The 288,358-nt window shown below is 45.5% G+C and overlaps 4 protein-coding genes and 1 long non-coding RNA gene across 6 annotated transcripts; 3 read left to right on the top strand and 2 right to left on the bottom strand.

The window, feature by feature from the left end:
• Positions 1-25,428: 25,428 nt before the first annotated feature.
• LOC144491837 (maestro heat-like repeat-containing protein family member 1) lies at positions 25,429-30,360 on the bottom strand. The gene has a single exon (XM_078210131.1). The coding sequence runs from the start codon at positions 30,358-30,360 to the stop codon at positions 25,429-25,431; it is 4,932 nt and encodes a 1,643-aa protein (XP_078066257.1).
• Positions 30,361-88,162: 57,802 nt separating this feature from the next.
• dzip1l (DAZ interacting zinc finger protein 1-like) lies at positions 88,163-212,072 on the bottom strand. Of its 2 annotated transcripts, none has more exons than XM_078209238.1 (18): positions 212,044-212,072; positions 208,861-208,922; positions 192,312-192,896; positions 183,929-184,013; positions 182,240-182,364; positions 180,120-180,281; positions 178,338-178,448; positions 175,365-175,427; positions 174,325-174,465; positions 169,440-169,470; positions 163,326-163,364; positions 161,960-162,093; positions 158,378-158,567; positions 154,214-154,388; positions 149,187-149,404; positions 148,164-148,312; positions 146,703-146,874; positions 88,163-88,325 (listed from the first exon to the last, which is right to left on the bottom strand). In XM_078209238.1, the coding sequence occupies exons 3-18, from the start codon at positions 192,819-192,821 to the stop codon at positions 88,234-88,236; spliced, it is 2,397 nt and encodes a 798-aa protein (XP_078065364.1). In that variant the 5' UTR covers positions 192,822-192,896; positions 208,861-208,922; positions 212,044-212,072; the 3' UTR covers positions 88,163-88,233. The 2 variants fall into 2 exon arrangements, 1 of the variants encoding a protein (XP_078065364.1); XR_013497440.1 differs by having other exon boundaries at positions 88,266-88,325; positions 146,178-146,874.
• On the top strand, positions 110,978-130,584 carry LOC144491429 (claudin-18-like). Its single transcript, XM_078209241.1, has 5 exons — positions 110,978-111,250; positions 124,732-124,896; positions 126,341-126,446; positions 127,461-127,571; positions 129,791-130,584. Exons 1-5 carry the CDS (start codon positions 111,031-111,033, stop codon positions 129,981-129,983), a joined length of 795 nt encoding a protein of 264 aa, XP_078065367.1. The 5' UTR covers positions 110,978-111,030; the 3' UTR covers positions 129,984-130,584.
• Positions 212,073-213,938: 1,866 nt separating the features above from the next.
• LOC144491430 (uncharacterized) lies at positions 213,939-219,270 on the top strand. The gene is made up of 3 exons (XR_013497441.1): positions 213,939-214,024; positions 214,698-214,718; positions 219,128-219,270. It is a non-coding gene; the product is annotated as an uncharacterized LOC144491430 (long non-coding RNA).
• Positions 219,271-231,516: 12,246 nt separating this feature from the next.
• LOC144491836 (lactosylceramide 4-alpha-galactosyltransferase-like) lies at positions 231,517-269,453 on the top strand. The gene is made up of 4 exons (XM_078210130.1): positions 231,517-231,653; positions 256,489-256,913; positions 257,211-257,285; positions 268,866-269,453. Exons 2-4 carry the CDS (start codon positions 256,515-256,517, stop codon positions 269,451-269,453), a joined length of 1,062 nt encoding a protein of 353 aa, XP_078066256.1. The 5' UTR covers positions 231,517-231,653; positions 256,489-256,514.
• Positions 269,454-288,358: the final 18,905 nt, after the last annotated feature.

The following is a 288,358-nucleotide window of genomic DNA, read 5'->3' as shown; positions in this document are numbered from 1 at the left end:
CTGTCGGGGCTATTCCCATCATCATATGTGCCACAGTCTGATAGTTGAAGAGAAAGAGTGTGAGCTTTGTTTCCAGAGAATTTGTGGTTTGTTTCTTTATGCCACTTTTGAATGTCTGGACTGCCCGCTTAGTCAGGCCATTTGTGGACGGGTAGTATGGTGCCATGTGGATCTGCCTTATTCCTTTTTTAATCATGAAGATCTGAAACTCCCCCTTGGAGTCCCGTGGTCTGTCGTGAAAACCTCGAGTATGCCATGCATACTCAAAGATTGATGGAGTTTCTCTTTGGTATTGCAAAAGATGCTAAAGGTCATCCTGTGCATGTCGATCAATTTTGAATGGCCATCGATGAGAATTAAAAGCATGGAGCCAATAAATGGCCCTGCGAAGTCTGCATGTGCTCACACCCAAGGTCTCCCCAACCATTCCCAAGGGGGCAACGAGGCTGGTAGTGGGGCATCTGGTTTTCATGGCAGGTTTTGCACCACTTGACCAGGTTTTTTTATCACTGTCAATGCCAGGCCACCAGACATAAAATGCTCCTCGCGAGCATTTTCATTTTACAAATTCTTGAGTGACCATTGAGCAATTCTTGAAGTATTAATCGCTGGCCTGAACACGGGACAGTCACCTGGGCTTTCCACAAGATGATGCCTTCTTCTGTACTCAGCTCCTAAGAGGTAAGGTTTCAAATCCTCCGTAAGACACACTTGTAGTCCACCACTTAGGACAACGTGACGTAATTCCACCAACTGGCAGAGTGTCCATTAAAAGTTCAGAGTCATTACGGCTTTGTCCATCTTCGGAGGAGCAGGTAGGCTGATGGGTAGCAGCAGGCAGCTCAAAGCATCCGCATTAGCTATATGTCTCCTTGGACAGTGTTCTAAGGTATATTCATAGGCACACAATAGCAGTGCCCAACATTGGGTCCGGGCTGATGCATTGACTTCGTATAAATTGCCATAAAAATTCAAAATAGACTTCTAAAAATCCAGGTGGATTTTCTGCAGCCAGTCCCTTCCCAAAAGGCTGGGCCCCGGTCCTTGCACCACTATTAGCGGGAGTCAGGCTGTCTGTTGCCCCTGTGTAACTGGGGTTACAGTGGTCCCAACATTATGTAAGGGCTCCCCAGTGTATGTGACCTGTCTAGCCTTGTGTCCCACAGACTTAAAGGCAAGATGCCCCATTGGAGCCACCTAAAGATTTGCTCCCCAGTAATAGATACAGCGGCTCCTGTCTCTACCTCCATGTCTAGGGGGTGGCCATTTACCTGGCGTTTAATCTGGATTGGAATCATTTTAGGTGTGGTGGTGCAATTTAGCTGCCTCAATTCCTCATTCTCAGGCTGATTTATTTGTAAAGCCCTATCCTGAGGTGGTTTCACCCTCCGGCCTTAGCTGTATGAGTTTCGGTAGCCTTGTCTCGGGCAGACTCCACGATCACAAGTGCAGCACGGATGTGCTTGCTCTTCATTGTGTTGTGGAAAGACTTTCCGTCTAGTTCTGGAACCCTGCAGCCTCAGAGTCCAATCACCCTCTCTTGGCAGTAAATGGGAGACACGAACCATGTTCACTGGGGACTGGGTTCTGCAGTGTGGGGGTCACCCAAGGCTGAGGACTGTACAGTCTATGGACCCGTGAAGCTCCTGAGCCCTTTTTCCCTATTTTCATGGGAGAGGACCAGTTCTTTGGCTCTCTCGAGTTGGTTCAGTCAGTAGCTTCATTCGGATCGCAATGTTATTAAGTTTATTTGCCATGTTAATCCTGTAGTGTTGGAATATAACAGACAGCTTAGGGTCAGAGTGGTCTGATACCATCTCAATCAATTCGTCAAAAGATTTTGAATCTGGGGCTGCCGGGTAGGTAAAATCTTTTATGATGTTGAAAGTCAGGGTCCACAAGCGGTCAGGAGATGACTTTTTGCCGGTTATCCCCTTCTATCCCAATTGCACGGAAAACATATCTAATTCTTTCGGTGTACTGGGGCCAATCCTCCACACCAACATCATAAGTTTCCAGTTTCCCGACCAGCAGCATTTTCAGTATCTTCCCGTCACTGTCTTACCGGGTTTGTTGAAAGGTAAGGCTGTTTCTTGTTCCTCGTCACCAATGTAATAACTCAGGAAACCCGACTGGAAAGGACCATCATTTATTTACAGAACATAAAGCAAAGCCACAACCATGGTGTGCACACAGTAGCAGGGAGATCAATTATTGATTCTCAATGGGCCTCATGGGGGTTATCACAGAGACTGCACGACAGACAGATTGGAGCAGAAGCATGGTGACATTTAAAGATGCCACTCACCTTCCCCATGACCTGCCAGTTTTTCCCTGTACTCCAGGCTAACTCTCCAGTCTCTGCTGGCCTCTTCCTACACCATTCACACACCTCCCCTTTATTAGGGGAGGAATTGAACATAAAAGCAAGGATATTATGCTTCAATTTGCAGTACATTTATGAGACCACATCTCGAATGCTCTGCAGATTAGTCTCCTTATTTAATGATGGATGTAAATGCATTGGATGTTCAGAGAAGGTTCACTCGGTTGATACCTGGAATGTGCAGGTTATCTAATGAGGAAAGATCAGACAGACTGGGCTTTTCTCCACAAGAGTTTAGAAGAGTGAGGGGTGACTTGATTGAAGTATATAAGTTCCTGAATGGTCTAGACAAAGTGGACACGGGAAGGATGTTTCCTCTTGTGACTGAGTCCAGAACTAGAGGGCGCTGCTTTAAAATTAAGGGTTGTCCCTTTAGGGCAGAAATCAGAAGGGTTGTGCAACTTTGGAACTCTTTACCTCAGAAGGTAGTGGAGCTGGGGTCACAGAATATTCTTAAGGCAGAGGTAGATAGATTCTTGTTAGGCAAGGAGATCAAAAGTTATCGGGAGTAGATGGGAATGTGGAACTTAACACAAACAGATCAGCCATGATCTTATTGAGTGTCGGCCGAATGGCTCCTATTTTGTATATTTGCATGTTTTTATAATCATCAGGGACATGATTTTCCCAAAATAAATCTAAGTGCCCAATGGGCAGAAAAATGTGAAGTTTTCCCACCTTTTTTTGGGTGAGCTGACTTTTGATCATTTATGGCACTCTGTGCACTACAGAGACCATCAGGAGATTCACGCCAGTGGTGGGGCCAGGGCCTAATCCCGCTGGAGAGGCTGGCAGCAGAGTGCTTCGTAGGTCATTGGGCATACATTGACATGTCCCCCTACCCCCAATCTGCAGCCTTTCAATAGCCGGCCCCAACTTCCAATGGCCGGCCCCGCGTCAGCCCCACTCTCTGACATATTCAGCAGTATGTTAACAAGTATTGCTGAAAAAAGTGATATTCTGTCGAAGCTTCTTGCCTTGTACTTATCAGAACGGGTTCACAAGAATACCAATTTTCAAAAGGAAAAACAATCTGTTCCCCTTGAGATTTGCTATTCTTGCAAATCTGTCCTGATGAGTGTAAGATGAAAAGTTTCGATAGCATGTTTCCTTTTGCAGAAACACTCAATTTCTGTATTGCCAAGTGGCTAAGCATTAAACTACAAAGCAATACCTGGAACACCTGGATAACAAAGACACCTGTGTCAGACTCCTATTTATTGACTACAGCTTTGCCGTCAACACCATTATTCGTATGAAACTCATCACCAAACTCCATGGCCTGGGCCTCCGCTCCTCCCTCTATGACTGGATCCTGAACTTCCTAGCCCACAGACCACAATCAATAAGGATAGGCAACAACACCTCCTCCATGATCATCCTCAATACCGGTGCCCCACAAGTCTGTGTTCTCAGCCCCCTACTATACTCCTCATACACCTATGACTGCGTGGCCAAATTCCCCTCCAACTCGATTTTCAAATTTGCTGACGACACCACTATAGTGGGTCGGAACTCAAACAATGATGAGACAGAGTACAGGAATGAGATAGAGAATCTGATGAACCGGTGCAACGACAATGATCTTTCCCTCAATGTCAACAAAACAAAGAGATTGTCATTGACTTCAGGAAGCATAGTGGAGAACATGCCCCTGTCTACATCAAAGGGGATGAAGTAGAAATGGTCGAAAGCTTCAAGCTTCTAGGTGTCCAGATCACCAACAACCTGTCCTGGTCCCCCCATGCTGACACTATAGTTAAGAAAGCCCACCAACGCCTCTACTTTCTCAGAAGACTAAGGAAATTTGGTATGTCAGCTATGATTCTCACCAACTTTTACAGATGCACCATGGAAAGCATTCTTTCTGGTTGTATCACAGCTTGGTATGGCTCCTGCTCTGCCCAAGACCGCAAAAAACTACAAAGGGTCGTGAATGTAGCCCAATCCATCACGCAAAGCAGCTCCCCCATCCATTGACTCTGTCTACACTTCCCGCTGCCTCAGCAAAGCAGCCAGCATAATCAAGAGCCCCATGCACCCCGGACATTCTCTCTTCCACCTTCTTCCATAGAACCATAGAATATTACAGCACAGAAACAGGCCTTTTGGCCCTACTTGGCTGTGCCGAACCATTTTTCTGCCTAGTCCCACTGACCTGCACCTGGATCATATCCCTCCACACCCCTCTCATCCACGTACCTGTCCAAGTTTTCCTTAAATGTTAAAAGTGAGCCCGCATTCACCACTTCATCTGGCAGCTCATTCCACACTCCCACCACTCTCTGTGTGAATAGTATTCCCTTTAAACTTTTCCCCCTTCACCCTTAACCCATGTCCTCTAGTTTTTTTCTCCCCTAGCCTCAGTGGAAAAAGCCTATTTGCATTCACTCTATCTATACCCATTATAATTTTATACACCTCTACCAAATCTCCCCTCATTCTTCTACGCTCCAGGGAATAAAGTCCTAACCTATTGAACCTTTCTCTGTTACTCAGTTTCTCAAGTCCCAGCAACATCCTTGTAAACCTTCTCTGCACTCTTTCAACCTTATTAATATCCTTCCTGTAATTAGGTGACCAAAACTGCACACAATACTCTAAATTCGGCCTCACCAATGTCTTATACAACCTCACCATAACATTCCAACTCTTATACTCAATACTTTGATTTATAAAGGCCAATGTACCAAACGCATTCTTTACGACCCTATCTACCTGTGACGCCACTTTTAGGGAATTATGTATCTGTATTCCCAGATCCCTCTGTTCTACTGCGCTCTTCAGTATCCTACCATTTACCTTGTATATTCTACATAGAACATAGAACATAGAACAGTACAGCACAGAACAGGCCCTTCGGCCCACGATGTTGTGCCGACCTTCATCTGAAACCAAGATCAAGCTATCCCACTCCCTACCATCCTGGTGTGCTCCATGTGCCTATCCAATAACCGCTTAAATGTTCCTAAAGTGTCTGACTCCACTATCACTGCAGGCAGTCCATTCCACACCCCAACCACTCTCTGCGTGAAGAACCTACCTCTGATATCCTTCCTATATCTCCCACCATGAACCCTATAGTTATGCCCCCTCGTAATAGCTCCATCCACCCGAGGAAATAGTCTTTGAACGTTCACTCGATCTATCCCCTTCATCATTTTATAAACCTCTATTAAGTCTCCCCTCAATCTCCTCCGCTCCAGAGAGAACAGCCCCAGCTCCCTCAACCTTTCCTCATAAGACCGACACTCCAAACCAGGCAGCATCCTGGTAAATCTCCTCTGCACTCTTTCCAGCGCTTCCACATCCTTCTTATAGTGAGGTGACCAGAACTGCACGCAATATTCCAAATGCGGTCTCACCAAGGTCCTGTACAGTTGCAGCATAACCCCACGGCTCTTAAACTCCAACCCCCTGTTAATAAAAGCTAACACACTATATGCCTTCTTCACAGCTCTATCCACTTGAGTGGCAACCTTTAGAGATCTGTGGATATGGACCCCAAGATCTCTCTGTTCCTCCACAGTCTTCAGAACCCTACCTTTGACCCTGTAATCCACATTTAAATTAGTCCTACCAAAATGAATCACCTCACATTTATCAGGGTTAAACTCCATTTGCCATTTTTCAGCCCAGCTTTGCATCCTATCTATGTCTCTTTGCAGCCTACAACACCCCTCCACCTCATCCACTACTCCACCAATCTTGGTGTCATCAGCAAATTTACTGATCCACCCTTCAGCCCCCTCCTCTAAGTCATTAATAAAAATCACAAAGAGCAGAGGACCAAGCACCGATCCCTGCGGCACTCCGCTAGCAACCTGCCTCCAGTCCGAAAATTTTCCATCCACCACCACCCTCTGTCTTCGATCAGACAGCCAGTTACCTATCCAATCGGCCAACTTTCCCTCTATCCCACACCTCCTTACTTTCATCATAAGCCGACCATGGGGGACCTTATCAAACGCCTTTCTAAAATCCATGTATATGACATCAACCGCCCTACCTTCATCAACACACCTAGTTACCTCCTCAAAAAATTCTATCAAATTTGTGAGGCACGATTTGCCCTTCACAAATCCGTGCTGACTATCCCGGATTAATCCGCATCTTTCTAAATGGTCGTAAATCCCATCCCTAAGGACCTTTTCCATCAATTTACCAACCACCGAAGTCAGACTAACCGGTCTATAATTACCAGGGTCATTTCTATTCCCTTTCTTAAACAGAGGAACAACATTTGCCACTCTCCAGTCCTCTGGCACCATCCCCGTGGACAGCGAGGACCCAAAGATCAAAGCCAAAGGCTCTGCAATCTCATCCCTCGCCTCCCAAAGAATCCTAGGATACATTTCATCAGGCCCAGGGGACTTATCGACCTTCAGTTTATTCAAAACTGCCAATACATCCTCCCTCCGAACATCTATTTCCTCCAGCCTATTAGCCTGTAACACCTTCTCTTCCTGAAAAACATGGCCCCTCTCCTTGGTGAACACTGAAGAAAAGTATTCATTCATCACCTCGCCTATCTCTACTGATTCCATACACAAGTTCCCACCACTGTCCTTGACCGGCCCTAACCTCACCCTGGTCATTCTTTTATTCCTCACATAAGAGTAAAAAGCCTTGGGGTTTTCCTTGATCCGACCCGCCAAGGACTTCTCATGTCCCCTCCTAGCTCTCCTCAGCCCCTTTTTCAGCTCGTTCCTTGCTAACTTGTAACCCTCAGTCGAGCCATCTGAACCTTGTTTCCTCATCCCTACATAAGCTTCCCTCTTCCTTTTCACAAGACATTCCACCTCTTTTGTGAACCACGGTTCCCTCACTCGGCCATTTCCTCCCTGCCTGACAGGGACATACCTATCAAGGACACCCAGTATTTGTTCCTTGAAAAAGTTCCACTTTTCATCAGTGCCTTTCCCTGACAGTTTCTGTTCCCATCTTATGCCCCCTAATTCTTGCCTAATCGCATCATAATTACCTCTCCCCCAATTGTAAGCCTTGCCCTGCCGTCCGGCCCTATCCCTCTCCATTGCAATAACAAAAGACACCGAATTGTGGTCACTATCTCCAAAGTTCTCTCCCACAACCAAATCTAACACTTGGCCCGGTTCATTTCCCAGTACCAAATCCAATGTGGCCTCACCCCTTGTCGGCCTATCCACATATTGTGTCAGGAAACCCTCCTGCACACACTGCACAAAAAGTGCCCCATCCAAACTATTTGACCTACAAAGGTTCCAATCAATATTTGGAAAGTTAAAGTCCCCCATGACAACTACCCTGTGACCCCCACACGTATCCATAATCTGCTTAGCAATTTCTTCCTCCACATCTCTATTACTATTTGGGGGCCTATAGTAAACTCCTAGCAACGTGACCGCTCTTTTCCTGTTTCTAACTGCAGCCCATATTACCTCAGTGTGCATATCCCCCTCAAAGTGCTTTTCCGCAGCCGTTAAACTATCCTTGATTAACAATGCTACTCCTCCACCTCTTTTACCAGCTTCCCTACACTTACTGAAACATCTATACCCCGGAACGTCCAACAACCATTCCTGTCCTTGTTCTACCCACGTCTCCGTAATGGCCACAACATCGTAGTCCCAAGTAGCAATCCACGCCCCAAGTTCATCCACCTTGTTCCGGATGCTCCTTGCATTGAAGTAGACACACTTCAACCCATCTTCCTGTCTACCGGTACCCACCCTTGACCTTGATACCTTCCCCAATATCTCACCACCCTCAACACTGACTTCCGGACTACAACTCCTTTTCCCACTTCCCTGACAAATTAGTTTAAATCCCCCTGAAGAGCCGTAGCAAATTTCCCTCCCAGGATATTGGTGCCCCTCTGGTTCAGGTGCACCCCGTCCTGTTTGTAGAGGTCCCACCTTCCCCAGAACGTGTTCCAATTATCCACGTATCTGAAACCCTCCCTCCTGCACCATCCCTGCAACCACATGTTTAAGTGCACTCTCTCCCTGTTCCTCAACTCGCTATCACGTGGCACCGGTAGCGTACCAGAGATGACCACATGTTTTGTCTTTGCTCTCAGCTTCCAGCCCAGCTCCCGAAATTCCTGTTTTAAATCCCCGTCCCTTCTCTTACCTATGTCGTTGGTACCAATGTGTACCACGACTTGTGACTGTTTCCCCTCCCCCTTAAGAATCCGGAAAACACGGTCCGAGACGTCACGGACCCTGGCATCCGGTAGGCAACAAACCATCCTCGAGTCTCTTTTGCTGCCACAGAACCTCCTATCTATCCCTCTAACTAACGAGTCCCCAATAACTATTGCCCTCCCGCTCTCCTCCTTACCCTCCTGAGCCACAGGGACGGACTCAGTGCCGGAGATCCTCTCACTGCGGCTCACCACTGGTATGTCGTCCCCCTCAACCGTATCCAAAGCGGAATACTTATTGCTAAGGGGAACGACCACAGGGGATCCCTGCACCGACTGCTTCTTCCCAGCCCCTCTCACCGTCACCCATCTATTTTCATTCCGCGGAGTAACTGTATCCCTGAAGCTTCTGTCTATGGCCATCTCTGCATCCCTAATGATCCTAAGTTCCTCCAACTCCAGCTCCAGTTCCCTTACACGGTTTTGGAGGAGCTGCAGATGGATGCACTTCTCACAGGTATAATCAGCAGGGACACTGACGTCGTCCCTCACCTCGAACATAGTGCAAGAGGAACATTGCACTGCCTTCACACCCATCCCCTCTAGGTACCTTGCCAGTACCAGGTAGAAACAGCAAAAAATGAATTAACTCACCCCTGCTCGCCCAAGCCCTGTGAGCCAAAGCCCTACAGCTTTCACTCTGCCTCCTGCTCACTCTGCTGCCCGCTCAAAAGTGCGGCCTACTTTTAAACCCTCCAAAAACCTTCCCAGACTCCTGCTGGGCCCACTTCCTGTTTTAAAAAAAACCTCCGATTTTTTACACAAATTTAACTTAAAATAAATAAATAAATGTAGTGAACAAACCAACTGCCTTCTCCTCAGCCTGGTCCTGTGGAACAATTCTACCTTGGTTTGTCCTTCAAAAGTGCAATACCTCACACTTGTCTGCATTAAACTCCATCTGCCATTTTTCTGCCCATTTTTCTAGCTGGTCCAAATCTCTCTGCAAGCTTTGAAAACCTTCCTCACTGTCCACTATACTTCCAATCTTTGTATCATCAGCAAATTTGCTGATCCAATTTACCACATTATCATCCAGATCATTGATATAGATGACAAACAACAATGGACCCAGCACTGATCCCTGTGGCACACCACTAGTCACAGGCCTCCACTCAGAGAAACCATCCTCCACTACCACTCTCTGGCTTCTTCCATTGATGTGGAGATGCCGGCGTTGGACTGGGGTAAGCACAGTAAGAAGTCTCACAACATACCTGATACGCTGCAGGAAAGGATGTCCCGGGGCATGTTACATTGGGGAAACCATGCAGACGCTACGACAATGGATGAATGAACATCACTCGACAATCACCAGGCAAGACTGTTCTCTTCCTGTGGGGGAGCACTTCAGCAGTCACGGGCATTCAGCCTTGGATCTTCAGGTAAGCGTTCTCCAAAGCGGCCTTCACGACACACGACAGCGCAGAGTTGCTGAGCAGAAACTGATAGCCAAGTTCCGCACACATGAGGACGGCCTAAACCGGGATGTTGGATTTATGTCACATTATCAGTAACCCCCACAGCTTGCCTCCTGATCTTGCAGAATCTTACTAGCTGTTCTGTCTGGAGACAATACACATCTCTTTAACCTGTGTTTAATGTTCCCTCCACCCACATTATCTGTACCTTTAAGACCTGGCTGGCTGTAGAGATTTGCATTCTAATTAGTATTCTGTAACTTGATGTTGTGTCTCTGTGCACTGTTGGAGAACAGATTTTCACTCCATCTGACGAAGGGGCAGCGCTCCGAAAGCTTATGGTATTTGCTACCAAATAAACCTGTTGGACTTTAACCTGGTGTTGTGAGACTTCTTACTGTTCTTCCATTGAGCCAATGTCTGATCCAATTTACTACCTCTCCATGTATACCTAGCGACTGAACCTTCCTAACTAACCTCCCATGCGGGTATTCCGCCGGTAAAAAGATATACAAGTCTGAGGTCACGTACCAACTGACTCAAGAACAACTTCTTCCCTGCTGCCATCAGACTTTTGAATGGACCTACCTTGCATTAAGTTGATCTTTCTCTACACTCTAGCCATGACTGTAACACTACATTCTGCACTCTCTCCTTTCCTTCTCTATGAACAGTATGCTTTGTTCGTATAGCACGCAAGAAACAATGCTTTTCATTGTATATTAACACATGTGACAATAATAAATCAAATCATATCAAAATATTACAACTGTTCCAGAGGACAGAGTCAGCAGCAGTGGAAATCCATCTTTCAACTAGTCTGGCACTTCATTTAAACATCCAGTTTGAGAGCTTGTTCAGTCCCTGTTGTGCTGTGATATATGAGACTGGATTCTGGGAACCGGTTGGAGCAGGCAAGGTGGTGAGCGGGTGCAGAGAATCGTGTGGGAGGCCTCTTGTCAGAACCCTGGTGGTGGGAATTTGGTTTTTGATTATGTTGGTGGCGGAAAACTCATCGACGGCCCATAAATCTTATTCACCCAGATTTGGTGCAGCCTTCCCAATTTAATGAAACTGACAGAAGTCTCTTATGCCTTCAATAACCCACCCAATTAGCAACTTAACTTGATTCACTGTGAGAGATCTTTTGACTCACAGGAGAGTGAGTCACCCGGGAAGCTGCATTGTTTTTGTAGAAGTTTCCTTTGAAATTCGATAATTTTGCACTCTGAAGAGCAGAACCTCGGGCAGAAAATGCAGAATCCAATTATTTCCGGTCCAAATGTTAAAGGGACAACGCATAGTGAAGGTACAGAGAGGGAGCACTCATTAAAGTGGCATCACATATCTGAGTCCTTAAAGGGACACATTTTGCAGAAATGGAGAGGTTAGGACACATTGGGAATCATTCACCTTGTACTCCTTCATCCTCAAGCGCTGGAGGAGATGTGTGATGCTGATGCCACAGCCACCGGTGCGGGACACCCAGCAGCGGCAATAAGAGACAGTACAACAGGAGGCCAGGCTGCAAGGCAGAGGCAGACACAGCTCCCCACATTTCCAAAAGTTTACAGGCCTAGGGTGACGGGCCTACAAATATCAAAGAGGCAGTGACTGAAGAGACAACTCCTCTCAAGGAAGACAGTTACAGAACTTTGCACACTAATGCAGGATGACCTGTACCCATGGGGATATGGTGAACACCCGGTGCCAGTGGCTTTAAAGACCACTGCAGCTCTGAATCTCCACGTTGCTGGTGCCTTCCAGAGTTCTACAGGTGATAGTTGCAGGATCGTCTGAGCAGCTACTCACCACCGCAGCAAGGAGGTGACAAATACACTTAGTCTGTCTTCAGAGGCTGCAAATGAAGTCTAAAAACAATGACAGGAATTTGATGTGAAGGTCCCCTAACATTCAGGAAGGCAGCAGGTTGCCACGGTAGCCATAGTAGCCAGCCCACCTCCTCCTGGCTCTCCAAGTCTGCCAATTCTAACTCAACTTCCAATATGGACCACCCGGCCTGCTCTCCTGTCAATTACAGTACTTCCAGCTCTGCCTTGGTCAGCGCACGTATCGTTGGTACTCCACCTTCATAGAACCTATACAATGCAGAAGGAGGCCATCCAAGCCATCGAGTCTGCACCAACTCTTTGACAGAGTGGTTTACCCAGGCCCTCTTCCCCGCCCTATCCCTGTATCCCCACACATTTACCATGATTAATCCACCTGACCTACACATCTTCATAGAATCATAGAATCATAGAAACCCTACAGTGCAGAAGGAGGCCATTCGACCCATCGAGTCTGCACCGACCACAATCCCACCCAGGCCCTACCCCCACATATTTATACGCTAATCCCTCTTGGGACACTAAGGGTCAATTTAGCATGGCCAATCCACCCAATGTGCACATCTTTGGACTGTGGAATGAAACTGTAGCACCCGGAGGAAACCCACACAAACACAAGGAGAACATGTCACCCAAGGCTGGAATTAAACCCGGGTTCCGGATGCTGTAAGGCAGTAGTGCTACCAACTGTGCCACCATGCTGACCTGGATGTCTCCCTGACACTGCGGACTTCCATCCTGCAGGGATATGTGAGCTTTCCAGTGATGCTGAGGAGAATTCCTGACTGCCAGATGGCCCACTGGTCTCTTGAGGTGTCAGATTGTCCAGTTCTATTTCCAATCCCCAGACTCTCAGGAAATCTGGATGAGTGCAGAGGACCGTGCAGATTTCAGTGATGTGGACACATGCAGCCAATGTCACTGTAGTGAGGAAGCACACTGTACACTTCAACACCCACCCTAGCCCTTAACTTTTCTATGCTCATTCTTCCCTCACTCATATTTCACCCAGTTATTGGGCAGAATTTTCCTGTTCCGCCCGCCACAGAAATCGTAGCGGGCAGATCAGGGCCACGCCCATTGACCTTGGGCGGGATTTTCCAGTCTTGGGGCAAGCACGGCCAGAATTTTACCATCGCACCCGCCACAGTAATTGGAGCAGGCGAGGGGCAGACAGTGGGAAGGTCCATTGACCTCGGGTGGGATTTTACGGTTTTGGGACGAGTGAAGCCGTAAAATCCTGATCATAAAGTTTGTCACTCAAACTCATCCTTGCAGCGCAGATGATCCTTTCTTGACTCTAGACGTTGGATGGAGCCCACAGCCGGTCACTTCTATGGCAACCTCCAATCAGACCATACTTGGTCATTTGTGATGTAGTTTTGCTGGAAAGAGCCTGTATCTTACACTCTTGGCAGGTCCAGAGAAGGTCATAATGAGCTTTCACTGGAGTGATGTGCTGGATGGATTGTGACATTGATGTCACTAACAGGAGAATAATAAAGGAAATAAGAGAAGAAAAGAAAGGGTATGAGAAGAGACTGGCAGCAACAAAAAGATTAGGTAGCTTTAATGTAATACTTCAGTGCCAGGAAGAGAGCTATGGATAAATTTCACGTTGAAAAAAATGTTTCGCTATTTAGGGGTTAACTTTAGTTCCTGCTGAAGTTCAAGTCATCTGCTCCAACTACAAGGTCAGAAGTCAGAGAGAAAGGCCGGAGATCTCTGTGTTCGTATGTGTAGCAAAGGTGTGACAGTTGTGTTTTTGAGAGTTGTGAGGGAACTGGGGAGCCATCTCTCTTTTGGTTCTGCTCAAGGTTGAGAAAATCTGCAACAATGGAGTAAACATAAGCCAGTTCAACAGACCCAGAGAACTGTGACAGAAACTAGACGTCAGAATGCTGAAGCTAAGTGAATGGAGAATAACGTGTGCTCCAGAAGAAATGAAGGAAGAGAGAAATAAGAGAGCTTTGAGTTAAAGAAGCCATTCTATTTAGCTAGAGTTATAATTGGGAGAAGACTTTCAGAGGCAACTGAATGTTTTGAAGTAATTCTATTAAGAAGCTGGTACTTGAAAGTTAAAGCAATTGACAGTGAGAACAATAAGCCTGTCATGGCAAAGAAAACCGAATGGGTTTGATTCGAAATCCTGTCAGAATTATTGTTATAAGTGAAGTGAAAACTTGCCCATGAAAATTATCTGAGGAAATTCTGAGGAAGAATCGATAAACCACAAACTTGTGTGCTAATGAGACCAATGTAGCTTCGAATGTACTTTGTCATCCATGTTAATCTTAAAACCTGTGTGCATTTATTGAGCTAAGGGGAGAGTAAAGGAGTATTGTATCATAATCCATTACTTTTATGTTTAATAAATGTTTTCTTTTGTTGGTAAAAGTTAATTAGCAGCCCAGTGACTGCTTCCTCCAGGCTTGTTAAAAAATTATAAAAGTTACAGTCTTTGAGGCAGAGTTCTTGCAATCCAGTTATAACACAAACTGAGATTGTAACAATGTATTCTAAGTTTTCTGTAAGTCCTCAGAAGAACTTTAATTTAGAAGTGTGGGGGGAGGGGGGGATTGGGTTGTGATTACTAATCCATTCATTCTTTAACCAAAAATGATTGAAAATTATTAAGCTAGGTGAAATAGAGAAATAGGCATTGGGGACTTTAGATCAATAATGGAATTTTTTTAGAAAATAATTTTTTGATATGAAGCATTAAAAAGAGACATCTTTGGAATAATGAGAATTAAGAAGGTTAGCAACAAACTAAAATTGAAGAAGAAAATATATTGGTGTGGAATAGATATGAGAGAAAAATAAGGAAAGTGCTTATAAGAGAATGAGGGAAGAAAGTAATGAGAATATGCAGAGGATCTCAAAATATTTTTCAGTTTGCAATGTTTTCTACAAATGCATCAGTAAAAGGAGATAAATTGTTTCATATCAGAGCTTACAAAACAAAAGGATACTGTGCAGGTGCTAAATCTTGAATTGGTTAAAAATAAGGTGAGTAATGTAATAAATACTTTAAAGATGCTAGTTAAACTAAAGGAGGGAAAAGCTTCAAGACTGGATGAGGCACAGCCAAGGATCTTGAGGGGAATGGGATGAAGTAGCAGAAGTTCTAGAAATTATATTTCAGGGTTCTATTGCAACATGGCCAACTACCCCATCAATGTGAATGATTACTCAGCCAAATCATATCCACAAAAATAACAGGATGAATCTAAATCAGACATTTTTCCCTCTAATTCACTTCCTTATCAGTAAAGCAATGGAAGGAGTCACGAAGTAACACCTACTGACCAATAAACTCACTAATACATGAGTTTCAGATCTAATCACAATCTTGATCAGACATACATGCAGGAACTCAATGCCAGAGGAGAGAAGAGCTTGGTTGTCCTTCTTCACATCAAGATGTGGAGATGCCGGCGTTGGACTGGGGTAAAAGGCAGCATTCAATCACGTATGATGCCAAGAAGCCCTAACAAAACTGAGGTTCACTGAGGTCAAAGAGGAAATATTCAAGTGACTTGTGTCAAAACTCAGGCAATGAAAGTGGTTGTAATTCATAATTGAAGGCCAGTCAAAGCCCTGGGACATCACTGCAGGAGGTCCACTAAGAAGCAAGAGACACCCTCTGTTGCTTTGTCAATGGCCTACCCTCCATAGAGTCATAGAGGTTTACAGCATGGAAACAGGCCCTTTGGCCCAACTTGTCCATGCCGCCCCTTTTTTTAACCCCTAAGCTAGTCCCAATTGCCCGTGTTTGGCTCATATCCCTCTATACCCATCTTACCCATGAAACTGTCTAAACGCTTTTTAAAAGACAAAATTGTACCCACCTCTTCTACCACCTCTGGCAGCTTGTTCCAGAAACTCACCACCCTCTGTGTGAAAACATTGCCCCTCTGGACCCTTTTGTATCTCTCCCCTCTCATCTTAAACCTATGCCCTCTAGTTTTAGACTCCCCTACCTTTGGGAAAAGGTATTGATTATCTAACTGATCTATGCCCCTCATTATTTTATAGATCTCTATAAGAACACCCCTAAGCCTCCTACGCTCCAGAGAAAAAAACCCCAGTCTATCCTGCCTCTCCTACTAACTCAAACCATCAAGTCCTGGTAGCATTCTAGTAAATCTTTTCTGCACTCTTTCTAGTTTAATGATATCCTTTCTATAATAGGGTGACCAGAATTGTACACAGTATTCCAAGTGTGACCTTACTAATGTCTTGTACAACTTCACCAAGACGTCCCAACTCCTGTATTCAATGTTCTGACCAATGAAACCAAGTATGCCAACTGCCTTCTTCACCACTCTGTCCACCTGTGACTCCACTTTTAAGGAGCTATGAACCTGTACCCCTAGATCTCTTTGTTCTGTAACTCTCCCCACCGCCCTACCATTAACTGAGTAAGTCCTGCCCTGTTTCGATCGATCAAAATGCATCACCTCACATTTATCTAAATTAAACTCCATCTGCCATTCGTCAGCCCATTGGCCCAATTGATCAAGATCCAGTTGCAATCCTAGATAACCTTCTTCACTGTCCACTATGCCACCAATCTTGGTGTCATCTGCAAACTTACTAACCATGCCTCCTATATTCTCATCCAAATCATTAATGTAAATGACAAATAACACTGGACCCAGCACTGATCCCTGAGGCACACCGCTGGTCACAGGCCTCCAGTTTGAAAAGCAACTCTGTACAACTACCCTCTGTCTTCTGTCATCAAGCCAATTTTGTATCCATTTGGCTACCTCACCCTGGATCCCATGAGATTTAATCTTATGCAACAACCTACCATGTGGTACCATCATCTGGTTAGGACTGTGTTGACTTGCCATTAATTCTGAATTACTCAGCTTCATTGACAAGTCTGTCAATAACAAAGCAACTCATGCCAGCCTACCACAAGACCTGGATAAAAGGCTTACACTGACAATTGCAGGCAATATTAGCGCATTAGGTAATGACCATCTCTAACAAGGGCAAGTCTAGCCATATCCCTCTGATCTTCAGTGACACCACTATTGCTGAATTTCCACCTATCAATACATTGGGATTCACCATTGATCAGAAACCAGACTGGATGAGCCATTGTGACTACATGAGCAGGGCAAAGGTTAAGTACTCTGCAAAGAATCTCTCAGCTCCTGACGTTCAAAGCTGCTTCAGTATCTACTAGACTCAGGTCAAGAGTGTAATGGAATACTCAACACTCAATATACTCAATAGCTTCCAGGACTGAGCACTTTGCTTGATTAGTGCACCTGTCAATGTACTTAATACCACCTGCTCCGTTATTGCCCCACTGACGTCTACCACTGAGGAGAATAAGAATAAAAATGTCATGTGACCACCATAACCTTCAAGTCACCATCCTGATTTGTATATATTTCATGTTATTTATTCAGTCGCAGGACAAGAATGTCACTGACAGGGCCAGTGTTTATTGCCAATCTATAAATCCCCTTGATGTACCTAAGTGGCATTTCTGAGGGCATATCACAGTGGGTCTGCTGTCACGTGTAGGCCAGGAAGGATGGCAGATTTCCATCCTAAGGGACATTAGTGAACCAGATGGGTTTTTACAACAGCCCATAGTTTCATAGTGAATAATACTGATCTCATCTTTTTAATTGCAAACTTATTTAATGAACTGTAATTCCCAGGAGCTCTGATGGGATTTGAACTCATGGGCTAGATTTATGTGTTGTGCTCAGGAACTGCACTCCAGTTCCTGAGATTTGAATCATGAGCCCATCACCTTTGTTCATAACCATTATTTTTTCATCTCCTGGAGATGTGGGTGGGCAGGGTTCAGGTTTTCCAAATCCCAAGGCAGCTTTGGAGGGTGTGGATACCAAGGTGGACTGGTCAGAAGGCTATCTTAGTTAATTTTCTCAAAAGCCTCACTCCCCAATATAACTCTTATGGCCGCTAACTCTCATCCTCACCCTTCCTCAAACTCATGCACCCTTCAAATCCTCCTTGCCCCCTACTTGACCCCTCATATTCCCCTTGCCCACTTCATGCCCCCGAAGTATCCTCAAAGCCACCTCACCCATTATCCAATCAACAGACCTCAGGATATCTTTGAATTGACATTAAAACAAAATAAGCACCTAAAAATCAAATAGAGCTGTTACATTCAAGGGACTTTGTCCTGTAAAAAAATCTCTCATCCATAGACGCCATTCAAAAAAATGTAAATCCTTTCAAGTGGTCAATCTGATGTAAAATCAAAGTAACATTTATCCACTTACAACATCAAAGGCTTTACAACATTCTTTAATAATCCATTCTGTCAATCAAAACATGAACACAGCCCCATTGCTGGGATAAGTGGTTCTAGACCAATTGAAATTCAGCCAAGCATTCACTATAATCCTAGCTATCAAAACAAATACTGGAAAATGTCAACAATGAAGTTAATTGAAACTGTAACATTAGGTGGCCTTTCTATCAGCTGCCAGTGGTATTCTGTTCTAGATCAAAGCAGATTACCTGTCAATCAATGGAGTGTAGAAGGGACTTAGATTTATTTTTGAACATTCAACAGCAGGGCTAATTTTTCAAAGCTAAAGATCACTGGACATCTAAATTTCAGTCCAAAACATGACAGCAGACTTTTCCAGCACATTTTTCTACAACTGTAATGCAGAATGTTACTTTCTCCATGGATAAAACACTGTAATGTATGCTAATTCTTCAGTGATGATGAAGGACAGAGCCCTATAATGTATCACTGCATTAAAAACATACAAATTACAATACGGCACCTAATAGTGCATTTTACACTTGCTCATCAGAATGTTCCCAACTTCTCAGCAGGCTTTCCCCCAATGGTCACAAACTCGCCGACACGGTGTGTTTTGGTTGAGCTTCCAAAACCTGTGACACAAATGAAAAAGCAGGGGTGGGGGAAGGAATTTCAGATAGCCTATGCTCCTGACAATGGGGACCCTAACCTCAGAAGTGCTGCATGTACAGTTTGCACTCAAGCTCTTTCCAACCCTTGAAAAGGCCAAACTAACATAGTGCGTGGTCAGGAAGGTGCCTCAAACTGAAATTTGCAGTCAAGAAATCGATTTTCTTTTACTTTCCTGACCCCATTACTGCCTCCATCAGTGGATAGAGCCCCACATTTCCAAATTATTAGTCCAGACTTCTAAATTACAAGTCCAGTACAATAGCCATTATACTACTTTCATCATCACCATCACAGGATCAATATACCACAATTTCCAACTAAATGCCATTCTGAAAGTATGGTCACCACTAAACCTTAATAAATCCAGGAGTAACCCCACACAATGCTCTCAGGGAATCTAGGGCATGGCATTAGGTATAGTCTTGCTCACATCCTGAGGATAAATTAAGAAAACACCCTCATCAACATCCTGATGGGCGGCACGGTGGCACAGTGGTTAACACTGCTGCCTCACAACGCCAGGGACCCAGGTTCGATTCCCGACTTGGATGACTGCCTGTGTGCATGTTCTCCCTGTGTCTGCGGGGATTTCTTCCAGGTGCTCCGGTTTCCTCCCACAATCCGAAAGATGTGCTGGTTAGGTGTATTAGCCATGCTAAATTCTCCCTCAGTGTACCTGAACAGCCGCTGGAGTGTGGCAACTAGGGGATTTTAACTGTAATTTCATCACAGTGTTAACGTAAACCTACCTGTGACACTAATAAATATACTTTACTTTACTTTCACCATTAGGCTCTTGGTTACAGCTCCGTCTGTTAGAACCTAGCCCATTATAAGGTTCATCAGGACAGAATAACAGGTGTAGCTCCATTCAGCACCTTGAGTCTGTATTCAATTCAATATGGCCAATCTGTATCTTAACTCCATGGTGATTCACTATCCTCTGTCTAACACAGATCTATCAATATGAATTTTTAAACCTTCAATTGACCCACAGTGTTAGGAGTTTTTTCTGGGGAGGGATATGTTCCTCCCCAGAAACATGCCGCAGGGATCGGTACTCGGGCCGCAACTATTTACCATTTATATAGATGATCTGGAGGAGGGGACGGAGTGTAGGGTAACGAAGTTTGCAGACGACACAAAGATAAGTGGAAAAGTGAATCGTGTGGAGGACGGAGAAGATCTGCAGAGAGATTTGGACAGGCTGAGTGAGTGGGCGAGGATATGGCAAATGGAGTATAACGTTGATAAATGCGAGGTTATACACTTTGGAGGAAATAATAACAAATGGGATTACTATCTCAATGGAAACAAATTAAAACATGCTACCGTGCAAAGGGACCTGGGGGTCCTTGTGCATGAGACGCAAAAGCCCAGTCTGCAGGTACAACAGGTGATCAAGAAGGCAAATGGGATGTTGGCCTATATCGCGAGGGGGATAGAATATAAAAGCAGGGATGTCTTGATGCACCTGTACAGGGCATTGGTGAGGCCGCAGCTGGAATACTGTGTGCAGTATTGGTCCACTTATATGAGGAAGGATATATTGGCATTGGAGGGAGTGCAGAGAAGGTTCAGCAGGTTGATACCGGAGATGAGGGGTTTGGATTATGAGGAGAGGCTGAGGAGATTGGGTTTGTACTCGTTGGAGTTTAGAAGGATGAGGGGGGATCTTATGGAGACTTATAAGATAATGCGGGGGCTGGATAGGGTGGAGGCGGAGAGATTCTTTCCACTTAATAAGGAAGTTAAAACTAGAGGACACAGCCTCAAAATAAAGGGGGGTCGGTTTAAGACAGAGTTGAGGAGGAACTTCTTCTCCCAGAGGGTGGTGAATCTCTGGAATTCTCTGCCCACTGAGGTGGTGGAGGCTACCTCGCTGAATATGTTTAAAGCGCGGATGGATGGATTCCTGATCGGTAAGGGAATTAAGGGTTATGGGGATCAGGCGGGTAAGTGGTACTGATCCACGTCAGATCAGCCATGATCTTATTGAATGGCGAGGCAGGCTCGAGGGGCTAGATGGCCTACTCCTGCTCCTATTTCTTATGTTCTTATGTTCTTAATTCCAATGCCCATTTTGTGAGTCAAGGTTTCGTCACGTCACCCCTGAATGGCCCAGATCTGATCTTAAGTTTATTTATACTGTGCACCGAATCAAAATGAATACCGCACCCCACACCACCGAATCCGAAGTGCGAGTGCACCATTGATGGGATCGGAAGATCCCGCTGGCGTGAATAGCTAACAACTTCCAGACAGTTTCTCACCAGCTAGCCTATTAAATCTTTTAATCATCATAAATACCTCAATTAGAATTCAATTAATCTTCAATTCTCCCAAGAGTGCTCACACAGCCTGTGCAACCTGTCCACAAGATTTAACTCTTTTAGTCCCAGTATCATTCTGATCAATCTGCACATTCCCTCCCACAGCCCCCCCCCCACCATGTACACTGGTGGGCTCTTACAATCCTGCCAATGGCGTACCCCTGCCACAGGTTTCCCGGCACCAGCAAGCGGCACAGCCTGGAGGGGGAGCCTGCCCAGTATATCCTCTCTGTGGGGCAGTGCCCAGGCAACAGTACTCCAGAATCACAGGATTGTTACGGTGCAGGAGGAGACCACTCAGCCCAATGTGTCTGCACCAGCTCTCCAAAGGAGCACTGCGATTTAGGGCCATTCCCCGACCTTACCCCGTCCGTCCCTTGCATATTGTTTCTATGGCTGGAGCCAACACACTACCTGACATGTTGTATCCATATTACTGTTACACTCTCCACTTAGGGTGTTGATTTAAGTTTATATTCTTCACAATGGTTTCTGTGGCACGCGCCTTGCAAGAAAATCTGGACACAGTGACTCCTGAAACCACAGCTTTAATTTTTAAAAATCTCCCCAGTAAGAGAGAAAGACAAGACTAATCATTAATTTTCTCCATCGGCAGCAGCTTCAAGACAATTCCTTCGAACCTTGGACATAAAGATTAATTATAGTCAGGACTTTTACAGCATAAGTGCCCCACGTTATTAATAGTGAATCAGACAATATCTAATTCTGTGTAATTTTCAGTCACCTCTGATCTGCTCCAATAAAGGAATAGCCTTTTTGAAATTAAAATTTGAGGTGAAATAAATTCTGTGAATAGTTACACTATCGCATGATACAAACCCGGCCTGAAATACATTCAGAGGATGAACAAAGGAGCTATTGTTCAACCCATGAGGGTTACTCTCCCCATGAGAAGCTCCCAAGGTGGCTCAGTGACTGCAGTGCACCACTTCTCAGCTTAGCTGCTTACAGGAGGAACGTCCAAGGTACGATCCTCCCCCTCAATATGTGCCATTCTCCAGTAGCAGCAAAGTCATATCTTTGTGTCTCTGGGTGAGGGCAGGGGTTGGGCTGGTGGAGGCATCTGTTCCTACTCCTGGATGCTACTTCGAGGCACTGGGGCATTATGAAAGGGAAGGGCTGAGAACTTGCTTGTGATGCCCCCACCCATGATTGAGTGGTCAAGCAGCGCTGCGTAGGGTGGCACGGTGGAACAGTGGTTAGCACTGCTGCCTCACAGCACCGGGGATCTGGGTGTGATTCCTGCCTCGGGTGACTGTGTGGAGTTTGCACATTTTCCCCCTGTCTGCATGGGTTTCCTCCAGATGCTCCGGTATCCTCCCACATTCTGAAGGTGTGTAGGTTTGGTTGATTGGCCATGCTAAATTGCCCCTCAGTGTCAGGGAGATTAGCAGGGTAAATACGTGGCTTGACGGGGATAGGGCCTGGGTGGGTTTGTTGTCGGTGCCAGCTGAGACTGGCAAAGATTCTGTCAAGTGCAGCACTTTCTTTTGTAGGACCAGTGGTGATGCTACTGTCAGCAGCAAGGGCAACTGGCTGAGTACATGCACATTTGATTTTCGTGTCCCTGGGTGATGCTGGAACGTATGTATAACTGTATAGTGCCAACAAGAGAGCCCATCACTGCACCCTTGCTGAGGCTTATCTTCTCCGAATAAATCATAACAACGCTTGTGATCTAAAACTATTGTGAAGTGCTGTCCATAAATGTACTGATGAAACTCTTTGACTGCATAAATGACAACCAAGCTTTCTTCATCTAACTGGGAATATTTGTTTTCAGCAGCTGATAACATTTCTGATGCAAAGCCAATTGGCCTTTCTACTCCATCAGGCATTCTGTGGGACTTGAAAACATAATTTTAAAAATTATTTTATGGAATGTGAGCATCGATGGCTGGGCCAGGATTTATTCCTCATCCCTATTCACTCCTTGAACTGTGTCTTGCTGAGGGCACTAAGGAGTCAAGCACAATGTAGGCCAGGCCAGCTATGGATGGCAAACTTCCTTCCCTAAAGAACATTAATGATGGGTTTTTACAACAATGGTTTATGGTCATCATTAAACTTCTAATTCCAGATTTTTTAAAATTAAAATTACAGCATCTACTGGGGTTGGGCTCAAGCCCAGGTCCCCAGAACATTGCCCTTGGTTCCTGGATTACGAGACCATGACAACAACACTGTGCCACAGCCTCTTTGGGGAATCTTTGGATGTAAGTGGGCTAAAGACGGTACTGAATGTTTTTGTTCCAGTGATGTTTGAAAAAAAGTGAGTATAATAAATCTGTTGAGTAGTAATTAATAGTTCTTTAATGGGAAAATGTGGCTGATATTTTTTTACGGGGTACGGTGCAGAAAATGCATTTTGGGCTGTGAAAGTGATAACATCAGATAACATCAGAACTCTCACAAGGAACGTTACATCTGTTTTGAATACTATTCAAAATGAATTGTTGTCATTTCTCCTCACACAACCTACCAGCCTTGTGTAAAGTTCATCAGGAGCATGGGGTGGTTCTTTAGGAACAATGCTGTCTGGTTCAAAAGAAAGGTACCCAATAAACAATTGGAGGTCTTATGGCGCAGTGCGTAGGGTACCTGCCTCTGAGCCAGAATTTCCAGGTTCAAGTCCCACGCCAGGACTTAATGCCCAAGGAAGGTGGGTTGACAACACAGTCAAACAGCCAACCTGTAAATCCTCCCAAACACACTAATGACAGGTGGTAAGAATGGGAGAGACTCCTGGTCAGCCATACTTGCTGTGGGGTAACACCCCTCAAGCTAAAAGCCCCTGGTGTCAGATTAGCAATCTGTTCCAGGAGTCACTAGTTATGGAAACAGACAAAAATCTGCCTTAGTTCACCACTAAGTGCGGGAAGAAACTTGGAATGGAAATAATTAACCAAGGTCTAAAGAAAAAGCAGAAATGTTGAACAGGCTCAGTATTCGTGAGTACGAAACAAAGTTAACATCTGACATCAACAACCTATCATTAGAACTGGAGGATACTGGAGGTTAAACAACTTTTACGCAAGTACCTGGGAGGAAGACTGGCTGGCAGCGAAGGGACAAGATAGATAGTCCATGATAGAAAGCAGGAATAATAATATGACAAGAGGATTACATGGCAAATGGTGCGAGGACAAAGGAGATGACAATGACAAAAGTAGGTTATTGTGGATGCTGGGAATTTGAAAGAGAAACAGAAAATACCGGAAGTACTCAGCAATACTCGGCCAGCATCAGTAGAGAGAGAGAGAGAGAGAGAGACAGAGTTAATGCTTCAGGTCTGTGATCTTTCATCAGATGTTGCCAGAGATAATGAGACAAGTAAAGGAACCGACCAGCTCAGGGCAGGTGGAAACACTTGCAGCAGAATGGCAGAGGGAAACATGGAAAATCTGGCCCGGTGACCAGTAAATGTAATGGAAGAAAGGCAGGTAAAGCCCGGAGCTTCTGATCATGGGCAGGAAATGGAGGAAATGCTGCCCACACCTCCTGCACTCACTCCCCAGGAGTTCTAGTGCAGCTGTTAGTACAGCTGTCAGCAGCAAATGCTGGGTGACGGAGGAGAGGTCGGTGTGGTTAAGATCTGAAATGGTTAAACTCCAGGGCAGTGGAAACTTGCCCCAAGTCCGGAAAATCCCGCCCAAGGTCAACAGACCTTTGCATGGTCCGTGTTCCGCCTGCTACGATTCCCATGGCAGGCGGGACTGGAAAATTCTACCCTGGGTTTTTACAGGGAGAAATGGCAGAAGGGAAAGTATGAGTGGAGAGCGAGATACTTAGGATTATTCTAGAATGACAGAACTGAGAACCAGGGAATATATTGTCCAGATTTCCTCTCTGTTGGGGGAATGATATGGACTGTGTACATGAGCCTAAAAAGTGAATAGATCTAAAACCTAAACAATTCATTTTTTTTAAGTAAACACTTTATTGAAAAATTAACTGTCCAATTATCCTAGAATCATATAGCACAGAAGGAGGCCAATCTGCCTATTTTCCATGTGCTAACACAATCAATAATAAATATATTTTGTTGCTGATGATTATTAGAGCAGTATCCTTTACAGAGCAATAGTGTACAAGGGGATAAAAAGACCACTCAGCTCCCTCCCTGGGACATTATTGAGTGCAATAGCTGACACTCTCATCAAACTAATTTCTTGCTTCCCATTGCTTCCAACGTCAGAATTCCTTTCCTGCAGAAACTCTTGCCAAAGCACAATCCCTGCATATTCCACCTGACAAGTTTTGTCCTGATAGCTGTTAGTACATGTAGAGGCGCTGGATTCCAGCCAATGTCTTAATGCGGACACTCGGCACATGATCTGACAGTAAGTTTATCAACTCCTTGCACATCTGATTGGCGGCAGGGGATTTGGAGTAACCCGGTGGAACATGCTGCATGAGAAAACTCGCAAACGTGACCGCGTTCTCCCGCAACTCGGTCTGGATGCTGCTGAAGAAGGGAGTGCAGCTTCTGATGTAGTAGATGGTCCTGTCCGGCCAATCTTCAGCCATGTGCCGGGAGGTCACACTCAAGTAATTCTCATAATCCAGGGCGCCTTCCTCCAGCCCCAGCTCTTGGAGGTGTTTGCATATCCTCTGCGATGGTAGCAGTGGGCCCACCAGGGTCAGCACCTGCCTGGAGACCTTCCTCACCTCTTCGCTCTTGTCATTGAGATGGAGCAGCAGGTAGGTCAAGGAGGAATACACGTGCTCCATGTATGCCGGGTTCTGCTGCATGCTCCCAAACCGGAGCAGTTTCCCCAGGACGGTGAAGGCAGCAGCTCTCACCTTATCCTGCCGATTCTCAAAGAGCGGCTCCATTGCCTTGGCCATGTCAATCAGAATGCTATCGGTATAATCATGCTGCAGACTATCTAAGATCTTGGAGACGCTTGCCATTGCCTCAACTGCCAGCAGGGTGTTGACTTTGGAATTCTGATCCATGACTGACACCATTGCGGGCAACAGCTTGGCGACATATTTTTCAACCTTTTGAGAAGCTCCAGTGCCAGCATTGCCCAGGCCTTTTACAGCCAACCACTGGACCGCAGGAGAATCATCAATTAGACATCGAAGCAAGCTGCCTACAAGTGTGTCCGTCAACATCAGCTCGGAGACCACTGTGTGATGGAGAAACTCTCCGAAATAGGCCGTGGCTGTGATTCTCTGACTCTCGTGTATGTTAGCCAGCACGGGCGTTAGTTGCTCAACAATGCTGATCAGGTGAGGAGCCGAAATGCTGGCCATTGTGCTTGCCAGCAGCATAATCCCCTCATGGTGCATCTCTGGCTGTTTGATCAGGTCCCAGCCTCCTTTCTGAACCATCTCTGCAGCATTTCCCTCTCCCTCTCTCAGGAGCGCTTGAAGTATCTCAATAGAGTAATGACAGGCGGTGGCAGTGCACTGCTTTTGAGACATGCCAGAGGGCTTCCTATCAGCCTGAATTCTAAAAAAGTCCTGAGGTAATCGAGCCTGGACACTGGAACTGAGATGAATCAGAACAGTGCTGAATATCTGAGGGTAAAGTGTCTCAGTCACATCTTTCGAGCCCTGGGTACATATCATCTGGTGAAGAGCACAGATCACAGCCTGAGGCTGATGAGGTTCTGCGTTGGTCACGTGGCTCAAAAGGGACTCTTTGCTGCTCTCGTACAATAGCTTCAAATTGTCCAACAAATACTTAATAGCGTGCATGGCGACTGAATTGGTTTTGAGTAGAGACGCCCATACCTCGTTGATGTAATCGTCAAACGGAACAGGGTACCATAAAAGACAGGGTAATACTACGGGCACATGCTGGCAGGCCAGGTTGCAGATAGAACGCATCACCATCTGGATGATGTGCACCTGGGTAATAGATTGCAGCTCTTTGTGAAGGGCTTTGATAATCACAGGGACATCAGTGAGGCTGGATCCACATTTTGTGATGAGGACATTGGTGACAATTGAAGCTGCGTAGGAACCATTGGCTTTATCGTCAGCAAAACCCAGGAACAACGTGAAGAGTAAACTTAACAACTGGTGCTGAGGCATGCATTTCGAAAGAACTTTGCCAATATCAGTGCTCACTTGAAACAAGGACTGGCAGTTACCGTGATGCAATCCTTCTTTGATGACTTTCAGGTGTTCCACCTCTATGTCTTTCAGATTCTCAGGCTGTCCCTCAAAACGCAACTGGATGTAGAGTAGAACATACAGGCATTCAATGGCTGTTTCCCTGACAACACACGATAGATCTGTGCATCGAAGCACCATGTACCCAATAAGAACCGCCAGGTTATGCGATGGAACCTTATCTTTGGTGCCAGTTTGTTCCAGGTAAAACACCAGGAGTTGTAGAGTGGTCTCAATCGCCATTTCTCGTGCATAGTCTTTCCTGGATTGGATCCAGATTTCCATGTTCGTGAACACTGATTGAAGTCCAGTGGGCGACAGGTCAGAAAGCAAAAGCTGCTTCAGAAAGTTCAGCAGCGACGCCATTGTGTCATTAAACAGCGCTTGCCTCTCTGCCAGGCTGACATTTGGGTGCTCATTGATTGTGCTGACCTCCAAGTGTGGCAGATTGAAAACACTATTCAGGCACGTTTGAATCAATTGCCGGTTCTCACTGAATTGGGGCTGGAGTTTTAAGAGGGAGGTACAGGCATCAATAGCAGACTTCCGCACAGAGGTCAGGAGTGTCTCTGTAGGCTCTGCCTTGATGAGCTCCTGCATGTAGGCCAGCAGTTCAGCCTTCCTGCTGAAGCTGTAGCCAGGCATTTCATCGGATTGACTGGCTCTGGCTAACTGGGTCACTGCCTGGATCAGGCTTAACTTTAACGTCAAGTCCCGGACCTCAATCTTCATTCCCAAAATCTTGATATTGTAATGGTTGAGGACATTCTCTATAATTTCAGTGTCTATTCGAGATGGAGTGAGGTCCTTTGGAGAGCACAGCACGATGTGCCCATAGCACGAGATGAGTGTACTTTTCACTTTTATTATTTCAATGTCCTCCTGATCCTTAATAATCTGAAAATAACTTGCCGTCTTCTTAAAGATGTTTAACTTTGCAAATTCCTTCAGCAGATTCAGTACAGTGTCCAAATGGGTTACAGCACAGTAGCCAACCCCAATGGCTATCCCCTGTTTCTCCAATGCTTCATTGTGTCGGACAGTCTGTAACACCTCCTGTAGACTTCTTTTTACCACTTCTTCATGCTGGCTAAGTTGCAGCACCGCGCCCAAACATTTGTACACAAACCCTTTCTCCTGTGGGAAATTATAATGGCTGTGAAGGTGGTTAATCAGTTCTTTACCAAGCTGGCTAAGCCAATCTTCATCCTCTATCAACTCCAGTGTCTGGAACAAAACGTTCACCAGTTTTTCTTCCCACTGGCTCTGGAGCAGGGTCTTCTCGGCATTCTCCTGCAGGTAGTCGAGGAGAGTGGGAAACTCCCTTTCCCAGACTTGAGGAGCTGCCGGGTGGATGTCCATGCCCAGAACCTGCAGTAGAATCAGAGCTGGGGCGCACCTGCCTTTCCCCTGATGCAGAGATGACGACATGGTCAGCAACCTTGTCAGCAGAGCGTGATTCCCAGGCATATTCGGATTCTCCTTGTAACTGAGGAAGCTTTCCGTTGACCCCGCTTCTATTTTCTTCATTGCAAGCAACACCAGGGAGCTGCAGACTGTCGCTAATGCATTTGTGTATCGCACTGGAGTAATAAACTCAAAGAGGAGTGGCCAGAGAACGTTGTCTATCGGTAACGCGGTCAACAATTTTATCAGGTCTTCGCACCACCTCCTCAGATCGCGATCCGTGACCACATCTGCCGTGACGTTGTAGGGCTCCTCAATGTTGTCCTCATTCTCCGTAATGGGTAGAGCGCACTGTCGGATGATAAACTCCACCATTTCCTTTCCTCCCTCCAAATGGAGGTAGTTGTGGCGGGCCACGGTATATATTATCTGGCCAAGCTTCCCCTTCACTCTGTTATCACTGGCTAAAACCAATAGCTTCATCCCAGCCAGAATCTGATTCTTCTGACTGGCCATGTAAAGTGGGACCATGTTGATAAGGTGATCCAGCACAGTCAGCGTTCCGAGGCGAATTTGGTTGTTGGTACTTTCCAACTTCCGCAGAAGGAATTCTACAATCTGATAAGTAAAGGATGGTGTCAGAAGCTTGAAGCAGCAAAGGACTTCCTTCTGCTGCTTCTGAAAGTAGGGGTTCATGGGTTGCTCCACTGCAATGCAAATCTGATTGTGCAAATTGACAAGCAGGCTGTCAATTTGCAGCACCAGCTCCTCACTGTTCCTCTCCACGGCAGTGTGCAATACCCCATACAGTCCCTGGGTGACACAGAAATCACTCGCGGTCTCCTGGTACATGGACAAGATAACCGGAATTAACCTGGGTAATTCGTTCTCCAGTTTGTCAAAGGGAATCAGATGCGTTATCTGGCCAAGAGTCTCGATCACTGCTGTGCTCACATTGTGTTCATTCTGGGGCAGCCACACACCAAACAGGATGTCGTAAGCATCAGAAAACTCCTGGAAAAATAAATTCTTCTTCACTGTAGGGTCTGGGGCCTCCTCTATGTCGAATAGGTAGGCAAGGATGCTCTCACTAAAAATTCCCAAAGCAAAGCAGAACACCCACTTGGTTTTCTCTTCTGTTACTGCAGGAAGCATAGACAGCACAGTATGGAGGACAGGTTTCAACAAGGGGACCATGAAATGCACGTGTTCCTTACAGAGATTGGCTAGTGCCAACACCACAAAGAAAAAGGGACTCATCTTCGGCTGGAACATTGACAGCAGCTCATCGAAAGCCTCCTTAGTAAACCAATGACCCACATTCAATAGGAGCCGACTGGCAACCTCCTGATGCTCATCGGACACATCCTTTGATTTGGTCATTTCGATGGAAGCCAGCGTGATGAGTTTTTTGGCTGCCACCCGGCCCAAATCGTCAATGTTGTCCTTCACCAGTTGTGCCATCACCTTTAGCAATGCAGTGCGGCACTCCAGCAGCAGCCGCTTGTGGTGGATGACATACTTGCGACAGAACATTAGGACTCCTTCTGCGTCCACGTGTCCAAGTTCTTGCAGGGACTCAAAAACTGTCCCCTTAACCAAGCCATGTTCATCCAAAGGCACCTCCATGATTGAATTCAGCAAAGCTTCCATTTTGCTACTCGCCATCTTTACTGTAAGTCACTCTGGAATCCCAGATGTTTACATTCTTTTCTGCAGTTCCTGTAGTGATCCCTTTCTGCCTTTGTTTCCTGGAGCAGGGCTCCCAATCTTTCCTCAGGATTTCTTTGTTGGTAATTATATTTCTTCCTTTCTCCCTTACAGAACAAAAACACTTCAATACTGATGAACACAATCACGGCTCTTTACTTCAAATTTCCTACTCTCTGATTCTATCGATGTATTAAGTTTGGTAGATATTTTAATGACTTCTGCCATTGATTTGACTCAGCGCAAAATGTTTTTGAGCGGAACAGTGAGAAGTTTGTCTTGTGATAAGACACACAGGCAAATGAGGAACCGTGCTCTCAGCTTCCCCTCACAAATCCTTCACAAGACTCCATCGAGTTTTAAAGTTTAGCTTCTTTGTGACCCTATTTGCTTCCTTTTATTTCTCTATAATACAGATGTCTCTGATGATTGGTGCAACTCCCTGAAGAGGGCGTCCAAATCAAGTAAATTCTTCCTCAGATTGTTTTCTTCGTTATGTTGTTAAAAGGGGCTCCAAAACACTTAATTGTCTTAAAAATCCCAGAATTCTCCAAAATTGATGACAATTTCGTTCTGAGATGTAGGAAGATGAATCAAATCTTCCTATTGTCTCACCATCTTTGAGTCAATGTTTCAACAAGTGACAGAAGTTATTTGGAACTACAATATCGCAGCTATGAAATTATCTAATTCCCTCACGGGTTGGTCTGAGTCCTGTTTCACACAAGTCCTCCTGTTTTACCTCTGTTCACAGTAATACTGGTTGTTGAAAGTTCTGAGAAGATATTCACACCCTCCTCTTGTTAAATTTCCTCTGCTCTTAGGATCCAATTCTTTTCCGTATGTGATTTCAAATCCTCAAGTTAATAAAGGGACTAAAGTATTTTCAATGTGTTGCTCTGCAAATCTTTGTTAATGCAACTGGTGCAAATGAAACCTGTTCTGGACATATTTTGATTTCAGACACTGTTCTCTGATGATAAATAGTGTTCACTAAAGGCAGACAATGCTCTCAGCATGTCTTTGTAGATCTTCAAAGTGGTGATTGAGTTTTGAACTTGACTCATTTCTGATATTGAATAGTCTTCTTCATTCAGAACACAAGGATCCGCTCCTTATTTCAGATGATTAATTCCATCAAACGCCGATTATTCTTCAGATTACTGTTGTCAGCGTTTCAAACTATTTCTATCTTTTGTTCGAAGGTTTCGCCGACTCGTTTTCAGGTTTTTCAGCCAGCCCTCCCCACAGGTGAAAGCTGGGTTGAACAGCAATATATCAGATTGCAACCAAGCTTGTTTTTGAAAAGCCGATTATGCCATCATTTCCTGCCCTCATGCAGTCATGTGTTTCATTGTGATGACCGGTGACCCGAACTGCCAGCTAACCTGCATGTAAGGGGAAGTGAAGACTTTATCAATGTTAGTCCCTGTAGTTTATGCCAGTCTCCGTGCCCTAAGGTGCACATCCAACACTTAGCATCCTTTTACTAGAAATACAAACCTGCAAAATCTACTTTTGCCAGTAGCATTGCATAGCTTTGAGTCAAAGTAGGCTTGTAGCAGTTGTAAATCATGGTCAGAGCATCACCTTAATGGAACATTTCAGTACAGATGCAGTCCATTTATCTGTTTCCCTATCACTGTCTCAATTATTTATAAGTTTTAACTTTAATTCTTATGGGTGTTAAAAATTAAATGAGAATTGTTTCCACTGAACTGCACCATTATCGAGCCATCTAGTGTGCATCAAAAATGTCACATTAATACATGGCTCTCTCAGTACCTACTAAATGTACTTCCACATCCTTGAATTAAAAATGATGTTTCTTGCCTCAATTCTTACTTGTAAAGCAGCACATGTAGGTCGAGTACAGAGGAGATTGACTGGATTAGCACCCAGGATCTGGGACTTCAGTTCACAGAATCACTGTTTCATCGCAGAAGAAAGCCATTCAGCCCACTGTATCTGCACCAGTTCTCCATGATGGGCATCATGGCGTAGGTCCAGTGTCTTGTCTTTTTCTATTCAAATAATCATTTAATGTCCTCTTGAATGCCTCAATTGAATCTGCCTCTCCACCACACTTCCAGGCAGCGCATTCCAGACCCAAACCTCTCGTTGCATGAAGAAGTTTTTTCTCGCGCATCGCATTTGCTTCTTTTGCAAATCACTCTAAATCTGTGCCCTCTCGCTCTTGATGCTTTTGCGAGCAGGAACAGTTTCTCCCTATCTACTCTGATGAAACTAGTGAAGCTGTCATTGTCCTTCTGAGATCAGTAGAGGAGAATTAATAGATGTTTAATTAAATTAATTGGTGTTTTGAGGCGTTTTGATAGAGTAGATAAAGGAAAAACTATTTCCACAGCAGGAGGTTCAGCAAATAGAGAACATAGATTTAAGGTAATTGGTAAAAGAACCAGAAGGGAAATCAGAACTTTCTTTTTTAACACAGCAAGTTATTACGATCTGCAATGCACTGCCTGAAAGGATAGTGGAAGCAGATTCAATAATACTTTTCTAAAGGGAGTTAGCTAAATAGACTTGAAAAGGAAGTTATAAAGAATGATCGGAGGAGTCAGGCCAATTGAATCTTTCAAAAAGCAGGCCAAACACAATATGCTGAAGGTCCTCCTTTTGTGCTATAGAATTCTGTGATTGCATTCTCTGATTTTTTTTGTGGCCAGTACTATTAAAGATCCATTAGTTGGTGACTAAATGCTGTAAAGAAAGGAGGTAGAACTCTCTAAAGGAAGCCTTTGTTTCCATGTTTAATGCAGTTGGGATGATATGAATTGTTGTGAAATGCCCTTACAATCACCTGGCCACCATAAATCATCCTTTGTGCTCAAAGATAGCTTACCCCATGACCCCTGCCATTAGACTTGGTAGATACTATGGAACCACATAGCAGACAGTCACAAATTGAAAAGCGTTGACATTAGACCATAAGACCATAAGATATAGGAGCAAAATTAGGCCATTCGGCCTATCAAGTCTGCTCCACCATTTAATCATGGCTGATATAATTCTCATCCCTATTCTCCTGCCTTCTTCCCATAACCCTTCACCCCCTTATTAATTGAGAACCTATCTATCTATGTCTTAAAGGCACTCAATGACCTGGCCTCCACTGCTCTCTGTGGCAATGAGTTCCGTAGAATCACTACCTTCTGGCTGAAGAAATTCCTCCTCATCTCCGTTTGAAAGTTTTAGAGGTCAAACATATTTTCATCCATGTCTTATCTCATGATGTTTTCCCTGAAGACACCTCTTGTCTATTGTGTCACATCTCCAAGTTGTTCCTTTGGTGATTTGCGTATGTTTGGTGACAGGCTACTGATACTCAAATGAGGGTATTTGTGATGCTTGTGGTCAGTGACCTGCAGCTTAAACCAAAGTCATATCAATAGAACATCAAAGGGGAAAATTGCTTCGAACATTGCCATCTTCTCTCAATGCAAAAAGTGGCAGATATGAAAGCATGGAAAATTGATTTGATTCACATCAACTAAAGCATGGATCACATTTTTGCTCCCTAAATTAATCAACATATTTTCTTTCAATTTCAAACAGAGCTTTAGACATCAGTATTCTGTCTTAACAGTTCCTTTTAGATATCCTTTGTGATTATCGGCAGTTTTTGAGAGGGCCATGGTGAAGGAGGCCATTCAGATTGGTGTAGCAATTTGCAAACAGTATAGTCAAGAGCATAGATACTGTTCTCAGAAGCTGGGAGTTCCGAGGGGTTTGCTGCCTGACCAGTGGCAGGGTCCCTGCGGGCGGAGATGAACATGTGGCTGAATTTTCTGGCAGGATCTTCCAGCCCCACTGATGGCGACCCCCGCCCTCCTCTCCCTAACAGCACTGTCGGTGTGCCTACACCACACGGACTGCACCAGTTCAAGGAGTTAGCTCACCACCACCTTCTCAAAGGCAACTCGGGATGGGCAATAAATGCTGGTCTAGCCAGCGACGCCCATATCCCATAAATGAATTTTAAAAATAGAATTAAGCAATTCAGTTCTTCAAAGCTGTTTTATCCCTCAGTCTGATTATGGCTAACCCATTCCTCAACCCCATTTAGCTGCCTTTGCTCCACATGCCTTGATACACTTGACAAGTAAATATATTTATGTACATATATATAATATATGCATACATACACATGCAAATGCATACTGGTAAAAAGCTTAAAGGTGGCGAATAGCCACTGAAAATCAGTTTACATTGCTTCTAGGCAGCACTGAGTGAGTTAATGCTATACAGTACACATCAAATAATGCTTCAAGTTTCAGCACAGTTTGACCTCCCTGATATTTTATCAGTTTGATTCGCGACCTCCCCCGCTGTGAGTTAGTCAAAGGCTGACTCTAAACTGAGGAATAGTTTGTTTTCCTCCATCCGTCTGCTGTGCTTTTGGGGCTGTTTGCTGATAGTGTCATGTAATGTCATGTTGAGAAATGGCACCGTTTCCGAGCATCATAAATCAGGAGATTACATCTTTGAAGCATTTCTGCTTTGATTGGGTTTCGCACTAATAACACTCCTCACTACACCTGCATGGTACAAACAAAGTGTCCCGGATTTCTGCAGGGAGGTTGAAAAGGGGTACCATAAATTACAGTCTATAAGTTGACCTGCTATATAAGACTGCCTCATTTTCTTGGCACCAATAATCATGCTTTTGCCGACACAGTGTATAGGCCGACCCTCCTTTTCAGCTACGAAATGTAGTCAGTTCTTCACCCCACAAATACTTACCTCATACTGTAAGTTGGCACAGGGGATCAAGCAGATGATATGAGCTGTGTTGCAAAAAAGATGCTCAGGACTTTCAGACATATCCACACACAGAACAGGCCGTACATAGCCTGGCAAGTGGCGAACAGAAATGGGTCCTCAGTAAAGTGACTGAAGTACAAAGATACTTTCCAACTAAAAGCTGTAATCTTTGCTCAATCGTCAAATAACTGCGCTGCAGCGAGGGAAATCAAGATTAGTGAAAAACTAGTGTGAGATTGAAAGAAGAGATCGACCCTGAAAAAAATGCATTAGACCAAAAGTGCCATGAGATCAAGGATCAGCCTCTGGCCTGGTCATGAAAAGCTTGTGTCAGAATGGGTCCTCAAAAATCAGCAGAATGGTTACACCAGAAATGAAGTGCATACATACGCACTTAAGTGGATCAAATCAAACCCTCAGTCTCCAAAGAATTCAGACTAATAGCTTGTTGGGGTAGCTGCTTTGTGGAATAAAACAGTCACGTGCTGTGACATGTTGGTTGGGTTACTGAAGTGGCCGGTATTGCCTTTAGACAATACAAGACTCACGAAGCCAGTATCTCTGTTCAAAGATGTAACTTTATTTAAAATCAGCGGCTGCTCAGAGTTCATCAAAAGGATCACAGCAGCTCTGACATAGAGCACCTGGACCTCTTCGATGAATCTGATGTAAACAATTCAAAACAGATCAATTATAGGTTTCCTTATCAATTACAACACATCTTCATTAATTTAAAAATCAATCATCTTCAATATACACAAATCAACAATAATACCTGTCATATACTTTAGCCAATTGCATCTTACTCTCTGGCATAATAGCATTTTATTAGTCCATAGAATCTGGAAGCTAACTCCTGCCTTGGCTGATCCCACTTCCCTTCGTCTGAGGTTGCCTAGTAACCCCAGATGCTTAGCTCAAAGTTCAAATGAACATTCCCATGGGTTCTCTTAAAGGTCACTGCCAAACCAGATTAACAGATGACTCCATGTCTGGGCATGCATCCATCTCATCTGGACAGTGAATAAGCCTGATTCATGAATATGATTAAGTGTTCTAAATGTTCTTTCCATCTAAAACTTTACTGATAAATCTTGCATATTCTCAAGGTTCAAACATTCTCTTGGAATATGGCTTCGCTCTAATGCCTGTTCCCATGATACTTTGCGGCAAATTGTTTTTGACTAAAGTGAACAATATACCTTAACAATACATTAATACATTCAAAAGATCAGCATATGTGTTTTAAAATCATAATCACTCATTTAAATCTTTTACTGCATCTCATACGTATAACCTGCTTTCTTGTTAACTTATAAACTTGTTTTAAAAGTCATTTAACTGAATGCTGGTAGTTCTGTCAGTGCCTTAATGTTTAAGTTGAAAAATCTTATTAACCTATTAGGGTTTCCCACCTACATGGCAGAAGGCCAAGATTGCTCAAAGACGATCAAGAGACCTCAAAGCCAAAAAGACCAGTTTCCAGCAATTCCTCACCAGCTGGCCACAAAACAACAAGCACCCATTACGTCAGTTTGGCAACATGGATAAAATGTCCATAAATTTCAATGTATCCAGCAGCCAAACTGCAGATGGGAAGGTTCAAAAACAATTCTGCTGATACAGATAAGGATTGGATAAGGATATGAGAGGACAAGATTCACGGTGTCACTTGGTGCGGACAACACTAAAATGGCTGGACTTGCAGATAGTGAGGAACATTGTCAGAGGCTACAGAAGGATATAGACAGGCTGGAAATTTGGGCAAAGAAATGGCAGATGGAGTTCAATCCAGATAAATGCGAAGTGATGCATTTTGGTAGAACTAACGTAGGGGGGAGCTATACGATAAATGGCAGAACCATAAAGGGTGTAGATACGCAGAGGGACCTGGGTGTGCAAGTCCACAGATCCTTGAAGGTGATGTCACAGGTGGAGAAGGTGGTGAAGAAGGCATATGGCATGCTTGCCTTTATAGGACGGGGCATAGAGTATAAAAGTTGGGGTCTGATGTTGTAGTTGTATAGAACGTTGGTTCGGCCGCATTTGGAATACTGCGCCCAGTTCTGGTCGCCACACTACCAGAAGGACGTGGAAGCTTTAGAGAGATTGCAGAGGAGGTTTACCAGGATGTTGCCTGGTATGGAAGGGCTTAGTTATGAGGAGAGATTGGGTAAACTGGGGTTGTTCTCACTGGAAAGACGGAGGATGAGGGGTGACCTAATAGAGGTGTATAAAATTATGAAAGGCATAGATAGGGTGAACGGTGGGAAGCTTTTTCAGGTCGGTGGTGACATTCACGAGGGGTCATAGGTTCAAGGTGAGGGGAGGGAGGTTTAACACGGATATCAGAAGGATGTATTTTACACAGAGGGTGGTGGGAGCCTGGAATGCGCTGCCGGGCAAGGTGGTGGAGGCGGACACACTGGGAACGTTTAAGATTTATCTAGAATGCCACATGAACGGAGTGGGAATGGAGGGATACAAAAGAATGGTCTAGTTTGGACCAGAGAGCGGCGCGGGCTTGGAGGGCCGAAGGGCCTGTTCCTGTGCTGCATTGTTCTTTGTTCTTTGTTCGTCTGCAAAGCTAATGGACAAAGTTAAAACTTATGGTAATTTTCAAATGCAAAACTATGCCTAACATCAAGATCCCTGCAAGAGATTTTGTACATATTCATGACAACGGTTGAATGGATGAAAATGGAATGAAGTTATGTGTGGAATAGGATGTGATAATTCTGTGATTCTGTAATCCCGGTGAATTATGTAAAAAATTCAGTTTTTCATTGTGGAGCTTGTTCATATCCCATGGGGCTGCACGGTGGCACAGTGGTCAGCACTGCTGCCTCACAGTGCCAGGGACCCAGGTTCGATTCCTGGCTTGGGTCACTGTCTGTACAGAGTCTGCACGTTCTCCCCGAGTCTGCATGGGATTTCCTCTGGGTGCTCCGGTTTCCTTCCTAATGCTAGTTAGGTGCATTGGTCATGCTAAATTCTCCCTCAGTGCACCCAAACAGGTGCCGGAGTGTGGCGACTCGGGGATTTTCACAGTAACTGCATTGCAGTGTTAATGTAGGCCGACTTATGGCATTAATAAATAAACTTAAAACCTATAACCGATGAGGTTGAGAGGACCCGCTGAAGAAATACCACCCAAATTGCAGTTATACCAGGGGGTATAGTCCATCATTCAACCTTTGACAAAATATTCAAGGTTCACGGCAAATGGAATAGGTGGATGGTTGAGGGAGAAAAACCCTTCATAAAGACTGGAAACACACGTGTTGCCACTGCCGAATGTTTTGCGTGGTTTCAGTATCAAATCATGAAATTCAATTAGTGCAGCAAGTGTCAGCAGATCATTCAGAAAATGTAGAGTATCCAATTCAATGGATGGGGAGGAAGATGATTTGTTGTGGAAGGTGATCTTGAACAAAAGCATCAAATCTGATCCAGGTTGGGACCCTTTTGATGAGTCATAGCCAAAGTGACTCAGAATGAATTTGATGAACTCTTTAGCTGGAATTCTTCAACCTCATCTGCGGCTGGGATTCTCCAGTCCCGCTGCACTAAATGAAGCTTTAGCTGAGTGCCAAATTCGCCGTTCTCACTAGCAGCGGTATATAAGATTGGAGAATTCGGAGAATTCTAGCCTTTGTTTCAGACACTGAATACAGTTCTGTGAACTGAATTGGACAGTTTTCAGATGCTTTCATGGTGGTTAAAAGTATATTTGCATGATTAATTCATTCAATAACTCGTGCCACATTGATTTAATATAAATGATCAGTCTTATGCATTTTTCATATTTCAAAATGGTGACTACCAACATCCATACGCATATTATTTTTATACTCAGCATTTCAGCCAACGGCTTGTTTTTGGATGGATCTATGGAGGCGTCAAAGATTGACTTAAATGTCACAATCTACAGTATTAACCTGAACTAAACTGAGAACAGATTACTGGGAATGAGTTACAGACTGGAATACCATCAAAGACATTGGATACAGTGCTCATCCAATCTCATTGAATCTCATCAAAGACATTGGATGAGCATTTGGCACATCATAACATTCAGGGCTATGGGCCAAGTGCTGGCAGATGGGATTAGGTTGAAGTTCAGGTGTTTCTAATGTGTTGGTGCGGACTCAATGGGCCAAAAGGTCTCTTCTGCGCTCTATGATTCTATCACATGTTAGGAATGGATACATATTCAAGTGTGAGTGTCAGGCTGGGTTATACCAATTAATGTCACACTCGCCTCTGAGCCAGATATCATGAGTTCAAATCCTACCCCAGAAGCTTGACCATACAGACTAAGCTGGCAGGGTTAGGAGTGCCGAGCCTGAGAGTGGGGTGGAGGCTTTCACAAAAGAATTGGATAAGTGCCTGGTAATAAAAGAATTGCATGGATAGTGGGATAAGATGGGGGATTGGAGACAAGTTGAGTTGCTCTTGCAAAGAGTTGGCATAGACAGGTAGGGTTGAATGGCCTCCTTCTGTGCTGTAATCATTCTATGGTTCTATGACAGTGCAGTACTGAGGGAGGGCTGCACTGTTGGAGGTGCCTCCTATCAAGGTGAGAAATCAAACTAAGGCCCCAGTTATCTGCCCTCTCAGGTCGATATAAAACATTGTACAGCTCTTTCTGTGACAGTACAGAGGGGTTCTCCCAGAGTATTGGCAATATTTAACCTTCAAACAACATCACCACAAACAGATGATCTTCTCATTTGTCTCATTGCTGTTTCTGGGAGCTTGCTGTGTTCAAATTGACTGTGGTGTTTCCTACATTACAATACTAACTACACTTCCAAAATATTTATTTGATTATAAATGCTTGGATTGTCATGAAAAATGCTATAGAAATACAATCCTTTCATGTCTAATGGCAAATGTACAGAATAATACATAGAATAATGTATAAAATAATGCATAGAATACATTACTTCCTGGGAGGAAGTAACAGACTTGAACAAATGTCAATTGATAGCTGTGGCCAGTTATGTATAGAATGTCGGATAATGAATAAGATAGCTGGGAGGGAGTTATAGGCTGGAATTTAATGGATAGACTTTAGCCACTCTGGGATTGGAGGTAGAATTGGCCTAAAAATAGATTTAAACAGAAACAGAAAAATACTGGAAAACCTCAGCAGGTCTGACAGCATCTGTGGAGAGAGAATAGAGCCAATGCTTTGAGTCCAGATGACCCTTCGTCAGAGCTGAGAGGAGAGTCAGCAGAGATTTACCCTCATAATATAAATCTCTGCTGCCTCTCTTTCCTCAGCTCTGATGAAGCATCATCCTGACTCGAAACATTGGCTCTATTCTCTCTCCACAGATGTTGTCAGACCTGCTGAGGTTTTCCAGCATTGGTCTGTTTTTGTTTCAGATTCCCGCATCCACAGTATTTTGTGTTTATCTTAGAATTAAACAGATAAGTTTGAAAAGAAATCAGATTTAGTATTGGAAAGGCAAGCTCTGAAGACTGTGAGATTTTTCAACAGGAAGGGTTTTGACTCTTGGGACTGAAGATTTTTCAGTTCGAGGGGGAATGGATGACACTGGTCATAGGCGGAAGAGAGTACTGTGCTCAGTTCTGGTCGCCTCATTACAGGAAGGATGTGGAGAAGATTGAAAGGGTGCAGAGGAGATTTACAAGGATGTTGCCTGGATTGAGTGGCATGCCTTATGAGGATAGGCTGAGGGAGCTCAGTCTTTTCTCCTTGGAGAGATGTAGGATGAGAGGAGACCTAATAGAGGTATATAAGATGTTGAGAGGCATAGATCGGGTGGACTCTCAGAGGCTTTTTCCCAGGGTGGAAATGGCTGCTACGAGAGGACATAGGTTTAAGGTGCTGGGGGGTAGGTACAGGGGAAATGTTAGGGGGAAGTTTTTCACACAGAGGGTGGTGGGCGAGTGGTATCGGCTGCCGTCAGTGGTGGTGGAGGCAAACTCAGTAGGGTCTTTTAAGAGACTCCTGGATGAGTACATGGGATTTAATAGGATGGAGGGTTATAGGTAGGCCTAAAAGGTAGGGATATGTTCGGCACAACTTGTGGGGCCGAAGGGCCTGTTTTGTGCTGTAGTTTTCTATGTTTCTAAGATCCTGAGCTCCTCGGGCAGAGTGAATTAACAAGGAGGGATACGAGGTGAAGTGCTCATTCAAACAGCAGGCAGAGACACGAGGGACCAAATGACTTCCACGCAAATGCTAGGCAATGAGTCTATCCATCAAAAGAGAATCAAACCATCTCCCTTTGACATTCAATGGCATTACCATCGCTGAATCCCCCACTATCAACATCCTGGGATTATCATTGACCAGACTCTGAACTGGACCAATCAGCTAGAAGGGCAAGGGCAGCTGATACATGGGAACACCACCACCTGCAAGTCCCCCTCCAAGCCACATACCAACATAACTTGGAACCATATTGATGTTCCTTTACTGTCATAGGATCAAAATCCTGGAACATCCTTTGCAATATTGCAGGCTGTTGGTTACAATTGGGTAGGTCTGAGTAAGGCTTTGTAATCATATGTAGTTTAACTGAAAGACCTTATTGGCTCTTAAAACTAATTACAAAGATACAGTGAAGGGTAAAAGCTTGTAGCTGTCTCCATGGTGGCTGGCACACATGGCTCTGTGTGCTATACTGACGTTAGGTGTAAGTCATGTGTAGGTCATTCTATGATTCTATGATGTGTTCTCTTACATCACTGTGTGAACGCTACTGTACTCAGTCCGACATTAACCCTATATGTGCCAGATCCTTATACTACATTTAACAGCGCTGTGGGTGTGCCTACACCACATGGACTGCAGCAGTTTAAGAAGATGGCTCACCACCACCTTCTCAAGGGTAATTAGGGATGGATAATAAATGCTAAAGTAGCCAATGACACCCACATCTGGAGAAAAAAATGAAAAAAACAACTCTGATTCTGTGTCTGGGAAGTTGGCAAGCATCCGTCACAATGGGGAGAGCTTCCCAACAGTGAAGGAGCTCCCCACGCCACCAAAAATGTTGGGTTAATATGGTTTGAGGAACAAGTCAGATAACCACCAGCAAATCCAGAGCGCGAAAGCACAAGCATTGGTCAGACATGGGGGTTGTGCAGGAGAGAAGTGTTTGGGGATTTCACTAAGACAATCCCTCCTGTCGCTGTGACTGAAGGTTAAGAGATGAGAGAAGTTATAAAGCAGAAGTAAAAGGCTTTTCAGACGGAAGGCAAACAGCCAGAGCCTCAGGACAAATTACACAGGAAGGAACAAGAGAGAATGTGCACTTATGTGGCGCCTTTACTAGGGTTGCCAAGAGAGTTATGGGGATAAGGCGGGAAAGTGGAGTTGATGATTATCATTTCAGATTAGCCGTGATCTCATGGAATGGTGCAGCAGTCTCGATGGTCCAAATGGCTTATTTCTGCTCTTACATCTTCTGGTGTCAAGCAGGGGGAGGAGGCACCTCTTTCTTCAGAGCTTTGTGGACGTCTGTGCCACAGAATAGGATTGCACCATTTAAAGTTAAATTAAATAAATACTTAAAGGTGAGAATGATGCAGAGACCTGGGGAGAGTGCAAAAAACTCAAATTACTTCTGGATTGTCCCGGGAAAGAGCTTGGTACAAAACTGGTGGGACAAATGGCCTCCCCCTCGCTGTTAACCTATTTGCTGAAGCTCTGTCAGCATTTAACAGCAGAGAAACAGGAGGAGGCTGTTTAATTCCTCTAGCCTGTCCCGCCATTCAATTAGATCACGGCTGATCTGTGACCTAACACCATTAACCTGTCTTGGTCGCATATCCCTCAATATCCTTATCCAACAAAAATCTATCAACCTCAGTCTTGAAAGCTCCAATTTGCACAGTATCCACAATCTTTTCAGGCAGAGGATACCAGATTTCTGTGACGCTATGTGTGGGAGACAGTAATGTGCAGCGCCGCTGTCAGTATTTCGGGCCAGTTCCTTAATTGGCTTCTTTGTGATGCTTTCATGGGCCTCTGCCGCCACCTAGTGTACAACACATTTGAATCACCCATCTCAAAGTATCCCAAAGTATCTTTATAAAACCTCCTGTTGGTATTGAGACATGCAGGCTCCATCTGAATGGCAATGATTTTCCTAGGTATGACTGCAGGCAGTGAGTATCAGGAGGCCATTAACAGGGACAATCTTCCCATTAGCTCAAACACAAACAGAAAATGCTAGAAAAATCTCAGTGGGTCTCACAGCCTCTGTGGAGAGGACAGAGCTAATGATTTGAGTCTGGATGACCCTTCGTCAGAGCTGAGCAGGTACATCCAAATTTAGCTTCCTCCATCCTGAATCCAGGAGCACTGAGGCCAATTGGACTTTCTCTCCATTGGCTCAACTCTAATGCAGTGCTAACATCCACCCTGTGCAAAGTATCACAGTGCTCACCATTGACCCTGCCCGTGTCTATATCGATCATCCAGCATTGTCCATTACCCATCACCATGGTTCATTACAAAGGCACTGGTTATGATGTAAAAAAACCAACTGACTGCCATGTGGTTTAGTGAGTTCTCACCCATTTACCCATTTAGAAGGCTCTGCTCTAATCCGTCATACCTGAGCTGCCAAAACCTTGGGTTTCGGTGCAGCCGAGAGCAATGAGGTAAGACGATAGCTGAGTGAAGGATTCCAATTGTTGAAAAAATTGTGAGAATCGCTGAGCTCAACCACACCCTGGGTCTGGCGGAGAAAGGAAGTTAACACCTACAAACACCGCTTGTAAACAGTATGATCTGGAGGTGTTATTATTGACCAGAAATTTACCCAGACCAGCCATGTGAATCTAAAAAGCCCTTGACAGCAAGTAAGTAGTTAATGGACAGCAATAGGTGGGACGTGTCTTACTCGGGCCAAAGTGGGTGATATATACGTGGAAGTACTGGGCAAGGCGAGATTACAGAATGGGTACTTGGTATTAGTGATTACTGAGGAAGACCATGCTGACAAAATATTGGTAGCAGTGGACAACGTATTGGAAAGGATGGTGTCGCTCAGACTGGATAATTAGCCTGTTCTCCATGGATCGGATCCCAAGTTGTTACAGAGCAGGAAGAAGGTGATGCAGTGGTATTATCACTGGACGAGAAATCCAGAGACAGGTAATGCTCTGGGGATCCAGGTTCAAATCCCACCACCAGAAAGGAAACAGGAAATAAGTCTGTTTGGTTTGCTCAACTGCACAGAAGAGATGACACGAATGGCATTGACCCTTTACACACACACCCTCACAAAAACCCTTTACACACACCCCCTCACAAAAACCCTTTACACACACCCCCTCACAAAAACCCTTTACACACACCCCCTCACAAAAACCCTTTACACACACCCCCTCACAAAAACCCTTTACACACACACCCTCACAAAAACCCTTTACACACACCCCCTCACAAAAACCCTTTACACACACCCCCTCACAAAAACCCTTTACACACACCCCCTCACAATAGCCCTGTACACACACCCCCTCACAATAGCCCTGTATACATACCCACCCCCACATGACCCTTTACACACACTCCCCCACAATAATCCTGTATACACACCTGCCCCCGCCCCCCCCCCCCCCCCCCAACAATGACCCTTTACATATACCCCACCCTCAACACTGAACCTGGACACACACAACAATGATCCAGCACAAACAAACCCAACCATGGTTCTGTGCAAACACATCCCCAACACTGATCCTGTATAAACACATCCCCCACAGTGACCCTGTACAAATGTATCCCCAATACTGACTCTGTACAAACACAACTCATACATTGATCCTGTACACACACATCTCCAACTCTGATCATGTACAAAGACATTCCCAGCACTGACAAAGTGTACACACATTGTCAGCACTGATACTGCACAAACACATCCAGGACTGACCCTGTACAAACACATCCCCAGCACAAACACATTCCCAACACCAACCCAGTACGAACACATCGCCAGCACTGACAATGTTCAAACACATCCCCAACACTGCCCCATTCAAACACATGCCCAGCACCGATCCTGCACAAACAAAACCCCAACTCTGATGCTGCGCAAACATACCCCAAACTCTGAATCTGCACAAACACATCCCCAACACTGACCCTGTAAAACACATCCCCAACACTGATGCAGTACAAACACATCCCCAAAACTGACCCAGTGCAAACACATCCCCAACACTGACCCTGTAAAACACATCCCCAACACTGATGCAGTACAAACACATCTCCAACACTGATCCAGTACAAACACATCCCCAAAACTGACCCAGTGCAAACACATCCCCAACACTGACCCAGTACAAACACATGGAACATAGAACATAGAACATTACAGCGCAGTACAGGCCCTTCGGCCCTCGATGTTGCGCCGGCCAGTGAAACCAATCTAAAGCCCATCTCACCTACACTATTCCAATATCATCCATATGTTTATCCAATAACCATTTAAATGCCCTTAATGTTGGCGAGTCCACTGCTGCTGCAGGCAGGGCATTCCATGCCCTTACTACTCTCTGAGTAAAGAACCTACCTCTGACATCTGTCCTATATCTCTCACCCCTCAATTTAAAGCTATGTCCCCTCATGCTAGCCATCACCATCTGAGGAAAAAGGCTCTCACTATCCACCCTATCTAATACTCTGATCATCTTATATGCCTCTATTAAGTCACCTCTTAACCTTCTTCTCTCGAACGAAAACAACCTCAAGTCCCTCAGCCTTTCCTCATAAGACCTTCCCACCATACCCGACAACATCCTGGTAAATCTCCTCTGCACCCTTTCCAATGCTTCCACATCCTTCCTATAATGCGGCGACCAGAACTGTACGCAATACTCCAAGTGCGGCCGCACCAGAGTTTTGTACAGTTGCAGCATGACCTCATGGCTCCGAAACTCAATCCCTCTACCAATAAAAGCTAACACACCATATGCCTTCTTAACAACACTATCAACCTGGGTGCCAACTTTCAGGGATCTATGCACATGGACACCCAGATCCCTCTGTTCATCCACACTACCAAGTATCTTTCCATTAGCCCAGTACTCTGTATTCCTGTTACTCCTTCCAAAGTGAATCACCTCACACTTTTCCGCATTAAACTCCATTTGCCACCTCTCAGCCCAGCTCTGCAGCTTATCTATGTCCCTCTGTAACCTGCCACTTCCCTCCGCACTGTCTACAACTCCACCGACTTTAGTGTCATCCGCAAGTTTACTAACCCATCCTTCTACGCCCTCATCCAGGTCATTAATAAAAATGACAAACAGCAGTGGCCCCAAAACAGATCCTTGCGGTACACCACTAGTAACTGAACTCCAGGATGAATATTTCCCATCAACTACCACCCTCTGTTTTCTTACAGCTAGCCATTTCCTGATCCAAACCACTAAATCACCCTCAATCCCATGTGTCCGTATTTTCTGCAATAGCTTACCATGGGGAACCTTATCAAACGCTTTACTGAAATCCATATACACCACATCAACCGCTTTACCCTCATCCACCTCTTTGGTCACCTTCTCAAAGAACTCAATAAGGTTTGTGAGGCACGACCTACCCTTCACAAAACCGTGCTGACTATCGCTAATCAAATTATGCCTTTCTAGATGATTATAAATCCTATCTCTTATAATCCTTTCCAAAACTTTGCCCACAACAGAAGTAAGACTCACCGGTCGATAATTACCAGGGTTGCCCCTACTAACAAGGGGACAACATTTGCTATCCTCCAGTCTTCTGGCACTGTTCCTGTAGACAATGACAACACAAAGATCAAAGCCAAAGGCTCTGCAATCTTCTCTCTAGCCTCCCAGAGAATCCTAGGATAAATCCCATCCAGCCCAGGGGACTTATATATTTTTACCCTTTCCAGAATTGCTAACACCTCCTCCTTATGAACCTCAATCCCGTCCAGTCCAACAGCCTGCATCTCAGTACTCTCCTCGACAACACTGTCCCTCTCCGAATACCAACGAAAAATATTCATTTAGTGCCTCTCCTATCTCTTCAGACTCCACGCACAACTTCCCACGACTGTCTTTGACTGGTCCTAATCTTACCCTAGTCATTCTTTTACTCGTGACATACCTATAGAAAGTTTTAGGGTTTTCCTTGATCCTACCTGCCAAAGACTTCTCATGTCCCCTCCTAGCTCTTCTTAACTCTTTCTTTAGGTCCTTCCTGGCTAACTTGTAACTCTCAAGCGCCCTAACTGAGCATTCACATCTCGTCTTAACATAAGTCTCCTTCTTCCTCTTCACAAGAGATTCAACCTCTTTAGTAAACCACGGTTCCCTCACACGTCTGCTTCCTCCCTGCCTGACAGGTACATATTTATCGAGGACGTGTAGTAGCTGTTCCTTGAACAAGCTCCACATTACAATTGTGCCCATCCCCTGCAGTTTCCTTCCCCAACCTATGCCACCTAAATCTCGCCTAATCGCATCATAATTTCCTTTCCCCCCAGCTATAACTCTTGCCCTGTGGTATATACCTATCCTTTTCCATTGCTAAGGTAAACGAAATCGAATTGTGGTCACTATCACCAAAGTGTTCACCTACCTCCAAATCTAAAACCTGGTCTGGTTCATTACCCAGTACCAAATCCAATGTGGCCTCGCCTCTTGTTGGTCTATCTACATACTGTGTCAGGAAGCCTTCCTGCACACATTGGACAAAAACTGACCCCTCTAAAGTACTCGAACTATAGCTTTTCCAGTCAATATTTGTAAGGTTAAAGTCCCCCATAACAACTACCCAGTTACTTTCACTCCTATCCAGAATCATCTTTGCAATCCTTTCTTCTACATCTCTGGAACTTTTCGGAGGTCTATAAAAAACTCCCAACAGGGTGACCTCTCCTTTCCTGTTTCTAACCTCAGCCCAAACTACCTCAGTAGACGAGTCCTCATCAAATGTCCTTTCTGACACCGTAATACTGTCCTTGACTAACAATGCCACACCTCCCCCTCTTTTACCACCGTCCCTGCACTTACTGAAACATCTAAACCCTGGAACCTGCAACAACCATTCCTGTCCCTTCTCTATCCATGTCTCCAAGATGGCCACAACATCGAAATCCCAGGTACCAACCCATGCTGCAAGCTCACCCACCTTATTCCGGATGTTCCTGGCGTTGAAGTATACACACGTCAAACCACCTTCCTGCCTGCTAGTACACTCCTGCGATCCTGAAACCTCATCCATGACCTCACTACTCTCAACCTCCTGTACACCAGAGCTACAATTCAGATACCCATCCCCCTGCTGAATTAGTTTAAACCCTCCCGAAGAGCATTAGCAAATTTCCCCCCCAAGATATTGGTACCCCTCTGGTTCAGGTGCAGACCATCCTGTTTGTAGAGGTCCCACCTACCCCAGAAAGAGCCCAACTTGTCCAGGTATCTGAAACCCTCCCTCCTGCATCATCCCTGTAACCACGTGTTCATCTGCTCTCTCTCCCTATTCCTCTCCTCACTATCACGTGGCACGGGTAACAAACCAGAGATAACAACTCTGTTTGTTCTAGCCCTAAGCTTCCCCAATACTGACCCAGTACGCACACATCCCCAACACACATCCTGAACAAACAACATCCACAGCACTAATCCAGTGAGGGATGCATTGAACAGAAAATCCCGTTGATCACAGCCGGAGCAGATGATCCCGGTGCGAGCCAATGGCGGGAAGCCTCCGGCCACCACGAAACACATGGCAGATTGTTTGGTAAATCCCGCCCTATCCCATTCAGCACAATGGGAGCGCCACACAACACGATGGAGAGTATCCTTAATGTAAAGACAGAACATTGTTTCCAAAAGGACTGTGTGATGGTCACTCCTACTGATTCTGTCATGGACAGATACACCTGCGGCAGGCAGATTGGTGAGTGTGATCATTCCCATAAGTTCCATGGGGAATCTCTAATTAATCTCCTTGTCGGGCTCATTGAACACGAGTTCCCTTGGTAACAGGCCTGCCCAGGTGTAACTCATCACCTGAGCCCTTTATAAGTCAGACCCGGAAAGGGTCGGCTGAACTGTTGTCCCGACTGGGGCTTGTGTATGTACACCACGGGGCAGCAGCTTCATTTAGTGTTTGACAATAAATACCGTTCCTTTTCTGTCGGGCTTCCTGAGTTATTATAGTGAAGATGAGGTCAGGTATATTTTTCCCTCTTGTTCATTCCCCCACCCCCTCCACAGACCCAGTCCAGCAGTTACGTCGTTTAGGATCCAGCCAGCTCGGTCTGGTGGTGGTACTACCGGGCCACTCTTGGTGATGGACATTGAAATTTCCCAGCCAGAGTACATTCTGCATCCTTGGCACCCTCAGTGCTTCCTCCAAATGATGGAGCAGCTGAGGGGGAACGGTATGTGTTTATCAGCAGGAGGCTTCCTTGCCCATGTTTGACCTGGTGCCATGAGAATTCATGGGGACCAGATTCAATGTTGATGACTCCCCAGGCCTCTCCCTCCTGACTGTGCCGCCACCACTACTGGGTCTGTCCCGCTGTTTGGAACATACCCAGGGATGGTAATGTAGTGTCTGGGACATTATCTGGAAGGTATGGGGGATTTCTTGCGACTCTATTAGATTGCTGCTTGACTAGTCTGTGAGACAGCTTTCCTAATTTTGGCACAAGCCCCCAGATGTTAGTAGGAGGACTTTGCAGGGTTGACAGGGTTGGGTTTACTGTTGTCATTTCTGGTGCCTAGGTCAATGCTGGATGGTCTGTATGGTTTTACTCCTTTGTGCTTTCCGTGTAGTGGTTGAATACAACTGAGTGACTTGCTGACCATTTCAGAGGACGTTTAAGAGTCAACCATATTGCTGTGGGTCTGGAGTCACATATAAGCCAGACCAGATAAGGATGGCAGATTTCCTTCCCTAAAGGACATTAGTGAACCAGATGGGATTTTTAAATAGTCAACAATCGTTTCAAGGTCATCATTAGACTTTTAATTCCAGATTTTTATTGCCATAGTGGGATTCAAACCCATGTGCCCAGAGCATTACCCTGGGTCTCTGAATTATTGGTCCAGTGACATTGCCACTGTACACCTGTGACAGGAAGAAGGTACTGCTGAGGTTATAGCGAGAAAGGAGAAAGTCAATATTCTGGATGGGCTAAAAATTATTAAAGAGAAGACATTAGAAAGTTACTACGTGCTGGGATTGGATGTGATGCATCAAAGGATAAGTTTTAAGTGTATTTATTAATATCACAAGTAAATAACGCTGCAATGAAGTTATTGTGAAAATCCCCTAGTCGCCACGCTCCGGCGCCTGTTCGGGTACACTGAGGCAGAATTTAACACGGCCAATACACCTAACCAGCACGTCTTTTGGGCTGTGGGAGGAAACCGGAGCACAAGGAGGAAACCCACACAGACACTGGGAGAATGTGCAAACTCCGCACAGACAGTGACCCAAGCCAGCAATCAAACCCGGATCCCTGGCACTGTGAGGCAGCAGTGCTAATTACTGTGCCACCATGCCCCCTTCTAAGGGAGGCAAGGGTGGAAATTGAAGAGGACTTGCCATAATCTTACAGAAGCTCCTTAGATTTGTGGGGGCGAGGGGGTTTGGGGGTGGAGAGTGGGGATGATGTGCATTGCCTGCTGCCAGAAGACTGGAGATTTGCCAATGTTACAGGGACAGTGGCAGCATAGATATGAAATTGGCTGGGTTATAGGAAGCAGAGAGTAGTGGCAAACCATCATTTTCACCATGGAGGAACTGTTGCTGGAATTGTATTAAATGTATAGCTGAACAACTTATACAAATTGACATAACTACAAATAATCAAAGTGGTATTTCAAAAATTGAAATCTAATTAGTTAAGTTAAAGATAATAAAGAATGCAGGGTACATGGCTAACTCTTCGGGTGATGAGGTGGTTGCATGACGAAAGGTTCAGCAGGTTGGGCCCAGGCTCATTGCAGTGTTGGAATGCCAGCTGACACATGGAAGAATCTGAGGGGCTTTATAGGGTGGAAGTCACTATACTAGGAATCAAAAGCTGGGGAGAACAGTTTCAGAATACGTATTAAAAATGGAGGTGGATAAATATTTGATAAACCGAGGAATAGAGGGCTGTGGGGAAGTGGCATTGAAGGCGAGTTGAGGCCAGCATAGATCAGCCATGATGGTATTGAATGGCAGGGGTAGGCTTCAAGGGCCTAGTGACCTGTTGAAGTGGAAACTTTCCTGCTTCTTGACTGTGATAGAAAAACTCAACAAAGTTCATTCCGACAAAATAATTAGCCTTTATTTACGAAAGACTGCATTCAGTTTTGGCTGAAAACTTGAGTTCAGAGAGCAGTTGGTACAACTTGCTAATTCCTCCTCAAGTCCGCACTTACAGAAAGAAACATTTCAGTATTTATACATAATCATTATCAGTTAGCGTGACCAGAGCATATTCAGGAATTCGATTAGTAATAGAATCATAAGCAATGTCATTAATCATGTCATAACTTGCTGACCTCCTAGAACTCTTTGTCTCATCATTCATACCCTTATCTTGTCCTTTGATGTAACAGAAGAAGGTCTGTGACTCCTTCATCCCTGACCTTATCTTGTCTTATTCATACAGCCTTAAGTTATGCGGAGTCAGCCTTGCTTATATTGTACCAAATAGCTAACCAATTTTCCCATCATGCTATTCCTTAGTTAGTACAACTTCACATTCCCTCCTTTTGTCATATCATGACAACTAATTAAGTAGGTATATCCATGACCCGATTAAAAATGCATTTGCACAAGCAACCAAGCAATCCTATCCCCAGTAGCAGTAGTAGTAGTAACATGAAGGCCTTAAAGGTCCAATCAAATAATCTGTGACCCAGCCATCCTAACCAACCCGGTGGGTCATAATCATGAAATTCACGGCCAATCTCTTGAATTTGATCAGCCTGTCTCTTAATATGGTCGGCCAGGTTGGTGATATTTTCAGAGGCGTCTGGGATATAAGTACAGCATTCCTGACCTACAATGGCGCATGTTCCTCCCTGCGAGGCTAACAGATAGTCCAAAGCCAGTCGATTTTGTAATGCCACGGTCCGGACAGCCACCAGCTCAGCCGAGACCTTGGCCAGTGCCTGTCCAGTTGCCCTGGCTTCTGTCATTGTTACGTTTGCCAGTTGTTCCAATGCTGAGGCTATAAGAATCAGTTCGTTGGCTGCCCTGCCCGTTCCATATAGTGGAAAGGCCATCATAAAGAACTGTTCGGTTCCACTAATGGTCCTTTTGGCTCACGAGGGGTGATGCTGAAGGGAGGGTAGGTGGTGCATGTAGGGTACGACGTATCCCAGATAACAGGATCCTATCCAATTGGTAGGAAGCCACAAGTATGTTTTAGTGCCACATATAAAAGATGTTACATTATAGGCCGTAAAATCATCAGCCAATATCATCCAGGGTATTGGGGAAGTATGTGCCCATGAGCTATTAGAGGTTATATTCCATAACCTGGACCAATCAAGAATAAACATACCCTTGGTGGATAGGTTTGCTACTGGTCCTTGCCACTCAGCTGTAAGGTTGCATCTACTTTGCCCCATCAGCTTTCCTTTCCCTGATTTACTAAAACATAGGGAACCTGGCACATCACTCGAGGGGACGGTAAGGGAGGGTGGAAGCAAGGCATGATTATAAGCAGACTGGTACCAAGCCAAAAACATAGTCATTTCATAGCCAGCCGATTTCCATTCTCTCATATCTCCCCCGATCCCTGTTTGGTTTTGACGAAAAATCCATTCAACTGTCTCTCCTATCTGGAATGGGAGGGATTGGAGAGGTATTCCTTCCCTCGAATGGATGGGGATGTGGGTACAAACCCAACACTTGCTTACATTCAATTTTTCAGCATAAATATATGACATATATAAATAGGTATTGGCATGCAGTCCCCGGGTAGTTCGCTTTTTCACTACCAAGTGGCCATTAAGGCCAAATAGTCCAGAAAATCCAAAAAATATAATGAAGATCTTCATCCTGTGTTCATATCTGGATTGGAGACAATCTTCTTGCAGTTGGATAGATGTATCCAACTTGAACGTCCTTCAAGCTTGACGGAAGTCGGTGTGGTCAGTAGTACTTAAAAAGGCCCACTCCAGCGTTGTCCTTGCTTCTTTCTATCCCAGTTCTTCACCAATACGTAGTCTCCAGGTTCGATCACTGGATATCGAGGCGTGGCTATCCCAGGCTTTTATTTCTTGTGTTTTTGTGTTCACATTGATCCTGTATAATTACAGTACACACTGATCCTGACAAACACGGTTACATACTGATCAAGTAGAAAATCTGTCCCACACTGATCCTGTACAAACACAGTCTCACACTGATCTCATAGAAACACAGTCCCACACTGATCCTGTACAAACACTGCACTACACCGATCCTGCACACTGATCCTGTATAAACACAGTCCCACACTGATCCTGTGCAAACACAGTCCCACACTGATCCTGTACAAACACAATCCCACACTGATCCTCTATAAACACAGTCCCGCACTGATCCTGTACAAACACAGTCCCACTCTGATCCTCTATAAACACAGTCCCGTACTGATCCCATAGAAACACAGTCCCACACTGATCCTGTATAAACACAGTCCCACACTGATCCTGTATAAACACAGTCCCACACTGATCCTGTACAAACACAGTCCCACACTGATCCTCTATAAACAACGTCCCGCACTGATCCCATAGAAACACAGTCCCACACTGATCCTGTATAAACACAGTCCCGCACTGATCCTGTACAAACACAATCCCGCGCTGATCCTGTAAAAACACATAGAATCCCTACAGTGCAGAAGAAGGCCATTCGGCCCATTGAGCCTGCACTGACAACAATCCCACCCACACGCCATCCCTGCCTATTTACCCTGCTAACCCCTCTAACCTTTCACATCTCGGGATACTAAGGGTTAATTTAGCATGGCCAATGCACCGAACCCGCACATCTTTGGACTATAAGAGGAAACCGGAGCACCCGGAGGAAACCCATGCAGACACGGGGAGAATGTGCAAACTCCACACAGACAGTGACCCAAGCCGGGAATTGAACCCAGGTCCCTAGCACTGTGAGGCAGCAGTGCTAACCACTGGGCCACCATGCCACAGTCCCACACTGATCCTGTAAACACACTGTCCCACACCGATCCTGTACAAGCACTGCACCACACTGATCCTGTACAAACACCGCACCACACTGATCCTGTACAAACACCGCACCACACCGATCCTGTACAAACACCACACCACACCGATCCTGTACAAGCACTGCACCACACTGATCCTGTACAAACACTGTCCCACACTGATCCTGTAAACACACTGTCCCACACTGATCCTGTAAACACACTGTCCCACACTGATCCTGTAAACACACTGTCCCACACTGATCCTGTAAACACACTGTCCCACACTGATCCTGTACAAGCACTGCACCACACTGATCCTGTACAAACACCGCACCACACCAATCCTGTACAAACACCGCACCACACTGATCCTGTAAACACACTGTCCCACACTGATCCTGTAAACACACTGTCCCACACTGATCCTGTAAACACACTGTCCCACACTGATCCTGTACAAGCACTGCACCACACTGATCCTGTACAAACACCGCACCACACTGATCCTGTACAAACACTGCACCACACTGATCCTGTACAAACACCGCACCACACCGATCCTGTACAAGCTCTGCACCACACTGATCCTGTACAAACACCGCACCACACTGATCCTGTACAAACACCACACCACACCGATCCTGTACAAGCTCTGCACCACACTGATCCTGTACAAACACCGCACCACACTGATCCTGTACAAACACCACACCACACCGATCCTGTACAAGGACTGCACCACACCTATCCTGTACAAACACCGCACCACACCGATCCTGTACAAACACTGCACCACACTGATCCTGTAAACACACTGTCCCACACTGATCCTGTAAACACACTGTCCCACACTGATCCTGTAAACACACTGTCCCACACTGATCCTGTACAAGCACTGCACCACACTGATCCTGTACAAACACCGCACCACACTGATCCTGTACAAACACTGCACCACACTGATCCTGTACAAACACCGCACCACACCGATCCTGTACAAGCTCTGCACCACACTGATCCTGTACAAACACCGCACCACACTGATCCTGTACAAACACCACACCACACCGATCCTGTACAAGCTCTGCACCACACTGATCCTGTACAAACACCGCACCACACTGATCCTGTACAAACACCACACCACACCGATCCTGTACAAGGACTGCACCACACCTATCCTGTACAAACACCGCACCACACCGATCCTGTACAAACACTGCACCACACTGATCCTGTAAACACACTGTCCCACACTGATCCTGTACAAACACCGCACCACACTGATCCTGTACAAACACTGCACCACACTGATCCTGTAAACACACTGTCCCACACTGATCCTGTACAAACACCGCACCACACTGATCCTGTACAAACACTGCACCACACTGATCCTGCAAACACACTGTCCCACACTGATCCTGTACAAACACCGCACCACACTGATCCTGTACAAACACCGCACCACACTGATCCTGTACAAACACCGCACCACACTGATCCTGTACAAACACCACACCGATCCTGTACAAGCACTGCACCACACTGATCCTGTACAAACACCGCACCACACTGATCCTGTAAACACACTGTCCCACACTGATCCTGTAAACACACTGTCCCACACTGATCCTGTAAACACACTGTCCCACACTGATCCTGTACAAACACCGCACCACACTGATCCTGTACAAACACCGCACCACACCGATCCTGTACAAACACTGCACCACACTGATCCTGTACAAACACTGCACCACACTGATCCTGTAAACACACTGTCCCACACTGATCCTGTACAAACACCGCACCACACTGATCCTGTACAAACACTGCACCACACCAATCCTGTACAAACACCGCACCACACTGATCCTGTAAACACACTGTCCCACACTGATCCTGTAAACACACTGTCCCACACTGATCCTGTAAACACACTGTCCCACACTGATCCTGTAAACACACTGTCCCACACTGATCCTGTACAAACACCGCACCACACTGATCCTGTACAAACACTGCACCACACTGATCCTGTACAAACACCGCACCACACTGATCCTGTACAAACACCGCACCACACCGATCCTGTACAAGCTCTGCACCACACTGATCCTGTAAACACACTGTCCCACACTGATCCTGTACAAACACCGCACCACACTGATCCTGTACAAACACTGCACCACACTGATCCTGTACAAACACCGCACCACACCGATCCTGTACAAGCTCTGCACCACACTGATCCTGTACAAGCACTGCACCACACTGATCCTGTACAAACACCACACCACACTGATCCTGTAAACACACTGTCCCACACTGATCCTGTAAACACACTGTCCCACACTGATCCTGTACAAGCTCTGCACCACACCGATCCTGTACAAACACCGCACCACACTGATCCTGTACAAACACTGTCCCACACTGATCCTGTACAAACACTGTCCCACACTGATCCTGTAAACACACTGTCCCACACCGATCCTGTACAAACACTGCACCACACTGATCCTGTACAAACACTGCACCACACTGATCCTGTACAAACACTGCACCACACTGATCCTGTACAAACACCGCACCACACCGATCCTGTACAAGCTCTGCACCACACTGATCCTGTACAAGCACCGCACCACACTGATCCTGTACAAACACCACACCACACTGATCCTGTAAACACACTGTCCCACACCGATCCTGTACAAGCTCTGCACCACACTGATCCTGTACAAGCACTGCACCACACTGATCCTGTACAAACACCACACCACACTGATCCTGTAAACACACTGTCCCACACCGATCCTGTACAAACACCGCACCACACCGATCCTGTACAAACACCGCACCACACTGATCCTGTACAAACACCACACCACACCGATCCTGTACAAACACCACACCACACCGATCCTGTACAAACACCACACCAATCCTGTACAAACACCGCACCACACCAATCCTGTACAAACACTGCACCAATCCTGTACAAACACTGCACCACACCAATCCTGTACAAACACCGCACCACACTGATCCTGTACAAGCACTGCACCACACTGATCCTGTACAAACACCGCACCACACTGATCCTGTACAAGCACTGCACCACACTGATCCTGTACAAACACCGCACCACACCGATCCTGTACAAACACCACACCACACCAATCCTGTACAAACACTGCACCACACTGATCCTGTACAAACACTGCACCAATCCTGTACAAACACTGCACCACACTGATCCTGTACAAACACCACACCAATCCTGTACAAACACCGCACCACACTGATCCTGTACAAATGCTGCACCACACCGATCCTGTACAAACACCACACTGATCCTGTACAAACACCGCCCCACACCAATCCTGTACAAACACTGCACCACACCGATCCTGCATAAACACTGTCCCACACCGATCCTGTACAAACACTGCACCACACTGATCCTGTACAAACACTGCACCACACCAATCCTGTACAAACACTGCACCACACCGATCCTGCATAAACACTGTCCCACACCGATCCTGTACAAACACTGTCCCACACCGATCCTGTACAAACACTGTCCCACACTGATCCTGTACAAACACCGCTCCACACCGATCCTGTACAAACACTGCACCACACTGATCCTGTACAAACACTGTCCCACACCGATCCTGTACAAACACTGTCCCACACCGATCCTGTACAAACACTGTCCCACACTGATCCTGTACAGACACCGCACCACACTGATCCTGTACAAACACTGTCCCACACTGATCCTGTACAAACACAGTCCCACACCGATCCTGTACAAACACCACACCACACTGATCCTGTACAAACACCGCACCACACTGATCCTGTACAAACACTGTCCCACACTGATCCTGTACAAACACTGTCCCACACTGATCCTGTACAAACACTGTCCCACACTGATCCTGTACAAACACTGTCCCACACTGATCCTGTACAAACACTGCACCACACCGATCCTGTACAAACACTGCACCACACTGATCCTGTAAACACACTGTCCCACACTGATCCTGTACAAACACTGTCCCACACTGATCCTGCACAAACACTGTCCCACACTGATCCTGTACAAACACTGCACCACACCGATCCTGTACAAACACCACACCACACCGATCCTGTACAAACACCACACCACACTGATCCTGTACAAACACCGCACCACACTGATCCTGTACAAACACTGTCCCACACTGATCCTGTACAAACACTGTCCCACACTGATCCTGTACAAACACTGTCCCACACTGATCCTGTACAAACACTGTCCCACACTGATCCTGTACAAACACTGTCCCACACTGATCCTGTACAAACACTGCACCACACCGATCCTGTACAAACACCGCACCACACTGATCCTGTACAAACACTGTCCCACACTGATCCTGTACAAACACTGTCCCACACTGATCCTGTACAAACACTGTCCCACACTGATCCTGTACAAACACCGCACCACACCGATCCTGTACAAACACCGCACCACACTGATCCTGTACAAACACCACACCACACCGATCCTGTACAAACACAGTCCCACACCGATCCTGTACAAACACAGTCCCACACCGATCCTGTACAAACACAGTCCCACACCGATCCTGTACAAACACAGTCCCACACCGATCCTGTACAAACACAGTCCCACACTGATCCTGTACAAACACTGTCCCACACCGATCCTGTACAAACACGGTCCCACACCAATCCTGTACAAACACTGCACCACACCGATCCTGCACAAACACCGCACCACACCGATCCTGTACAAACACTGTCCCACACCAATCCTGTACAAACACCGCCCCACACTGATCCTGTACAAACACTGCACCACACTGATCCTGTACAAACACCGCACGACACCAATCCTGTACAAACACCGCACCACCACACCGATCCTGTACAAACACTGTCCCACACCAATCCTGTACAAACACTGTCCCACACTGATCCTGTATAAACACCGCACCACACTGATCCTGTACAAATACCGCACCACACTGATCCTGTACAAACTCAGCACCACACCAATGCTGTACAAACACCGCACCACACCAATCCTGTACAAACACTGTCCCACACCGATCCTGTACAAACACCGCACCACACCGATCCTGTACAAGCTCTGCACCACACTGATCCTGTACAAACACCGCACCACACCAATCCTGTACAAACACCGCACCACACCGATCCTGTACAAACACTGTCCCACACTGATCCTGTACAAACACTGTCCCACACCGATCCTGTACAAACACTGTCCCACACCGATCCTGTACAAACACTGTCCCACACCGATCCTGTACAAACACTGTCCCACACTAATCCTGTACAAACACTGTCCCACACTGATCCTGTACAAACACTGTCCCACACTGATCCTGTAAACACACTGTCCCACACTGATCCTGTAAACACACTGTCCCACACTGATCCTGTACAAACACTGTCCCACACTGATCCTGTACAAACACTGTCCCACACTGATCCTGTACAAACACTGTCCCACACTGATCCTGTACAAACACTGTCCCACACCGATCCTGTACAAACACTGTCCCACACCGATCCTGTACAAACACTGTCCCACACTGATCCTGTACAAACACTGTCCCACACTGATCCTGTACAAACACTGTCCCACACCGATCCTGTACAAACACTGTCCCACACTAATCCTGTACAAACACAGTCCCACACTAATCCTGTACAAACACTGTCCCACACCGATCCTGTACAAACACTGTCCCACACTAATCCTGTACAAACACTGTCCCACACTAATCCTGTACAAACACTGTCCCACACTAATCCTGTACAAACACTGTCCCACACTGATCCTGTACCAGAACTGCACCACACCGATCCTGTGCAAACACTGTCCCACACTGATCCTGTACAAACACTGCACCACACTGATCCTGTACAAACACTGCACCACACTGATCCTGTACAAACACTGTCCCACACCGATCCTGTATAAACACATTCCCAAACTAATCTGGTATGAACACAGTCTCACACCGATCTTGTACAAACACTGTCCCACACCGATCCTGTATAAACACCGCACCACACTGATCCTGTACAAACACATTTCCAAACTAATCTGGTATAAACACAGTCTCACACCGATCCTGTTCAAACACTGTCCCACACTGATCCTGTAAAAACACTGTTCCATGCTGATGCTGAACAGACATGGTCCTGCAGTAATTGTGTGCATGACACTGATTTCATGATAAAATTAAGAAATAACCCAGAAATGAAATAATTACAGACTCACCCAACATAAGGCTTTCTCCCTTCCCCTTCATATAGATTTCAATGTGTGGAATGGAAGAGAACAGGCACTGTGATTGTGGCATTTTAATGGAATAACCACCTCAATGGTAATATCTCACTTAATTCAAAAGCTGTCATAATTTACAGTCTATCGGTGGAAGCACATTTCTCGATTATTAATAGGGAATCATTAATCAAAGTGTAATCACCCACTTGCATCTGTAAGAGTGTTTGATCAAACTTGTATAAACTCTCAGTAATAACTAATTGGCCAATATATCTCTGCTTGAGTAACTGTACACAGAAATAGGGTAGCCAATATTTCTACTCAATTGTCATTAAACTCACTTTCTCTCATTAGTTAATTTGTCTGTTCCTGTTTTAATGCATATGGTTTCCACACGTAATTACGTTCTGCTGAAACACTTCCAATTTGGTGGAAAAGTGGGCCTGCAGGCTTCAAAGGTATGGGTAGGCCCCAATGTTGGGCCAAGCCACCTGGGACTGACCATCATTCCAAGCTGAGTGAGCTTATTGCAGCTGAGAAGGTTGTTAGGGGCACTTTAATTGATTGTATTGCCCCAGTAGGTGCAAAAGAAAACACCATGAAGCTCGCTGACTCCTGGAAGAATAGCAAGTAGAGGCCCCTGCTGCGTTTAGATGTCAATCACATTATTTCATAGCTGCCATTTCTGATTGTGGATTTTTATTCCAAATTTATTCATTAACAAAGTTAAACTCCCCCAGCTGCTGTGGTGGGATTTGAACTGATTTGGTCCCACTTCCCAGCTCTGTTCATCCTGGGCGCAAATCCCGTTATGGCCATTAAATCACACAAGCGCCAAGAATGGGATTTATGCCGACAAGATCTCAGTTTGAGGCCTTCCCTGGATCCCGCTGGTGATGTGAACATAAGAACATAAGAAATAGGAGCAGGAGTAGGCCATCTAGCCCCTCGAGCCTGCCACGCCATTCAATAAGATCATGGCTGATCTGATAGTGGTTTAGTTCCACTTACCCGCCCGCTCCCCAGAACCCTTAATTCCCTTATTGATCAGAAATCTACCTACCTGTGACTTAAGCATATTTAACGAGGTAGCCTCCACTGCTTCAATGGGCAGAGAATTTCAGAGATTCACTACCCTCAGAGAAGAAGTTCCTCCTCAACTCTGTCCTAAACTGACTCCCCCTTATTTTGAGGCTGTGTCCTCTAGTTCTTGTTTCCTTTCTAAGTGGAAAGAATCTCTCTGCCTCTACCCTGTCTAGCCCCTTCATTATCTTATATGTCTCTATAAGATCTTCCCGCAGCCTTCTAAACTCCAACGAGTACAGGCCCAATCTACTCAATCTCTCCTCATAAGCAAACCCCCTCATCGCCGGTATCAACCTGGTGAACCTTCTCTGCACTCCCTCCAAGGCCAATACATCCTTCCGCAAATAAGGGGACCAAAATTGCACACAGTACTCTAGTTGCGGCCTCATCAGTACCTTGTGCAATTGCAGCAAGACCTCCCTGCTTTTATACTCCATCCCTTTTGCGATAAAGGCCAACATTCCATTTGCCTTCTTGATCACCTGCTGCACCTGCAAACTGAGTTTTTGCGAATCATGCACAAGGACCCCCAGGTCCCTCTGCACAGTAGCATGTTGTAATTTTTCACCATTTAAATAATAGTCTATTTTACTATTATTCCTTCCAAGGTGGATAACCTCACACGTGTCAACGTTATACTCCATCTGCCAGATCCTCGCCCACTCACTTAGCCTATCCAAATCTCTCTGCAGACTTTCCGCATCCTCCACGCAATTCGCTTTCCCATTCATCTTGGTATCACCTGCAAACTTTGTTACCCTACACTCGGTCCCCTCCTCCAGATCGTCTATATATATGGTAAACAGTTGAGGCCCCAGCACCGATCCCTGCGGCACGCCACTAGTCACCAACTGCCAACCAGAAAAACACCCATTTATTCCAACTCTCTGCTTCCTGTTAGATAGCCAATCCTCAATCCACGCTAACACTTTACCCCCAACTCCGTGTACCCTAATCTTCTGCAGCAACCTTTTGTGAGGCACCTTATCGAACGCCTTCTGGAAATCCAAAAACACCACATCCACCGGTTCCCCTCTGTCAAGCGCACTCGTTACATCTTCATAAAAATCCAGTAAATTCATCAAACACGACTTTCCCTTCATGAATCCATGCTGCGTCTGCTTGATCGAATCATTTTTTTCCAGGTGTCCTGCTATTTCTTCTTTAATGATGGATTCCAGCAATTTCCCAACTACGGACGTTAAGCTAACCGGCCTGTAGTTACCCGCCATTTGTCTACCTCCTTTTTTAAACAGTGGCGTCACATTAGCTGTTTTCCAATCAGCTGGCACTTCCCCAGAGTCCAGCGAATTTTGACAAATTACAACCAACGCATCTGCTATTACTTCTGCCATTTCTTTCAGTACCCTGGGATGCATTCCATCCGGGCCCAGGGACTTGTCTACCTTTAGTCCCATTAGCCTACCAAGCACGACCTCTTTAGTAATAGTAATCGTTTTAAAAACCTCACCCCCTACAGTCCCACGACCATCAATTTTCGGTAAGCTATTTATGTCCTCTACCGTGAAGACCGACACAAAAACCTTGTTTAAGGCCTCGGCCATTTCCTCGTTTCCCATTATTAAATCCCCCTTCTCGTCTTCTAAGGTTCCAACATTTACTTTAGCTACTCTTTTCCTTTTTATATATTTGTAAAAACTTTTACTATCAGTTTTTATATTTTGTGCTAGTTTAGTTTCATAATCTATCTTTCCTTTCTTTATCGCTTTCTTAGTAGTTCTTTGTTGTTTTTTAAAGCTTTCCCAATCTTCTAATTCCCCACTAGTTTTGGCCACTCTGTACGCATCGGTTTTTAATTTAATATTCTCCTATATTTCCTTAGTTATCCACGGCTGGTTATCCCTCTTCTTACATTCCTTCTTTATCACAGGAATATATTTTTGCTGAGTACTGAGAAAAATCTCCTTAAAAATCAATTGTCCTACCAACTAGTCTGCGCTCCCAGTCTACATTAGCCAATTCTGCCCTCATCCTATTGTACTGGCCTCTGTTCAAGCAGAGGACACTGGTTTGGGACCCTACTTTCTCACCCTCCATTTGTATTAGAAATTCAACCATATTGTGATCACTCATTCCACGAGGATCCCTCACAAGAAGATCATTAATTTTACCTGTCTCATTACACAGGACCAGATCCAAGATAGCTCGCTCCCTTGTAGGTTCTGTAACATACTGTTCGAGGAAACTATCCCGACAGCATTCTAAGAACTCTTCCTCAAGTCCACCGTGTCCGACTTGAGTCAACCAACCAATATGCAGGTTAAAATCCCCCATGATTATTGCTGTTCTGTTTTTGCACGCCTCCGTTATTTTCTTGTTTATAGCCCGACCCACTTCAAAGTTATTATTTGGGGGCCTATAGACCACGCCCACCAGTGACTTTCTCCCCTTACTATTCCTTATCTCCACCCACAACGATTCCACATTCTGCTCCTTAGAGCCTATATCGTCTCTCACTACCGCCCTGATGTTATCTTTAATTAACAGAGCTACCCCACCTCCTTTTCCTTCCTGTCTATCCTTCCGAAATGTGTGATACCCCTGGATATTCAGTTCCCAGTCCTGGTCACCCTGCAACCACGTTTCTGTAATGGCCCCTAGATCATACCCATTTGTACTGATTTGTGCTGATGTACCTGTCAATTCTCAGATACTTTCAACCAGTTTACTTACTCCAAGGTTTTACCCCGGTGCCCTTATTTGCAAGGTGGACAAAGGACAAACACAAGTAAAGATTCAACAAGTTTATTAATAATAACACTATTAACCCTTAAATTACCCACATAAAACAAGAGGATACCCCAGATTCAAGTATACTACCCGTAAAGATGGCTTGGTTAAACTGCAGGCCCGATTCTCTGAGTCCCTCTGGTCTGTCGTCACGAAGGTAAGTCTCGATGGCAGCTTCTTCCTTCTCTGGTCAGTCTTCCGAATGGTCACAACTGCCTCCCTCGTCGAGTCTTCACTGCTGTGTGCCTCTGAGTGTGTCCCTTTATCCCCAGCCTGCTTGCCTTTCCAGAAACTTCTCTGGCTTCCGGCCAATGAGGTCCCAGGAGGGGGTTCCAATACCCAGTGGGTTTCTTGATGTCTGCCTGACAGGACACCAGGGTCCGCCCCCCAGGTGTCCATCTCCATGTTGTTGAACTTGTTATCAGATAAGGTTTCTACAGGATCTTTTGGTGACAGAAAGTCTGGCCCGATCTGGGCTTCTAACAATAGACCGAAGCATTTCAATGAGGTGCCATGATCTCCTGCTAAGTCTCAAGTAGAGTGTAACGACCTTTGATGGGTGGTTGATGGGTCAGGCCCAGACACATTTGTGTATTGTACAATTGGCCTGCCTGAGGTTTGACTGTGTTTGATTTCAATATGTCCAATTCTTTAATTTAGGATATCCAATTTTATCAGCCTTAAAACTAGGCCCTGTTTATATCACCACAGTGCCATCAACTCGTTCACTTTGTTTCGAATGCTACGTGCATTCAGGTAAAGTGTCTTTATGCTAGCCTTTATATGGACCCGATTTGTTAGTGCATTCTTTTGATTGCACGATCTGTCCCTACCTGTCACAAACTGGTTATCCTTCCCCAGACCGTCTCCTTGCACTGCGTTCTCCACCTCCCTTCTTGTGTTTGTCACCTTTTTTACTCTGCCTGAGCCCTTGACTCCTTTAACTAGATGAATGTCCTCATCATTAACCTTCACTCGTACCCTCTCCTTTACCTTTGATTCTGTAATTCCCATACCCCTGAACCCTCCCCCCCACTATTTAGTTTAAAGCCCTATTTACAGCCCTGGTTATACAATTCACCAGGACTCTGGTCCCAGCACGATTCAGACAAAGACCATCCCATCTGAACAGGTCCCCTCTTCCCCAATACTGGTGCCAATGTCCCATGAATTCAAACCCATTCCTCCCACACCAATCTTTGATCCACGCATTTACCTCCTTAATCTTATTGACCCTGCGCCAATTCACTTGTGGCTCAGGTAGTAATCCAGAGATTACCACCTTGTTGGTTCTGCTTTTTAATTTGGCTCCGAGCTTTTCATACTCCCTCTGCAGAACCTCTGTTCCTGTTCTGCCTATATCGTTGGCACCTACGTGGACCACTACAACTGGATTCTCACCCTCCCACTCCAAGTTCCTCTGCAGCCCAGATGAGATATCCTGGACCCGAGCATCAGGCAGGCAACACACAACCTTCGGGATTCTCGATCCTGGTCACAAAGAACAGTGTCAATACCCCTAACTACACTATCCCCAATTACCACTACATTTCTTTTTTCTTCCTCCACCTGAACGGCTCCCTGTACCACGGTGCCGTGGGCAGTTGGCTCATCCTCCTTGCAGTCCCCGTTTCCGTCCACACTGGGAGCAAGAATTTCAAACCTGTTGTACAGATTCAGGGACTGAGGCTCTTGCAACTCTACCTTCTGGATCCCACTTCCTGCCTCACTCGCAGCCACACCCTCTTGTCCCTGACCCCCGGCAGAATTAGTTAGTCGAAGGGGTGTTACTGCCTCCTGAAACACAGTGTCCAGGTAACTCTCCCCCTCCCTGATATGTCGCAGTGTCTGAAGCTCAGACTCCAGTTCATCAACCCTGAGCCGGAGTTCCTCAAGCAACCAACACTTACTGCAGACATGCTCACTGGGAACTACAGTGGGGTCCACCAGCTCCCACATCATGCAGAAACAACACATCACATGACCCTCCATCACAATTACCTGGTTTAAATTATTACAAAATTATAAATAATCCTACCTGCCTCGCCCATTTCTGCCTAAGCCCGATGATCAGGTTCATGCCCAGTGAGAGCATAAACGTGATTTCCATTCATTTAAATACATTTGAATATAATTAATGGGCTTTAAACCATAACGTCCACCCACAATATGTCCTCTGCCCCAGCCGTGTGATGTCACGCCAGTGTGAATCACTGCTCATTTGCAAAGGCAAAAACCAGTCATAGAGACCATATCGAGGACATCGAGGTGCCTGGAGGCCCTAGGGTTTGAGGGACGAGGCTGGGCATTGCCTCCTGGCACTCTGGAAGTGGCCCTGGCAATGCCTCTGACAGGTAGCAATGCAAAGTGGGCATTGCAATGTGGGCAGTGCCAAGTATGCAATACCAGGAGGGTACACAAAGTGGGTACTGCTAAGTGTTATCTGGCAGGTGTGGTAACCCACCTCCATTTGAGGCAGTTCCCCTTATGTATTGTGGGGGGGGAGGGGAGAGAGAGCCCCCCATTATTTCCATGGTGGGGGGTGGGGGGAGGGTCACCTTGCTGCTTGTGGGGATGATCATCGGGGTGATCCTCGATGTCCGTTGCTATAGTACAAATGCAGATCAGTAACCCTTTAAAGATGACGCCAAATCTCTGTGGAGCCGGCCTTGCCAGGCCCCACCCTGCTAGAATGAAGTTGTAAACCACACTCCCACATTTTCTGTGCATTAATGCCAAGGAATAAGGTCTCAAAACTCAACTGTGCATCTGTAGAGATGATGTGGAGATGCCGGCGTTGGACTGGGGTAAGCACAGTAAGAAGTCTCACAACACCAGGTTAAAGTCCAACAGGTTTATTTGGTAGCAAATACCATAAGCTTTCGGAGCACAGCTCCTTCGTCAGATGGAGTGGATATCTGTTCTCAAACAGTGCAAACAGACACAGAAATCAAATTACAGAATACTGATTAGAATGCAAATCTCTACAGCCAGCCAGGTCTTAAATGTACAGACAATGTGGGTGGAGGGAGCATTCAACACAGGTTAAAGAGATGTGTATTGTCTCCAGACAGAACAGCAGAAACTGATAGCCAAGTTCCGCACACATGAGGACGGCCTAAACCGGGATGTTGGATTTATGTCACATTATCAATAACCCCCACAGCTTGCCTCCTGGACTTGCAGAATTTCACTAGCTGTTCTGTCTGGAGACAATACACATCTCTTTAACCTGTGTTGAATGCTCCCTCCACCCACATTGTCTGTACATTTAAGACCTGGCTGGCTGTAGAGATTTGCATTCTAATCAGTATTCTGTAATTTGATTTCTGTGTCTGTTTGCACTGTTTGAGAACAGATATCCACTCCATCTGACGAAGGAGCTGTGCTCCGAAAGCTTATGGTATTTGCTACCAAATAAACCTGTTGGACTTTAACCTGGTGTTGTGAGACTTCTTACCATCTGTAGAGAAACAGGCTGGTTTTCATTTAGAGCTTGAAACTCTGATCGGTTTTCAGAAAATTCCACCCATTGGGCACAATCTTACAACCGCATCCTGCCCATCATTCAATGAGGCGAAGTGGTACGATTGGGTAAAAAGCAAAAAATTGGGTTCCTGCCCAGTTTCTCGGCTCCCTAGGTCATACCGGCCCTGTTTTACCAGCGAAATCAGCATCGTGCACAGAAAGGACATGAAGCTGATTTAACTATTTATGACATGTTTAACTTGTCATTAGTGAGACCCGGGTGCAATCATCCAGGCTCACTTGCGATAACCCCCTCGCCAATCGAGCTTCCAACCAGCTGGTCTCCAATGGTGGAGACCAGACATGATGGTCTTGCCAGAGAGATCAAAGGCTTTTGAAGCCCATGGGTAGTTGGTTGCAGAGCCAGGCAGTGCCCATGGGGCTGTGCCAGCCAGGTAGTGTCCATCTGGCACCCTGACACTGCCTACCGGGCACCTTGGCAATGCCTACTGGGCACCTTGGCACTGCCTACTGGGCACCTTGGCATTCACTGCCCACCAAGCACCATAACTGTGAAGATGTTCCAAAGTTGCTTCTAAATTATTCAAATGCTCCTGATCACTGGACCCTGTAACTAGAATATCATCTAGGTAACATTGTACACCAGAGAGACCACTTAAAATCTTATCCATCGACCTTTGCAATAGGGCTGGTGTGGATGCTTTTCCAAAAGGCAATATCTTATAACAAAAAAGACCTTTATGAATAACGATGGTAAGTAATGGTTGAGATTCAGCAGCTACATTCATTTGTAAATATGCCTATGAAAGGTCAATCCTGCAGAATTTCTGCCCACCTGATAACGCAGCAAACAAATCTTCAGTTAAAGGAAGTGGATATTGAACAGCACACAACACTGAATTTATGTTTTTTTCAAATCACCACAAATACAAACTGAACAATGTGATTTCATGACAGGTACAATAGGGGTAGCCCAGTCACTCATCGTAACCGGCTCTAACACACCAGTCCTATTAATTCTTTTTTGACCTTGAGACAAATTGCAGATGGCACTGTCATTGCTTTAAGACATTTCGGTTGATTATTAGGCTTTATTTTGCGTTTCATATGAATTCCCTTCTTTGAACCTGTCACTTTAGATGCAGTCTTTTATTTATCTGCAAGGTGCTGTACGTCTGTTGTGACATCAACCAGTCTGTTGATAGCATTCTAGTTAAGCTTGATCTTCTCCAACCATGATCTCCCAAATAGAGTTGGAAAATTAATAGGGACCACATAAAGAGGCAACGCCACTGTTTGTCCAATCAACTCTACGTTGACCATGATGTAATCTTTAAATGGCACAATCTCTTCCGTATATGTCCTTAAAATCACATCAGCTGATTTTAAAGGAAGGTGCTTCAGCTTTTGTTGGTATGTAACCTCAGGAATTAAAGATACAGCAACACCAGTATCAAGCTCCATCCGAATATGTTGTCCACTTAACTTCAGAATCGCCCAGAATCTATATGATTCACCCTGTATAGATCAAACATTCAATTGGAGCTCTTCATCATGTTTCTTGACATTCTCTTCTTCACAGTCGTAATTCCTTTCTTCCATTTTGCAAATTCTTTTGTACAGTGCAACTTGTTCTTCTTCTTGAAAGTACCCAAATTCTTCTTCAGAATATTTTTCTCAGGGGAAGCCAGTCTACCCCAACAAGCTTTTGCATGTGACCCATTTTGCCATAATTCTTGCATTGACTATCCTTGCTCCAGCATTCACTCACTGAATGGCCCATTTTGGTACAACTGTGTCATGCTTGTTGCTGTTTTGACTTCTTATGGGCAGTTCCCAGCTTGTGGATCTTCATTCTTGCATCAAATTGTAAGGCATCTTTAGCAGCCAGTTCCATCAACACTGCTTTCTTTAAAGTCAAAGCATGTTCAGTAAAAATCTTCTTTGAATAGCCTCATTTTGGACAATCTCTAAGAGTATCTTCTGCTGTCTCACCAAACTCACAACGTTCTGCCAGCCATTTTAAATTTGCCACAAACTGAGCAATGTTTTTGCCTTCCCCTTGATTCCTTCCGTGAAACCTGAACTATTCCACCATGATCAATGGCTGTGGAGAGTAATGCTCTTCAAGGATCTTTATCAAGTCATTGTAAGATTGGTTCCTGGCTTTGCTGGATGAACAAAGTTGCAGATTGCAAGGTTTACTTCCTATTGTACTGAGAAAAGCTGGCACTAGCTCATTTGCAATTTTATTCACTTGTACAAAGTACTGAAAACCCCTCTGCGTATGAATTCCATGATTCATTTTCTTCATTGAAAGGCCCCATGGATTCTAATTGACCTGCCATTTCTCTTGCAGGCACTAGCAACTCGAGACTGCTCAGTCTATATTGTTTGTTTTTACTGTCTTCCCAGTACTCCCCTCTCTACCCTGGATATCATTGACTTGATTTTTTTTTGTCAAACAGTCCCAGCTGTACAGCAAAGCAGTCCTTATTTTTAAATATGCCAGATACTGCCTGGAATCTCATCCTTCTCTGATTGAAAAAAAACTCTTTTAAACGTACACTGAGAGCTTTTTCCTGATTTGAGTTCTTCCTTCACTGGCACTTCAACCTTTAATCCTGTTGTTGTTTCTTCCCAGCCTTCTAATATTGAAGTTTGTGGACCCACAATCTTTTTCTTCTACTTTGGATCATTTCTCGATGTTCTTGATGGAACAAAATCTCAACTTGTCGCCAATTTTCTTTCTGTTATGTTCTAACTATGTTGGGGTTGTGGGTTTTACACTAAAAGTAAAGACATGGCTTGCACATGTAGATTCAAACTAACAACAACAAGGTTTATTGAAAGAGATGTTCCCTGCGCTGCACAGAGTAGAAACTGAAAGTAAAACAGTAGTGTTCGTCAGCACCCTAATGATGACATCACCATCATATCATGTGTTCAGCTCTTAAAGCATTCATGCAACCCTTTTAAATAGCTAAGACTCCCTGACTGTTGGTATCAGCTCCCGGACAGCAACTCCAAAATACTGCAAAATACTTGCAAATACTTTGCAAAAACAGAAGTCCCTCAAAATTACCTTATCTGGGTGTCTATCCCTTTACATGTGCTAGCCTGGGCCCCTTTCACACCTCAAGTCTTGATCTTTGGTGACTGATGGGCAAATTTATTGAACGGACTGGCATGGTCCAAATTAAGAGAACGGGCATCACATTCAGCAGGGTCAAGATGTATGACATCAAAATAGCACCAGGTTTAGTTCCTTCAGGAGATGCCCACATGAGCACCTTCTCATAACAGTGCATCATGTGGGCCAGGAGAATAACAAATGGAGAGGCACCCTTGCTATAGGCCAGGGGTCTCCAAACTTTTCAGTACGAGGGCCACATCATATATTTTACACATTTTCGGGGGCCAAAAAAAAAATTAGTTTTATAAATGAACTGGTGATGATTAAGCCCGTGAGATCGAATGAAATTCACTGTTGAAACAACAGGTTTCAGAATGCAAGACATATCCACATATTTTCCGTACAATGCTTGTTGATGGATAATGCAATGCAGAAACATGGGCTTTGAGAATCCACCAACCTCACAAGCTTTTGTGATTTGTCCAACCAAACCTTTCTTCACCCCAGACATGTTCTTTCCTCCATCAATTGTCACGCATTGCAGTTTATTCCACTCCAGGTTATATTCTAACACAGTTTTTTGCAATTCTTTGAAGATGTTTTCTCCAGTTACTGTGCTGTGCATGCTATGCACTGATGCTAATTCTTGTGTCACATTAAATTCACTGTCGACGCCACGGATGAATACTAGGAGTTGTGATGTGTCACACACATCAGTTGATTCATCAAGTGCGAGAGAATACAACTGAAAATTTCTTGCTTTGTCTGCAATTTGATGAAATATATTGCTTCCTATATCCTCAATTCTACGAGCAATAGTATTTGGCACAAGACTGATGATTTTGAACAGATTTGCTTTTTCTGGGCATAACCCTTCCACTGCTTCCATTATACACTCTTTGATGAGACCTCCATCGGTGAATGGCTTTCCTCTTTTAGCCAACACATAAGCTAGTTTGTAACTGGCCCTGGTTAAAGCTTCATTTTCAGTTACTTTCTGCGTTAAAAAAAAGCTTTTTGGGAAAGCAACCTGCGTTGCATTGATTCAAATTTTTCCGAACGCTGTGTTCCTGTGAATTGGGAATAACTTGGTTCATGTTTGGTCTCATAGTGCCGACGTACATTGTACTCCCTCAAAACTGCAACAGTTTCGTTGCATATGTCACACAAGGCTGTATCACCTGCTTGTACAAAGAAGTACTTTACACCCTATTCTTCATTAAACAGGCGGCACTCACTGTCCACTTTTCTTTTCTTTTTTCCTTCCATAACTGAATTGGTCTGAATTGCCGCCATCATTGTCATTGTTCTCACTCATTTCAGACAGATGGAGCTTACGGATTGGATAAAGCAGCTGTCACTCAGTCAATGCAGAGTGGCAATTGGATAACAGATGTCTCAATTGCTGATTCATTTAATGAACTGTCAGTCACAGGACGGCAGCTCTGATTGGACAATAGGCCAGTAAAGAGGGCGGGGATTCCCATGGGTCCATCAGACACCGCGCGGAGCGGCAGCAAATGTCCAGCCTGTGGCTTCTGTCCCCACGTCTGGATCCTGAGTCAGCGGCAGGGCTCCGGATGCGGGAGTGTTTTTGGCAGCGGGAATCCCATCCCTCCCCACTGGCTGCGGGCCAGATGTTAGCCCGCTGCGAGCCGGATGTGGCCCACGGGCCGTAGTTTGGAGACCCCTGCTATACGCTATGAATTTTATACCCTCCTTTTAGGTGTAAAACCTTTGTGCTCTCTATTGCTGTTGACACTTTTTGTCTTACCCTTATTGGCACAGATGCAAGAATGCCAAACTTCAAAGAGAGCATTTGGCATTTTAATAAGTCTGTCCTGATGCGTAGAGAATGAAAATCTTCAACAGTGTGTCTCTTTACAGAAATATTCAAATTCTATACCATGAAGAGACTATTTTCATGACCTATCTTAGTTTATATAACTAATTGTTCTCTCTTCCCAGGTATTGTCCCCTTCAAACCAAATATCATCACCCTCTGTTCAGAAAGGTTTGAGCCCTCTGTCCATGCCAATGACTTCTCCATCGCCAACCTCTCTTTCCTCTCCAAAGCTCTTGAAGATGTTATTAGCTCCCAATTCCATGTCAGTTTTTCCCACAATATCTCATCTGAAACCTTCTAATTAGGTTTCCATCTCTGCTGAAATGGCCTATATGAAGGTCACAAATGACATCCTATGTTAATGCGGCTGTTGTAAACTATCCCTTACCCTGACTGCAGCCTTCGACGCCATAGGCCACATCATCCTCCTCCTCTTGTCTGTCTGGGTGAGAGAGTATCTGTCTGGTGTTGTTATCCATCATTGCCAGAGCATTGTCAACAATGGCCTGCCACACTGTTACCTCTGGTGTACCTAGGAATTTATACTTGGCCCCCTATTTCCCATCCACATTCTGTCCCTTGCTGTCACAATCTGAGAAAACATTAACATCCGCACACTGATGAAGCCCAGCCCTCCCTCACCACCATCTCTCTCGGCCTCTCCACTCTCTCTAACTTGTTTCATTGCTCGTCTGACATCTCACATTGAATGTGGAAATTTCCTCCATATTAAATGGTGGGAAGAACCAAAGCCATTCTGTTTGGTCTCTGCCATACAGTACAGTCAAGCCACTGACTCCAGCACTTTCCCAGGTAAAAGCCCCTGGCGTTGAAGGAGGTTGTTCACAATCTTGGTGTCTAATTGGAGCTCGGGTTGAACTTCCAAACACATGTTCATTTTATCAAGATCATCTCCCTTTGTATCTGCCTAGCTGTTCTCCTGCCCCAGTTATAGGCTGCTGAAATCCTCGGGCCTTCCTTCGCTATCATCCCAATGCTTTGGTTGCTGTGCCACCTTTCAGCCTCCGTAAATAGAATCATAGAATCCCTACAGTGCAGAAGGAGGCCATCCTGCCCATCAAGTCTGCATGGACTCTCCAAAAGAGCATCTTATTCAGGCCCTCTCCCCTGTCTTATCCCCGTAACCTCATACATTTAGCATGGCTAATCCACTTAACCTACATATCTATGGGGACACTAAGGGGTGATTTAGCATGGCCAATTGTTGTGAAGTTAGTGTTTGAAAATTGCAAATCCTTGCAAAATGCTAAGAGTTATAACATTATCTGTTTAAGAGATGGTTTATTTTTTTCTTGTGCTGGGGAGCTGCAGGTGCATCCAATACAGACTAAAACAATGTATTAAGCAAAAACAACAGCATTGCTTTGGTAACAGGCTTTAAGTATTTGAATCTGAACATGTTTTTGAATTTTAACCAATCAATTTGAAATAAGTATTTGAATAGCATCAGCCTATCAAATTTGAATTTGGTATTTTGATAACCTGTAAACCAATCCTATTGTGGGGTTTTTGGTATGTCATAAGGGGTATAAAACCGTTCCCAGTTCAAAACAATTGACAGAAAGACAGCCACTGCCTCTACCAACTATTGCCACAGTCACAGCTCTCTCAGAGAGAGAGAGACAGGCAGACAGATACAGACAGACAGCAACTTTCTGCCAGTGTGACAGCCACATTTATGTCTTAAGAGAAAGCCTCATTTCATCTAGAAGAACAGACCAATGGAACACAGGAGAAGTCAACAAAGAAGAACATTCCAGAAGTCAACAAACCTGACTGTATTTTGAGTGTGACTATAAATTCTACTTTCTTTTTGTTAATAAGTGGGAATTGTAATTATCTAAACTGCATTTCATTAGAATAGTGTTTTATTCGTCTTGCTAATAGGTTAGTTAACCTGTGTACTGTTAGTTGGAAGAATAAAGTGTTACTTGTTCCTTTTAAAGAGAGTCTCAGGTAGTTATTTTGATATAACCACTAAAAATTGCTGTAGGCAGATCGGACTATTTCTCACATACTCTCTAATAGATTATGAAAGGGAGGTACTTCTCTTTGAGTGGTTGAGTGTTAGTTCTCTGAGAGGAGATAACCCTCCTCTTCATAACACAACCCACCTAACCTGCACATCTTTGGAAGATCTGAAACCAGTGGAACCGGATGAAACCCATGCAGACATGGGAAGAACATGCAAACTCCACACTCCAAGGACGGAATCAAACCCGGGTCCCTGGTGCTGTGAGGCTGCAGTGCTAACGACTGTGCCATGCATAAACTGAGTTCTCCAAAGCTCTGCTGCCCATCTCCTGACCTGCACCATGTTCCATTCCTCTATTCATCTCATTGACCTGCATTTGCTCCCTGTCCTGCAAAGTCCTCCATTTTAAAATTTTCATTCTCATTTTCAGCTCCCTCCATTACCTTGCCCCTCACTACCTCAGCCCCACAAATCCCTGTGATCTCTATGCCCCTCTAATTTTAGCCTCTTGCACATCACCAATTTTAATTGCTCAACCATTGCCTTCAGTGGCCTGGACATCAAACTGGAATTCCCTCCCTGCACTGCTATGTCTTTCATCCTCTCTCTCCTTCATTGTCTACAGGAATAGTGCCAGAAGACTGGAGGATAGCAAATGTTGTCCCTGTGGTGAACCATCGTTGGTTCCCACTGGATAGTACTGGGCCAGGGCTGGCCAGCACTATAGGAATGTATATAGGTTACTGTGGGATTGTACTAATGTTGTTGTTGGGCTAGGGTGGGATTAATACACCTGTGGTTGCTACTGTTGTGGCACATCCCAGTCGGGCTCCGCCTCTTGGGAGAGGTATAAGACCCCCTGCTCGGACGGGACCCCTTCAGTCTGGGATAGTGTGTTAAAGTTCTGATAGTTCCATTGTTAGTTAATAAAAGCCTTCTTTTTCCGAAGCTTTGAGCCTCGTGTCCAATTGATGCGCATCAGTCCCCTTGTTCAAGAAGGGGAGTAGAGACAAACCTGGTAATTACAGACCAGTGAGCCTTACTTCTGTTGTGGACAAAGTTTTGGAAAGGATTATAAGAGATAGGATTTATAATCATCTAGAAAGGAATAATTTGATTAGGGATAGTCAACACGGTTTTGTGAAGGGTAGGTCGTGCCTCACAAACCTTATTGAGTTCTTTGAGAAGGTGACCAATGGATGAGGATAAAGCAGTTGATGTGGTGTATATGGATTTCAGTAAAGCGTTTGATAAGATTCCCCACGGTAAGCTATTGCAGAAGATACGGAGGCATGGGATTGAGGGTGATTTAGTGGTTTGGATCAGGAATTGGCTAGCTGTCAGAAGACAGAGGGTGGTGGTTGATGGGAAATGTTCATCCTGGAGTTCAGTTACTAGTGGTGTACTGCAAGGATCTGTTTTGGGGCCGCTGCTGTTTGTCATTTTTATTAATGACCTGGATGAGGGCGTAGAAGGATGGGTTAGTAAATTTGCGGATGACACTAAAGTCGATGAAGTTGTGAACAGTGCGGAAGGTTGTTGCAGGTTACAGAGGGACATAGATAAGCTGCAGAGCTGGGCTGAGAGGTGGCAAATGGAGTTCAATGCAGAAAAGTGTGAGGTGATTCACTTTGGAAGGAGTAACAGGAATACAGAGTACTGGGCTAATGGTAAGATACTTGGTAGTGTGGATGAACAGAGAGATCTCAGTGTCCATGTGCATAGATCCCTGAAAGTTGGCACCCAGGTTGATAGGGTTGTTAAGAAGGCTTACAGAGTGTTAGCTTTTATTGGTAGAGGGATTGAGTTTCGGAGCCAGGAGGTCATGTTGCAGCTGTACAAAACTCTGGTGCGGCCGCACTTGGAGTATTGCGAACAGTTCTGGTCACCGCATTATAGGAAGGATGTGGAAGCATTGGAAAGGGTGCAGAGGAGATTTACCAGGATGTTGCCTGGTATGGTGGGAAGGTCTTATGAGGAAAGGCTGAGGGACTTGAGGTTGTTTTCGTTAGAGAGAAGAAGGTTAAGAGGTGACTTAATAGAGGCATACAAGATGATCAGAGGATTAGATAGGGTGGATAGTGAGAGCCTTTTTCCTCAGATGGTGATAGCTAGCATGAGGGGACATAGCTTTAAATTGAGGGGTGAGAGATATAGGACAGATGTCAGAGGTAGGTTCTTCACTCAGAGAGTAGTAAGGGCGTGGAATGCCCTGCCTGCAGCAGCAGTGGACTCGCCAACATTAAGGGTATTTAAATGGTCATTGGATAAACATATGGATGATATTGGGATAGTGTAGGTTAGATGAGCATTAGATTGGTTTCACTGGTCGGCGCAACATCGAGGGCCGAAGGGCCTGTACTGCGCTGTAATGTTCTATATTCTATGTTCTTTAACTCTCTGCCTAAAGCCTACCTCTTTTAACAAGCTTTTGATTACTTGCCCCAATATCTCTTTACGGGGCTCTGTGACTTTGCTTCTTTAAAAATGTTTCTGTGAAGTGGCTTGCAAGATATTGATTTAAAGGTGCTATATAAATGCAAGTTGTTCTATGATGCCACCATTGGATCTGATTGATCTCTGCTAATAGCAGAACGAATAATTCCATCCAGGTTAGAACACAGTAACCAGAAAGAAATAGGGATATACACAAAACTTTATTTCATTGCTGATCAATTTATAAAAATGAAAATGGAACATTTGGCTAAAAATATAGCAATGAGATTACAATATATTACAAATAATAAGATGTCCTGTATAACATTTGACATACACATTTAACATGAAAATAAAACTTCAAAATATTCAATTATGACAAACGTTTGAACACAGAACCCAATGAGCAAATTTGGTGGGTCGAGTTTCCACTTCCATCACTGGGAGATGGAAAGGTGCGAGTTTGCACCCGCTGAGAGGGCACTTTAAGCTAACTCGCATAAGTAATTATGGAATTGGGTGGAGCATTGGGTTTCCCAGGTGCAGCCACAAGTAGTGACTTTTTGCCACCAGACTGGCTTAAGTTCAGCTGGAAAGGTGCCCATTCTTTGAGAGGTCTGGTGGGGACAGTTAATGCCTGTCTCAGCCACTACCTGCAGACAGGAAACAGAGAGAGCTCCTCTGCTGCAAACCTGAAATAAAAGAGCTGCAAATACAACTCCACCTGCATCTGTGAAAAGAGAGGATAGAATGTTGAGTTGGAACCTTCCGACAGCACGGGCCAAAGAGATGATAAAATAAAAACCTAACTGATTTTTCTCTGAGTTGATTTTCCTTCTCTCCCTGCAGCTCCTATACAAAGCAGGGCTTTTGAAATGTTTGATAGAAGATTGGCTTTTGAAATGTTCAATTCGTAACCACATGGCAGAGTCCAGTGAACAGTGATGAACTGTGTATGTGTGAGGGAGTTTGATACACAAACTGAGGCTGAGAGCCAGCGGCCTAGTAGTCGATAAATTTGAATGGAATTTGTCAGTGTTCCAACACAGTTTCCACCCCCCGCCACCCCCACACACCACCCCCATCCCAATATGTAATGATTAGTGGCTTCTTCCTCTACGGGTATGATTCTCACTTGGGACATCTCACTGGTTGAAATGCGAGAGGACCTGGGTTCAAATTTGGGTGAGCCCTTCTGTGTTTCATGTGCACAGATCTTTGAAGGACACAGAGAGTGGTTAGCAAGGCAATTTATATTGTGTTAACAAATAGAGACATCGAGTACAAAAACAGGGAAGTTATGTTGAACCTTTATAAAGTTCTGGTTAGGCCCAAATAGAGTATTGTACCCAAGTTCGGATCACTACACTGCAGGAAGATGCGAGGGTCCTCAATAGGGTGCAGCTGGAATTTGTCAGAATAGTTCAATGGGTGGAAGATTTTAGTTACAAGATTAGGTATGAGAAGCAGGGATTGTTCTCCTTGGAGCAAAGGAGATTGAGGGGAGATTTGATAGATATGTGCAAGATTATGACAGATTTGGATAAGATAGACAAAGAAAGACTGTTCCCATTAGCTGATAGTACAAGGACTAGGTGGACACAGATTTAAGGATATGCAGGGGGGAATCAGAGGAAAACCTTTCTTACGCAGCGAGTGGTAAGGATCTGGAACCTGTTGTCCACGAGGGTGGTGTTGGAGGAGACAGGCAGCATGGTGGCACAGTGCTGCACCGCGACCTCACAGCGCTAGGGACCTGGGTTCAATTCCAGCCATGGGTGACTGTGTGGAGTTTGCTATTTCTCCCCGTGTCTGCGTGGGTTTCCTCCAGGTGCTCCGGTTTTCTCCCACAGTCCAAAGATGTGCATGTTAGGTTGATTGGCCATGCTAAATTGGAAAATTGGGCGGGGATCCTGGATTCAGGATTCAATCCTGGACCGGGGAGCGGCGCGGGCTTGGAGGGCCGAAGGGCCTGTTCCTGTGCTGTATTGTTCTTTGTTCTTCTTTGTTCTTTGTTCTTAAATTGCCCCTTAGTGTCGGGGGATTAGGAGTGTAAATATGTGGGGTTAAGGGGGTGGGACCTGGGTGGGATTGTTGTCGGTGCAGGCTCAATGGGCCAAATGGCCTCCTTCTGCACTGTAGATTCTATGATTTTCAAACTGAAACTGAATGGGAAGTTGAGCGAAATCGACTTGCAGAGCGACGGAGATAGAGTGGGAGAAACCTGACTTACTGGATTGCTCTACAGAGAGAAGGCAGGGCCTCAATGGGCTGAATGGCCTCCTTCTATGTCTATGCGACCTCCAGGAATACATCCAAACAGAAGTCTCCAGGAATTAAAAATTAACTTCCCAGTCAAGCTAGTTGGGAGGGAAATCATTAGACCATTAAAAAAATCTTTTTGTTTTGCATTTTGCATGAACACTTTTGTTAGCTGTCTGACTGCAGATGTTATGGAGTTGGAATAAACAGCTGTTGACTAACAGATAAGTAGCATGCAATGAGTGAGTAAAGAGGCGATTCATTATCCATTTGGAGAAGTGTGCCACAAGGACAGCAATGTCGGGTAGCCAATGGCAGAAGTATGAGAACATGGTGGTGAGAGGTCATGAGATGGAACCTTCCAGAAGGTGGTAAACCAGAATTGCTGAGCCTAACTGTCAGACAGTGCAACAGAGAACACAATTGACAGTTTAATTCTTCTTTCTGCACCCTTCCCAAACCATTTCCCTCGCATTGGGATTGGGAACAGGAAGTGCTACGTGAAGGCCAGGAATCTCCATCCAGCAAAAAGAAAATCAAAGTCTTAATGGAAAACTTCCTCTAGCCTCCTAGAACCCCACAGAACCTCTCCAGTGCAGAAAGAGGCCATTCAACATATCGAGTCTGCACTGACTGCAGGCTGATACAGAAGGTGAAGTCACATGGGATCCACGGTGAGCTGATGAGATGGACACGGAACTGGCTTGGTCCCAGAAGACAAGGCGTAGCGGTGAAAGGGTGTTTTTCTGACTGGAGATCTGTGACCAGTGGTGTTCCAAAGGGATCAATGCTGGGACTCTTGTTTGTAGTGTATATATATATATATAAATGATTTGAAGGAGAATGTAGGTGGTTTGATTAGTAAGTTTAGCAAGACACAAAGACTGGGGAAGCTGCGGATAGTGAGGGGGATTGCCAGAGGATATAGCAGGATATAGATAGGCTGGAGACTTGGGCAGAGAATTGGCAGATGGAATTTAATCTGCGCAAATGCAAAATTATGCATTTTAGAAGGTCCTAATGCAGGAGGGAAGTGTACAGAAAATGGCAGAACCCTTTGAAGCATTAACATACTGAGGGATCTAGGGTTACCAAGTTCACTGAAAGTGGTAAAACAAGTGGATAAGGTGGTCAAGAAGACGTATGGCATGCTTCCTTCATCGGTCGGGGCATAAAGCATAAAACGTGGCAAGTCATGTCACAGCTGTATTGAATTTTGATAAGGCCACATTTGGAATATTGCGTACAGTTCTGATCGCCACACTGCCAGAGGATGTGGAGGCTTTGGAGAAGGTACAGAAAAGGGTTACCAAGATGTTGCCTGGTTTGGAGGTTATTAGCTATGAGGAGAGATTGGACAAACTTGACTTGTTTTCACTTGAATGTTGGAGGCTGAAGGCCGACCTGATAGAAGTTTACAACGTTGTGAGAGGCATGGATAGAATGGATAGTCGGAGCCTTTTTCCCAGGGTATAAATGTCAATTACTAGGGGACATAGATTTAAGGTAAAAGGGAGAAAATTTAAAGAGATGTGAGAGGCAAGCTTTTTACACAGACGGTTGTAAATGCCTGGAATGCGCTGCCAAAGGAGGTGGTAGAAGCAAATACAATCGCAACATTTCAGAGGCATCTTTGACAGATACATGAATAGGCAGGGAATAGGGAGATATGGATTGTGTAGAGGCAAAATGTCTTTAGAAAGGTGTCGGGTGTCGGCACAGGCTTGGTAGACTAAGGGCTTGTTCCTGTACTGTTCTTTGACTCTCCGAAAGAGCGCTTTACCCAACGTATCCCATACTATCCCCGTAACCCCCCACACTTACCATGGCTAATCCACATCTCCCACACTCCAAAGGTATGTAGGTTGAAACCAGAGCACCCGAAGAAAACCCACGCAGACAGGGGGAGAACTTGCAAACTCCACACAATCACCCAAGGTCAGAATTGAACTTAGGACCCTGGCGCGGTGAGGCAGCAGTGCTAACCAACGAGTTGCCCCGAGCAGCTAACAAGGAGCAGCCTGGGTCGAGAAGCTCTCACAATCCTGGGCTGATGTAAATTAAATTCAGGGAGGGACAATGAGAGCGAGTGCATGTGAGTCTTTTCACCGTTGCAGTCCCAATCATCAGCCAGGACTGAACTGAACGGTGGAGTCAGGCTCGATGGCCATTGGCCGCTCCAACCATCCTGCGAGCCGCCGTAATAAGAACACTCAGGTTTTATGCAATGTACAATCCTGTGCTGGTCAACGGCACCAATTTCAGGTCATGTGATGATCACCAAATCAGACAATCAGATCAATAGAGCAAAGGTCAAAAATCCTCAATGGTCATAGTTTGGAAATTAGCAGCCAAAAAGGGGAAGTCAGGTAGAACATTTGTTTTCAAACACATGAAGAACAACAACAACTTATACTCATAGTACCTACAATGCAACAAAATATCCCATGCTGCTTCACAGGGACGTTACAAGAATGAGCTAATAAGGTACTATTTGTTGCAGATAACCAAAGGCTTGACCAAAGAAGCCTGAAAGAGTGTCTTAAAGGAGGAAAGGGAGGTGGAGAGGTATAGGGAGGGAATTCCAGAGATTGGGGCCTTAGTAGCTGAAGGCATGGCCACCAATGGTGAGAACGATTAAAATCAGGAATGCTCAACAGTTGCAGTAAGAAAGTTCCAGAATAAAATTCCAAGGAAGGTGTTAAAGAGAGATTGTGAATTCAAGAGGCAGATATTCAAGAGGGGTCGATAACTTTGCTGGGTGTTTTCTACAGGCCGCCCAATAGTAACGGGGATATTGAGGAGCAGATAGGGAAACAGATCCTGGAGAGATGTAGGAATAACAGGGTTGTCGTGATGGGAGACTTTAATTTCCCAAACATCGATTGCAATATCCCTAGGGTAAGGGGTTTGGATGGGGAGGAGTTTGTTAGGTGTGTTCAGGAGAGTTTCCTGACACGGCATGTGGATAAGCCTACAAGAGGAGAGGCTGTACTCGATCTGGTACTGGCTAATGAGCCGGGACAGGTGTCGATCTCTCAATGGGGGAGCATCTTGGGGATAGTGATCATAACTCTATCTCCTTTATGCTAGCATTGGAAAGAGATAGGATCAGGCAAGCTAGGAAAGTGTTTATCTGGAGTAAGGGGAAATATGAAGCCATCAGGCAGGAGATTAGAGGCGTAAATTGGAAGGAGGCATTCTCGAGGAAAAGTACTGAAGTAAGGTGGCAGATTTTCAAGGAATGTTTGTCTGGAGTTCTGCATGACAACGTTCCGATGAGACAGGGAGGTGTTGGTAGGATACGGGAACCGTGGTGCACGAAAGCTGCACTGAACCTAGTGAGAAAGAAAAGGAAAGCGTACAAAAGGTTCAGAGAGCTAGGCGATGATAGGGACCTAGACGAGTATACGGCTTGTAGGAAGGACTTAAGAAAGAAATTAGGAGAGCCAGAAGGGGTCACGAGAAGGCCTGGGCAGGTAAGATTAAGGAGAACCCTAAGGCGTTCTATAAATATGTGAAGAGTAAAAGGATGAGATGTGAAGGAATAGAACCTATAAAAGGTGAAGGTGAGAAAGTCTGTACAGAACCGGAAGAAATAGCAGAGGTGCTTAATGAATATTTTACCTCGGTATTCACAGTGGAAAACGACCTGGGTGGTTGTACTACAGGATTGAGGTGGACTGAAAAGATTGAGTATGTGGGCATTAAGAAAGAGGATGTGTTGGAAATTTTGAATAGCTTCAAGATAGATAAGTCGCCAGGACCAGATGGGATGTACCCCAGTTTACTGTGGGAGGAGAGGGAAGAGATTGCAGAGCCTCTGGCGATGATCGTTGCGTCGTCAATGGAGACGGGGGAGGTTCCGGAGGATTGGAGGATTGCGGATGTGGTTCCTGTATTCAAGAAAGGGAATAGGGATAGCCCAGGAAATTACCGACCGGTGAGTCTAACCTCAGTGGTTGGTAAGTTAGAAACATAGAAACACTACAGTACAAACAGGCCCTTCGGCCCACAAGTTGTGCCGAACACGTCCCTACCTTCTAGACCTACCTATAACCCTCCATCCTATTACGCTCCATGTACTCATCCAGGAGTCTCTTAAAAGACCCTATTGAGTTCGCCTCCACCACCACTGACGGCAGCCGATTCCACTCGCCCACCACCCTCTGTGTGAAAAACTTACCCCTAACATCTCCCCTGTACCTACTCCCCAGCACCCTAAACCTGTGTTCTCTCGTAGCAGACATTTCCACCCTGGGAAAAAGCCTCTGAGAGTCCACCCGATCTATGCCTCTCAACATCTTATACACCTCTATTAGGTCTCCTCTCATCCTTCGTCTCTCCAAGTTGATGGAGAAGATCCTGAGGGACAGGAATTATGAACATTTAGAGAAGTTTAGTATGCTCAAAAGTAGTCAGCACGGCTTTGTCAAAGGCAAATCGTGCCTTACGAGCCTGGTGGAGTTCTTTGAAAATGTGACTAAACACATTGACGAAGGAAAAGCGGTAGATCTGGTTTACATGGACTTCAGCAAGGCGTTCGATAAGGTCCCCCATGCAAGACTTCTCGAGAAAGTGAGAGGGCATGGGATCCAAGGGGCTGTTGCCTTGTGGATTCAGAACTGGCTTGCCTGCAGAAGGCAGAGAGTGGTTGTAGACGGGTCTTTTTCTGAATGGAGGTCGGTCACCAGTGGAGTGCCCCAGGGATCTGTTCTGGGACCCTTGCTGTTTGTCATTTTCATAAATGACCTGGATGAGGAAGTGGAGGCTTGGGTGGGTAAGTTTGCCGACGACACGAAGGTTGATGGTGTTGTGGATAGGTTGGAGGGATGTCAGAAGTTGCAGCGTGACATAGATAGGATGCAAGACTGGGCGGAGAAGTGGCAGATGGACTTCAATCCGGATAAATGTGTAGCGGTCCATTTTGGCAGGTCAAATTTGATGAAGGAGTATAATATCAAGGGTAAGACTCTTAGCAGTGTGGAGGATCAGAAGGACCTTGGGGTCCGGGTCCATAGGACTCTTAAATTGGCCTCGCATGTAGAGGAGGTGATTAAGAAGGCGTATGGTGTGCTGGCCTTCATCAATCGAGGGATTGAGTTTAGGAGTCGGGAGATAATGATGCAGCTTTATAAGACCCTCGTCAGACCCCACTTGGAGTACTGTGCTCGGTTCTGGTCGCCTCATTACAGAAGGGATGTGGAAATTATTGAAAGGGTGCAGAGAAGATTCACAAGGATGTTTCCTGGATTGGTTGGCATGCCTTATGAGGATAGGCTGAGGGAGCTTGGTCTTTTCTCCTTGGAGAGACGAAGGATGAGAGGTGACCTGATAGAGGTGTACAAGATGTTGAGAGGTATAGATCGGGTGGATTCTCGGAGGCATTTTCCCAGGGCTGAAATGGCTGCTACGAGAGGACACAGGTTTAAGGTGCTGGGGAGTAGATACAGAGGAGATGTCAGGGGTAAGTTTTTCACACAGAGGGTGGTGGGTGAGTGGAATCGGCTGCCGTCAGTGGTGGTGGAGGCAAACTCGATGGGGTCTTTTAAGAGACTTCTGGATGAGTACATGGAACTTAATAGGATTGAGGGTTATAGGTAGGCCTATATATAAGCCTAGGTAGGTAGGGACATGACCGGCGCAACTTGTGGGCCGAAGGGCCTGTTTGTGCTGTATTTTTTCTATATATTCCTGGAGTCAGAGACAAAATTGTTGGGATGTGATCAGAAGTCTATCATAAAGGAATGAATTTGTTTGGAGTTGCCCATTGTCCTATAAGATTCCGATGATCTAATACTTGGAATTCCAGAGGCGATTCTCTGGTAAGGGGTAGGCACAATCCCCAGAGGTGGTACTGTGGCCAAACGGGCCGTCTAAAATGTCGATGTGTAAAGCACTCTGGGAAAATTGGGCAAGAACTAAAATGACAGGCTGCAGTTTAAAAGACAGAGATAAACAGGCTGCAACCCAGACGGGTGAATAGACAGGATATGGGTCATCTCCAGGACAAAAGAGAGTTTCTGGTCAAACTGGGTTGTTTACCAGACATAAGGGCGCCGTAACCCCTTATTTGGGAGGGAGGTGTGAACTCTACGTGCCCCCAGCACCTGCAGACATGGCCGTTGGGGACACACCCAGAGATTGGTGTGGCAGCACCCGATTGGACTTTATCGATCAGGGTGATCAAGTCCTGATCGATTGATTGGCAATGGCCAAAAGGGGCGCGAAACGCAACGGGGTATAAAGGGTGCTGCGCAACCAAGAATCTCTCTCTCTCTGACCCCACGAACGAGCTACAACAACGGTGACCATCGCCAGCAACGACCAGCACGAGGAGAGCCACCACACCCGAGAAGGAAGGAAGACCAGAGCCAGAGTGCCAGACCAGACCAAAGGACCAGACTACGCAGAGGACAACCGAGACCAACGCACAGATAAAGGCCAATATCTGCTTGGGTACTTGCCAGTCACAATAGATAAGTCAAGGTCTTGTATTGGACTTGAACTCTCATATTTTCTGTAAGATAACTTATTGTTGGTTGGGTGGGTGATTATTGATTGTGTGTCTTAAATAAATATTGATTGAACTAACCAGACGTCTACTCGCAGTTATTTGTCCACCGTATAAGGATTAAAACAGACTGTGCGGCCGGCACAACAGTACATTTCTGGGGTCTTTCTGAAGCCCTGCTGAAGTTACAGTGATCAGGAGAACATTGTGGAAATTCAGGGGTGAGCATTTTATAACCACAACAGGAAAGGCTCTGAACTAACCTCTGAAATGAGGGGCCTGTCAGACAGGTTTACATTGCTGTATCTTTAGAGATACAGAACATAGTGTGAAGAGTAGAGTTGTCAGTCTTCTAGGATTAATTAAAGATTAATCTCCTGAATTAAACTTTAATCTTCAGGAGACTGCTGTGAGGCACCTGGGGGGTGTGATATGTGTGATCGTTATGCCCTTCATTACAACAGTGATTACTCTTCAAAGGTACTTGCATAGAAACATAGAGACTAGGAGCCAGAGTTAAGCCAATCACCCTTCAAGCCTGCTCCACCATTTATTATGATCATGGCTGATCATCCAACTCAATAGCCTGATCCCGCCTTCCCCCCAAATCCTTTGATCCCCTTCACCCCAAGAACTATATTTAACTCCTTCTTGAAAACATACAATATTTTGGCCTAAACTGCTTTCTGTGGTGGTGAATTCCACAGGCTCACCATTCTCTGGGTGAAGAAATTTCTCCTTATTTCTGTCCCAGAAGGTTTACCCCATATCCTTCGTTGACTGTGGGGTGTTTTGGGATGGTGATTGGGAAAGGTGCCAAATATATGCAAGTCTTAATAGATGCAAGGTAAACTTCCTTCCTTCTCGGGTGTGGTGGCTCTCCTCGTGCTGGTCATTGCTGGCGATGGTCACCGGTGTTGTAGCTCGTCCATGGGGTCAGAGAGAGAGAGAGATTCTTGGTTGTGCAGCACCCTTTATACCCCGTTGGGTTTCGCGCTCCTTTTGGCCATTGCCAATCAACCGATCAGGACTTGATCACCCTGATCGATAAAGTCCAATCGGGTGCTGCCACACCAATCTCTGGGTGTGTCCCCAACGGCCATGTCTGCAAAATGCAAGGTAAAATATGTAGGGATATGGGGGTAGGGCCTGGGTGGGATTGTGGTTGGTGCAGACTCGATGGGCCAAATGGCCTCTTTCTGCATTGTAGGGTTTCTATGATTTCTTCAGTTATTTTTATCGTCTTCTTTGAACACTGATGTTTAACAGTTATGAAAATTTAGAGAATGAGTAAACAGTAGAGTTTGTTTGACTGACAATAAAGAATCGGCACGGTGGCACAGTGGTTAGCACTGCTGCCTCACAATTTCAGGGACCCAGGTTCAATTCTGGCCTCAGGTCTCTGTCTGTGTGGAGTTTGCACACTCTCCCTGTGTCTGCGTGGGTTTCCTCTGGGTGCTCCAGTTTCCTCCCACAGTCCAAAGGTGTGCGGGTTAGGTTGATTGACCATGCTAAATGACCCTAGTGTCAAGGAATTAGCTGGGAAAATATGTGGGGTTATGGGAATAGGGCCTGGGTGGAATTGTGGTTGGTGCAGACTCAAACGGTCCGAATGGCCTCCTTCTGCACTGTAGGGATTCTATGATCATATAATCATCCAAACTCAGCTATGGCATCTGTTTGTTTTCCAATTGGCGCCGCAAAGTGGCACCCTGTGGCAGTGGATGGGTCGAGTGACCATTGGTGAGAGCGTTGGGAAGGGGCACTGGCAGACTGGAGGCCAAGCCAGATGAGGCCTCTAGGATTTCGCTCAGCCAGAGTTGACAACCAGAAGAATCGGATTATCAGGTTAATAGAGAGGTTCTACACAACCGTCCACAAACCCTATACGTCCACAACGAACAAACCCTGCAAGAGCGAGGCTGAACATCAACAGCTCTCTGGAGCAAAGCAGGAGCCGCCGGTACTCATGGGAAATTCAACTCAGAATCACTGATGTCCGTCACCGTGGCAAAGCTGCTGCTCTTCAATGATGTCACAGTGCCTGCCTCCTTCAGCCCTGAAACAAGAGGAGAGACAGTTCAAATTTCCTTCCGGTCTGAACAGAAGGTGATCAGTCCTACCCTCCACTCACTAGCCACAGTGTGCCAGACATGGCTGTGCTGAAGTAAACCTTCTACCAATGACACCTTACTCTTCTGAAAATTACCAGTCTTTTGAAAGGAAATGAGGAAAACACTCAGCAACTAATTAACTAGTGACTTTACGCTTGATTTTCCCAGAGCATGGCCGCTCCCATTTGGAGCTTCTGGAGTCTCCGAATGCCATTCTCACCCCTTGTCACAGAGTCGCCCGTTCCCCATTCTTACGCCCTCTTACAGAGTCTCCGTTCTCCATTCTCCCCGCGTTACAGAGTCTCCTGTTCCCCATTCTCACCGTTACAGAATCTCCTGTTCTCCATTTTCACCCTGTTATAGAGTCTCTTATACCCCATTCTTTCCCCCTGTTACAGGGTCTCCTGTTCCACATTCCCATTCTGTTACAGAGTCTACTATTCCCATTCTCCAACCCGTTACAGAGTCTCCTGTTCCCCATTCTCACCCCGTGTTACAGAGTCTCTTGAACCCTATTCTCACCCCCTTGTTACGGAGTCTCCTGTTCCCCAATCTCCCCATTACAGAGTCTCCCGTTCCCCATTCTCACCCCCGTTACAGTCTCCCGTTCCCCATTCTCACCCCCTGTTACAGAACCTCATGTTCCCCATTCTCACCCCGTTACAGTCTCCTGTTCCCCATTCTCCCCCCCGTTATAGAGTCTCTTGTCCCCCATTCTCACCCCCCCCCGCCGTTACAGTCTCCTGTTTCCCATATTCACCCCGTGTTACAGAGTCTCCTGTTCCCCATTCTCCCCCCATTACAGAGTCTTCTGTTCCCCATTCTCACCCCGTTACAGAGCCTCATGTTCCCCATTCTCACCCCCTGTTATAGAGTCCCCTGTTCCCTATTCTTACCCCCGTTACAAAGTCTCCTGTTCCCCCATTCTAACCCTGTAACAGAGCCTCCTGTTCCTCATACTCACCCCATGTTACAGAGTCTTATGTTACCCATTCTCACGCCCTGTTATGGAGTCTCTTGTTCCCCATTCTCACCCCCATTACAGTCTCCTGTTTCCCATTCTCACCCCCTGTTACAAAGTCTCCTGTTCCCCATTCTCACCCCCTGTTACAGAGTCTCCTGTTTCCCATTCTCACCCCCTGTTACAAAGTCTCCTGTTCCCCATTCTCACTCCCTGTTACAGAGTCTCCCATTCCCCATTCTCACCCCGTTACAGTCTTCTGTTCCCCATTCTCACCCCCTGTTACAAAGTCTCCTGTTCCCCATGCTCACTCCCTGTTACAGAGTCTCCCATTCCCCATTCTCATCCCTTGTTACAGAGTCTCCCATTCCCATTCTCACCCCTTGTTACAGAGTCTCCTGTTCCCCATTCTCACCCCGTTCGAGTCTCCTGTTCCCCATTCTCACCCCGTTCGAGTCTCCTGTTCCCTATTCTCACCCCCCCCCCCCATTACAGAGTCTCCTGTTCCCCATTCTCAACCTGTTACAGGGTCTCCTTTCCCCATTCTCACCCCCGTTACAGAGTCTCCTGTTCCCCATTCTCAACCTGTTACAGGGTCTCCTTTCCCCATTCTCACCCCCCCGTTACAGAGTCTCCTGTTCCCCATTCTCACTCCCTGTTATAGAGTCTCTTGCTCCCTGTTGTCAGCCCCGGTACAGAGTCTCCTGTTTCCCATTCTCACCCCATTCAAGTCTCCTGTTCCCCATTCTCAGCTCCTGTTACAGTTTTCTGACCCACCTTTCTCACACGCTGTTATGAAATCTGTTTCCAAGACATCTACCTTTTTTTCTTTAGTCTTTCATGGGATGTGGGAAAGCCAACATTTGTTGCTCATCCTGACCTGCCTTTAAAGTGAGCAGCTTGATAGCCCATGTTACAGGGCAGCCAAGAGTCAATCACATCATTGTTGGTCTGGAGTCACATGTCGGTCAGACAGGTTAAGGACAGCAGATTTCCTTCCTTAAAGGATATTAACAGACCAGATGGGATTTTACAATGATTGGTGGTAGTTGCATGGTCATCATTACTTACGTAAGCTTTATATTCCAGATTTAGTAATTGGATTTAAATTCCACCAGCTGTTGTAGTGATATCTGAACCCATGTTCTGTTCCCCAGGACATTAGGCTGTGCCACGTGAGTGCAGTTTAGTGACATTATCGTTCAGTCACATTATCACCACACCACCATTTCCCCAAAGTGTTCATTTAGGTAAACAGCAGCTCCTCCCTCACTCACCGAATTCCCCCGCTCACTCCATGAATCAGTGATAAGTTTCAGGCCTCATTTGGTGCCAATCGATGAACCTTTGGGAGTCCTATGTACATCATAGGACCGCAACAAACACAGCATAGGTAGGCGCCTGACTAAAACAAGGGTGCATTGGAAGGGACCCTAAACATAAATCCAAAGAGGGGACCCAGGAAATTAAGTGTATCACTGTGGCTTTCTGAATAATACAGTTCCCATCCTGCTGGCCATTGAGACCATGTTTAATCAAAATGCTGCTCGGACAACCGATGTTTCTTTTAGGTGGATCAGTCAAACCGGAATCTGGTGGAATGTGTCATGTTCCAGGGATTACAAGAACTGGGCTGGGGCAAGCACCTGGAGGGCAAGCCTGCAGTTTCTGTTACAAAGGTGGAACAAGATAAACATTTCCACTCATTATTTGCTCATTATTTCTATGGGCAGACAGGGGAATCAGATTAGCTCTGCATGGCAACATTTAATTCTTCCTGTTTGATCTGTGAGACAGGAAAGACAAATACCCTGTCAGGGTTTCACTCAGCCTCCCACTCACATAGCCTTCAATATCCATCCTTTCAACTTACAACCTTTTCTTTCCCCAGGAACCTCTGCTGAAGATGGGAGGTTGAGATTCTTGGAGGCCATGATTTACCATCTGTACGAAGATAATGAGAGGAAATGTTCATTTATATAGCACCTTTTGTGGTCTCAGCTCATCCCAAAGCACTTTGTAGCCAATGAAGCACTTTTGAAAGTTTTTGTTGTAATGTCGGAAATCCAACAGCCAATTTTACACACAGCAAACTCCCACAAACAGCAATGAATAAATAGATCATCTCTATTTCAGTTGAGTGCTAGATGTTGACCAGAACACCAGGAGAGAGCCTGGTGTTCTGGTCTCTTAGAAAGCAGGCAGCATCTCAGGCAGAATTTTTCCAGCCGTTCCCGCTGGCAGGATCTTTCAATAAGAAGTTTAACAACACCAGGTTAAAGTCCAACAGGTTTATTTGGTAGCAAAAGCCACACAAGCTTTCGAAAGCTTGTGTGGCTTGTGTGGCTTTTGCTACCAAATAAACCTGTTGGACTTTAACCTGGTGTTGTTAAACTTCTTACTGTGTTTACCCCAGTCCAACGCCGGCATCTCCACATCAGGATCTTTCAATACAGCCCATGGCGACACCCCCACTCCCCCCGGCATGGGGGGGGGTTAGCTGAGGGTGCGAACAATGGGAAAACCCATGACAGTGGCAGGAACTGGAAGATTCCGCCGCCGGCCAATGGCAGACTGCCTCCACCACCTCAAGACATGCCATGTAGCGGATGGAAAATCCCGCCCTCAGCTTCATGTCTCATCTAAAAGATGACACCAACAGTGCAGCACTCTGTCAGCTGAGATTGTTTTTGGCCAGGTCTCTGCAGTGGGACATGAACCCACAAAACCTCTGATTCGGAGGCAAGCGTGCTAATACTGACCAACAATGAAAGTTAGCATGCCTTTCAAACTGGTGTCAACTTTCCAACACATTTTGAGAAGGGAGAGATTTGTTCTTTAGCATGCAAGTGTCTGACATACCACAGTGATAAGGAGATTGCCACATTCCTGGCACACCTTCACTGACTGGAAGTGCTCACAAAGCCACGCAGAAAGCAAGCTGATCTATCCTGGCGATATCTGATTCATACCCACTCTCTACTCTTTTAAGTTAAAGCTCAAGACTAGTAAGAAAGAACTATGCGCGTAACAAAGGGACAGGCTAGCATTATCCCACTCCTCCAAAAGGAGTCAAGGATACATATTGAGATAATCACTCTCGTTATAATTTTTGTTATCTGCGAGGTGAGACAGGTTTTATTATTTATCATTGATTGTCCTATAGATACCAGATTGGAAATAACCACTGGTAATATCGGCGTACCTGATCACGTGGTATTCCACCGTCAGCTACTTAAACAGAGGCATTACCTTCTTTATTTTAAGTAGGTTAACACCAGCATTGCAACAACAGGCAAAGGAACAGCACACAAACTTTAATATTGCCTAAAGTTATGTTGCTTAGTTTTGTTGTAATTATCCAATCTCTTCACCACCGATGTAGATGGTGGGCACAGCTGCCACTGTCCAAGATGCACTGCAGCAATTCACCAAAGTTCCTTCAATAGCATCTTCCAAAACCATGACCACTATCATCTAGAAGGATAAGGACAGCAGATACCTGGGAATGCCACCACCTTGGAGGCTCCCCTCCAAGTCACTCACCATCCTGAAATATAATCACGTTCTTTCACTGTCATTGGGTCAGAATTCATCAACTCCCTCTCTAACAGCACTGTGGGTGTACCTACACCTCAGGGACTGGGGCGGTTCAAGACGACAGCTCACCACCACCTTCTCAAGGGCAATAAATGCTGGCCTAGCCAGCAGTGCTCAGAGCCATGAATATATTTTTAAAAGTTACGTACATTAGCACACCACTTGTGGCATTTTCAATACAAGTGGGAGGTCAGAAACTGTATTAAAGGCAGGGACTCTGCACCATAAAATGTACAAACTGCTTCTTCATTCCCAAGAGGGGGCTGCATTTTGAAGTAACCTCACCATCTAGATCAACATAGCACAATTATTGGCACATTGTGAGGCAAATACAGACTACCAAAGAGAAATTAAGAGGATAATTGCATTCCTTTCCGCTACAACTCTGAAACTACGACTCATGAAATTTGCATGTATTGGAAAAGTATTTGTGACAGGACTGCAACATTAATAATGAAGTTCCAGCTCTCGCTGTAAGTGACTTTTCCAACCATTGAACCCTTTTGAATTCCTAAGAGTACAGATGGAACCCTGAGCAACATCCTTATTGTGTTGAAGAATTAAACCACAAAGTAAAAAGATTATTACACAATAGGTACAAACATTCAAAAACAAATTCATAGAAGTCTTTCCTATTTTTTTTCTGTATATGTTCATTATAAAGTTCTCTTAGTCAAGAAATACATAAGTCTTACCTACTTTTGGTCAATTTTAATTGGAGCAGTGATGCTGATCTTTTACTCTCAAATTCATTTAATACTGGGAGTGCTGTTGGAGAGCTGGATTCTCATTTCAGACACTCAAAGGAAGTACAAGCACACACACACTCACCTCTGACACACACACTCACCTCTGACACACACACACTCAGCTCTGACACACACACTCACCTCTGACACACACACACTCACCTCTGACACACACACACACTCACCTCTGACACACACACACACTCACCTCTGACACACACACACACTCACCTCTGACACACACACACACTCACCTCTGACACACACACTCACCTCTGACACACACACACTCACCTCTGACACACACACACACTCACCTCTGACACACACACACACTCACCTCTGACACACACACACACTCACCTCTGACACACACACACTCACCTCTGACACACACACACACTCAGCTCTGACACACACACACACTCAGCTCTGACACACACACACTCAGCTCTGACACACACACACACTCAGCTCTGACACACACTCAGCTCTGACACACACACACTCAGCTCTGACACACACACAGCTCTGACACACACACTCAGCTCTGACACACACTCAGCTCTGACACACACTCAGCTCTGACACACACACACTCACCTCTGACACACACACTCACCTCTGACACACACACTCACCACTGACACACACACACACTCAGCTCTGACACACACACACACTCAGCTCTGACACACACACACACACTCAGCTCTGAGACACACACACACTCAGCTCTGACACACACACACACTCAGCTCTGACACACACTCAGCTCTGACACACACACTCAGCTCTGACACACACTCACACACTCAGCTCTGACACACACTCAGCTCTGACACACACTCAGCTCTGACACACACACCTCTGACACACACACTCAGCTCTGACACACACACACTCAGCTCTGACACACACACACTCAGCTCTGACACACACACACACACACTCAGCTCTGACACACACTCACACACACTCAGCTCTGACACACACACACACTCAGCTCTGACACACACACACACACACACTCAGCTCTGACACACACACACACTCAGCTCTGACACACACACACACTCAGCTCTGACACACACACACTCAGCTCTGACACACACACACACACTCAGCTCTGACACACACACACACTCAGCTCTGACACACACACACACTCAGCTCTGACACACACACACACTCAGCTCTGACACACACACACTCAGCTCTGACACACACACACTCCGCTCTGACACACACACATACACACATGCTCACCTGTCCCACACACACACACAGTGAATGAGCAGTGAAACAATAAGGACATAGGAAGTGTGGCATAAGTGAGGGAGATGGCTCACTGAATTCTTTTTAAAATTGGTAATCCCATGTGACACTGTACAATGAGCAACAGAAAATCCCCTGACCAGCATGGGAAAGTTTTATCTTGGGGGTGTTTTCAAACAATGGGATAAAGAATGCAATCGAAAATGTTAGAACTTAATAGGTGTTATTTACTGAATGTTAAACACCCACGTACTGAAGGTAAGAAGATGAATAGGTCCTGGAGGTTGCTTTATTAATTATATTCAATTGTATATAAGGCAGAGTTGTCTAGCACTGGCTGCCTGGTGTGGTGAAGAGGAATGATCTGGGAGAGTTTGTCTCTCTGCCTAACAGGCCTGAATAAGGTGAAACTAGCATTGGATTCATTCTTCTGCAATGTGCATTTACCAGAGCTAACATTAAACAGTGGATAACAAAAGCTGCTCCCAGAATAACATGGGGATTCAAGTTAATGGAGTAAACTGAGAACTTTAAGTAGACCACAATAGTTTTAATCAAATATCACAATAGGAATACCAAACACGCTGAATTCAGCAGAAACCAGATGGCTCCTGACACACTGACTGGACTGACTAATAATGCTTATGCAGCCAAGCAGGTATGAGGGAATCAATAAATTCATAGAGCAACAGTCACATGAACAAATCAATAACCTAATGGGGTGCTGAGCACAGGTATAATGAATAAATCGATGCAGTAACGGATACCAGCAAATTCAACAACTGCTGGAGCAGTGGGCTTACCAACAGATCAATAAGTTAATGGAGAAATGCAGGCAGCAGTGAATTAATAAGTCCATTGGGCAGGAGACACACCAACAGATCCATTTCCTTGTGCAGTTAGTTAACGAATGTTGTTGGCCATAGCATTGGGGCAATAGCACTCTCCTCCCCACTAGAAAATATCAAAAGATGGTTAAAGTCCATGGGACTATTATGTAGGTGGATGGTGGGCCTCAATGTCACCATCTATCATAAGGACAAGACTTGCCCTTTGAAAGGCTTGGAGGGTAGGAAGAGAGGTAACGAGGCAAGGGGATGGAGAGGGAAAACGCCAAAGGATAGGGTTGCATAGACTGAAGGATGGATGTTTGAACTCAAACTACATTGAGAAAACTGGCCTGTGACTGACTGACTGACTGACTGCAAACTGGTTTCCAATGCTGTTTAGATGACTAATCAAGATCTAGAACTTTAATGATTAGTATTGTGCAATATGAGTCCAGCCAAATCAATCTCTGACTCAATCATAAAGTGGTGATTCACAGTGGCTGCAGAATTCAAATTCTATTTACCAGTAAAGTAGGGAATTATAACACAGCTAATGGAGGAGACTCTTCAGCCCCTTAAGAATTGTCCACCATTCAATTAGATCATAGCTGACGTGCACCTCAACCCCATTTACCTGCCTATCCTACGCTGTTTTACCTCACAATCTATCAAACTCGGTCTTGATAATTTCAATTGCATTCTCTGCCTTTTAGAGACAAAAGTTCAAGATTTCTACAGCACACTGCGTGAATAAGTACTTCCAGATCAGAACAAACTGGGGTTGCTAAAGGGAAGCTGTTGAGAAAGTGGCGATCCAAATCGCTGCAACACCAGAATGTTATCATCAGTTCATCAATCTCTTCCCATCACTGCCATGTAGAGCATCCCTTGGGATTTCCTGGAAGAATACACCCTCTGGAGGATGAAAGAGACCATGGCCTATTCCAGCAGAATAACCAGCCAGCCCACAGGTTGTAAAGATCTTGTTAAGATCTTTACAATCTGTGCAATTTAGCATGGCCAGTCAACCTAACACGCACATCTTTGGAATATGGGAAGAAACCAGAGCACCCTGAAGAAACCCATGCAGACATGGGGAGAACGTGCAAACTCAACACAGACAGTGACCCAAGGCCGGAATTGAACCCGGGTCCCTGGCGCTGTGAGGCTGCAGTGCTAACCACTGTGCCGATCAAATATGTTGGCAGTCTGGACTTCACACCCTCTCATCACAGTTCTTGAGCTGTCCTGGAGCTGCTAATCTGGTGGATTGTCAGATCTCCAGAGCTCCAGAGCTCCAGCCCCATTTCAAAACCTCCAAACTGGTGCAAGCCACAAAAAGGCAACTTTCTGTGGCTTGCACCAGTTGAAAAGCCCAGTGAGAAATCCATCATCAAGTGCAAACAATAATAATCTCAATCCCTCCAGAAGAGCCCAAGTCATCAGCACAAATGAAGAGGAAGGAGTGTTTAACAGTAATAAGGGGAAAGCAGTTGGAGGAGATGGTATGTTCCGGAGTTTTCTTTTCATTGATGCAGCTCAAAGTTACTGCAGTAGCTGCTGAAATAGTACATCGTTACTATGGAATGGGGATGCATCCCTAAAGCAGGTTGGAGACGATGGTCATTGCCATATTCAAACCGGGCAAGCAGACCAACAACCCGGAAAACCATAGGGCAATTATCCTCTGGATAATCAGCAGTATGCTGAGTCAACGATCCCTGAAGAACAAGCAAGATTCTGACAGCTGCAGCAAAGTGCTGGCCTTTGCGATTCCCACTCAGGTCACATTTTCGGGAAAATCCAATGCTACATTTTTTGTAAGCCTGTTATCAGCCTACAACATGGTCTGTATTAAGGGACTGGTGCTGAAATTTACAAGGCTGACCCCCTGCCTCAAAACACTACTCCAGCAATAGGCAATGCTGAATAATGAGACAGTTAAGTATTGACTTGAGACAAAGACGGCTCACCCTCATTCCTTCACAGCAGACTTCCACAAGGCTTAATATTTGTGCTCCTCAGTGCCTCTGTGGATAACATGTTGCCGGTGAAGCCCTGCATATTTATAAATGCACATGCCTTGCCCTGGCAACAAAGTCACCTTCAACCACCTTGAGTTCATCTTTTACGAAGAACGAAACACCAGAGAGGAATATTTCAGGAAATAGAAGCCAAGCCAATGCCCCACTAAACGACAGCCTCTGCATTCCTTCTGGATAACAGGAAAGCTATGCGCACCCTGAAAGTTACCTTCTGTGACAATAATGTGCAATATGACCCCCACTCTGAGCTATTTCGAAGTGAAGCTGGACTGCATGTTAATCACCCATGACCACCTGAAGAAAGCCACCAAAACAGAGACCAGGGTCAAGCTGGTCCAGATATTGGCAAACACAAACCAGCGAACACCATCAGTGCTTCGGACATCGGTGACAACCCTTGTGTACTCTAGCTGAGTAGAGTACTGTACAAAGGGATGGATGAAAAGTAGCCACATTTGGCTTGCTAATGTCCTACTGAATTCTGCATACAATGCTGCATATTACTGATATTCTTAAATATTCTTAAATCCAACACCCTGGCTGCTGTGCTGGTGCACATTCTTCTCCCATCCACTTGCTACGATGCTTTAACCCTCCAGGAGCGCCAATGAAATTCATGGGCAACCTTAAACCACACCTGCACAAACCATGGCAGAAATGGTAACTTGATGCATAGTTGGACAATTAAAAGCTCTCCATTGTGCTATCCTGGTCAGCCAAAATAGATAATTAATCATAATAATTCAATGCCTAATTGACACCTAGGAGAGAGACATCACAATGATGTACTCCTCCATTTCTAAAGCAAATATCCACCTTTAACCTCTAGAATGTAAAATTATACTTATTGCTCTATATCTACATCAGCCATAAGAGAGAGAGAGAGTGAGTGTGGGAGTGCTTTCCAGTGTCGTTCCTGAATGTCCTGGCTCTCATAGAGTTATAGAGGTATACAGCACTGAAAAAGGCCCTTCAACCCATTGCATCTGAACCACCTATTAATTTTATTCTCATTTTCTGCACTTGGCCCATATCCTTGTGTGCCTTGGCATTGCAAGTGCACATCTAAATACTTCTTAAATGTTATGAGGGTCTCTGTCTCCACCACCCTTTCAGGCAGCGAGTTCCAGATTCCCTCCATCTTTTGGATGAAAAATGTTTTCCTCACATCCCCTCTAAAGCTTCTGTCCCTTATTTTAAATCTAAGTAAGATGGTGCCCCTTTGTTCTGATTCATTTGCCAGAAGAAATTATCTCTCTGCACCTTTAGAATCCTTTCAGCATTTTAAGCACTTTGATCTGATGACTGCTCCATCGTCAATATTTAAAGGAACCTAAGCCACATTGATGCAACCGGTCCCCATTATTTAGTCCTGGCATTCTGCTGGTGAATCTGTAAGGTAACCCCCTCCTTCTTCAGATGTGGATTCCCAAAACTGAATGCAGTACTTCTGGTGGGGTATAAACAAGACTCTATACAACTGAAGCATTAATTATTCCCCTTCATATTCAGCCTCTTCAGATAAAGGTAAAATTACGTTAACTGTTTTACATTGAACTGTAGAAGACAGAAACAGGCCACTTGGTCCATAGGGTCCGTGTTGGTGTATGGTGGTTACGCCCCGCCTCCCTTCCACCCCATCGCCACTCCTCCCATCCTTACTCATCTGTCTCTGGCAGAATAACCGTCTATTCCAGTGATGGACAACCTCGGCTAATGAGTGGGGCGCATGGCCCTCCTTCAAGTCAGTGGGTCACAAGATTGATATCAGGCTTGTTCACTAACCATGACCCCATGAATAAGATTAAATACATTTAATACACGCTAAATATTTTGTAAGTTATAGCAAATGCTTAATTGTTTATATATTAATAGAATTATCAACTTCAAATGATAAAAGCAAAAGAAATATTTACATTTTGGACACGGAGAGCGCACGTTGCGAGCAATCAGCAAGCACCTCACTTCACTTGCCCTTGCTTTACACGTGTATCACTACACAGACGGAAATCAGTGGAATGTGCAACTCTGCGTGTGGGCAACAGTCTTCAAAATGTCTCTTGGGCCGCACTCAGAACCCAGATGGGCCGCATGTGGCCTCCGGACCGCAGGTCGCCCACCAATGATCTATTTCCTGCTCACTCATATTGTTATAGAGCCTCCCCCTAAATGTATCGTTATTATTCACCTCAAAGACAGTGCTATTGTGTTAGCAGTGGTAATGTCACTGCACTAGTAATCCAGAGGCCCAGATTAATATCATAGTGACATGGGTTCAAATCCCATCATGGCAGCTGGTGGGATTTAACTGAATTAATCAATCTGGAATTGAAAGCTAGTCTCAATAACAATGACCATAACAACAAAATCCATCTCGTTCACCAATGCCCTTTAGGGAAGGAAATGTGCCCTCTGAAATTACCTATCAAGCCCCTCAGTTCAAGGGAATTAGGGATGGGCAACAAATGCTGTAAACACCCATACTTTACTCTGACTCGCTGTCTCCAATCTTCCAACCAATTTCTAACCCATATTGCAAAGTTGCTTCCAATCCTGTACAGTTTGATTTTTGCGAACAGACTTTTACATGTGTTAATGATTGACTATTAGAACAACACAATTACAGCACAGCGTGGGTGTGAAGCAATTGATTTATAACTCCGATATCCAACCCTACCCAAACTGTGGAGTAAATACAAAAATAAAAGCCAAATACTGCGGAAATGCTGGAAATCTGTAATAAAAACAGGAAGTGCTGGAATACTCAGAGAGTGGAGAATCGTGGGAATGGGAGTGGCAGACTTAGGCCTGGACGTTTGGCAACTCAATGCCTTTTCACATCCCCACACCCCAGCAATGTCCTTTCACATTCCACATACCTCCTTAATGTCCTATCACGTTCTACATACCCCCTCAAGGTCCCCTCATATTCCCCATCCCCCTTCAATGCCCTTTCACATTCCCTATATATCAGCTCAATGCCCCTCATATTCCACCATGCTCCAGTAAAAGTGGCAGGCTGGACCAGATTCTGGGTATCTTGTGCCCATTCCCAATTCCAGCAGTTTTTACCAGCAGGGGATGAGCCCGAGTATGTTTTGCCCTTGCCAGCTCCATTGTGCGGTGGGCAGTTGAAACCACACTGCCCAAAACTTGAGTGCCCCTTCAGTAAGTCGACGTGGCTCATGCCCAGAGGATCCCAGCGCCACGGGGAAAACCCTGTCCCAAAACAAAACAGTCGCCTGCTCCTGAATTTCATTCATTGACAGTCTTTAAATACAAAAATAGATGTTCTTACAATTGTTAGAAGCTGCATCATAAGATGATGTGTTTTATTGAAGTGTTTGATTATATGACTCTGTTCTGCAAAGATAAGTTTGACCATTAATAATAATAAACTAGAAATCCCAAGCAGTGTTTTTCCATTTGGTAAAGAGCCCTTGTGCATTCAAAACTGAAAAAAGCACTATTTAGGATCTGGAATGATTTTAATGCCAAAAATTCTTTAAAAATGAAAAGAAAATTCAGCAGATTTCACTTGAGAAAATAAAAGCCCCTACCTGGCAGAATTTTCCCAAAGATTGGCAAAGTGTCAGGTTCTGACTGAAAGTCTCAAAGAAGCAGTTTCTCCAGATCTTCTGGCGCTTTATGAAAGAAAAGCAGGGGAGGCGTGTTTTGCACCGTCATTCTTGAGGGACGGGGCCTAAAGATATCGGCAAGGCCCAGTCCACAGAGATTGGGGTGCCATTTGTTAAGGGCATCCCAATCTCAAATTGTAGTTAAAGGCCCACCTCCCCCATCATCGCTGGCATCGGGACATCACAGACCCTCCTCACCAATGCAGGCACCACCCTATCCCCCGCCATAATGGGAAGCCCCCAATGGAGTTTTCTAGAGGACCCACTCCAGGCAGGGCCCAGCCATTTTCCCCACCACCTCGGAGTTCCCAGAATGGTCATCATAACTGGTTTCTGCCAGCAGAGATGTGGGGGAGGGGGGGTGGGGGAGGGGTGGGAGAAACATATGGGGTACCCAGAAGCTACAGTGTAAAGTCATTTCTGCATATATAAATATATTTTAATTGATAGAAATCAGATTCACACCCACGCACCCTGGACATTCTCTCTTCCACCTTCTTCCTTCGGGAAAAAGATACAAAAATCTGAGGTCACGTACCAACCGAGTCAAGAACAGCTTCTTCCCTGCCGCTACTAGACTTTTGAATGGACTTACCTTGCATTAAGTTGATCTTTCTCTACACCCTAGCTATGACTGTAACACTACATTCTGCACTCTCTCGTTTCCTTCTCTATGAACGGTATGTTTTGGCTGTATAGCACGCAAGAAACAATACTTTTCACTGTATGCGACAGTAATAAATCAAATCAAATCAAATTTCATTGGGCATAAGCCTCATTATGTCACTGGTAGGGGAGAATCTCAAACCTCCCTGGCACAAATCCCAATATGACCCTCTTGTGAGCATTAGTGGCCATAACGTGATTTGTGTCCACAGCAAATGGAGCCACAGAATTGACCCCTCTGGGCTGCTTTGATTGATCAAACATCTGGTATAACTTAGAAAAATTACCCGATGTTTTTTCCCTTTCACTGGACGCCATTGTTTACACTTCCCATGGTTTGTCATTACAACTCAGCTTATTATGAATGCTTGGCTGAGTTTTAATAGCTCCAGATCCACTCACTTATCTCTGCAGGGGCACTGTGTTCATATTTTAATCAACAGTATTAAGAGGTTATTAAAGGATTATCTGCATTTGATATGGTTTGTGAAATTGACGTTTATTTTACAACCACTTGAGGGGATTTATGTTTTTTAAATGGATTTTATGAATACGTTTTTTTTTAAATCAGAGGTTTTTTGAGTGAGAGCTCTTTTAGATTGTTGGAAGTTTAATTTTTACTTTTTTCTATTTTAAATACATGGCTCCTGAGATCTAGCCGATGTGAATGAGTATGAAGGATACATGGGTGACATGGAAGGATGGGGGAAATGAGGAGAAAGGAAGAAATGAGGGAGCATGGGAAATATTAAGGAACATGGGGCTATGAGAGGTTGAGGGGCTGAGAGGAGGGTATACAAGGGGCCACAGAGGGGTGCATGGGGTGGTGAGGGGAGAGGGATCGATGGCTCTCACATCACCAGAAAAATTGGGTCTGTGTCCTTGGAAGAGGTCGCTGTTCTAGCCTGCTGGCCTCACCATCTACCTGCCTCCCTAGTCACCTCAGTCTATGAGAATGGTGAGTCTGCCTCCAGGAGGCCAAACTCCATCCCGTCTCTGCCTCCCCACCACAAAAAGATGGCAAGTGGGGGCCTTTTTAATGGAAATGGGTCTGCCAGGTCGGGATGTTTACCGCCTCCTCCACGAAGATCCAGCCTTTGGTGTTCTGATGCAATGGCATCCTCTACGTTGCTGGGAGTTAAGATAGTTGGGAGAAGAACAGTGTGTAATATTAAATCAGCAGCAATGGGAATTTGCAGGCTTGAGATGGAGGAGGGGAGAAATGAAGGAAAGGGAGATTGTAACAGGAGATAAACCAGTTGAAAGTCTATTTCTTCCTTTATTTTTTCATGGGATGTGGGCATGGCCAGCATTTGATGCCCACCCTCATTTCCTTTAAACCAAGTGGCTTGCCAGGCCACCTGAGAGGGAAGTTAAGAGTCAACCACATTGCTGTGGGTTTAGAGTCACAGGCAGGCCAGACCGGGTAAGGATGGCAAATTTCCTTCTGCCAATCAATAATTGTCAATATAACTATGACTTGCTTTCAATTCCACCAGCTGCCATGGTGGGACTTGAGTCATTGTCCCCACAGCATTAGCTTTGGGGAAGAGGGGAGAAAGTTCTTGGACGTAAGTTTAATTACTCCAATCTGGTTGAATTTCAAGTAATTAATTGCCTTTTAGTTGGTGACTCAGAAACCACTGAGAGCCTAAAGGCTTTTTTTTAAACAAGGGCTGAACATTAAATTGAAGCAGGTGTGCACACTCATGGAAAAAGTACACAAGCCCATTTTCCTTTATTGCTTAGCAACAGGTTTATCTTCATTTATAACTGCCATGTTTACCATTGCATAGTAAGGTGAAATCTGCCTATCACAGGTTCAGGTGTTTGATTATAATTTCTACCCTGGATCCACCTTACTCGCCTGGTACTAGGAGGTACGGGTATGTATATCCAATGCTGTTAAATGTGTATTCTTATCAGCAGGAGGCCTGAATTTATAGGCCTGAACTTGAAAGGTATTGTTTTTCTCCAACTGAAGATCATCGTATTTACTCAAGCTCGATTAAAAATTTGCAGACTTCAGCTAGGAATAGTTTCAATAAAGAAAGGTTTCTATTAACCAACTGAATAGGAAATACAAGCAAAAAAAGAGAGATTAAAAGGGGGGTGGGGGGAACACAGCCGATGTAAAAGTACAAAGTATGAAAGGCTCATGGCAACTGAAAAAGAGGTTCAACATTTTGGGCATGGAGTTTCACCTCCGGATTCACTCATAACCCTTCATCTCTGGATCCACTCAGCATTGAATTTGCTTCCAACATCCCTTCAGGCAGTGTATTCTGGAGCAAAATGACTCATTGCATAAAATATTTGTTCCACATCTTGCCTCTGCTCATCTTAAATTTGCGTCATCTGGTGAGAGAGCCATCTGCCAGTTTCCCCTTACTCTATCAAGATACATCATAATTTCGAACACCACTATTAAATCTTCCTTTCACCTCTAAGGAGAACCATCCCAGCTTCTCCAGTCTCCCCACATATCTGAAAACCAGATATTTTTCTGGTAAATCTCTTCTACCTTGACACCCTAAAGTTTGGCATCCAGGATTGGAGAATTTAGGGTGAATTTTGCCGTCCGCCCGCCGCTGGAATTGGAGCGGGCGAGGGACGGACCATGGAAAGGTCTGTTGACTTCCAGCGGGATTTTCCAGTTTCTGGGCGAGCGAGGCCGGAGAATCCCGCCTATGTTTCAACTGAATCTAAACTGGTGTTGCTGGGGCCTGACTGGTGTTGCTGGGGCCTGACTGGTGTTGCTGGGGCCTGACTGGTGTTGCTGGGGCCTGACTGGTGTTGCTGGGGCCTGACTGGTGTTGCTGGGGCCTGACTGGTGTTGCTGGGGCCTGACTGGTGTTGTTAGGCCGGTTTAGCATACTTCCTTCCTTTTGAATTCTATGCCTCTAGTTCTAAAAACTTGGATCTGGCAGAATTCTTTTCACAGCTTTCTCAACTTTTCCTGCCATCTTCAAAGATGTGTGTACACATTCCACAGTTTAAAACTGTGCCATTTAGGTTCTATTGCCATGCTTCATTCTTGCTATCAAACTCCATTAAGAACCTTCTTTTTTGGGGAAGGTTTTAAGCTGGATCAGAGTGTCAGGACAGTTACTACAGAGATATCTGGCTTGTGTTATTTATGGTGGTGTTGCTTCTTGATCCTTTGCTGTCAGCTCTTCCTACTCAGAAAAAAAACACAGTTCGAACCAGTATTCTTATTTCCCCATATTATTGGAGTTCCATTTTAAAGTATTCAATACCGATTCAGACCAGCATTCCTATTTCACCCTTTTACTGTGTTTTCCCCCTGGGTATGAAGCAGAGTTCACCAAATACTGCACTGTTCATCCATCAGTTGATCTCAGATTAAATGTGGCAACTGACTGAATCTAAGTAAATCACATAGCAGAGGAAAATAAACTCATAAAGGTACCTCCCACCCTGTAGCTGTGAGTGGAGAGGGAGGAGCCCAGCATCGAATGCCTGCTCTCTTGGAAGCAAAGTGTGGAGAGGACCTCTTTCTCTGACAATGCTCCAGTGTCCATGTATCAATGGATATTATAATGGATGGGGGCAATGAGATATGGATGAATAACGTTGAACACACTCGGATGGTTGGGGCAGTGAGGTTAATGGAGAAATTGAGATGACTGAGCATAAAGCGATGGCTAAAGACAATGGGATGGTTGCACATCAGGAGAGAGACTTTGCAAAATGATTTGCCTGAATTGAGATTGTTACGTATCGACGGGGAGTTACCATAAAGAGAAAAGTAATGAGGTGCCACTCTTGTGGGTTAAAGTCAAACACAATGCAAGTTTATTTAAGAGATGTTGCTTGTTCCAAGTCCAAGATGGAAGAACCCCAAAAGTCTGAGAATCCTCTGCTTACGTCACTACAGATCACGTGGCATCATACCAGCAGAGATGTAATCACTTTAAATACATAACAGTGATGAATGAGCAAAATGAGATGGCTGGGCAGAAAGATATGACAGGATATAACAAGATGGATGACTACAATGAGATGAATGGGGACAACCTGAGATGGTTGAGTACAACTGAATTACTTCACACAAGGAAATGACGCCACAAAATGCCATGGCTCATAAGAACATAAGAACTAGGAGCAGGAGTAGGCCATTTGGCCCCTCTAGCCTGCTCTGCCATTCAATAAGATCATGGCTGATCTTTTTTGTGGACTCAGCTCCACTTACTCGCCTGCTCACCATAACCCTTAATTCCTTTATTGTTCAAAAATCTATCTATCATTGCCTTAAAAACATTCAATGAGGTAGCCTCAACTGCTTCACTGTGCAGGGAATTCCACAGATTCACAACCCTTTGTGTGAAGAAGTTTCTCCTCAACTCAGCCCTAAATCTGCCCCCCCCCCATTACTTTGAGGCTATGCCCCCTAGTTCTGATTTCACCTGCCAGTGGAAACAACCTCCCTGCTTCTATCTTATCCATTCCCTTCATAATTCTATATGTTTCTATAAGATCCCCCCTCATTCTTCTAAATTCCAATGTGTATAGTCACAGTCTACTCAGTCTGTCCTCATAAGCCAACCCTCAACTCCGGAATCAACCTAGTGAATCTCCTCTGCACCCCCTCCAGTGCCAGTATATCCTTTCTCAAGTAAGGAGACCAAAACTGTATACAGTACTCCAGGTGTGGCCTCACAGCACCTTATACAGCTGCAACATAACCTCCCTGTTTTTAAACTCCTTCCCTCTAGCAATGAAAGACAAAATTCCTTTGCCTTCTTAATTACCTGCTGCACCTGCAAACCAACGTTTTGTGATTCATGCACAAGGACCCAGGTCCCTCTGCACAACAGCATGCTGCAATTTTTTACTATTTGAATAATAGTCCATTTTCCTGTTATCCCTACCAAAATGGATGACCTCGCATTTACCAACATTGTACTCCATCTGCCAGACCCTTGCCCACTCATTTAAACTATCTATATCCCTTTGCAGACATTCAGTGTCCTCTGCACACTTTGCTCTGCCGCTCATCCTAGTGTCATCTGCAAATTTTGACACAGTACACTTGGTCCAAATCAACTCCAAATCATCTATGTAAATTGTAAACAATTGCAGTCCCAACACTGATCCTTGAGGCACACCACTAGTCACTGATCACCAATCAGGAAAACACCCTTTTATCTCCACTTTTTGCTTTATTTCTGTTAGTTAACCAATCCTCTATCCATGTTAATACATTACCCGTAACGCCATGCACCTTTATCTTATGCATCATGAGATGTCTGGATACAGAGAGAGAATTCGGCACAATGGGATAGTTCGAGACAATGAGACAAATGGCTAAAATGAGTTGTCCGAAAGCTTGTGTGGCTTTTGCTACCAAATAAACCTGTTGGACTTTAACCTGGTGTTGTCAAACTTCTTACTGTGTTTACCCCAGTCCAACGCCGGCATCTCCACATCATAAAATGAGTTGAACAGAGACAGTGAGCTGACAAGGACAATAAAAATGCTGGTCATAGGAGGTGGCTGGCCATACGATGGCTGTGAAGAATGGTGTTGCTGGGCCTGATGATATGACTGGGCACAATGAAGTATCTGCACACAATGTTGCAAGCAATGAGAGGTCTCATAGAATCATAGAATCCTACAGTGCATAAGGAGGCCATTCGGCCCATCAGGCCTGCGCTGGCAACAATCCCACCCAGGCCCTACCCCCATAACCCCATGCATTTACCTTAGCTAGTCCCCCTGACACTAAGGAGCAATTTTGCATGGTCAATCCACCTATCTTTGGACTATGGGAGGAAACCAGAGCACCCAGAGGAAACCCACGCAGACACGGGGAGAATGTGCAAACTCTGCAAAAACAGTGACCCAAGCCAGGAATCGAACCCAGGTCCCTGGCGCTGTAGGGCAGCAGTGCTAACCATTGTGCCACCGTGCTGCCCCCTAGTCTCAACATGACAAGATGGCTTGTTAGAACATGGTGGCTTGGCACAACGGTATGGCCAAATACAATGAAATGACCAAACACATCGAATTAGTCAGGTGCAATGAGATGACAATGCAAAGTGAGCTGACAGAATAAAATGAGAAGGTTGGGTGCAGCAGGATGGCCAGTCACAATGAGATAACGAGGCACCATGAAATTCCCTAGAATTACACTGAAGATACAGCATCGAAACAGGCAGTTCTGCTCGATCAGTCCATCTGAGTGTTCAAAGCTCTGCTCAAAATTTCTCCCATTGCCCATCTAACTCAATCAACTTAAACATCCATTCCTTCCCCCACATATGATTATCAAGCTTCCCTTTAAATGCAACTGTATCATTTGCCTTAACTATATCCTGGTGTAGCAACTTCTACATTCGCACCACTCTCTGGGTAAAGAGGTTTCTCCTGAATTCCCTATTGGGTTTCTTGGTGACTATCTTACATTGATGACATCTAGCTTTGCTCTTCCCCACAAGTGGAAACACACTCTCTATGCCTTTTTGATCAAACTATTTAATGATTTTAAAGACTCTGTTTTGTCACCCCTCATGCCTTCCCTTCACAGTGCCTCCGTATCCTTTTCAAAAGATAGTGATCAGAAGTGAACACAATGCTCCAATTGTGCTCTAACCAAGGTTTGATACAAGTTTGGCATAAATTCAATTTATACTTTGCAATTCTATCCCCTAGAAATAAATCTGAGTGTGTAGTTCACTTTTTTAAAATGGTCTTCTTAATGCCTGCCACAACTTCCAGTAATTTGTTCCTTGGTTCATCTGCCCTATTTAGATTCATATTCACAAACGAATATGAACATACGCATTAGGAGGAGAGACCATTCAGCCCCTTGAGCCTGCTCTGCCATTCAATAAGATCACGGCTGATTTGACTGTTGGCTCAACTCCACTTTCTGCCTATCACAATGACCTTTGACTCCCTCATTGGTCAAGAATGTATCTACCTCTGCCTCTGGATAAAATAAGATTTCTGGATGCAATAATATCTATAGAAACAATGATATGGCAGGACACCGAGAGACGGCAGGACACCAAGAGACAGCAGGACACCAAGAGACGGCAGGACACCCAGAGATGGCAGGACACCATGTTTGATAGGTTAGACTGGTTCATTGATTCTTGTACACTTGCTTGATTGCTTAAGCCTGTGAGTGAAGCAAGAGAGCTGACACTACTGAATATTCCAGAAAGGATCTAGGAAAGACCGTGTGTTTTGGAAATCCTGTAAATTCTGAGATGTTTTGAATTATTATAAATGAATATTTAGATCTAGATCCACCTCTACATTGCTCTGAGATAAACATAATATTCAGAAACCTGATGAATATACAACATATCCTTCCTCACCTAATTCATTCAGCAAAAACCCCTATTCTCTCCTCCCTCGTATGGGTATTTAACAGTCTCAAAAATGCATCCATCCTAGTAGTCGCTACACCTCCTCCCTGTGGTAACGAGTTCCACATTCTTACCACTCTCTGGGTGAAACGTTTCTTCAGAATTCTCTATTTGATTTTTTTGATGATTATCTTATAATGATGGCCTTTAATTTTGTTCTTCACCATAAGTCTAACTTAAAACGTAAAGCTAGCAGTCTCTATTGCTCAGAAAAATACTGAATTCTCCAAAAAAGTATCCATGCCTTTAATTTTCAGTTTGTCAATTTTTCCTTCCAGCCTGAAATGAGATACTGGGCAGGGTTTTCTGGCCACACGCTGCGTGGAAATACCCACCCGAACTCAACAGACCTTTAAATGGTCTGCCAAATTTTTTGCCTCATCAGCTATGATTCCCATAGCCGGACAGGAAATTTCTGGCCACAATCTCAGACCCTTCAGCTTCTCCTTTGTTGTTCTCTCAAGATGGCCTTTAACTTCCACATGGGCAGGCAGAAGGGCCTTGATTTAACATTTAACCCAAAAAGATGGAATCTCTGACAGCACAGCATTCCCTCAGTACTGCACTCAAGTGCCAGTCAGGATAATGCATTACAGTCTCAGGTCCAAAACCCACCTGATTTGGAAGCAAGAATGTTATTGTACTGAGCAATGTGGTTATCTCTTTTGAGCATCAGAAAGAAAGAAGAAAATATGGGACAGCACAACATAAGGAAGTTCAAAGAAAGAGAACAAAAAAAAATCAGATGTTTTAAAAACACAAAAAGGAGTTTGATATAAAGCAATTTTCCTGTTCTTAAGATGCGCAAAGTGCTTCAAAGCCAATAAAGTACTGCTGAAGCATTGCAATGCAGCCAAATACAGCAGCCAATTTGTACATTGCAATGTTCAATAATTGTAACAAACTAAATGACCAGATTATCAGGTTTATGGGTGTTGATTGAAAGATTAGTGTTGGCAATGGCACCAGAAGACTTGTCCCGCTCTTCTTCAAATAGTTCCATGGGATCTTTTATGTCATCTATCTGAGGGTCCAGATAGGATCTCAGTTCTTCAGCTTTCATTCAAAATATGGTTCCTGCAACAATGCAGCACTCCCTTTGTACTGCACTGGAGAGTCAATCTGGATTTTCGACTCAAGTCTCTAGAACAGAACTTGAACCCACAAACGTCCGGCTTGGAGGAGTCATAACTGACGCACAATCTTTCAATAATTTATCATAGTTTCGCCCACAAAAGACTAAGCGAGCAGGAGAGGAAAGTAGCTGGATTTTCCAAGTAACATAAGATCACAAGAATTGGTCTAGGTTTCACCGTCTATCTAATGAAAACAATTTAAACAAATAGGTGACTCACTGATTCGATGCTGACAAGTACCACAGTCACACAGGTTACATCTGTAGGGAGCGCAGGGAACCAGGTCATTTGATCGACAACGGACCAACTGTTCAGACGTGTTGCGTTTGCTCGCTGTAACAACGATGGCTACCACAATGTGCCAGTGCCTGGGCTTCAGCATCTCTGCTCTAGGCTTTGCCGGGACCATCGTTGCCACTGCTTTGAACATGTGGAGCACGCAGGACTTGGGCCGGGATCTGGTGACTTCGGTTTACAAATACATGGGCCTTTGGAAAACATGCCTGCAGCAGACATCCGGCTTCACGGAATGTCGCCCCTTTTATACGGTCCTGGGGCTTCCAGGTAGGGAACAAGTGGACAAATACTGTCGGGAGTGGGGGGTGGTATGAAACAGAGGGGTCTGTCTGAAAAACAATGACAGCATTTCAAAAACAAACCATATTGCAGTAAATGTGGTGCACCTGCACGTATTATTAATACAGCTTTGAATATATTGCATTGTTTGCAAGACAAAAAAGTTCCTTAAAATCTCCTTTGTGACAAAATGGCACTGTTCTAGTAGGTGTTTCTTGTTAAAACTGCTTCACGATAAATGTCTGCTACAATCAGCTCGGCAAAATATTAAAGAAAAAATGTTAAGAGTTATTTAAAGCAAAATTAGGTGCCAAGATGGAAAAATTAACAACATCGAGTAATAGGATTTAATAGGAAAGTTTATATCTTGGAAGGATATACTGGTGGCTTCAATGGTAACATTAACTTTTGAAGAGATAGACTTCAAGGGAGGTTAACTGTATTCACAGAGTGGGTTTCGATGGAGGAATTAATGTACTAGTCAAATGAGTATCGATGGGCGTGTTCACGTGCTTAAGGGATGGGCTGCAATAAGAGTGTAAATTTACTCAAAGGATGGATTTCAACGGGGAAGTTGCTATGCACAAGAAATGGGTTTTGATGGCAGATTACTGTACCAAGAAATCGGTTTTGATGAGTGAAATGGCCTTTTTTGAACTCATCTGTTGTAGAGATATCAGTTGTGGCTCAGCAATAGCACTCTGGCTCCTGAGTTGGAAGGTTATAGATTCGAGCCTCACTCCCAGGTTTGAGTCCATAATCTAGATTGGTATCTTAGGGGAGGTTTCCAGTGTCCAGGCCAAAAATTTAAGCAACACCTCAAACAACACTGCTAAAATAAATAGATTATCTGGTTATTTGTCTCATTGCCTTTTGTGGACCTTGCTGTGTGCAAATTAGACACCATGTTACTCTCCATCACAAGAGCTACTACACTTCAAAAGCATTTCATTAACTGAAGAGTGTTTAAGAAATCCTGATAATGTGAAAGACAATACAAATATGCCTTCTTTCTTGACCTGGTTGGTTATAGATGGTACGTTTTGTTTGCAAACTGCTATTCTTGAAGAGTGAGCAAGATATAGAGAACTGAGAAACAGGAGTAAGCCATTCGGCTCTTCGAGTTTGCTCTACCATTCAATTAATCTGTATTTTTCGATATTTTCAGATTCAACTTTGCCACAAGGAGATAATGATCTGAATTTATATCCATGCCAAGATGCGTATGAATGTTCTTTGTACTATTTCTAAAATGTTGTATCACCATCACATGATATATTTGATTTCTACACACATCACCTGGACTTCCAAAGTGTACAGTCTTCCTTTAGGCTGATAAAAGATCAAATAGAATCATAGAATCTTTACAGTGTAGAAGAAGGCCATTTGGCCCATCGAGCCTGCCCCGACAATAATCTCACCCAGACCCAATTCCCGTGACCCCACGTATTTACACCCTGCTAATCCCCCTGATACTGAGGGGCAATTTAGATTGGCCAATCAACATAACCCGTACACCTTTGCATCATTTTCTTGTCAAAACTGTATCAGTCTCTTACCTCTCATATTAACCGACATGCCTTACTGATGTTCTTTGCAAATTTTAACCTTTAAGTTGCCCATTGCAGTTATTACAAGAGTTTACTTAACTTGATCAAAACACTTCAGTATATCACCATAAATTGCCTCCATTTGCTGCTCACTGCGATCTTGTGTCGGGATATAAACTTGTGTGACAACCAAATCAAAAGGCTTTCCTTCACATTTAATCATGATCACTCTTTTGAGATTGGCCAGTAACCTTAAACTGATCTTTTATATCTTGTATCTTATATTTACTCAGATTCCTATTCCATTCCTATGTTCCTCACCTCCCATCTGACCAGATTCTAAACATTTTGCCCCTCAAGTCCAAATAAGTCAATGTAGTATCTATCCCTTATCTGTACATGGATATCAGGCTTTCCTGCCTGCTATGAAGTCCTTATTCCGTGTTCCTATTCCCAATAAGTTTTCTCTTTCTTTATGTGATGAGCTCAGAGGCTGAGCTCTCTTGTGAGTTTAGTCAACTTTGTCATAAATCTGTTGATTACTCCACTGGGCAAAGGTTTCTCCTTCCCAACCCCAGTGGCAGGGGGCCCAACCTCTTCTCTATCTTCTGTTCTTCGACTTTGACTTTCCTCAACTAACTACGGGATTTATACTGCACAAGATTCCAGACTCTTCACAGGTGACTGGCAGCATGGTCTTACTAAGCATCATGATTGTGTGCTTGGGTATGTCACCCACCTTGCTGGTCTCCACTTTCTCAGCCATTGCAGTGATCTTTAAAAGCATTAACAGAAATAAACACATCTGAAGCAGAAATTGAAATGCAATATAGATTTAGACCTGGAGTAGGAACGAGAGAGTGAATATTTAACCTAAGAACAATCTTTGATAAATATCTAGAAATAAACAAGAACATTCAGATATCCTTCATAGGCTATGGGAAAGCATTCAATCATTGAAAGAAGTGTTGCTGAAGTGTGACATTGACAGTCAAGATGTGAGCTTTATACAGAGCCTATATTGGGACCAAATAGTGAGCATCAGACTGGAAGAGGGACAAGCAGACATGTTTCAAGTGAAGAGATGAATACGACAAGGCTAAGTACTGTTGCTAAAATTATTCAATCTGTACACAGAGTAAATATTCAGAAAATTAGATGCATTTCCAGGGGCACAAACTGGAGGCAAGAACATAGCAAACTTGTGATACACTGATGGCACAGCGCTACTCGCAGAATTAGAAGAGGCCCCAAAAATATCACGGATCAAGTAAACTCTAGAAGTTTAGAATATTGATTATGAACACAAAAAACAACGGCAGTCGGAAGAAATACATGGGAAGAAACTAGAGTGAAGATTGAAGTGGGTGTTGTCACACTGGAACATAGTCATGAGCCATGATCATATTGAATGGTGGTGCAGGCTTCAAGGCCCGAATGGCCTACTCCTGGGCCTATTTTCTATGTTTCTACGAACAAGTAGATAAGTTTATCTATTTAAGACAATGGTAACAATGCAGCGGATGTGATTCAGAAGTTAGAAGAAAGATTGGGATAGCCAGAAGTAATTGATGATGAAGATGAAGAATGTGCTAACAAAGGAAACACAAGTCTGCAATGAGGAAAAACTCATAAGATGCTACATTTTCTCCACATTGCCTCAGAGATCAGGACAATAAGTAAAGATCTATGGAAGAGACCTTTAAAATGTGGATGTTTAGACACATGCTTAAAAATTCCATTAACAGACCAGGTTGCTTGAAATAGCAAAAGTAAAAAGAACTCTCATAATATGACATCCATAAAAATGAAATGACTGTATTTGGGACATTTGATCAGCGCTGAACACTAGTGATCTCTCTAGAGGGGAAAGTGGAGGGAAGCAGAAAGTGTGGTCAAGCTCGGCATAGTTGGACACTGAACGTCTCAGAGTGGTTGCAAACGAGCTAGAGTGGATGTGTGAGGATGGAGCAAGACAGACAAGATTGACACACCGTGACTGCAGATCACCTGTGTAATAACTCGACGGAGGCGAAAGTCCCGTCACCAAGTTACTTTATTTACACCATACACCTGAACACAGCCAGCTCCCCAGTTGCTCCCTGCTGAATGCAGCTGGAAGTCTGACACACCTGCTTTAAATATGAGCATGAGGCTGCCTGATTTAACCATCAATTAGGACTCAGCAGGTATCTTTTTCAGGTTATTAATTGAATTCAAATTCCACCAGTTGCCATGGTGGGATTTGAAACCACACCCCTTGAGTCACAGCCTATGCCTGTGAATTACTAATTCAGTGACAATACCACTACACCACCATCAGTGGTGGACAACCTGGTAGCAGTGGCAGCAAGCCGATCTGGATCTTAACTGCCCTAGTTCCATAATATCCTCGCTTAACAAACATCTATCAATCCATCCCTGATTTGAGGCTTTCAATTGATCCTCAACAGTTTTTTGGGAAAAAGAGGTCCAGAGTTCCACTGCCCTTTGTGTGAAATAAAGTTTATAGAATTATTGCAAATTTTAAAATGAGATGTAAGGATTTGAGATTATGGAAATTGAAACCGATGGACAACTTAGAGAAAGAAAATTAAACCCCAGAAATGTCCAAGGTTCCAGCAAGTCATCACCTTGTCAAGCTGGGTTAAATAGTGCCTGACAAAGACAACAAACATTCTTAACTGTTCATATTGAAGCTGTTTTCTTATACAGATATGATATTTATGAGGAAAAGAATTGAGCTTAATGTTTGCTGAATAGGTACATTTTATTGTGAATACCACAAGCCTTATTTAAGTACACCTATATTTTTGTGCCTTCCAAGTATTTTGCACGCCCAGCTTTAGCATTAAGTTGCATTTAAGGGTTTTTTTGTGTGCCTTCACCTACCCCTACTAGAAGTACAACAACGTAAATTTAAGTGACAGGTAAAGGAAGAGCATTCTACAGGGATAAGACAGCGCACTATTATTTATTGGCTATCCCTCACTGGTGAAGATGATTAACTTCCAAAGATGGCTGATGAGGCCAATTTAAAATCCGCAGACTTTATGCCACGTAGGGCATTTGTCATCTCATGGGGTGTCTGGTCACGTGTTATCAGTTCAGGTTCTTTCACCGTGTTGGCTTTTCCTCTTCATTTTGTCGCCGTTGGGTCTCCAAATGCAGCAATGCTTCCCACCAACTCTGCTGCCTGTTGGTTCAGTCCAAGGCGATGGTCTCCCAGCATTGATGTAGTGTTGCATTCACATTGCTTTAAGCACATCTTTGAAGTGTTTCTTCTGTCCTCCTCTGGTGCATCTGCCCTGGCTGAGCTGGAAGGAGACCAGCTGCTTTGGGAGACTGGTATCTGACGTCTGAAATATAGGACCAACCCAACGATATTGATGGTAGTGGATGATCAAAGCCTCGATGCTTGTGAGAGGACACTGATGTCAATGTCCTCCCACTCATTATGCAAGATCTTCTGCAGGCAGCATTGATTGGATGACTCCAGTGCCTTGAGGCGTTTCCTATACATTGTCCATGTTTCAGCCCTGACCAATAAGGAAGGGATCATAAACACATGGCAGAGCATAACTGGTTCAATTTTAATGTTGCGATCGGCAAACACTTGCTTCCTCAGATAGTCAAAGTCTGCATCATCAGATTTCACGCAATGCTGGATTTCTTCATCAATGTCAGCTTTCTGTGAAAGATAACTTCCAAGGTACAGGAAGTGTCCCACATTTTCCAAACACTCATCTTGAATCCTAATCAACGGGCTGGATGTGTGCATTTGGAGCTGCTGCAGGACTTTAATCTGTTGAACGTTGAGCATAAGTCCCATCTTCTCAAACGCTTCAGTAAATACATCAACAATTCCCTGGAGATCCATTTCCAACGCAGCGCTTACTGCGGTATCATCAGCTCAATGGCAAAGGTCAACATGGTCTTTTTGATTGGAGTCGTCAGAGATTATATGATTTACAGACACTTTTAAGGTCAAACAAGAATTACCCCAACTCTTTGTTCTATCTTCCTTTTTGCCCGAGTGACTAGAAACAAACATCCTGCTGAAGTGCAGTTAATTTATCAAACTCACTACTACTTATTGACAGAATAAGGCGCCTTGCCAATACTGCAACAAAACCCAATAATGCCATGGCAAACCTAAACCATGAGAATAAAACAGAAAATGATGGAAAAACGCAGCAGGTCTGATAGCATCTGTGGAGAGAGAAACAGATTTAACATTTTGAGCCCAATATGACTCAAATTCTGTGACATGTCCTGACACTGTGACAAATTTGTTAACACTGTGACAACTACATCACTGAGGCAAAGCAGTAAATCTGTGACAATCCTGCTAATACGGCAAAACTCAACTAATGCTACAACATACAAACAAATTAGGAGGAGTAGGCCACTCAGCCCCTCAAGCCTGCTCCACCATTCAATAAGATCGTGGCTGATCTAATTTTACCTTAACTTCCTGACCACCCCCAATAACCTTTCCGCCCTTGCTCATCAAGAGTACATCTATTCCCGCCTTAAAGATATTCAAAGAGCACCTTTTGAGGAGACCATTACTGTACACGATACTCCAGATGTGGTCTCACCAATGCCCTATAATAACTAAAGCATAACCTCCCGACTCTTATATCCCATTCCCCTCACTTAAACGCTAACATTCTATTCGCATTCCTAATTACTTGCTGCACCTGCACACTAACCTTTTGCGATTCATGCACTAAGACACCCAGGTCCTTCTGCATCTCAGAACTCTGCAATCACTCACTATTTAGATAATATGCTTTTTTTGTTCATCATGCCAAATGGACAATTTCACATTTTCCCAGATCATTGCCCACTATCTATGTCCTTTTGTAGCCTCCTTATGTCCTCTTCAGAATTTACTTTCTTACCTATTTTTGTGTCATCAGCAAATTTAACAACCATACAATGGGTCACTTCATCCAAGTCATTTATATGAATTGGAAAGAACTGAGGCCCCAGCACTGATCCCTGTGGCACACCACTCGTTACATCCTGCCAAACATTATTAAAAGATTGACACAAATCACTAATGTTGTGGCACTTCCTTCAAGACAGAAATGACTTCGTTTGAGGAGTCAAGCAAAGATTAAACCTAACACATGTACAACAGCAGGCAGGAGATACTTAGATAACTATTCTAGAATGTGGACAAACGCTGGCAAAGCTGTATTTATTGCCTATCCCAGGTGCCTTGAGGGATTTAACAGTTAACTGCATACGTTAGCTACACTGTATAAGGATGACAAGTTTCCTTTCTTGAAAGGCATTAGTGAATCAGTTGGGTGTTTAACAACAGTTCCACAGCTTTTGTGGTCAATCTGTTTGTTGCCAGCCCAGAAGTCATCCAAACATATTGATTTCAGTTTCACAATGTGTAATAGGGTCAGGATTGCTGATCAAATCCATAACACTAGCCAACCATAATCGCCATAGAGTGTTGAGAGGTTATGGAATTCACTTCCAGGCAGGCACCAGGAACAAAGTGGGCAAGTGTGATCAGAATTAATTGTTTATGTGAAGCGTAAAAAGCGACAATGACCTGCTGTGCAGTATGGCCCATTTCCTTGTTGCAACTTCAAATTCCCTCCAATAACTGTAACAATGCCCAATAATGCTATTAATCCTATAAATACTATGCAAACCTACTAATGCTGTGACACACATGGTTAAGCTAGTGGTACACCCCTCTAATCCTGTGACATCTCTTCCTGACACCACAACAAACTTTACTAATGCCAGAACATACACCTTGACTAAAATGGAAGCACTGTTTGAGTTTCACCAGTGCAAGTGTTTACCAAAGTATCGTTAAGAAAATGAGGGCTTCACATGGTCAACATCAGCAGCAGATCCTTGAGCATACATAAGGCTTCAGTTGACCTTGGGCATTCTTTGTAACCCAGATAAAGGAACTTATATTGACACAGCCCTGCACATGATAAATAAAACACTTGCAGTGTCGGAGAGGGGGCAGGGTGACGACTGGGAGCAGGAGAGAAATGAAACGAAATAAAAACAGAAAATGCTGGAGGGGTGGGAAGGCCAATATAAACTGCCTTGATTCCCCACTCTCTACCCATTCATAAACAGAAAGATGTTTTTTTATTCTGATTTCCCCTACATGAATGGTGCCATATTGTGCCCAACCCTTAAATTTGGAATGTACCAATTCTCTATTAATATCTTGCACAGCAAACTCGAGGTAAGATCAAATAAAGAGGGTTGGTTTATTTTTACACACACACACACACACACACACACACACACACACACACACACACACACACACACGTACGAGGGGCTTCATAACATTCACCCACACCATAAATGGGAGATAAGGAAAAAGGGAGAGGATTCGAGGCTTGCCTTTATTTGAAGTTGGCTGGAGCTGACGGATTGTCTGTGGGCCCACTGTTACTTTGAAACTGATGAAGGTGTCAAGTGACCAGTTGGAGACATCTTGTCAGCTCAGCTCAGCTTAGCCATTGTCCGGCACGGTAGCACAGTGGTTAGCATTGCTGCTTCACAGCTCCAGGGACCTGAGTTCAATTCCCGGCTTGGGTCACTGTGTGGAGTTTGCACATTCTCCTCGTGTCTGCGTGGGTTTCCTCCGGGTGCTCTGGTTTCCTCCCACAGTCCAAAAATGTGCGGGTTAGGTCAATTGGCCATGCTAAAATTGCCCCTTAGTGTCCTGGGATGCGTAGGGTTAGAGGGATTAGCGGATAAAATATGTAGGGATATGGGGGTAGGGCCTGGGTGGGATTGTGGTCGGTGCAGACTCGATAGGCCAAATGGCCTCTTTCTGTACTGTAGGGTTTCCATGATTTCATTATGAAAAGCACCAAAAAGAAACTTGATAAAATAAGCCAGCTGATGAATAGATTTATTTTTCTTTCACGTCTTGACCATGACATGGTGGCAGTGTAGTTAGGACTGCTGCCTCACAGCGACAGGGACCTGGGTGACTATAGAACATAGAACAGTACAGCACAGAACAGGCCCTTCGGCCCACGATGTTGTGCCGAGCTTTATCTGAAACCAAGATCAAGCTATCCCACTCCCTATCATCCTGGTGTGCTCCATGTGCCTATCCAATAACCGCTTAAATGTTCCTAAAGTGTCTGATTCCACCATCACTGCAGGCAGTCCATTCCACACCCCAACCACTCTCTGCGTAAAGAACCTACCTCTGATATCCTTCCTATATCTCCCACCATGAACCCTATAGTTATGCCCCCTTGTAATAGCTCCATCCACCCGAGGAAATAGTCTTTGAACGTCCACTCTATCTATCCCCTTCATCATTTTATAAACCTCTATTAAGTCTCCCCTCAGCCTCCTCTGCTCCAGAGAGAACAGCCCGAGCTCCCTCAACCTTTCCTCATAAGACCTACCCTCCAAACCAGGCAGCATCCTGGTAAATCTCCTCTGCACTCTTTCCAACGCTTCCACATCCTTCTTATAGTGAGGTGACCAGAACTGCACACAATATTCCAAATGTGGTCTCACCAAGGTCCTGTACAGTTGCAGCATAACCCCACGGCTCTTAAACTCCAACCCCCTGTTAATAAAAGCTAACACACTATAGGCCTTCTTCACAGCTCTATCCACTTGAGTGGCAACCTTTAGAGATCTGTGGATATGGACCCCAAGATCTCTCTGTTCCTCCACAGTCTTCAGAACTATGTATGTGGAGTTTGCACATTCTCCCCATGTCTGCATTGGTTATCTCCAGGTACCCTGGTTTCTGCAAAGATGTGTGGGTTAAGTGGATTGGCTATGCTAAATTGCCCCTTAATGTCCCAAGATGCGTAGGTTAGATGGATTAGCCATGGGAAATGCACAAGGTTATGGGGATAGGGTGGGGAGAGAGCCTGGATAAGATGCGTTGTCAGATTCGCTGCAGACCCAATGGGCCGAATGGCCTCCTTGTGCACTGTAGGGTTTCTATGATTCCACGACACATGCAAACTCGAAACGTTAACTCTTTCTCGCTCAACAATTGCTGCCAAATCTGCTGAGTCTCTTCAGAATTTTCTGTTTCTATTTCAGACTTCCAGCATCCGCGGTACTCTGCTTTTATTTCAGAGAAATGAACCGAGCTGCCCAAGACCATGAACAAAGAAATTAATGATGATGAGACGTTTTGAGTTGGGGCAGGAAGTAGGGAGGCAAAAAGGAAATCAAGGCTTAGGGGGAGGGTTGTGGAGGTGGGACTAACAGCTGAAGGCTCATCCACTAATTGTGGAACAGAGTGAGGGGATGGTGGAGGATCCAGCAGAACAAAACTGAAAGAATGAATGATCTGAATTGTGTTGAAGGACTGGAGAAAATGAGAGAGGCCGGAAGCACTGAGGCCATTTGAGGACGTGAGTGATGATAATTACAATGATGTACCGGAGCATGAGTTTGCCGGGGGGGGGCGGGGGGATTGCATGAGGCTGACACGCAAACGCCTCAGATATAACACCCTTCCCCATGCTGCACTCTATCATAGGCCACTGTACCTTGAGCAATTAGGCCCCAAGCTCTATAATTCACTTCCTAAACTCCTCTGCCTCTCTGAACCGCCTCCCTTTAAGGCATGCCTTAAAACCCACCTCTTTGATCCAGCTTTTGGTCATTTGTCTCACTATCTCCTTCTTTAGCTGGGTTTAAGTGTTTGTCGGACTACACTCCTACAAAGGGCCCTTGGAACATTTTGCTACATTAAAGGTGCTGCATTAATGCAAGCTGTTGTTGTAATCCACACATCAACTTTCCTCAAGTCTGGCAGCTTTACAAATATTCATTTCTGTTTGAAATCTCCCTTAAAGTGAATAAAACATATACAAACTCCAGTGCAGGGATGGAGTCAAGTTATAATTTTGATACACGTCCAGAAAAAGAGAGAATAACAAAGCGAATTTGTGTCACAGACTCAGCTGAGTGAGGGCATCATGTTTGATAATGGATTGTACAGAGTGAGAGAGACAGCAACAGAGAAATATCCCACAACATTAGCCCTACTTCTTGTCAGCCTCATGCTGTAAATTAGCAAATGTTCACACGAGCCTGATTTTGTCTCTGGCCATTTGCAATGAAAATTAAACCACTGAACAACACAACAGTCAAAGCCAGTTTTCACTCTCAAAACCTGGACCACCGCAGAAAATGACATGACCTATACTTTTTGACTGACCTTCAATTCTATGATTCAAATTCCACGGTTGGGTTTGGGTTGCACCTCTAAACTCTCCAACTGTGATTAGAAAGAATGATCCCCAAAACGTGCCTTAGCATTTCAACTGGTTCCCTTTGAACAGCCCAATGATACCACAGTGAGCAGAAGGAATAAGCTGAATCCATGTGATTCCTTTACTTGTCTCAGTCAGTGGGGGAAGGGCCATTACAAATGGCACAGCGTTCCTGATCAAGAGAAAAAGATTAGCCTAAATCCCTTACCTGTTTGCAACTCAGTAACTCCATCTGAAAAGATTTTTTTATATATTCCTCCATGCAACATAGGTGTCACTGGCTAGGCCTAATTGCTCATCCCTAATTGTCCTTTAGAAGGTGGTGGTGAGCTGACATCTTAGACCACTGCAGTCCCTGTGGTGTAGATGCACCTACAGTGCTGTTAGGGAGGGAGTTCCAGGATTTTGACCCAACGACAGTGAAGGAACAGTGATATATTTCCAAGTCAGGATGGTGAGTGGCTTGGAGGGGAACTTGCAGGTGGCGATATTCCCCAGGTATCTGATGCCCTTATCTTTTCAAAGACTATGTTTGAGGACCACGTAAGCAGACAAGGTTGGGCTCGGTTGTGCTAGCTTCCTCAGCAAGCTATCCACCATCGTTTACTGTCGAGTCTTACGCATGGAAGAATGCTTTGGGGGGAGCTTCCTGTAATTGCTGAACTGTACCCCTGGCAAAGGTCAGAGTTCGGAGAAGAGCAGACAAATGAAAGAAAATATAGTTCAAAAGACTTCTTTAATATAAGGAAAGTGGGAAATATGTGGGAGATGTTTAGAGCAATGAAGAATGTAATTCACTCACTCTTCATGAAAGGTGTCCAAATTAATTGTTCATTGACATTTCTTGAGGAACTTCTGGATTCTTTAAGCATTTTTAAAATGAACTAAAATATTGAGAGATCTATTACGTTTTGTGTAATTGTGCAGATTAACCCTCACTGCTGTAAATTTAAAGATATGTTTCCCTTGCCTGGTGAGATGCTACTCCAACATTGCTAGAAAATAACCAAACAAACTGGGGGAGGGAATTTAAAGAAACATGGGAATCATTTATAAAGGAACTCCTCAGTCACGTGTCCAAATAGCATCCTTTCTTCCTTCTGTCCCCTCTTCCAGAGAGGGCATCTCGGGCAGTGCAGCATTCCCAATCTTTGCAATAGGCCTGCTACATCAATAGGAATCCTGCAGAATGACCCTAAACAGTAAGCCACCCTTTCACAATGTGTCTTTTGATAGTTCTCTTGTCTCTGAATCCAAAGACTGGATTACATTGCAGGACAGTATCCAGGTCAGGCTTCAGCAACTTTAATAAGAACAGCCACTTTTTAAAATTTAGTCAAAAATGCAATATCTTAGATGCCACAATGCAAATGGCAATAATAATGAAAAACAAGAGACAACTTTTTAACACAAGCTGTTAATTGAATAATACTTTCTCACATGTACAAGGTTCATTACAAGTTTAAAAAATGAAACTCATTTTGTGGGTTTGGGCTGTCAAGGTCAGGAGCTGCTCCTTAAATCGAGGCTGATACTGCGGTGCAGCAACGAGGCAATGCTGCATTACCCAAGGTGCCATCCTTTGGTCAGGAGATAGCACATTATGCCAATTTTGCTGATTTTGGCCATGCTCAACATTTCAAAACCTTCTGAATCAGAGGCGAGTGCGCCGCCATTGCATCACGCTGACATCATCTTTCACCAGGGTCCGTGGTTGGCAAGCAGGATGCGTTTCTGAACTGCCTTCTGACCTCTGTCTATGCTTTGATGACATGATGAAATCCTTTGCCAACTTTGAGTCTGACCTAAATAAATCACCTCTGGTTATAACGGATGATACACCAGACCATAGACATGCTGACCTCTCACCAGAAACTGCTTTTGTATCACAGAAACACCAGGTAGTCACACAATTCCTGCTCTATAATACACAATAATAGAGTGTACTATATGGGTTTCATTCATTCCTGGGATACAGGCATTGCAGATACAGCTGCACTTACTGTCTGTCCAAAGCTGCTGCATTCTTACATCAATGTTACCCCTAAGTGCTGGAGAATTCCAGGATCTTGATCCAGCGACAGGAGGAAATGACACGATAGGGTCCAAGGCAGGATAATGTGTGATTTGAAAGGGAACATGGAGGGAGTGGCGTTCCCACGACATCACTACCTTTGACCTCTGGAATGAGAGCAGCCAATCTGACCTGCGTACTGAGACCCGTCACTGGCCGTGCAGTGAACCTGGGTTCACCCTGAACTGAACAAAACACCAATGCACAAGGGCGGTGCATTTACTCACTATCATTTCAGAGACCAGAGGGATGAAATTGGAATTGGGCATGAGTACAAAATGGGTGGGGTCGCATCAGCATCCCGTTATACACCCTGTCCCATATTCAATCACTTTTACTATCAGACATGTGACAGGATGCACAGGAATTGTGATCTGCATTCCCTCCTATGTCCAATTTCGCCTCCCCACGATTCCTTCGTCCGCTGAATTGCACTGATTGGCTGTTTTGCTGCACTCTCACTTCCGCCAGGTAAGCCATCACGAGACCCAGCGAAAGGCCGAAGGGGAGTGTTTGAAAGACACTGTATTTGGTAGGTACACTAACGTCTGTATTTCTTGCCAACAGCCATGTTCCAGGCCGTCCGTGCACTGATGATCGTCGCCATCGTGCTCTCGTTGATCGGTTCAGGTGTCTCCATCCTGGCCCTCAAGTGCATTCGAGTTGGAGCCATGGATGATGGTGCAAAGGCCAACTTAACGCTCACATCCGGAGTCCTGTTCATCGTTGCAGGTACAGCACCCTATCAGGAGGGAGGGAAAGCCTTCACCATGTATTGGGAAATTGAGAGCAGACACTATTCCTCATCCTCCATATCCTACACCGGTTGTGGACAATGAGTAAATCAATCTTTCCAGCTTTAATCCCCTCAGTGAGTCAGTAAACCTAGTTCTCTTTCTACCAGTTCAAAGATGTGTGCATTCCTATTTCTCTGGGGGTTGATGGGGTTCAGTCACACAGGGATCGTCAGCTAACATCGAGCGGTGGTGGGGTATTCAACTGTGGAGGGCATCATAGCTGCATCCAATCCTACTCCAAACCACACAATGCAGCTCTCTGGCAATGGAGACAGCAGTGACTTACAATCAGTAATGGGGTTCCTCTCTCCTATAGTCCAGCCCTCCAGCTGGAGCTTTGCGCCTGGTAACTGAGCCTGTCTGGGGCATTACGGCTCCTCGTGACAAATGCTTTCACCACCTAGGCCATCCAGGCAGCACGCTGTGCGGTACTCTAATATTTCAGTCAGACCAATGCCCATCTAGTGTTGGACTGGAGTATCTACTCCTTGCCCATGTTGTCCAGGATATAGCCAGTGCATTCCAGGCTTTCTCCTCGACCTCTCAGCATGATCGAAAGACACCGAGAACCTTGATGACCAACGACTGTTCAACAGGGGGGGGGAAAAAAATCAATAGAAGTCACGCCACAACATATCCCCCACTCCGCCCCCACATAGCGCTGCTATCGTGCTCTCTTTCCAGTATTGCACTGAGCAGCGGATGGAGATTCTGTGATGTACATGTGAGAACAAATTAAAATGGTTGATGTCAGTAATGAATATGGGAAACTTAAGGGACGCAGAATGCTGTATTAGGTTTCTTAACAAGAGTCCCCCTTCTACTGACGGGTGCTGGTCTGCAGCACAAATCTTTCCCTAACACAGGTCTAGTCAATGATCATACTAAGAGCAGTCACATTGGCTCTGGTGTGTGTGACATTGTCAGATGTGCGCCTCTGATAGATAGCAGGCCATTGCTCGAACACTGTAGAGGGAGCTGACTGTAACTGTACCTGACCAGACTGCACTTGGAGCTCACAGCAGCTGACTGAAATAGGTAAATGTCCTATTCACTGGGGAAATTATCACTTACAAAAGTAGCTCCCCAGAAAAGAAAAATCTCACTTGGATCAGTTTTGATTTTGAACATCTTTATTTAGTCTCCCCTCAACCTTCTCTGCTCTAAGGAGAACAGGTCTGGTCTCTCCACAGAACTGAAGCCCCCTCATCGTGGGTACCATTCTGGTAAATCTCCTTCCTCTCCGTGGCCTTGACATCCTTCCTTGAATGTGGTGCCCAGAAAGGGAGACAATACTCCAACTGAGGCTTCACAAATGATTTATAAAGGCTTAGTTCTGCTGTCCTTCGACTAACACATTTTTGTTTAAACCTGGATAGGGGTTTGTTGCATAGCTGGAGTATCAATCTACGGAAACATGTTGGTGACAGACTTCTGGCAGATGAACGTGTCGATTCTTGGGGCTCAGGGATCAGTTCAGCAGAGGTAAGGCTCAAAGATACAGCTCAAGAACTGGAAACTCTTTGCGTGACGATAGTTTTCATGGTTTTTCCCTGGATTTGAGAAAGGGAAGAACCTACATTTGTAGAACACCTTTCAAACCCAAAATGCTCCACGGTCGATGAAACCTGATTACTCTTGTTGGCAAACTTAACAGGCGGGTTCCAGTAGGATATTACCACAATGTCACTGTCTCAATATTCCATAACAATAAAACGCATGAATTGTGTAAAGGCCATTTGCTTCCCCCCACAATGGGTCGTTTACAATTTGTGCTGTTACAGATTCAGCCCCTCTACTATGGGTCCTGAGAAAAGTAACCAAAGGTCATGGACATAAAGTTGTGACATTTCTCCCCAACTCCCTCAGGCTACTCAAACAAAACTCCAAATATTGATTCAATGTGCCTCACAGCACCAGGGACCCGAGTTCAATTCCAGCCTCGGGTGTCTGTCTGTGTGGAGTTTGCACATTCTCCCCATGTCTGCGTGGATTTCCTCCGGGTGCTCTGGTTTCCTCCCATAGTGTGGATTCCCACTCACCTGAAGAAGGGGCTTGGAACTCCAAAAGCTTGTGTGGCTTTTGCTACCAAATAAACCTTTTGGACTTTAACCTGGTGTTGTTAAACTTCTTACTGTGTTCCTCCCATAGTCCAAAGATGTGCCGGTTCGGTGGTTTGGCCATGCTAAATTGCCCTTTAGCTTCCAAAGATGTGCCAGTTAGGTGGATTGACCATGATCAATGCGTGAGGTTACGGGGATAAGACAGGGGAGTGGGCCTAGGTAGAGTGCTCTTACGGAGGGTCAGTGCAGACTCCTTCTGCACTGTAGGGATTCTATTGGAAAGGAAGGTGGGGTAGGGGGGTGGTGGTGGAAGGAAGGGGAACTAGTTGAGGCACTCTTGCAGAGAGGGCCAGCTTGGACACAAATGCTGTAACCATTGTACGATTCTATGACATGGCGATACTTTTTGGACTAACGAGGTTGTCCTTCCCCACAGGTACACGTTTGGCGCTGCTTTGTTTGTGGGCTGGGTGTCTGGAGGCCTGCTAGTTATTGGCGGGATAGTGATGTGCATTGCGTGCAGGGGAATGGTACCGGAGGACACTCGGTAAGTAACTGAGTGTTCAGAATAAGATGATAAATTATGGAGAGGAAAAAAATCAATGGTTATTCAATGTCAATCACTTGAATCTACAACATTTGGAACATGAGCTTTTCTAGTCTCCACTCATTCTGGCTCAAGGTTTTTGTGACTTTCTGGAAATGTTCTGAGTGGAGTATTTGCAGCACAGAGACCCAAAAAAGATCGCTAACCTTTCGTATCCCATGTTCTCTCGTTCATTGTTTCAATTTTCTTTTCTCAGTTTGTTCTGTTGAGGGCAGGGGAAATATCACTAAGATGCAGTAAGATTTATTTTCAAATGCACAATATCATTGATAGCGTTCCTCGTATATTTCTTCTGAGTTCAAATGTGTTGCCCCCACATCCTTACTCTGTTAACACATAACAAACACAGCCCACTTGACATGGCATCATAAACATTCATTCCCTCCACCAACCATGCACAGTGGCAATAGTGCACCATCTACAAGATCCACTGTGGCAATTTCCCAAGCCTCCTTCTGTAGCACCTTCCAAACCTGAGACCTCTACCAGCGAAGGGCAACAGGGACATGGGAACATCGCCAAGTTCCCCAAAGTCACTTACCATCCTGACTTGGAAATATATCACCATTCCTTCACTATCGCTGTATCAAAGTCCTGGAACTCCCTCCCTAACAGCACTGTGAGTGTACCTACACCATGGACTGCAGTGGTTCAAGAAGGCAGCTCACCACCATCTCAAGGACATTTAAGGATGGCACCAAATGCTGGTCTAGCCAGTGACCCCCACAAATCATGAAAGAATAAAAAGGGTGCAACTCCAAAATGTTGGAACTCCACATGTCTCCTCTTCCTCCTACAGTTTACTGGCTTTTAAAATCCAAGATCCTTGCAATCTTCCACCTTCCTCTTTAGAACCCTGATGGTATTCTGCTGCAAGTATCTTGGTCCTTTCCTTAAAGTTTTCTACATATTTAGCTCTTCAATCCTGTTCTGCTATTCACTGAGATCACGGCTGATCTGTGACTTAACTCCGCACACACACCCCTTTGCCCTACATCTCTTAACAAAATTCAACAATAAGAGTAAACAGAAATAGCAGCACCGTGACATTCAACAATGATCCCATTGCTTTCCTTATGGCCATTTTCTCTACAACATTGTCTGAACGGTTTCATTGATAATGTTTTTTGTGAGAACTCACTGTGGGAAGATACTGTGCCCAAGAGCATATCAGAACCAGCTTAATAAGGTCAGAGATACACTTGGCAGCTAAGATGCAGAACAATGTCTTCACAGAAATTTATATAGTATAAAAGGGTGCTGGGGGAGAGGGGTTACTGAGTGACAGTGAGAGGGAGCTGGATTAACATCAGGAGAGATACAGTCAGTAACACAGGGTGCTGGGGGACAGAGGTTCCTTAGTGACATTGTGAGGGAGCTGGATTAACATCAGTAGAGATACAGTCAGTAACACAGGGTGCTGGAGGAGAGGGGTTACTGAGTGACAGTGTGAGGGAGCTGGATTGACATCAGTAGAGATACAGTGAGTATTCAGGGTGCTGGGGGACAGAGGTTCCTTAGTGACATTGTGAGGGAGCTGGATTAACATCAGTAGAGATACAGTCAGTAACACAGGGTGCTGGGGGAGAGGGGTTACTGAGTGACATTGTGAGGGAGCTGGATTAACATCAGTAGAGGTACAGTCAGTAACACAGGGTGCTAGGGGAGAGGGGTTACTGAGTGACAATGTGAGGGAGCTAGATTAATGTCAGTAGATACAGTTACTAACACACGACACGGATCATTCACACAAACTGGAGAGGATGGGAACCACATCAATTAGCAGAAAAATTCCAAGTTCAATCCCTTAATCAGCTGACCACAGATAAAGTGGCATTTGGGGTGCTCGAATCAGCCTCAACACCATTGGGCTACACTGTTGACAGCACTGAGACTGCCGCTGGGAGCCGCACTGACACTGGTTACAGGAACGAGGTCAGCTCTGATGCCTTACCCCATGAAAGAATATACAGGGTGAATGGCTGCCTAAGTGTGGAGGTGGTAGGAGAGGATACAGTAAACTGGAAGGGATGAAACACATTTTTAGAAAATGAGAACATAAGTGAGATTGGCTTTTAGATTTAACGATACTCGGAGCTTCCAGAGAAGCAAAGACCAGAAGTAGCTGTACTTAATACAGGTCATCTTTTTGTGTGTAGGTACAATTCTACCATCTACAAGGTCCCAAGTCGTGGGACTGGCTACAAGACAGGCTACAAAGCCAACACACACTACGACACAGAAATGACCCACGTCAGGAAGAACTATCCTGAAGATGTTGAATCGAAAAGATCCGCGTACAACCGAAGCACCAACGAGGATTCCAGACGCGGGAAATACGATTATGTGTAAACTTGCTGGTTTTATCGGGGAACCTTAGGGTGAGATTCTGAAATGCTGCCAGGATTCCATTTCTTAAATATTATTCGGGGACACATTTGCACAGCTCCCATTCCAGCCAGTTACTCTTGTAGTTTAGATGCTAACAAGGATGATCAGTCAGAATTTTAGAAGATGCGATCAATTGATTAAAGGTGATAGCCCGTTACTACGGTGACTACGCATGACATTCAAATCCAACCTCAGTGGAGGCTCAAAGTGGATAATGAAAAATTGGTTGGGGTGTAAACCGTTCTGACAAACACACTGCCACCATTTTGTTCCTTATACTGAAGTAAACTTTTACCCCATGGACACCAGGCCGGTTTTGAATCCAGCGCTAACCAACATACTCACTCATATCCCCCCTGACAAGACATAGAAATACCCCTAAACCACTCAAATACTTCCACAAACACCAGGATATAGAATCATAGAAACCCTACAGTGCAGAAAGAGGCCATATGGCCCATCGAGTCTGCACCAACCACACTCCCACCCAGGCCCTACCCCCATATCCCTACACATTTACCTGCTAATCCCTCTAACCTACGCATCTCAGGACACTAAGGGGCAATTTAGCATGGCCAATCAACCTAACCTGCACATCTTTGGACTGTGGGAGAAAACCGGAGCACCCGGAGGAAACCCACGCAGACACGAGGAGAATGTGCAAAGTCCACACAGGCAGTGACCCAAGCCGGGAATCGAACCCAGGTCCCTGGAGCTGTGAAGCAACAGTGCTAACCACTGTGCTACCGTGCCGCCCATGGAAGGTATATGGAAAGTAATATGGAAGGTAATTAGACAGAGGTCTCACACTCGAAGGATATGGAATGTGGTCTCAGTGACCAGTGAGACAAGCAGAATAAATGGGTTCAAGGAACAACAGAATGATGTTCCTCAAAGATGAGGGGTAAGGAACATGTTGAAGGGCATTTAGGTGGGAACGGGCTTACCAAAAGGGCTGGAATTATTGGACCGTAATTAGCACAAGGATTGATGTTTTATTTCTTAATTGTTTATTTCTTAATTTCATTGCAACAGAGTCACAAATTAGGAACATTTCACAATCTCACCCCTGAGGTTCAGTAGGATGTACACATTTTGTAGTCTTTTTTTAAACTGTTAGATGGACGTTTTTTTATTATGCATAAATATTCCGCATAAATGTGTGAGGCATATTATCAGAAGAAACAATGAATGTTGGCCAGATTTCTGGAAAATTCCAGAGGCCTTTAACAATGTCAGGTGGTACCTGGATGTGGAAGTCCTGCCCCCAGTTCCAACAGACCCATCTTTTGCCCGTCAGGTGAAGGGGGCAAGGCATGATTCACACAGGAGGGAAACCGGAACACAATAGGATCATGTGATATTAGTGCTGAATTGAAACAGATCTCATTTTGGCTTTTCCCCCCAAGGCATTAATACAAACTGTGGGGGTCATGAATTGATATAGCAGACTAAACACTCTTGAAGGACAGATAAGGTCTACTTGATGGTCAAGATCCAAAATTTGTTTAAATCTCCTGTTTTTTAAACTTGGAAAAACAACAGACTTAAACTGTCAGTGAGTTAAAAACCATTGTCTGCTAGATTGTTTTGATTTGCAGGCCATCTGGTGTAGATTAGAATAAAATTTACCATCCTGCAATTTCAATAGAATCCTTTGCTGACATTTCACAAGGGTACTATTATGTTATTATGAATGCATGGCTGAGTTCCAAAAATAATTATCTCAGCAGAGGGTTCTAGTTTATGATTTTATTGAATATGTAAAGAGGTTATTAAAGGATCAGTTGCTTCTGAACAACAGTTTGTTTTTATAGGAGATAGAAAGCAGAGAAGATTTAAAATCTTTGAATGAGTTTCATGAATTGTTGAGTTTCTTTTCATCTCCATGTGACTTCTCAGGTCTGCCCATGGTGAATACTAGGAGACTGGCTATGGAGGTGGGATGAATTGGCATGGGGTGGGTGGGGAGGGGGTTCATGAGCTGGCATGGAACAGGCATGGGAGGTGGCATGGGGAGTGAAGAGATGGAAGGGGTGAAAGATAGATGACCTAACAGCTTTGAAAAAAAAACTGGGACAAAGTCTCAGAGAACATCTATCATCTATGATTCTTTGATAACAGAGTCGAGCCTTCTAAACCTGCATGGCTGCCCACAAGCTTCTTCTGGGCTCAGTGGGCCCAACTCTATCCCACCCCTGACTCCCCAGAGCAAAAAGTGCATTTAACTGGGCCCTTTAAACCAAAGCAGGTCCACTGAGTCAGGTTATTTAGGTAGCGAAAATCAGGCCCAATGTTTCGGAAGGTGATGCAAAATGCACAATGGAAAGACCGTACTTTTATACCTTGTGTTTATTGGCCTCAGTCACTGGTTTCATTTTCTCTTGTAATTTATGCAACTATCCTCATAGATTAAGCACAAATGCCAAAGAAATTTGTATTCATATTATTTGCTTTGATTAAATGTGACTCTATCCTTACAGAAGTACCTGACTGCACAACTCTATTTTTCACAAGACTCGCACACCAATCCTGACTTGGAAATATATCACTGTCCCTTCACTGTCGCTGGCTCAAAATCCTGGAGCTCCCTCCCTAACAGCACTGTGGGTGTACCTACACCAAATGGACTGCAGCAGTTCAAGGTGGTGGCTCACCACACCTTCTCAAGGGGCAATTAAGGATGGCCGACCAATGCTGGCCTAGCCAGTGATGCCCACTCCTCTGAACAAAAAAAACTGAGCTAAATTCAGAGTTTCTTGGGCTCTGAGCTCTCATCTCCTTGGAACAGTGAGTTTCCAAATCTGTTCCTTACTGTCAGAAAGTTGAGATTTACATCACATCAGTCCAATTCCCTAAAGTCTCAATCTAACACCCTGCATCACCCAGCACTTGCGTGGTTAACATTTAGAACATAGAGTTCTCTTTCACAAAGCATCGCGCTAAGCAGAACTGCAGAATGAATAGTTGAACAACACAATTGTGACATGTCACAGCACAGTGGGTAGCTGGGCTCCACACATGTGGAACTCAATGCTCAGAAACCCATTTACTTAATGTACCCTCAGTGTACACAATATGTAAGGTTCTGGACATGTTAGTAGCATTGGAATAGCTGTGTGCATTGCTCATCCATTGTTTCCCTGAAGGGAATAAGAGTCAACTATGTAGAGGGGAATACAGTTTTAAGGAGGGCAAGCCAAGAGATTTCCTTCCCTGAAGAATATCAGTAAATCAGCTGAGTTTTTTTTTACAACAATCAACAGGTTTCCCGGCAACAAGCCACCAAGTACCAGCTTTGTTTAATTTTTGTTTAAAACAGCGGAACCTGAACTCAGGACGTCTGGGTTGCCACAACCTGTAAGCTACCTCACCAGGTGAGCTGGAGGTGCTTAGAGTGACTGTCAAATTGTCTCTATCTCTGATGTGTTTAGATCCTTGGCTTTGTGTTAAGAAAGAACCTGAGGCTTTCTCGCCTAAAATGTAATTCAAGTGTCACATTGTGACTGAAAGTGAAAGTCCGAGTGTTCTCAACTAACAGGAAACGCTGGAAATATTTTTTTTATTCATTCATGGAACATGGGTGTCGCTGGCAGGCCAGCCATCCCTAGTTGCCCTTGGAGGGCTATTGAGAGTCAACCATATTGTTGTGGTAGCAATACTTAGCAGGTCCGGCAACAGCTGTATTTCAGATTGATGGCCCTTCGTTAGAACAGGAGAAAGTTACAGATATGTCTGGTTTTAAACAGATGTAGAGTCAGGGAAAGGTGTTGGAAAGAATAGAAATGAGGGTCTGGGATAGGGTGGAAGACAGGAGAGATAAAATGGCCAATCTCGTGCTTGATCGGGGATTTACCAACTCTTTTGCCATTCAATCACTCCTGCTTGAAATGGGAAACTCCGCTGGCCAAGAAAAGGACCCAGAGAAGACAAAGGCCAGCGCGCCATGCATCTTCGCAGTCAGGCAGGGAGACAGAGCTGGGGAAGAGAATTAAAGCAATAGGTGAATGGAAGCTCAGAATTACTACAGAGACTAAACAGAAGTGTTTCACTGAGTTCTTTCAAAACTGTAACGCCTGTTCAAGAATTGCAGGTCTCCTCTGCAATGGGCAAACTGAGTGAGTGTTTTGTGGAACACCTTCATTCAGTCTGGAAGTGTGACCCTGAGCTTCCAACTGCCTGTCAATTTAACTCACCACCTTGCCCCTTCTGTTGTCCTCCTCACACGCTGTTCCAATGATGCTCAACACAAGCCAAATGAACAGAAACTCATCTTTCGATGGTCACTTTGCAATCCTACATTCAAATACTGATCCAACAATTTCACATTACAACTGCTGCTCTCATTGTGGTTTTTCTTTCTTGGTTGGCAGCTGTTTGTGATGATTCTGTATTTTTCCAATAACACCTCCTCGAGGCCCATCTTTTGTTTCTTTACTTGTTCCCTTTCATCTTGGGTTATTATCCCTTTTGTCATTAAATCTCTCCTGTCTTCTATCCTATCACAGATTTTCCCCTTTGTTCTATCCCCAACCCTGTTTCTCTGCCTCTGAATTTCCTTTTAAATTTATTACATTTATAACTTTTCCAAGTTCCAATGAAGAGTTATCAGCCTGAACCATTAACACTGTTTTTACCCCCAACAGATGCTGCGTGACTTGCTGAGTTCTTCCAGCTTTTCCTGTCTTTATTTCTGATTTACAGCATCCACAGTATTTTGGCTTTTTTGCCAATAACTCTCCTGCTTTTTTTCAAGCCAGTCCCATGGCATATTTTAAGTCTACCTGACAGGAGCAGGCTCGGTCTCGGTTAAATGTCTCAGATGGCATCTGTGACAGCGTATAAACATATAAGAAAGAGGAACAGGAGTAGGCCATTTGGCCCCTTGAGTCTGCTCTGTCCAGTCATTAAGATGTGATTGTGGCCTGAACTCCACTTTGCTGCCTGTCCCCCATAACCCTAACTCTCTTGCAGAAAAAGCATTTTGTCTAATTCAGCCTTTGAACGTATTCATCGACGCAGTCTTCACCCTACCCTGGGAAGAAAATTCCACATACTAACGACGCTGAGAGAAAAAAATCCTCATCTTTGTCTTATTCTGAAACGGTGCCCGCTGGTTCCAGGTTTCCCCTCCAGGAGAAACTTCAATAAGATCACCTCTCATTCTTCTAAACTCCAATAAGCATAGGCCCAACCTGCTGAACCTTTCCTTATAAAGCAGAACCCTTCATCCCAGGAATCAGCCTACTAAACCTTTCCGAACTGCATCAAGTGCAAGTATGTCCCTCCTTGAGTAAGGAGATCAAAACTGTAGGCAGTACTCCAGGTACAGTCCATCAATGCTCGGTACAGCTGGAGCAAGAATTCCCTATTTTTGTACTCCATCTCCCGCAATAAAGGCCAACATTTCATTTGCTTCTCCACTCCTTTAGTGCCGCACTGGAATATCGGCTTAGATTATATATGCTCAAATTCCTGGAGGGGGGCTTGAACTCACTAACATTTGACACAGGGGAGAGTACTACCATTGAGCCAAGCCCATACTATCTGTTCCACAAAATGGAGTAAGAAGTCTTACAACACCAGCTTAAAGTCCAATAGGTTTATTTGGTAGCAAAAGCCACTAGCTTTCGGAACAGGCTGTTCCTTCGTCAGATGGGTGGGATCAGGACTCCCACCCACCTGACGAAGGAACAGCCTGTTCCGAAAGCTAGTGGCTTTTGCTACCAAATAAACCTGTTGGACTTTAACCTGGTGTTGTTAGACTTCTTACTGTGTTTACCCCAGTCCCTCCACACCACAAAATGGAGGCAGAGTCCAATAGAAATTGCAATAAAAATTGAAAGGGGAAATAGTTACTGACTGGTAAAATTACCTTGTACCCTGCAATCTGCATGTCAAACCCAGTAACCTGCTTTCAGTCCTTTACATTCAAACACCTCAGCAATACAGATCATTCTACTCTCACTCTGTACAAACAAGCCTCAGCTGAATGGAAACAGAAAATGCTGGAAAAACTCAGCAGGTCTGGCAGCATCTGTGGAAAGAGAAACAGAGTTAAGGTTTTGAGTCCAATATAACTCTCCTATGGAATTGGTTCTTCAAATACTTGTGCAGTCTTGGGTATTTCACCAGCGTCTTACATTTGGTGTGAAGAACGGTGGTGCAATGAAATTCTGCAACGGGCAATTTTGTTGACCTTTTCTGCATAAGAACTGATCTCGGATTACTGACCAATTTGTCACAGGTTCATACACACCCAAGTCCAAAAGCAAGTGCCCACATCCTTCACATGGAAGATCTCAGAATGTAAGTGCAGGAGCCAGCACTGTATAGAACCTCACAGTCAAAACGATGTGTTTGGATGCTGACCTGTGCTACTCACCCCTTCTCAGGTTGAGGCTATTATCTGGGTTGGTAGCCTTAGTATCTTCACAATCAGCGCCAATGTCCACAGGCTTGTGTGAGGCAAGAAAAGCAGGGTCCCTGTTACCCTGATCACTATCTGGAGGCCCATGCCATGACCCGCTTGTCCACAGTTATGCAAGGGCAGAATCAGAGTGCAGCCTCCCACAGTCAAATATCCCAGCTGGCACTTCCAATCCTGTCTTACACACATGGAATAGGTGGGACAGAGGTAAATAATACAAGTGTTCGCCAGCATGCACAAAAGAAAGGCAGAATGTTGAGGGAAGAGAGGACATGGGAAGACACCAATCCGGTCAAAGCCTGGGCTGTTGTTGTGCAGCACTCCAAGATAGAGCAGCCCCATGTTATCAGCACCCCATCCACCACCTTAAACATTCACTCCTTCCACCACTGGTGCACAGTGACAGCAGTGTATAATATGTACAAGAGGCACTACTGCAAATTGACAACACCTTCCAAACCCATGGCCTCTACCATCTAGAAAGATAAGGGGCAAGAGCAACAGACACATGGGAAGACCACCATCTGCAAATCCCCTCTCCACTATCCTGATTTGAAGCTACTGGATAGGTGCAGGAAAAATAGGGTTGTTGTAGTGGGAGACTTCAATTTCCCTGGAATAGACTGGAAATCGCTGAGAGCTGGGACTCTGAATGGGGAGGAATTTGTAAAATGCGTACAGGAGGGTTCTTTGGAACAATATGTAGATAGCCCAACTAGAGAGGGGGCTATACTGGACCTAGTACTGGGGAATGAGCCCAGTCAGGTCTTCAAAGTTTCGGTACCGGAACATGTAGCAAATAGTGACCACAATTCTGTTAGCTTTAGGATAGTGATGGAAAAGGATGAGTGGTGTCCCAAGGGTAAGGTGTTGGATTGGGGGAAGGCTAACTTTAGTGGGATTAGGCAGAAATTGGCAGCTCTTGATTGGGAGAGGCTGTTTGAAGGTAAATCCACATCTGGCATGTGGGAGTCTTTTAAGGAACAGTTGTTAGGGCTGCAGGACAGGCATGTGCCTGTAAAAAAGAAGGATAGGAAGGGTAGGATTCGAGAACCGTGGATAACCAGGGAAATTGAGGGACTGGTCAAAAAGAAAAGAAAGGCGTATGTTAGGTCCAGGCAGCTAAAAACGGAGGGAGCTCTGGAGGAGTACAAAGAAAGTAGGAAGGAACTCAAACGGGGAACTGGAAGGGCAAAAAGGGGTCACGAAATGTCCTTGGCAGACAGGATTAAGGAGAATCCCAAGGCATTTTATTCATATGTTAGGAACAAAAGGGTTGTCAGGGAAAAAATCGGACCTCTCAGGGACAAAAGTGGGGAATTATGCTTGGAGCCCAAAGAAGTAGGGGAGATCCTAAATGAATACTTTGTGTCGGTATTCACAAAGGAGAGGGATGTGCTGACTGGGAGTGTCTCGGAGGGGAGTGTTGAACCGTTGGAGAAAATCTCCATTACAAGGGAGGAAGTGTTAGGTTTGTTAGAGAATATAAAGACTGACAAATCCCCAGGGCCTGATGGAATCTATCCAAGGCTGCTCAGGGAGACGAGAGATGAAATCGCTGGGCCTCTGACGCAAATCTTTGTCTCGTCACTGGACGCAGGTGAGGTCCCAGAGGATTGGAGGATAGCCAATGTGGTCCCGTTATTTAAGAAGGGTAGGAAGGATAACCCGGGTAATTATAGGCCGGTGAGCTTGACGTCCGTGGTGGGGAAGTTGTTGGAGAAGATTCTTAGAGATAGGATGTATGCGCATTTAGAAAGGAATAAACTCATTAACGATAGTCAGCATTGTTTTGTGAGAGGGAGGTCATGCCTCACTAACCTGGTGGAGTTTTTTGAAGAAGTAACCAGAATGGGTGACGAGGGAAGGGCCGTGGATGTCGTCTATATGGACTTTAGTAAAGTGTTTGACAAAGTCCCTCATGGTAGGCTGGTGGAAAAGGTTGGATCTCATGGGATAAAGGGGGAGGTGGCTAGATGGGTGGAGAACTGGCTTGGTCACAGAAGACAGAGGGTGGTAGTGGAAGGGTCTTTTTCCGGCTGGAGGCCTGTGACTAGTGGTGTTCCGCAGGGCTCTGTATTGGGACCTCTGCTGTTTGTGATTTATATAAACGATCTGGAAGAAGGTGTAACTGGGGTGATCAGTAAGTTTGCGGATGACACAAAATTGGCAGGACTTGCAGATAGTGAGGAGCATTGTCAGAAGCTACAGAAGGATATAGGTAGACTGGAAATTTGGGCAAAGAAATGGCAGATGGAGTTCAATCCTGATAAATGCGAAGTGATGCATTTTGGTAGAAATAATGTAGGGAGGAGCTATACGATAAATGGCAGAACCATAAAGGGTGTAGATACGCAGAGGAATCTGGGTGTGCAAGTCCACAGATCCTTGAAGGTGACGTCACAGGTGGAGAAGGTGGTGAAGAAGGCATATGGCATGCTTGCCTTTATAGGACGGGGCATAGAGTATAAAAGTTGGGGTCTGATGTTGCAGATGTATAGAACATTGGTTCGGCCGCATTTGGAATACTGCGTCCAGTTCTGATCGCCACACTACCAGAAGGACGTGGAGGCTTTGGAGAGAGTACAGAGGAGGTTTACCAGGATGTTGCCTGGTATGGAGGGGCTTAGTTATGAGGAGAGATTGGGTAAACTGGGGTTGTTCTCACTGGAAAGACGGAGGATGAGGGGAGACTTAATAGAGGTGTATAAAATTATGAAAGGCATAGATAGGGTGAACGGTGGGAAGCTTTTCCCCAGGTGGGTGGTGACGTTCACGAGGGGTCATTGGTTCAAGGTGAAGGGGGGGAAGTTTAACACAGATATCAGAAGGACATATTTTACACAGAGGGTGGTGGGGGCCTGGAATGCGCTGCCAGGCAAGGTGGTGGAGGCGGACACACTGGGAACGTTTAAGACTTATCTAGATAGCCATATGAACGGATTGGGAATGGAGGGATACAAAAGAATGGTCTAGTTGGACCAAGAAGCGGCACGGGCTTGGAGGGCCGAAGGGCCTGTTCCTGTGCTGTATTGTTCTTTGTTCTTGGAACCATATCGCTGTTCCTTCAGTGTCGCTGGCTCAAAATGCTGCAATTCCCTCCCTAAGAGCACTTTGGGACGGCAGCATTTCAAGGCTTTCTCAAGGGTAATTGGGTGGCTGGGGGGAGGGGGGTGGTATCAGATTTAGTTGCTCACAGAAGTCAAACCAATCGAAACCCATCTCCCTCAGGAAACGCCACAGGACCTCAATGAAAGTATTGCTGCTTATCAGGGGGAACCATGGTTACAGCCAGGTTCCAGCTTCCAAGCAGATACCGAGATTAGATTAATGGTTTGCCTCTTTTGTATGTACCAGGCAAAATAAATATACCAGAAAGGGTGTTAAATGAACCGATGTGGGCTTTCTCGATGCGTCACAGTCAAATGAATATTAATCACTTTCCTGGTCAGGGTGTGTTAAGAGTCCTGGACAGACTGATACAAACACCTACTTGTGCATAACTAAAATAGAAACAACATACTGTGGATACTGGAAATCAGAAATAAAAACAGAAAGTGCTCAGTCACGCCTCATCCCCTTCCCTAGGCATCTCCCCATTTAAGCGTAGGAGGTGTAACGCTGGCCCCAATACCCTCTCCCCCCCTCACTGCCCAATGCCCCAAACACACCTTCCAGATGAAGCAGTGATTGTACATCCTTTAACTCAGCCTCTTGTACTCGCTACTCACAATGAGGTCTCCTCGACACTGTGGAGACCAAATGCAAACTGGGTGACCCGCTTTGTGGAACACTGCCATTCAGTCCACAAGCATGACCCCCCCCCCCCCCCCGCCACCCCACCTCCTGGTCAGTTGCCATTTAAATTCACCATCTTGCTCTCATGCCCTTGGCCTGCCCCAATACTCCAGTGAAGCCCAACGCAAACGTGAGGCTTCTGATTAGGAACTCTACAGCTTTCTGGACTCCAGTGAGTTAAGCACCTTCAGGCCATGAATTCTATCCTCCAGTTTGTATTTTTTCCCTAGTGCCAGTCTTTCTCTTGTTCCCATGCTTTGCTTTCAGACAGCATTAACCTTTATACTGCTATCAGCACATTGTGCCATTTTGTTTTCAGACAATGCTGACCTTTATTCTGCCAGTAACATCTACTCTGGATCAATATTTTGTCCCTTTAGTGCTACCATCCCCACTCTCTTTGTCTTTTACCCAGTGACATCTTTGTAATTTAATCTCCCCACCTTCTAACCTATACCTAACCTTCCCTTTTTGCTCCATCTGACCTTCATCTTTATCAACAGCATAAAACCCTTCACATTTCTGCCTCTCTTGCATTCTGAAGAAGAGTTATCTTGCACTCAAAACATTAACTCTGTTTCTCACTCCATGTATGCTGCCAGAGAGCATTTTCTGTTTTCATTTCAAGCACACTCGGGGTCAGTTGTTGTACAGGGCTGCAGAAACTCTGACAATGTCCAGGACAGCACGGCACTAAGTACAAGCGTGTCATGCTAACGTAGTAACTGAACGAGGGTGAAGTATTTCTGACTGGTACCACACCCAGAGAAACTGTCTACCTCCCCAATCTGATATGAATGGTTTGTGCAGAATACATGAGCCAATGATAGCTATCATAGCGGCACGGTAGCACAGTGGTTAGCACTGCTGCTTCACAGCTCCAGGGACCTGGGTTCGATTCCCGGCTTGGGTCACTGTCTGTGTGGAGTTTGCACATTCTCCTCGTGTCTGCGTGGGTTTCCTCCGGGTGCTCCGGTTTCCTCCCACAGTCCAAAGATGTGCGGGTTAGGTTGATTGGCCATGCTGAAAATTGCCCCTTAGTGTCCTGAGATGCATAGGTTGGAGGGATTAGTGGGTAGATATGGGGGTAGGGCCTGGGTGGGATTGTGGTCGGTGCAGACTCGATGGGCCGAATGGCCTCTTTCTGTACTGTAGGGTTTCTATGATTTCTATGATGATTTCTATTACTTAGCAAGCACAGGGATTTTGCTATGAAAAATTATTCAGGCCTCTTCCTCTGTTGTCCTGTGAGAAGGACATTAAGCCCCATACATCTGAACACTGCATTTTCCAAATATGTGCATTTGGTTGTGCGTTTCCGACTGACATCACCCTCAGTTTAAGGGAAACATGCAAACAAAGAACCCGATAAGGACTTGTACATTAAATTGAGTTTCTGCTTAAAAGAACAGGGAGTGGTTGATAATACAGTTGACAAATGCACCGGCGAGTGTGGTACAGAGTCATGCCAGTCCAGGCACGGCCCAAGTTGCTTAATTTCAGCTGGGGCAGTAACTCAAGATTCTCCTGGCTACCAAGAGGCAGGAGGTGGGTGGTAGGGGGAGAGAAAAGAGAATATTAAAGAGTATTTGGCCATGGTTTTTCCTCCTGGTCTCTCTCCAGTTGGCCCTATTCCGGACATGAGGTAAAGGCAGGATCAAGCTCAGCTATAACCTCCTCCTCCTTCCTGAGTCAGATAATTGGCAATGTCTGGCCTGGACTTGCAGGTGAGGCCTAAACCACGATTTATTGCTCCATTCAATGCCAGGATTCCCATCACAAAACAAGCCATAGATCTCACCCGACCCATCAGGGTGAGGGTCCCAGGCAGAAGGGAGTGAGGCAACCTAAGATCCATTGCCACACCACCCACTGATAATCACAAAGCATCCAAGGCTTGGGAGTCCATCACCTGGCAGCTCTCTGACACTAGGCTGTGGTTAGTTCATGCAGAGGGAAAAAAATATCAATGGATGAGCAGAACGAGCGTTCATGATGTGTCAACAAACTCTACAATGATGAACAATGAACGAGTTGTCAAAGGTAGTAACTCCACAATGTCACTGAACATTCTCGCTTTGGACAATTATAACAACAGGGACTGGGATAAATAGGACCTTTGCAAAATGCCAAATATTCTATGGGACACAACCCATGGAAGGGAAGGGCTGTGTTATTAGAGATTCCAGGCCAGGGTTATTAGTGAGTATGTTAGCATGAATGGAATTTATGGAGGTTTTCTCAAATTGTCTTTATGGATTAGACTGCATATCTAGAGCTTTAGCTCAGGAGATCAAATGCACAGGGCAGGGACATGATACAGGGGTGGGCCGATAGCAGGGAAGGATGGGCTGTGGGGCAAGGTTGCCAGCGATTGGGCACAGTCTGTTCTTAGTAGGCTATGGTCAATGAGAATGTATAGACCATGAAAAGGCAGACAGGGCATGGGGTCTGTAGAGTTTGGCCAACATGGCCTTTTCTTATTTCATTTTCAGGCATGCATTTTAAACATCAAGTGATGGTGTAAAGGGGGCAACGTCGAATCAGCCTCCTGTTGTACACCATTGCTCGACTTCCCTTTCATTTAATAGGCAGAATCAGGCAAAATGTATGTCAGGTGACGAGATCGACACTTCACACCACTGGCCAATGGGAAAATCACCCCAAACTGTGGGGAACAAACCAATCTCCCTTTCAGTATGACTGCTAAAACATAATACACAGTATCACTCTCTCCAGGGACTTACTACTATGGTAGGTGGAGACCAAACAGTAGCAATGCTAGTCATATTGACAGCATAGTGAAGGTACCAATGAGGTGCAATAAACCTCTCGAGAACGTGTGTCTGTGAGAGTGTGTGAGAGTGTGTGTGTGTGTGTGTGTGTGTGTGTGTGTGTGCACGTGTGTACCTGTGTGTCTGTGTGTATGTCCATGTGTGCCCGTGTCTCTGTGTGTCCATGTCCATGTGTGCATGTCCATCCATCCATTAGCACATATGCTACCAGCAACAAGAGTGACGTGGCCAGTACACCATCTCTTAAAGACACTTGAAGCCGCAATGAAATATGCTGAAGAAGCAATTTGTTTATTGTGTTTCACACAGTGGGGAACGAGATACAGTTCTTGAATAATGATACGGGTACATTTAGTGATTCCAGCGGAGAGCAGCCCTCAGCAGAGACGCTGTTAATTAATGAACTCTAACAGGGCATAGACCGTTCTCTCAATGTGCTCCGTTTCAATGCATTCCTCACCGAGATCACTAAATGTGCCCTCTACAAAAATCTGAATATAAATCACGATCAGCTATAAACAATCCTATCCCCATCAAAGTACAGTACAGACTAACCACAACGGTTTGTTAATAACACGGACAGGTTCTAATCTGATATCCCCCTTCAGTCTGCCAGCAATAAGCAGGCCAAGTACAGGTAGTGCATGGGATAACAAGTCAGCTTAAAGTGACAGTGTGAATCTTCCCTCGCAGTTGTACTATGCTGTATAAGCTTCTGGTTTATCGTTCACAATGCATGAAATGAAATGAAAATGAAAGTTGCCATAGTCCAAGAGGAGCGTAGGCTGCTCTCCCTTTTGACGGTGGTGGTGATTTAACCTGAGGATTACCACACCTCAGGTGAGGGATAAGGTTGAGATGGCAGGGCCTTCATGGATAACCTCAGCTGGGACGGGAATTGAACTCGTGCTGTTGGCGTTGTTCCGCATCACTAACCAGCTTCCAACCAACTGAACTAAACCAACCCCCCCTAATCATTCCAAATGCTGTGGTCTGAGAGGCCAAAGGCACGTCATAGAGGTTTACTGCATGGAAACAGGCCCTTTGGCCCAACCTATCCATGCCACACATTTTTTTAAAACCCCTAAGCTAACCCCAATTGCCCGCATTTGGCACGTATCCCTCTAGACCCATCTTATCCATGTAACTATCTAAATGCTTTTTAAAAGACAAAATTGTACCCGCCTCTACTACTACCTCTGGCAGCTTGTTCTAGACACTCACCACCCTCTGTGAGAAAAAAGTGCCCCTCTGGACACTTTTGTATCTCTCCCCTCTCACCTTAAACCTATGCCTTCCAGTTTTAGACTCCCCTACCTTTGGGAAAAGCTATTGACTATCTCGCTGATCTGTGCCCCTCATTATTTTATAGACCTCTATAAAGGTCACCCTTCAGCCTCCTACGCTCCAGAGAAAAAAGTCCCAGTCTATCCAGCCTCTTCTTATAATTCAATCCCATCAAGTCCCGGTAGCATCCTAGTAAATCTTTTCTGCACTCTTTCTAGTTTAATAATATCCTTTCTATAATAGGATGACCAAAATTGCACACAGTTTTCCAAGTGTGGCCTTACCAATGTCTTGTACAACTTCAACAAGACGTCCCAACTCCTGTATTCAATGTTCTGACCGGTGAAACCAAGCATGCCGAATGCCTTCTTCACCACTCTGTCCACCTGTGACTCCACTTTCAAGGAGCTATGAACATGTACCCCTAGATCTCTTTGTTCTGTAACTCTCCCCAACACCCTACCATGAACTGAATAAGTCCTGCCCTGGTTCAATCTACCAAAATGCAACACCTTGCATTTGTCTAAATTAAACTCCATCTGCCATTCGTCAGCCCACTGGCCCAATTGATCAAGATCCTGTTGCAATCGTAGATAACTTTCTTCACTGTCCACTATGCCAACAATCTTGGTGTCATCTGCAAACTTATTAACCATGCCTCCTATATTCTGATCCAAATCATTAATATAAATGACAAATAACACTGGTTATTTGGACCCAGCACTGATCCCTGAGGCACCACTGGTCACAGGCCTCCAGTTTGAAAAACAACCCTCTACAGCCACCCTCTACCTTCTGTCAAGAAGCCAATTTTGTATCCATTTAGATACCTCACCCTGGATCTCGTGAGATTTAACTTTATGCAACAACCTGCCATGCGGTACCTTGTCAAAGGCCTTGCTAAAGTCCACGTACACAACATCAACTGCACTGCCCTCAATCTACCTTCTTGGTTACCCCTTCAAAAAGCTCAATCAAATTTGTGAGACATGATTTTCCACTCACAAAGCCATTCCTCCCTAGCCTCCCACAATGTCCTGGGATACACTTCATCAGGTCCCGGGGATTATCTACCTTGATGCGCTTTAAGACTCCAGCACTTCCTTCTCTGTTATATGTACACTCCTCAAGACATCCCTATTTAATTCCCCAAGTTCCCTAACATCCATGCTTTTCACAATAGTAAATATTGATGAGAAATATTCTTTTAGGATCTCACCCGTCTCTTGTGGATCCGCACACAGATGACCTTGTTGATCCTTAAGAGGCCCTACTCTCTCCCTTGTTACTCTTTTGCCCTTTATGTATTTGTAGAAGCTCTTTGGATTCTCCTTTGCCTTATCTGCCAAAACAATCTTGTGTCCCCTTTTTCCTGATTTCTCTCTTAACTCTACTCCTACACCCCCTATACTCTTCAAGGGATTCACTTGATCCCAGATGCCTATGCATGTCATGTGCCTCTTTCTTCTTCTTGACCAGGGCCTCAATATCCTGAGTCATCCAGAGTTCCCTGCTTCTGCCAGCTTTGCCCTTCACTCCAAGAGGAATGTGTTTACCCTGAACCCTGGTTAACACACTTTTGAAAGCCTACCACTTATCCCAAAGGGTGGGCTGCGATTAGATTTTACAGTGCCCCAGCATCTCAGGTCCCAGAATTGGATTTCACAGCTCTGAGAGGCACAGACACACAAGCACAAACACTGGCTCCAACTCCGGTATCTTAGAAGAATGGATAACATCCTGACTGGGGAGAGTCCCACTGTTAGGACGTGGGTACATACGGTGAAAGCACAACTGAATTCATCTGTGATGCCTCCCACCATTAACAAGCCTGCCAATACTCACATTGATTGGGTCAACCAGCTGAGAATGGCTGATAATGTGAAATTTTCCCCCAACAATGAGATTTTGTCTTCAACAGAGGAGATCAGTAGAACACTAACTTATTTCTGCATCATCTGAGAGGGAGTAAAGGGGGTTAACAAGGTTAAGATCTGGACCTGGATAGTCACAGTGTCAGCTGATAGGCGGAAGAGGTTCACTGACAAATACAACATTACATCAACGCACGGCACCATCTCTTAAAGAAACTCCTCCTCTTCCTGTCAGCTGACTCCGTTAAACAATATCACAAAGCCATTCTTATTAAAATACGTTAAAAAAATAAATTTCATGATTATTTTTTAAGCACACACATCTCCAACTTATCTTTTCACGTGTCCCATATTCAGTAAATGACAGGGTCCAAGATGAGTTACGACTATGCAAAGGCAATGTCACTTTGATTTTAAAACTCAAAAGCATAAACAAGAAGTCCTTCTCTTTTGGTTGAATGTTAAGTTCAGCATGCAGGTAGTTCTTGCTACCAACCTGCTGCTCTGCTGGTGGATGAGCTCCAGACACTGGTTCCCTGAGAGAAAGACGGCTCGGCACTTTGCCGGGGCGCAATCGCCGGCTTCGAGATCGATGCTTTCTTGACAAACTCTTCCGACACATCCTCGAAGGACGAGATGTCCAGATCACTCTCTTCCTCGTCTGACAGCTGCCAACAGAGTGCAGAAATGGGTTAAAGTTGCGTGATACGCCAGTCACGAAAGGGGTGGCCGGCTGGTACAGCATGTAAAACTGCTGAATCCTGAGAGTGGATGGAGCAAGGGATGAGTGTATTAGCAAGTGAATGAAAGTCTGTCTACATGGGTGACAGTGAGTACGCGAGTGAGTTTACATGTGCATCTAACAAGCCCCGGAAATGTCCTTGGATCAAATATTCCAGAAGGGGTCACCCTAAAACCACAGAAAACTCAGGACAGTGAGCGGGTGCCCGGTGAGAAGGATAGGAAGGATAATAACTAAATCCCTAGGGGTTTGAGTCGAATCAAACTAGTTTGGGCAAAAACATGGGGTTATGCCAGCGGAAGCTTTTATTCTTAAGTTGTGGTTTTTTTTGTGTGTTCACGGGAAATGGAAGGATTTAAATCAGGCTAACCAGTCAAGTGTTGTGCGGCATCATTTAAACTAGTTTAGTTAGTGCTCTTGTACTAGGAGCATTTTAATAAAACAATTTGAGCCAAAGCCGCATCTGTGTAAATCTGTCCTTTATAAAATCTTAAAGTCACGGTGGCACAGTGGTTATCATTGCTGCCTCACAGCGTCAGGGACCTGGATTCAATTCTGGCCTTGGGTGACTGGAGGGGTTTGCACGTTCTTCCCAATTCTGCATGGGTTTCCTCCAGGTGCCCTGGTTTCCTCCCGCACTCCAAAGATGTGCAGGTTAGGTTGATTGACCATGCTAAATTGTCCAAAGGTGTGGGGGTTAGGGGATTAGCAATGGTAAATGCATGGATTACATCTCAATCATGTCCCCCCTCAGTCTCCTCTGCTCCAAGGAAAACAATCTCATTCTATCCAATCTCTCTTCATGACTAAAACTCTCCAGCCAGGCACATCCTGGTAAATCTCCTCTGCACCCTTTCCAGTGCCATCACATCCCTCCTATAATGTGGATTCCAGAATTGCACTCAATGCTCTAGCTTTAGCCTAACCGTTTTATACAGTTTCAGCATAACCTCCCTGCTCTTTTCCTGGGAGCAGAAAAGACATTTTCCCCCTTGTTAATAACTCGCAGCATCATTTCCCCATCCTTGCAGCTCCTTTTCCCACCATCAAAAGGTCAAATAATCTGCGTAGACAGAAAAACATTGTCCAACAAAAGCCTTCTCCTACCCTAGAAAGCATCTGAATATCGACTAATTATTTATAGATTGCAATGTAGAAGGTAAAAAAGAAATCGAACACAAAACCTGCCAATTCATGACCTTTTGGACTCATTACCTGCAACTTCTTGATGACGGTGGTATTTTCTGGAGAAGTGCGAGATGCAGCTTGGGGTGGAGGTATGAGTTTAACACCCCCGATGGGTTTCCTTGCCGGAGAGCTGAGCTGTTTCTCCAAACTCTTTGTCAAGCTTTGAACCATAGTTCCTAGGAGACAAGGAGAAAGAAAGCAGCACAATGAGGAGACAAGGAGAAAGAAAGCAGCACAATGAGGAGACACGGTGCTGAGCACACTTCATGACCAGTGGTCTCTCATCAATACCACCACCATCCTTACCAAACACTACCATCACCGTGGGCAAAACTGCCACCTCCATGTACACCGTCAACGCCAACACCTTTGTCAACATAATCGAAAAACATCAGCATCAAAAGTGTCATTGACAAAATCAAATTCCAACTCATCAATGACCAATCCTTCATAGCCACCTTTGGTTTTGTTTCATTCACTCTAATTGTGGCTATCACTGGCAAGGTATCAGTGGCCTATCCGACATAGCCTTGTTAGTAGGCGATGGTAACAGATGACTTGCGAGGCCATTTTAGAATTCATGAGGCATCAACTGCACTAATACGGGACTGGAGTCACATATCAGCCTGGCTGCTTCTGGGCAGGTGGTGTCCTTCCCTGAAGGACATTAATGAACGGGTTGGGTTTTTATGTCAATCTGACAGCTTCATGCCCATTTGCACAGATTCCGCTTTTTATTTCCTCTTCTCTCTAAACTGAATTTAAATTGCCAAGCCTCCCGCTGTAGGATTTGGACTCACATTCTCTGCTTTACATGATAACAACAAGATAACCACTTCACTACAGCACTAGTCACTGGAATTCTCACTCATGTCACGTGGTGTGCTGTGTCACATGCTCACCCCCACAGGGCTTCCATTGGTCTGGTCACACTCCTTGCACAAATTGGGTGGGACTTAGCAAATCCCAGCATCATTGCAAAAGCACACGTATGCTGAGTTGTTCAAACCCACTTTGAAGAGTCAAGTAACAGCAGGGCACTGCCAATACCTGGTGGTGTGCGGACCACAGGGGGTCCCGCAGCGGGTGGGCTCAGCAACTCTGTCGAGATGTCAGTGTCCGACCAGTCGTCATCGTCGCTCATGGTCGCCTGACTCTGTTTCGGTTTTGATTGGATGACACGGACCTGGGCGGCATCTTTGACCCCTACATTGGTGACATAAGCACTGTCCACAACCGATTCATCGTCAGAAGAGAATGGAGGGGTGCTGCAGAAACATTGTGGGATAGAGGGGAGAGAGGGGTTGAGGAGAAAAGAAAGCCGGAATAATGATGAGTTGCAAAACATTTTGGAGAGATCTCCACACAACAAGATCACCAAGTGAATTTCTGTTCAGGGCCACAATCAGAATTGCTGCATCAACAGATTAGAAGAACCTTTCCCCTATCCAGCCACCCAGCTAACATCATGCCAAGTGGAGGTCAGGAATCTCCCCACAGGAGCGGATGACAGAGACCAATAGTTCCAATAACATTCTTCTATTGAATACTAATCAACCAAGTTCCCACCAGCAAGGGGCTGGCATCCACTGGTAACAGGTGTGCATCCACAGGTAATGGGCTCGTGTACACCAAAACAGGCCAGGACCAACAAAGCAGTGCGCCAGTGTCCACCAGTAGGCCAGTATCCACCAGTACATTATTCTTCGAATAGTATCCTGGTGCTGCACATTTACGGCAGCAAGCTTGCAAAACATGTCCGCTGAGGAGCACACCTCCTTCTTTGAGACGCTCACATACTGACCAAGTCCCCATTATATGGGGGGGATGATAAGGCACCCACTAGCCCATGTGCCCTTTGGTATAGTGAAGACAAAGAGCCAATTAAGGCCCTTACTACATCTCCTCTGCAATCATTGACTGGACAATGGAAGGTGGGCAAATGTGGGACGGCCATTTTTTTTCACCAAAGTTGCCTGCATTCCCTCAGTACTGGAGTGTCTGTCTCTATTCCCTCAGTACCAGAGTGTCAGTCTCTATTCCCTCAGTACCAGAGTGTCAGTCTCTATTCCCTCAGTACCAGGGTGTCATAGAAATCATAGAAACCCTACTTTGCAGAAAGAGGCCATTTGGCCCATCGAGTCTGCACCGACCATAATCCCATCCAGGCCCTACCCCCATATCCCTACACATTTACCCGCTAATCTCTCTAACCTACGCATCTCAGGACACTAAGGGGCAATTTTAGCACGGCCAATGAACCTAACCCACACATCTTTGGACTGTGGGAGGAAACCGGAGCACCCGGAGGAAACCCACGCAGACATGAGGAGAATGTGCAAACTCCACACAGACAGAGTGTCAGTCTCTATTCCCTCAGTACCAGAGTGTCAGTCTCTATTCCCTCAGTACCAGAGTGTCAGTCTCTATTCCCTCGGTACCAGAGTGTCAGTCTCTATTCCCTCGGTACCAGAGTGTCAGTCTCTATTCCCTCAGTACCAGAGTGTCAGTCTCTATTCCCTCAGTACCAGAGTGTCAGTCTCTATTCCCTCAGTACCAGAGTGTCAGTCTCTATTCCCTCAGTACCAGAGTGTCAGTCTCTATTCCCTCAGGACCAGAGTGTCAGTCTCTATTCCCTCAGTACCAGAGTGTCAGTCTCCATTCCCTCAGTACCAGAGTGTCAGTCTCCATTCCCTCAGTACCAGAGTGTCAGTCTCTATTCCCTCAGTACCAGAGTGTCAGTCTCTATTCCCTCAGTACCAGAGTGTCAGTCTCTATTCCCTCAGTACCAGAGTGTCAGTCTCTATTCCCTCGGTACCAGAGTGTCAGTCTCTATTCCCTCGGTACCAGAGTGTCAGTCTCTATTCCCTCAGTACCAGAGTGTCAGTCTCCATTCCCTCAGTACCAGAGTGTCAGTCTCTATTCCCTCAGTACCAGAGTGTCAGTCTCTATTCCCTCAGTACCAGAGTGTCAGTCTCCATTCCCTCAGTACCAGAGTGTCAGTCTCTATTCCCTCAGTACCAGAGTGTCAGTCTCTATTCCCTCAGTACCAGAGTGTCAGTCTCTATTCCCTCAGTACCAGAGTGTCAGTCTCTATTCCCTCAGTACCAGAGTGTCAGTCTCCATTCCCTCAGTACCAGAGTGTCAGTCTCTATTCCCTCAGTACCAGAGTGTCAGTCTCTATTCCCTCAGTACCAGAGTGTCAGTCTCTATTCCCTCAGTACCAGAGTGTCAGTCTCTATTCCCTCAGTACCAGAGTGTCAGTCTCTATTCCCTCAGTACCAGAGTGTCAGTCTCTATTCCCTCGGTACCAGAGTGTCAGTCTCCATTCCCTCAGTACCAGAGTGTCAGTCTCTATTCCCTCAGTACCAGAGTGTCAGTCTCTATTCCCTCAGTACCAGAGTGTCAGTCTCCATTCCCTCAGTACCAGAGTGTCAGTCTCTATTCCCTCAGTACCAGAGTGTCAGTCTCTATTCCCTCAGTACCAGAGTGTCAGTCTCTATTCCCTCAGTACCAGAGTGTCAGTCTCCATTCCCTCAGTACCAGAGTGTCAGTCTCTATTCCCTCAGTACCAGAGTGTCAGTCTCTATTCCCTCAGTACCAGAGTGTCAGTCTCTATTCCCTCAGTACCAGAGTGTCAGTCTCTATTCCCTCAGTACCAGAGTGTCAGTCTCTATTCCCTCGGTACCAGAGTGTCAGTCTCCATTCCCTCAGTACCAGAGTGTCAGTCTCCATTCCCTCAGTACCAGAGTGTCAGTCTCTATTCCCTCAGTACCAGAGTGTCAGTCTCTATTCCCTCAGTACCAGAGTGTCAGTCTCCATTCCCTCAGTACCAGAGTGTCAGTCTCCATTCCCTCAGTACCAGAGTGTCAGTCTCTATTCCCTCAGTACCAGAGTGTCAGTCTCCATTCCCTCAGTACCAGAGTGTCAGTCTCTATTCCCTCAGTACCAGAGTGTCAGTCTCTATTCCCTCAGTACCAGGGTGTCAGTCTCTATTCCCTCAGTACCAGAGTGTCTGTCTCTATTCCCTCAGTACCAGAGTGTCAGTCTCTATTCCCTCAGTACCAGAGTGTCAGTCTCTATTCCCTCAGTACCAGAGTGTCAGTCTCTATTCCCTCAGTACCAGAGTGTCTGTCTCTATTCCCTCAGTACCAGAGTGTCAGTCTCTATTCCCTCAGTACCAGAGTGTCAGTCTCTATTCCCTCAGTACCAGAGTGTCAGTCTCTATTCCCTCAGTACCAGAGTGTCAGTCTCTATTCCCTCAGTACCAGAGTGTCAGTCTCTATTCCCTCAGTACCAGAGTGTCTGTCTCTATTCCCTCAGTACCAGAGTGTCAGTCTCTATTCCCTCAGTACCAGAGTGTCAGTCTCTATTCCCTCAGTACCAGAGTGTCAGTCTCTATTCCCTCAGTACCAGAGTGTCAGTCTCTATTCCCTCAGTACCAGAGTGTCAGTCTCTATTCCCTCAGTACCAGAGTGTCTGTCTCTATTCCCTCAGTACCAGAGTGTCAGTCTCTATTCCCTCAGTACCAGAGTGTCAGTCTCTATTCCCTCAGTACCAGAGTGTCAGTCTCTATTCCCTCAGTACCAGAGTGTCAGTCTCTATTCCCTCAGTACCAGAGTGTCAGTCTCTATTCCCTCAGTACCAGAGTGTCAGTCTCCATTCCCTCAGTACCAGAGTGTCAGTCTCTATTCCCTCAGTACCAGAGTGTCAGTCTCTATTCCCTCAGTACCAGAGTGTCAGTCTATATTCCCTCAGTACCAGAGTGTCAGTCTCTATTCCCTCAGTACCAGAGTGTCAGTCTCTATTCCCTCAGTACCAGAGTGTCAGTCTCTATTCCCTCGGTACCAGAGTGTCAGTCTCTATTCCCTCAGTACCAGAGTGTCAGTCTCTATTCCCTCAGTACCAGAGTGTCAGTCTCTATTCCCTCAGTACCAGAGTGTCAGTCTCTATTCCCTCAGTACCAGAGTGTCAGTCTCTATTCCCTCAGTACCAGAGTGTCAGTCTCTATTCCCTCAGTACCAGAGTGTCAGTCTCTATTCCCTCAGTACCAGAGTGTCAGTCTCTATTCCCTCAGTACCAGAGTGTCAGTCTCTATTCCCTCGGTACCAGAGTGTCAGTCTCTATTCCCTCGGTACCAGAGTGTCAGTCTCTATTCCCTCAGTACCAGAGTGTCAGTCTCTATTCCCTCAGTACCAGAGTGTCAGTCTCCATTCCCTCAGTACCAGAGTGTCAGTCTCTATTCCCTCAGTACCAGAGTGTCAGTCTCTATTCCCTCAGTACCAGAGTGTCAGTCTCCATTCCCTCAGTACCAGAGTGTCAGTCTCTATTCCCTCGGTACCAGAGTGTCAGTCTCTATTCCCTCAGTACCAGAGTGTCAGTCTCTATTCCCTCAGTACCAGAGTGTCAGTCTCTATTCCCTCAGTACCAGAGTGTCAGTCTCCATTCCCTCAGTACCAGAGTGTCAGTCTCCATTCCCTCAGTACCAGAGTGTCAGTCTCTATTCCCTCAGTACCAGAGTGTCAGTCTCTATTCCCTCAGTACCAGAGTGTCAGTCTCCATTCCCTCAGTACCAGAGTGTCAGTCTCCATTCCCTCAGTACCAGAGTGTCAGTCTCTATTCCCTCAGTACCAGAGTGTCAGTCTCCATTCCCTCAGTACCAGAGTGTCAGTCTCTATTCCCTCAGTACCAGAGTGTCAGTCTCTATTCCCTCAGTACCAGAGTGTCAGTCTCTATTCCCTCAGTACCAGAGTGTCAGTCTCTATTCCCTCAGTACCAGAGTGTCAGTCTCTATTCCCTCAGTACCAGAGTGTCAGTCTCTATTCCCTCAGTACCAGAGTGTCAGTCTCCATTCCCTCAGTACTGGAGAGTCTGTCTGCATTACATATTCAAAGTATGGCTTGAATCCACCATCTTGGATATAAAAGTGCTCCCACCTGAATGATGGCAGACACTGAATTTTACTGCCTGTTCTGAATTGTGTGAAAAAGCTGTGGAATATGACTCCTAACCACCAGCCCACAGACCCACAACAAAACCGGCCAACAAAGGAGCTCATCATGGAGCCAGAGTTGTACCTGGCACTGGGCACGGCAGAATGGACTGGACTGACCGTTCGATGCCGCGGAGCCGGTTTGGGTACCTCAGTCTGGTAAAGTTTTGTGTCAATTGCATGAGATGTCTTCACTGCCACTGGTTGTGGCCCCTTGCTTTTGGTGGCTGCTTTGTGTGGTGGGCTGGTGTGTCTCCGTACTGTAAGTAAAGGAGCAGAGCGGATTATTCACAGGAAAAAGAGTGAGTTATTCAATTCCTCCAACCTGTTAGAATACAAGAACCTAGGAAATAGCAGAAGGCCATTCAGCCCCTTGAGCCTGCTCCACCTTTCAAAAAGGTCATGGCTAGTCTGATTGTGACCCCTCCACTTTCCGGTCTGTCCCCCATAAACCTTTAATTCCCTTGTCGATCAAAAACCTGTCTAAATCAACCCCCCATATATTCAATGTCTTAGGGTACCAGAGCAGAAACCCCAAAGTATGTTATGAAGCCTGACTAGCCCGAACAGTTTTTCTATTTTGGCATTAGTGTGATGATAAGGTGTTTCATTCCAGGTGTGATTCTATTGACACATTAGGAAGTTTTTATCAAAACAAATTTTATTTAACAATACAGTTTAACTATAACAAATTAATTAGCTTAACTTTTACCAATTGAAGTACTTAAACATGGCAAGATACAATTCTTAACTGCTAACCTATCTCTATTAGTTCCAATTTAAGCAATATTCCTCTTATAGGCTTAAACTCCTCTTCAAAACCAGTCAGCAAATAACACAGGCTTACGTGTTTTCACTTGTTAACAATCCGAGAGCCTTTGAAGCCCTCTAGAGAGAGATATAGAGACACCTGCCTTCTGACACACACACCGCCAACCACCAGAGAGAGAGAGACAGAGACACCTTTTGCTTCTTTCAGGACGAGGCCGAAAAACTGCTTGCTTTCCCCTGCAAGCTCAGCTCCTCCCATTCGCACATGACTCTGTCTCTTGTCAATCAACCTAATCAACTCCTACTCTGAAGCTCCAGGGGAAAACCCAAATAAACAAAAATGTATTTACTCCGATTAAACTGAACGCCCCATTATCTAAAACCAATTATTCTCCTGCATTCTCAGCATGTGAGCTGGCTGGTGCAGACAAATGGGCACTGTGTAAACCAGAGCTGAATTATAAACATACCCCTTACAAGAAACTTGATATAAATAAATTTCTTAAAGGCACAGTTTCATCAGAAATGATCCAGCTTCCATTGTTCTCTCCGGTACAGAATGTAAGAAACTATCAGTCCGAAGAGAGGGGGCTTCATTTTCAATGGGAAACCCCTATTTTTAAACTGTACCACCCCAGGTAGGAGGTAATGGCCTAGTGGTATTATCGCTAGATTATTAATCCAAAAATTCAGCTAATGTCCTGGGAACCTTGGTTCGAATCCTGCCACGGCAGATGGTGAAATTTGAATTCAATAAAAAGAATCTGGAATTAAGAATCTACAGATGACCGTGAAACTATTGTCAATTGTCGGAAAAACCCATCTGGTTCACTAGTGTCCTTTAGGGAGGAAATCTGCTATCCTTACCCGGTCTGACCTATATGTGACTCCAGAGCCACAGCAATGTGGTTGACTCTCAACTGCCCTCCAAGGACAACTAGGGATGGGCAATAAATACTGACCAGCCAGCGACACCCATGTCCCACAAATGAATAAAGAAAAGAGTAGAATCCCAACCTGTTTAACTTTTCCTCATAAGGCAATCCCTCCGTACCCGGGAATCATTCTAGTGAACCTTCTCTGAACTGCCTCCAATTAAATAATATATTTCTTTAAATAAGGGAACCAAACTGCTCACAGTACAGCAGATGTGGTCTCACCAGTACCTTGTACAGTTGCATCAAGACTTCCCTACTCTTATACTCCAACCCTCTTGAAATAAGGGCCAACATTCTATTAACCTTTCTGATTACCAGCTGCCCCTGTGTGCTAGCTTTGTGTGTTTCGTGCACAAGTTCCCTCAAGTCCCTTTGTGTTGCAGCTTTCTGGAGTTTTTCTCCATTTAAATAATACTCTGTTCTTTTGTTCTCCCTTCCAAAATGAACAACTACTCTATTTGCCAATTTTTGCCTACTTACTAAACCTATCAATATCTCTGTGAACTTTTTGTATCCGTCTCGCATCTTGCCTTTCTACCTATTTTTGTGTCATCGCCAAATGTGATTGCAGTACACTCGCTTCTTTCCTCCAAGTTATTAATATATATTATAAACAGTTGCAGTCCCAGCACTGATCCCTGTGGAACCCCATTGGTTACAGGTCACCAACTTGAAAAAGAATCCCTGAATCCCATTCGCTGTTTCCTGCCCATTAGCCAATTCTCCATCTATACCAATATACTACCTCCAACACTATGGACTCTTATCTTATGACTTAACATTTTGAGAGGTATTTTTCATCTGGAAATCCAAATATAACACATCCTGTGGTTCATCTCTATCCACTCTGGTTGAGACTTCCTCAAAAAACTCGACATAATTTCCCTTTCATGAGGCCATGCTGACTCAACAACTTTGGCTTGTGACCTTTCTCCTCCATCATTTTTATGTCCCATACATGCAAAAACCCTCCCCTCCCCATCTGCATAAATATCCAAACTGGAATGGTGCACAGGCAACGATAAACCGCTCAACTAACAGCAGCCAGGAATAAATAGAAACAAGAGTGTTGCTGCTGTGTCATTCTCATTCTTGGATGTTTGCTGCCCAGGTCCCCTCACCAGCCTCCCCGGAAAGTTCCAGATTGAGGTCATTCTGAGCACAGCACAAACTGGCAGGTATCAAGGTGGGGAGGAAGTCTCGTACCTCCAGGTGGTCACTCCTTGACCAAACCCTCCTGAAGCCTAGACAACCGATACCATTGAACAGTCTGTGTGAATTTGTGCATTTTACATTAAAAAATGATTCCTCACATCAGAGATTTGAAGTTCTGACGAGCAACACACTTGCTTTCTTTCATTAAGGGAGAGATTTGCCTGAGATTGCCAGGAGAGGCAATGCATAGTGGTATTATCGCTAGACCATTCATCTAGAAACTGTATTATCGCTAGACTATTAATCCAGAAACTCAGCTGATGTTCTGGGGAACGGAAAGGGAAAATGCTGGAAAATCTCAGTAGGTCTGACAGCATCTGTGGGGAGAGAATGGAGCCAATGTTTTGAGCCTGGATGATCCTTCGTCAGAGCTGAGAGCAAAGAGAATCAGCAGAGGTTTATACTATGAAGGGTGGTGCTAAAAAGTGTCCATTAAGTGATCAGAATGTGTGAATGGGAGAACAGAGGGAGAGGGGGCAAGAAGGAGAGCGAGAATGGAGAAATGGAAAAATGGAAGTGAAAAAGGATGATAAAAATGGATGAATGAGATGAAAAGAAATGAAATAAAATAAATGGAAATGGGGTGGGGGGGGGTGTGGAAGGAGGAGGGGGAGCAGGGTGGTGTGTTGAAGTGACAAGCGACAGGAAGGTCTGGGTCCTGCTTGCAGATGGACCGAAGGTGTTCTACAAAGCGATCATCCAGTCTGCGTTTGGTCTCTCAGATGTAGAGTAGACCGCATTGGGAGCAGCGAATGCAATAGACCAGATTGGAGGAGGTGCATGTGAAACGCTGATGCTCTGGGGACCCATGTTCGAATCCCACCATGGCAGATGGTGGAATTTGAATTCAATAAAAATATCTGGAATTAAGAATCTACTGATGACTACGAAACCTTTGTCAATTGTCGGAAAAACCCATCTGGTTCGCTAACATCCTTTAGGGAAGGAAATCTGCCGCCCTTATCTGGTCTGGCCTACTTGTGACACCAGACCCACAGCAATGTTATTGACTCTTAATGGCCTAGCAAACCAATCAATTCAAGGGCAACTAGGGGTGGGCAGCAAATGCTGGCTCGCCAGTAATGCCCACGGCCTACAAATGAATTTTTAAAATGTCAGATTGTGAGCAGAACTCAGCACAACTGATCCCGGACCAGAGTTAAAGATGAGGAGGGTCCAGCGGAAAGTGATCACTCAGGTGGTAACTGCGACCCATCCTGAGGAGAGACTGAGGGAGGGGGTGGGAAGCAGGTGGGTGGGGAATGCTCAATGGGAAGAGATGGCCGACTGGTTGGGCCTGGGCACATCACAAAGTCACACAGTACCTGATCGGGGTGGAGGGGAAGAAGTGTAGCCTTCACTGCGCTGCTTCTCTTTCACCTTCTCAACCACGACCTTTGCAAACTGCTTCCGAAGGCTGGCAAACTCGCGGAAGTGCCTGGCCTTGCCCTCGCGCTGTTTCCCCACCATCAAATTCAGGTTCTTCAGCGTCTGGGCAGCAATTCCCTTCGAGCCCTGCAACAGAATCCACAATCCCCGTTAAAACCGAGTACCCAGGCTGACAGACCAGCTGGAGGGGGCAGTGGGGAAGAGGTGACCTACTAAAGAGGAAATCAGAGGCCATATCCTCAAAGGAGAGGGGCTAAAATCCCCTGTGGGAAAGACAGAAATTTGGTAACTCAGTGATCACTGACATCTGGGTGGGTTATGGAGAAATTCAGGGGATCTGTCTTGGTTACGTCTGCCATTTTGTGCACAGTTTGTATTTGACCATAGTTTGCCTGTTAATTCATGTTCATCTCTTGTTAATTCTGGATGTTGGGAGTATAAGATAGTATTTGCTTTGCTAAGTTTTGTTAAATGTCTTCTGTTTGTTTAAAATCCTAAAATCTCGTGGATTATCTTAGCAAATACCTGGGAATTGAAATTTCAGCTATTTATAACAAAAGGATCATAACAGAGGGGAAATGGCAATCATGAAACCTTTTAAAAAGCAAAAGCAGTGTTAGCCCGAATGCTCAGTTGTTACTGAACTAGCAATTCAGTAGCTTGCATTAATAATTCAGAGAATGTGAGGTCAAATCTCACCAAGAGAATATGCATTCCGTTTTTACAAATCTGGTCTCAATGAAAGTGACCATAGAATTGTCAGCTTATCATTAAAACCCCACTGATTCATTAATGTCCTTTAGGGAAAGAAATGTTTTGTCCTTATCCAGTCTGGTCTACATGTGACTCCAGATCCACAATATTGTGGCTGATTCCTAGCTATCCCAAGTTAACACATCTCAATTCCCAATAATCACCCACCATATCACGGTCTGGGGAGGGGAATAAATACAGTATTGTGTTGGAAGACTATTTGGCAATGGGTGGCATCACAGCCGAGTGTCATCCCAACTCCACCAATGCCCATAAAGCACACACTTTCCAGTGGATAATGCTCTGGTGCAGGAATCCTGCTGAATCACGTTAACCCCATCACTCCCAAACCCGATCAGCTGATCCGCATTGAGATCAATGCAGCCATAGGTCAAACCTGGACCATGTGTTATGCAAGACAGTGCGGAATACTAGATGCCATTGATGCAGAACCTTGAAGAAGCATTTTACAGGGAAAATCATGCTACAGAATCATACAGCATGGAAAATCGGCAGTGAATGCAGCAAAAATGTTACATTAGTTTTCGTGTGTGACAGGAAGGCAAACCAAAGTACAACTCTCATTAGTGACAATGCATGTGGTCTCCAGCTGGTAAAGGGCTAGTGCTTGTCTGATCCTTCGCTCTTCTACCCTCCTTCAAGGGGGCAATGGCCTTTATTGCAAGTGGAGAAAGCTTGCTACAACTGTACAGGGCTTTGGTGACAACACAACTGGAGTGCTGTGTACAGTTTTGATCTCCTTACTTAAGGAAGGATATACTTACCTGGAAGCATTTGAGAGAAGGTTAACTAGGCTGATCCCTGAGATGAAGGGGTTGTCTTATGAGGAAATGTTCAGCAAGTTGGGCCTGTATCCACTGGAGTTTAGAAGAATGAGAGGTGATCTTATTGCAAATATTTGTGATAGTGGGTAGTGGGGAACCTGTGGATGTATATTTCTGGGCTTCCAGAAGGCTTTTGAAAAGGTGCTACATAAAAGACTGATCCAGAAGGTGAGATCAGAGGGGATTGGGGGTAGAGTACTGGGTTGGATTGAGGATTGGCTGACTGACAGAAAGCAGAGGGTTGGGATAAATGGGTTCTTCCCTGACTGGCAAAATGTAACTAGCAGGCTGCCGCAGGGGTCAGTCCTCGGATCTTAACTGTTTACAATCTATATAAATGATCTGCAAGCAGGGACAGAGTGTAACATAGGAAAATTTGCAGATGATACTAAAATAGATGGGACAGCAGGCAGTGAAGAGGATATAAAGATTTTATAGATAGATATAGATAGGCTAGGAGAATGGGCCAAAATTTGGCAAATGGAGTTTAATGTGGCTAAGTGTGAGGTTGTCCATTTTGGCAGAAGAAATAGAAAGGCAAATTATCTAAATGGAAAGCAGATTCAAAATGCGTCCAGGCAGAGGGATCTGGGTGTCTCTGTTCATGAATCACAGAAAGTCGATATGCAGGTGCAGCATGTAATAAAAAAAGCAAATGGGATGTTGGCATTTATTGCAAAGGGACTGGAGTATAAAAGTAGAGAAGTATTGTTCCAATTGTACAGGGTGTTAGCAAGACCATATCTGGAGTATTGTGTCCAGTTTTGAGGAAGGATGTGGTGGTATTGGAGGCAGTTCAGAGAATGTTCACCAGATTGATTCTGGGGATGAAAGGGTTGACGTACGAGGAGAAATATTGGGCTTATACTCGCTGGAGTTTAGAAGGATGAGAGGGGAACTGATCGAAGAATATAAAAGTTTAAAAGGGATTGATAAAGTAAATGTAGACCAAATGTTTCCTCTTATGGGTCAATCTTGAACAAGAGGTCACAGGTATAGGTTGAGAGGCGGTAGATTTAAAGCTGAGATGAGGAGGAACTACTTCTCGCAGAGGGTGGTGAATTTTTGGAACTCGCTGCCCAATAGCGCGGTGGAGTCTGAATCGTTGACTGGTTTCAAAAAGGAGATGGATATATTTCTAATAACAAATGGGGTAAGGGGATACGGGGAGAGCTGGATTTGAGACCAGGGAGAGGTCAGCCATGATCTGATTGAATGGTAGAGCAGGCTCAAAGGGCTGAATTTGTCAACTTCTCCTCCTAATTCCTATGTTTCTATGATTCTGAAGGGGTTTGACAGGATAGATGCAGAGGAGATGTTTATTCATGTGGGGAAATCTGGAACACGTGGGGGCACAGTTCAGAAATAAGGGTTCTCCCATTGAAGATTGAGATGAGAATTTTTTTTCCCTCAGAGGGTCATTAGTCTTTAGAATTCTCTTCCAAAGGGACTGGGACATTGAATATATTCAAGGCTGAGTTAGACACATTTTTGATCGACAAGGGAGACACGGGACAAGCCACTATCAGATCAGCCATGATCTTATCGAATGGCGGAGTAGGGAGGGGCTACATGTCTACTCTTGCTCCTATTTTTAATGATCTTGTGACAACAAATACTGGAGCTTCAAGAAACAGGAAATAACAGGGAGATGCTGATTCTTTACAGTTGCTAAACATTTAGAAAAGCTGAATATAATCAATCCTAGTCAACATGGTTTCATGAAAGGTAAATCATGTTTGATAAATTTGCTCAAATTCTTTGAGAATGTAAAGGGAGAGTAGATAGAGGAGAACCTGTAGATGTAGTGTATTTAGATTTCCAAAAGGGATTTGACAAGGTGCTGCATTAAAGACTGGTCTTACACACTTTACCCACTCACCTTGCTGCCTATTTCACAATCCACATTTTCGTACATACCTTTTTTAGACCCATACTCTCTAACTTCTCCTCCAATGTCTCTTCCAGGATGGGGCGAAACTGTCTGATGAATTTTGGATTCTGTCTCAAGGTGTCTAGAAGTTGTTGTTTCCGATCTAAAGAACTCTCCAAATCTGTAGGATGTTCATTGACAAAAAACAGTCAGACACAATGAGCTGGAGAAGTAGGGGTAGAGAGAGCGAGAGTGAGCAGCAGAGGGAGAGAGAGAGAGTGAGCAACAGAGGGAGAGAGAGAGAGAGTGAGCGGCCGGGGGTGGGGGCGGAGAGAGAGCAGCAGAGAGAGGGAGAGAAAGAGAGCGAGAGGCAGAAGGGGAAAGCAAGACCACAAGCGGCAGCGATCCTGAGAGGCAGAGGGAGAGTGCGTGTGAGCAGTAGCGGGGGAGAGAGAGAGAGGGGCAGAGAGAGCAAGACGAAGGAGAGAGAGCACAAGAGGTGGAGGAAAAGGGAGAAGATGAGAGATGTGCAGGGCAGAGGGAGAGTGTGTGTGAAACACAAAGGTAGAGAGGGAGAGTGTAGGACCCAGGGAGAGAATCATGAGAGGTGGAGAGAGTGAGTGAGTCTGAGAGGCAGGAGTGTGGAGCAGAGAGGGAGGAGTGGAGGGAGTGAGTGCGAAAGGCAAAGTATGTGATTTTGAGAGATGTACAGGGAGTGAGAGTTCTCAACAGGTGGAGACCTCTGAAAGGGGGAGTACAAGAGACAAAGTGTAAGAAATGGAGAGTGTGAGAGAGGAAAAAACGTGAAAGAGTAAATGAGAGGAAGAATTTGGAAGACAGACAGATTGAGTAACAGACAGGGTGAGAGGGAATCAGCAATAGACAAGTGGAGAGAATGAGAGACAAAGAGTGTGATAAGAAAACAAGAGATGGTGAGAGTAAGAGAAAGATGAAGAGAGGTTAGGAGCAGGAAAGGCGGGGGGGGAAGAGGGGGGATGAGGAGAGGCTGCTGAGAAAAGGAATATGGCTCCTGGTAACAGGCACCCTCCGCGACCTCACTCCATTGTAGAATGTAAACCCAATGAATGTGTTGGCCAGCTAATCCACTGTGAGAGGCATCACAGTCTAGCCTGATACCGTCTTCACAGGGCAGTCACTCGCATGCTCTGCCCACCAGGGGGCAGTCCAAAACGAAGGGGACTGCGGCAGATTCCGAGATCAATGAAATTCAGAGGCGGTCTCCCTGGGTCTGTGTGGATTGAGGCTATATTAGCTGAAGAGAGTTCCTCTTACTCAGTGTGAATGGGATATCTGAAAATGGCCCCTTCGACAGGGCAGTGGCCCAGGGATTCATTTCATAGCTTTATTTGCTTTGATTGGTTGGTTGATGAATAAAATTTGCTCGAAACTCACCATCATCTTCCTCAGATTCCAAATCTTGACTCTCAGGAACTGGAAAGCAAATAACAATTTATACAAGTCACATGGTGCAGATTAATCAGTGCCTCGATTACACACTGAAAACATAACAAGAAGGACAAGAACTCTCAACTGAACTCAACAATTGCCCACTGACCTCCACTTAACAGGCCAGCCCTCTGTATGAGAAACTCGAGACACAACATGACCAAGAATCCTATCAATCGACTGCAAAGGTTCAGTGTGTGCAATGAGTCTGAATGTCAGGCTGCAGACTCCCCCTTGTGCTTTCAACCACATATCAGCCCCATTAGCAAGACCACTCCTCATCGCCCAACTCCACCCCCGCCCTCAGATCGACTGCAGTGGAAACCCTCACTGATGTTACGGAGATGGAAGCAGGTGGTCTTTTGAGATGTTAAACCAAGGCTCTGTCTGTCCTCTCATGTGTATATAAAAATTGCCAAACTGAGAGAGATATTGCTGAAACATTTCATTTTGCACTCATCAGGACAAATGCAAGAATACCAAATTTCAAATGATCACAACAGTTTATTCTACTATACATAGTGCTAGTGCCCCGCCCACCCACCCCCCCAAACACCACATGGTGCCCCCATACGCCACACGGCGTCCCCTAGACCAAACTTTTCTTGTAGTACAACATTCAAGTTGTGCCCTTCCAAGTGACTGTTCAAATACCATGTACGATATCCTGGCCAATGTTTATCTGTCAATCAACACCATTAAAAAATGATCTGGACATCTCTATCAGCGAATCACTGGCTGGACACAGCAGAATGCTGGTGCTTTAGCCTATTGTGTCAATGGCAGCTCTCTGCAAGAGCAACTTGCTAAATCTCACTCACCTGCATTTTTCCCGTAGCCCCGCAAATCTTTGTGCTTCAGATAATGATCCCATTCCCTTTGGGACGTCATAATTGGATCTGCCTCTACCACACACTCAGCCAATGCGTTCCAGATCCTAACCTCTCGTTGTGTAAAAGGTTTCTCCTCATGTCGCAGTTGTTTCTTTCGCTAACCACCTTCAATCGGTGCCCTCTGGTTCTCAACCCTTCCACCAATGGGAACGGCTGATCTCTATCTAGTTCATTTCAGTTTATGAGATCACATTTCCTATATCACATTCAAGATGATGCTTCGGTACTTCACTGGGAGACTGTGAAAGGCACTACATCAATGAAAGTCTTCTGTTACTCCATGCATTTTCTGATTTTGAGTTATGATCTTTCCAATCTCTCCTGGCTGGCCACCCATTATCCACCCTCTGCTGCCTGTCCCCTTAACACACACCCTGCCCCCTCCCTGTGACCCACCCATGCTACCTGTGCCATATTAGCTTCTCATGAGACCACCCAGGCCCAACTTAATCATGGATCTCATCCCACAACAAACTCAAAAGCCATCACATCTCACATCACTACAAACTCAACTAACTGGTCATTTTGAAGATTTTCGCTGAAAGTTTAACCAAATAGATCTAACTTTAAACATTTAAGATTTCATCTCCCAATCAAAATTTTCAGGTTTGACCAGGGAAAGCTCCTGGAGGAAACCAGACTCAACTCGGATCCAGTCCAGTCAGTGGTATAACATGAGAAGGTCTACTTCCTTCCAAAAATAAATAAATAAGTTTCTCTGTGGCCAACGAGTTAATAAAATTATTAAGTTGTTAAAAATTACTGAAAACCTAATACCTTCTGTAAAAAAAAAGCTCAGTGCCTACACTCCCGCTAGTCCAGATATTTTATAGGGTTTTTATTTCGAATCTGTATACTGCTCAATGCTCACTAGGTGGTGCAGTACAACAAGGAAATGAAGAACAAACTGGCCACTGTTACAAAATCCGGCTATTCGGAATTCGACTTCCCACCACCCTCACTGTCTGTAGTCATCCCCCCGAGGGTGAAAACTAAAACATATTATCTTTGTATGTCTTTAATTCAGGATTCTCTGGGAAAAGTTACAGAGTGACAGTGATAGAACTGTATCTACAATTGTACTAACGTGGAGATGCCGGCGTTGGACTGGGGTAAGCACAGTAAGAAGTCTCTCAACACCAGGTTAAAGTGTACTAGTCCAACTGTACTGGTTAATGTAGTCAATAACACAGGGTTGGGGGGTTTACAGTGAGGAACAGCTGGATTAATAGGAGTATAGACACAGTCAGTTACATGAGTTGGGGTGCTGGGGGAGAGAGGTTGCTGAGTGACAGTGTGAGGGAGCTGGATTATCAATAGAAGTACAGTCAGTAACACATGGTGCCGGGGGAGAGGGGTTACTGAGTGACAGTGTGAGGGAGCTGGATTAACATCAATAGAAATACAGTCAGTAACACATGGTGCCGGGGGAGAGGGGTTACTGAGTGACAGTGTGAGGGAGCTGGATTAACATCAATAGAGATACAATCAGTAACGCAGGGTGCTGGGGGAAAGGGGTTACTGAGTGACAGTGTGAGGGAGCTGGATTAACATCAATAGAAGTACAATCAGTAACACAGGGTGCTGGGGGAAAGGGGTTACTGAGTGACAGTGTGAGGGAGTTGGAGTGTCTATGAGGGGCTACTGTGTTACCTGGTGCATTTTATGAACTACCAAATAGTAGGAAAGAGATAGAGGAGCACATTTTCAAGGATATTACTGAAAGATGCAAGAACTTCAGTGATAAGGGGAGATTTTAATTACACAACATTGAATGAGGCAGTGACTATGTTAAGGATAAAGAAGGGGAAGCATTTCTGAAGTGTGCTCAGGGAAATCTTCTTGGCCAGTATTTTCCGTGTATAACTAGGAAGGAGATACTGCTAGATTCAGCCCTAGAAATTAAATGGATCAAGTGGAGAACAGTGGGGGAGCATCTTGGCAATAGTGATCACAGCATCATAAGTTTTAGGTTAGTTACAGAGAAGAACAAGGAGCAATCTAGGATAAAAATACTTAACTTGAGCTGGGCCAATTTCAGTAAATTGAGATGGAATCTGGCCGGGATAAACGAGAGTCAAGTACTGGCAAGCAGAAATAAGGACAAAGCAATTGGGGGCGTTTAAAGAGAGAATGCTTTGGACTCGATCCATTTCCACACGGGAGAAAAAGAGACCAAGGAAAGTCAGAGTTCCCCAGAGGACAAAGGATTTAGACAACAGGATAAGCGTACAAGGGGATATATGACAGATGTCATGCTGATCATACAAGAGAGAGTCAGGCTAAGTTTAAAACTACAGAGAAAAGCTAAATCAGGAAATAAGAGGGGCAAAACGACAGCATGAGAATAGATTGGTGATTGAGATAGCAGAGATTCCAAATATCTCCCATTGACAGACTGACAGTGAAAAGGTTGTCAGAGGTGTGGTAAGGCTTATTAGGTACCACAATGGAGATCTATTGGTGGTGGCCGGAGACTTGGTTGAGATACTAAATGAGTACTTTGCATTGTCTACCATGGATGAGGAACTTGCTAGAGCTATGGCAACAACAAGGATACCAAAACCTGGATGAGTTAAAGAGGAGTGATTAAAAAGACTAGCAGTACCTTATGTGGATAAATCACCTTGTGTGGAGAGAATCATCCCGGAATGCTGATGAAAGTAAGGGTGGAGTATGCGGAGGATCCGGCCACAATCATCCGATCCTCCTCAGATACAGGGGAAGTGCCAGAGGACTGGAAAACTGTAAATGTTACAAACTTGTTCACACAAAGTGGAGAAGGAGAAAGCTGGCAATCATAGGCCAGTGGGTGTTTGGGAAGCTTTGAGAAACAATAACCTTGGACAAACATGGATTAACAAAGTAGAGTCAGCACAGATTGCTACGGAGGAATTTTGCTTGACTAATTTGATTGAGTTTTTATTATTGAGGTAACAGGGAGGATGGACAGGGGCAATGTAGTTGATGTTGTGCATCTGGACTTTCAATGACCCAAAATGGGCTTGTTGGCAAAACTGAAACTGATAGGACAAAAGGGGCAATGGCAGCATGGATACAAATGTGGCTGAAATACATAGCAGAGTTGAGGCAACTGGCTAGTTTTTCTTCAGACTGGAGTGGAGTGGTGGAGGGGGATGCAATGGTGTTTCCCAGAATTCAGTACCAGGCCCATTGCTGTTTTTAATGGACATTAATAGCTGGGACTTGTGGGTGCTGGGCGCAATTTCAAAATGTGCAGGTGATGTGAGACTTGGAGGTATAGTAAACAGGGAGGAAGATTGCAATAGTCTCCGAGGAGCAAATAGCAGGCTGGTGGAATGGTTAGACACAACAGATAAAATTCAACACAGGGACGTGACATTTTGGCAGGAAGATGGAGGAGAGACAACACAAGGCAATTTGTATAATTGTGGACAGAAGGACAAAAAGAGTGTTTGTGCACAAATTGCTGAAGGTGCAAGGACAGGTAAACGCAGCATCTGGAACTGTGAGCTTTATATGAGGCATAGAATACAAAAGCAACTGAGTTATGCTGCGCCCTTCTAAAGTACTAACTCGGCCTCAGCTGGGGTACTGCGTCCAATTCTGGGTCCCGCACACTTGAGGAAAGACATGAAGACTTCAGAAAGAATGCAGAAGAGACTTCCTTATTCCAGGGACGAGGGTGTGTGCATCAATCGATGAAGCTGGGTTTGATCTCGGAGCAGACATGGCTACGAGGTATTTGATAGACATGTTTCAATACCATGAATGGCTTTGGTAGAGTAAATAAAGAAAAACTCTTTCCATTGGCTGATAACCAGAGCTACGGGTCTAAGGTAGTTGGCAAAAGAACTCGAGGTGAGCTGAGGTGAAGCCCTTTAACAATAAGTGGTTGGGATTTCGAATGCACTGCCCAATAGGGTGATGGATACATACTAAAGAATAGCCTTCAAAAGGATATTCGATAAACATCCAAAGGAGAAGAACTCGCAGGAATAGGGAATATGGGAGAATAAAGGAGCTGAATATTATTTAAATGAAGAGAGAATGCAGAAAGTTGCAGCACAGAGGGATTTGGGGGTCCTCGTGCATAAATCACAAAAAACTAGCATGCAAGTTCAGCAGGTAATAGATAAGGCAAATGGAATGGTGGCCTTTATTTCGAAGGGAATGGAGAATAAAGATAGGGAGGTCTTGCTAAAACTATACAAGGCACTCCTTGGATGACACCCTGAATACTGTGAACAAGTCTGGTCCCCTAAGGGGGGATATACTAACATTGGAGGCAGTCCAGAGAAGGTTCACTACGTTGATCCTGGGTATGGAGGATTTTCTTATGAGGAGTGGTCGAGGAGATTGGCACCGTACTAAGTGGAGTTTAGAAGAATGAGAGGCGACCTTATTGTGACACATCGGATCATCAGGGAGCTTGACAGGGTGGATGCTGAGAGGTTGTTTCCCCTTGTGGGAGAGTCTAGAGCCAGAGGGCACAATTTCAGAGTAAGGGCTTGCTCATTTAAGACAGAGATGAAGGGGAATTTCTTCTCTCAGAGGTAGTGATTCTGTGGAATTCTTTACTGCAGAGAGCTGTAGAGGCTGGGTCGTTAGGTGTGTTCAAGGCTGAGAGAGACAGATTTTTAATCAGTAAGGGAATCAAGGGTTATGGGGATAAGGCGGGAAAGTGGTGTTGAATGTTAGCATTCAGATCAGTCATGATCTCATTGAATGGTGGAGCAAACACGATGGGCCAAATGACCTACTTCTGTTTCTATGTCTAATGGGAAATCAGAGGCTTGGAACTGACTGAATTGCGTTTCTAAAGAGCCGGCACAATGGGACAAATGGCCTTTCTGTTGTACAACATGATACACTTGGTCTAAAGCACAACTACATCCACAGACACAGACCCCCACAGCGGCAGACGTTGCTCTTCAGTGTTTGGTCATATAATAACATACAGTATCCTGCTGACTGGAAGCTGCAGCTCTGAATGTTGAAACAGCTATTGCAACAAACGGGCAATGGGAGGCTCGCAGACACAGACTGGAGGATCAGACATGGTGTCAACACTCCTGAGTCCCAGCACTAACCTTCCCTCCACCCATACTGAGGGCTGGAAATTACAAGTTCAAGACTCAGAGAGTGATAGATAAAGGCACAGAAAGAGAACAAGAGTTCTTACCTTGAACTGGTCGAGAGGAAAGTTTTCTGATCTGTAACAAAACAATGAGGGAGATCATGACAAGGGCTGGATAATCTGTATTTCAGGAGTAACAAAATACATTCCAACAAAAATTACTCTGTGATGCACATGATTACTAGCCCTGTATGAAACTTACATACTGAGCTCATTTTCAAAAGGGAGGGTGAGGCGAACAACCAAAATAGTGAGGTATAGTCGGTATCTAACCTGTGCTGTACCTGTCCTGGGAATGTTTAATGGATGGAGGAAGCTTTAATCTGTATTTAACTATGTGCTGCATCTGTCCTGGGAGCGTTTGATGTGGATAATGTAGAGGGAGTTTTACTCTTTACGTAACCCCATGCTTTTAATTTTAACTTTATTTATTAATGTCACAAGCAGGCTTATATTAACACTGCAATGGAGTTATTGTGAAAATCTCTAGTCACCACACTCCAGCACCTGTTCAGGGGCATTTAGCATGGCCAATGCACCTAACTAGCACGTCTTTCGGATTATCTATCCTGGGAGTGTTTGATGGGGACAGTGTAGAGGGAACTTTACTCTCTATGTAACCCTGTGCTATACCAGCCCTGGGAATGTTTGATTCAGACAGTGCAGAGGGAGCTTTACTCTATACCTAACCCCGTGCTGTACCTCAGCTGCGAGTATTTGATGGGGCAGCATAAAGGGATAGTTACTCTGTATCTAACCCCATACTGTACCTGTCCTGGAAGTGCATGATGGGGACAGTGTAGAGGGACAGTTACTCTGTATCTAACTCCATGCTGTACCTGTCCTGGGACTGTTTGATGGGAACAGTGTGGCAGGAACTTTACTCTGTATTTAACCCATGTTGTACCGGCCCTTGAAGTGTTTAATGGGACAGTGTAGAGGAAGCTTTATTCTGTATCTAACCCCGTGCTGTATCTGCCCCGGGAGTGTTTGGTGTACAATGTAGAGGAAGTTTTAGTCTGTATCTAATCATGTGCCCTGGGAGTGTTTGGTGGATAGTGTAAAGGAAGCTTTACTCTGTATCTAACCTAGGCTCTGGCTGTCTTGGGAGTGTTTGATGGGGACGACATTGAGAGAGATTTACTCCGACCTGGAAGGGCTCAGAGTCATAGAATCTTACAACAGCAAAGGAGGGGATCTGGTCCATTGTGATCTGGACCATTGTGATTATACTGTTGCTCTGAAAGAGTTCTCTAATTAATCTCACTCCACTGTTTTTTCTCCTCGCCTTATATTTTATCTTCAATTGTTGATCCAATTCCCTTTTGAAAGTGACTATTAAATCTACTTCCACCACCCTTTCAGGAAGCACATTCCAGATCATATATCTATATATTACAATAAATTCTCACCTCCCCAGGCTATTTTATCAATTATCTTAAATCTGTCTCCTCTGGTTAGCAAGTCTACTGCCAGTGGAAAGAGTTCCACCCCACCTAGCCTATTAAAAACACACTCAATAATGAATACTATTGTTCTTAACCGTCTCTGCTCTAAAAGCAGCTGCACTGATTCTACTCCCTCCACCTAACTGAAGACCCTCATCCCTGGGGGTATCATTCTAGTAAATCTCCCCTGCACCCTCTCCAAGGACCAGACATTCTTCCGAAAGCATCATCCAGAATTGGTCCAGCTGAGGTCCAAGCAGTGATTAATAAAGGTTTAACATCCTTACTTTCGTATTCTCTGTCTCTATTTATAAAGTTAAGGGTCTTATCAGAGTCTTGTCAGCCTTATCGGCTAATTTAGCCAGCTTCAAAGATTTGTGTATGTTAACCCCAATGTCTCCCCTGCACCCCCTTTAAAATTGTATCATTTCGTTCACATTCTCTCTCCTTATCTTTTTTCCAAAAAGTATCACATCACACTTCCCAGTGTTAGATTTAATCGACCATGTGTCTGTTGGTCTATGTCCTCCTGAACTCTGTTACTACAGCCTCGTTGTTTACTACATTTCCAAATCTTGTGTCATTTACACACCATAATTACGTTCTTTGCTTACGCACTGAAATTACATTCTTCACTCCTAAGTCTGGGTCATGAACATATATCAAAGTTACCCAGGGTCCCAACACTGATCCTGGGGAACACCACTATCCACTTCCCTCTGGTATGATAATCAGTCAATGGCCATTACTTTGCTTTCAGTATCAGGAATCAGCCTAGAAACGGCAGTAACAAGAATATAAAAAGGCATGCTAGGATGCGGTTTGCCCAGCAACAAATAGAAATCTGCCTAGCAACAGCAGCAGCCAGCATTCTAAAGCCATGATGAAATGCAATTTTTTCTGTAGACAGCCAAGTCTACAGAATAAAAAAAATCAAAGAGGCTAAAGAATATAATTGCCAGTAACTCAGAGGGAAGGGGCTAGTTTTACATCTATAGCCCAAAAGGCTAGTTCACATCTAACAGCCAAAGAAGTTAGAGAGAGGCCAGTTTTTCAGCTATGATTCACAGCCACGAAATATTTCAGAAATTCTTCTTAAAGATACAAGTTCGCACCTTCGCTGAAACAAAAGATGGTTTCCCAGACCTGATCATCCAAGCTGTATTGTATGGTGACAATGGATTTGACTTATATAAAGTGGATATTGTTTGGATAAAGGGGCGCCTCAGTGAGTTTTGGGAATGAGGTTACAGTTTGGAAACGAGAAGTAATCTCAGAGAAAAGGTGTATGTTTAATCATTCATATACTTAAATATCATAGTGTATTATAATCTTTCTTACATGAACTTTTCCTCTTCTTTTACTTTAATAAATACTCTTTAAGTAAAGTAAAGTTTATTTATTAGTCACAGGTAAGACTTACATTAACGCAGTAATGAAGTTATTGTGAAATTTCCCTAGTCGCCACAGTCTGGCACCTGTTCGGGTCAATGCATCTAACCAGCACATCTTTCGGACTGTGGGAGGAAACCGGAGCACCCGGAGGAAACACACGCAGACAGGGGGAGAACATGCAAACTCCACACAGACAGTGACCCAAGCCAGAAATCGAACCCGGGTCTCTGGCGCTGAGGCAGCAGTGCTAACCATTGTGCCACCGTTAATTGTTTACATAAACACTGGATGGTTTTCGCAACTGGGTTGTACATGGCGTTTCATATTAATCCAAACAAATATACACCACTACGAACCAGTGTTTCAAGTTAGAACACCCTCACATATAACATCAGCGAGGTTTGCAACATTCGTCTGAAACTATTTTGTACCCATGCTGTCACTGCCCCTTTTATCCAATGGGCATTGATTTTTCTAACAAACCAATTATGCGGCACTATATCCGAAAGGCCATCTAAACAAGAACTGTATTACCTTCACCAGCCCCTTTGCTTACATCCATCAAAGAAGTCAAGCGAGTTTTTCACCCTATCGAGGCTTAATACAGAAAGGATTACAAAACTCTCTGGCTGCCCAGGCAGCATCTGATCATCTCCAACTAAAGTCTGGATTGTAACACTCAGGACTCGGGATAAACCAGCCACAGATTGCCCAGCCCTTCTCAAGGACAATTAGGAATGGACAATGAATGCAGGCCATTATCTTGAAGACTTTGATCAGATCACCCCTTAACCTTAAAGTTTCTCGGTCTCCAGATCACCAAAAATCTGTCCTGGCCCCTCCATGCCGATGCTATAGTTAAGAAAGCTCATCAATGTCTCTATTTTCTTAGAAGGCTAAGGAAATTTAGCATGTCCGCTACAATTCTTACCAATTTTTACAGATGCACCACAGAAAGCATCCTATCTGGATGTATCACAGCTTGGTATAACTCCTGCTCTGACCAAGACCGCAAGAAACTACAAAGGGTTGTGAATATAGCCCAGTCCAACACACAAACCAGCCTTCCATCCACTGACTCTGTCTACACAACCCGCTGCCTCGGGAAAGCAACCAACATAATCAAGGGCCCCACACACGCCGGACATACTCTCTTCCACCTTCTTCGGTCGGTAAACAGATACAAAAGTCTGAAAACGTGTACCAACAAATTCAAGAACAGCTTCTTCCCTGCTGTCATCAGACTTTTGAATGGTCCTATCATAGATTAAGCTGATCTTTCTCTTCACCCTACCTGTAACTGCAACACTATATTCAGCACCCTATATTTTTCTTTTCCCATACGTTCTGCCTGTACAGTGTGTGAAAGAAACAATACTTCTCACTGTATCCCAGTACATGACAATTTTAAATCAAATCAGATACATTCTAGAGAAACAGGTCAAATTTCTATAATCTCTCCTCATAATTAAACACGTGAAGTCCAGGGATCATTCTTGTAAACCTACGTTGCACTCCCTCCAAGGCCAATATATCCTTCCTTAGGTATGATGCCCAGATCTGCTCACAGTAGTACAAGTGGGGTCTAACCAAGGTTTTGTATAGCTGCAGCATAACTTCTACATCCTTATACCCCAGTCCTCCAGATATAAAGACCACATTCCATTAGCCTTCTTGATTATTTTCTGCACCTGTTCACAGCAGTTTAAAGATCTATGCACCTGAAACCCCAAAGTCTCTTTGGACACTCGCTATATTTAACTTCATTCAGTCCAAAATGGACAACTTCACACTTGCTTACATTGAAATTCACCTGCCACACTTTTGCCCACTCACCTAGTCTAACAATAACCCTTTGTAATTTTGTGCTATCATCCACACTGTCTACAATGCCGCCTAACTTTGTGTCATCAGTAAATTTGGATATATGACCTTCTATGCTACGAGGTTCTACAAACAAGGAAAAATCCCACAGCAACCAGCTCAGGGTAAATAGGGATGAGTAATTAATATATGTCGACTTGCCATTGATGCTTGAATGCCCAGAACAAATGAGAAAGTCTGAAGAGATATTCCAAGTAGTATACCTGATCTTCCTGAGACCAGATGACTGAACTCTGCTCTTTGACCTTTGAACTGAGCGTGCTGATTTGTTTTTGGAAGTATTCGGCTGTTGTTCTCTGGTCTGCAGACAAAGTGGACCTCAGCCTCTCATTCTCAGCTTTCATCTGTGAAGGGCAGAGAACAAACCAACTTCAGAACCGACAATAATAAAAGTAAATAAAAGTAAAATACTGCGGATGCTGGGAATCTGAAATATAAACAGAAAACGCTGGATAAAAGGCTTTTTTAAGGCCTTGTTGTAGTTGCGTGCAACCCTGTCTTGTCTGCAACCCTGATACATCGGGATCAAAACTCCACTTGGACCCAACACCTGAGAAATCATCTCAAAATGTTTTGTATGAACCTGGGGCGTATTGGCCATGCTGGAAAGGTGGCTTCAGGAGGGAAATGTAAATGGGAAGTTTTGATCTGGAATGGATATAAAAATGAGGAAAAGAGACTTTGGAATGGGAACTAAAAAAAAGGAGGATGTGGTCTAGGTTGCAGCTTTTAGGTGAGGCCTGCACGATTGGTTTACATAAGGTTCACTTCAGGCAAAATGGTTGCCATGAAGATAAAAATCTAACTGCCCGTCAAAGATGCTTTTCCCGCCAGATATGCAATCACATTTGGCACGGGCGGCACGGTAGCACAATGGTTAGCACTGCTGCTTCACAGCTCCAGGGACCTGGGTTCGATTCCCGGCTTGGGTCACTGTCTGTGTGGAGTTTGCACATTCTCCTCGTGTCTGCGTGGGTTTCCTCCGGGTGCTCCGGTTTCCTCCCACAGTCCAAAGATGTGCGGGTTAGGTTGATTGGCCGTGCTAAAATTACACCTTAGTGTCCTGAGATGCGTAGGTTAGAGGGATTCGTGGGTAAATGTGTAGGGATATGGGGGCAGGGCCTGGGTGGGATTGTGGTCGGTGCAGACTCGATGGGCCACATGGCCTCTTTCTGCACTGTAGAGTTTGTATGATTCTATAAATGCAGTGATGAAAGAATTAGCGTACAAATTTTAAACATACCTCTTCTTTTTCAGTCAGATGCTGAATTTGAAAATCCTTCATCTTCTTTTTGGATTCATTTTTCTGGAAACAAAAGGAAAATTAAGGCCCAACTTTTTAGGACCAATTTTGTGATCATAGAGGTTTACAGCATGGAAACAGGCCGTTCAGCCCAACTTGTCCATACCGCCCTTTTTTTTACAACCAATTGGCCCATATCCCTCTATACCCATTTTACTGCCTGTAGTTTTCAGACTGAAACAACTAGTGAGAGCTCCCAAACCAGCTTTGATTTTCAGCAAAACTCTGCTCTCATATGTGCTAAGGAAAATCCATCTCAAAGGGACTTTTATTTTTATTATTCATTCATGGGATATGAGCATCAATGGCCAGGCCAACATTATTACCCATCCTAGCTGCCCTAGAAAAGGTGTTGGCAAGTCACCTTCTTGAAATGCTGCAGTCCATATGGTGAAGGCAACCTTCAGTGCTGGGGAGGGTGCTCTGGAAAAGTACTGGTGGATATAGTTCCTATTCAGGATGGTGTGCGTCTCGCTGGTGAACTTGCAAGTGCTGGTGTTCCCTCCTGCTGCCCTTCTCCTTCTAGGTAGCAGTGGTTGCGGGTTTGGAATATGCTGTCGAAGGACCCTTGCTGAGTTTCTGCATTGCATCTTGTAGATGGTACACACGGCTGCGACTGTGCATCAGTGATGGAGGGAGTGAATATTGAAGGTGGTGGATGGGGTGCCAATCAAGCGGGCTGCTTTGTTCTGGTTGATGTTGAATTTCCCAAGTGCTGAGGTGATCTTCAGAATGAGATTTTCTTATAAGACACTTCAATCTTATAGTTATTTACTTCTGTAGCGACGACCCATTAATATACCACAGTCCTCTGGAGAGGAGAATAGCTCCAGCTATTCTCAGGAGGTAAAACTTTCATTTACTAATTCTTGTCTCTGGGTGCCTCTGGCCCTTTATCTAATTACCTTCTGAAATGCTTCCAAACTCATCTGCATGTTACTTTCTTTTTCATAAGACTCTGCGGAGGATCATTGTCAATTCTAGTTTCAAACTGGGCAATCTTCCAGCTTCTGTTACCTCTCAAAATTCAAACTGAGATTAAGCCTCACCCACATTCCATGTGGTTAAAAATGAAGTTAGGTTTTTACTCGATTTACCTATCATTTACTTCAACTACCTCTTAGTGAGTTGCAAACCACCTGAGGTCCAAACTGCAATTAACTGTCTCAGCAAACCCCCCAATAAACTGAAACCAGAGAATCTCCCTCAGCTCCAACCGTGCATGCGCAGAAACAAAATGATAAAATGTGGCTCCCCTGCCGGATAATGCCTCCCCCTGGCCCCAACAGACATTGCTCTACCCCCACAACATTACTGACTCACTTATCCTCCCACCCCCTCCCGCCACCCAGACCGATCACGGGCCCTTCCCCCCCACTGATCACAGGCAGAGTGGCAGCGGACCCCCCTTCCCCCCCACTGATCACAGGCAGAGGGGTAGCGGACCCCCCTTCCCCCTCACTGATCACAGGCAGAGTGGCAGCGGACCCCCCTTCCCCCCCACTGATCACAGGCAGAGTGGCAGCAGACCCCCCTTCCCCCTCACTGATCACAGGCAGAGTGGCAGCGGACCCCCCTTCCCCCTCACTGATCACAGGCAGAGGGGTAGTGGAACCCCCTCCCCCTCACCGATCTCAAGCAGAGAGCCATTGGATGTTCGGCACTTACCTCCTCACTAACTGGAGCGCCCGAATCGGACTTCTGTGGAGCATGTCTGTTTCGCACCAATTCTGGATGGGCAAACGCGGTGGTAAAGGGGGAAGTGCCGGTAAGGTTGGGCGTGCAGCCCATTAAGTCAATTTAAATGCATGCAAATGCATTTAAATGGCCGTCGTGCCCGTTTCAGGCATGGTCCCAATAGCGGCCATTTTCGGGCCTTGGTAAAGGGGGAACCGGCACAGAGGAGGGCCCGAACCGCGCTACTCGCTTCACGCCCGACTTTACCAAGTTTCCGCGCTGAAAACAGGGCAACTTGATTGTAAAAATCGGGCCCCACAACTCCAGCCCTTTAGCTAAGCAAACCTACCTGCTGTTAAAGCTCTATCTCTTCTATGGTGACTTTATTAAACAAACGTTGGATATCTTTTGAACTACCATTTTTTAAGGTGTTCTGGTAATCACTGAAATTCAGAATTTACAACTTTAATCTTCTCAGAACTACTTCAAAAATATTACCATGAACCATAAACTAGATTTGCATCAAAGAGTAGAGAAGATGTTTCCACTTGTGGTCGAGACCAAAACTAGGCCATAAACGTAAGATGGTCACTAACGAATGCAGTAAAGAATTCAGGAGAAACTTCTTTTGGCCATGAATGGTTCGAACATGAAAATCTTCTACCAGGTTGAGTAGTGGAGGTAAATAACATAGCTGCACATAAGGGAAAGCTGGATTAACAGGTTCGAAAGGAATAAAAGGGTTCAACGGAGAAGGGTTGAAAGAGTCTCATGTGTAAACATCAGCATAGACCAGATGGACTGAATAGCCTCTTTGCATGTTCTGATTTGAAGTAATACTGCGGCCAAGCCAGAATGCGCAGATAGATAAATGAATATTTAGAAGAGTCTTATCTGACTTCCTTTGGGGATTCTGGATACTGATAAAGAACTTTCACTTGGGAGATAAAATGGATGAGGTAGCAATATGAAGGAGCATTGGCCTTGAAAAGTTTGTAGTGGTGGCAGAGTTCGCAGAGAGGCCATGCGAACAATAGCTGGGTTGTCAAAAGTCTGGGCCAATGGTTTTTCCCTTGATTCGTGATTTCTCCGATCCTCCATGAAAACCGCCCCCTATTTCCGTCCCCTTCAAGAATTGCATGGTGAAGGTATGTTGTATTTGAGAACTAACACAGGACGCCCCAGCCCCACTGCCACTGCTGCATCCCCCGTTGTGAGTGCTCTTTATTCACCTACCAGTTTCTCAAATCTTTCCTTCCAGTTTCTCAGCTCTTCCGCATGATCCTCAGCGTGAAACGGCCCCACGTTTGACAGAACTGGAGTTGCAACTTGAATCTCTTGCAGTTTCTAACGATAAAAAGGTCCAATTTGTTAATCTAGTTATCTAGCTGTAGTCTAACCATTTTATGAATTGATAACACAAAATCAGAATACTGCGAACACTGGAAAGCTAAAATAAAAACAGAAAATGCTGGAAATACTCAGCGGGTCTGACAGCATCTGCGGAACGAGAAGCAGAGTTAACGTTTCAGGTCTGTGACCGTTCGTGAAAACTGGAAAATAGGTAAAGGTGTGAAAGGTTCAAAACAAATGTAGAGGCAGTGAAAGCGGGAAGGGGGAGGAATAAAACAAAAGGGAAGGTGTTGGAAGACGAATTTTTGAATATTTTTAAAAGCAGAGGTGGATAGATTCTTGGAAAGCCCGGGGGTAATAGGTCACCAGGAGTAGGCAGGATGCAGATCTGAGGTTATCAGATCAGGCATGATCTTATTAAATGGGGTAGCAGGCTCAAGGGGCTGAATGGCCTACCTTTGCTCCTTATTCTTATGTCTGTGATAGGCTGGAAAACAGCAGAGATTAAATGTCAAACAGAATGATGGTGCAACAAGTAAAGGAGTTAAAGATGTGTCAAAAACAGGAAGAATGGTAGGGGCAGAGATTGGAGTCGGAAATTGTTGAACTCAATGTTGAGTCCAGAAGGCTGTAAAGTGCTGAATCAGAAGATATGGAGCTGTTCCTCCAGCTTCAATTAAACTTCTTTGGAACCTTTGTTGTGGGAGGCTGAAGACAGAGTGCTCAGTGTAAATGGTTTGTTGATGATGTTGTTAAAGACACACAGATAATGGGCATTGTTTGATGAAGGACTGGGATCACATGTGGAGAGAGTCCAGGCCCCATTCAGTGCCTGTTAATTTTGATTTATTGGTGTGCTGAGAAGAATGTCGAGAGGGTCTGAGGCCCTCTGTGTGGCAGTGCTCCCCTTTCCCATCAGGGATCTGGTGTGGAGGTTGTTGCATGCAGCAGTGCCATGGAATCAAGATGGTTCACAGACTCTCAGGCTCCTGTGTGTTCTGCAGCCTTGAGGAGTCCACAGTCCACGTGAGTATAAGCTGGACATGGTTGTAGGCCCTGTTCCACGATTTGAGGGGGCCGTTTTCTTGTTGCTGATCATCGGCTCCTGGTGCGGAGGGTGGTGGGCAGAGCAGAGGACCACCTTTTGTTTGCCTGCACCTGGGCCTAGACAACGTGTCCATTAACAAGACAAGGCAGCGGCGGCTGAGGGGGAATTTCGAGCCAACTCTTTACATTCCTTTCGTGGTTACGGAAAACCTTCCCAACAGCTTTGTCCTCCAGCAAGAGTCCATACTTCCTTCTTCCTGTACCCCAATTCTCGCAATGGACACACACAGCCCCAATTGGGGAAGGTCAGTGTCTCCAGCTGGCTGACAAGCAGCTGAGGATTTATAGATAGCCTCTAGTCAGAGATTGGCAGGAATGTGAAACTCACAGCTAACAAGAAGTAGAATAGATACATTTAGGAGGAAGCTAGATACAAATCGGAGGGAGAAAGAAACAAGAAAATATGCTGACTTGGTGAGGGGCGGCAGATCATGCAGATCACAAACAACTTCAAGGAGCAGCTGGCCTGAATGGCCTTTTACAGCCCAGTGGTACCATCCCATCAACACACTAGCTAAATTAAACCAAGCGCATCAATTTTAACCACATTTCACTCACTGCTTCAATAGACTGGTTCTTCACTGCAATATCCTGGAACTCCATTATAAGTTGCTGTCTCAGACGCTCCATTTCCTGGAATAACTTTTTCCGTTCTTCCTCCTTCCAGTTCTCAAACTCCTTCCTTACTTCCTCATCTCTCCTGTGAGAATCTTCCAATTCCTGGTTGAGAAGCAGAAAGAGTTTTGGTAGATCAGTCTCGAACTGTTTTAATTATAGAGTCAATGGTAAAACCTCCATCGCAGAGCGTGACAACCAGATGGTTATGATCCCGTGGGGGTCAGGAGTCAGCCAGCCACCCATCTCCCTGTGCGTAGCCACGTGCTGAGGGCAGAACAGCAGGAATCTCTGTTGACTGTTTGGCAAAGACCAGCATCACCAGGGCTTGCCACCCTGCCAGCACCAGCACAGACCAACAGCACCAACGTAATGCTGGAACAGATTGGCAGTGCCTGCCAAGCTCTGGACACTAACAGACAGCAAACACCCAATTCCTGGCACAGACCAGCAAAACCCAGCCAGCAGCAGCCTCGCAGCAGGGGGCACTGACTCAACACGCCCACCCAGTACATCATGAGAACCTTCAATCTCAAATGTCCGCCTGGTGAAGAACTATTCTGAGTAAATCTCAGGAAGATAACAGGCCCTGGGAGCAGCTGCCGAGCCTTCACCAACCCCCAAAACCACCGCCCACCACCCGCCTCAGACTAATATCCTCATTCTACACACCCCATTCAAATTTTCTTTCATTCCCTTCCTGTTCTGTTTTAACATTTCCTGTTCACTAGCACTTTGCATTCCATCAGCTACATGGTATCTGCCTCAGACCTCGCTCAGATTTTCAGCCTTGCTTTTTCATTTTCCAGGCCGAGTGGTGGTCCCAGGGCAGCCCCCTGTTCCAATGCTCACATATATTCCCTCTCCATGCCAAAGCTCCTGAAACCCTGTACCCATGGGGTGTGGGTCTTGTTAGTTGCTGCTGCTCTGACGCGTTGGGCCTTGGGTCCATCCAGGCTGTAACGCCATTGTTACCTCCCCACCTGCTCACTGTCAGAAACTGGAATGGGACAGGAAATGACATCAGCAATTGTGTCAACACCAATTTCAATTCAGATGATACAAACCAATTACTATTTGGCATCACATTGGCACAAGTGCGATATTGTTATAATGAGTCAATGGACACGGACATCAACCCAAAGGATGCTATCTTGTTTTTGTGTCCTGTCCATGTTCATTTTCACACACACAAAGTCCAGGTGAGACGTGTATCCTCCTCTTTTTCTCCTTCATTCTGCCTTTCACATGTTTCCAGCCCTGGGACATTTTTAGATTTGGTGGTGGTTTTACAGCTGCCCTTCCAATCGCTAACTCTCCCCATTTACCCAGGACTGGGAAATGCAACATGGCTCACCTGGATGGAGTCTCCCCCACTCTTACAGTCTGCCGCAGGAAGAACTTGCAAGTTGACAATCACCCTGTTTGTCCACGTTAGAAGAATGAGGGGGAATCTCATAGAAACGTATAAAATTCTAACAGGGTTAGCCAGGGTAGGGGGAGGGGGGGGGGGGGGAGGGGGGGGGGAGGAGGGAAAGAGTCCAGAACTAGGGGCCATAGTTTGAGGATTAAGGGGTAAACCTTTTCAAACTGAGGTGAGGAGAAAACATTTCTTCACCCAGAGGATGGTGAATGTGTGGAATTCATTACCACGGAGAGTAGTGGAGGCCAAAACGTTGTCTAATTTCAAGAAGAACTTAGATAAAGCTTTTGGGGCTAAAGGGATCAAGAAATATGGGGGGGGGGGTGGGAATCGGGATATTGAATTTGATAATTGGCCATGATCATAATGAACGGTGGAGCAGGGTCGAAGGGCAAAATGGCCAACTCCTGGTTCTATTGTCTATGTATATTTCTATATATTTTTCAGTTACCGATCCTAATCTCTCCTTATTTGGTTCACCCTCAAGTTTTGACTGATTACACTCCATGAAGCCCGTTAGGATGTGTTAGCGGCTTCAGTAGGCTATAAAAATGCACGTTGTTGTTATGAAGAGCCTTGTGTCTGGGTGATGAGGCCTTTCCCCTCTCGCCCCTCCCTGATTAATTTGACAGGAGCTCACCTGGCCACGGCGGAGGGAATCAGCTTGCCGTTCAACCTCCAGCTGTGACTGGCTGATCTGTAGTCGCTCCCTGAGCTCCCTGATCTCGTCCTCAATCTGTTCCGTCCGATATTGCTTCTTCCTTTCTGAAAGACAATCACAGCAAACACCGGCCTAAAGTGACGGTGACAGAAAAAGAAAATCTACTTAGCCCAGTAAGAAGTTTCACAACACCAGGTCAAAGTCCAACAGGTTTATTTGGAATCAAGAGCTTTCAGAGCACTGCTCCTTCATCAGGTGAAAGCTTGTGATTCCTAATAAACCTGTTGGACTTTAACCTGGCGTTGTGAGACCCCAGTCCAATGCCGGTATCTCTCCATCATAGCTACTTAACCCATTGACAGGCCTCCTTCGATCCACATTCACCCCGCCAAAAACTGTTTGAGACTTCTCTAGTTATCAATTGATGATAAAATTCCATAAAACGGGAGACAGTCAGGGGGAGGGGGGGAAGGAAGGTCTGGAGAGAGTCGGCGGAGTGGGGGAAGGTCTGGAGAGAGTGGGCGGAGTGAGGTAAGGTCTGGAGAGAGTCGGCGGAGTGGGGGAAGGTCTGGAGAGAGTCGGCGGAGTGGGGTAAGGTCTGGAGAGAGTCGGCGGAGTGGGGGAAGGTCTGGAGAGAGTCGGCGGTGTGGGGGAAGGTCTGGAGAGAGTCGGCGGACTGGGGGAAGGTCTGGAGAGAGTCGGCGGAGTGGGGAAGATCTGGAGACAGTTAGGGGGTGGGGGAAGGTCTGGAGACAGTCAGCGGAGTGGGGAAGGTCTGCAGACAGTCTGTGGCGGTGGGGGAAGGTCTGCAGATTGTCTGCGGACCTTCCCCCACCGCCGCAGACTGTCTGCAGACCTTCCCCCACCACCACAGACTGTCTGCAGACCTTCCCCCACCACCGCAGACTGCCTGCGGACCTTCCCCCACCACCACAGACTGTCTGTGGTGGTGAGGGAAGGTCCGCAGGCAGTCTATGGGGATGAGAAAGGTCTGGAGACACTGTGAGGGTGGGGGAAGGTCTGGAGACAGTCGGGGGAGTGGGGGAAGGTCTGGAGACAGTCGGGGGTGGGAAGATCTGGAAATGGTCTGTGGAGGTGGGGGAAGGTCTGGAGACAGTCAGGGGTTGGGGAGAAGGCCTGGAGACAGTCTGAGGGGGGTGGGGGAGGTCTGGAGACAGTCGGGGTGAGGGGTGGGGAAAGTCTAGAGGTGGAGGGGCGAAGACAGTCGGGAGGATGGTCAGGAGGTTGGGGTTGGGAGGGGCAGGTGGACAGTTGCAGCCCAGCTTGGTGGGGGGAGCAGAGGGCCAAGGGACTGCTCGGGGCATGGGGAGAATACTTGAGGCAAGGGTTGATTCATAGGTGTTCAGTCCTATACGCTGGGGTTGACACTTAATGTCCCTGTCCAGGCCAACTCATTACAATCTACACGAAACAATGAGGAAAAAGTGAGATATCTGTGGAAAGCTACATCAATCCAACTAAATTGGACATTGAAATGATAAACATAAAAATCTACAGATGCTGAAAATCCAAATCAGAACAGAAAATGCTGAGAAAAGGAGAGTTCCACGAAACATTCACTGATCTGTCGGGACTACAGGTGATGTGCCGCATGCTTCCGGCACATTCTGTTCTCATTTTGATGGAAAGTTGAGAAGGATCTCTCACCATTCTCAGTAATCTCTGGGTGTCGGCGCTCGACATGTGCCTGAAGGAAGGAATAGTTCAGGAATGCCTTGTCACAAAGCTGGCACTGCAAAGGGAAAAACAAAATCAACAGCGGAAAAAAAACAAGTGACCCCTGACAAATAAAATAATCAGGATTTATGGACCAAGTCTCTCCCAACGTACTCATGAGCTTTGGAGAGAGTACAGAGGAGGTTTACCAGGATGTTGCCTGGTATGGAGGGGCTGAGTTATGAGGAGAGATTGGGTAAACTGGGGTTGTTCTCCCTGGAAAGACGGAGGATGAGGGGAGACTTAATAGAGGTGTATAAAATTATGAAAGGCATAGATAGGGTGAACGGTGGGAAGCTTTTCCCCAGGTCGGTGGTGACGTTCACGAGGGGTCATAGGTTCAAGGTGAAGGGGGGGAGGTTTAACACAGATATCAGAAGGACATATTTTACACAGAAGGTGGTGGGGGCCTGGAATGCGCTGCCAGGCAAGGTGGTGGAGGCGAACACACTGGGAACGTTTAAGACTTATCTAGATAGCCATATGAACGGAGTGGGAATGGAGGGATACAAAAGAATGGTCTAGTTTGGACCAGGGAGCGGCACGGGCTTGGAGGGCCGAAGGGCCTGTTCCTGCGCTGTATTGTTCTTTGTATCAGCTTAAGGGGGGGACATCGATGGTGGAAAATGGAACCAAGTATCCTCAGCTCAAATGCAGCAGAGTTCAGCTCTCTGTACAACACATGCCAACGTGTCATTGCCTCTGAAGAGCATCCACACGGCAGCTCATTCTCCTAGCAGCCATTTTGCGCACTCTCTGAACGTGAATACCAATTTGTCAAGTTTGGACGGAACTAAGAGCTGTCGTCACGGCAATGCTTGGGACCAATTTCCATGGAGTCAGAATGGCTCCAATGACCTTTCAAAATGTTTTTAAAAGATCCAGGGACCTTTTTAAAACAAAAACTAGGCTGCAGCTGTCAGTTATAAAGTGAAAAAACATGCTGCGAAAGTGCACTGATTGACAGGCCAACTGATATAGTTTAGGAAAAACCATCACCATTGCTTCCTGTAGTTTCAAAAGTCTTCGTTGTTGACATTTCCCATGGGCCATGATTCAAGCTGAGCCCATTATGAATCCTCGACTGAGTTTCAAAAGGTCCAAAATCACTTATCTCAGCAGGGGGAGCTGATATCAAATTGTGGTTGACAGTTTAAGGGGCTACTAAAGTATTAGCTGTCTTTGACTTGGTTATTGTGCAAAAGTTTGGTTTTGTAACAGACTGACCATTTGGGGAGGATTTAAAATCTTTAAATGGTTTCATGAATAAGTATTTTTCCTTATATTAAGCATGTATAAGGACTAGAGGGCATTTCAGCCTTTTATAAATCTGGGCTGAATTCCCAGAGAACAGAGGCAAGCCTTCTAACCAGTCCATCTCCAAACTGCTTCCAGAGGCTGCAGGCCTGACTCGATCACGAAACTACCTCCCTGGAGAGAAAAGTGCAAGTGGTATGAGCCCTTTATTTGGACGAGGGCCTGCCAAGTCAGGCTGATCCAAGCTACTCACCTCAGTAGTGAAAATCCAGCCCTAACAGTTGGACTAAGATGGCCAAACTGACTTCATGTAAAAACATCATGTCAGAATTTGTGAACTGTGTGCTGGCTTTTTTATAAAGTAGCCAAGTGAATTCATGGATTCATTTGTTGAGGAGCTTTGATTTAGGACCTCCAGGTTTCATTTCAACAGGTCTTCCCTTCATCACTTCTGAGCTAACATAACCAGCTCATACTCAACTTCTGAGACGCATTGGGGGCGATTCTCTGAACCCACTGTGCAACAGGCCGGGAGACTCAAATGGAGACCGTTTAGAAGGCTTCTCGCTGAGTGCCACGGCCTCTGTCCGATGCCCGAAATCGGCGCAGAGCTGAATAAATTATTTGAATTAGGATTTGCATTTGATTAGAGGGCCCGGGATTGAAGTCTCCAGGCCTGCTAGAGTCACCACCCCCTCCCCTGCCAGGAGTGTTTCACTCCAGCAGGGTTTACAATAGCTCCCCACTTACAGGGAGCTGGCAGCTCAACCCTGCTGGAGTGAAGGGGGACCTCGAGACCCCGCAGGAGGTCGGGGTAAGGGGATGCCCCCTGGGCATTGCTGACTTGGCAGTGCCAGCCTTGACCCTGGCACTGCCCAAGGGGTATCGGACAGTGCCAGATTTGGGGGGGGGGGGATGATCAATGGGGGTAAGGGGTCCCACTGCCACTCTGCTCTCAGCAGTGACAGAGGGAGGGAGGGGGGGCACAGAAGCATACCTGTCCGGGGCCAGCGATTGGACTATGGGGGAATTGGAGGGGCAGCAATACAGGCTTGTGGGGCTGGCCAGCAATTGGGAGGCCGTCAGCGCAGGGCCACTGTGGATGCTCTGATCCCGGCTCTGACAGACCAGTGCATGTGCAGTGGCCTGCTCAGCGCTATGCTGTCGGCATCACCAGCTGGAATAGGCCCTGCCTACAGATTTTTAACAGGATTCACGCTAGTGCACTCTGTGATGCGCAGAGTGTGGGAGATTCATTTTGAAAATCCTGCTGAAGAAACCAGCGGGATTTACTCCAGTTTGTACTCGAATTCGACAATCCACCCATTGTGTTATAAATTTGCTATTGATCATCTCAGAAATTGTAACATTCATGTTGGTTTATATAAAAAATTATATACAAACAATTGTACATTTGGTTAATGCTTTTTTTTAAAATCAGGTCTTGGCATCAAAGGGGAATCCTTCATCATTTTTGGACTAAGATCATTAACTCATGCTGTTTGAAGTAACAAATTGCCTTTAACAACACAAATTTTCAATCTTATATCAACGAGCATATCCTGGTTTGATTGTACCAGACAAACTCTGTACCAGCACTATCAGCTTCCAACTTGCTGCTCACACTTAGCCAGAGCCAGTTGAGTATGGACTAATGTCAGTTGTTATGTCGACTAAATCAGAACAAGACATGGCCCAGGAGCTGTGTCTTGAGTCCTCAAACAGCTGCACAAGGCTTCCAACTTCCTGACACAGGATTCATGGTATAAATGTAGCTCCAGAACTATCTGCAAATTTTTCAGATATATTCACATATACATGTTTGTGTTGTGGCTATATATGTGTGTGTATGTACTTCTGCGTGTTTACAATTCCTAATGTGTGTACATGTGTGTGTATGATCCCTATTGTGTGTGTGTGTGTGTGTGTGTGTGGGGAAGATTCCTAATACGTGAACGTCTGAGTGCGTACGATTCATAATGTGTGTAAATTTGTACGTGGATGATTCCTAATTGTATATCTGTGTATGATTCTGAATGTGTGTATGTCTGTGTGCACGATTCTTAATGCATGTATGTGTGTGTGTGTGGAAGATTCCTAATGCGTGAATATCTATGTGTGGAAGATTCAGTGTGTAAACGTCTGGGTGTATAATTCGTAACATGTGTATGTCTGTGTGCATGATTCCTACTGCATTTATGTTTGTTTATATGATTCCTAATGCGTGAACATCTGTGTGTGCATGAATCCTAAGTTGTGAATGTCTGTGTGTACGATTCTTAATGTGTATACACTTGTGTGTGTATGATTCTAATGTGCATATATACAATTCCATATGCACATATGCGTGTATAATTGTACGTATACGATTCCTAACGTGTGTATATTTGTACGTATACGATTCCTAAAGCGTGAACACCTGAGTAATGTGCGCGTCTGTGATTCCTAATGCATGTATATTTGTTTTTATGTGATTCCCGAATACATGTACACCTGTATACGATTCCTAATGTGTGTCTGTGTGTGTATGATTCCTAATGTTTGTAGGTTTGTACATATATGATTCCTAATGTGTGTACACTGTGTAAGATTCTGTGAATATCTGTCTGTGTATGAATTATAATGTATGTCTGTACGATTCCTAATGCGTGCACATCTATGCGTACGATCCCTAATTTGTGTACGCCTGTGTATGTGTAATTCCTAATGCATGTACATCTGTCTGCATACAGTTCCTAAGATGCATACATCTGTGTGCACACAATTCCTAATGCGTGTACATCTGTGTGCGTGTGATTCCTAGTTTGTGCATGTCTGCGTGTACGCAACTCCTAATGCATATACATCTGTGTGCGTATGATTCCTAAGGTGTATACATCCATGCACGCACAATTCCCAATGCGTGTACATCTGTGTGTGCATGATTCCTAATTTGCGTAAGTCTGTGTGTGCAACTCCTAATGCTTGCACATTTGTGTGCATACGATTCCTAAGGCATGTACATCTGTGTGCGTACAATTCTAAGGCGTGCACGTATGTGTGTTTGATTCCTAATGTGTCTGGACGATTCTAATGCATGTATACTTCTGTATACACGAATTGTAATGAATGTACATGTACGATTCCTCATGTGTGTACGTCTGTGTAAGATTCCTTACCTGTGAATATCTGTGTGGCTATGAATCCTAATGGGTGTCTGTTTGCATGTATGTTTGTGTGTATACAATTCCTAAAGTGTGTCTCTATGATTCCTAATGCACATATGTCCGTGTGTATGATTCCTAATGTGCCCATGTTAATGTTTCCCAATGTGTGTACGGCTATGTGCACGATTACTCATGTACATTTATACGTATATGATTCCTAAAGCACGTACATCTGTGTATGATTCCTAAAGCGTACAATTGCGTATGTGTACAATTGTTAATGCATGAATGTCTGTATGATTCCTGATGTATGATTACTAATGTGTGCACCTCTGTGTGATTATGATTCCTAATGCATGTATGTCTGATTCCTAATCTGTGCAAGTCTGTGTGTACACGATTCCTAATGTGTCAAGACCTGTGTATGATTCCTAATGCATGTATATCTGTGTGTATGATTCCTAATGTGCCCATGTTAATGTTTCCCAATGTGTGTACAGCTGTGTGCACGATTACTCATGTACATTTATACATATATGATTCCTAAAGCATGTACGTGTGTGTGTACGATTCCTAAAGCATGTACAACTGTATGTGCAATTCCTAAAGCATGTACATCTGTATATGCAATTCCTAAAGCACGTACATCTGTGTATGATTCCTAAAGTGTACAATTGCATATGTGTACAATTGTTAATGCATGAATGCCTGTATGATTCCTGATGTATGCACCTCTGTGTGATTATGATTCCTAATGCAGATATGTCTGATTCCTAATCTGTGCAAGTCTGTGTGTACACGATTCCTAATGTGTCGAGGCCTGTGTATGATTCCTAATGCATGTATATCTGTGTGTATGATTCCTAATGTGTGTATATCAATGTGGACATGATTCCTAATGCATCTACTTTTGTGTGTATGATTCCGAATAAAGGTATGTGTTTGTACAATTCCAAATGCATTCATGTCTGTATGTACAAATCATAATGTGCGTACATTTGTGTATGGACAATCCTAATGCATATACATCTGTGTGTATGATTCCTAACGCGGGTACGTCTGCTTGTGGATGATCCTAATGCGCGCATGTTTGTGTATGATTCCTACTGAGTGTATATTTGTACATGTACGACCTGTGTAAGATTCCTAATCTGTGAACCTGTGTGTGTATATGTCTGTGTGATTCCTAATGTCTGTATGCCTGTGTGTGTTATGTACGATACAAGCCAGGTACAGGCAGGCACAGAATCTGTCATGTAGATATATAAGAAGCTTCCCTCACAATGCAGAAGACAAAACTTCAGCCAGATCAAAAATAGCCTACTAAACACAAGGTGATTCAAGAAAGGAACACAAAGTCTGGGTTACATTACAATAGCTATATCTATTATCCCATTTGTTGATTTGGGGTTGGGGGGGGGTCCAATCACTGACCCAGGGAGGGAGGTCATATTTACTCCTTTCACAAACAATCATTCAATGATGTAATGTCAATCGCAGCTACTATAACGTAAGGCTGGATCCTGCGTTCCTGGGTCTATCTGGACTGACTCAAATTCCACCTCCCTTATGCTGAAACAAGTGAGAGACGCACTGTTTCCCCACAACTGGTTTGTAAGGTCAGAAATCTTTCGACTTGTGTCCTGAACCTGCTTTTGGTCAATGTACTTCATGTGGACAAGTGGGTTTCAGGGCTTGAGAAATGTCAGGCATATTCCATATAGGGGTGACCAGAAAAGGTTCTGATTGAAGGGAAGGATCTCCGCTGATGTGTCATTACAAAACCATGAAGGAGCCAGATAGGGTTTTAATTGCTCAGACAAGACCATATTGCTGCAATGGCACAATTCTCAGGCTGTAGTAGGCTTTGGCACGGCTACACTTTTGGAGTGGTGCATTCAGGTTTGGGATCCAGCCTGAAGGACACATCAAAGCCCCAGAGAAAGATGAACAAGGTGACAGGCGGTTTTAAGGCTCCAGGAACTGAGGCTGTTTTCATTAAAGAAATACAGGCTTAGAAGGAATAGAACAGATTGATGCTGAATTAGTTGAACCTAGTTTAGGTGCTTAAGTCATGGGAGATATTGGAACCAGAAGGAGATGGTGTGGAGAGAGATGTTAAGAAGCATTTCTATTCGCAAAGCATCATCACTCTGTCAAACAGACCAAGTAAAGTGCAGCGAATTCCAGGGATTCAGGATTCCCTGCAGTAATACAGAAGAAAGCTGAATAAATGCCTGAGAGAGGACGACATTTCCAGTTTGAAAGGGGAAGTTGCAGAATCACTGGAATAGGAAGAATCCAATTCCCAGGAGGTCAGGGAGAGTTCAGATGAAAGGTTATTAACCTGAAGCATTATCTTTAGAACCATAGAAACTCAACTGTGCAGGAAGGGGCCATTTGGCCCATCGAGTCTGCACCGACCACAATCCCACCCAGGCCCTACCCCCATATCCCTACATATTTACCCGCTAATCCCTCTAACCTACACATCTCAGGACACTAAGGGGCAATTTTAGCATGGCCAATCAACCTAACCCGCACATCTTTGGACTGTGGGAGGAAACCGGAGCACCCGGAGGAAACCCACGGAGACAGAAGGAGAATGTGCAAACTCCACACAGACAGTGACCCAAGCTGGGAATTGAACCCAGGTCCCTGGCGCTGTGAAGCAGCAGTGCTAACCACTGTGCTACCGTGCCGCCCACGGTACTTCTCTCTCCACAGATGTTGCCTGACTTGCCAAGGGTTACAGACTTTCTTTTAAATATTTTACTAAATTCTTTAAGCTTTTCCTGAATTGGCCTCTGGAACTCCCAGAGGAAGTAAAAAGAATCCCGTACCTGGGGTTGTGACTGATGCTGTTTGTAGCCACACCATGTTTAGATGGGATTTCTCCCCTGTCTTTTCCACATACTTGCAAGGTTTAAATTTGACTTTCTCCAGCTCGAAGCCCTGGTCCCTTGTTCTCCTGTCTGGATTTAACAAATTGTGTTGTTCTACACTATTTACACTACACAGCTGGTACCAGAGTCTCGAGCATATAATCCCGGCTGGCAGCTCCGTCTGGTACGAAGGAGTGTGGCACTATCAGGGATGTCATCTTTTGGGCAGAACATTAAATTGAGGCCCTCTCAGATATACATCAAATAACCATGTTACTACTCGGAGAAGGGCAGCAGAGTTCGTCCATTGTCCTGGCCGGATTTCTTCCTCAACCAACATTCTCCCCCGTCTTTTCCACATACTTGCAAGGTTTAAATTTGACTTTCTCCAGCTCGAAGCCCTGGTCCCTTGTTCTCCTGTCTGGATTTAACAAATTGTGTTGTTCCCAGCTCGGGTCACTGTCTGTGTGGAGTTTGCACATTCTCCCTGTGCCTGTGTGGGTTTCCTCCGGGTGCTCTAGTTTCCTCCCACAGTCCAAAGATGTGCGGGTTAAGTTGATTGGCCATTCTAAATTCCCCTTAGTGTCCCGGGATGCATAGGTTAGAGGGATTAGTGGGTAAATATGTAGGGATATGGGGATAGGGATTGTGGTTGGTGCAGACTCGATGGGCCGAATGGCCTCTTTCTGCACTGTCGGATTCTATGAACTTTAAGAGTGGTTATCAGATTGTAAGAGAAAGTGTTATACAGCTGTCTGCCATTTTGGAGCCCAAACAGAGGAAGATTGCAACCAAACACGCTGTCCCAAAGCCCTTCCTCCTTTCTGTTAGTGCATTGACAATGGTGTATTATCAAGCATGGGATTAACCTAATTGATAGACCTCTGGCATGAAGGGGCAATAAACTCATTCTGGCAAGGGGTGACAAGGATGCGCCCTGATTAAATGGTTTGAACTGTATCCATTTTAAACTCGCCCACAGGGTGAAGCTTTAACTGAGCCCGTTTTGGGCTGAGGTACAGGTACCTTGTGATAGTTATTGGCTCCCGCCTGTACGAGCAATTGAAGAGTGGTGATCATCTTCTTGCGGCGTCGGCCCTCCTCCTTCACCGCCTTCAGTTCCTCCGCCTGTTTCACCATCTCCTGCCGGCTCTTCTCCAGCTCTTCCATTGCAGCCTGCAGCTGCTCCTCCAGTGCCTGGATGGTGTTTGTGAAGAGCTCCTGAGAGTGAAGGAGGTACTCAGTGTTCAGCTGAGCCAGCTTGAACACCTTCAGCAGGACTGGATCAACCAAGTTCTGGCACCACGGGCACCTCTCAGAGTCCAGGCTGCAGAAGGTCACACTCATGATATTCTCCTGCAGGGTGGCAACGTCCAGTTCTCTAGCCACCCGGTCCACGTCTATCGCACTAAACCGCCTCCAGTCCACAGCTTCATGTCTTGAGCGGAATTTGAAAGCGGGCAGCCCGCCAATGCCCAGCGATAAGGCACCAAAGCCCATCCCGGTTCCGTTGTACTGGCCTTGTGATGATATCATGAACTCTGGCACTCGATAACGCTGTGGTCTTGTCCACTGGAACTGAGTGGGGTAATAAACGTTGCTGATAAAAGGCTACAGGAGAGGGAAGAAAGGAAATATAGTCATGCCATCCATCTTCCATTTTAGGCCAAGTCTCCAAAGTCCATGCCCACACACCCATAAGTCATGGATTTTACCCGACATCTAAATCACCCAACCATCGCCCATCAAGAAACATTCAACAAAATCTTTCCTTCCTCCCCAACCCACTCTCCTCCCACCCCCACACCCTGGGTACAAAATAAAGCATAAAGAATCCCTTCCAGTCCAATCTTACATCCCACACTCTAAAGCTTCCACCATTTGCATTCTACAGCACAGCATTCCCACAGCAGTTCAGGTGAGCGAGTAGTTCACTGTCAGAGGGGCCATCCTTTGGACGAGATGTTAGCCGAAAGCCCCATCTACCTGCCTGCTTGGTTGGTTGGTTGGATGTAAAAGATCCCATGGCCTTCCAGGAAGAGCAGGGAAGTTCTCCTTGGTGCCTTGATCAACATTTAACCCTCAGTCAGTATCTCTAAAAGCAGAATATCTGATTATTCTCACCTTGCTGTTTGGGGGTGTTCTAATTGGCTGTCTCATTTCTACATTATAATAGTTACTACCAGTCGAAAGTACTTCACTGGCTGTAAAACACTTCAAGACATCCGATATTAGTGGAAAACACTATATAATTGTAAATCTTTCTATTTTCAGGAAGAATCGTAATGAAAGGTGTACCCAGGTTCCAGATTCATTCAGACATTGTCAATCAATTAAGGTTTTTTATGACAATTGATGACTGTTTCATGGTCACCATTACGGTGATTAGTTTTATATTCCAGTTCAAATTCCACCAGCTGCAGAGATGGGATTCGAACCTCTGCCCCCAGAGCATTAGCCTGAGCCTCTAGAGTCCCAGTCTGCTGACATGACCACAATGCCACCATCTCCTCTTGAATAGTCCACATAACTTCCTCCCTCACCCACCACAGTTTTATAAACTGTGCCCATCAGTATGGGCATGTTTCATCACAGTGAACGCTCTGGTTAGGGTTATGATCCTATCCTACAGAAAGACATATTGTCTCTTGACTCCGGTTCTAGTCAACTGCCATTGGATCCTTGTCCAACAACACATCAAACGGAAAGCCTTGCTCCTGCGAGTTCCTCCACGTCTCAAACCCCTCCCTATCTCCTCCAGGCCAACACTGCACTACCTGCCTGTACAATATTCATCCAACTCTGGCCTACCTTTTTCTGTCCCCACCCTGGAGTTACAGAAACTTGATGCAACGTCGGGAGTGTGAGAGCCATCCCGGTAAAAGTCTGGATGTGCAGATTGATCCTGCACTCTGGAAAACTCTCCCTAAACCACATCTCATTCCCCACCAACAGAATCCTCCTCAAAATTCACATCTTCAACCATAATCCAGTCACCTACTCTTTCCCTTCAGCGTCCAGTTCAGCCTGTGTGAAGCATTTATTTAAGCATTTATTCTGTTAAAAGCTACATAAGCATGAGTTGCCGTTAAGACTCATGAAATTCCCTAAGGCATTGAAGGGAAATTGCAGTGTGGAGCTGACAGCCTTTTATCTCACTTCCGTTCCTGCAGCAAAGAACTAAAGACAGACACTCCAGCCTAAACAGGTCAGGTACCTTCAGGGCGTGTGGAAACAAATACCACACAGCATCACAATCTCCTTCACAAAACACAGAACAACCCCTTCACAACAACACCAGTGCGGGAGAGACAGTCATAGGGGAAATGGGAAAGAGTGCGAGGGGGGTGGATGAGAGTTTGAGAATGTGAGAATGAGGGGGAGAGAAAGACAATAAGAGAGAGAGAGAGAGAGAATAAGGGAGGGAAAGAGAGAGAGAGAGAGAAAATAAGGGAGAGGGAGGGCGGGAATGAAAGAGAGAGAGAATGAGGGAGGAGACAGGAGGGAGGAGACAGGAGGGAGGGAGAGCAGAACGGGCTAGGAGAAGGGGGTGTCAGGTGGGGGAGAAGGTGCTGGGGGTGGATAGGGGCTGCTGAGAGGGGGTGGGAGAGGGACAGAGGGAGTGTGTAAGAGAAAAACTGACCATACTTTTCAGAATGTAAGAAATAAACAGATGTCTTCAGCATGAGAACAAGAATATATTGATCACGGAAAGTGAAAAATAGCTAAAGTTATTTATTATTGTCACAAGTAGGCTTTCATTAACACTGCAATGAAGTTATTGTGAAAATCCTCTAGTCACTACATTCCAGCACCTGTTTGGGTACACTGAGGGAGAATTTAGCATGGCCAATGCACATAACCAGCAGATCTTTCAGTCTGTGGGAGGAAATCGGAGCACCCTAGCAGTGCATTCCAATTCAAAATAATAATGATGCCCCAAACTATATTTAATAGTTATAACAATTAGAGACTTCAACAGGAAGGGAATGCACAACTCCCCAACAGATATGAATCTTATGAAGCCTGTACCCAGATGTAACCCAGCTATAGAGAGTCATAGAGATTTACAGCATGGAAACAGACCCTTCGGCCCAACTTATCCATGCCGCCCAGTTTTTACACTAAGCTAATCCCAACTGCCCACATTTGGCCCTTTTCCCTCTATTCCCATCGTACCCATGTAACTGTCAAAATGCTTTTTAAAAGACAAAACTGCACCTGCCTCTACTATTGCCTCTGGCAGCTCGTTCCAGGCACACAACCCTGTGTGTGAAAAAATTGCCTCTCTGGACCCTTTTGTATCTCTCCTCTTTCATCTTAAACCTATGCCCTCTAGTTTTAGACTCCCCTACATTTGGGAAAAGATGTTAACTATCCACCTTATCTACACCCCTCATTATTTTATTAACCTCTATAAGATCACCCCTAAGCCTCCCATGCTCCAGGGAAAAAAGTCCCAGTCTATTCAGCCTCTCTTTATAACTCAAAGCATCAAGTCCCAATAGCATCCTAGTAAATCTTTCCTGCACTCTTTCTTGTTGAATAATATCCTTTCTATAATAGGGTGACCAGGGCTGTACACAGTATTCCAAGTGTGGCCTTACCAATGTCTTGCACAACTTCAATAAGACATACCAATGTTCTGACCAATGAAACTAAGCATGCCGAATGATTTCTTCTCCACTCTGTCCACCCGTGACTCCACTTTCAAGGAGCTGTGAACCTGTACTCCCAGATCCCTTTGTTCTATAACTCTCCCCAACACCCTAACATTAACTGAGTAAGTCCTGCCCGATTCGATCTACCAAAATGTATCACCTCACATTTATCTAAATTAAACTCCATCTGTCAATCATCGGTCCACTGGCCCAATTGATCAAGATCCCATTGCAATCCTAAATAACTTTCTTCACTGTCCACTATGCCACCAATCATGGTGTCATCTGCAAACTTACTAACCATGCCTCCTAAATTCTCATCCAAATCATGGATATAAATAAGAAATAACAGTGGACCCAGCAGTGATCCCTGAGCCACATCACTGGTCACAGGCCTCCAGTTTGAAAAACAACCTTCTACATCCACCCTCTCTCTTCTGTCGTCAAGCTAATTTTGTACCTAGCTGTTACCCAGCTGTACCTAAATTGTCAATCTGACTCGTGGGAGATGGGATACAGGAAGGTTATGTTTTGGAAAATTTTGCGTTTGGCCCAAATTTCATTTCTTGGGTTAAATTGTTGTATTCTGCCCAACTGTTATCGATCTGAACAAACAATACTCGCTCTGAATATTTCCCTTTTTCAAGGTACTTGGCAAATGTGCCCCTTTTCCCCTCAACTATTTGCTATAGCCACTGAGCCACTTGCTATTGGGCTTCATGATAGCCAGTGCATGGCAGGAATATGAAGGGAGGACGCTGAACAGAGGGTCTCGCTTCAACTTAAATAAGATCAAACTTTTTCCTTTCAATGCAGTGGCTCATAACTTTCCATTGCATCCACTATCTTTCAATATCTCCTTTAATCAATTAACCTATCTGGAAGTGCATGTAACAGTTGATAATCTCTTTAAATGTAACTTTGTCCCTCTTCCTGTATGTGTAGAACAAGATTTAATGCGTTGATCCATTGGGCCGAAAGATGGCAGATGGAATTTAACCCGGACAAATGTGAAGTGATGTGATTTGGAAGGTCTGCTGCAGAAGGAAAGTATACGGTAAATGATAGAGCTCTTAGAAATATTAGCATACAGAGGGACCGAGGCATGCAGATCCACAGTTCCCTGAAGGTTGCAACTCAGATGGACAAGGTGGTCACAAGAAGGCGTTTGGCATGCTGGCCTTCATCGGTCGGGGCGTTGAATATAGGAATTGGAAAATCATGCTGCAGCTGTATAAGACTTTGGTTGGGCCGCATTCAGAATATTGACAATTCTGGTCACCATACTATGGAAGGATGTATTGGAAAGGGTGTAGAAGAGATTTACCAGGATGTTATCTGGTTTGGATGATATGGACTATGAAGAAAGGTTGAACAAACTTGGATTGTTTTCATTGGAGCGTCGGAGGATGAGGGGGAAACCTGATGGAGGTTTACAATATTATGACAGGCTTGGATAGAGTGGATAGTCAGTCTTTTTCCCAGGGTCGAAGGGTCAATTACTCGGGGACATAGGTTGAAAGTGAGAGGGGGAAAGTTTAAAAGAGATGTAAGGGGCAAGTTTTTCACACAGAGGGCGGTGAGTGCCTGGAACGCGCTGCCGGAGGTGGTGGAGGAAGCAGATTCTGTAACAGCATTCAAGAGGCATCTAAATACATACATGAATAGGCAGGGAAGAGAGGGATATGGACCACACAGAGGCAAGAAAATATTAGAGAGGCATCTGTGTCGGCACAGACTTGGTGGGCCGAAGGGCTGTTCTTTGTTCGTTGTTCTTCCACTGTCTTAATCAGGTCACCGTCAAAATGAATCCCCTGCCCAAATTTTCATACCTTTTTCTGCGTATCCCAATTTTTATCGTTTTTTCATAAATTCGATTGTTTTCATTTCACTCTTCATTTGGAATAGAAAGGTTCCAAGACTTTGCAAAACAATTTTGCAAATATCAAAATCTTTGGGAGGCATGGTTTTACACAATTTCCAATTCTATTACAGGGCTACCAACTTTAGGGCTTCCTATTGGTTACAGGCAGACTCAACTGGTCGCCCCGGTCTGACTGCACTTAGAATCATCATCTTGTTCCCCTTCCTCCTTTAATTTACTCTCTAATTTACTCTCCGATTATTTCAGCCACCTTTCTTTATACCAAGAATGCCATTCTTAAGTCGATCCTTAGAATTTGGAAACAATTCTGGTGCTAATTTGGCCTATAGAGTCATTGAGGTTTACAGCATGGAAAAAGGCCTTTCGGCCCATCTTGCCCATGCCGTCCAGTTTTTACCACTAAGCTAGTCCCAATTGCAAACATTTTCAATACTCTCCCCACTTTTAGTGAACTACTTCTTTCTTCCCTCTATCTTGGATGGAGCTTTTTATGTTTGCTCCACTTCTGGCATTAAAACATTTAAAGATCTATATGTCGATGATACATTTGCATCATTTTAACAGATTATGGACAGATTTTCCCTCCCAAAGACCCACTTGTTCAGATACTTGCAGGCAATATGATTCCTCATTTCCCTCACACTCCCCTATACTGATGCTTTTTTGACTCCAGCCCCAACTATGAGAGAAGTTACATCGATTCGGTGTTCTAAAATTCTTTCCTTTCATAGTCCTTCATTATTAACTGTAAAGACCTTATTGGAGCAAGACATAGGTGAGGAGTGCACAGATGAGGCTTGAGATGTAGTATTATATCACATTCATTCCTCATCCATTTGAGCTAAACATGGTGTGACACAAAAATCTTTCATCGTACCCATCTGACTAAAGATTTATCAAGGAACCAATCTCACCTGTGACAGGTGTCTTCAGGCCCCGATACCGTGATACATATGATTTTGTCTTTCTCATCCTTACGCAGTTACTGGACAGCCATCTTTAAAACTATTTCTGAAATATTGCAAGCACCCATTGGCACAATTCCATTGACTGCAATTTTCGGTGTGCTGCCAGCAACCCTCCTATTGGCCAAATACAAAACTGATTTCATAGCCTTTGTGACTCTTCTGGCAAGACATTTAATTTTATTCAGATGGAAGTCGTGTTCTCCTCCATCCCATTCCCACTGGATTAAAGATGTGCTACATCTCATTAAATTGGACAAGAAAAAATTACACATTTCATGGCTCTACTACAAAACTTTACAAGGTTTGGCTGCCATTCCTAGCATAAATTACACCTCAGTCCCACACCATAGTGGATTGCTTGTTGCTTTCACTTTTCATGAAAAATGTTATCTCATTCTCCCAAACCATCATTTCATTTCTCTGATTGTTTACTGAGAAGACTGGCATGGTTTTTCCCTCTTCTCTATTGTGTGCATATATTTGGAGGGAACAGTGTACACGAGTTCTTTTCTACAATCACTGACTTTGCATTGTTCTCTCTCTATCACAAGATATTAAACAAACTGATGTTTATATGTTGTGTTTTCGTCTGGAAAATCTTAATAAACATAACATTGAATAAAGAAAAGGTTCACAAGCCTTTCACACACATCATCCTATCAGCAACAGAACATTCACATTGCAAAAGACAACTTTTACACTGTTATTTATTTCATTAAAGGGTAAACACTGAAAAGTTATTTATTAGTCACAAGTAGCCTTACATTAACACTGCACTGTGAAAGTGGCATTTGGCCGGTTTGCTGTGTTGTGCAAAAAAGTACATACAACCTAAAGTTGTATGCACCAACAATCATCAAAGCCCAATAATAATTTCATGGTACTCCAATAGATTTTTTATTGTGCAAATTCCAAACGACTTGCTAAATGCAACTACCAGAGGGGGCAGTGGTGAGGCAGGGTCAGTGAGACACAGCTATCACAGAAACAAGAGCTTAACCTCTCTCCAGCTCCCAGATAGAATTTGTTATTAGGGATCTCAAGAGGATTTCTGGGCTTCTAAGCTTATTGCCTTTTTTCTAAATATTTTTGTGGAAAGCATTCCTGGCTGCCGCCGACCTACCCAAGAAAGAAGCTTTCCAAAGGCAAAAAATTAGGTTGTGAAAAGTGACTATACAAAATGCACATCTTCTATTTTCTGTCACGTCAGCTGTCACACGTAAAATTACAGCCACGTGCACGTCTGATTGGCTCCAATTTCCCAATCGTAAGACACCAACAAAGCAGGCCGAGAACTACCAACCAATCAAAAGCAAGAAAAGTCAGATTGAAAATTACCAAATATGGGCTTCAGCGAACAGCTCAAGGGATGGAGCAAGAGAGAGAAAAAGAAAGCTCAATTAAGTCAACCACTATGTTGTTTTGTTTGGGATAATCTTTTATCCCTCTAGAGGCCTACATCTGCACTGGAAGCCTGGTCCTTAACTTTTATTACAAAATAACCAAAGAGTAAACTCCAAAAATGCATCAGTATCAATGTGCAAGTTATTCTGGTAGACCGCAATTCCCATTTTAAAGTTGCTATTCCCCCTCAATATCAAAATGTGGAACAGATAGGACACAACGTACGTATGAGCAGGAAGTTACTCATCAATGGTCAGTCTCGCTATCAATCAGAACATACTCTTGCTTTAAACACTCATCTCAATTTTTTGATCCAATTATCCAATTCCAAATCAGGCACAGGGAGAGGTTTTGCTTTCCCTTCAGATGGTCACTGGTCACCACAACAATGTCAAACTGCACAGAGATCCAGTAGTGTTTATATCTGTAACTTGCTGTGTGCCCTTCCACAGCTTGGGGTAAAAGAAATGCTGAATGTCAGGGCCACGCTCCACTCCATCCACGAGCAATTGCATAGCTAATTAGTTAGAATTAAGTAAATTTGGATTTACAAGAAGTCTGCAGGGTGTGCTTTCAGGATTTTTGACATGCCTCACATATAATGCAGATCAGTCAAACAGTAGCTCTCTGACACATGCTACACAAATCACATCTTCTCTCCAGTCCTTACCATTTCTTTTACACGCTGGGCTCGGTCCCCTAAACTGCAGCCAACAGCAGGTATTCCCTTGGTGTAGCTATGTTGTATCAGTTGCTACCGAGTGCTTGGATACGAATGACCAAACAACATGCCGGGACACACCTGGTAATCTTTTCTCTTGGAACAATCACACCGGATAAATACACCTAACACTGCTGCAATATGCATTACGGTGTGGAAGTATGCTCATTGAACCAAACTGAAACCAATAGACTAAGTGTTCATTTATAAACAGGCAGATCCACTGCTGAAATACCTCTTGGTACAGAACTGACATAGACTGAGAAATCACAAAATCACCCATCACCCTTTGAACTTCGCTCGCAATGAAGTTACACATTGGACGGGCTCAATGCAACCACTTTGTACTCCATTAAGAGTTATTATAAAAGCAGAAAAAGATTATGGGCTAGATTTTTCGTGGAGTCGAGGAGATTCCGTGGACTTTTAAAAATGATGGTCAGGGCCCAGATGCAGAAGTCCCGACCACATTGAAAGATCCAACTCTTGCAAGCAGAAAGTGGGCGAGTGTGAATCACAAGATGGGAAATCAAACTCAGCAGGGCCATTTGAACCTAGTGCTGAGTTCAAACAGACCTCATTTTGTTGTGAGGGCATTAACTCACAGTGTGGAAGTCCTGAATTGATGTCCGGAAATGCTTTCGAAGAGCGTGTAAGGTCTGAAGTGTCACAAACTGAAGTTTTTTTAAATCCCTGCTCTTTATACTTGGGAACAAAGGTTCAAGCTGTCAGTCAGAGTTCAATAAAAGTCTGGTATAGGGTAGAAACAAAAACATAACCACCTGTTCCACAGTTTCAATAGAATTCTTTGCTGACATTTCTCAAGGGCTTTTATTGTATCATTATGAATTCTTGGCTAAGTTTCAAAAGCTACTAAAGCACTTATCTCAGAAGGGGATTCTGCGTTCAGAGTTTGATTGACAATTTAAAGAGTTTATTAAAGGAGGAAATCTCATTGATATGTCTGCTAAATAGAAGCATGTTTGTTTTTATGATTGATTAACAAATAATAAAATTTAAAAGTTTTGAATGAGTTTCATGGATGGGAGTGTTTTTGCTGTCAAGTCTGCAAATCAGAGCCATATTACATTTTAGTTTTTTTCCCGTCTCTACATGGCTCCTGAGGTCTGCCATGGCAGATACTTGGTAAGTCACTTTGGGTGGTGCATGAGGAGGAATGAGGGAGCATGGAGGTGACATGGGCTGTGAAAGGGCTTGGTTTTAAAGATTATTTATTGGTGTAACAGGTGAGCTTTCATTAACACTGCAATGAGGTTACTGGGAAAACCCTCTGGTCGCCACACTCCAGCGCCTGTTCGGGTACACTGAGGGAGAATTTAGCATGGCCAATGCACCTAACCAGCACGTCTTTCGGACTGTAAGAGGAACCCAGAGCACCCGGAGGAAACCCATGCAGACACAGGGAGAATGGGCAAACACCGCACAGACAGTGCCCCAAGCCGGGTCGCTGGCGCTGTGAGGCAGCAGTGCTAACCATTGTGCCACCATGCTGCCCATAGGGCTTAGGGATGGGTAAGGGGTATGAATTGGCACAGGGGGACCATGGGAGGTAGGTGAGGTCATGGGTTGATATGGAGGAATGCCAGAGCATGGAGGTGTGAGGGGTTAAGGCTAGAGAACCTAAATGGCTCATAAAACAACAGGGATAGCGTCCCAAGGAATGGATGGGGGAGGAGGGAGGAGCCTTCCAAAACAACCCGCATTGCCACATGCCCACCCCCATGATCACCTACAATCTGATTCCATTGTCAGCAGATCAAACCCTATCCCACCCCTGCCTCCCAGAATGGAAATTGGGTTTTACTGTACCCTTCAAACCAAAGCAGATCTGCCAAGTTGGGAAACCGCCCAACCCGCTTTGATTGCAAACATCCAGCTATATGTTACCATGGTCACTTAAAAACATCCCAGGAGCACCTTTATCAGTCCCTCATCATCAAGATCAATGGGTGATCTGGTCGAGATATTTAAGATCATAGATTTTTACAATACAGAAGGTCATTCAGCCCACGATACATATGCCAGTTAGAATCATAGAATAGAATCTCTACAGTGCAGAAGGAGGCCATTCGGCCCATCAAGTCTGCACCGGCCACAATCCCACTCAGACCCTATTCCCATAACCCCACACATTTACCCTGCTAATCCCCCTAACACTAGGGTCAATTTAGCATGGCCAATCAACCTAACACGTACATCTCTGGACTGTGGGAGGAAACCGGAACACCCGGAGGAAACCCACGCAGACACAGGGAGAAAGTGCAAACTCCACATAGACAGTGACCCAAGGCCAGAATTGAACCCAAGTCCCTGGTGCTGTGAAGCAGCAGTGCTAACCACTGTGCCACTGTCCCACCTCTGTGGAAGATCTATCCAATTAATCGCACTCCCCTCCTCTTCCCTCATAGCCTCTAAGGTTTTCCTACGTGGGTACATTTCCAATTCCTTTCTGAAAGTTACTGCAGGATTCACTTTCACAAAGTGCATACCAGACCTTCACAACTCATTTTGTACAAATTAATTCACCTCGCATTCCCTCTCGTTCTTTTCTCAATAACGCTAAATCCACACCCTCCGCTCACCATATCTTCAGCCAGTGGAAGTTTATCCTTATCGATGCTATCAAAACCTTGCATGATTTTGAACACCTCTATCAATTTACCCATATTTTGTGGGAGCTTTGAAAAATATACAAATGTTGAACAAATCCTAAAAAAGCCATCACAGTGCTGTGCCGAAATTTATATCAAACTTGGAAAATAGTCATTTAAAATGTTTACACACCAGAATTGTTTATATCAAACTGTGTTCGCAAACTGGACAATACATTGAAATAATCAGCCTGGTGGGTTTCCTTGCAGGACATCCTTGCCACCCTATCCTGTCTCTGACTCTCACGTCAACTCAGGGAGGGGGAAAAGATGGAAGAAGCTGCTGCCCCTCTCAACACTCCTCACCGGCACCCCTCATCCATCCCCCCAGCACCCCTCAAACCCACCATTCAGACCCCCCTCACCTCCCAACACCACTCCCCCAGCCTCCGTCAACCACTTCCGGCCCCTCTCAACCTTCCTCCGACCTTCCTCAATACCCCCACAGCCTCCCCAGACCCCCACCTCCCAGCCTCCCTGCAGTGAATTTCTGCACTGGGGTCATGTGAAATGAGTGGGACCAGGGTCCGGTTCAAACTTCCACTAACTGCCCTACCCCACTCGCCTTGGCTGCAGATTATATGACTTTGTCTCAGAAAACAGGAGGAATTCTAGCATTTTAGATGACTTAACTTTGCACCCCGCCCCCCCCGCCCCCCCCAAACAGAAGCAGACTGTGAATGGCATTCCCAGCACGCCGTCAGGTGAGATGAGAATTTAAACTGCGCCAGCAAACAGCAAGAATCCATACCTTGCAGGATAAAAGTCCAGTGACATTAGAAACAGGAACAGGTCACTTAGCCCCTCGAGCCTGCCCTTCCATTCAATTAGACCACTGCAGATTTGTACATCAACTTAACTTAAACACCATCGCTTGATATTCATACCTAACAAAAATGCTGGGAGCTCCAGCTGTTCCAGCACTTGGGGAGAGAGGGATCCAGATTTTCACTACCCCTTGTCTGAAAAAGTGCTCTCCTGGATCGCAAGCTCTAATTAAGAAGAGATGGTGGTGTAATGGTAATGTCAATGCAACAGTAATCCAGAGGCTCAGGCTAATGCTCTTGGACCATGGGTTCAAATCCCGCCGTGGCAGCTGGTGGTATTTAAATTGAATTAATTAATCTGGAATATAAAGCTAGTTTCAGTAATGGTGATTATCAGATGGTAAGACCCAACTGGTTCACTAACGTTCTTTAGGGAAGGAAATCTGTCACCCTTACTCCTGGCTCCCAGCTACGTGGCTGAAGTTTAACCGCCTTCTGAAATTGTGTGGCAAGCCACTCAGTTCAAGGGCAACAAATGTTGGCCTTGCCAATGAAGCCCTCATTCCAAGAAATAATTTTTTTTAATTAAGATCGTCTTCCCTGGTTCTTGACTCCCTCCCATCAGAGGAAATAATTCTTCTGTATCAACCCCATTACATTTTCTAACATTTTAAATCTTTAGAAAACACTGCATAGATCTCAGCTGGGGACACGAGCCGGGATTTTCTGACCTCATCCAGGGCCGGATTCTCCGAGTCACTGCTGTAAATGGAGATTTGGCTGAGTGCCAAATTTCCGTTCTCACTGGCAGCGGCAGTGGGGCGTGTGAAGCTGGAGAGTTCCAGCCATGGTGTCCAGTAAAAAACCCCACACTCTTCAGACAGGATGTCAAAGCCTGGGATGGGGTAGAGAGGTACATTATTGGAATGGTACCAGAGAGGAGGGATTTGTGGGGAATGTTGTCCTTGAAGCAGGGAAGGAAAAGGGGAGAATATCCAACATGCAGAATGTTCTGAGCTCCAGAACATTTCTTGCAGTGACAACCGAAACTCTCTTCGTGAAGAACGTACTTTACAGCCAGACTCACATACACCTTCACATCCTGGTGGTACTACACACCTATCAGCACGACAAATGACACGGCTGCTTATCTCCTTTCTGAGAATAATCCCAATCCTGGGATGTGGGACTGGGTCAATGTCAGATTGGCCAAAATGAAGAGGGTGGGGCAATGACGGGGAAAAGGAATCCCAACCACTGCTGCCACCCCTCCCCACTCCCACCCCTCCCCACTCCCACCCCTCCCTCACTCCCACCCCTCCCTCACTCCCACCCCTCCCTCACTCCCACCCCTCCCTCACTCCCACCCCTCCCTCACTCCCACCCCTCCCCACTCCCACCCCTCCCTCACTCCCACCCCTCCCTCACTCCCACCCCTCCCTCACTCCCACCCCTCCCCACTCCCACCCCTCCCTCACTCCCACCCCTCCCTCACCCCCACCCCTCCCTCACCCCCACCCCTCCCTCACCCCCACCCCTCCCTCACTCCCACCCCTCCCTCACTCCCACCCCTCCCTCACTCCCACCCCTCCCTCACTCCCACCCCTCCCTCACTCCCACCCCTCCCTCACTCCCACCCCTCCCTCACTCCCACCCCTCCCTCACTCCCACCCCTCCCTCACTCCCACCCCTCCCTCACTCCCACCCCTCCCTCACTCCCACCCCTCCCTCACTCCCACCCCTCCCTCACTCCCACCCCTCCCTCACTCCCACCCCTCCCCACTCCCACCCCTCCTCACTCCCACCCCTCCCCACTCCCACCCCTCCCTCACTCCCACCCCTCCCTCACTCCCACCCCTCCCTCACTCCCACCCCTCCCTCACTCCCACCACTCCCTCACTCCCACCCCTCCCTCACTCCCACCCCTCCCTCACTCCCACCCCTCCCTCACTCCCACCCCTCCCTCACTCCCACCCCTCCCTCACTCCCACCCCTCCCTCACTCCCACCCCTCCCTCACTCCCACCCCTCCCTCACTCCCACCCCTCCCTCACTCCCACCCCTCCCTCACTCCCACCCCTCCCCACTCCCACCCCTCCCTCACTCCCACCCCTCCCCACTCCCACCCCTCCCTCACTCCCACCCCTCCCCACTCCCACCCCTCCCTCACTCCCACCCCTCCCTCACTCCCACCCCTCCCTCACTCCCACCCCTCCCCACTCCTATGCTATCAGTTCCAAACAAAATTTTCCACCTAAAATAAGAGCAAAGAACTGCAGATGCTGGAAGTCTGAAATAAAATAAGGAAATTCTGGAAAACACTCAGCAGGTTTGGCTGCATCTATGGAGAGAGAAACAGAGTTAAAGGGAGGTTAACATGGTGGGTTTATACAGTTGAAGAGAGGCTGGAGCAGGTGGAGCTGAATAAGTCTGGGATAGATGGGATGTCCTGCGGGATTTGACAAAGATGTCATAGACACACCAGACAAAGGGAGTATTAATGATAGCATTAAAGACTAAAGAAAGTCCTAATAGTGGCATAACAGTCAGGTAGCAGAATTGGGAAAAATCCTTTTTTCCAAACGATTGAAAGGAGAGTTAATGATCCGAGGTTGTTGAAATCCATGTTAAGTCCCGAAAGCTATAGAGTGCCAACTTGGAAGATGAGATGCTGTTCCTTGAGCTTGCATTGGGCTTCACTGGAACATTACAGCAGGCCGAGGACAGGAATGTGGGCACAGGAGCAAAGTGTGGAGTTGAAATGGCATGCTATGGGTAAGGTCAGGGTGACGCTTGTGGAATGAGCGAAGGTGTTCCGCAAAGCGGTCACCGGTCTGTGTTTCGTCTCCCCAATGCCCTGTGGCCATGATATCTTTGTCAAAATCTCCCCAGAGCTCTCACCTGTACCTGGCCTTCTATTTTGTACCACCTGCTTCAGCCCCTCTCACTAACAGTTTCAAACCCATCACATTTCTACCTCTCTTCTGGTCTGAAGAGTCATATTGGACTCAAAACATTAACTATTTCTCTCTCTACAGACGCTGCTGGACCTGCTGAGTTTTTTCAGCATTTTCTGTTTTTAAGATTTCCACCTGCCTAGTGTGCACCCTCCCCTTTTTGGGGTGCTGCAGCCCTATTATGGGTGGCACGGTAGCACAGTGGTTAGCACTGCTGCCTCACAGCTCCATCGACCAGGGTTCAATTCCCGGCTTGGGTCACTGTGTGGAGTTTGCACATTCTCCCTGTGTCTACGTGGGTTTCCTCCGGATGCTCCGGTTTCCTCCCACAGTCCAAAGATGTGGGGGTTAGGTTGACTGGCCATGCTAAATTGACCCTTAGCATCCTGGGTTGTATAGGTTAGAGGGATTAGCGTGGTAAATGTGTGGGGTTGTAGGGATAGGGCCTGGGGTGAGATTGTCAGTGCAGACTCGATGGGCCAAATGGCCTCCTTCTACACTGTAGAAATTCTATGATTCTTTCGATGATTTTTCTATTATCCGAGGTCTGGGGAACCGCAAACTGGTGGATCAAGAGTACAGGACCCTACAAAGATTCACCCTCTGAACAACGCTTTCAGGTCAGGACAAGGGACTAGAGGTCAGTGCTGTTCAGGATGCAAGACAGGTGGTGCTCAACAGCTCCAGCTGAGAAAGGGAGACTGAGACCAGAAGATTGGGCTTGTACAGCAGGCAACAGTAGCCTGTGATGATGCAGACATTCACGGAGCATGAGATCCAGTGGCCTCTCTCACCCAACCCCATTCTGTGAGGGCACTAGGAATCAGTCAAAGCCCCTGCCTGTGACTTACTGTGCAATGAGTGCAGTTCATAAGTGTGAGGTTCACCTGTGCCAGGACTCCACAGCAAGCAGCTTGCCCCTACTGGAGAACCAACCCCATCTCCAGCAGTCAACTTCCAACCCCACAATCCAGCCCAACCCCGGAAACTCAGGTAAATTAACAGAAGATGGTGGAAGCAGAGACTTTGAAACGTTTTTAAGGTAGAGCTAGATAGATTCTTGATAAGCAAGGGGCTGAGCCGGGATATGGAGCGTGATAAGCAAGGGGCTGAGCCGGGATATGGAGCGGAGTTTACAACTAGACCAGCCATGGTCTTATTAAATGGCAGAACAGGCTCGAGGGGCAGAGTGAACTACTTCTGCACCTTGTTTGTATGTAAACAACACCCCTCTCCCAGAAACAAGCACTGAATTCAGGCAGCTCTGGGGCAGTCTGACAAGGGCAGTCTGACAAGGGCAGGGCAAGAATCTGCGCGGTTTGGCAATGCTGTCTGGATTTGCAGCAAAAAATTTGTATTTCTTTAACAAGCTGCCAAACCCAATCAGTAGTCCTCATATACACACACCCCCATACCCACACACACGCATATAGACACCCACACCCACATACACACAGATACACACAGATACCACCACCCCCTCCCCCCCCCCCCGCCAACACACCACACAGACACACACGTTTATATATATATATACTCACTGAGATGCAGTATCAGTTTCTGTTGCCATAGTGACAATGGTCCTGGAAACTGACACTTCAACCTGGGGGCAGACATGATATGAAGGAAGTCACCAAGTGAGAGGCAGAAAGCACGAGAGAAGGGGAGAAAACAGAAAAAGACAGCGATTCAGGAGGAGGGACACAGCTACAAACCTTTCCCCAAATCTGTGACTGCTTCACACGACAGGCAGAGATTCAGGGACAGAAGCCTGTGCCAGACACAAAGTGGCGACGCCAGATGCTGTTTACACCAGTCACTATAGTTACTCGCCACTTCAGCAAGTTACCACCCACCTAACGATCTACCTGCCTGCTCAAAAGTCCTGGATAGAGAATGCGAGCTTGTGCAGTGCTGTAATAAACACAGAGAATGCACCCAGCAAAGCTCACACACTCACCTCAGCACAGATGGCCCAAGGAGCAGCTTATCTCTCACTGCAGCCAGAGTGCAGGGTGGTTGTCTGTCTCTGAAGCTTAACTTGCCCACCTCCCCACCACAGCCTGCACAACCATACACCCAAAACCACGCAGTCATCACCTCCACCCACAGAGGAGCAGAAGGTGAGACTGGAGGCTCAGGTTTGAAGAGTGGCGGAAGCAGTTTAGGCTGCTATTTCCCCCTCCTCCCCGCCAACTGTAACCTGAACAGTAAGCAAGGGGATCAATTGACACCCACAGGCTCCCCACAGATCAGATCAGGGAACAGGGCAACTGAGCGGAAAAGAGAGCTAATTAGACACGGGGTGGGGGGGGGGGAGAGGGAAATCAGTGGGAGATTTGGAGATGGAGATTCAGGGGGCGGGGAGGATGTTTGTGGTAGGGGATTGGGATGTGGGGATTGTGGTGGGGGGATTGATGGTAAGGGGTGGGGAGAATCGTGGCGGGGGGGTGGGGAGGATCGTGGCGGGGGGGTGGGGAGGATCGTGGCGGGGGGGTGGGGAGGATCGTGGCGGGGGGGTGGGGAGGATCGTGGCGGGGGGGTGGGGAGGATCGTGGCGGGGGGATTGTGGTGGGAAGTGGGGGGGATTGTGGTGGGGGGTTGGGGTGGCGGGTGGGGAAGATCATGTGGGGGGGATTGTGGTGGGGGGGATCGTGGTGGGGGGTGGGGGGGATCGTGGTGGGGGGGATCGTGGTGGGAGGTGGGGGGGATCGTGGTGGGGGGTGGGGGGGATCGAGTGGGAGGGATTGTGGTGGGGGGTGGGAGGGATCGTGGTGGGGGGTGGGGGGGATCGTGGTGGGGGGATTGTGATGGGGGATTGGGGTGGCGGGGATTGTGATGGGGGATTGGGGTGGCGGGGCTTGTGGTGGGGGGTGGGGAGGATCGTGGCGGGGGGGTGGGGAGGATCGTGGCGGGGGGGTGGGGAGGATCGTGGCGGGGGGGTGGGGAGCATCGTGGCGGGGAGCATCGTGGCGGGGGGGTGGGGGGATCGTGGTGGGGGGATTGTGATGGGGGATTGGGGTGGCGGGGATTGTGGTGGGGGATTGGGGTGGCGGGGATTGTGGTGGGGGGTTGGGGAGGATCGTGGCGGGGGGGTGGGGAGGATCGTGGCGGGGGGGTGGGGAGGATCGTGGCGGGGGGGTGGGGAGGATCGTGGCGGGGGGGTGGGGAGGATCGTGGCGGGGGGGTGGGGAGGATCGTGGCGGGGGGGTGGGGAGGATCGTGGCGGGGGGGGTGGGGAGGATCGTGGCGAGGGGGGTGGGGAGGATCGTGGCGAGGGGGTGGGGAGGATCGTGGCGGGGGGGTGGGGAGGATCGTGGCGGGGGGGTGGGGAGGATCGTGGCGGGGGGGGTGGGGAGGATCGTGGCGGGGGGGTGGGGAGGATTGTGGCGGGGAGGATCGTGGCGGGAGGGTGGGGAGGATCGTGGCGGGGGGTGGGGAGGATCGTGGCGGGGGGGTGGGGAGGATCGTGGCGGGGGGGTGGGGAGGATCGTGGCGGGGGGGTGGGGAGGATCGTGGCGGGGGGGTGGGGAGGATCGTGGCGGGGGGTGGGGAGGATCGTGGCGGGGGGGTGGGGAGGATCGTGGCGGGGGCGTGGGGAGGATCGTGGCGGGGGCGTGGGGAGGATCGTGGCGGGGGGGTGGGGAGGATCGTGGCGGGGGGGTGGGGAGGATCGTGGCGGGGGGGTGGGGAGGATCGTGGGGGGGGATTGCGGTGGGGGGGGATTGCGGTGGGGGGGGATTGCGGTGGGGGGGGATTGCGGTGGGGGGGGATTGCGGTGGGGGGGGATTGCGGTGGGGGGGGATTGCGGTGGGGGGGGATTGCGGTGGGGGGGGATTGCGGTGGGGGGGGATTGCGGTGGGGGGGGATTGCGGTGGGGGGGGATTGATGTGGGGGGGGATTGCGGTGGGGGGGGATTGCGGTGGGGGGGGATTGCGGTGGGGGGGGATTGCGGTGGGGGGGGATTGCGGTGGGGGGGGATTGCGGTGGGGGGGGGATTGCGGTGGGAGGTGGGGGGATTGTGGTGGGAGGGGATTGCGGTGGGGGGGATTGCGGTGGGGGGGGGGATTGCGGTGGGGGGGGGATTGCGGTGGGAGGTGGGGGGGATTGCGGTGGGGGGGGGTTTGCGGTGGGGGTGGGATTGCGGTGGGAGGTGGGGGGGATTGCGGTGGGGGGGGATTGCGGTGGGGGGGGATTGCGGTGGGGGGGGATTGCGGTGAGGGGGGATTGCGGTGGGGGGGGATTGCGGTGGGGGGGGATTGCGGTGGGGGGGGATTGCGGTGGGAGGTGGGGGGGATTGCGGTGGGGGGGATTGCGGTGGGAGGTGGGGGGATTGCGGTGGGAGGTGGGGGGGATTGCGGTGGGGGGGATTTTGGTGGGGGGATTGCGGTGGGGGGATTGCGGTGGGGGGGATTTTGGTGGGGGGATTGTGGTGGGGGGGATTGTGGTGGGTTGTGGTGGGGGGATTGTGGTGGGGGGTGGGGGGGATTGCGGTGGGGGGATTGGTTGGAGTGGGGTGGGGATAAGTTTTGGGGAACTTGCGGAAAGTGCAGCCGCAGCCCCCAGGGGAGCGGAGCTCCAACTCCGCCTGGGGAAGGAGCCCGACTTCTCCCGGGCAGGGAGACCGCGAACCCGGACTCACCCCTAAATCTAACCCCGCCAGGGGCGGCTGCAGCCCGGAACCCCGCTCCCCTCTCCCCGCTCCCCTCTCCCCGCTCACTCACTTCGCCTGCGATCCGATCCGCTCACCGACAGGAAATGAGCTCAGGATGAGAGAGAGAAAAGCACAAACTTCCAGTGTCTGGGAGAAAGGGAGGGAGAAAGAAGAGATAGAGAGGGAGGGGGTAATAGAGGAAGAGGAAAGAGAGACATATAGAACATGGGGGGGGAGGGGTAGAGAGAGAATAAGAGAAGGGGGTAGAGAGAATGGGGAAATATGTAGAATCAGAGAGGGGGGAATAGAGAGAGTGATAGGAGAGAGAGGGAGATGGATGAGTCCAGTTCCAGCAGTGAGCTGGTCATTCATTATCTAACTGTCTGCAGTATCCCAGCTCTAATGCTGAGGCGGCAATAATTGCAGCTCCAATACACGGACACATATCTTCCAATTTGCTTTTCCTTCGCTGTTTGTGATCACATCCGTAGTGAATAGCTGATAGGCTGTGAATAGGAGCAATGTTGTAGATCATTCACAATCACCCTCTTCCTGTGTTAACTCATTCCAGTTACAGACTCCCTAATGACAGGACAACCCCAAAGTACATCCACAAGGGTGGCACGGTGGCACAGTGGTTAGCACTGCTGCCTCACAGCGCCAGGGACCTGGGTTTGATTCCCAGCTCGGGTCACTGTCTGTGTGGAATTTACACATTCTCCTCGTGTCTGCGTGGGTGTCCTCCAGGTGCCCCGGTTTTCTCCAAAGATGTGCGGGTTAGGTTGATTGGCCATGCTAAATTACCCCTAGTGAGAGGGGGATTAGCAGAATAAATCTGTGTGGTTACGGGAATAGGGCCTGGGTGCAATTATGGTCAGTACAGACTCAATGGGCCGAATGGCCTCCTTCCGTACTGTAGGGATTCTATGATATTCTATGTAGTCAAATTTATTGTGAGAATTTGGATTACACTGAAATGAAAGAAAGCCATAATAAAACTAGCAGCAGTAATAACTAATGTTTTTTTTAGCTTAAAAAAATTCCTAAAGGTTTCTGATGAACTCCTGCTATAGATCGGGGATGGGATGCCCTGGGAATCCTGACCTTGTTTTAAGACAAAAAGACTTCTCTGGATTAGAGGAAGTGTGGCTGGGGAAGGGGATTCTCCATCAGGCATGGCCCAGGCTAAAAGAAGTCTTGCATCGAGATGAATGAAGGGCACCATCTGTCCAATGGCCTGGCCAACATTGGAGTCCATTCCATTTGTTAATCAATTTTAGTCTGAAGAAGTTCATAATGTCACTCCAAAAGTTTGGTGTTCTGCTAGTCATTCACAACCAACTGACCAAACTAACAGAATATTTGGAAATGTCCTATTATATTGTACTATTGGCATGGGTAGCTGATCACACAGGAGTCTTTAATATTTTCAAGCATCTAACAAGCTGCTTAGATAGTCAACGCAATGTTCAATCATCCAGTGGTACCTCTAGCGAAGGGTTGAGCAGGAATTGAAGGAGACCAATTCACCCGTGAGGGCCTGAAAATGATCTGGAGAAGCACGATCACCTTTTCCAGCATTTGCTTTTATCACCTTTTCCAGTCTGGGAGGGCAGTCAACAAACATGAATCAGTACATTATTGGACGGCATGGTGGTACAGTGGTTAGCAATGCTACTTCAGCGCCAGGGACCCAGGTTCGATTCCTGGCTTGGGTCAGTGTCTGTGTGGAGTTTGCACATTCTCCCCGTGTCTGCATGGGTTTTCTCCAGGTACCCTGATTCCCTCCCACAGTCCAAAGATGTGCTGGTTAGGTGAATTAGCCATACCAAATTCTCCCTCAGTGTACCCGACCAGGCGCTGGAGTGCGGCAACTAGGGGATTTTCACAGTAACTTCATTGCAGTGTTAATGTGAGACTACTTGTGACTAATAAATAAACTTTTACTTTATCAGGAAAATTGATCTCCATGTCACAAAGTACCGGATAGAAGATATGGACTGTCTGCAAAGCTCATTGACTGGTGGTCTTTTCACCCATCAACTGCACTTGTAAGTTATTATAAATTCTTCAGGTTTTACAACTGGGTTCATTCAGCCATTTGCCCCTTTCATGTTGCCTTATTTATGTCCATATTGGTCTTACAGATTACTTTGTGTACTTTCCTCCCCGTCTCAATTTCTCCTCTCCTCTCCATAAAGCACTGGTCCATGTTGATGAGTAGTTTCAGGCAAGCCAGTTCTTTGCCCTCTCCACACACAAGCGAGTTAGTGAGTGCCAGCTAACAAGTCAACCAAGCCATAGCCAGAAACAACCCTCATTCAACATATACACAAACAGTTTTATTTTTATTCATTCATAGGGTGCCGGCATTGCTGGCAAGGCCAATATTTATTGCCCATCCCTAAGGCAGATTGATGGGGTGGTACTTGATGAGATTAGATTTTCATCATCAGGACATATCTGGACAATTTTCCATAACATCAGGTAGTTATCAGTCTTATAGCTATACGGAAATAGCTTGGCTATTGGTATGTGGATAGTTAGCCCAAGTCTTCAGTACAACAGCTGGGATGTTGTTCGGGTCCATAGCCTTTGCTGTGCCTAGCACTTAGCTGGATCTAATTAATCAAATCCCTGATCTTGAAATGTTAACTCTGTTCTCTCTCCATTGATGCTGCCAGACCTGCTGAGATTATCCAGAATTTTCTGTTTTTATTTCAGATTTCCAGCATTACCATCCAGGTGTGTTCATAATGTAGACATTTTATTTTGATTTCATTTGAGTAATAGTTTCATGGTCACCATATTTATTAACTGAAATTTAATTGAACCCATGTCGCTAGAGCATGAGTCCAGGCTTCTGGGTTACTAGTCCACCAACATTACCACTGCACCACTGTCTCCCCTTAAGTTTAAACTCTCGTTTCAGATATATGTACATCACTCTCAAACTCAATGTGAAATTCTATCATATTATGGCAGCAGGGTGACACTATGGTTAGCACTGCTGCCTCACAGTGCCAGGGACCCAGGTTTAATTCTGACCTTGGGTGACTGTCTGTGTGGAGTTTGCATGTTCTCCCTGTGTCTGCGTGGGTTTCCTCCGTGTGTCCCAGTTTCCTCCCAAAATCCAAAGATAGAACATAGAGAACATAGAACAGTACAGCACAGATCAGGCCCTTCGGCCCACGATGTTGTGCCGAGCTTCATCTGAAACCAAGATCAAGCTATCCCACTCCCTATCATCCTGGCGTGCTCCATGTGCCTATCCAATAACCGCTTAAATGTTCCTAAAGTGTCTGACTCCACTATCACTACAGGCAGTCCATTCCACACCCCAACCACTCTCTGCGTAAAGAACCTACCTCTGATATCCTTCCTATATCTCCCACCATGAACCCTCTAGTTATTCCCCCTTGTAATAGCTCCATCCACCCGAGGAAATAGTCTTTGAACGTTCACTCTTTCTATCCCCTTCATCATTTTATAAACCTCTATTAAGTCTCCCCTCAGCCTCCTCCGCTCCAGAGAGAACAGCCTTAGCTCCCTCAACCTTTCCTCACAAGACCTACCCTCCAAACCAGGCAGCATCCTGGTAAATCTCCTCTGCACTTTTTCCAGCGCTTCCACATCCTTCTTAGAGTGAGGTGACCAGAACTGCACACAATATTCCTAATGTGGTCTCACCAAGGTCCTGTACAGTTGCAGCATAACCCCACGGCCCTTAAACTCCAACCCCCTGTTAATAAAAGCTAACACACTATAGGCCTTCTTCACAGCTCTATTCACTTGAGTGGCAACCTTTAGAGATCTGTGGATATGGACCCCAAGATCTCTCTGTTCCTCCACAGTCTTCAGAACCCTACCTTTGACCCTGTAATCCACATTTAAATTAGTCCTACCAAAATGAATCACCTCACATTTATCAGGGTTAAACTCCATTTGCCATTTTTCAGCCCAGCTTTGCATTCTATCTATGTCTCTTTGCAGCCTACAACAGCCCTCCACCTCATCCACTACTCCACCAATCTTGGTGTCATCAGCAAATTTACTGATCCACCCTTCAGCCCTCTCCTCTAAGTCATTAATAAAAATCACAAAGAGCAGAGGACCAAGCACTGATTCCTGTGGCACTCCGCTAGCAACCTGCCTCCAATCCGAAAATTTTCCATCCACCACCACCCTCTGTCTTCGATCAGATAGCCAGTTACCTATCCAATCGGCCAACTTTTCCTCTATCCCACACCTCCTTACTTTCATCATAAGCCGACCAAGGGGGACCTTATCAAACGCCTTACTAAAATCCATGTATATGACATCAACTGCCCTACCTTCATCAACACACTTAGTTACCTCCTCAAAAAATTCAATCAAATTTGTGAGGCACAACTTGCCCTTCACGAATCCGTGCTGACTATCCCGGATTAATCCGCATCTTTCTAAATGGTCGTAAATCCCATCCCTAAGGACCTTTTCCATCAATTTACCAACCACCGAAGTAAGATTAACCAGTCTATAATTACCAGGGTCATTTCTATTCCCTTTCTTAAACAGAGGAACAAAATTCGCCACTCTCCAGTCCTCTGGCAGCATCCCCGTGGACAGTGAGGACCCAAAGATCAAAGCCAAAGGCTCTGCAATCTCATCCCTTGCCTCCCAAAGAATCCTAGGATATAAGATGTGTGGGTTAGGTTGATTGACCATGCTAAAATGACCCTTATTGTCCCAAAATGTGTAGGGTAGGATGCTCCATCCGAGAGTCGGAGCAGATTTGATGGGCCAAATGGTGTCTTTCTGCACTACAGGGATTTGATGATTCTATATGTTTGAATATCAGTGAATACTGATGTAACAATTTATATTTTTGAAAATTAACATTCTGCTACAAGCTCCTCTCAGGCTGAAACAGTTGACATTAGTGACATCTCACAGTTTGCAGTTCCAACTCCAATTCTCTTCCCGTATCGAATGGTGCACTAAGACAGACTTTCATTTGTCTCCATAGCTAGCAATTCCCGGAACAGGTTACTAGCCTGTCACCAGCGGCTTAGAGCTTGAGGGGCGTTACTCCACATCAAGTGTGGTTGACCAGGAGACTCTCCCGCCCTTATCGCCACCCACTGGTGTGATGGGAAGGATTTGCAGGTTGACATTCCACCCGTTTGACTACATTATGGACATACCTTACTTGGCTATCAAGCCCTGGGATGGGACTTAAACCCGGAGCTTCTGACTCAGAGGCAGAGACGTTGCCCACTGCGCCACAAGACCTCCTCATAGTTTGCAGTCTACCAGTGTATTAGTGAGGTTAGCGAGGCATTCTACACCAAAACAACTAAAAGAACTTGCATTTCTACAGTGTGTTTCAGGCCATCCCAAAGCTGTTTGTAGTCAATTAATTTCTTCCCTTTGACGTGTTGTCATGTAAGAAGTGTGACAAGTAATTTTAACACAACAGAGTCCCACGAACAGCAATGATCAAATAGTGGCAAAGACCTTCCAATCAAGGTCTGAACCCAACTTCTGACCATGATCAGACAGAACACACACACTTACCTTCCTCTAACTTTTTTGGCCAATGTTCCTGTGGAGGATCCTGTGGAAATGACTCAGGATGTGGAGATGCCAGCGTTGGACTGGGGTAAACACAGTAAGGAGTCTAACAACACCAGGTTAAAGTCCAACAGGTTTATTTGGTAGCAAATGCCACCAAATGACTCAGTGCAGCCAACCTCGGAGGGAGCAGTGGAGAGAACCAGCGCAAAAGGCAGGCCCCTTTTTACAGCACTGGCTGCCATATCCTGGTAAGTCAAGAATTTCAATGCCTTAAAGCTTATCTGTAGCTAGGGAGGGTGGCCAGCTGGAACGTGGGTAGGGTGGCAGGTGGGTGAGGGTGTAGGTAGGTCAGGGGTAGTCAGGTCATGTCAGGAAGAGTTGTCAGGATAGGGGCTAGTCAGGTCGGGTTAGGGTGGGGGTCTGAAGAGCAGTCAGGTGGTGGGGGCTAGCCAGGTCGGGGTGAGGTCTGGGGAGCAATCCGGTGCTGGGTGCTGTCAGGTCAGGGTGAGGGAGGGTAGTGGGGCGGTGGAGACCAGTCAGGTCGGGTCAAAGAGGGTCGGGGAAGTAGTCGGGTTGAGTGCCAATCAAGTCAGGTCAGTGTGAGGGGGTATAATGGGTCGTGGGGACTAGTCATGTCAGGTTACATAGTCAGGAGGGAGTTGCGGGTGCTCAGAAGGGAGTCCAGTGGTGGGGTTGGGTCAGGTCAGGTTGGGGGTGAGCAGTGGCATTGGTCATGTTGTGGGCAGTTTTCAAGGGGTGGGGTAGTCGAGGGGTCAGGGAACAGTCGAAGATCAGGGATGGAGTCGGGAGATCAGTGTGAGTGACGGGGGCTGTTGTCAGTTGTATAGTTACCCAGGAGTTAGACCAAGATTTTTCTGCCTAACATTTCCAGTGTCACTCCTCAGGTCAGTAAGCCAGAACTGTCCGAAGTCTCCAACTCTAAATCAGATTTGACAACTTTTTTTAGAGGGTCCTGAGGAGCAGGTGAGTTACTATCGGAAATCCAACTTTCCCAAGGAATTCCCATGGAGTCCTTGCATTGGGAGGAGTCCAGTAGCATGGTGATTAAGTTTCTGACCATCCGGAGACTGGAAGATCTGGGCTTCTTTGTTTTTAGTGATGTCTGTTCTTGGCTTGGACACTGGCGAGATCATCCTCTGTTGTCTTTGAGATAGCGCTATGAGGTCTGTATTGGCATCCAAAGAAGGCAGAGAGAGGGTGCCTGGATTTCCTGTTTGTTTTTTGAAAGATGACATCTCAGGCAGTGCAGCAATCTCCGAGTTCTAGAAGGGCTTTTTCCTTTTCTTGTGAACAAGAATGAGATGTAACTCTCCTCTTGCTGCCACTCATGAGTCAGTGGCAGAACTCATCTCTAAGTTAGAAAATTTGGATTTGAGTCCCAACCCAGAGACTTGAGAGGAGGATCTCAGCTGACACGCCAATGTAGTACTGTTCATGTGATCTTGCTGTGTGTAAATTAGCTGACATGTTTCCTACATTTCAAAAGTAAAGCCCTTTGGAAAATAAAGACCTTTGGACCATCTGAAGAATATGAGAGGCACTATACAAATGGAAGTCTTTCTTTTGTTCTTTAGGGATTGATAGCAACAGAAGAAAAAGAGGGTCAAGTGTGAAGAACCTGTGCCCAACTCCTCCAGTATCGCCACTCATCACAACCCTGACTCTGCCTCCTGGTGTTGTTAAAACTCTTACTGTATCTACCCATGACACCAGGTGGTGGGGAGTGATTTGTGCAGATGGACCTCATTTTCTCCAAAGGCAGTCCTGCTGTGTGAAGCTGTGACTGTGTTATATATTTTAAAAGTTTGTAGGTTGTTTTAAGAACTGATCACATGATTTGATAGTGATGTCATCAGAGTGTGCGCTCAGGCTGCTGCTTTACTTTCAGTTTTGTATTCTGTGCCGAGCACAGAGCAACTCTTCAATAAAACCCTTTGTGTGTTAGTTTGAATCCACGTGTGCAAACCAAGTATTTTCTTTTTTTGTATAAAGCCACAACCCCTAACATAGGACGTTACAAATTGACCTTCCTTTGCAAAGAAGTGAGCATTTTAGTGCCTTCTGAGGGCTTTGAAGAATGTGCCTGTCATGGTAGAATAGGAGGTGTGCAGTGTAGTGGATGTGGGGAACTGAGGAGTGAGATAGTGGTGAGTGTGTGAGCCTGAGAGGAGGGAAATAAAATGCTGTGCAGTGCTGTAATTCTAGGAAAGTGAATGGGGGGAAGAGAATATTGTGAGTAGCGGTGTTGGAGGTGCTAGCAGAGATTGCTCTTACCTCAACAAATCTGGTGAGGTCATTTAACTTCTTTCAACTCCAGGCATTGACCAGGTTACTGGACCATTTTAATTCAGTTCACTCGAGCATGAGTGAGGATGAGTTGACTGCTCTCCTCACAGAACCTGACCTATGGAGGTGGGCGGTGAAGGAACGCCAGGGCATAGGTCTGTGATGTATTCCCATAAGTGACAGAGGTGTTGCGAATCAATGAATAGCACAAGGTGGGATTGGCCACATGCCTGAGTCATGAATATTATGTCTGCGTGCTGCCTGGGAAGTCACGAATAAGCATTGCACTCCGCTTTCTGTGTGCACATTTCTTTTGTTTTCAGGTTTCTAGGACAAAGGCATTCAGAGAGAGGGGAACAGAGTGATTTCGAAGAAAGTTAGAAATTCTGTGATGGGCATAGCTAGAGATTAGATAGGAACAGAAGAAGTTTGAGTTGGGTGCCTAAGATCCACTCCCCCAATTTTGGAGTCCACTGATGTCAGTCAGCAGGCAATATTAATTAATATGTAATGTGAGTTCTAGAATGAGAGGTCATAGTTTTAGGATAAGGGGTGGCAGATTTAAAGCCATGATAAGGAGAAATTACTTCTCTCAAATGGGTGTGAATCTGTGGCATTCACTAACCCAGAGTGCAGTAGACGCTGGGACATTGAATAAATTTCAGGAGGAGATAGACAGATTTTTAATTAGTAATGGATTGAAGAGTTATGGAGAACAGGCAGGAAACGAGTTGAGGTTGAGATGAGATCAGCCATGATTTTATTGAATGACGGAGCAGGATCAAGGGGCTGAATGGCCTACTCCTGCTCCTGGTCCTGATGTTCTTCTATTCAATGCTCAGTATTTACGCTTGCACATATGTGCACTGTAAATATCACATTTGAATAATGTCAACTCTGGAATGTTGTGCCCAATGGTTTGTCAGTCTGGTAAGAGGAAGGGGAGCAGTGAAAGACAGAGATGGCAACAGAGTGGAATAGAGTGAAAGGAAATATAGACAGCAAGGAATAAAGAAAGAGGGCAGCGGGAAAGTGGATTAGGAAGTAAAAAATCAAGGAGAAAATGAAAGAGAATGAGCAGAAAAAAAGCCAGTCATGTTGGGAAATCATTGTACTGATCGTTGAGAAGTATATGAGTGAATGGCAGGGTAGGTCTACAGTATGTACTGTATTTAACGTTAGGTTAACAGACCAGAATCGCGAGTGATGTAAGGTAAGGGTGTGGGTGCAGTTGAGACTGTTACAAATCTGAAGGCAAAAAGTTAACACCAGTATCTTCAGTAGAACTGACAAGTCTCTAGGTCCTGATGAACTTCATATGAGGTCTTAAAAGAATTAGCTAGAGAGATAGCTGATGCATTGGTGTTAATTTTCCAAAATTCCCTACATTCAGGGAAGGTTGCATTAGATTGGAATAGTGAATGTAACTCTTTTGTTTAAAAAGTGAGGGAGACAGAATGGGAGAAAATACAAGCCAACTGGCTTAACATTTGCCATTGGGGAAGTGTTAGAAGCTGTTATTAAAGATGTTATAGCAGAGCACTTAGATAAATTCAAAGTAATCAGCCAGAATCAACATGGTTTTATGAGAGGGAAATCATGTTTAACCAATTTATTGGAGTTCTTTGAAGAAGTAACGTGCTGTGGATAAAGGGGAACCGGTGGATGTACTGTACTTTGATTTCCAGGAGGCATTTGATAAGGTACCACATCAAAGGTTATTGCGTAAGATAAAAGCTCATGTGTAGGGGGTAACATGGATAGAAAATTTGCTAGCTAACAGGAAACAGAGAGTATGCATAAATGGGTCATTTTCTGGTTGGCAAGACGTCATGAGTGGTGTGTCACAGGGATCAGTGCTAGGGCCTCAACATTTTGCAATTTATAAAAATGACTTGGAAGAAGAGGCAGCAAGTGATTAGGAAAGCTAATAGAATGTTATTGTTTATTGCGAGTGAAATTGAATTAAAAAGTAGGGAGGTTATGCTTCAGTTATACAAGGTATTGGGGAGACCATATCTGGAGTATTGTGCAGAGTATTGATCTCCTTATTTAAGGAAGAATGTAAATGCATTGGAAGCAGATTGTCTTATGAGGAAAGGCTGGACAAGCTAGGCTTGTATCCACTGGAGTTTAGAAGAATAAGCGATTTGATTGAAATGTACAAGATTCTGAGGGGTCTTAACAGAGCGGATGTGGAGAGGAGGTTTCATCTTGTGGAAGAATCTAGAACCAGGGATCATTGTATAAAAATAAGGGTTTACCCATTTAAGACAGAGATGAAGATAATTCTTTTTCTTTCTGAAGGTTGAGAGTCTCTGGAACGCCCTTCCTCGAAAGGCAGTGGAAGCAAAGTTTTTGAATATTTTTAAGGCAGAGCTAGATAGATTCTTGATGAACAAGGGGTGAAAGGTTATTGGGGGTAAGCAGGAATGTGGGGTTAAGGTTATAATCTGATCAGCCATGATCTTATTGAATGGCGAAGCAGGCTTAAGGAGCTGAGTGGCCTATTCCTGCTCCTAACTCATACATTCATCTGTTGATTTGTTGAAAGTGGATGGTGAGTTTAAGTTGTCTGTCGAGGAAAATACAAGCAAAGAGGAGCAGGGTGACCAGGTACAGTATAATCTCTTCTGCTTTCTCACAGTTTCAGATTCTTCCTCTGTGACTGTTGTGCAACATAAAGAGAAAGGCCTGTTCTACTGAGATTTTTTAAACATAATTGGATTTTAGTTAAATAACGCTGTCTGGATTTATCAAAGGCCCTTTAGTCATCGACATCCATTCACTCCAGTTCGAGTTACTGTGTGATGGACTTTATTCCCCTATTGTACCATCTGTTAATTACTCATGTTAAGAAGCACTGTGTTATTAGACATGCTTATTTTCATGAGCAGCAAACCAAGTTGTTTCATTAGTAGCTGTCTGCCACTCAGTCACTCATATTCAACAGGCATCAACCAAGCTTCCTTTAAAGGTGTAAATTCAACCTAAAGAGACTTGTGAATTTATCCTTGTGTCTCAGATCCTATGCTGAAAATCTGACCTTCGTATCTTGTTTACTTCAACTGCATTGAGATATTTCAATTATTTTAAATGGTTTCTATCCTCTATCAGAAAGAAGCTTGATTGCTTGCCCCCTTCATAACATGGACTATAAAAGCTTGGAAAATCACCCTGTCCACACGCTTCTCTGAGCTTTTCCTGTTGCAACTAGATCCTTTCACATGTAATGCGACAAAAACTCTATACCGCAGAGCTAACCTTACCATTCACCAGTGCAATCTCAGAATAATTTGTTCAAACTTGTCATCTAATGTCCTCCAGATGTTCATTGACACCTATTTGCCTTATTGTTGGAGTTCTGCACATAGACAGATACTCGCAAAGAAGGATCAACGATCACTCCCAAACCAGTTCAGCCCTTACCCATAGTGGTTTCCACATTTATAACTATCTCCTCATCGAAATATTCAGTCCAAATGTCTCTGAATACAATCAACCTCCTTTCTAATTGTCAACCATGCACATTCAATCAGTTAAAGACAAAGCTAGACCATAAGATACAGGAGCAGGATTAGGCCATTCGGCCCATCGAGTCTGCTTCACCATTCAATGAGATCATGACTGATCTGATGTGATAATCTTCAACTCCACTTTCCCGCCTTATCCCCATAACCCTTCATTCCTTTACTGATCAAAATCTGTCTATCTCAGCCTTGAACATATGTAACTCCAGCCTCTACAGCCTTCTGCAGTAAAGAATTCCACAGATTCATTACTGTCTCAGAGAAGAAATCTCTGTTCATCTCTGTCTTAAATGGACGACCCCTTACTCTGAGATTATGTCGTGTGGTCCGAGACTCTCCCACAAGGGGAAACAACCTCTCAGAATCTACCCTGTCAAGCCCCCTGAGAATCCTATATTTACTTTATTATACTTTTTCTACAGCAGTCACAGATATTTGGGAGGAACCATGGTCCAAGAACAGATTCCTGTAGAATGTCACTTGTAATATTTACCCATGCAGGACATTTTTAATTTATCATCATCCCCTGTCTTCTAATTGTTAATCCACCTAGATAATCAGTCACCTCCTCCATGACTCTTAACCTTCTCTGTGAATCTGATATGGGGAACTTCATCAAAATCCAAGTAAACAACATCTACTTGTCTCTCAATTTTGGTTATCCCAACAAGAACTCCAGTAGGTTGTAAGATATGAAGCATTATTTCTAAAATCATTTAATTCAGTAAATCTCGGATTCTCAGCGGACTTGACATTGTGTTTCTGCCTGGGTAATACTCAGCATCTGAATACCATGCATACCCTCAGGCTGCCCAGGTTGACTGCAAGAGGGGACTCTGCATGGATGCTGAATGGCGCATGATTCATTTATAAAAATCTGTGATTATATATACTGTGTGCAGTAATTCCTGGCCTAAATGGAGACAGATTCAATCAAGCGGATAATTTTCTGAAGCAATATGTTCGTGGGCCTACAGGGCAGGGGAGTGGGATGAGGTCTGACAGAGGGTCAGCACAGACACTGCAAACCAAATGGCCTCATTATGTTCTGTGACCATTCTATGATTCTATTGCTGTGATCATTAATGGATGGAAATTCTCAGTTAGGTGATAAGAATACTTCGGGTGGTAGAATCATGAAACTACAAATTTAAATCCTTAATTTGAAAACTGTTCACTGGACTGATACCTGGGGTGTGAAGCAGGGGGAGGGGCAGTTTGGACAAATGAGTGATGTAGACCGTGATGTAACAAGGACATCAGCAGTCATCTGCTAGAAACTCGGGAGCGAAGATGGAACAGTCTGTACTCACGATAGACAGACCTACTCTGTATGTGTTAATGATCCAGTTTAAAGTAAGTACAGGAGTAAGTCTCTCTAGATAAGGGAGCCAAGCAACCAGGCCAGCAGTATATGGGTGTTGCTTGCTGGGCTGCTATTTATTGTCCATCCCTAATTGCCCTTTAACTGAGTGTCTTGCTCGGCCATTTCAGAAAGACATTGAAGAGTCAACCACATTGCTGTGGATCTGGAATCACACGTAGGCCAGACCAGACAAAGACGGCAGATTTCCTTCCCTAAAGGACCTTAATGAATCACTAATTTTTATGACAAAGGACAATGGTTTAATGGTCATCATTAGACTTTTTAATTCTAGATTTTTATTGAATTCAAATTTCACCATCTGCCATGGTGGGATTTGAACCTGGGTTCCCAGAGCATTACTCTGGATTTCTAGTTCACTGACAATACCGCTACACCACTGCCTCCTCATTGATGGTGGTAGCGGTGGTGACACCAATATAACTAAGGGTCGGTGCCATTTGACCCTTAGTTATATTGGTGTCACCACCACTACCACCATCAGCAAGAAAGTGTAGGAAAACCTGATAACAGATGAATCTACAAATGCACTGAAAAAGGAGGCAAACTGGAGAGCAGTAACGATGTCAGTACCCAGTGAGCAATCACTGCTCCTATCCCGGCCATTTAAAAGTTTCAAGGGCCCAAAGAGAGGCCAGAACTTCCTCCAATATCGAACAGCAATGGGCCTCCATGCTCTGAAGCTGAAAGACCAGGTTAGATCATTCTTTTAGGCCATTGGCCCAGTAGCAGACATTGTCCTCTTGAGACAGGAGCTGGATTACGAGACCTCTGCAGCCTTCAAGACTGTCTTAACAGCCTTTGAAACATACTTTAGCCTGAGACAAAACTTCGTGATAGAGCAAGCGTGCTTTAATCAAAGGCCCCAGGGAAACAACCATCAAACCACCAGGGAAAATCAGTCAAATTATTTCTTGCCAACCTATATCACCTCGCTAGTTCCTATGGATACAGTGCATTGAAAAATCAAATTATTCGTGACCACGTCATGATGAAAAGCTTTCGGATTTTTTTACAGACAAAGGTCTGCCTCACTTTAGTTCAAACGGTTCAATACGCGGGGCAGACAGAACTCAAAGAGATCAAACGGCTATAGTTGGTCACCACACTGAGGCTCTAGATGCCTCCCTTAGCTGAGTAGATCCAAGGACAATGACCCCAACTGCTCAAAAGCCCACCAAAACAGCAAAAAGGGCGGGAAGTGTCTATGTTGTTGTACAAAGAACCAACACTGACGCTAAGATTGCCCAGTAGGGGGTGCAGAGGGCATCCAGTGCAGGAAGAATAAACATTTCCAAAGCTTCTGTGAATGGAAGAACTTTAATAGAGGAAAAAGACAAGAGAATATTTATGAAAATCACTTCATCCAAGAAATTGGAAAATATAACAGAAACAAAATGACAGAGTTACTAGAGGAAGTAAATGGTCCTAATCAAGACTATTGGTCAGTTACAGTGTATGTTAAAAGCTTTGACACCAACTGTAAAATTGATACTAGAGCTCACATTAACATATTAGCTGATCATCTCATCCAGCTTCAGCCAATATCCCTTCATCCCTCAAACTGCAAGACCAAGGTGGCAGAAACCTTCCATTTAAGGCAGGCTAATAGTCCCTCTTTGTTATGAGGGTCAACAGATCATTGATTCCCTCTATGTTGTTCACAATCAATGCACATCCGTACTGAGTGAATATATGAACAAGACGCAGGAATAGATCATTCAACCCCTCAAGCCTGTTCCACCAATAAATAAGATAGTAACCTCAAATCTCTATCCTACCTATCCCTAATAACCTATCACCCCGTTGCTTATCAAGAATCTATCCTCCTCTGCCTTAAAAACATTTAAAGGCTCTGCTTCCACCACCGTTTTAGGAAGAGAGTTCCAAAGATTTACAGCCCTCTGAGTGAAATAATTTTTCCTCAAGTCTGTTTTAAATGGGTGATGCCTTATTTCTAGATCTTCCCACAAGAGGAAACATTCTCTCCACATCCACCCCGTCAAGACCCCTCAGGATCTTGTATGTTTCAATGGAGTCGGCTCTTACTCTTCTAAACTCCAGTGGTTACAAGCCTAGCCTGTCCAACCTTTCCTGATAAGACAACCTTCCCATTCCAGGAATTGGTAAACCTTCTCTGAACTACTTCCAATGCATTTTGTTATGGTTCAGGTTAGAAACGCCAAAATGTTTTATGAAGCCCGCCTGAATCATAAGTTTTGCATCTTGAATTTGGCTCGGATAAGCATCAGATGTTCCACTTCAGGTTGATTCAAAAGACCTACTAGGAAGCTTTATCAAACAAAGTTTATTTAAGAATATAGTTAACATGTATAGAAAGAAAATTAGCATTAACCTCTAACAATTACAAACAAAAACAAAATAACCACAATAAAGTATAACCCTTAATGAATATATCTAAGATGTCCCAATCAAACCAATCTCCACAAACAACCTTTTAAACAGGTTCAACACAGCATAGACTAAGGTTCACATGATACTGGGATTGAGGTCATTTGTTGAATTCTGCAGTCAAGTGCTCTTGAGACTCAGAACAGTTTGAAGACACGACAGCTTCCTAAAACACCAGAGAAACCCTGGTCCAGCTCCCAACAACAGCGGATTTTCACCTTTCAGAAAAGCAAGATCTTGTTTTCAGCTAACCAACAGAATTTCCAAAGCAACAGGGAGTGAGGGAAAATGCTTCTTTTTAGCTTGGTGTCCCTTCTAAAACTAAAACTCAAACCTGCAGCTCCAAACTGAAAATGGAAAAAGCTGTCCAAAAACCCATGACCGTCCTCCTAACAATACAGGATCGTAAAACAAATTCCAGAGTAAACACAAACAACCCCATTTAAGCTACTTAAGTAGCAATAAAAGGACATTTCCAGTCAAGCCAGCAACAATGACATCACTGAAGATGTGAGAGCTGCAGAAATCATGTTTTAAAAAAACAACTTTCTTATAAATACACTAACATCACAAAGTACATTCTTCCTTAAATAAGGTGACCTATTCTTATACACAGTATTCCAAATATTGTCTCACTGGTGCTCTGCACAACTGAAGCGTAACTCCTCACTTTTGTATTGTTGTGTATTTATTATAATTTTTAGTGATTGCTTACCAGCAGCCTTGCAGCTGAACAGGGGCACTGTAAGAGAATTCATGCACAACGTCACCAGAAGTGACGCCATCGGCTGTTTCCGTAGGTAACTGCAGTGTAAGATCACAGCCTGTAGTGTTATCATCTCCTGAATAAAGCTCTTAGTTTTGTTAACCTCCACGGCCTCCTAAGTCAATCCTGTGAACACTGGCGACGAAGAAGACAAATAATGTTTGCAGCCATCCTGAGGGAAAAAAATTGTTGAGAAATTCAAAGAAAACAACAACTTTGAAGAGAACCTTTCCACATGCTCTGGCCAAAATGAACTTGGTAGCTGTGACTAGCAAGTACCCTGCAATAACAAATTTAGAACTGGGGGTGTATTTGAGGGGTGCATGTGAGGTGCACCCCACCATTCACAGTGGCCAGAAGTTGCCAGCATGAAGTCAACATCATTGGAGAGGGCAATTGAGAGATTGAGAGAAATCTTCAGCAGATTTAGCTCCCTTGAACAATTGATGAGTGATAATGGATCACAGTTCATATCTCAAGAGTTTGAAAATTTCTTGGAGGAGAACGGAATATAACATTATGTCTGCAACATACCATCCTGTTACGAACGGCCTAACAGAACGTTATGTGCAACTGATGAAGCACATGGTAAAGGTAACCAGTGAACAAGGTCGACTGACCAAACCGTTAAGTAAATCCCTGCTCAAGTACAGAAATACTGCCGACCCAACAACCCAAGCTTCTCCGGCGTTGCTAATGATTAAATGTCAACTACGCACAGCATTCGACTTACTAAAACCACCAAAGACAAAATAAATCATCCAGAAAAAGCAACAGGTTCAGGTCATACGGCAGGAAAACACAATGAAATAATGTGCTTTCTGTCAGGGACAGGAGGTTCTGGCAAAAAAGTGTGACAGGAGAAAAATGGATTCCTGCCACCATCATAGCACAGACTGAACCGGTCTCCTACAGCGTCCAAACCCGAGACAATATCATCTGGAGGAGACATGAGGATCAACTGTTGGTGACAAAAAGCAATCCACCAGAGACAGAGAATCAAAATCCAACTGTGCTGAGAGGTGGCCTGGGCCTTCCCAAAAACCTGATACCCACAGAACCGATTGAGGAAAACAGTAACTCAATAGTAAATCAAACACCGAGTAAACCACAGATCATAACATCAATTCCAGTTAAAACAACCTCTGACGATGTTCACATCAGGCCAAAGATACCAGAGTTACAGCAAGTACTAAGAAGCAGACGCCTGAGGTTGACGGCCTCTAAATCTTCTGACTTATTGACAATTGTTGTTCATTGATTGTTCATGATACTGTTTAATGTGTTGGGGACGTTGATTTGAAGGGTGCGGAAACGTTGTGCATTTATAATAGTTTTAGTGATTCCTCACCAGCAGCCTTTCAGCTGAACAGGAGCACTCTAAGAGAATGCATGCATGATATCACCGGAAGTGATGCCATTGGCCATTTCTGCAGGTAACTATGCAGTGTAAAATCACAACCTGTCATGTTACCAACTCCTGAATTAAACTCTTAGTCTTGCTAACCTCCACGGCCTCTTAAAGTCAATCTTGTGAATACCACAGTAATGAGAAAGAGGCAATTGTAGCACTGATTGATCCCTTGACGGATCGAGGCCTAGAGGTTTGTATACTGTTCAAATCTACTGCTGAGCCAGATGAAGCCTCTGATCTTTGAGGAGCCAGCTGTGTTTATTGCAGCCATTTAGATATTTATTCCACTGAACATACCCAAGCAATATCTTGTGTATCATTGCAGGAGTTCCTCAGGTAGTATCCTACCTAGGCCCAACCACCTTCAGTTGTTTCATCAATGACCTTCCTATCATCATAAGGTCAGAAATGGGGATGTTCACAGATGATTACACCATGTTCAGCACCATTCACAACTCCTCAGATACTGAAGCAATCCATGTCCAAATACAGCAAGTCCTGGACAATTTGGCTTGGGCTGATAAGTGGCAAATAAAATTTATGCCACAAGTGCTAGGCAATGACCATCTCCAACAGGATAGAATCTAGCCATCTCCCTTTGACATTCAATGGCATTACCATCACTGAATCCCCTACTATCAACATCGTAGAGTTACCATTGACCAGAAACTGAACTGGACTAACCATATAAATACTACAAGAGCAGGCCAGAGGCTAGGAATCCTGCAGCAAGTAACTCACGTCCTGACTCCCCAAAGCCTGTCCACCATCTACAAGGCACAAGTCAGGAGCATGACGGAATATTCTCCGCTTGTCTGGATGAGTGCAGCTCCAACAACACTCAAGAAACTTGACATTGTCCAGAACAAAACAATCCGCTTGATTGGCACCCCATCCACCACCTTAAATATTCATTCCCGCCATAACCAGCAGACAGTGGAAGCAGTGTGGCCTTTCTACAAGATGCAGCAACTCATCAAGGCTCCTTAGACAGCACCTTCCAAACCGAGGACCTCCACACCAAGAAGGAAAAGAGCAGGGAAACACCATCACCTATAAGTTCCCCTCTAAGCCACACACCATCCCGACTTGAAATTATATCAGCATTCCTTCACTGTCGCTGGATCAGAATCTTGAAACTCACTTCCTAACAGCACTGTGGGTGTACCCTACACCACAGGTCTGCAACGATTCAAGAAGGTGGCTCACCACAACCTTCTCAAGGGTGATTAGTGGTGGGCACTAAATGCTGGCCTAGACAGCAACACCTACATCCCATGAAAGAATAAGAAAATGCCGATTTCATTTCAGATGCTGAAACAGGGTGCCAACCTTCCAGATGATTAAGGGCAGCACGGTGGCACAATGGTTAGCATTGCTGCCTCACAGCACCAGGGACCGCGTTCAATTTCCCCCCCCCAGGGTGACTGTGTGTGTGGAGTTTGCACATTCTCCCTGTGTCTGTGTGAGTTTCCTCTGGGTGCTCTAGTTTCCTCCCACAGTCCAAAGGTGTGCAGGTTACGTGCATTGGCTATGCTAAATTGCCCCTTAGTGTCCCAAGATGTGTAGGTTATATAGATTAGCCATGGGAAATGTGTGGGGTTACAGAGATAGGGTGGGGGAAGAGGGCCTATATAAGATGCTCTGTCAGAGTCGGTGCAGACGTGATGGGCAGAATGGCCTCCTTCTGCACAATAGGGATTTTCTATGATCTGTGTGTGTGTGTGTGTGTGTGTGTGTGTGTGTGTGTGTGCGTGCGCGCGCGCGCGCGTTATAAGTGTTGAATCAACCAGGACTGGTCAACATTTTGCAATTTTCCTATTGACATTCCTGGTTAAAATGCACGCGGCTAATAATTGACAGGCAGTGTTTAAGCAAACAGTAATCATTTCATGATTATCTTTAATGGTGATGCTTTAACAAATGCTTTAATAAATCAGACATAACAATGCCGAGGAAAAATATGGATATTGTTAATTACTGTAATGATTTCTACTTCATATGGTCTCATTGTTAAATGCGTGGCAATTGACTTTAATAAAAAGTTGGACACTGGTCAACTCAGAGAGGGGGATTGACACCCTTGAAACTTGACCCTATTCCAGCTCTAGCATTCAGTATGAAACTGGATGTTTACACAGACGCGAGCATTTTTGAACATTCCCTTTCCAAGTTGTCAGTGCAATTAAATTCAATTTCCTTCAGGGAGATATCATTTAGGAAAAGGAAACATTCAAGGTATCAACTGCAACAGCACCCACTCTCTGAGCCTTGGGGAAACTGGCAGCCACCCTGAAGAGACAGTAAGGTATGATGATCATTCATTTCTGACTTGTTTTGATAGTTCTATTATTAGGGATCACTCCAGGGCTTTCTCCAGATAGTTCATGGATAAAAACATGGGGGCAGAATTTCCTGCTCCCACTAACAGCGGGAATCGGGGCGGGTGGGGAGCAGGATTTAGCCAGAGGCCAAAAATCAGTTTCCCAACATTAGGAAATTAGTTTGGAATCTTGTTTTCCCGACTTTTGTGAAAGTGCGTCAGTGTCCTGCTGATCTATGCCGGGAACCATGTGAGCACCTCATGAATTCTCATGAAAAGCCCAACACACCAGAGTCTTTAATGGAATCAAAGGTTATGGGGAGAAAGTAGGATTAGGCTATTGAGTTGGACGATCAGCCATGATCATGATGAATAGCGGAGCAGGCTCAAAGGGCCAAGTGGCCTCCTCCTGCTCCTATCTTCTATGTTTCTATATCTTGTCCCTCTCTCCAAATTAAGTACCCTGCCAGCGGGAATTTGGAACATTCTGTTTTAGGATTGGTGAGGGCTCGGCGAGGTAGATTTCATCCTCGCACCTGATAAGTGCGAGGTGATTCATTTTGGTAGGCCAAATTTGAATGCGGATTACAGGGTCAACGGCAGGTTTCTGAGGAATGTGGAGGAACAGAGAGATCTTGGGATTCATATCCACAGATCTCTGAAGGCTGCCACTCAAGTGGATAGAGCCGTGAAGAAGGCCTATAGTGTGTTAGCGTTTATTAACAGGGGGTTGGAGTTTAAGAGCCGTGGGGTTATGCTGCAACTGTACAGGACCTCGGTGAGACCACATTTGGAATATTGTGTGCAGTTCTGGTCACCTCACTATAAGAAGAATGTGGAAGCACTGGAAAGAGTGCAAAGGATGCTGCCTGGTTTGGAGGGTAGGTCTTATGAGGAAAGGTTGAGGGATCTAGGGCTTTTCTCTTTAGAGCGGAGGAGGTTGAGAGGCGAGTTAATAGAGGTTTATAAGATGATGAGGGGGATAGATAGAGTGGACGTTCAGAGACTATTTCCTCGGGTGGATGTAGCTGTTACTAGGGGGCATACCTATAAGGTTTGTGGTGGGAGATATAGGAGGGATGTACGAGGTAGGTTCTTTACTCAGAGAGTGGTTGGGGTGTGGAATGGACTGCCTGCTGTGATAGTGGAGTCGGACACTTTAGGAACTTTCAAGCGGTTATTGGATAGGCACATGGAGCACACTAGAATGATAGGGAGTGGGATAGCTTGATCTTGGTTTCGGAAAAGGTTCGGCACAACATCGTGTGCCGAAGGGCCTGTACTGTGCTGTACTGTTCTATATGTTCTATATCCTGGACTTTCAGATAATGGACACTGATTTTGCCTTCCTTTCACACCGTCACTGAGAAATATCAGCTCCTGGCACACACCCTATGTCAAGGCTGGGAACAGGGGAGGGATGAGACTGAGTCCAGACTGCAGGTGGGTAAGGAGGAAGGTGGGAGGTGATGGGGAGACAAGGAGTATAGTGGAAGAGTGACTGCCTTTCTGAGTGCCGTTCAAATATGGTGGCCCAGACATTGGAATTTATGAGGTGACAGCAACGCAAGCTTTACTCTTACACAGGTGGAATTCTGCTTTTACACTCTGTCCAGTATTGCTCTCAGTTAACTTCAGGAGGGAGTGAGAGGTGTGGAGTGAAACCAGCATTGCACCCAAGCCCGCCAGCTTCTCCATTGGCAGGGTAAGTTAACATCAGTCTTCAGACAGCACCTGAAGCAACAGCAAACAACAATCAATCAAGGGGGGAACCACTGCTGGGTCTAAAGATTACGTTTGTTTGGCAGTTTATATGGTTTTGACCTGCTAGACTGGATCATTGCAAGAGAGCAACACTGAGGACAGATTATGTTGAATTAAGTAACTCTCACCAGAGGAACTTCCCTAACCATTTGGATTGTCCATGGAAAAGAATGTATTGTCTGTCAATGTTCTAACAGTCTGACTAATAGTGAGTCGGTATGGAGCCCCTTCCCAGTGAGGTAGGTTGAATATTGCCCTTTGACCCACTCATAATCTGAATAGTCCTTAAGTTCTATAAACCTTTCTGCATTGGGAAGGAAGTGCTTTTCAGCTGATGATAATACCATTGCATCTTAAAAAAATGGAAGGAGGTCATTTGGCCCATTGTGCCTCTGCTGACTCTTTAAAATAACTTCATATAGAATCCCTCCACTGCAGAAGGAGGCATTCAGCCCATCAAGTCTGCACCAACTCACCGAAAGAGCATCTTACCCCGGCCCACCTGCACCCTCCCCGTCCCTCCCGCCCTGTCCCTGTAACACAATGCACTTACCATGGCTAATCCATCTAACCTACACATCTGTGGACACTAAGGGGCAATTTAGCAAGGCCAATCCGCCTAACCTGTACATCTTTGGACTGTGGGAGGAAACCAGAACACCCAGAGGAAACCCACGTAGACACGAGGAGAATGTGCAAGCTCCATAAAGACAGTCACGCAAGGTTCGAATTGAACCCGTGTCCCTGGTGATGTGAGGCAGCATTGCTAACCACTTTGCCACAGTGCCACCCTTAACCATCCAATGAGTCCCATTCCATTCTTTCCCCATAGCCCTATTGTAATAATTCCACGGAGGCGAAAGTCCCGTCACCAAGTTACATTATTTACACCATACATCTGTACACAGCCACCTCTCCAGTTGCTCCCTGCTGAATGAAGGTTGGAATCTGACATACCTGCTTTAAATAGTGAGCATGAGGCTCCCTGATTTAACCATTGATGCGCGACTAATTCACTCGGGAGGCTGGATCGTACCCGGGAAATAAAGGCTTTTATTAGCAACAAGAATGGAGCATACTGCTTAACAATACAATCCCAGACTAAAGGGTCACTAGGAAGTGCAGTGACCTTTCTCCTCCTATAGGTAGGCGGAGCCAACCGGAGTGTACCACAGAACGATACCAACAGGTGGAACACCCCAACCCTAACCCCAACAGTAACAAGAGTAACATATGTACAAGTACCCATAGTGATAACCATCTATGGTTCACCACATTCACCCCTCCTTTAAAAACAAAGGCCGGTGGGGCAAAAACACAGTACGAACTGTCCATATATTCACAAGTTCAGTCGTATCGGAGGGCCGCACCGTCTCTGCGACCTCCTCAACAATGGCGGTAGCGCCGGTTCTGGTGACCCTGGTGACCTTCTCTCCAAGGCGGTGTCCAGTGACTCCTCCAGCTCCTCACGGACGGGTGGACCACGAGGTGGCGACAATCTCCTGGACTCAGGCAAGCCCCGAGGTGGCGACAATCTCCTGGACTCAGGCAAGCTGTACACGGGAGTAAGAGGATTAAGTGGGGGTCCCGATACTGCCCGCGCCGTGTCAGGAGGGGAGATAAAGGACAAGGGGTCCCTAACCAGGGGTGCGGGAGCAACGGGGGTTTCCAGGTCCCCCGCAGGCACCAGATCTCAAATAGAGACCGTGTCCTCTCGCCCGTCAGGATATGCTACATAGGCATATTGAGGGTTGGGGTGGAGGAGATGGACCTGTTCAACCAAAGGGTTGGACTTGCAGGTCCTAACATGCCGCCGCAGGAGGACAGGTCCTGAGTACGTCAACCAAGACGGCAGTGAGGTCCCAGAGGAAGACCTCCTAGGGAAGGTAAACATCCGCTCATGTGGGGTAGCGTTGGTTGCCGTACACAGGAGGGACCGGATTGAATGGAGCGCATCAGAAAGTACCTCTTGCCAACGGGAGACTGGAAGACCCTTAGACCTCAACGCCAGTAAGACAGCCTTCCAGACTGTAGCGTTTTCTCTTTCGTCCTGCCCGTTACCCCTGGGGTTGTAACTCGTAGTTCTACTTGAGGCAATCCCTTTAGAAAGCAGGTATTGCCTCAAGTCGTCACTCATAAACGACGAACCCCTATCACTGTGGATATAACTGGGGTAACCAAACAGGGTGAAAAGATCCCGCAAGGCTTTGATAACCGTGGCAGCGGTCATGTCTGAACAGAGAATGGCAAAAGGGAATCGGGAGTACTCGTCAATCACGTTGAGGAAGTACACACTCCGATCTGTCGAAGGAAGGGGGCCCTTGAAATCAACACTCAGTCGTTCAAAAGGGCGAGTGGCCTTAATGAGGTGTGCCCTGTCAGGTCGGTAGAAGTGCGGCTTGCATTCAACACATACCTGGCAGCTTCGAGTGATTGACCTGACATCCTCTACGGAGTAGGGCAGATTCCGGGCCTTTACAAAATGGAAGAGCCGAGTGATCCCCAGATGGCAGAGATCATTGTGGAGGGTCTGTAGCCGGTCCTCCTGCACACTGGCACATGTTCCACGTGACAGGGCATCTGAGGGCTCATTGAGCTTCCCCGGACGGTACATGATATCATAGTTGTAGGTGGAGAGTTCGATTCTCCACCTCAAGATTTTATCATTTTTGATCTTACCCCTTAACGTGTTGTTGAACATGAATGCCACGGACCGCTGGTCCGTGAGCAGGGTAAAAGGTTTTCCGGCCAAGTAATGGCGCCAATGCCGGACGGCCTCCACAATGGCCTGAGCCTCTTTTTCCACAGCGGAGTGCCGAATTTCAGGGCCTTGGAGGGTGCGAGAGAAAAAGGCGACGGGCCTGCCCGCCTGGTTAAGTGTGGCGGCCAGGGCGAAATCAGATGCATCACTCTCCACCTGGAAGGGGATGGACTCGTCAACAGCGTGCATCGTGGCTTTCGCGATGTCAGCTTTTATCCCTTCAAAGGCTAAGCGAGCCTCTGCTGCCAGGGGAAAAGAGGTAGACTTTATGAGCGGACGGGCTTTGTCCGCATAATTGGGAACCCACTGTGCGTAATACGAAAAGAAGCCTAAGCATCTTCTTAGTGCTTTGACGCTAGTGGGTAGGGGAAGTTCAAGGAGGGGACGCGTACGGTCTGGATCAGGGCCAAGGACCCCGTTTTCCACCACGTATCCGAGAATTGCTAGGCAGCGCTTGCTGAATACACACTTCTCCCTGTTATAGGTCAGATTCAGGCGAGACACAGTGCGTAAAAACTTTAGGAGGTTGGCATCGTGGTCCTGCTGGTCATGGCCACAGATAGTGACGTTGTCCAGGTACGGGAAGGTAGCCCATAGCCCGTTTTGGTCCACCATTCTGTCCATTGCACGCTGGAAGACCGAGACCCCGTTAGTGACGCCAAAGGGGACCCTTAAAAAGTGGTAGAGACGACCATCCGCCTCAAAGGCCGTATATTTTCGGTCCTCTGGGCGAATGGGGAGCTGGTGATAGGCTGACTTCAAGTCGATGGTGGAGAACTGCGCAATCTGTTTGACCATGTCAGATATGCACGGGAGAGGGTACGCGTCCAGCTGCGTGTACCTATTAATGGTCTGACTATAGTCTATGACCATCCGGGGCTTGTCTCCAGTCTTAACCACCATGACTTGTGCTCTCCATGGGCTAGTGCTAGGTTGAATGATCCCTTCCCTGAGGAGCCGCTGAACCTCAGATCTAATAAAGATCCGATCCTCAGCGCTGTAACGCCTGCTCTTAGTTGCGATGGGCTTGCAGCCTGGCACGAGATTTTCAAATAAAGACGGCGGGGTGATTCTGAGTGTCGAGAGACTGCACATGGAGCGCGCTGGGCAATTTGGAGGCTGCTGTTCTCCCACTGAAAGTGGAGGGAGTGGCCCATCGTACTGCAGGGTCACACTCCTCAGGTGGACCATAAAGTCTAGTCCCAGGAGTATCGGAGCGCAAAGGTGCGGTAACACGAGGAGCCTGAAGTTCTCATAAACTGTGCCCCGCACCGTTAGGTTTACCACGCAGCTCCCAAGAACGGTAACAGATCGGGACCTCGACGCCATAGAAATTGTCTGTCTGACAGTCTGTACTCGGAGACCGCACCGTTTCACGGTGTCTGGATGAACGAAACTCTCCGTGCTCCCGCTGTCAAACAGACAATGTATCAGGCGTCCATTTACCTCTATGTCCATCATGGACTTGTCGAGTCTGTGAGGCTTGGCCTAGTCCAGGATGATTGACGCCACCGTTGAATCTTGAGTGCAACTGCAGGCAGCTGAGATGGTCGATGATGATGACCCCTGCTGGGTCGTCTGCGGTCGGTGTCGACCAAAATGGCTGCGCCCATGGATCGCACGTGGTCGATGGCGTTGAAAGTGGCGGCACTCGCAGGTCACACATGTCTTGCATCGTCGTCCTCAGGAATGGCGGCGCTCGTGAATCGCACGTGGTTGAAGACCTCGACGAAGCCGGAGACGAAGAGACAGATCCTGGAGAGTCACACGCAGCACTGCTTGGCTTCGAAGGTGGTTTCGCTCGGCACACTTTAGCATAGTGCCCTTTCTTCCCACACGCGGAGCAAAATACCGTTCTGGCCAGATATCGCTGACGAGGGTGCTTTGCAAATCCACAGAAATAGCACCGCGGGCCACCTGGAGCTGCCGCCGCCGTCAGGTCCGAGGTTGAAAGCACGATCGCGCAGTTCCTAGGAGCCGCTGGGTAGAGTTGAGTCGGTGGCTGTACTTGCCACGATGTTCCCACGTGGTCGGTGGGGTAAGTTTCAAGACTTCTGGAGGCCGTTTCCATCGCATCAGCCAATTCCACCGTCTTAGCTAGGTCTAAGTTACCTTGCTCTAGCAGCCGCAGGCGAATATAGGATGAGCCGATTCCCGCCACGAACGCATCTCGGATCAGATCGTTAGTATATTGAGTAGCCGACACTGGCTTGCAGTTGCAGGCTCTGGCTAGCTGCTGAAGTTCGCGCAGGTACTGTCCCGTCGTTTCGCCGGGCTGCCGCCGTCGAGTGGCTAGTAGGTGCCGAGCATGAATCTCATTTGGCGGTTTGTTGTACAACTTCTTCAGTAGTTCGATGGCCCCTTTGTAGTCTTGGGCATCACGGATTGTTGCATACACAGTGTCGCTTACCCTTGCGTGGAGGACCTGCAATCTATCGGCGTCGTTTTGGATTGCTGTTGAGGCATCGATATAATCCTGGAAACACTTCAACCAATGGTCGAAAGTGTTCGACGCTCCAGCGGCACGCAGAGCTAAGGTAAGCCGATCGGGTTTTAACATTTGCTCCATGGCTTTCTTTTCTTCAAACAAAATTGTTGCTAATAAAATTGATGCGTGATTAATTCACTCGGGAGGCTGGATCGTACCCGGGAAATAAAGGCTTTTATTAGCAACAAGAATGGAGCATACTGCTTAACAATACAATCCCAGACTAAAGGGTCACTAGGAAGTGCAGTGACCTTTATACTCCTATAGGTAGGCGGAGCCAACCGGAGTGTACCACAGAACGACACCAACAGGTGGAATACCCCAACCCTAACCCCAACAGTAACAAGAGTAACATATGTACAAGTACCCATAGTGGTAACCATCTATGGTTGAGTACCCATAGTGGTAACCATCTATGGTTCACCACAACCATCAATTAGGACTCATTAGGCAGTTCATAGTCTAGCAAGCCAACCTCATTAGCCTGGCTGAAGACGTCACACTCCTCCCCCGCAAGTCCGAGGAATCCCCTCGGTTTGCTTCCCTCAGGGATCTTTTCCTTCGCTTGAGCGCCGGGTCAGGATCCTCCAACTCGGCCTCTGATGTCGGCGGTGTGTAACGGTTGGGCGCCCATCTCTTCCACCGCGAACGCCGGAGGTCTAGTTCCTCGTCCACTTCAGGTGATAGGGGAATTGCTGTAGCTTCATCCCCTGTATCCATTTCAAACCTTGAGGTCCCCATCAAGGGTGCAGGGGAGGCGGTACTGGCTTGTCGAGGGGGACTCTGCTCATCCCTAGACCTGATGTGGAGATGCCGGCGTTGGACTGGGGTAAGCACAGTAAGAAGTCTCACAACACCAGGTTAAAGTCCAACAGGTTTATTTGGTAGCAAATACCATAAGCTTTCGGAGCTTGCTGCTCCTTCATCAGATGGAGTGGTCTCTGTTCTCCAACAGTGCACAGAGACACAACATCAAGTTACAGAATACTAATTAGAATGCAATTCTCTACAGCCAGCCAGGTCTTAAAAGGTACAGATAATGTGGTTGGAGGGAACATTAAACACAGGTTAAAGAGATGTGTATTGTCTCCAGACAGAACAGCTGGTGAGATTATGCAAGACCAGGGGCAAGCTGTGGGGCTTACTGATAATGTGACATAAATCCAACATCCCGGTTTAGGCCGTCTATTTGCATAATTTCGGCCGTGTGCGGAACTTGACTATCAGTTTCTGCTCAGCGACTCTGCGCTGTCGTGTGTCGTGAAGGCCGCCTTGGAGAACGCTTACCTGAAGATCCAAGGCTGAATGCCCGTGACTGCTGAAGTGCTCCCCCACAGGAAGAGAACAGTCTTGCCTGGTGATTGTCGAGTGATGTTCATTCATCCATTGTCGTAGCGTCTGCATGGTTTCCCCAATGTACCATGCCTCGGGACATCCTTTCCTGCAGCGTATCAGGTAGACAACGTTGGCCGAGTTGCAAGAGTAGGTACCGTGTACCTGGTAGATGGTGTTCTCACGTGAGATGATGGCATCCGTGTCGATGATCCGGCACGTCTTGCAGAGGTTGCTGTGGCAGGGTTGTGTGGTGTCGTGGTCACTGTTCTCCTGAAGGCTGGGTAGTTTGCTGCGGACAATGGTCTGTTTGAGGTTGCGTGGTTGTTTGAAGGCAAGAAGTGGGGGTGTGGGGATGGCCTTGGCGAGATGTTCGTCTTCGTCAATGACATGTTGAAGGCTCCGGAGGAGATGCCGTAGCTTCTCCGCTCCGGGGAAGTACTGGACGACGAAGGGTACTCTGTCCACCGTGCCCCGTGTCCCTAGGGCTGCAGGGCAGACTCGGCTCCAGAACGGATGGAGAGCTTGAGGCCCGGATCTGGTCCAGGTGTTTCCTTACCACTGCCTCGCGTACTGGGTACTGGGTAGAATACTGGTCCGGTCCTGGACTCAACTGTTCCGGTTACCCAGGTGGGTCCATTTGCATAATTTCAGACCCAAACTCTCTCCCCCGCTTCAAAGTGCCTCTCTCAGCGAGTGTTGTTATGACCCCTGCATTGGGCTTCCTGGTGTCTTTCCACCTTTCCTGGCAGTTTTGGCAACAACAGGCTCAGTCTGGTGCGGGGCCATCTGCCCATCAGTAACTCTGCCGGCGCAGTTCCCGTGGTGACGTATGGAGTGGTCCTAAAGTCAAATAACCACCTTGAGAGTTTTGTCTCTAATGAGGCCGCTGGCTGTTTTTTCAACCCAGCCTTTAACGTCTGGACTGCTCTCTCCGCTCGCCCATTTGACGCTGGGTGATAAGGTGCCATCTTGATGTGTCGGGTCCCATTTGATTTCATAAATTTTGTGAACTCTAGGCTGGTGAACGCTGAACCATTATCGGAAACTAATACCTCTGGGATCCGTGCGTTGCGAACGAGGTTCGCAGTTTCTCAACGGTTGCTGTTGTGTTTGCCGAGTTTAGTTTATAGACGCCTAACCACTTGGAATGGGCATCTATTATCACCATAAATGGGGCTGCAAAATCAACATGGAGTCGCGACCATGGTCTGCCTGGCCACTCCCACGGGTGCAGCGGGGCTGCTGGTGGTGCCTTCTGCCCCTGTTGGCACTTCTGGCACTGTCCTACCAGTTTCACTATGCCTGCGTCCAGACCTGGCCACCAGACATAGCTCTTGGCCAGCATCTTCATTTTTGATACTCCAGGGTGCCCATGGTGTAGTTCGGCCAGTCTGGCCTGACGGCCCTGCCTTGGGACGATGACCCGTGCTCCCCACAGCAGTATCCCGTCTTCCACCGTGATCTGCTCCCTCTTGCTCCAGTATGGGTGGAACTGTGGATGGACCAGTCTTTCCAGCTGCCCTGTTAACACCAGGTGCTTTACCTTCACCAATACAGGGTCGTTCTGCGTCCACTGGCGTATATTGTGTGCATCCACCGGGGGTATCCATAAAGTTTAATGTCATCATGGTCTCCTTCATTCTGGGTACCAATGGTGGGGTGTCCGGTAAGGGTAGCCGGCTTAAGGCATCGCCTTTTATTGCTCGCACCCAATTCTCCAGGGGATGTAGGCCCGACTTAACCACTTTGTACCCGAGGTAGGTTACTGGTGCTGCTAAAAAGACGCATTTCTCCCTTTTCAAACGCATTCCCATTGCTGCAAATCTCCTGTGAACTTCCTCCAGGTTTTGCAGATGTTCCGCCCTTGTTTTACCCGTAATGAGGACATCATCTAGGTAAATGGCAACCTGTGGTAACTCCTATAGGATGCTCTCCATGGTCCTTTGAAATATGGCACAAGCTGACGAAACCCAAAAGGCAATTTTTTATACTGGAAGAGGCTTTTCAGTGTATTTATTGTGGCGAATGTTTGCGAATCCTCGTCCAGCCGTAGTTGCAGGAATGCGTAGTTCATGTCCAGTTTTGTGAATAGGAGTCCTCCTGCCAAATCTGCGTACAGGTCCTTAATCCTGGGAATTGGGTATTTGTCTAGCTGAGTGTAACTATTTATCGTCTGTTTGAAATCGCCGCAAAGGCGCATCGAGCCATCCGGCTTTAAGGTAGGAACCACGGGTGTCGCCCATTCCATGAACTGGAGCAGTTTTATTATTTCTTCGTGCTGTAATCTTTTGATTTCCGCATCTACCTTTTCCCTTAACGCAAATGGTACCGGTCGGGTTTTGCAAAACTTTGGGACAGCCTCCGGGTCGATGTGCAATTTTGCCTTGACTCCTTCGATTGTCCCTAGGCCTTCCTGAAAAACCTCCGAATAATTGCTCAGGGCCTCATTCAGGCGACCATTTTCCAGCTGGACAATATTTGTCCAACCTAGCTGGATCTCTTGTAGCCAATTCCACCCTAATAGTCTCGATCCCGAATCTTCCACTACCATTAATGGAGCCTAACTAATTGTTTCCCGTAAACAACTGGCACATGGGTTGTACCCATCACTTTCAGTGGTTCCTCTGTATAGGTCCTCAGCCTTGCTGAAGTTTTGGTCAGGGCTAAGGGTGCGAGTCCAGTGTGTATCTTGTTAAACTCTGTCTCCCCTGTGACTGATATGGCTGCACCTGTGTCGACCTCCATTAAAATTGGACGTCCATTCAGTCTCACTGACAATTTGATGGGTTCTGATTTTGTCATTGCTACGCACAGTAGTTGTTCCTCGTCAGAGGTAGGGTGAGCTTCCAGGTTGTGCTTTCTCCTGTCCCTCGGCCTATGTGTTCTTTTCGGCCATGTTGGTTTAGGAGACTTGCTTTTCCTCTGTGTATCCTGACACTGGCAACCATCTCAATGTCGTGTCGAGCGGGGCTCTACAGGAGCTGCTGTCACGCTGGGCTTAACCTGACCTTGTCTAGGTGCAGTTCTATAGGCGGACTTGGGCTCCCTCGTATCCAAATCCTTCCAGAGGGCCCCTATGTAGTGGTAGTGGTAGTTCCCTAACCCAGCCTCCCTGGTGTTGGCCTCTATCTCCATCAGGATACCTTGGAGCTCATGCGCTCCGTTTACTGCTTTTTCTAATGACAAGGCCAGCTGTAATGCCTGTTTACAGTCCAGCTGGGCCTCCGCCAACAGGTGTTTCGGTATAGTCATATTGTTAATTCCGCACACCAACCAGTCTCAGAGCATCTCATTTAGTGCCCCCCTGAATTCACAAGCCTCCACCAGATGTTTTAGCCTTGTTAGGAAACTGGTGATTGACTCCCCCGCTTCTCTAAATGTGGAGTAAAAACGGTCCCTCCGCAGGATCAGGGGTGGCTGAGGGTCATAATATTCTTGCACTAAGTTTGACAGCTCTTGGAAGGACTTTGTGTCCGGTGCCTACGGGAAAGTTAAACTGCGCATAATCGCAAAAGCTGCTGGTCCACACGCAATCAGCGGGATAACCCTTTGCTTCTCATCTGAGATTATGTCATTTGCCCTGAAGAAATACTTCATCCTTTCCACATATTGGGCCCAGTCCTCCACTGCAGGGTCAAAAGCGTCCAACTTCTCAAACAGCAGCATGTTTTCTCAACAATGGCTTACCCTCAATACGTGCGGTGATTCAGCAAGTTCCTTCAGGTCACTCCTTTTTCCTCGTCGCCACTGTAATAACTCCATGGAGGTGAAAGTCCCGTCACCAAGTTACTTTATTTACACCATACATCTGTACACAGCCAGCTCTCCAGTTGCTCCCTGCTGAATGCAGGCTGGGAGTCTGACACACCTGCTTTAAATAGGGAGCATGAGGCTATCTGATTTACCCATCAATTAGGACTCACTAGGTACTTCATACTCTAGCAAGCCAACCACATTAGCCTGGTTGACATCATCACGCCTATATATTTACCTTTTAAAATATTTAACAAAGAGGCAGTAATAAATGGAAAATTTCCTTCTTGGGAAATAAGGAACCAGTTATGTTCCACAGGGAAATATTTGGGACCTGTGTTCTTCCAGGACTGATAGCGAAAAAGGTGATTGCATTTTAGCTTCACCAATGACATGAAAATATGAGGGTAGATGATAAGTGGAAAAGAGGTTGATTATATTAGGAGATACTTGGGCAGGTATGTAGATGAGCAGATGCTTGTGAATGTGGGAAAATTAAAGACATCTGTCTTTAAATCCTCATGTACATCAGCCTTTACCAGGACTATAAGAATATTTTTGATTATCGCAGTCACTGACAACACCTTCCCCTTGATTTCCTTTCTTCTTTCTCCTTAATATCTTCTAGCTAGGGATGTTAAGTCCCCATTCCTACCCTAGTTGAGCAGGTCTCCATTACTGACTCTCTGCCCCTGAGAGGGCATTGGCGAGCATGGGTCTCCATGTCAATCTTGCTCTGGAGACGTGGTTCATTGGTGGTACATTCATCCAGTTTGTGAGGCTCTTTAAAAACATCTTTATCTTAATTATTGACAACTATATCATAACCCTATGGGTAACATGTGCCTGCAGCTCACCAAACCTATCTATCACAATCCACGCATTTATGTACATGCACAGCTACCTCCATAGTGGTTAGCATTCCTACCTCTGATCCAGGAACTCCAGGTTCGAATGCCACTGCAGAGTTTGATGGTCAAGGAAGGTGTGTTCATAATGTGGCCAGACAGATTGATTAGCAATTTGCAAATCCTTCCAAGAGTGGAAGAGATTTCAGTTTTATTGTGCGGTGGAAGTCTAGAAAGGGTATTTGGCGATTGTCCATAGTTTCAAAGTATTCTCAAAACCATTACTCTTTATTTACAGCAAGTATTTACATGTTTGGACTTCTGTACAAGGTTGGAGATTCTCCTCCTTCCAGACCTCTCTAACCTATCAGTCATGTGATCTGATATCATTCTTACATCTGCATCATGTATACTGATATAATAATGATATCAGATTTACTTTGCATCTCCCACAAGTCTTTATTCTTACCATATTTACATCCTCCTACATATCCCGCCAAAGTCTCAGACTTCACAGGGTTAGTCTCTGAGTTGCCTTGGCTCCCTGATCTCATTCTGATCTCTTTCTGAGATCGAGGATATTCCTCACCATCACAAGAACATAAGAAATAGGATAGGAGCAGCAGTAAACCACACGTTCCATTGAGTCTGCTCCATCATTTAATATGATCATGGCTGATCTTGGGCTTCAACTCTATTTTCCCACGTGCTCCCAATATCCCTTAACTCCCCACGAGACCAAAAATCTGTTTATCCCAGCTTTAAATGTATTCAACGATGGATCATCCACAACCCTCTGGGTAGCAACTTCCAAATATTTGCAACTGGGTCAAGACATTTCTCTTTATCTTACTCCTAAATGATTGGCCCCTTATCCTGAGACTGTGGTCCTGCATTTCAGATTCCCCAACCAATGAAAACAATCTCTCAATGGTCATCTTAACAAGCCACTTCAGAATTTTGTAGGTTTCAATGAGCTCGCCTCTCATTTTTCTAATCCCAAGAGAATATCAGCCCAATTTACAGAGCTTCTCATCATAGGACAGCCCCCTCATCCAAGGGACCAATTTAGTGAACCTCAGCTGTACCACTTCCAATGTAAGTATATTGTTTCTTAAATGTGGAGAGCAAAACAGCACACACTATTCAGATGTGGTCTCACGAAATCCCTGTACAATTGTAGTGAGACTTCTTTAGTCCTGTACTCCAATCCCTTTGCAATAAAGACCATCATACTATTTGTCTTCCTGATTGCTTACTACATCTAGATTCACAGAGCTATAGAGCACAGAAAAAGTTCTTTCGGTCGTGTCTGCGCCGGTCAAAGACAAATCACCTAACTATTCTAATCCTATTTTCCAGCACTTGGTCCATAGCTATGTTTGCCTTGCTAACTTTCTGTGTCCCTTCTACCATCATATCCAAGGTTCTTTGAACATCAACATTTACAAGTTTTTCACCTTTTAAAAAAAATTCTTATTTTTTATTCTTACAACTGAAGTGAATAGTTTCACATTTTCCTATATTATAGTCCGTCATCCTTCTTGTTGCCCATTCACCTAACCTGTCCGTATCTATTTGCACCCTCTCTGCATTCTCCCCATATCTTACCTTTCCACCTACTTTGGTGTCATCAGCAAACTTAGTTGTTACTCTCTGTTCCTTCATCTAACTCATTAATATAAATTGAAAATAGCTGAGGCCCTGAAGTGGATTATAACTCCAGCCACAAATATAGACTGATCTAGATTGGGAGCTCACCCTCAACAATCAGTCTCACTTGAATCTAAGGCAGCAACTTCACACAGACATCCCCCAAAGAAAGTAAATATTAAGAGATATTGGAGGTGATTCTCTCAAAACGATTCTAAGTGTCGAATTCGCGTGAAATCTGGAGTAAATCATGCTCATTTTTTCAGTGGGAGTTTAAAGAAGAATCTCCTCATTCTGTGCACTGCTGAGTGCCTCAGCATAAATGCTGTTAAAAATCAGGGGGTAAGGCCGATGCCCACTGGAGAGGCTGGCAGCATGGCGCTGAGCCGGCCACTGTGCATGAGCCGATTTGTCAGCATTGAGATCAGTGCACGCGCAATGGCCCCTGTCTGTTGGCATCCCGATTGCTGGCCAGCTCAATCGCTGGCCAGCCCCATGACCCCCGCATCGCTGGCCCTCTGAACCCCTCACAGGCCGATCGCTGGCCTCCCAAGCATGCCTGGCACCCCCCCCCCCCCCCCCTCTGCCGGCAGCCCCGATCTCCCGCACCCCCGACAATTCTCCCCCCCGCAATACCGACACCCATGTCTGAGTGGGTTTCCTCCAGGTGCTCCGGTTCCCTCCCACGAACTGAAAGGTGCATTGACCCAAACAGGTGCTGGAATGTGGCGACGAGGGGAATTTCACAGTAACTTCATTGCAGTGTTGCTGTAAGCCTTACTTGACTAATAAACAAATTTTAAAATTTATTTGAAAATTTATTTCCCCTTGGGCAGTGCCAACGTGTCAATGCCCAGGGGGCATCCCCCAACACCTTTGGGGGGCCCCGATTGCCCCCCCCCCCCGTTTCACTCCAGCAGAGTCGGGCCACAAACTCCCAGCAAGAGGGGAGTTGTAGTAATCCCCGATGAAGTGAAATACTCCTGGCGTGGGGAGAGAGAGTCTAGCGGGCCCAGAGATTTCAGTCCCGGGCCTGCTAATGATATTGAAACTACATGGAAATGATGGGCTGCATCTCTAATGCAGCTCCGCGCCTATTTCCGCATGGAGCTGACGGCGCTGGAAATCCAGCATTGGGAGACACGCTCAGGGCCGGACACCCAGCACGGATCACGCTAATCAGGCACCGCCTAAATTCCCTGGCCCGCTGCGCTAAAAAATCAGTAAGAAGTCTCACAACACCAGGTTAAAGTCCAACAGGTTTATTTGGTAGCAAAATCCACTAGCTTTCGGAGCGCTGCCCCTTTGTCAGGTGAGTCACCTGTTGGACTTTAACCTGGTGTTGTGAGACTTCTTACTGTGTTCACCCCAGTCTAACGCCAGCATCTCCACATCTAAACATCAGCGCAGCGGGATGGGAGGATCGCCCCCATTACCTTTTTCCAGATAGCCTGTTAAATAATTTGTTGCCCATGCTACAACTACCTGGATATTATAAAGGTCCAGGGATCTCCCTTCAAAAATTATATCTTCCCACTTTCAGAAAGTACAAGAGAAATAGGTTCTTATACAGCATGCAGGAGACTACAAGAAACATTATATTTTACCAACTTATAGAAACATTGAAGATAGGAGCAAAAGGAGGCCATTTGGCCCTTCGAGCCTGCTCCGCCATTCATCAAGATCATGGCTGATCATCCAACTCAATAGCTTAATCCTGCTTTTTCCCCATAACCTTTGATCCCATTTGCCCCAAGTGCTATATCCAGCCGCCTCTTGAATACATTCAATGTTTTGGATCAACTACTTCCGGTGGTAATGAATTCCACAGACTCACCATTCGTTGGGTGAAGAAATGTCTCCTCACCTCCATCCTAAATGGTCTACACTGTGTCCTCAGACTGTGACCCTTGGTTCTGGACACCCCACCATTGGGAACATCCTCCCTGCATCTACCCTGTCTAGTTCTGTTAGAATTTTTATAAGTCTCTATGACATTCCCCCCTCATTCGTCTGAACTGCAGTATGCCCAGTATGTACAAGTTTATTACAGTAACTATATAACATGCAATATATTTTAAAGTGGCTAAGTACATTGCAACATCAATAACTATAAAATATAAAAATATGGCCTTAGTTCCAATACAGAATCTATAAAGCTTTTAAAATACAATGTCACAGCTAATGTCAATTTAAGAATACCCAACAATATTCACAGTAATGCTTAACCTGAAACCCCAAGTGAATTCAGTTGTTGGGCAGTTGGCTAGAAAAGCTGCCTGCTCTACAATATCCTCGACAACTGGAGAAACATTGAGGGGGTACTCCAAGTACCCTTCTACAATGTCTCTGATGTTCTGAAAGGAAACTCCACATTTAAGACTTCCTTAATAATCATTATATCTCCTAAATCAGATTACATAATGTTTTGGCAGCAATGGTTGTTGCTTCTTTGATGAACTCCTCCTCTTAGATGCGTACTTATTATTCAATATGATCTAATTGTGAAAATGGTTTTATTATCCATACTGTGAGCCTATATATGGTCATCAGGTTCTTAAATATGTTCCTAAACATCTTTCCTGTTTGCCTCCAATTGTTTCAATTTTTATATAACTGATTTTTAATAGGGGAATAGATTTTTTTAAAGTCTATTGTTTCTAATTTGTTGATGTAAGATCTGAGAATGCCTTCGGAACAGATAATGAGAGACAATGACATCATAAAAACTTTTACAGATCCTTTGAAAATGACTTCAGAGCTTGGTCTTTTCTTAGTGTGAAGAGAATTTAAATGGTCCTGGTGTTGCTTTATGCGTGATACAGACTGCCCACTCTGTTTTCTAGCCATTAATCAATCCCCCATCCATGCTAATATATTACCCCCAACTTCATGAGCCCTTATTTTGCCTATTAATATTTTGTGCAGCATTTTGTCAAATGTTCTTTGGAAATCTATGTATGTTGCATCTACTGGTCTCCCTTTATAGAACCATAGAACCATAGAAAATTACAGCTCAGAAACAGGCCGTTTGGCCCTTCTTGTCTGTGCCGAACCATTTTTTGCCTAGTCCCACTGACCTGCACTTGGACCATATCCCTCCACACCCCTCTCATCCATGAACCCGTCCAAGTAGTTAGATCCTCAAAAAAATCTAATAAATTTGTCGAACAGGATTTTCCTTCAGTAAAATCATGTTGACTTGTTCTAACCATACTATGTTTTTCTAAGTGCATTGTTAAGACTTCCATAATGACATATTTCAGCATTTTCTAACAACTGATAATAGGTTATCCGATAGCTCACTGTTTTCTCTACCCTCTTTCATTAAATGCAGTATAATATTTGCCAACTTCCAATCTAGTGGGACCATTCCTGAACCTAAAGAATTTTGGAAAATCATAGCTAGCACATCTACTATCTCTACAGCTATCTCTTTTAGAACCCTAGGGTCATCAGGTCCTGGGGATTTGCCAGATTTTAGCTCCTTGAATTTCTACAGTACTTCATCTGTGCTGTTATCAATTTTCCTAATTTCCTCACTCATCTTAGCCCCTGGATTATTGTCCATTTCTGGAACTTGTGTCTTCTACTGTGAAGACAGACACAAAGTATTTTTCAGTGCCTCCGCCATTTCCTCATTCCCTACAATAATTTCTCCTTTCGATGCTTCTAAGGGGCCAACATTTACTTTTGCTTTTCTCTTCTTTTTTATATGATTATAAAAGTTCTTACAAACTCTTTTTATATTTCTGGCTAGTTAATTTTCATTTTCTTTTTTTTTTCCTTTTTCATCAACTTCTTGGTTGCCTATTGCTGGTTTCTAAAACAGTCATGATATGGAGATGCCGGCGTTGGACTGGGGTAAACACATTAAGAAGTTTAACAACACCAGGTTAAAGTCCAACAGGTTTATTTGGTAGCAAAAGCCACACAAGCTTTCGGAGCTTGTGCTCCGAAAGCTTGTGTGGCTTTTGCTACCAAATAAACCTGTTGGACTTTAACCTGGTGTTGTTAAACTTCTAAAACAGTCCCAATTTTCAGACTAGGGTATTTTCACAGTAACTTCATTGCAGTGTTAATGTAAGCCTACTCTTGACATTAATAAATAAACTTAAACTTAAAACAGACGAAGTACTGTTTTCTGCAACTCTTCTTTTAATTTAATACTATCCGTAACTTCCTGAGTGAACAACAGATGGGTCATTTTCAGTTTTTTGTGCTTCATTGGAATGTATTTTTTGTGAACATTTTAAATTGTTTCTTTAAATCTTTCCCACTGTTCATTTACAGCCAAAACCTTTTAGTCTATTTATCCAGTTAACCTCAGCCAATTCTCTCCTCATTTCCATGTTTTGCTGAAGCTTAGGATTTTTGTTTGTGATTAGAATATGTCATGTTCAAACTTACCATGAATTGAATAACATTGTGGTCACTTTTTCCAAGTGGATCTTTTACTGTGACATTGCTAATCAACCCTGTTTTATTACATAACACTAGACCTAAGATTGCTTTATCCTGAGTCAGCTCCACTACATACTGGTCCAAGAATTGATGCCAATGCCTCTTTTTCTGTTGTGGCATGTCATTGTTCTGTTTCTGTCAGAGACCTAGAGGTATATGAGGCTTGTCTTTGCTTGCTGTCTCTGCGCGCTTGGAGTAAAGCTGTCCCCAGACCTGTAGATGATGCACCTGCTGTTCCTATGGTCGATAATTCTGGGTCATAATGTGGCAAAATTTCAGAGGAAATTAAAATTGTGGGCAGCATGGTGGCACCATGATTAGCACTGCTGCCTCACAGTGCCAGGGACCCAGGTTCAATTCCGGTCTCGGATGATTATCTGTGTGGAGTTTGCACGTACTTCCCGTGTTTGTGTGGGTTTCCTCCGGGTGCTCCGGTTTCCTCCCACAGTCCAAAGATGTGTAGGGTCGATTGGTTGGCCATGCTAAATTGCCCCTTAGTGTCGGTGGGGACTAGCAGGGTAAATGTGTGGGGTTATGTGGATGGAGACTGGGTGGGATTGTTGTCAGTGCAGGCTCAATGGACCGAATGGCCTCCTTCTGCACTGTAGGGATTCTATGATTCTAAAAGTTGTTTAATCCATTCAACAGTATTTTGTTGGCCTACACTCCAGCACCACTGTTGACCCTGTCTTAACAGTTACTCCAATGTCTCATTGGCCTCTGGTAAATTTAGTAGGAACTTGCCTACTTGGTTGACCATCCCAAGGAATCTTTGAAGCTCAGTTATGTTCCTGTGTTGTCGAAATTCTCTGATTACTTTTCTTTTTTGTGGATCAACTGTAATTCCAGTGGCTTGTAAAATGTGATCATGAAACTTGATCATACATTTGGCAAACTCACATTTTTCATTTGATGTTAGGCCTGCATCCTGTAAGACTCTCAGAACTGCTCTGACTCTGCATTCATGCTTTTCTCCCATGTGTAAGTGTGTCATCCATATAGCAGATTACTACTTCTATACTTTCCAGAGTGTGAGATATTGTTCTCTGGAAAATCTATGGAGTGGACCCCATAGGACCCCATTGGAGAGGACAATCTAATGAAACAGTAGCAACAGAAAGACATTATAAATGTAGTCAGCAGTGTGGTTTCTTTATCCAGAGGCAAAATCCATTCCTTGCATCCATTTGGGTGTATAGAGCACTCTTGGTTACTTTGGCAGAACTCTCATCCGCTGAGGCCATCGGGTGGATCTCATGTTCCACTCATTTATTTCGTTAAATCCAGGTAGATTCTTACTGAACCATTTGGCCTTGGATCCATAAGCATTCCTGAACACCATTTTGTTGACATGGTGACCAGTGAGATAACCTTTTGTTGCTGCTGAATCTCTTCTGTTTCATCCTTGACTTTGTCAAAGAGCGGATGAGGGACATTCCTCAGTGTAAAGACGCAAATTGGTTTGGTATCAGCGTTGAGTGATATGGTACTCAGTCTTTAACTTCCCAAGCCCTGTAAACAATTTTGAAAACTCATTTGGAAATGTACTGCTGTAGTTCCCATCAGCAACTTGATCCACTTTATGGATTAATTTCAGTTTGAGGCATGTCTTTCTGCCGAGTAGAGAACATTCTTGATGTTGAATTACATGGAGAGGTTTGAGAATTTCTTAGTCTTTATGTTTCAGCTTTGCCATGAGTTTGCCTCTGATTTTTGAATCTGTATCACGAGTACCTTATAATTTGATAGGTGAGGGCTGCAATGTAATCAGTCAAATGTTTGATCCATTTAACTTTATCTGATAAAACAGAAACCCTGCTCCTGTGTCTAGATTTGACCTTTGTGGGGTGTCCATCCACTTTGAGTTTAATACTCCAATACTTGTTTTCAACATCATTTACAGCCCCAAGGAAGCTTCATTCCTTTGCTTGCAGTTCTTCCATTTCTTATATATGGCTCAGTTTCAAACATTTCTCCCTAATTTTACAGATTGCCAACATTTTTGAGCAACCAACAATTTTGAAATGCCCTATTTTTCCACAGTTGTGGCACTGTGCCCATGATTTCCCCTCCACCCCTACCCCCAGTCTATAGAGAATATTGATGAACAAATCCATGCTTTCACCTGGACTTTACTTTCTTTTATTAAATTGAACCCTTTCTGATGGATGCTTACATAAGAATCAAAAGCTTGCAGGACTTCTTCATAAGAAGTTTAAGTCTCACCAACCCTTGCTATCATGTCATCAGCAATAGATCCAATTGCATAGAGTAGTGTATTGACCTGATCTTTTTGACTTTGTCTGTGTAATCCTGAAGCAGTTCTTCACCTTGTGAATCTTTTTCTCCAGTTGTCCTGGTTCTGGGTCTATTGTGGGTCCGCTGCACTCTGAAATAGTTTGGGAATGGCTTCTCCTGAGCCTTGGAATTGTTCCTGCTTCTATGCTGTTGTTTCTTGTTTGTGCTCACTGCTGTCTGGTCTCCAGGTCTGAGTATCAGCTTGTATCTGCTGCTCCCACGGGTGTTCCCATATCTTGGTGAGTCTTCATTTTGTTTTGCTTTCATCCTTCCTTCGAGGATCTCTTTTCTTTCAGCCCCTGTATCTTCTTTTAAAGGGCGGCTGGGTTTTTATTCATTACCACCATGTTTCATTGTGTGGTCAGGATCTAGAAGAGGGTTTGGGGATTTTTCTATTTTCCCAAGGTATGCTAGTCGAGTCTGTAGTTTCTCAAAACCATTACCCTTTATTTACAGCAAGTAGTTACACATTTGGGTCTCTAGACTTGTCCTCCTTCTCGACCTCTCTTACCTCTCAGTCATGTGATCTAATATCATTGTTACATCAGCACCTTGTCTGTCGCTGATGTTAATCCTTTACAATTCCCAGTCAACCAAGAGATAGAAATAATGATGGAGCCTCCACCTTCACTACCTATAGCTACAGACTGCAACAAAAATGTAAAAGTTCATGTCGCCACAGCAACTCACACACTATTGCCACTCCAACCTCACCTCAACCTGCTTTGCATTTCTCCCTATTCCTCCTCAGACTGGACTACTCTTTATTCCAATGCTTTCTGTCTCTCTCAGTCTTCCATGCACCTGGTTTCATGCTTCATGCTAGTTTCCCCTATCCACCTGCCAAATCAGTTCACATGCATCCCTACAAAATCTGTTATCCTCCCTGTGGATAAGGGCCCAGCCCAGTTCACCGATCCACCCTGCACAAGTTACTCCTGGTTAAGTCCAACAGGTTTATTTGGTAGCAAAAGCCAATAGCTTTCAGAGCGCTGCTCCTTCGTCAGGTAAGTGGGAGTTCTGTTCACAAATAGGGCATATAAAGACACAAACTCAATTTACAAAATAATGGTTGGAATGCAAATCTTTACAGGTAATCCAGTCTTAAAGGTACAGACAATGTGAGTGGAGAGAGGGTTAAGCACAGGTTAAAGAGATGTGTATTGTCTCCAGACAGGACAGTTAGTGAGATTTTGCAAGCCCAGTCAAGTCGTGGGGGTTACAGATAATGTGACATGAACCCAAGATCCCGGTTGAGGCCGTCCTCATGTGTGCGGAACTTGGCTATCAGTCTCTGCTCAGCGACTCTGCGTTGTCGTGTGTCGTGAAGGCCGCCTTGGAGAATGCTTACCCGAAGATCAGAAGCCGAATGCCTGTGACCGCTGAAGTGTTCCCCAACAGGAAGAGAACACTCTTGCCTGGTTGCCTCTTGTCAAGCGGTGTTCATTCATCCGTTGTCGTAGCATCTGCATGGTCTCCCCAATGTACCATGCCTCGGGACATCCTTTCCTGCAGCGTATCAGGTAGACAACGTTGGCCGAGTTGCAAGAGTATGTACCGTGTTCCTGGTGGATGGTGTTCTCACGTGAGATGATGGCATCCATGTCGATGATCCGACACGTCTTGCAGAGGTTGCTGTGGCAGGGTTGTGTGGTGTCGTGGTCACTGTTCTCCTGAAGGCTGGGTAGTTTGCTGCTGTCAATGGTCTTTTTGAGGTTGTGCGGTTGTTTGAAGGCACGAAGTGGGGGTGTGGGGATGGCCTTGGTGAGATGTTCGTCTTCATCAATGACGTGTTGAAGGCTCCGGAGTGCCATATCCTGTTCTTATGGGGGCGTCTTTCAGTGTCTGGAGGTGTCTGTTGTGATCCTCCTCATCCGAGCAGATCCTGTGTATACGGAGGGCTTGTCCGTAGGGGATGGCTTCTTTAACGTGTTTAGGGTGGAAGTTGGAGACGTGGAGCATCGTGAGGTTATCCGTGGGCTTGCGGTACAGTGAAGTGCTGAGGTGACCGTCCTTGATGGAGATGCGTGTGTCCAAGAATGCAATCGATTCCGGAGAGTAGTCACAACAGACACCTCCAGACGCTGAAAGATGCCCTCATAAGAACAGGATATGGCGCTCGACTCATTGATCGACAGTTCTGACGCACCACAGCAAAAAACCGCACCAACCTCCTCAGAAGACAAACACAGGACGCGGCGGATAGAGTACCCTTCGTCGTCCAGTACTTCCCCGGAGTGGAGAAGCTACATCTTCTCCGGAGCCTTCAACATGTCATTGATGAAGACGAATTTCTTCACAAAGCCATCCCCACACCCCCACTTCTTGCCTTCAAACAACTGCACAACCTCAAACAGACCATTGTCCGCAGCAAACTACCCAGCCTTCAGGAGAACAGTGACCATGACACCACACAACCCTGCCACAGCAACCTCTGCAAGACGTGCCGGATCATCGACACGGATGCCATCATCTCACGTGAGAACACCATCCACCAGGTACACGGTACATACTCTTGCAACTCAGCCAATGTTGTTTACCTGATACGCTGCAGGAAAGGATGTCCCGAGGCATGGTATATTGGGGAGACCATGCAGACGCTACGACAACGGATGGATGAACACCGCTCGACAATCACCAAGCAAGAGTGTTCTCTTCCTGTTGGGGAACACTTCAGCGGTCATGGGCATTCGGCCTCTGATCTTCGGGTAAGCGTTCTCCAAGGTGGCCTTCACGACACACGACAGCACAGAGTCGCTGAGCAGAAACTGATAGCCAAGTTCCGCACACATGAGGATGGCCTCAACTGGGATCTTGGGTTCATGACACGTTATCTGTAACCCCCATGACTTGCCTGGGCTTGCAAAATCTCACTAACTGTCCTGGCTGGGGACAATACACATCTCTTTAACCTGTGCTTAACCCTCTCTCCACTCACATTGTCTGTACCTTTAAGACTGGATTACCTGTAAAGATTTGCATTCCAACCATTATTTTGTAAATTGAGTTTGTGTCTTTATATGCCCTATTTGTGAACAGAACTCCCACTTACCTGACGAAGGAGCAGTGCTCCGAAAGCTAGTGGCTTTTGCTACCAAATAAACCTGTTGGACTTTAACCTGGTGTTGTGAGACTTCTTACTGTGTTTACCCCAGTCCAACGCCGGCATCTCCACATCAAGTTACTCCTGGCCAGGAGCTGTCTTACCAGCCCAGAAATCTGAACCCCTCCTGTCTTCACTCTGCAACTCGCTCTGTATAACTGTTCACTCTGCCTCTCTGTGTGTTTGAGCTGGTGGGAAAGAGAGGCCTGTAACAGTCACACAGGGATTGGAAAGGGTGAGGTTCATGGTCCAAAGGGCCTATTTTCTATCCAGAAATTATTTCTAAGAGTTTAATCTGACTGTTCAAACAAAGACAAATCCCCATAAAACAGATTTTTCCTTTTGTTTCACAGCAGTCATAGAGGAAGTGTGAGAAAACATGAAAAGCCAGAAGAGGTTGTACCTGCTCACCCTGTTTCTCTTTGCTTGCGTTATCCTCCACAGACAACTGAAGTTCATCATCCGTTTTCAACAAATGATGGATAAATCTGATGCTGATTACCTCAGCCCAGACACAACACCTGGGCTCATGTTTATAGATTCCAGCAGTAAAGTGATGTTCTCAGCACTGGCCATTTGCTCTGTGGAGTCAGCAGCGCGTGCCAATCCTGATAAACCCATCTATTATTTCATGACGGGTTTCAGTGGGAATCTGTCAGACTATCCGGATCAATCCATGGCCTTCCAAACTCTTTTATCAATGAAAAACATCATCCTATTACCCTTGAACCTCAAAACACTCTTCGAAAACACCCCTTTGAATGATTGGTATCAGGAGGTAAGGAATCACTGAGCTATTATCAACTCACAGAGTAAACTGTCATTTATCTTGATTTGAATAAAGGGGCTTTTTTGTTGAAGCAAATCCAAGGGTATAAAACGACCATGTGCTCTGTTGAAGATCTTGGCGTTGACCTTCCCCCCCTCATCCCGTAGGTTTGAAACATGATCCACTGCATCCACAGCCTGACCTTTCACCTCTCCCTATTCCAGAGAAGGTTCCAAAATGCACCCACCTATGTATTTTTCTGAAAAAGAGACACGCTGCTGAAGCTTTTCATCTTGCACTCATCAGGAAAAATGCAAGATTGCCAAATTTCAAATGATCACAACAACTTATACCACAGGAGAACAGGATGGTGATTGGTTGGTAAGTCATCTCTGATTGGCCAAGGCTTTGCCATGGAGAAAGCAATGAGAAACTCCAGGCTCCCCAGTTTCCACGTAATTCAAAAAGAAGCCTACGGCTTGAACATATTATTATTGTTTGCAGAGAATGTGTCCCTTTGTATGAATGTATGGCACTTCTAAAAAGTGTAAATAAGCCATGTTAGTTCAAATTCACTTTTTTAAAATAATTCATTCATGGGATGTGGGATCTCTGGCACGACCAAAAATTATTGTCCATCCCTTCTGAGATAGAGATATGATCCCTTTCCTTGATGTACTGGTTGAAAACTTTGTTAATGGGTTCTCCCTACTGCCTAGCACAAGTCTACCTTCACTAGTAAGTATACACTTTGGGATTCACATAGCTCCTCCGCTATAAGATTGGCCATATCAGGTTTCATTGTTCTGGTGCAAGCAAACCGCATATCTATACTTAGAGTACAACAGATCAGGTTGGTTTAACTGGAGCTGCCATCCATTGGGGTCTCATAACTAGTCAGGTTACCCAAGGTTTATTGAATTCATTAATGCTCTAGACTAGAGGACAACTTTGATGGGGCATTAATTTATAAAAGAACACATGCCAAAGCTGTTGAAAATTTGAAATGAAAAACAGAAAGCAGTACTTCACATCTGTGGAGAAAGAAACAATTAATAGGCTTGATTTTATATGGGTGGCAGAGCAGGGCAGGGTCCCCTTGCCCTGGTGTAGATGATGGTGACACTGCCCTATGTGGCCGGCCTGTCTCACAGACAGGATGTTACTTGGCTTGAGATGAACCTTCCACCCCCAGAGAGGGAAGAGGTGTTTACTTGAGAGCTACCAACCAATCAAACAGCCGGCAGCTCTTCGGTTCCAGCAGTGCCAAGGGAGTGTAAATAGAGCCTTAATCATTTTTTTAAATTCTGGATAGGTCAGTGAAGTGGGAAAAACATAAAGCTGGGTACATAACACATAAAATGGCTGCCTGGCACATAAACAGTCACCTGGGAAAGAAACATTAAACAGGCACTGACTTTTAGTGCAGACAGCTACTTGAAATTAAAACATGAAGGACAGACAGTTATTTAAAGTTAAACATGCAGGGAACAAATACTATAAGAAACAGCCAGGGCTTGAGGCACTTTTAAGATAAGGACAGATTTGGACAATAAGGACTGATAAAGAGATTAGCCACAAACGGGAATGGGAATACATAAATACAGGAAAACCAATTACTGTATGTATAGACCGAAACTAAGTAATTGATAGGGAAAATGTACCCATTCTATGAAACATTGCGATGTTAAAAGCCAATGTCTGTATATGTCTGGCTGTAACGATGTGTTAAACTATCAATCCTACTCAACTGTAACGATGTGTTAAATGGCTAATATCCGGGCTATCCATTGTCTGAAAAGTATAAAAATGAACCACTCCTATTGTATCATTGAGAGAAGGTAGCTGCCTGGTGTACTGCGGAGTGCCAGTGCCTTTTCTCCACAAAGCTTCGTCAAATAAAACTTTATTGTTGAAACCTCCAAGTCTGACTCCGAAGTGGCACAACAGTCAACATTTGTTATCATCCCTAAATGCCCTTGAGAAGGTGGTGGTGAGCTATCCTCCTGAACAGCTGCAGTCCACTCTGTAGCAGTTTGACACAATTGATTGAGCATTTCAGAGAGAAGTTAAGAGTCAACCACATTGCTGTGGGTCTGGAGTCACATGCAGGCCAGACCAGGTAAGGATGACAGATTGCCTTCCCTGAAGGACATTAGGTGAACAAGATGGGTTTTCATGACAATCAATGATAGTTTAGGGCCGCCACTGCTGAGCCTAGTTTTCAACTGTAGATACTTTTTAATGAATTTACTTTTTTTAAATAATTAATTGAATTTATATTCCACCTTCTGCCATCGTGGGATTTGAACCTGTATCCCCAGAGAATTAGCTTGGGCTTCTGGATTACTAGTACAGTGATATTACCAGATGCCAGTGGTGGGAGTGGCTTTGGGAGGCTTGCCCATCTTAAGTCGTCAATTAATGGCTATAAAGTTGGTGGCTTCGAAGAGTGTTGCCTACCTTACAGGCCTCTGTGCCCATCAGAGTGCCCCCACGTGCCCCCCCCCCCCGCCCAAAAAAGTTCTTTAAACCCTCACATTTCTCCTGCATCCACCTTCCCAGCCCAGCCCCTCCTCCCCCCACCCCCACTCCTCCGCTGCCAACCCCCTCCTTACAGATGGGCTCCATCCCCAATTGCCTTCTTCAGGGCTGACTGCAGTCCCAGCAGAGGACAAGGCTCCCTTGGCACTGCTGGAACCAAAGAGCTGCCAGCCATTTGACTGGTTGGTAGCTCTCAAGTAAACAGCTCTTCCCTCTCTGGGGGTGGAAGGTTCACCTCAAGCCAAGTAACATCCTGTCTGTGAGACAGACAGGCCACATCGGGGCAATGTCACCATTATCTACACCAGGACAAGGGGACCCTGCCCTGCTCTGCCACCCACACAAAATCCAGCCTATTAACTGTTTCTTTCTCCACACATATGAAGTACTTCTTTCTGTTTTTCATTTTAGATTTCCAACAGCTTTGGTACATGTTCTTTTATAAATTAATGCCCCATCAAAGCTGTCCTCTAGTCTGGAACATTAATGAATTCAATAAACCTTGGGTAACCTGACTAGTTATTGGACCCCAATGGATGGCAGCTCCAGTTAAGCCAGCTTGGTCTGTTGTACTCTTCAGTATCGATATGCGGTTTGCTTGCACCAGAGCAATGAAACCTCGCCAGCAATCAATGATTTCTCCAGGATCATAAGCGATTTTTTTAGGGCATAGCCTGATAATGTGCTTTATAACCTCCTTTAGATAACCTCCTTTAGATCTCCTTTATAACCTCCAATTGATCCAAGGCATTTGTTATTTTTCAATCTCCATCAGTTGACTTCAAACTCCTTCAGTATCTTTGGTATTTCACAACAAATGAATCCCCAATTAGAATTCTGTTTTTTAGTGAATATGCCTAAAAATACTCATAATACAAATGGATCCCTATGGGATTGTTCATGGTGAGATGGATATGTGAAGGCTGCAGTTATAACATATGTTATATGAAATATAATATTCCATGGCATTACGCACAGAACTACATTGAACAGCACTAGAATTTAGAATGATAGAATCAAAGAATCCCTACAGTGCAGAAAGAGGCCTTTTGGCCCATTGAGTCTGCACTGACCCTCTGACAGAGCATATTACCCTGGCCCTTTCCCCATAAGCCCATTAATTTACCTCACTAATCCCCCTAACCTACAGCTCTTAGAACACTAAGGGGCAATTTAGTATGGCCAATCAACCTAACCTGCACATCTTTGGACAGCATAGGAACTGTACAGCATAGGAACTAGCCATTCAGCCCATTTGGTCTATGCTGCTGTTTTATGATCCACATGACCCTCTTAACATGCTATTGAGTTCATCTCACCCTCTATTCATTTCTTCATGTACTTACCTAATGTATTCTTAAATGCATTTATGTTATTAGTGTTATCCATGGCAAATTGGATATCATTTTATATGTTGTATATGTTACAAATGTGTGCCGTTTTATGGCACTTGTGTAAGAAGAGCTGGAAATCAAAGCTTAAACAAGGTTTCTGCTGCAAGTTTGGTGAAATTGGAGGCAGCTCTGAGGAACTACGTAGACATAGAGCCATAGAACCATAGAAGATTACAGAATGGAAGCCCACTTGGCCTATCCTGTCTCTGTGTGCCAGTTCATTGTTAAATCAAACCAAAACTAACCCCACTGCCCTGCTCCCTCTCAAAGCCCTGTACATAACCTGGAGGAACAAAGAACAAAGAACAAAGAACAATACAGCACAGGAACAGGCCCTTCGGCCCTCCAAGCCTGCGCCGCTCCCCGGTCCAGGATTGAATCCTGAATCCAGGATCCCCGCCCAATTTTCCAGCCTATCTACATACCAATATCCTATCCACCGAGCTGTCCCTCACAGCTATGATGCTTTGTTCATTACAACCTATTAACTTACCCCCACCCCCCCATTCCAGACCATGTGATCTCCAGGGAGAGGCGAAAACCCAGAGTGAAAAACCCCAGGGCCAATATGGGGAAAAAAATAAAATCTGGGAAATTCCTCTCCGACCCCCTGAGGCGATCGAAACGAGTCCAGGAGATCACAATGGCCCCGATCGGAAAATGCTTCCCAACCCTAGTCATTTCCACTTCCACGAACACCATATGAATTCCCTGCCCCCGAGACAGGTTCCCAACTATCCGCAGTCTCACTCTGTACTGGCACCAGCAAGATGATCGTAGAATGAAGCCTTGAAACGAGAAACCAGGAACAATTAGCCCGCGCCGCTCCCTGGTCCAAACTAGACCACTCTTTTGTATCCCTCCATTCCCACTCCGTTCATATAGCTGTCTAGATAAGTCTTAAACGTTCCCAGTGTGTCCGCCTCCACCACCTTGCCCGGCAACACATTCCAGGCCCCCACGACCCTCTGTGTGAAATATGTCCTTCTGATATCTGTGTTAAACCTCCCCCCCTTCACCTTGAACCTATGACCCCTCGTGAACGTCACCACCGACCCGGGGAAAAGCTTCCCACCGTTCACCCTATCTATGCCTTTCATAATTTTATACACCTCTATTAAGTCTCCCCTCATCCTCCGTCTTTCCAAGGAGAACAACCCCAGTTTCCCCAATCTCTCCTCATAACCAAGCCCCTCCATACCAGGCAACATCCTGGTAAACCTCCTCTGTACTCTCTCCAAAGCCTCCACGTCCTTCTGGTAGTGTGGCGACCAGAACTGGACGCAGTATTCCAAATGCGGCCGAACCAACGTTCTATACATCTGCAACATCAGACCCCAACTTTTATACTCTATGCCCCGTCCTATAAAGGCAAGCATGCCATATGCCTTCTTCACCACCTTCTCCACCTGTGACGTCACCTTCAAAGATCTGTGGACTTGCACACCCAGGTCCCTCTGCGTCTCTACACCCTTTATGGTTCTTCCATTTATCGTGTAGCTCCTCCCTACATTATTCCCACCAAAATGCATCACTTCGCATTTATCAGGATTGAACTCCATCTGCCATTTCCTTGCCCAAATTTCCAGCCTATCTATATCCTTCTGTAGCCTCTGACAATGTTCCTCACTATCTGCAAGTCCTGCCAGTTTTGTGTCGTCCGCAAACTTACTGATCACCCCAGTTACTCCTTCTTCCAGATCATTTATATAAATCACAAACAGCAGAGGTCCCAATACAGAGCCCTGCGGTACACCACTAGTCACAGGCCTCCAGCCGGAAAAAGACCCTTCCACTACCACCCTCTGTCTTCTATGACCAAGCCAGTTCTCCACCCATCTAGCCACCTCCCCCTTTATCCCATGGGATCCAACCTTTTTCACTAGCCTACCATGAGGGACTTTGTCAAACGCTTTACTAAAGTCCATATAGACAACATCCACGGCCCTTCCTTCGTCAACCATTTTGGTCACTTCTTCAAAAAACACCACCAGGTTCGTGAGGCATGACCTCCCTCTCACAAAACCATGTTGACTATCGTTAATGAGTTTATTCCTTTCTAAATGCGCATACATCCTATCTTTAAGAATCTTCTCCAACAACTTCCCCACCACGGACGTCAAGCTCACCGGCCTATAATTACCCGGGTTATCCTTCCTACCCTTCTTAAATAACGGGACCACATTAGCTATCCTCCAATCCTCTGGGACCTCACCTGTGTCCAGTGACGAGACAAAGATTTGCGTCAGAGGCCCAACGATTTCACCTCTCGTCTCCCTGAGCAGCCTTGGATAGATTCCATCAGGCCCTGGGGATTTGTCAGTCTTTATATTCTCTAACAAACCTAACACTTCCTCCTTTGTAATGGAGATTTTCTCCAACGGTTCAACACTCCCCTCCGAGACACTCCCAGTCAACACATCCCTCTCCTTAGTGAATACCGACGCAAAGTATTCATTTAGGATCTCCCCTACCTCTTTGGGCTCCAAGCATAAGTCCCCACTTTTGTCCCTGAGAGGTCCGATTTTTTCCCTTACAACCCTTTTGTTCCTAACGTATGAATAAAATGCCTTGGGATTCTCCTTAATCCTGTCCGCCAAGAACATTTCGTGACCCCTTTTTGCTCTTCTAATTCCCCGTTTGAGTATTTTCCTACTTTCATTATACTCCTCCAGAGCTCCCTCTGTTTTTAGCTGCTTGGACCTAACATACGCCTCTCTTTTCCTTTTGACCAGTCCCTCAATTTCCCTGGTTATCCACGGTTCTCTAATCCTACCCTTCCTATCCTTCTTTTTTACAGGCACATGCTTGTCCTGTAGCCCTAACAACCGTTCCTTAAAAGACTGCCACATACCAGATGTGGATTTACCCTCAAACAGCCTCTCCCAATCAAGAGCTGCCAATTTCTGCCTGATCCCAATAAAGTTAGCCTTCCCCCAATCCAACACCTTACCCTTGGGACACCACTCATCCTTTTCCATCACTATCCTAAAGCTAACAGAATTGTGGTCACTATTTGCCACATGTTCCCCGACCAAAACTTTGAAGACCTGACCGGGCTCATTCCCCAGCACCAGGTCCAGTATAGCCCCCTCTCTAGTTGGGCTGTCCACATATTGTTCCAACGAACCCTCCTGTACACATTTTACAAATGTTTATATTATTTTGCAGCAAGCCAATATTAATGAGTATTGCACCTCAGCAGCACTATGATTGTACAGTGAATGCAATGTAATGCTAAAATTCTAAAGGGAGATTAACTAGATATTAGAGTAAGGCAAAGAGAGTAATGCAGTCTTAAAAAGGAATTGTCAATTTTCCAAAGAATGAATTGCTATGTCAACAATGTACACCAGAAGCAATAGGGTGCGGATGAACAGAATTCTCAACATTGGAATATCAGTTAGGTTGTTAACAGAGCTGTTAACATTGGATAATAATATTAGTTCCTTTTCACTAGAATGATTCACAAGCTCTCAAGAACAGAAAACACGTCTGAATCGTTCATAGAATATGAATGCCTTGGACAACAAGGCATTTATTGTCCTTACCTATTCACCTTTGAGAAGATGGTAGTGAGCCTCCGTCTTGAACCATTGTATTCCATTAGGTATAAGTCCCCTTCTGAGATTCCCACCATCACAGATGCCAGTGTTCGGACAATTTGATTGACTCCATGTGATGTCAAGAAATGGCTGAAAATGGAGGACAGAACAAAGATTATGGGCCCTAACAGCATCCTGGCTATAGTACTAAAAACTTAGTTATCCAGAACTGGCCACATCCCTAGCCAAGCCAATCCAACACAGTTATAACACTGGCATTTGCCTAACAATGTGAAAATTTGTTGAGGTATGTTCTGTCCACAAAAATCAGGACAAATCTAAACAGGTCAATTACTGCCCCATTAGTCCAACCTCAATCATCAGCAAATGACATGGAAGCATCAGTGTTATCAAGCGACATTTCATTAGCAATAACCTCCTCACCCATGCTCAGTTTGAGTTCCACCAGGACTCCATATTTCATTACAACCTTCATCTAAACATGGACAAAATAGCTGAATTCCAGAGGTGAGGAGAGAGAATGACTGCCCTTGACAGCAAGGCATCAGGAAGCCCCAGTAAAATTGAAATCAATGGGAATCAGGTGAAAAGACCTCCACTTGTTGGGTCATACCGAGTGTTAAGACCCATGCCAGAAATTCCAAGGTGTTTTATGAAGTTAGCCTAAACCCTAAGTTTTACATTTGATTTTGGCATTGGTGAGCATAAGGTGTTTCACTCCAGGTATGATTCAATTGACCCACTAAGAAGCTTTTATCAAACAAAGTTTATTTAAGAATACAATTAAAATGTAACAAAAAGATTTAGGATAACTTTTACCATTTACAAGAATTAAACACAACACTGTATAAACCTTAACAGTTAGCTATCTGTGTTGTTCCAAGTCAAACACCATCCCACAGGCATACACCCTTCTCCAGCCTTATTTAGTGCTCAAGCAAGCGTGCACATGTGATGCTGGATTTGCAGCTTTTTTACACCTGCTGTGAATTGGTCCTTTGAATGTTGGATTTACTCTCTGAGGCTTCCCAGTTCTGGAACTTTCAGCACGCCTCCGGGGAGAGAGAGAGAGATACTGCCTTCTTCCAACTTCTAGCAGCAACTGAACCAAAACTAAAAACTGGACTTTTCTGTGGAAAAGAACTGTCCTCAGGCATATCACCTGACCTGTCTATCATCCCAAATCAAGCTCCACTCAGCAATCCCCAAAGGACCATTAAACCACAGAACACTGCATTAGTCCAGATTAAAATCAGTGTGATGTCTATTATATTGCTTCAGTAACAATTGGAGGACACCGGTTACAGACATCACAGCACCAATAAAATGCTCGGACATACTTGACAAACCTGGAGAGAAACATGATTAAAATATATTTCTTAAAGGCACAGTATCATCACATTAGGGCAAAAAAGATGGTTTTGGTTTTTGAAAGTCAACTATCTCAACGTCAGGACATCACTGCAGGGGTTCATTAGGTCAATGTCCTAGCACCAACCATCTTCAGTTGCTTCATCAATCACGAAACTGTATGGGGAGGACACAGAGAAGGCACAAAGAGATATAGAGAGGCTAAGTGAGTGGGCAATAAGATAGCAGATGAAGTATAATATAGGGAAGTTATTCACTTTGGTTGGAAGAATAAAAAAGCAGAGTACTTTTGGAAAGGTAAGAAACTTGTAAGTGTTGATGTTCAAAGAGATATGTGTGTGCTTGTATGAGGAAACCAGAAAGTTAGCATGCAGACGCAGCAAGCAATTAAGAAGTCAAATGGCATGTTGGCCTTTAATGCAAGGGTATTGGAATACATGAATACAGTTGTGCAAGTTTTGGTGAGACAGCATCTGAAATACCATGTAAATTTTTGTCTCCACATTTAAGAAAGGAAAGGTGATACAATGAAAGTTCACTCAACTGGTCCCTGGGATGAGGGGCTCGTCCTATGATGAGAGGCTGAGTAAATTGGGTTTAGAAGAATGAGAGGGGATCTCATGAAACCTACAAAATTCTGAAGGGACTTGATAATTGTATACATAGAACGTATGAATTAAGAACAGGAATAGGCAACTTGGTCCCTCGAGCCTGCTCCACCATTCAGTAAGATCACAGATTATCTGATTGTAACCTCAACCCCACATTCCTGCCTACTCCTGATAACTTTTCACCCCCTTGTTAATCAAGAATCTATCTAGCACTGCCTTAAAAATATTCAAAATCTGCTTCCACTGTCTTTCACAACCTTCTGAGAAGAAATTCTCCTAATTCCTGTCTTGAATGAGTGACCCTTTACTTTTAAACAGTGACCCCTAGTTCTAAATTCGCTAACAAGAGGAAATGTCCTCTCCACATCCACCCTGCCAATAGCCCCTAGAATCTTAAGGGTTTTGATCAAGTCACCTCTTACTCTTCTATACTCCAGATTATACAAGCCTAGCCTGTCCAACCTTTCCTCATAAGACAACATACCCATTCCTGGTATTTGTCCAGGAAACCTTCTCTACACTGCTTCTAATGCATTTACATCTTTATTAAATAAGGAGGCCAATACTGTACGCAATGCTCCAGACGTGGTCTTGCCAATACCCTGTAGAACTGAAGCATAAACTCCTATTTTATAATCAATTCCCCTCACAATAAATAATAACATCTATTAGCTTTCTTAATTATTTGCTGTACCTGCATATTTGCCTTTTGTGATTCATACCCTAGGACACCCAGATCCCTCTGAATCTCAGGGTTCTGCAATCTTTCACCATTTAGATAATAAGCTTTTTTTATTCTTCCTTCCCAGGTAGACCATTTCACATTTTCCCTAATATCCTCAATTTTCCAGATCTTTGCCTACTCACATGACCTATCTATGTCCCTCCTTAGCCTCCCTATTACCCTTCACAGTTTACTTTCCTACCTATCTTTGTGTCATCAACAAACTTCATAGCCTTACTTTTGGTCCCTTCGTTTATATAAATTGTAAAATGTTAAGACCACAGCACTGATCCCTGTGGCACACCACTCATTACATCCTGCCAAGATAAAGATCTATTTGTGCAAATTCTCCATTACCTGTTAGCCAATCTTCTATCCATGCCAATATGTCACCTCCTACATCATGGGCTTTTATTTCCCGCAATAATCTTTGATGTGGTACCTTATCAAATCCTTTCTGGAAATCTAAGTACAGTACATCCACCCTGTATCCACAGCTCATGTCACTCCTTCAAAGAACTCCAATAAACTGGAATGCTGACACAGACTGCTTCAGTATCTGAGTACTGAACATTATACAATCATCAGAGAATATCTCCAATTCTGACCTTATGATGGAGGGATGGACATTGATGAAGCAGCTGAAAATGTCTGGGCTTTGTGCACTGCCCTGGGAAACTCCTGCAGCAATGTTCTGGGGCTGAGATAATTGGCCTCTAACAATCACAACCATCCTCCTTTTTGCTAGGTATGACTCCAACCAGTGAAGAGTTTTTCCTCTGATTTCCATTGAATCAGCCTTGCTAGGGTTCCTCAGTGACACATTCAAAAGCTGCCTTGATGGCAAGTGAAATCATTCTCACCTTAATATCCAGGATTCAGCTCTTTCATCCATATTTGGGCCAATTGGCTGTAACAAAGTCTGGAGCAATGTTCCTTCTATGCTGTATGAGTGTGCACCCACAGTGCGATTGAAAATGTGCAACATAATGAATTAATAGGTTGTGCACAAGCAATGTACCCATGACTATGCATCAATCATAAGGGGTCAGGGGAGTGTGGAGTACAACAAGCCAGGAGTACATAGCAAAGAGACGTTGGAAGCAAGATTTGTCTGGAGCAGGTTATTGGTAAGAGCCATTTGAAAGTACTCTCAACATTGTTTTCATTATTTTGCTGATGTTTGAGAGTACGTCAAGGCAGCAGTAATTGTCTGGATTGGATTTGTCTCGCTTCTTGAGTGTGATCTTGTTCCTGAGGCAAGAACACAGGAGACCATGATCTCAAATGGGATGCTCTGCACTGATTATGGGAGAGCTCGGAGGAGGGATTCAGCCCTTTCTGTAGAATGAAAGGGAAACATGCAGAGTCAGTTCACCCGGGCTGCCTTCACATATCTTGTATTGACTGGTGAGGGAGTGAGATTGGCAGAAAGCTTGAGGCAAGTCAGTCATCTCCCTGTCTTCCTTAAGTGAGAGATGGCCTGAGCAAGCTTATACTTCCAATCTAACAGTAGAGGGACCTCGAGTGCAGGTGAGCAATTGTATTTCAATATGAGTTTAGAAACAACCACGGGAGAGATTAGCTAGTGATTTAACAGTGATATGATTTTGTAAATTGTCATTTGAAAGAAAACTTATTCAGACGTCTCTGCGATGGTTTTAAAGAATGCGAGTGTTAAATGCTGGGTCGTGCTGGGCAATGGAAGAGAGGAACATATCGTAATGATCACCTTTAACTCTGTAATGCAGGTAGACCCGTATTTTGAACAATACTGGATTCACGTGCTCTCAGATGCCTGCAGGCTCGCCCTCTTGTGGAAATACGGTGGCATATACCTGGACACGGACATCATATCCTTGAAGCCGTTGACTTTCGCAAACTTCATCTGCGCCCAACAGAAAAACTTAGCCAATGGTGCAGCTCTGGGATTTAGCCAGTACCACGGTTTCACAAAGGACTGCATGATAGACTATGTCAATAATTATCAAGGTGAAATCTGGGGTCACCAAGGTCCTGCGTTAATGAGCCGTGTATTGAGGCAATGGTGTAAAACGGATGACCTTGATGAATTCGTTGGTCTAAAGTGCAACGGCATTTCCTATCTGCCTCCAAATGCTTTCTACCCAATTCCATATGACAAGTGGGAAAAATACTTTGAACGTTGGACACTGGAGAATATCAGAGCCATTTTCTTAAATACGTATGGAGCGCATATCTGGAACTTTCTTAGCTCTGGAAACCAGGACAATATGAATAACAGGAGTGGTGTACTATTAGAATACTTCTTCCATAAGTATTGCCCAAGTACATACAAGACTTTTTACACAAAGCAGTGATTCAATTCAACCTTCTATTTTGCCAGTTTGCATATAATATTTATTGAATTTACTTCACGCTGATTTGCTATTTGAAAAAAATCAATTGTTCCCCCTAATAGTCCAATAATCACACTGCCTGGCTTGGCACTGAGTCACTACAGTCAGCCTGTGAGGTTCCAGGTTTAATTCCCATGCCCCAGTTGGCGAAGCAGTTTCCAAATTGTTTGGAATTTGGAACATTACAATTGGCCAAAAGGCACCTGGGCTAAGCAGAGAGCAAGAGTAGCCAATGCTTATGTTGTTGTTCACTGTCCATGCTTTTACTGGGATATGTTGGCTATAATGTGGCTATGATGTACCATTCTTTGCTGAGACTCTTAAACTTGCATGTGAAGATTCAGTACTGAAGCAAAGTAAGAAGTCTCACAATACTAGTCTAATGCTCACTCACCAACGTGAGACTGTGCTTTAAAGGAGAAAGGTTACAAAAATTGGACGGGGACAGAAATGTATAATTTAATCTCTAATAGGATAATAATAATGGTACAAAATGAACATCAGAAAGCTGGGAATGGTCGAATGAATCCACTCACAAAGGTTTTAGAACTGATAATAACATTGGATAGGTGGAAGAGTGAATCCTCTCTGTCATGAGCTCCAATATATCTGCTGTTCTCCTGAGGGAGAATTCTACAGCATTTGTTTCATCGCCCTGAAATGTGGATGAATGAGATTCAATAGCATTGCAGTTTGCTTTCTACAGATGATATTTCCAGGCACCCAGGCGTATTTCAGTTATAAATGTTTAAGCATTAGGAAATGGAGGAGTGGGACCAACAAGAGGGCATGGCTGAGCTACTAAAGTCTACATCTGTCTTTATTAAAGTCAAATTGAAATGGATAGTGTTGAGACACTGGGTGTGGGGATGGATTTATAAAGAAACACTGTGTTGTGATACTGAACCCCCAAACAGCAACAGTGGCCCAAAATGCAGGATATTTCCAGAACCCATCAGAGTGCTGCTCCGACACATTCAAGCAAACTCGTATGCGGTCTGCCAAAATATTGGGCATTTAAGCAACTGACTGATCTTTGAAAGACATGATAAGCTGCTCATCCAATTACAGGCTGATTCCTCCCTGCATCTGCTGCCGATTGTAGGGAAAAACCAGCCTGTGAGGGAAAGCAGCAAGGAGGGAAGGTAAGATTCGAAGAACACAAGTGCAAATGGGACAAGTGAGCTCCAGGTAAGTCAGCAGGTGCCAGGTAAGGCAGTAGGTGCTAGGCGAAGCAGCGGGTGCAGGCAAGGCAGCAGAGACCAGGTGAGGCAGTGGGTGCCAGGCAAGGCAGTGGGTGCCGTGCCAGGCAAGGCAGCGGATCCCAAATGAGCACAGTAAGAAGTCTCACAACACTAGTTTAAAGTCCAACAGGTTTATTTGGTATCACGAGCTTTCGGAGCGCTGCTCCTTCATCAGGTGAGTGGAGAGTTGGGTTCACAAACAGGGCATATATAGACAGAGACGCAATTGCAAGATAATGGTTGGAAAGCGCGTCTTTACAGGTAATCAAGTCCTTACAGGTACAGACAATGTGAGTGGAGAGAGGGATAATCACAGGTTAAAGAGGTGTGAATTATCTCAAGCCAGGACAGTTTGAAGGATTTTGTAAGCCCAGGCCAAATAGTGGGGGTTACCGATAGTGTGACATGAACCCAAGATCCCGGTTGAGGCCGTCCTCATGGGTGCGGAACTTGGCTATCAGTTTCTGCTCGGCGATTCTGCGTTGACGGCAACGCAGCAAATGGGACAAGTGAGATTCTGCGTTGACGAAGTGGGGAGAGAGAATGTGTGAAACGGGCGGGTGGAAAGAGAGTGTTGGGAGGGGGGTTGGGAGAGAGAGTGTGAGTAAGGGGGTGGGGAGAGAGTGTAAGGGGGTGGGGAGAGAGTCTGTGAAAGGGGTGGAATTGGGAGTGAGTGTTGTAGGCAATCGCTGATCAGAATTACAGCTGAGTTAAAAGACAGATCCCATTTTTGCAAAGGCTGAAAAAATGTGGGATTGACTGTGAAATTCAGTCAGGTATTTTCAATCTGCCCAAATTCAAGGCTTTTTTTAAAGCAATAACGAAGCAACACTGTGGGTGTAATTATCTCATTTCCTGCAGCGCGGCACGGCGAGTGGGAAAAACGGGGTCAAAGTCACCACTCCAAGGGCAATTTCCTCCATCATAGTTTTAGCCACTTTGGCAAAAATAAGTGAAGGGGTGGCTCCCATGACGTGTGATTGAACCTGCATCAGTTCGAGCAGTCCTCTTTCCCGTACGGAGAAAATTTCAGTCCAATTTAATTTGATTCCTTATGCTAATTGTGGCTGAGAAGGCTTTGTTCTTTTCCTGTCACAATGATCACTGGGAGTTGGGCAGAATGTTGTCCGTAACTTACAGGTACCATTGCAGTGCCCACAATTGTTATCACTTCCCCAGTATAAATTGTTAACTTGGCCTCAGTACTCTTCAAATTCGGTTTAACTTCTCTCAAGTAACAAGGTGTATGCTCACTTATCACAGTAACTGGTGCCTCTGTATCAACTTCCATCTTAAGAGGCTTTCCATTTACCCAGAACATTACAGTAACAGGGGCTATCTTGCCTGCTTTTATATTAAACAGTGAGTGAATATTTCAACCGGTGGTGCTGAACTTTTCCACGTTGTATATCGGTGACGCATTATTTAATGGGTTGCTCAGTAGATGTGAATTGGCTCTGCACCTATGCCTTAAGTGGCCTCTCCTATGGACAAAAAAAACTCAGCATCCTTATACCCGCAGGGGAGTGGTTACTTCCACATTGGTAACATTCCATTTCAAACTTTGCTGATTGATTGCCTCTTCTAAATCTTCTTGTCTTCTATGTGGCTGAACTCGTTTCCAGTCCCCGCAGATACTCTTCAGTTTTGTTGCCACTGACTACAGATTCCTGCCCTAACTGGTGAACGGCACCAGTTTGCGTGCTCTGTAACTCTTGTGCACCTTCCTCAATGCTTTCCATTGCCTGTGCTATCTCCATTGCTTACTTCAAATTTATATCAATCTCTGAAAGTAATCTCCATTGAATCGCCTCGTTATTCACCTCGCAAACTAATCTGCCCGGCTGCTGGATGCAGTGGAGGAGAGATGCGAGCTGCTATACCCGATGGAGGGATGTCACCCAAGGGCTCGCACAGCCAATGGCATCTGGGAGGCTGTAGCTGCAGCTGTAAGTGCCCGGGCACTGGCATGTCGTTCCGGAGACCGGTGCCGGAAAAAGATCAACGACCTTCTTCGGGCAGCAAGGGTGAGTGAGCATCTCATTCTGAAACCAATACATGTGCTGCGCTTACAATGTGAAACCAGCACTGTCTCCAATCCCTGTGGAACCCCCAATTAGCACCTCACAATGCGGAGGCATTGCCCTGGAATGGCCTACCCGAGCGCCCCACCCCCAACACATATTGCACCCTGTGCCCTTCCACACATCATGCTTTCAATTCCCCTTATGTCCCCACAGGAGAAAGCGCACATAACCACACTGAGAGGCAGAAAACAACTGGTGGTGTACCCAAACTGCACCTGCTCTTGAGGTCTGAACAATACGCCCTGGAGCTGGTAGGGGAGGCAGAGCATAGATTGGTCACCAACAGGTCGGTGTCCAGCATGCAAATGAACATCAGCTAAACTTTATTCCGAAGGTCTTCTTTGAAGTAGGTGCCATGTTGCGCGGGTTGTTTTCTCTCCCTTCCACTAATGTGTGTCCTTTCTTACAGGGGATGGTCCTGCTCCAGGCCCTTCTGGTGTCGCCGCCGCCCCTGCCACTCATGCTGAGACTCCTCAGGACACCTCAGACAACACCTCGGAGAGAGGCCCTGAAGATTCCCCTGAGGACAGCACCAGTGAATCAGCGCAGGCATCAACCACACAAATCACCAACACAGAGACTATCACGACGGTGGGGCATGTTAGTGATGAGGCTTCTGGGTCACTTACTGGTGAGCATATCACAGCCACTGATGCACATCGGATGGAGACGGGAATATCCGAGGGCTGCCAGAGACAAGGATTCAGCTGGCCCCAAGCCAAATGCCGGGCCTCAGGGTTCATTCATCCTGAAGCTAGTGGAGATGCGTCAGGAAACCCGGGGAGTTTTGGATGGGCTATCAGCAACTATGATGCAACTGCAAGGCTGTTTTGAGGAGTCAAACAGAGTGCTGTGGCAGGAGGTGGTGCCGATATAGCGTAAGACCCAGGCCAACACTGCGAGGGTGGTGCCCGCAGTGGAAAGTCTGGTTCAGGGATTTGTCCTCATGGGTAACAGGGTGCAGGCCATCCTGGAGACACAGCAAGCCATGGCAGAAAAACAGCAGGCAACAGCCAAGGGTGCCACTGGCATCCTGGGGGCACATTGGGCCATGGCTACGGGTGTCAGGGGCATGTTAGAGACACTAGTGGCCGTAGCTGGGATTCACGCAGGGACTCTAGAGACACAACAGACCCTGGCTGTGAGCCTCGATAACTGAGCCCAGGAACACCAAGCTAATGTTGAGGAGTTCATTCACAGAATGCGGTAGCGAAGGGGCTCCAGAGCTTGGCCCATTCTCAGAGGGCCATAGCTGAGGGATCGCAGACCATGGGTCAGATGCGTCTAAGCCTCCAGGAGTGTCCCTGAGGCTATAGGCACCCCGAGGGAGGAGGAAGGGCTAGAGCCCATGCCGGGGCCCTCCATCCAGGAGACTTCAGATGCGGTATCTCAGGGCCAGCTGGATAAACAGGGTGACACAGAAACATCAGGGTCATCCACAGGTCGGCCAGGGCCCTCCATGTCTTGGCCCTCAAAGGGACATCCACCAAGGGCATCACAGGGAACGGGGCGCGGATCACAGCTGGACACCTCCACCTCTGATGTGCATCCTGAGGGAACACCTAGAAGAAGCAGTAGGCTGCACAGGATTAGGAAGTTGTAGGGTCACTAAGAGAACATGGGTGAAGGTCAGCAGTTGTCGGGGTGAAGGTTTTTGTCAATATTAAGATCACAATTAAATGTTTTTTGTACCTCACAGCTGTGACTAATCTGTCTCTGATTGTCCCCCCACAGAGCTGAGTGTACCCCAATCCTACACATTGAGGCGCCTTGGCCAAAAGCTACAGAGCGCCTGCCCTGCTTTCTCCAACATGCCACCAGACTCTTTGTCAAACACAAAGGGGGGGCACACAGCATGGCAGCAACTACATGAAGCATGCTGCAATTAAAGCCCCTCTTGCAGCCCTGCCAGACCCTCGCTATCGCCGCCTGTCCTCCATCCTCTGGCTCCTCGTACAGCAGCTCCTCCACATCCTGCAGTTGGTGATTCTTCTCCTCCTCCTCCTCCTCCAGGTGGTCTCCCCGCTGGTGCACAGTATTGTGCAGGATGCAGCACACAATGATGATGCGGGAGGCCTGCACAGGGCCGTATTGGAGGCACCCCCAGAGCGGTCCAGGCACCAGAACCGCATTTCCTGCAGGCCTATGCACCGCTCAACAATAGACCGGGTGGCAGCGTGGGCCTCATTGTAGCAGGTCTCAACTTCAGTCTCGGGCCTCCCCAATGGTGTCATCAGCCATGACCTCAGCGGATATCCCTTGTCCCCCACAAGCCATCCCTGCAGCCTTGGCTGGCCTTCAAATAGTCCAGGGATGTCCGAACGCCTCAGGATGCAGCTGTCATGGACACTTTCTGGGTGCCACGCACACACCTGCATAACGATCAGTCTGTGGTCACAGATGATGGACATTGAGGGAGTGGAAGCCCTTCCTGTTTATAAAAGGTTGCCCTTCACCTCACGGGGACCGCAGGGTGATGTGTTTCCCATTCACAGCCCCCTGCATGTGGGGCATCCCGGCAATGGCAGTGAAGCCTGAAACCCAGGCCTCCTGTTGTACCTGGTCAACATCAAAGTGTATGTACTGGCCTGTCCGGGTGTACAAGGCATCCATGACCTGGCGCACACACCTGTGCACAGAAATCTGCGAATTGCTGCAGGTGACCCCACTGGGTGTCTGGAACGATCCAGTGGCATATCAATTCAAGGGGGCAATCACCTTCACTTCCACAGGGAGCGGGTGCCCTCCCCTCCCCTGAAGTGCACCGCCCCCCCCCCCCCCCCACCCCTCCAACCATCCCCCGCATCAGACTGCGCTCCCACTTCCTGGGCCTCACCAACAGCCCCTTGCCCTCCTTCTGCAGGTTCTGGCAGTGGCCATACGATTCCCTCCACCTCCTCAGCCTCCTCCTCCTCAGCAGCTGCTACAATGATGGCCAGCTCCAGGTCTCTAAGTCCAAAATCCATCTGCATGGTGGAGGTTACAGAGAGACAGAGAGATAAATAGATAGATACATGTCTTTGCTTTTAACTACCCCAACACCTCCCACCCCACCCCCCACCCGCACCCCCCCCCCCCATCCCTCACTGGGATCAGTGCTCCCACTTGTGGATGCTGGCAGCACAATACAATCTGGGGTACCATGCGTCACCTGATTAGGTTTCTTGTCATTAGCATCATGAACATGGCAGGCAGGGAGAGCATACAGGTTGGTGTGCAGGCGTGACTATTGCACACACTTGAGCTATTGCCATGGATGCTACCACTGCATTCCCTACTAGGCATGTGTTGCAGGTCAGACACATGGAGCAGGGATATCCTCCAGATTATCACAAGATTCCCATTCACTGCGGAGTCCATGCAGTTTGAGTGTCTGTTTACATGAGCTCCCCTGCTTGGAATACCAGCTGTCTGACTTGATGAGCCCTTAGGCAGCACACCCGTTCCCCCCCTCCCTAAAACCCCAGCACTCAGTAAACTCCCTCACCCCACCCCACAGCCAGAACAATGGAACATCTCTGAGCCTGGAAACAGCACTTCCAGCACTCAGTGCAGATCCCCACCGCACCCCACAGAGACAGCAATGGAACATCTCTGAGCCTGGGGACAGCACTTCCAGCACTCAATTAACTTCCCAGAAAGTTTCCAGCCCCTGCCTCCACCCTCCCTTGCACTCCGGGTGCTGCAGCTCCAGAACACTTACCTCCTCACTCCTCTTCAGTGCTGCCACACCAGGTTCCGACTTTTATAGAGCAGTTGTAAACCCCACCAGCGTAACATCACGCCGGTGAGATGAGGAGAATTCAGTCGCAGACCCGCTAATCATATGTAAAGGTACGGTAACACATGTAAATTGCCGCCACGCTGATTTTCAGCACGAATCTGTTGGCACTGAAAGATTTAGGCTGGGAGATGCGCGGAGGCCTGGACGCCCAGTGGGAATCCTGCGAAACAGCCGCCACTGATGTCTCCCGGCCTGCTGCGCCACTCAAACAGCACAGTGGGCTGGAAGAATCACCCCCCCCCCCCCCCGCTCCCCCGCTATATTTCCACATTTCCTGTAACTCCCCAATCTTATTTACTATACTCTGTGCATTCACATATATGCACAGTAACCCTGATTTAGACTTCATCACTTTCTCCCTTATTTTGACTCCACCTATTAACTTTTCATTTTCTACACTAGTGCCCGCTGTATCTCCCAGTCTTTGAGCACCTTGATAGTACTTGGTATTACTGTCTAATGTTCTCTCTTGGCTCCCAAACCCTTGCTGCGTTAGTTTAAAGCCCACCCAACGAGCAAAATGCCCCCATAATGAACTCAGTGCCAGCTCTGGACAGGTGCAATCTGTCCACTTTGTACAGGTGCCATCTTCCTCAAAGACATTCCCAGGAATCTAAAGCCCTCCCTCCTGCACCATCTTTCCAGCCACGTATTTATCTGCTGATGTCTGTACCCACCTGCATGTGGAACTAGGAGTAATCACAGGTCATTTCAGGTCCTGCTTGCTAATTTTCTGCCTAGCTTCTTGAATTCAGGTTGCTGGGCCCCACCCCACTTCCTACCTAAGTCATTGGTACCTTTGTGGACTATGATCTCTGGCTGTTCACCCTCCCCTGGTGGTCACCCATTCCTTCTCTACCTCCAGGTTACTAACCTGCATTGTGACCACCTCTCTGAATGTGTTTCCCACGTAGCTCTCAGCCTCACGGATGTTCCACAGTGACTCCAGCCGCCACTGGAGTTCTGAAATCTGGACTGGAATCGCCCTGCCGCCTCCACCACCACCCCCATCCCCCAAGCATATCTTCCAAATTCACGCCAGTCCAATCCACAACTAGACAAACCTAGAGTTAAGATCACTCACTCAAGAAGCCCCAGCCTGAAGCACTGGTGCATACTAATGAGATGATTGCAGTCACAGAGGGGGTGGGTGTTGGAAGACACAGCAGTGGGGGAAAGCCAGGAAGGCTTGAGGTGGGGTGGGGTGGGGAGGGTCAGCCTGATCCTAGAGCGGGGTCAGTGTAGTCAATGCTGAAATTTTGTGGGGGTGAGCCGAGGGTGCTGGTAGTAAGAGGGTACTGTGACTCTGAGAGGGGGTAGTGGGATTCAATAGGGTGGGATGTTGAGGGTGCGGGCATGTGACGAGAATAATTTCCATCAGCGAGGGGAGATATTTGATGGGTGACGGTGATGGGCTCCAGGGTGATCAGGAGAGATTCAAGGGTAACCGATGGGAGGGCAAACATAATACTGAGGGAGTGGCAGGGGGCAGCGACGGTGGAGGTGGGGGAGGTTTCGATGGTGATGGGAAAGCAGTGGGTGGGTTACATGCGGAAAGTAAAAGATGTTGGACACTGTCCAGGAGGTGATGCTCAGCACCATCTTGAGGCACAGGGAGATCTGATTGTTGGCACCTTGATGTCCAACAGAAAAATATCCAGGTGAGAGCAGGCTCATCGGGTGGGTGGAGCTGGAGATTCATTCAACTGAAGAAGAACCCTAATAATCTATCCTAAAAAGGCAAAGGTCTCTCAAAAGGGAAGGGGGGTAGTGTGAGTGGGAGACTTCCCGCACACATAACCCAGCTTTGGTCATTCGCTGAAAGGCTGGTTGGGAAAAGAGAGAGTGCACAACCATTAAGACAAGAATGCAGCAGCAAGAAAAACCTCAGAGACCTTCATGAAGTGAAACAATTAATCTATTCACAAAGACACTAAAACAATATACAGTGATTGTGCACCTTGTCATCAGTGCTAATTTAATACTTGGTCATTTTTCTTACCCACCACTACATCGAGGTGCTTTCCTGACATTCGCAGCCAAGGTGGAGGCAGCCTGTTGACTACCATGTTGCCTTGTCACTTGGGCGGGAGGTTTGCTGGCCTTCTTTGGGTCTCCTACCCTATGGCAGATGTACCATCACTGGTCTCAGAGGCTGGAGCTAATGGAGTTACAGCCAGAGGGGGCTCACAGTGCACGGACACCCTTGAAGTGTCCTGGGTGGAGCCTCCAGGCGTTTCCACATGATGCATCTCATCCCTTTGGGTACTCATGGGTCTCTGCCTGATTCCTTGAGAAGATGCACCTGGATGGACCCCTCTCGTTTTGCCACCGCACAAGCTTACCCATGGCTAGAGCGATGGAATGTGGATCAGAGCACATATCCAGCAGAAACTCTGCATTCTACTGGACCAAGATCTCCATCCTCCCCATGGGGCCCGCCACATGCTTAGATGCTAGAAACATGACATCAGAAAGCACGTCAAGGCACCCCTCCGTCTATCATGCCGCTCATTTGAGGGCCTCTGACACCTCTGCCTGATGTTCCCCTGCGTCTCTTTGATGTTCCAGCATCTTTTCCATGACCATTTCCAGAGGCTCTTTATCTAACTCTGACTTAGCTGGGGCCTTTTCTTTAGCAATCTTTGGAGCGTCAGAGACTTTGACTCTCACTGCGTCTGCCTGCTGTGGACACATATCTGTAAGGTGACAACCAGAGAGCGTGAGCTGTAGCCTAACTTCGATATATCATCAGCTGAAGTGTGTGTTTCAAGGCGGGTGGAGAGTGTGGGTGATGGCTGTATGGGTGTAAAGATGTGCTCATCATCATTGGGGCTGTCCTGGGGGCTGGGGCTTATTTCGGGAGCAGGAGCTGGTGTCCCCATCTTCCCCCGGCACCTGGAATGGAGAGAATAGGAAGTGAGTGACTGCCGGGACTGGCTCCTACATTGCACACAGCATCACCCTCAGGTATCAATTTTCAGGAATGAAGCATGCTTCCTCACTGAATACTTGGGGGAGGCCAAACTCACCTTCAGCACAGGCCTGGTCACAATCCCTGCCTGCCAGCCTCGCAGCCTGCTGTTCAAATTGTGTGAGGATCTCAGGCATGCTCCCTCTGGTCTTAGAGTCATAGAGGTTTACAGCATGGAAACAGGCCCTTCGGTCCAACTTGTCCATGCCGCCCTTTTTTTAACCACTAAGTTGGTCCCAATTGCCTGCATTTGGCCCATATCTCTCTATACCGATCCTACCCATGTAACGATTTAAATGCTTTTTAAAAGACAAAATTGTACCCGCCTCTATTACTACCTCTGGCAGCTTGTTCCAGACACTCACCACCCTCTGTGTGAAAAAATTGCTTTTCTGGACCCTTTTGTATCTCTCCTCTCTCACCTTAAACCTATGCCCTCTAGATTTAGACTCCCCTACCATTGATAAAAGATGTTGACTATCTACCTTATCTGTGCCCCTCATTATTTTATAGACCTCTATAAGATCATCCCGAAGCCTCCTATGCTCCAGAGAAAAAAGTCCCAGTCTATCCAGCCTCTCCTTGTAACTCAAATCATCACGTCCCAAATGCATCCTAGTAAATCTTTCTAGTTTGATCATTTCCTTTCTATAATAGGGTGACCAAAACTGTACACAGTATTCCAAGTGTGGCCTTATCAATGTCTTGTACAACTTCAAAAAGATGCCCCAACTCCTGTATTCAATGTTCTGGCCAATGAAACCAAGCATGCCGAATGCCTTCTTCACCATTCTGTCCACCTGTGACTCCACTTTCAAGGATCTATGAACCTGTACCCCTAGATTTCTTTGTTCTATAACTCTCCCCCAACACCCTAACATTAACTGAGTAAGTCCTGCCCTGGTTCAATCTACCAAAATGCATCACTTCACATTTATCTAAATTAAGCTCCATCTGCCATTCATCAGCCCATTGGGCCAATTGATCAAGATCCCATTGCAATCCTGGATAACCTTCTTCACCGTCCACTATGCCACCAATCTTGGTGTCATCTGCAAATTTACTAACCATGCCTCCTAAATTCTCATCCAATCATTAATATAAATGACAAATAACAGTGGACCCAGCAGCAATCCCCGAGGCACTCCCTGCCCAGCCCATGATGAGAGGCATCGTAAACTGAGCGCTGCAGGTGCCCTTTCTGAAGGAATCAGTCCGGGTTCCCGCTCCCATCATGGAACCTATGGGAGGGGAAAATTCCACCCTTTGAAATATGAGGAGAAGAGTGATAGACTTCAAGAGGACAAGGTAGGGGGAATGGGAGCCCCTGTAGCAAATGAAATTTAATACAGAGCAGTAAGAAGTGTTACCTTTGTGTAGGAAGAACAAAAAATGAAAATATAAAATATAGGATTTAATTCTAAAGAGGCTTCGACTGTTGAGGGTCCTAGGGTTAAACACGCGTAAGTCATTGAAGGTGGCAGGGTTGGAAGAGAAATTGGTTGTTTCATCACATGGGATCCTGGATTTTATAAATAGGGACACGGAGCACAAGAGCAAGGAAGTTACAGTGAACTTTTTTTAAACATTGGTTTGTCCTCAACTGGACTATTTTGCCCAATATACTGTGGGTCACACTTTCGGAAGAATGTGAACACATTGGAGAGAAGAATGGGAAAGAATGGTTCCCCTAATGAGGGAGTTCAGTTGCATCGATATAGTGGAGCAGCTGGGGCTGTTTTCCTCAGAGATGAGAAGGTGGAGGTGAAATTTGATAGAGTTGCCCAAAATAATGATGGATCAGGACAGGGAAAATTAGGGAGAAATTGGTCAAGGACTAGAGGACACCAATTTAAGGTGAACAGCTAATAAACCAAGAGGATAATAGATTTTTTAATACAGGGTACAGTTAGGATCTGGAATGTGCAACTGCAGAGTGCGGCTTCACAAAAGGAATTGGATGATTATATGAACAGAAATAAATTGCCTGGCTACAGGAAAAGGGCAGGGGAATGCGACTAGCTGAGTTGTTCTGCAGAGAACTAGCATGGGCACAGTGGGCTGAATGGTCTCCTGTGCTGTAACCATTCCATGATTCTAGTTTCCTGATACTTGACCATATTTGCCCTGTAAATGTCAGTTCTATTCCCATCCAGGTATACATACATCCAGCTCCTAGTTGAAGGCATATAGCTTTAAATATTTTATTAGGATCTCATGTTCACCATTACTTTCCGTCACTTTGACAAAATTTGAAGTGATGTCTTGTACGAATTGTGAATTATTTAAGAAAAAATTTCAACTGTGTACCACTGATTTTGATTCACAGCAGATCCTGTAAAATTATGTAAAGAGAAAGCGGATGCTAAGGGAGGAGGTGGACATTTTAACAATTGTATATTACTGAGGACAAGAACATGCTCAAGGATTATTTTGCTCTCCATAATAACTTAAAAAGTGAGGGTTGCAGTAGGCCAATTGGCCCTTCGAGCCTGCTCTGCCATTTAGTAAAGTCATTACAGAACTACTACAACAACCCCACTTTCCTGCACTATCCCCATTTCTCCTCATTCCCTTTTACATCCAAAAATCTATCAATCGCTGTTGTGAATTTACTCAGCGATTGAGAAACCCTGCTGGGTAGAGAGTTCCAAACATTCACAGCCCGTTGAGTGAACACATTTTTCCTCATCTCAGTCATAAATGGCTGACCCCTTACTCTGTCACTGTGACTCCTCATTCTATTCTTCCCAGTACCCACTGTTAAACCTTTGAAAAAAATGCTCCATTGAGATCATCTCTCATTCTATGTGGTGTAAGGAATATAAACCTAGTCTACTTAATCCGTAGGGATCCCAGATATCAGACTAGTAAGCTTCTGCCCGCACTCCCTCTAAGGTAAATATAACCTTTTGGCAAGGACAACAAAACTATACACAGTGCTCCACGTGTGGCCACAGCAAGGCCCTGTATAATTGCAGCGAGATATCTTGACTCTTAAACTCCAATCCCTTTGTAATGAAGGTGAACCTGCCATTTGCTTTCCTAATTGTTTCCTGTACCTACATGTTAGTTTGCTATGATTTGTGTACAAGAACATTCAGGCTCTTCTGAATACCAACATTTCCCAGTCTCAGATAAACACAAACACTGCGGATGCTAGAATCTGAAAGAAAAACTGAAAAAAGCTCTGACGAAGGGTCATCTAGACTCGAAACATTGGCTCTATTCTCTCTCCTCAGATGCTGTCAGACCTGCTGAAATTTTCCAGCATCTTTCCGTTTTTGTTTCCCAGTTTCATGTTATTTTAAAGCTCAATGTTGTTTCAGTTCAGTCCTTCTGCAATGTTCTGAAGCAGGCGGGAGTTCTTTCCTGGCTCCCATCCACGTTCACCCTGCACATGCTCATAACTGACCGCCTCCCGTTCCCCCTCTGCATGCTCGCTGACCATCCAACTGCTTTCCATTTCCTTGCCCCTCTTGGCACATGCTCACTCATCCCCCAATCCCTTGAGTTTTCCCTTCCTTCCTGCAAATCCCGCAATCCCGCCACTCGTGCCTGTGGCTTTTTATTCTGTTGCACTCCGTTTTGACAGCTCAGCTGCTCATGGCTACCCCACCCTTCACCCCAGTCAGCCACCTTCCCTCAAATGTTTTGCAGTGGGAGGACCTCCTCTGCTCATCCTTTGAATGGCGATCTGAGAATTAATGAGAGGTGGAGTGGGGAAATGGGAAGGCAGAGGGGGAAGGATGCAGTTTCCTGACAGATCAGGATAAGGAACAGGTGAGGAGTGTGCAGTGAGCAGTTATGTGAGAGTGAGACTGATGGGTGTGCAGAACTTTTACTCATATGCACAATGGAGTGAATTTCTATTATCCACCACCGCTCAACCAAAAATGCTAGTTACCTAAGAGTTCCATATTTTCTACCAATCAGAAAGCTCTTGGGTGATCTTGTGGTGATGTGGGTGTTGCAGTCTCTTGAGGGGTGTAGGAATGGAGTGCAGGAATCTAGTGAGCTACATCCAAGAGAAAATGGTGCTCCACAATCAGAAAAAATAAGGGTCACTCACTTAAGACGGAGATTAGGAGAATATTTTTTTCTCTCAGCGGGTCCTGAGTCCCTGGAACTCTCTTCCTCAAAAGGCGGTGGAAGCAGAATCTTTGAATATTTTGAAGGCAGAAGGAGATAGATTAACAAGGGGGTGAAAAGCTATCGGTTGAGGTTACAATCAGATCAGCCATGATCTTATTAAATGGTGAAGCACGCTCGAGGGACCGAGGGACCTACTCCTGCTCCTAACTCGTATATAACTGTGAGTGGATGAGACCAGAGTGAAGGCAAGTCACTGAGAACAAGTACCCATGAGATTGCGGTTGTGAGAGTGGGAACATTTTACTGGGTTCATTCTCAAAAGTTAATTGTGCGGCTGTGTAGCCGAGGTGGTGGGGCGGGAGGGGTCGCCTGGCACCAAATACTCGTCCACCAGCCCTTCTCTGAACTTACCCTTTCTGGAATCCTCCCAGGCACCCTGAGAAGAAATTTCTTCACCTAGAGAATGATGAGCCTGTGGAATTCGCTACCACAGAAAGTAGTTGAGGCCAAATCATTGTATGTTTTCAAGAAGGGTTTAGACATAACTCTTGGGGTAAAAGGGATCAAAGGATATGGGTGAAGGCAGAATTGGGCTATTGACTTGGATGATCAGCCATGATCATAATGAATGGCGGAACAGGCTCGAAGGGCCAAATGGCCTCCTCCAGCTCCAATTTTCTATGATTCTATGAATTATTTTAAAGCCCTTCTGCTCCACTAGAGAATGATAAGGTAACAGAGGGACAGTGAAGCCCAGAGGCTGATGACAGTAAGAAACGTGCAGAAATTTGTACAAATAAATATATGGTGATGGACAAAATAATGGTTGAAGCTCAGCAAATCCCCAGATCCATCTCATGTCCAACCGAGATACTGAAAAAGAAGGAAGTTGGAGAGAATTTAGTATAAATCTTCTGAAATTTACCATGTTCAGAAGTTGTACAGAAGTAAAGAATCCTGCTTCAGACACCATGGAGTAGGCTTTCAATCTGGAGTATGTTAACTGCAAGTCTCTATTAACAATTCATAACTCTATACACATTCACAATAGAAGGTAAAGATATTATAGTAGCGTGGTCCTTGAACTGAGGGGTGTGACACCGATTCCTCAAGAGATGATATTGATTCTGCATTTTGTAAACATCCTGCCAGTTTTTGCAAAACACATAAACTTGTGGACAGGAAGAGACCCTACATTGACGAAGGTAAAGAAGATGGTCATGCAAGGGTAGCACTATGAGAAGTCAGAATTGTTAAATCTCTTCCAAAGCAGAAAGTCAGAAATAACCTGTAAAGGCAGGGTGTTACTGTGGGGGTCCAGAGTTATAGTCCCACCCCAGGGGAGACAACTCCTGATACAAGAATTGCATGACTCTCATTCAGGTCAAAGTAGAATGAAGGCCCTAGCCAGGAGTTCTGTGTGGTGGCCTGGCATTGACAAAAAAGTAGAAAGGATGGTTAGTCAATTCCCCAGTTGTGAAGCTGAACAGGCTTTACTACCACCAGAAAATTTGCATCCTTGGGAGTGGCCAGGCCGTCCATGGGCAAAGTTACACATAGATTTTACTGGGCCATTTATGGCTCATATGTTTCTTATGCTAGTGAACGCAGACTCCAAGTGGTTAGATGTGCAAGTGATGAAGTCAACAACAGCCACACCATTGACAAGTTAAGGAAGATATTCGCTATCCATGGCATTCCAGAAGTGGTGGTGTTGGACAATAGCACATCATTCATGGAGGAAGAATTCCGAAGTTTCTGAAGTCCAATGGCATTCGCCATGTGAGGACAGCATCTTACCATCTGGCATCAAATGGGCTGGCAGAGCGTGCGGTACAAACATTTAAGTAATCAATGAAAAAAAACAGGTGAACAGACCCCTTCCGTTACGTATAGCTGGTTTTCTATTATCATGTAACATCACCCCAGACATGACCACAGGGGTCACACCAGCCAAGTTACCGATGCAACATTGGTTACAAACAAGATTGGACATAATATTCCCAAATTTGGTGGGGAGGGTGGAGGCTAGGCAAGCCTCCCAGAAAATAATTCACATTGCGGGAAGGAAAAACAAAGTGTTTAAAGTGGGGGATGCCGTCCTGGTTAGAAACTTTGCAGAAAGCATGTAAAATAGTGGAGCGAACAGGGCCGGCCTCCTACGTCATGGAGGTACATGGCTGCAGGCTTAGGAAACACGTAGACCACCTGAGGAGGAGAACAGTAATGGACACAGGGAATCGATCCCCAGGTGATCCCTGCAGTTAGTCGGAGAATGCCAGATCTGGCTATTGGAATTTAAGTGGAGAATGTGGGGCCTGAGCAACCCATGGGAGAGGAGACGGTGGAGCCTGAAGCTGCTGAAGAGCCACTGGATCCAGGATTAATGAGCCTGCCATTCTCATCTGTCCAGTCTGGCCCTTTAAATGCAGATAAGCCTGCCACTGAACTGAGGTGCTCTAACAGACTAAATCTTTTGATGTGTTTTCCAGAGGTTTTTCTGGATATCTTTTTTTTGAGAACATGTGATGTGCCGACTAATGTTGTTCTTTGTTTCTCCTTCGGAGTGTTTTGGATTTTGAGGGGGAAGAAGTGTAATAGCATGGCCCTTTAAGGGGGGGGGGGGTAATCTTCTGAGGGTCACATGATGGCAAGGACCCTATGGATTGCTCCGATGGGAAGCTGAGCCAATCGGCAGGAGGGCGTGGACCAGGGGTTGAGGAAGGACTGGCAGTTGGAACCCGGGAGTCCAGAGGAACTGTCGCATTTGTAGACTAATCTTACCTTGTGAACATATTCTGTTGGCAATAAAGCCTTTACAGTTAAAACTTCATCATGTCGTCCTCGATCTTTTGCAGGTATAGAATAAAAACAGAAAATGCTGGAAAAACTGAGCAGGTCTGGCAGCATCTGTGGAGGGAGAAACAGAGTTAACGTTTGGGTCTGTATGGAGCTGACCCCATTTTAAGACTTAACCCAAATTGTGTCCATCTCCTGACTGACCCTGGCTTTCGGCTAGGTGTCTTCTTACATTACTGCACTGTACTCAGTCCTTCATTAACTTTTGATGCACCAGAACTTTTACTACAAGGAGGACTGAGAGGTAGCAAAAGTTGCAGCATTATTTATCAAAGGACAAAACGAAGAACCAGTGAACTACAGGCTAGTGAGTTTCATGACAATTTAGGAAAAACATTGCTGCTATCCATTATCAGAATGAACTCTAGGAAATATAAAGGTTGATTCCAGACTACCAGCATACTTTTGTGAAGCAGATCTATTCAAACAAATCCAACTGATACTTTGGAAAGGTTCACTGAGGTGACGGAGGTAGAAGGATTGATTGATGTTGTAGACATGGATTTTCCAGAAGGTCTCTGATAAGGTTCCACACAAGAGATTGCTAGCTAACATTGAGATATGTAGAACTGCAGATGCTACACAGAATGGATCAGAACGTGGTTGGGCAATGGAGGCTGACCATTGAGATAAAAGAGGCATTCTCAGACTGGTGAGCAGTGAAAACAGGGATTGATGCTGAAGGTCCAGTTTTACCTCCTATATATAAATGAATAGTGAAACAAATGAGAGTTGTAGAAAATTGCAAACTGCATAGATTCAATGAGAGAGCAGAATGGTAACAGGTGCAGTTTAACATCAAATAAGGTAACATATTTTAGACTTACGAAGTGCAGATGGGAGTTTAATGGAAATGGGGGAGCAATGATGAACATATTTTTGAGCTCCAGATACATAACTAATTATGAGATAGTTCATAGATGCAAAACTTGTTAAATATAGATTGGGAATGTCACATCATCACCACAAGTGGTCTAGATATCAAAATGAGAAAGTGGTATGACAATTATGAAAAGCAATGTTCTTCAGTTTTGTGTTGTCCCACCTTCAGGAGAGATTGAAATGAAGGGATTGAATAATGATGTGTCACAAAGTTGTGGCAAAATGAAAATTATGAAATCTTGTAATTGGGAATGAATTTCAGTAAGTGTAGGATTAAAAGAAAGCAAATTATTTTCAAATTGGAATTGATTAAGAAGACATTGGCTGAAGTGAAGGAACAGAGGTCTTTGATATATGTATTAGCCTAGTGACAATGACCCAGATTTGATTCCAGCCTTGGTGTCTGTCTGTGTGGCAGTTGTACGTTCTCCCTGTGTCTGTGTGGGTTTCTTCTGGGCGCTCCGGTAACCCGCCACAGTCCAAAGATATGCAGGTTAGATTGATTGCGCATGCTAAATTGCTCCTTGGTGTCGTGGGATGTGTCGGTCGGGGGTACTAGCAGAGTAAATGCGTGGTGTTACAGGGATAGGGCCTGGGTAAGGTGCCCTGTTGAGGAATCTGTGCAGACATGATGGGCCAAACGGCCTCTTTCTGCACTGTCGGGATTCTATATAAGATATAGGTGGTGAGTGTGGTAACTGTTGTTGGGATTTTGCTTTTCATTAAAACCTATGAAATGTTGTTTGGGGGAGGTTTAGGTCTGAGATTGGGAAATAGAAGAATTTGGAACTGGGTCAATTTAAATATATTGTTATTAATGTAATTAAGTGAATGTTTTAAGTGGTCTTTCTTGTGTATTTTACTGTTGAATCAACATTTATTTTGTTTAATTATTACAAGACTGGAATAAACTTCCTGTGTTCAGTGACTATCATTGGCAA

Source organism: Mustelus asterias, chromosome 3, assembly GCF_964213995.1.
Source record: "Mustelus asterias chromosome 3, sMusAst1.hap1.1, whole genome shotgun sequence".
NCBI classification, from domain to species: Eukaryota; Metazoa; Chordata; class Chondrichthyes; order Carcharhiniformes; family Triakidae; genus Mustelus; species Mustelus asterias.
Note: the sequence above shows the minus strand (reverse complement) of the source record. Positions and strands in the feature narration are given on the sequence as shown.

Bases quoted from the DNA above. Each gene is read 5' to 3' on its own strand.
- LOC144491837 (XM_078210131.1), bottom strand. From the start codon at position 30,360: ATGGCGAGTAGCAAAATGGAAGCTTTGCTGAATTCAATCATGGAGGTG.
- dzip1l (XM_078209238.1), bottom strand. From the start codon at position 192,821: ATGATATCATCACAAGGCCAGTACAACGGAACCGGGATGGGCTTTGGT. The intron at 154,389-158,377 runs GTACTGTGTGAC...CTTTACTTACAG, and splicing joins TTCCCCTCCACCCCGATCAG to TACGGAGACACACCAGCCCA. The intron at 88,326-146,702 runs GTTGGTAGCAAG...CTCTTGTTTCAG, and splicing joins ATCCACCAGCAGAGCAGCAG to GGCTGAAGGAGGCAGGCACT.
- LOC144491429 (XM_078209241.1), top strand. From the start codon at position 111,031: ATGGCTACCACAATGTGCCAGTGCCTGGGCTTCAGCATCTCTGCTCTA. The intron at 111,251-124,731 runs GTAGGGAACAAG...TCTTGCCAACAG, and splicing joins TACGGTCCTGGGGCTTCCAG to CCATGTTCCAGGCCGTCCGT. The intron at 124,897-126,340 runs GTACAGCACCCT...AAACCTGGATAG, and splicing joins AGTCCTGTTCATCGTTGCAG to GGGTTTGTTGCATAGCTGGA.
- LOC144491836 (XM_078210130.1), top strand. From the start codon at position 256,515: ATGAAAAGCCAGAAGAGGTTGTACCTGCTCACCCTGTTTCTCTTTGCT. The intron at 256,914-257,210 runs GTAAGGAATCAC...TGCACTCATCAG, and splicing joins TGAATGATTGGTATCAGGAG to GAAAAATGCAAGATTGCCAA. The intron at 257,286-268,865 runs GTAAGTCATCTC...TCTGTAATGCAG, and splicing joins AACAGGATGGTGATTGGTTG to GTAGACCCGTATTTTGAACA.